The 249942-nt window shown below is 52.0% G+C and overlaps 11 protein-coding genes and 4 pseudogenes across 15 annotated transcripts; all 15 read right to left on the bottom strand.

Annotated features, from left to right (window-relative positions):
- Nucleotides 1–29633: 29633 nt before the first annotated feature.
- Nucleotides 29634–107710, bottom strand: LOC308225799 (protocadherin gamma-A5-like; the record flags this gene model as incomplete). The annotated part of the gene is made up of 7 exons (XM_080626940.1): nucleotides 29634–29860; nucleotides 35032–35120; nucleotides 46963–47021; nucleotides 97189–99017; nucleotides 99203–99267; nucleotides 103347–103417; nucleotides 105269–107710. The coding sequence occupies 7 exons, from the start codon at nucleotides 107708–107710 to the stop codon at nucleotides 29634–29636; spliced, it is 4782 nt and encodes a 1593-aa protein (XP_080483066.1).
- Nucleotides 66250–69355, bottom strand: LOC308226001 (protocadherin gamma-B5-like; the record flags this gene model as incomplete). The annotated part of the gene is made up of 3 exons (XM_080627287.1): nucleotides 66250–66384; nucleotides 66687–66860; nucleotides 66947–69355. The coding sequence occupies 3 exons, from the start codon at nucleotides 69353–69355 to the stop codon at nucleotides 66250–66252; spliced, it is 2718 nt and encodes a 905-aa protein (XP_080483413.1).
- LOC308226000 (uncharacterized protein) lies at nucleotides 69358–85223 on the bottom strand (the record flags this gene model as incomplete). The annotated part of the gene is given in 8 exon segments (XM_080627286.1): nucleotides 69358–69690; nucleotides 72817–75291; nucleotides 75294–75542; nucleotides 79364–81843; nucleotides 81875–81954; nucleotides 81956–81984; nucleotides 81986–82221; nucleotides 85211–85223. Coding segments are annotated over 8 exon segments (5895 nt in total).
- Nucleotides 85971–92469, bottom strand: LOC308225999 (uncharacterized protein; the record flags this gene model as incomplete). Its single annotated transcript, XM_080627285.1, is given in 8 exon segments — nucleotides 85971–88445; nucleotides 88448–88492; nucleotides 88494–88604; nucleotides 88606–88662; nucleotides 88666–88760; nucleotides 89717–89738; nucleotides 89984–90016; nucleotides 90019–92469. Coding segments are annotated over 8 exon segments (5289 nt in total).
- Nucleotides 107711–107780: 70 nt separating the features above from the next.
- On the bottom strand, nucleotides 107781–112734 carry LOC308225798 (protocadherin gamma-B5 pseudogene; annotated as a pseudogene). The gene is made up of 3 exons: nucleotides 110061–112734; nucleotides 108945–109042; nucleotides 107781–107996 (listed from the first exon to the last, which is right to left on the bottom strand). The product of its transcript is annotated as a protocadherin gamma-B5 pseudogene (transcript).
- A 61-nt stretch (nucleotides 112735–112795) lies between these two features.
- On the bottom strand, nucleotides 112796–130345 carry LOC308225797 (uncharacterized protein; the record flags this gene model as incomplete). The annotated part of the gene is given in 13 exon segments (XM_080626939.1): nucleotides 112796–112855; nucleotides 116749–119275; nucleotides 119277–119386; nucleotides 119388–119497; nucleotides 119500–119661; nucleotides 120302–120353; nucleotides 120660–120713; nucleotides 122885–122945; nucleotides 123496–123627; nucleotides 124310–124338; nucleotides 126146–128789; nucleotides 128791–128903; nucleotides 130253–130345. Coding segments are annotated over 13 exon segments (6147 nt in total).
- Nucleotides 130346–130709: 364 nt separating this feature from the next.
- On the bottom strand, nucleotides 130710–139598 carry LOC308225796 (uncharacterized protein; the record flags this gene model as incomplete). Its single annotated transcript, XM_080626938.1, has 6 exons — nucleotides 130710–130724; nucleotides 130852–133597; nucleotides 134492–134501; nucleotides 136679–136785; nucleotides 136868–137058; nucleotides 137157–139598. The coding sequence occupies 6 exons, from the start codon at nucleotides 139596–139598 to the stop codon at nucleotides 130710–130712; spliced, it is 5511 nt and encodes a 1836-aa protein (XP_080483064.1).
- Nucleotides 139599–139611: 13 nt separating this feature from the next.
- LOC308225794 (protocadherin gamma-A10-like) lies at nucleotides 139612–151920 on the bottom strand (the record flags this gene model as incomplete). Its single annotated transcript, XM_080626936.1, is given in 9 exon segments — nucleotides 139612–139894; nucleotides 141249–141313; nucleotides 147854–147961; nucleotides 148060–150495; nucleotides 150498–150725; nucleotides 150727–150757; nucleotides 150759–150946; nucleotides 151714–151735; nucleotides 151847–151920. Coding segments are annotated over 9 exon segments (3435 nt in total).
- Nucleotides 151921–151956: 36 nt separating this feature from the next.
- Nucleotides 151957–157019, bottom strand: LOC308225793 (protocadherin gamma-B5 pseudogene; annotated as a pseudogene). Its single transcript has 2 exons — nucleotides 156986–157019; nucleotides 151957–155690 (listed from the first exon to the last, which is right to left on the bottom strand). The product of its transcript is annotated as a protocadherin gamma-B5 pseudogene (transcript).
- Nucleotides 157020–158700: 1681 nt separating this feature from the next.
- LOC308225792 (uncharacterized protein) lies at nucleotides 158701–177609 on the bottom strand (the record flags this gene model as incomplete). Its single annotated transcript, XM_080626935.1, has 7 exons — nucleotides 158701–158757; nucleotides 162299–164742; nucleotides 167009–167175; nucleotides 168271–168350; nucleotides 170072–172732; nucleotides 172907–173020; nucleotides 175168–177609. The coding sequence occupies 7 exons, from the start codon at nucleotides 177607–177609 to the stop codon at nucleotides 158701–158703; spliced, it is 7965 nt and encodes a 2654-aa protein (XP_080483061.1).
- Nucleotides 177610–184428: 6819 nt separating this feature from the next.
- On the bottom strand, nucleotides 184429–186864 carry LOC308225791 (protocadherin beta-15 pseudogene; annotated as a pseudogene). The gene has a single exon. The product of its transcript is annotated as a protocadherin beta-15 pseudogene (transcript).
- A 5826-nt stretch (nucleotides 186865–192690) lies between these two features.
- Nucleotides 192691–195132, bottom strand: LOC308225790 (protocadherin beta-15-like; the record flags this gene model as incomplete). The annotated part of the gene is made up of 1 exon (XM_080626934.1): nucleotides 192691–195132. The coding sequence occupies one exon, from the start codon at nucleotides 195130–195132 to the stop codon at nucleotides 192691–192693; it is 2442 nt and encodes an 813-aa protein (XP_080483060.1).
- A 6271-nt stretch (nucleotides 195133–201403) lies between these two features.
- LOC308225921 (protocadherin beta-15 pseudogene) lies at nucleotides 201404–203845 on the bottom strand (annotated as a pseudogene). Its single transcript has one exon. The product of its transcript is annotated as a protocadherin beta-15 pseudogene (transcript).
- Nucleotides 203846–209617: 5772 nt separating this feature from the next.
- On the bottom strand, nucleotides 209618–212059 carry LOC308225789 (protocadherin beta-4-like; the record flags this gene model as incomplete). Its single annotated transcript, XM_080626933.1, has 1 exon — nucleotides 209618–212059. The coding sequence occupies one exon, from the start codon at nucleotides 212057–212059 to the stop codon at nucleotides 209618–209620; it is 2442 nt and encodes an 813-aa protein (XP_080483059.1).
- Nucleotides 212060–218377: 6318 nt separating this feature from the next.
- On the bottom strand, nucleotides 218378–233812 carry LOC308225788 (uncharacterized protein; the record flags this gene model as incomplete). The annotated part of the gene is made up of 9 exons (XM_080626932.1): nucleotides 218378–220868; nucleotides 221102–221480; nucleotides 224601–224650; nucleotides 225104–227586; nucleotides 227978–228245; nucleotides 228327–228377; nucleotides 228453–228791; nucleotides 229920–230035; nucleotides 231374–233812. 9 exons carry the CDS (start codon nucleotides 233810–233812, stop codon nucleotides 218378–218380), a joined length of 8616 nt encoding a protein of 2871 aa, XP_080483058.1.
- Between the last annotated feature and the right edge of the window lie 16130 nt (nucleotides 233813–249942).

Here is a 249942-nt window from a genome sequence, read left to right as displayed (position 1 = left end):
TGCTGCTTTTAATACAAAATACTCATTTTTTTTCCTAAGGATTGTGAACGTAACACAGCAGCAAAAAGCAGAATAAAAAGGGATGGTGGGGAGAGACAACAGGATTGCTCTGGGGGCGACAAGGCTGCTGAAGGCCTTTAAGCCAATAAGGGCTATAAGGGGCAACTTGAATGCCCCAGTAAGGGCTGGTTGGGGTCTCTCTTTCTGCTTTGAGCCTGTGGGGCTGGGGAGCTGCTTTCCCCCCCCACAGCCCTGGAGCGGCTCATCCAGCAGCAGAGGGTGCTCATGCTCCGCCGTGCAAATCCTGCTTCTCCCTCAGCCATCTTAGGGAAAAGCGGATTCCTTCCCTGCGGTCTCCATTTTATGTTTCTGACGCAGAAAATATCAAGGTTGGCAAAGGGAGAGGATGGGGGGGGGGACCGGGATGTGCGGAGGAGAAGCTTGGCAGCGGTTTCCCGGCGCCAGGGTGGGATGCGGAGCTTGGAGCAGGGGAGGCAGCGAGCTCCGACCTGTGCCGGCGGGATGCAGAATGAGGGGATCTCGGAGGGAGATGCCAGAATTGGGGCCGGGGGGGTCTGCGGAGTGAGCTGGTGGTTGGGGTGGAATGCTGCTTGGGGTCCCCGGGGCTGGATGGTGCCCTCCATCCCTCCATCCATCCCTCCCCAGGATGCTCCATATTCCTATTTTTGAACCCACATCTCCATAGGAGGCTGAGCAGACCCCACAAACCGCCTGGAAGCGGGATGGAGCTACGGTTTTACTGCAGAGTTTCTGTTGTCCGGGCTCCCCACATGAGAGGGACTTTCCTGTTTCCATTGTTCCGGACGCTGGGATCTATTCTTGCTCTATTTTTCCTTCCTGCCTGTGCACATTGGGAGGAGTGGGATGTTGCCCCAGGTTCGTGACCAACAACTCTTGGCAGAAGCACCTTTCCCAGCTGTATGGAGAGCCCCAGGAGAGCTGCCAGCATGTGATATTGAGTAACTATTGTCAACATCTCTATTTGTAGTAACCGTTTTTATGTTGTTTGTCACTGCTTCCTTCGTGTTATGCGGTGGAGCACTTGGGGGCTAGCAGGCATTTCCCAATACAGGATATGAAGCAAGCTGGCAACTCACTGGAGGCTTCTCCATCAGTGAATTTCACTGAACAAACCAAGCAAGGATGCTGCTGGCTCGAACATGGGCTGTGGTCCCCTCCCAGCCACTGGTTCTTTACAGGCTCTTGCTCTGTACTGAGCACAACACATCCCTCCCTTCTATGAGAGGTGGGTGGCAGGAGACAGTTCTGTGAGCCTCTGTACTGGGTTTGTTTGCAGTTTTATTCAGGCTAAAGAATGCAATTTAAGGGTTTTCATTCGTGGCATCTATTGTTTCCAGTATCTGAGGACCAAATTGCTAAGTCCTCACCCTCACAGGTATGTGCACAGACATAGCAGCTGCCATAAAGCATCCAACTAACTTCAAACCAGCTGGAGCTGCCAGCTCCAAAACCTGCCTCAGGTGTGGATTAAATACTTCACAGTTTGGTCCAAGTCCAGCAGCAAACTTAGACCAAAATCCCTGGGAAAGCTGACTTGTTTCGAGTCTGTTTCGATGAGTCTGCACAAGCAGTGACAGGGAGGTGGGGGATATCCCTGCTTAGTCACTCCTTGTTAGAGAAATCTGTTCCTTTCATTCTTGTGCTTATAAAGTCTCAGTTTATTCTCAATTTCTTACACCCCCTTTTGTTGTTTTTCCTAGAAATGTGATTTTTTTGCAGCTTTTTGCTTTGCTTTTACCCAACTGCTCCATGCTTTTGGGTATTTTTTTCCTTCCCACAGTCATGCTCAAAGACGGTTCTCGGAGATAACAAATGTCGTGAGACTGCTGCGGTTTCTCGGGAGCCTTAAATGAGTATCTTTTCCTTTAAATACCCTGAGTTAAAGCTCCCTTTGTTTGTGATCTTGTGTCTATACAAAAATAGGTCAGCGATTCTGTGCCGGCAGCGGCTCCGGGCGCCGGCGCGGCTGCAGGAGGAGGCACGGAGCCGCGGCACAGCCATAGGTCAGCTCAAGAAAGGGATGCTCGTCCTCTCCTGCCTTGTTACTGGGCAGTGTTCCGCTTCAGAGACTGCTGAGAGGAGGGGGGGTGATGTTGGGGGTGCTACAGGCTCCTGCAGCCCCTATGCCCTCGGTACTGAAGGGTGAGCAGAGCTCACCAAACAGAGCTGCTCAGGGTTGGGTTTCTGTGCTGCTTCTCCCCCTCCCTATGGTTGGGATACTGCAGGAAGGGGAGTCTTGGTTTTACTACCCCTCTGGGATGGGTGAAGATCCCCCTGCTTGCTCCAGTCCATAGTGAAGCAACGAGTTTTCAGGCACTCGAGCAGTGGGATGCCTGTCATGATCAGTGGTGTGGAGCTGGCAGAGTCGCAGGACAGGGTGCAAACCCTTTTCATATCCCTCTGTGCAAGTCCCAGGAGTGTTGGTGGGGATCGTCCGTGCTCCCAGAGAACGGGGTGTCTGTGACAGCCTGACTCCTGTGCAACGCAGAGGAAATGGCTGTTAACAAGGGGCAGGAAAGTCTTGGCACTGTGCTGATGCTGGGCATCTTTCAGTCACTTTTTCAGCACCAAACCTGCAAACGCATCTCCTGAAACCCTTCCCTTGTGCCTCTCCACAAATCTTTTGGTGTTCAGTGCCTTGCACTGAGCTTTGGTGTGCAAGTGGATATTGTGGACATTGTCAGGCCTGAAGTCTCTGCACTGATTTAAGGCAATAGATGTCTTCAGTGAGGTTATCTTGCTCTTTGTGGCAGAGTAACCTGTGCCCATATCTGTGGACGCAGGGAAAGCAACACTGATCGTTCCCTACCCCTTTGTAAAGGCATTTGTTGCATGTAGCAGCCAGAGCTTTGGTACTTACTAGGAGGGCAGTTCTGGTCAGCCTCTGCATGAAGAAAAGCTGTTTGCTTCCCCAGAGCATGACTCCTTCAACAGCTCACAGATTACCTGGGTTTGCTGTACTCAGAAAAGACAGACCAGGAAGGCAAGAGAAGGAAGACCCTCCAAAGAGGAAAGGGGGAAGGAGCTGCACTTGTTGGGTTTGGACAATCCTCTGCCAGTGGGACCAAGTCAGAAATCACTTCTCTCTGGTGCTCATAAGGGGATTGTTCTGAAGCTTGACCCATGCTTTTTCTATGCCCTGGCAGATGTTTCCTGGAGTTTCTCCACTTGCCTTATGAAGAGATCAAGGCTGGTCCTGGAGCTGGAGGAGGCTGGGCTGAGCACTGACCTGTGCAGGTGAGTTTCAGCATCTGCCCTTTGTGTAAGGAGAGGAGAGGTGTACGGTCAGGGACCTGTTTGCACTCGGCACCTCTTGAACTTCGCCTTGGTGCAGGTCCAGGCAGCTCTGTGCTCTGTGCTTTTCTCTTGTAAAACTTGCTCAAGCTTCCACAGCTGATGAAGCTCGGAAGAGTGCAGCTCTGGCTGAGTGTGAGCAATCTGGGCTTCTGATGAGTGAGTTTTCTGCCAGTGTGATCCAACAGGGATCACATCAGCATGTTCCCCTGACAGAAAAACTGCATTTTTCACTGTTTCATTCCTTGTGTGTTGCCCAACTCCACCTCTCGCCTTGTGCTCCCTGCAGTGTTTCCCTGTCTAGTATTGCACAAAAGATGATGAATCAGGCAAGCCTAACACTGAGATGTACCCTCAGAATCTGGTGCTAAACGTCAGCTACAGTAGCAAAAGTTCAATTTTGGGGGTGGGGAAAGGGAAAAGTGGGAGAAAAGAGAGAAAAGTAAAAGCTCTCCCAGTGGCCACATGGGGAGAGAAGCAACAGGAGTCTCCCTGCATAAGCGCTTTCTCCAGTGCAGCAAGGAAACAGCCCCTCAAATACTTTTCCTACCGCAGCTCTTTGGACGTTTCAAGCCTTGCTCAGTGTCCCCGTTGTTAACCCTTAGGCTGAAAGTGTTGATTGGAGCCGGGTTTGATTAGGTGTAGATAGAATCATAGAATAGTTAGGGTTGGAAAGGACCTTAAGATCATTTAGTTCCAACCCCCCTGCCATGGGCAGGGATGTTGCAATGCTAATTGCCCATTAAGCTTAGTGCTGCCCATCCTTGGGTGATGTTTAGTGGTGCTTTAATATCCCTTGTCTCCTGCTGAGAGCCCAGGTTCGAGGTTAGCGCTCCCAGCACAAAGGGCTGGAAAAGGCAGATCGGCTTTCCCCCATCAGTGGTAATTAACTATTCCTATCTAATTGCTTCCTACTGCCACACACAGCACAACAAAGGACGGTGGGGCTGATTTAGGGGGATAAGGTTAACACACTGTGTAGGTCCAGTGTTAGTCTTAGGTCTGGTTCTCTAAGCCCTTATTTGCTCTCAAGGAAAGCAACACTGGAAAGGCTCCTGTGTAACATACACACCCTGCTTACGGTAGGGACTTTATTTCTCAGTCCTCTTCCTCATCCTGCTGCCTGATAAAGTTTCTTAGCATCCTTATGACCAACCATAGATGAACCTAAATTCTGTGCTTAATATGGCCAAAAAAGGGCTACCAATGTCTTTAACCTGCTTGAACAGCAGTAATTGTCCTTGGGCTGCTGGATCAGTTCAGCTTTCTTACCCAAGTTTCCAAATAGGCTCACTCTTCCTCTAGAGGAGGCAGCTTTATCAACTCACTTTGTGGGGAGAGTCTCGATGAGTAAATTTTGGACTAGATCTATATTTCCTTGTACGTGTTCCAGAAAATCTGGGCTCCCTGTCATTGTTCCCTATGTACAAGCTTCCATAACGCATGTGGTTGCTGGGCTTCACACCCCCACCCTGCTTTTTATAAAGGCAGGGATAAAAACGGAAGAGTTAAGAGCTCCCTTTTTATCTTCCCAAAGCATCTAGAGATGGTCTCGGCTGTCCTGTTTTTAAGACACAGAGCTCTGGGTTGTGCGCACAGGAGGAATGTGATGTTTGACAGGCAAAAGCATCTGGTAGAATTCCAAAAGAACAGGTCATTTTCTCCTGCCACATTTAATTCCAAACCCATACAAACTTGGCCGTCTGATGCCGATAGGAAACGCCCATCACAAACTGATTTTGTTCCTTTTCTTCAGTGTTAGAAGCCTTCCAATTGTTGGAGGTACAAAGCCTCCTGTAGCAGAAGTGTTAAGTTTTCACAGTCCATTAGGCCTTGCTGTGGGATAATGGACAAAAAGAGCTTGAGGTGGGGAATGGGAAGAGCAGGACCCCATGTCTGATGGCTCCTGCACTGAGGAGGATGGGTTCTTTAGATGTTAAGACCATGACCATAAATGAGAGCACTGACACTTGTCAGAAACAGGGGAGTGGAAAATAAATGTGATCTTGTTCCTAATGCTGGAGCCTTTATAATGTTTGTGATGTACAGGAAGGATAAAACACCTCAAAAATGCCTTTTCCTGTAATTTTTTCACTTGTATTGATCAGAGTACCAGTTTTATGGTTAAAATGTATTCAGGGCTTAGAAGGAGCCTCCCTGGGAAGGATGGTGATTCTGCCATCACTCAGCCCTTGCCAATGGTCTTTCTGGAAGCATCTCCTCCTGTGCACAACTGTGTGTAACCTGCCTAGAGTCTGCAGCCTGACTTCCATCTCCTTCCTTCTCCTCAAGTAACTTTATAAGCCCATTCCTGGCTACGATAACGTGCACCAGGCTGAGATTTTCTAAAGAGGGGAGACTGAGATGAGCTCTTAGGCAGAAGCTCTTCCTTGTGAGGGTGCTGAGGCGCTGGCCCATGGTGCCCAGAGAAGCTGTGGCTGCCCCATCCCTGGCAGTGTTCAAGGCCAGGTTGGACACAGGGGCTTGGAGCAAGCTGCTCTAGTGGAAGGTGTCCCTGCCCGTGGCAGGGTTTGGAACTGGATGAGCTTTAAGGTCCCTTCCAACCCAAACCAGTCTGATTTTCCTTCCCAACAGTTTGCCTGAGAATGGGATCTGAACGCAAAACTGCTCTGGTGACAGATCCCACCTGTTCAGAAAATAGCTCTGATTGCCATAACAAGTTGGGAAGCAGCACAAGTAAGGAGCAATCGTTTTTCAGTAACTGCCTGTATTCTGTCATGTCCCAAAAGCAGAAGGTCCTGCCTAGTGAGCTGCTTCAGAGACGTGCCTGTGCTGCTGCAGATGCTGTGCCATGGACATGCTCGGTGACAGCCCCTTGAGACTCAGTCACTGCTCATCTTGAGAAGCATCTTTTTATCTCTGTTCAAACACATCTTTCTGCTTTACCTTCCTGCTGATCTCTGTGCTTGTCGCTGTGTTGGACTCCGGCTGAGGTCAGCAGGAAACAAGTGCTTAATGGGTCTGAAGCCTGTGGGACTGCAGGCATCATTTCAGTGCTTTCTGCAGTTCATCTTACAAGTGGGAGCTGGCAATGGCAAAGACAACTGTTGCTGCCTGCACACATCCTGCACCTACTCACCTACCTGCTGCCTCTGGCAATGGGACTTGATTTGTCATGGTTTTGTTTGGTAGAATGAGCTGAGCATCATACAGTGTGAGCTCCACCTCTGCAGCTCAAAGCCTGACTTAATGTGTGGGTCTCTGGGGGGTGTTAGCTCTGGGACAGCCTGGGGACTCTGGAGCAGAACCGGAGCCATCAGGTCCCTGCAGGGTGAGTGCTTTAATGTGGCTGGCTCAAGGAATTGGTTGGGATCCTCTGGGTTTATTTCCCAATCACCTTCATGTGGGTGGCTAAAAAGTACACCCAGAGGATTTCCAGCACCTGGGAATGCCTGTTGGTGAGGCTTTCAATGCCTCCCATATGGTCCTGTCTTTCTGACCATTTCTTCTCATGACCAGCTCCATCATGCAAAATACTGGGAACAGAGGTGATCCCAGTGAGGGTGAGATGCTTCCTGCGGCTCAGAAACAGGGATTTGGATCTTGTCTGCTCTGAGCAAGGACAGTTTTGGCTCATTGCTGTGTCTGTGGCTGCAAAGCCTAAGGCTGCATCCCAAAGATGCCTCATTTGTGGTGTTACAGGGAAAGCCTTTTTTCCTATCCGAGCTGTGGCTGTGCTGTCCTGTGCGGGGTGCCGAAGGAAAGAAACATTGATGAAACAGGCGGATGTGATGCCTGGAAGGAAGGATACTCATTGTTTTGTCCTGTGATAAAAGGCTGGTGGTGCTGAGTCAGTGTCCAGGGAGGAAGGAAAGTAGGAGGCAGGAGCAGGATGCAGACTGCAGATGTATCCGTCCTTTGAACAGAGGATGACAGCTCCGTGCTGCCCCCCTGGTGCTCTGCTCTTCTCTTACCTGGTCTAGTATTTACATTCAGCTAATCAGCCTCCTTCTAACTTAGTTATATGTCACTGTATAACTGTCCCATCCCTTCTCACAGGCTGCTGAGCCAATGCCGCTGCTCTGCACTAGAGCTGGGCAGGGCGCTTCACTGTGTCTCTGCACCTCAGTCTGGGGCTGTCAGTCTTTAAGCAGCTTTTAACAACAGGTCCAAAGAAATCACCTTTTAATCTCATTTTAGTGACTGGAGATGGCTGAAGTGTGTAGACCTTTCCTATTGTGTATGTGTCCCATACCAAAATACCGCAAAAACAAAGAGCAGGCAGAGCACTGGTGCTGGTTCAGTCTGTATTTTTGCTGCAGAGTTCTCTCATCTGATCTCAGCCTGGAGAAGAGAAGGCTGCTTAAGGGGAGACCTTACAGCAGCTCCCAGTGCCTAAAGGGGCTATAGGACACCTGGAGAGGGGCTTTGGACAAGGGCCTGTAGGGACAGGCCAAGGGGAATGGCTTTAACCTGCCAGAGGGGAGACTGAGATGAGCTCTTAGGCAGAAGCTCTTCCCTGTGAGGGTGCTGAGGCGCTGGCACAGGGTGCCCAGAGAAGCTGTGGCTGCCCCATCCCTGGCAGTGCTCAAGGCCAGGTTGGACACAGGGGCTTGGAGCAAGCTGCTCCAGTGGAAGGTGTCCCTGCCCGTGGCAAGGGGTTGGGACTGGATGAGCTTTAAGGTCCCTTCCAAACCAAACCAGGCTGGGATTCTGCCACCTGCCTGTGAAACGCACTTGAGGGTTTTTGTGAGCGAGCTTTGCCCTTGCTCTGAGCACACACACACCACCCAGGAGCAGGAAAGGCCGTGCTTCCTGGGTGATCTGCTGCTGGGGAGCACTGCGCTGTTGCCTGAACAGTTTATTTTCAGTGTGTGGGGGTGATTTAATGGATCTAAATGGGGGATGAGCCACGCTTCTGGCAGTGAGGACAAAGGGATTTTCAGAGGGGACGTCTGGAGCCCTGAGGACAGTTGCAGGATAGAAACTGTGCTCCTGCTTAAAGCAAGTATTTTAGGAATGTCCTTCTCTATTTTTCTTTCTTCTTTTTCTGTGTGTCTGCTGAGAATATGTAGAAAAGCTTCAACACAACAAAAGGACAGATTGTGGATGTGTGGTGTGGTCTGAACTGCCCAGCTGACACAGACGAGAGCGATGAATCGGTGGGGAAAAAATTACTGCATCCTTTTGGTTTTAGAAAGAAAAATTTTTCCAAGTGGATCTGAGCAGTGGCAGGAGGGATTCACAGCCCTTAGCAAAGCTTGGAGACTGAATAGAGAGGCTCCTCATGTTCTGTCATGGTGTGGACCATGGAGGGTTCCTCAACAGCTGGGGGGATCTTGCAGTGCTGCAGGGATGCTGTTTGCCATCAGCAAGGGATCTCTGTCATTCTGAGCCTCATTGACAGCTCTGAACAAAGGGATTGCTGCTCTGTTCAGTTGTCTACAAGTGAGTTACCTGACTGCATCCTGGGGAGACCTAAGGGCAGCCTTTAATACCTGAAGGGGCTACAACAAATCTGAAGAGGGACTTTTTACAAGGGCCTGTAGGCACAGGCCAAGGGGAATGGCTTTAACCTGCCAGAGGGGAGATTGAGATGAGCTCTTAGGCAGAAGCTCTTCCCTTTAATGGTGGTGTCCTGTCCCTGCCTGCCCTTGCCAAAAGCCCCTCTCCACCTTTCTTGCCAGCCCTACATATTCTGCCTATATAAAATGCAGCAGTTTACATGGCACACCAAAACCGTGTACAGCCTTTCAGTACTTAGTCCTGTGCCCTGTCTCCTCCATTGTTTTCTCAGGAAGCAGCATGAGTATTAGCATCAGAGCTCTTCTCCCTGCTCCCAGCCCATTCTGCAGCAGTCTGGCATCAGCTCCTCTGTTCAACCACAAACGTTTCAGATTTCTTTGCAAATGTGTTTTAAAAGGGGGATGGGGAAGCCATAAACAACTCAGGAGCTTTCCCAGCGCTGTAGCCTGAACCTGGGAGTACCTAAAGCAGCAGGGCAGCCTCCGTGGGAGAGTCCTGCAGTGATTGTGCAGCCTCAGGTTCCTTATTCCTCACCTTGCCTGTGCCCTCACCTCTAGGTGAGGAAATCCTACAGCAGGTTCTGTACTGCTTCCTAGGAGCAGGGTGGACCTCATCCCTCCTGGCACTGCCCGATGAACAGCAAAACCATGTTCTGATGTTACTGTGTTTTGCTTTCCTTCCTAGCTCCATACGTGCTTACGGATGTAGACCTAACCCTGTTACTTCATAATAACAGCCTTTTCTTTCCCCTTTTTGCAGCATTATCCTGTTACATCAGGATGTTAATGTGTACCTACTACAGGCACAGACCTGAGAGGCCACATAAGTGACAAGTGACCCATCTCAGCAGTCGTGGCTAGTCTGAATTCAACCTTCTGCTTGGCTCAGGAGGTTAACGTGACTCTGTGACTGTCCCCACAGCGTGAGCTTTCTCCCTTAGTCTGCTCCGTGCTACCAGATGCATTCTTTGCTTCCACCATATGGACTCAATTACTGTCCCTCTCTCTTGATTTCCTGCCTCTTCGGGTTTCCTGAAATGCATCCCCTCCTCCTGGCAGCTTGAACTCCCGCAGTGAGAAGCTTTGCAAGCTCTCGCATTCCTCCCTCTCTCCCTCCTGCCGCTTTGCTGCCTCTGACAAGGTGGTCCTGACCCAGAGCACGCACAGATAAGGCTGCAGACCCACACTGTCCCTAGAGCTCAGCCCGGGAAGCCCGAGGGCTTGCCTTGCCACGGCAGAACTAGCCAGCCCACTAAATGCATGTTCCGTGTCTAGCGTCTGTGTCCCTGCTCCTCTAGAGAGATCCCCACCCTGCCTCAGCATTGTTCCTAGATCACCCTGGCGTTTTCAGCTTTGCAATACTTGGGCTTATTCCCTCCCTCCTTCCCTTCTGAGCCCGTGGGCTTTCTAAGCCTCTGTGCTTTCTGAACCCCTGTGCTTTGAAAGGAGCATCAAACTGCTCTGGGCTCCTCCTGGGTGCTGTTCGGCTTCTTTCCTGTTCATTTACTCCTGCAGAAAACCCATGCCTCCTGCTTTTAAAATCATTTGAGGAGGAAGGAAGAGGGAGCTCCAGCTTCTTCGTTACTGGTTCTGTCAACCCTTTTCTGCTCCTCTGGGTGAGCCCCAGGCGCTGCTGTGTTGTGGTGCTGGAAATCTAAAGAAATCTGAGCTTATTCAAGGGACAGGAGGGTGGAAACGGTTAAATCACACAAACGAACAAGTTAATGCTTTCCATCCCCTTGCTGGCATGTTTCAGTTTGTGGAAGGGGGTCTGGCCAGCAGCTGTGCCAGCAATTGTAGCTCTGAAAGAGTATTTTCTTTGTGTCAGCTTTCATCCATGGCCCCTTTGCATTCCCCTGGCTCCTGCAGATGCCAGAGTTTCCAGGGCTGCTGCTGCGAGTCCCTGTGACTGTTTTCCCCCCCAAACCCGGCGATGGAGTTAGATGACGGGGGGGGGGGGGGGGGGATGAAGAAAGCACTGATTGCTTCCTGCCTCATCCTTACCCAAGCAGAGGAAAGGTACTTTTCCCAGGATACAAGTGACTTGGCAGCACTTGCAAACAGAATGAAAAGCTCCATCTCTGAACCCAGGAACACAGGGGAGCAACTTGGGTACGGCTCAGGGGAATCCCATAGACAAATATCTGTGGCTGAGCAGTCCTGCAGCCAGCTTCAGATGCAGGAGCCTTCTTGTATAAGAAGGCTTATTTACTGCTATGTGTGCATATATATATATATGGCTTATATATTATGAGATATTGTATAATAGCTGTATTACAATAAGCCTGGACACTGTGTGTCCATGTTCTCTCTCCTGGGTCACTGAGCCCCAGCAGCAGGCATAGGGAATGGGTTGTGCATGTGCTGTTGTTTGAGCTTCCCCTCAAGGGATGGTGCCTGTTGCCCTCCTACAAAGAGTAGTAACTCCTTAGGATCTCCTGAGTGCCAGAGCCCTGCTTGCACAGTACCCAGAGACCCCTTTGTGTGATACCAGACTAAACTTATCACTGCTTTTCTTACCCACAGCAGAAACGAGTCGGCTGAGCTCTACCATTGGCAGCATCACCTTATATCACCTCCCTGACTTCCTACTCATCTTCTCCTGATGCATTTTCCTATTGCAGGCAGTGGTGGAAGCATGGAGAAGGAGAAGCCAAAACTTCTTCAATCAGGTAAAGTAAAAAGGGTGTTTAAAAGTCCTTGAGTGCACTAAAGCTGAGGGGAGGTGGAGGGGGGGTAAATGGAGCCCAGAGGTCAGGTTCTGTCACTGTCACTGCATCCTTCCTCAGCTTTCCAGTCCCATTGTCTGGCTTGGTCTGAGCTCAGCCTGAAGGCCCCATTGGGTCACTGCCCTGTCTCAACCTCGGGGACCCTTTGCAGCCCCCCAGACCCTCTACTTGGCCTTGGTACAAGTGGGTAGGTAACTGTAAGAAACTAGAAAGCCCTAATTAGATGCTAGTGGTTACTGATGCCACTCAAGCCTGCTCTAAAGACTTTGAGAGCCCCACAGGTGAATTTGGACTAGTTTGCTGTGAGAGGAGCATCTCTGCCAGCCAAAGTCACAGTGAAGGCTCCTGTATCGCTCCTGGGAGCCCCCAAGTTTCCAGTGACTTGCAGGGTGTATTCTCCCTCGATCCGTACAGCCTCCCTTCACTAGCCCAAAAGCCAGGTCTGATAGCCCGTTTCGTGCCCCAGCCCTCCCCCCCGCAGGCTGATGCTGCCACTGCTCCCCTCTGCCGTGTTTCTGGGGTGCTGGGTGCTGCTGGTGTGGGCAATGGGGGGGTGGCAGGCAGCACAGGCAGCCTCTCACAGATGTTTAATGGGATTTTACAGCTCTGGGTCTCATCGGGAGCTGTTGTCACGGAAACAGAGATCTGCAGAGCCCCGTGCGCTCAGGGTTAACCGCCTCAGTGCCGTGCTGATGGCCAGGGCAGGATGTGCTTCAAGGCTGGTGGTGAGTGATTTGGATCTGGAGCTCACAGCCGCTGCCTGGCTTTGCAGAATTAGCTGGTTTATCTCGGTCTGGTGGTTTAATGGCTTCTTAAACCTGCTCCTGGGATGCTGGAGCACAAGGCTGGGAGCATGTTCTGCCCCTCTGTCCTGGCCCTCTTGTTCTCAAGCTTGGGAGACTCCCACACTGACAAGAGGGAACAACAGGCAAGGATGGGTGCAGGGAAATGTCCTACCAGTGCCTGCTCCCAGCACATCTCATAGCCTGCAGCGTGGGGACCTCCTCTGGGTGTGTGGCTGGACAGGAGAGGGCACCAGAGCTGCGCTGCCACCGGGGTGGTGGCAGAGCATGGGCCACCCCTGCACATGGCTCCCCGAGGGGTGACATCCCTGTTACTAGGGCAGGCTGGCAGCTGAGGCCAGGCTAATCGCCTTAGTGGCCTGAGCACCATCATGAGAGTGAAGGGAGATTAGAGGGCACGGTGGCATTAGCAACCCTGGATGCTCATTGGAGACACACAAGGAGACAACTGAGGCAAGCAAATTGAGAGAAGAACCCAGGAAGACATCAGCGGAGCAGCTGGAGAGGCCTCCTCCATCAGCAGCAAATAACCCAACAGCTGGGATCTCTGAGGAAGGGAAAGGCTTTAGACACCATACCCAAGAACTCCAGCAGAGTCATTCCTGCTCCCTCCTCCCCAGCAGGAAGGTGTTGCCAGGCGGTCTGGGTCCTAATCCATTCCCTCCCATCCCGGGGGGGCAAATGTGTGTGGATGCTTTCCCAGCCCCCACATGGCCATGGGGCATGAAAACATTCCCTCAAAGCATATGCCCCATCCCTGGCAGTGTTCAAGGCCAGGTTGGACAGAGGGGCTTGGAGCAAGCTGCTCTAGTGGAAGGTGTCCCTGTCTGTGGCAGGGGTTGGAGCCGGATGAGCTTTAAGGTCCCTTCCAACACAAGCCAGTTTGGGATTCTATGGTTCTATATACAGAGAGTGAAGAGCCACTGGAGTTTACCCCATATCTGAGAGACATGGAAGACAGGATATTGAACATATCCTGTCCATTTCCCTGATACAAGAGACAAACGATGCTATTTTCCATGACAGAGTAGGGGGTGAGTGAGTGAACTGCACAGTGGACTCCACTGTGAAGGATCCCAGACGCAGGGCTCTGTTCCTTCTTCCTGACACATCAGTGTCACCGAATTCTGTGTTTCCTTTGCCAGTGGCTAACAGGGCTGGAGTGATGGATGCTTTACAGGAAGCTTTGTGGTCCAGCAGCCTGTCTCACCAGAGCAAGGCAGCGTGGCAGGGTAGGTGCTGCTCCCTGGCTGTGTCACCTCTGTGCTGCTCCCCACAAGGAGTTCCAGGGCTGTTAAGAGAAGAAAAAAACATGGTGCCTACTTTTACTACTTGCTGTTTGTTCCTTCCTTGCAGCTGTCAAGGAAACCATGGCATGGTTCACATACCCAGCTGGTATTGCTGTAGTTGCTGACGTTACATCCTTTTAATCCACATCCAAAATAGCTTCTCCACCCCTCCATTCCTGCTGGCTTACACAGCATCTTTCACTGCGCACTCCTGCCTGCCGTTGTCTGTTCTCCTGCCCAGTGATGCAGACCAGGACACCAGTCTTAAAATCATACATGGTTCGGGTTAGAGGGGACCTTTAGAGGTCATCTGGTCCAACTCCTCTGCAATGAGCAGGGATATCTTCAACTTCAAGCTCAGGGTGCTCAGAGCTCTGTCCAACCTGACCTTGAATATTTCCAGGGTGGGGTATCTATCACCCCTTTGGGCAACCTGTGCCAGTGTCTCGCCATCCTCATGGTAAAAGATCTCTCCTTATACCTTGCTGAACTTACCCTTTCCATTTAAAACCATGACCCCTTGTCCTATTGCAACAGGCCCTACTAAAAGTTTTATGTATTTGTTTCTGCTAAGGAGCAGAATTGTACCTTTTAGGTGCATGAGTGTGATAAAGACAGGAACAGAGAGACATGGAAAGAGTCGAGGTGGTAGTGAGAGATATGGAGATACCCCACCCATTGCCAGCAGCTGCAGGAAAAGACAGAGAAAGGCCTTGTTCTGTATTAGGGGCTGAAAGAAGAGAGATCAAGAGCATTTGGAAAAGGAGGCAGCTTTTCCAAGGAAGCAGGTTCACAGATGACACAGTGAAGAGATGTTAAAGCAGCTTCTGTGCTGCAGAAAGTGGCTGCTGTATAGGAGATTCTGGGTAGAGGGGATGTGATGTGCTCAGAGTGGAAAAGCAAGCAGGGAAAAATGGGTCCCAAAGTGGGAGTGAGGACACAGAAGTGGCCACAAGCTGGTGGCCAGACCAAAAGAGTGGGGTAGGAAGATCTCTCAGCCAAGCATTTGGAAAAACAAAATCAGGGTATCAATGTAGCAAAGACAAAGCCATAACTTTTCTGGCACAAATACAGGAGGATGAGGGTCAGGAGAAGCACAGAGCGAAATCTCCAACTCAGCTTTGGCAGCCTACAGTAGCAGTGGGATGTTTGCTCATCTTTTACATGCAGAAAAGGGCAGGGATTTAAAGCACCAGGGCTGATCTGCCTCTTGGCCTCAGCAGGGTTCAAGTCTAATAGGTGGTTAGTGTAGCCTTGCTGCCCTCCCAGACCCCAATCACTTTGGTGTCTGTATGGCAGATGTGCCCTGGTGCTGTGCAGGGTACCTGTGGTCCTCCACCAGTGATGGGACTCTGACTGTGAGTTGCAGCAGCACAAAACCTGTACTTACCTGTGACGCAGCACCATGGGTACTCCCACACACGGCCTCGGCTGTCAGTGACAGCGTGCCCTGTGTCCCACTGACATCTGACTTGGTTTCACTCCTCTGGCCCTTTCCCAGAGGAACACTGTGTGCTCTGAGGGCAGGAAGCTCTTGCTGCAATCAAAACCCTGCTGGGAGGGAGCACTCGCTGCCTTTGCAGCTGGTTCAGACCCAGCTTCCCTTGGAGGGGGAGGATTTCCCTTTCCACACCTGCAAAACAGGGGTCCCAGACTCACTGCCTATAGGAGGAAATGGCCAAGAGGGTTCCGGAGGTAGGAGCTGGTGGGGGGGTACCAGACACTTGAGCCTGAACTCTGCCTGGCACCATGGGATCCCCTTCTATTGCCCTGGATCTTCCCCTTTTTTGCTCTTCTCAGGAAGTGATTTCAGTTCAGTGCAGTACTCGTGGCTGTCCCGTGGTTTAACCCCATGGGCAGCTAAAAGCCACTGAACAGCTGAATGTCTTCCTGCTGATGAGAAGTAGTGAATGAATTCCTCATTGCTTTGCTGTTGCTTTACCTATTAAACCACCTTTATCTCACCCCTTACCCTTCTGATTCTGACCCCATCCTGTTGCGGGGTAGGGAGCAAGTAGCTGTGTGGTGCTGAGGTGCTCACAGCAGCTCAGGGTTAACCCACACCAGGTCTGGGAGCATGTGTTTGCAGAGGATGCTGCTGGAACTGGTACTTCTCTGGGTCCCCCTTGCCATGACTCTCCTGTCTGGTGCTTTGCACTCCCCAGGAGCTCTCCCAGTGGGATGTATTGTTCTCCATCACCAGTTGTCAGGACATTTCTCCATCCCCCGTCACGGCTGCCAAGGAAGACAGGAGCTCAGCGTGTGAGCCTTGTCAGCTCTGATCTGACTCCCATCCTGCCCAGCAGCTGGCTCTGTTCTGCCTTGAGCAGCTCCATCCTTAGACTGGAAAGGAATGGGGAAAGCCTCTGGGCTTCTGCTTAATAGCTTAAAGGACCCGTTGTGGGGGAGCGAGGTCAGCGAAACGGGATGCCGCAGCCAGCTCGTCGAGGAAGGCGTGCAGGGCACGGACACAATAGCTCCGTGTCCTCCTCTAGTCTGGCTCAGCACTTGTCCTACCCTTGAGCTTCAGCCAGATGATTCAGAATTGGTTTGTGGTTGAAGTGATTCAAGCCGTGTCCTTTGCTGATGCCCCAACGTCACACATGTGCCATCTGCTTCCCACCACGCAGCAAAGTGAAGGCAGAAAATCAATCACAAATCCATCGCTGCTGGCCCGAGCATCCAAAGGGAAGAGAGGGAGGGTTTAGCTAAGCTGTATTCAAGGGGACTCTTCCTCCTCAGAGAGGATGCTGCTGTGATGCACAGAGCAGACACAGTACGAGGTGGTTGCCTGGTCTGTGGGAGAGATGATGATGGTCGTCATCCCAAACCAAGCCAGGGGAACAGGGCAGGTTGCAGCCTTTGCTGGTGGATGTGATCATACCAGGGCAAAAATCTGCGTATTGTGTGTAGGAGGCAGCAATTTCCAAGTATTCCTGAAATGTTTTGCTTGTCTTCTGTAAAGCCACTGCAATCTCAAACCGGATCTGCTGAGGATAACTGAAAATAGCATCTTTGGGCATGGGTTTCCAGCCCAGCGATCCCTTGGCCAAGCCATAAATACTCTTTGCCCAAAGCACTGTCTATGTTCAGTAGCTCCAGTGTTTTCCTGTTGTCCTGCTGCTGCGGGCATGAGAAGCCACTTGATAAAGCCCACCTGGATTTCCAAAGGGGTCTCTTGCAGTCTCCTAAACCAGCTAAGCTCCCACAGGATGAGAGGGGAGGTTCCTATCTGACTGCTAACCTGTTATTTAACTGGGAAAAGGCAGGAAACAAAACTCACCAGGAAGACTGCGAATAGTGGGAATATTTCTGGCACTATTTCAGTAGGAAAGAAAAAAAGCCTGGCTGTGAAGGACTGCAAAGGGGCCTCACCTGGATGGTTGGAGGGTTGGAGCATCTAAGAGGGGTTGTCTTGCCCTGTGTGCCTTTCCTTTATAACTCTATGGAGATGCTTTGAGCCGACTGTTGCCGGTGGGGGCTGTGGGGTGTCTATGGCAGTGCCAGCCAAGTGTTCTGAGACAGTTAAAACCCAAAAGCACCCTCTGAAACCTCGAAATCTCTGGGGAAAAGGAAGGAAAAGCAACCGCAGCAGCAGCCTTTTCAGTTTTATACGCTTTGTGCTGCCTGCAGTTCTGGCTCCCCTGCCTGAAGGGGGACTCCATAAGCTAGATAAGGAGTAGAGGGAGGCAGCAAGGGTAACTGGGGCTGCTTAATTCAGGAAAAGAACACGAAGGAGGCATATGAAATCATAACCTGGAGATGTCGGGGTCTCTCCCACAGGAGTGAAGCTGGCAGGGGTAGGTTTAAATGCCAAGCTGCGGTTTCACAGCCCTCCTCTTCACAGGATGTTGCAGACGTTTTCAGCCTGCCTGGGTTAAATAAAGCAACCAAATAAAGCATTTATGGAAAAAAACGGTGGGAGGATGTGAGAAAATTCACCGGTTGGGAAAGAGGAGAGAGTGTCAGTGCGGGCGTGAGGGAGAATTGGGACCTGCGAGTTGTGGAGGTGGAGGGCGGGAGCCGTCTGCTGGGTTCCTGCCAGGTGTTGGGAAGGGGTTATCCTGGGGACTGAGGAAGGATGAGGAGCAAGGAGCTGCTGCTGCAGGCTGGGGTTTGGGAGCCATGGGAGAGCCTGGGAGCAGGGGCTGCTGGATCAGAGGAGGGTGTGCAGAGGGAGGACAAGCGGTGCATTGAGTAGAGGCTCCTGCTTTCTTTCAGCTCTCTTTAGCTGTGCTGCAGTCCAGCTGGCAGCTGGGGGGACATATCTCACCCTCCTTCTTTCTGCTGTAGCCCTGAGGGAATCAGTGCACAAAGCCTGGCAGCTCTGAATGCTCCCTGTGTTGTCTGCCCAAACCAAATGCCTCATCCCCGAGGGGCTGACCCAGCAGCAGCATCCACACAGGGTCCACACAGCAGGGTCCAGAGTCTAAAAACACCCATCCTCCATAGGGGACACCCTGGCAGCAGACCTGGAAAGGAGATGGTTGATATCTGTGTTTGGAGGCAGTCAGTCCCTCCCTAGCCAGGCTGTGCGCGTGATTTGTGTGCATCAGCCCTGCTGTGCACAGGGCTCTCCACCTATCTCTCCTGCTCCCTCCACGTTCCTCTTGCTTTTCTAGCTTGGCGGACCCATAGGTGATGTCTCCTGCCCCATGTGGGACTGCAGGGGGGAGCAGGGCAGGGAGACGTGAAGAATAGTTTCAGGTGTGCTCCAGAGATGGGTGCTGGGTTTGTGATGGGTATCTAGCTGACCCTCCAAAAGGCTTTTAAATCCTGTATAGGAGCCTTATAGCTTGTCTCCTCTGCACATTTTAATATGCCTTCCTTTGGTATTTCAGAAGCTATGGTTAACAGCAAGAAAGGCTTTCAGTCCTGAAAGAGTTAACTTCTCATTGCCTGCAGCATCTGGGCACTAATTCAGCTGCTGCTTTATATTCCTGAGCAGGTCTCCTCCCTTCTGCCATCCCATCCCCATCATAAAAACTACATCTTTCCATGCACTGAAGGCAGGAGGCTGTGCTGTGGTGGTGCTCAGCACCATGTCTCCTATCACTGGGTGCCCTGGTGCCAGTCAGTGCTTGGTGGCTGCTTTAATTCGAGGCTGTTTGCTTGAGCATGGCATCATGAGCTGGGTGAGCTCAGCTTTAAGCTGTAAAGGCTTCTTACGTATAGGTGCTATCTGAGCCTCGTTACTGGGACACCAACACTTGGCTGTGTTTGGAAGGCAATGCCAGGCGTAAATGGATAAGGCCAAATAGTGGGGGATGGAAGGATTCAGGGGGCTGTAATCTTGGCAGGCAGCATCCTCTGTTACACCATCACTGTTCTCTCCCATGGGGTGCACAGGGACCTTCTAAGGAGGTGGTGTCTGAGGTGTGGAGTCCCATTAGGGTCATGGTGTTACCCATCAGGGAGCTATGGCTGCTCTCTGAGGTCTGGGATGAAGACAGGCAGGGGTCTGAACCCCCTAATGTGATGCATTGGGCAGACCTGGACCATGTTCCCCTGGTGGGAACTTCTTGATTCCCCAGTGTCTTGAGGTCCTCCAGCCCAGCCTGACGAAGACGAACCAGAGCTGGCCTGGAGGTTCTACTGGAGCTTCTCCTCCCTGAAAACACCTTGTTTTCAGAACAAGTGGGACCAGCAAAGCCATTGAGGTGACAGGAGATAGTGGCCTCCTGAAGGACACAGTGGAGACCATCAGCTGCTTGTGCTACACGTCACTGGGCAAAGGCAGAAAACTGCTGGGCCATCAAAAGCTTTCAGTAAGTAAAATAAGCTTTCACACAGTGCATGGCTGTGAAGGGTGATGCATTTTCTTTCTTGCTTTTAGAGCTGCTTGACCCAGTTTTTGTGTCATTGTAGATCTCCTGTCCAATCTTTGGTCTGCCTCTATAGACAAGTGAAGGGTCAAAGGCTTCAAGCCAAGGGGAGGAACCTCATCTGCAGCTCCCATGCTGGAGCAAACTGAGCACAAAGGCAGAGACAGAGGGGCAAGCCACAGCCCTCCCTACACACAGCTTGGTGCTGGGGTGCCAGAGCAGGGACCCCAGTTCTTGTCTTGCAGGGTGCTGGCTGTTGGTGCAGTAATTTACAGTGGGAACAGCTCTGCTCCAGCTTGCAGCTTCCAGGCATTGAGTTTTCTGTCCTAATTTAACATATTTGTAACACTGAAGTAATGGAAAGATCCACAACAGCCCAGCATCACCTGGAACCAGTACACAGCTTGGCTGCTGTCACATCCCTGCAGGAGGAGGCAGGCTGATCCCAGCCCAGGGAGCTGGGGTATCAGGAGGGTGGAGAAGGAAATAGGGTGGCTGGGAATACTCTCAGGGAGAATGGCCACACGTGGAGGGGTGAGCCAGCACAAGCAGTGCAGCAGGATATGGGGCCTTTAACATGGCTGCAACCACAGGACAGGCTCTCTGCTGCAGGAGCCTGTGCCTGTCCAAGCACTACTGGGAGCACTGGTCCCTCCTGGGGTCACCCTGAGCCTCTGCAGCTTTTAGTTTGAATGCTCTTTTGTGTTCACTAGTAATACAGTTTGATTCTTTGGTATCATTTGGGTGTTCCTGGCACTCATCACAGGCTGGAAGCTCAGCAGCCCCATGCGGCACGTGCCACAGTCTCTGGTACCCTCACGGCGGTGACTGCATTCAGTGGAGCTCTTTGTGCTTCCAATACACTTCATGTCTATTATCTCGCTCCAGTCCCAGGTGCTCAGCTCATGCAAACGCAGTGGTGCATGAACCAAAGAGAATAACAGCGAACGAGCGGATGCAGAGCGGCCCTTGGGAAGGGGTAGGAGTGAGCCTTTTGTGCAAGAGGTTTGTGCTTGAAAGAGAAAAATGCTGATTGTAGAGGGAAGAAGAGTTGCTTGGGTTCAGCCTCGAGCAGCTGGTTGGGCAAGATGGTGCTGGACATGGTCAAGGGACTCCCCACACGCAAGCCAGGAAGAACCAGGAGCCCACTAGAAGCAAAGTTTGACCCCTTCTCCTGCCTGGGATTAGATGAGAGAGTCAAAAAGGACAGGTAGGAAAATCAAATCATAGAGTGACAGACTGGGTTGGAAGGGACCTTAAAGCTCATCCAGTTCCAACCCCAGCAGCTTGCTCCAAGCCCCTGTGTCCAACCTGGCCTTGAACACTGCCAGGGATGGGGCAGCCACAGCTTCTCTGGGCACCCTGTGCCAGTGTCTCAGCACCCTCACAGGGAAGAGCTTCTGCCTAAGAGCTCATCTCAGTCTCCCCTCTGGCAGGTTAAAGCCATTCCCCTTGTCCTGTCCCTACAGACCTTTGTCCAAAGCCCCTCTCCATGTTCTTCACCAGTCCCTCTGCCTTCTTGGTGCCTGGGACATCAGAGGGTCCTTGGAGGGACAAGAGCTCTGCCACCCTCGTGTCAGGGAGGTGCTGGGCTCTGCCAGGCTGGTGAGTCCAGGCAGGGATTGCCTTCATGTAACCGAATGCCCGTGGCCGCATTTAGCAGTCCCAGAACGCTGCAAAATGAAGGAGAAATTGGGATTCATGAGCTGCACCCGGGCCAGCCTGGAGCCCTGCCTGAAAGCTTTTATTCGCTTGTAGCGGTTCCCTTCATATAAAGCCTTTTTTATGGCTTTGCAGCTGTGGGCAAGTGATGGCCTGCATTATCATGACAGTTTATATGGAGAAAATAAAGGAGAAATAAACATTATTTTTGGTACAAGAAAATGTGATCTTGCCTCTGTCTCATACCTTTGTTGGTGCAGAGATGAACCTGGAGCTTTGGGGCACTCATCAGGGGCCTCATCCAGGCTGGGGTGGGCAGCAGGGGAGCTGGAGTTCCTGCTCCCTGCACAGAAATCTACCTGGGCAAAGCTGGTTCCTGAGATCCCAGACATGGAGTGGGCTCTGGGGAATGGAGGTGTCCCCCCTGCCCAAATGGCACCCGGGCTGAAAGCCACATGGGTGGGAAGCTGGTGAGGGCAGGAGCCACCCTCACTGTTCAAATCCTTGCCATGGTGGCTATTCCCCAGGGATAAAGGAGTGAGCAGAGCCCTGCTCACAGCGCTCGAGCCCTTCTTGTCTCCAGAGGTGCACATACCCCTGTGGCAGCCGTGTGACAGCACTGGTGACCCCTCAGAGGTGTCCTCCTGCCCTGGCTCTCCTGTCAGCAGCACCAGCCCTGCCACCAGCTGAGTTTTGAGGCCAACCCTGTCAGCAATGGGCCAGGCTGCAGCTCCTGCTGCTTTGCTGGGAGGAAGGATGCCTTCTTCCAGATGGCCCCTTTGGAGGCACAAATGCTTTGCCATGTGCTGGTGGCCCTGGCTTGGTGGCCCAGGAGGACTTTGTCCTTGTGACTGGTTCTGTGAGTGGGGCTGGAGCCAAAGGCTAAAGGCTGTGTCTGACAACACAGCCTGGGCTGCATTTCTCATCCTAGGGCCAAGACCACATTGCAGGAGCTGTTTTGCTGCTAAGTCCTGCTGATGCCTCATGGTAGGTACCCCAAGGGGTGCCTGAATCCGTGCTGCAGCCACCTCCATCCCCTCCTGTCCTGGGCAGCACTGCCTTTACCCCCCTGCCTGCACAGGGGAGCAGCCCCTGCCAGCATGGGTTTAGAAAGGTGGTGGCGGGACATCCCCAATGGGGTCATCAATATCCCCCTGGGGCTGCTTCAGCCCCTCCTGCTGCAGCAAGCTGCCACCAGCATCTCCTCCTCATCCTCTGTCCTTCTCCACTCCTCCCCATCACTCCACAAGCACAGTCTTGGGGGGACAGGGCCATCAGCCAGGGCTGTCTTTTAAAGTGTCTCTGCCTCTTCTCCAGCCCCCTTTCCTCTCCGAGGTGTTGCTATTGCTGCGACGGGTGTGGGATGGCACCAGCCAGCCAGCTCTGGCTCCGCAGGGCTTTTGGGACAGGCATGGACACACAGGGGACTGCAGGGATGATTTCAAAATGAGGGCAGGGACCTGATTATTGCCCTACTTTGTTTCAAACCTCAGTTCGGGTTTTTATAGCAGCCTTTTGATGACCTCCTCAATGACAAGTTGCTAACTGGGACGGCCTCAGAGATGCCAGGATGGGCTGATGCTGGGTTACGGGGTGAGGACACCCCAAAGCTCTGCAGGAGCCAGCAGAGACCTTGTGAGCTTCAGCAGGGAGAAGTGCTGCATTTGCCCTTGGGTGCTGCAGCAGTGGGGGAGGATTTCTGGTTCCTAACAGCATGCGGCACCCACCAGCATCCTGTAGAGCAGTGGGCTCCAAATTGGTTTTATTACAATCCCCCAATATATTTATGGATGTATAAATTACCTACACGTACTAATGGGTGTGTTGTAAACCACAAACTAAACCAGAAATTAAAACAGGATGGGGTAGAGAGGAAAAAAGCACCAGTTTAAAATGGGGTTTTTATGTTTATGAATGATACTAAAAAGTATTTTCTTCCCGCACCTCAATGGACTATCTCCTGCACCCCACTTTGGGGACCACTGGGGAGAAGGGAGCCAGACCATCCCTCTCTATCTGGCACCCACAGGCCCCTTCCCCATGTTCCCCCTTCCCTCCCCTCCGGATGCTGCCCCACACAAAGCAACTTTGTCTGCCTCTTCCTCTCCTCTTGTCTGGCTGCTCTCCCTTCCTGGCGCCTGTCCTGTCTCCCTGTGCAGCACAAGGACCCTCTTCCTCTCTTTATCTCAGGGCAGGGGGTCCAAGCCCCCTGCTGCCCCATCGAGGCTCATGGGGACTCCCTTGGCTGTGCCCTGGTCCAGAGGTGATGGGCAGGGTCCCCACCCCTCTTGTCCTGGCATCCATCCATGTCCTGGGGACCCGCTGTCCTGTTGCCAATCATGGCACGGCTTCACCAGCTGCTTTTCTTTCCCCATGCCAGCAGACCTGTGTCGCTTGGGCTTCATCCGGAGGGCTCCCCCCAAATCCCATGTGGCATGAGCGCTGTGGGAGAGAGGGGATGTCCCTGGCATGTGTCTGCTCCCCAGCCCAAAACTGGCAGCAGCTTCCAAACTTTGGCCACTGAGATGTGTCCAGCACTGTACCACCCGTGTCCCTGTCCCCTGCAAAGGCAGCATCACACACAGGGACCAAGTGCATAGGTTGGCTTCTCCATCAGCAATGTCATGACAGTGACCCTGGCAGGTCCTACCCACAGCAGTGCAGAGGCCCCAAAAAGTTCCAAGAGACTGGATGGGCGCCAGGGGGGACAGCAGTGTCCCCTTGGAGCAGAGCCCATCCACCCACACCATGGCCCAACAGCAGTGCCCAAGGCAGTCTCCTTTCTTCCTGATTTGCCTTCATCCCGCTGGCATCCCATCCCTTGTTCTGCCTTCTCTCCCTTCATCCCTCCTCTCCCTTCTCACTGGCTCCATGACTTCATGTCTTGGCCACAGATGCCATCAGCTCCTCCAGCATTCAGCTGGACAAGGGCTCTGCCCTGCGGGGAGGACAGACAGACCGAGCAGCATGACAGACCCCAAGCAGCAACCACCACAGCGTATCAGAGGCCACCACAAGGTCAGACAGGCTGTAAAGGGCAAAATCCCACCACAGCCTATTTTGCCTGGTCTCCTTCATGTGATGGAAGAGGTCCTGGAAGGCATCGAGCCCCAGCAGGGCCGGCAAAGGGCAGGCAGTGCCCTCCGTCCATCCTCTCCCCCACTGCAGTCACAAGGTCCCAGCCAGCAAAGGCAAGTTTTGTTCCATCTGCACACGCTGGGGTTAAGCTGTTTAAAGAAATCATAAATCAAAGCATGGGGAAGTGGATTTATGGAGCAGGAAGGGACACAGGGGATGCTGAAACACTTCTCATTCCCAGCTGGGAATGTGAGGCTGTGAGAAGAGCTGGCTGTCAGGGGGAGACACAATCCCAGGGGATGCTATGGTGAGGGGCTGGCAGAGAGCTGGGAATTGTGGTCTGCGGGAAGGGCTTTCCCACCACACCACCCTTCTATGAACACCCACTCCCCTTGCCTGGCCCACTCTGCCCCAGAAAGCCCCTTTTAGACCTTTTCTATCCCAAGCATCAGGGTTTCTAAGTGCTTTTTGACAGCACCAGCCCTCCCCACTGATTTGTTCATGGGAAAAGGAGCCCCCCCTGCCACCACCTCCCCAGAGGCTCTTCTGCTCAGAGCAGGCTCAAAATCCAGCTGCAGGCTCTTGGCACAGGGATGCACGGAGCCTCATTTAACCCTGCATCTCCCAGGCTCTGGGTCAGACCCAGGGTGATCTCCTGCCTGCCTTTGGGCCCCCAAAGGAGCAGGCAAGAGAGAGGCAAGTGGAAATTCAGCTTTTTTTGTGATTATTCCCCCCTCCGCCTCTTTGCTGGGTGAGATCATGGCTGGAGGAGCTGCCCGATGGGACTTGGCCCATGACCGCAGCCTGATGCCAAGGAGCATGTCAGCAGGCGGGATGCCAGCTCCCCACCCAGCCCTCCCCGGGGCCAAGCGGCCACAGGTCACCTCAGCTCACAAACTCAGTGGAAAACTGGGTTTGCTCAGTTCCTTTTTGGTTTGTTTTTGGGTTTTTTGCTGTTGTTTCAGTTTGATTTTCAAGGTCAACTGCCAAAAAAAAGTGACTGCTGCGAACAAGAGCCCCATGAGCTGGTGACGTGGGACCATCTCTGCCCGCGGCATCTGCAGGCTCCAGCCCTGCCAGGAGCAGGTGGCAAGTTGGGGACAGTCCCCAGGGGAAGGACAACGGGGTCTCCAGCACCATGTAACCTGTTTCTGTATCACGAAGGGCTTCAAGCTCAGCTGCCTGCAGAACAGCTTAGGGCTCCCCTGGTCCCATGCCATGGTTGTATCTGGGAGGGTGACAGGGGACAGCGGGGCCGGGGGGGAAGAGGCAATGAGCTGCTCCTAATGTGAGGGGAAAAAAGGAGATGGAGGAGAGGCAGAGCAAGGCAGCAGCAGGAGGGCACCAGAGCGAAGGAGGATACGAGGCCCTTACGGCTGTTGTTGATGTTCAGAGCATCCCACCACAGACCCCCACTGGCTCACTGCTCACTGGCTGAGCCACCTCACAGTGCTGGTGAATACACATGCACTCCCCACACACACCTAGTTGGGGTACAGCTACTCAGCCTCCCAGCATCCAGCACTGAGCTGTAACCCATGGTCCCACTCCAGCCACAGAGTCCCTCAGTCCCCCCATGACTGGAGGTGAAAGACACCCCCCACCAGCTCGCTCGCTCCTATTGCACATCCAGGATCATCCCCTCCTTTCCAAGGCCATGCTGCCCTTCCTAGGAGTGATGCCTCCAATCCCCCACTCGTCACTCAACCCAAGTGGCTGCCAGGGACTCAGTCTTGTCACCCTCTTCATATCCCTTTTGTCAGGACTGTGATTCAGGCTCTGTTTCTGTTGGCCTCCTTTTTCCCATCACCTCAGCTCAGGAAGCTCTCCATCAACTAACCATGCTGGGATGAACATGTTCCCACTCCCATGTGTCCCTGCTAATTAGCACAGCTGACCGGGTTCCCTTCATCAGTGCTAATTGGCCAGGCTTGTCTTTGTGCCTTTCCCTTCCCTGTTTTCTCAATGCCCTGGGGTGATTTTAGTGCAACAGAGAGGAGAAATGAAATGAAACTGAACGCGTATCCTCACGCTGCTCACATCCTCACACTGACACCAGCAGCTGGGGACACGGGGACACCACGGGGCTCAGGGCACTGGGGAGGCTGAAGCCACACCAATGGCCACAGCTCTGCAAAGCCTCTTTGCTCCCCACCAACAGTGGCTGTCACCCAGCCAGGGACCCGCTGGATTGACCATCCCTCTTCCTCCACCCACAGCCCCCATCACCCAGCTCCCAGTCCCTGGGACAATGTCACCCCAGCTAGGTGACAGCCCTGCGGGTGGCACCTGGAAGCACTCAGCCCTGCTCCCCATTGATGCGATTGATCTCTCCGGAGCTGCCCTAATGCGCTCCAGGTGCTCCAGCATGGGAGGGGTGGTGGCCCCAGGGCTGGGGGCAGAGGGCACAGTGTGACAGGGGCCCCACAGCACCAGGTCACTGCTCTGTTCCCACCCTGATTCTCCCCATGCTCTACCCTGTAGTCCGTGACCGCCTGCTCCAGAGGAGGATGCTCTGGGGGTTGGAACATGCTCCCATGTGTGTGCATGTGGGTGCACACATGCGTGCATGTGATATGTGGGACCGGGGCTGTCCTCATGTACACAGGGAGGAGGGTTGGCTCTGTGTGGTGCAGGGGTTGTGCCCTATACGTTGCAAAGCGGAGGGGGGGCAGCCCAGCCTCCTGCCAGCCTGGCTCTGCATGTGTTTGTCTGTCAGGCCCACTCTGTGCTCGCCTCCTCCGCCTCCTCCTCCCATCTGGGCAGCAGCCGCCTGTGTTTTCCTCTGGTTTCGACACCATGAAACGTGGGATGTTTCTTCCTGGCCTGTGTCAGATATTACACGGGGGGGGGGGCTTATATTGGCCAGGGGACCCCGCACACAGCACCTGACCTCCCCACCGTGAAAACCCCAGGGTTGGAGAAGGGAGAGTGGATCCCTGGTGGTGATAGGGAAGGGTCACCATATCCCCCCAGGGCTGGGGAAGGGTGACCGAACCCCTGCCAGTGATGGGGAAGGGCAACTGGATCCCCTTGGGGCTGGGAAAGAGCCTGTAGCTGTGGACACCATGGTGTCCTCGGTCATGACCCACAACCATGTCACCCTCCCCCCTTGGGGACCCGGGGATGAGGGTGCCCCAAGAGCATCCCCACTGCCAGAGCCAGGCTGAGGCTGAACCACTGCCCTGAGGAGCCTTGGCACAGCAACAGCACTGAGATGGACAGGGCCCATCTGTGCCCCCCTCTTCCCATCAGAATAAAGAGAACACATTCAGAAGAAACCATTTTATTATTTTTTTTTTTCCAAAGAAAAAAAGCCATATAAATATTAGAGTATAAAACTTGCGTGTAACACATCGACGTTGGTCTATACGGGTATAAGAAGGATATAAGCATATATATAATATATAAGTATAATTCAATATTAGACACATTGAAAGGGCAAACGTGTTCATTTCACGTACACTCGGAGCACAGAGCACATGGAAAGAAGATACAGAGAGAATTGAAAATACTGGTGGCCACGAGTTAGTTACCAAGATTAAAAAGAACACAGCACTAAATACACAACACTCACTACGCTACCTCGGGTTGCAGGGTAAAAAGAAATATAAAGACTACGATTCAGCTACAGCATTTCTAGAGGGGGGGCAGGTGGCAGCTGCAGGGGACAGGGTGGGAACTGCTCCCAGTGCAGCCAGTGCTGGAGGTGGCTGGATTTGGGGGGACAGCAGTGGATGCTCCTGCTGCCCTGGGTTTGGGGAGGGGGCAGTGGTGGGGTGGCCGCAGCCTGGCTGAGAGGGCTGGATCTGCTTGGGTGAGTTATGTGTTAGTGGTTAAAAATGAAAAAACAACACCCCCCCCAGGAACCCCCTTCCTGGCCACCCCGCAGCCCCTCTCCTCGCTCTGGCTACACAAAGCCCCCTTTTGCCAACCTGGGGGGGGCTCAGAGCTGCTTTGATACAGGAAGCTGGCCTGGTGCAAGGGTGATGGGCATGTGGAGAAACTATTCCTCATCCTTTGAGTCCCTACACAGGGTGGAAAGCCCAAAGCCAGTGGGAACATCTCATCTGGGCTGGCTTGGCGTGATCCCTTGTGACATCCCCACCTTGTTGCCCCAGCTTGTCAGCTTTGCAGCATCACACCATGCTCACCCCCAGCTCCTGGCTCCCTTCCCCAGGTCTGGTCCCCAGACGCCACCGAACCAACCATCACTTACTCAGTCACCAACTCTCAAAGCCATGTGCCGGCAGCTCCGCAGATCTCCCCCCTTTGGCCGAGACCCCGAATAACCCCCAAATAAGAAGTGATGAATTTCCCTATCCCATTTCACCCATCCCACCCACCCCACCCCTCCCAAAGCAGCCCCACCACAGAGGGGCTGTTCACACCACGCTGCATGGGCATGCGAGGACTTCTCTGGGTCCATGGAGCTAACTGCGCTAGTGCAGGTGTGAGGTGAAGGATGTGCATGCAGAAAAGGTGTGCAGAAGCGTGAAGCATCGTCCCCTGGTCCCCTTGATGGGGACTTTGCCAGATGGCCACCTGGCCACAGGGGAGTGAGACTCTCTTAGCTTTAATTCCAGAAGAACATTGACTGTACATATAAATATTTACTGCAAAGAAGGGATGAGATGCGTCTGCTCTTCGGAGACCCCTAGAACCTCTGGGGCAGCTGCTGCACACCTCGGCATGTTCCTCATTGAATTCCCTACCTCTGGCATCAGGAGGGGGTTTTTAATCTCATATTTCAGGCCATCAGTGGTTGCACTTTAAAACAAGAAATAAATGTTTAGGATGCAGCTTTGCCATATTCCTTTTGACTCATGCAATATAAACACTTACGGTTTTTCCAGGTAACAGGGAAGAAGGAACTGAAGCACTCCCTACCAACTTCTCAGCCACAAATCCATCTCTATCATTAACCAGGGGTGAATTTTACTAATGGAAAGTTTAAGAGCAAAGACCTCGAGCATGGGCTCTAAGCTAGGAACTTCCTTTCCAAAGGAAAAAATGATTGAAGGTCTATAAATTAAAAGATCCCTGCTAAAATTATTTACACTGGGCAAAGCCAAGCATAAGCCTTGTGCCTTTCTAGGACTACCTGGGAGCAAATCAGATCTAAGATGTGGCAGAAGACCTTCTGCCCTTGCATATGCTAACACCCAAGGGATCGTATAAAACATTAGCAAGTATTCACAGGGCACTTGTTTGTGTTCGGTTTAGCTTCCAGATTGGTTTTCATCATGAGATCTAACAGCAGTGAGACCCTGCTCCTAGCTCTGATGATGATGACGAGATACATTCGCAGCGTTTCCTACTTTTAGCATCACAACAAATTCACATTCGTCCTCCGGCCTGAGCTGTGGGTTGAGGGAGTGCTGGAGCCGGCTGCCCTGTGGCTCTAAGGTCTCCTTCTTCTTCTCTACTTCTTCTCCTTCTTCCCGGACTTCTTCTTGTTGCCTCCCGAGGCGCCAGCGTTCTTGGCATCACGCTTGCCAGCAGCGTTGGTGAGGGTGGCGGTGCTGCCCGGGATGTAGACGTTCTGCCGGTAATCGGGGACGTGCTGCAGGGTGAACTGGGGGCCATAGCGGGCGCTCAGCCCCATGGTGCCCGTCCCACCGCCCAGCGTTGAGTTGCCATCAGCAGCTTCTGTGGGGGACACCAGAGGGTGGGGGGAAAGAGAAGGGCAGGTTGTTACTGTCGGACAAGCGTCAGCAGCCCCGAAAGGCTCTCACTGGGTGTCAAACCCAGACCTCGGTGCCACCAAACCTCACCCCAACCCTTCATTACCCTTCAGTGCTATTGCCCCATGGGATGGCTGCAATCTGCATGATGGACAGCACAGCACAGCCGGCACCAAAATTCCTTGTTTTCATCTCACATTGTTGCTAAAGTCCTGGGATTTGGGGCCTCCAGCCAACCCCTCCTCTGCCCTTGACAGTGGGGGGCTGCCTGTCCCTCACTGCCTGCCTGCTGCTGCCTGCTTTGCCCCCCTCCACAGAAAAACAACCTCCCCATCGAAAGCATCCTCATTACAAACATACTGTACAGCCACAACCATTAGTAACACATTAAGGGAAATCCAATACTATTTTGTTTTTCCATTGCATTTAAAACCCTGCCCCCAGTATTTCTCCAGCCAGGTTTATTCAGGGAGCAGAGCACAGGAGATGAGAAAGAAAACCCCTCCCCTGCAGTACTGCAAAATGGCTCTAGGAAGCCGAGCACAAAGGAAATCAATGCTGAAGCGTGTCTGATGGTCCAAATCTGGGAGCAGGGGGAGGGGAAGACAAATTCATTCCTGTTGCTCTGCAAGCCCCAGCATGGAGAGAGCAAGCGTGGGGATGGGGAAGGGCTCAGATTCCCCCTGGGTTGCTGGGGCATGGCTGTAAGGTAGCAACCAGATGGAGACGGGGGGGATGCATGGAAGCAGGGGGAGAAATGAACATGGGAGGATGGCAAGGCACAAGAGATGCTTGTTGCCATGGGCTGCTGCATGATGTGCTTCAGTGCAACTGCCTATGCATGGCTCAGGGTGGGATCCTTGCCCAGCCCTGCTCAGAAATGATTTGCTAAACCCAATTCTCTGCCCTGGAAACTGTGGATCCTATCTCAGCCTTTTAACTGCTTCATGACTGTGGACACACTCTCCTGGGAGGCTGGAGAGACCCAGCAAGAGCACACGAAGGACCCCAGGCAGAGTCCAGGGCTGCTGCTCCCTCCTTTCGAAGGTGGAGAGATCACAGGAATAAAGAACAAGAACAAGCAGAGATCATGGGACAGTCCTTGCATGTTTCTCCTCTCTCCAGATGAGATGCACGCATGCCTCTTTGTTGCCTTTGCTTTCCCCTAAGCAGATGGAGTTGGCTAAACCAGCCAGAAAGCTAAACAAAAAGCTGGGCCACATTCCCCCATCCCCTGCAACACTGCCATGTACACATCCCCTCACTGGGGTCAGAAGTATGAAGCAACTGCAGCTTGAAAAGTTACAGCTGCTCTGCTGGAGCCAGAGCAGGAGGAAAACACACAGCAAGTCCAAAACCAGGCAGGACATTGTGCCCCAAGGCCAGGGGATGCAGAGGGCAGTGTACAAACACAGTGAAGCAGAGTGGGGAAATGCCTTCTGCTTCCCACTGTGGAAGCAGCCACCAGAAGGAGAATTTTTCTACTGTCCCCATTAAGTGGGTCCCAGACCTGGCAGGGCTTTGAGGACCTTGGGTTGCAGAAGTGCATATACAGTTGGCGATATTTATTGTTCATCCACATTCATCTCATCAGCAGCTTATTTCGTTAATACCCACACAACTCATCAGGGTGTTAAACCAGGAATGGGATGGCTGGAGATGTGGGGTCAGACCAGACTGCAGCCAGACTGACTTGCAGGTGGACTATGGCCTCTGGCAGCAGGGGAGATAATGTTTTCAAGACTCTTGTAGCTGTAGGCAGCCCAGTCGGGGGCTTGGTGGGCTTGGAAACCTTCTCTGCTGCCCTGGGCCATCCCAGATACACCAGGGCTCTGAGCAGTGATGGGGCTGCGGGGCTGCAAGCACCATCCAGGACAAGTGGTCCCCATGAACTAGTTTGCAGTCACAGCAGTTTTTCACAGGGGAGAAAAAGCCACCCGTGAAGTTCCCAGCCTGCCAGTTGGTCCCGGGGAAGAGCAAAGGGCTGTTTCTAGGTAACATTGACATTAAGGCTGAAAAGAAGAGAGAACAGCGACAATAGAGGTTTATAAATGGGCACTGAGCTGCTCTTGCCAAGCAGGGCCCTTCAGCTCTTGTTACGGGAAAGGTTACACTCAGCCTTTACCAGCAGCCAGCCATTATCCCAAATGGTCCTGAGAAGGAAAACAAGGATTTGGTCTTCACAAAAATAACCAGCTAGAGGTACCATCGGCCTCATGGGCAGAGGGGAGGAGAGGCTGGAGGCAGCCCCAGAGCATGTGTTGCTGCAGCTGCTGGGAGGCTTTCAGAAGAACCCAATATAGAGTGTGTGCCCCTGCCTGCAGGCAGCGGAGCTGGGGAGAAGGACCCCCTCCAGCTGCCTTTCTGTCTGCTCTCCCATCATCTCATGGCACCCCTATAAATTCTCCCTGGAAGCTGGGGTATTTTAAGGACAGGACATCTGTCCTTTCGTGTCTGGTGTCCTGGAGCATCTGTGCTCCTTGGTCTGTTTTTGTTGCTGCCTCTGCCCCTTCAGATGGCTCAAAACACAAATTTTTATGTTGTTCCCAGCTGCAAGGGAAGGAGATCACAGAATCATAGAATCCCAGCCTGGTTTGGTTTGGAAGGGACCTTAAAGCTCATCCAGTTCCAACCCCTGCCATGGGCAGGGACACCTTCCACTGGAGCAGCTTGCTCCAAGCCCCTGTGTCCAACCTGGCCTTGAATACTGCCAGGGATGGGGCAGCCACAGCTTCTCTGGGCACCCTGGGCCAGCGCCTCAGCACCCTCACAGGGAAGAGCTTCTGCCTAAGAGCTCATCTCAGTCTCCTCTCTGGCAGGTTAAAGCCATTTCCCTTGTCCTGTCCCTACAGGCCCTTGTCCAAAGCCCCTCTCCAGGTTTCCTGTAGCCTCTTTAGGCACTGGAGCTGCTCTAAGGTCTCCCTTTCAGGAGCCTTCTCTTCCCCAGGCTGACCCAGCCCAGCTCTCTCAGCCTGGCTCCAGAGCAGAGCTGCTCCAGCCCTCAGAGCATCAAAAATCTCTGAAGATCCAGAGGAAGGAAGCCCAGGAAGGGAGACAGAAGCCCTACAGCAGAGTCACAGCCATGGGGGAAAACCAGCTCCCCAGGCTTTCCAGCCTGGGAGTGTGTTTTAACCATTGGACAAATAATTTAATCCCCAGAGCCACTGGATCACACAGTCTTGGCATGGCAGGGCCAGCCTGGCCTCTTGCTGAGGCAAAGGATAACTCCTGGCACAGGGTAAGGATGCACTCAGGGCATCCACAGCCACTTCTAGGGAACATCCTTAGCTCATTGAGCAGAGCAGCATCAGAGGAATTTCTGCCTCCCAGATGGTCCCTGGTAAGTGCAACTTGAGTGTGGGCTTGACAGGGTGTGGATGGAAATTCACACTCAGCACACAGTACCATCACCTCTGTCACTGTGTCCCACCTGCCATCCCAGAGCTCAGAGCTCAGCAGGTGAAAGTAAGAGATAAGGATCATTTAAAAAAGCCAGGAAACATCACCCAAGGATGGGCAGCACAAAGCTTAATGGGAATAAACACTGCCTCTAATCGAAGATTGCTCCAATCAACACTATGAGCTCTCACTATGAGTGAGAGCAGAAAAGAGGGGAACAGAGATCAGGGGAGACATCACAGCACAGTGCTGGTGGAAAAAGCTTGTGCTGTGTCTGTAGGTGGATCCATCCATCCATCCATCCATCCATCCATCCATCCATCCATCCCTCCCTCCTTCTCTCCCTCCAGCACAGCAAGGGACCGGCATGGGCAAGGAAAGGATGGAGTGCACAGAGCCATCCTCTCATGGGGCTGCAGCAGGGGAAGCCCTGATCTGGATCTGCTTTAAATTAACCCCCAGGGTGAACTGAAGCCATGGGAGAGGTTAGGACTGTGGAGACTTGTGGACTAGGCTGCAATGGGGCTCAGGGCTACATGAAAGTTAGGGCTTAACCTTGAAGGGACCCGCTCAGCTCTCTGGTGCTCTGGCTGGAGCAGCAGTCAGAAAAACAGCTTTATTTGTGAGCAAGGAAACCGGATCTGGCAGCACTGGGTGATGATAACCACATGCAACCCCAGAGGATATTTTTCCATGGTCGTTTTTCAGAGCAGAGACACGTTTTCACATTGTTCCTTTCCCTTGAGTGTAAACAAGTCCCTTGCCCAAGACCTTCATCCCCTCCCCTGGCCACAGCAGCTGTGTCTCCAGGCTGCCTGGTGTCTGCACAACAGCAAAGTTCATCTGCAGCAGCTTTCCAAGAAAGCAACGCCAAAGCCATCCCCCTCCCCCAGATTCTTTCTCTCCCAGCAGCTCAAAGGAAGCATCCCAAGCACTCTGCACAAGGTTTTATGGCTGTGCTGTTGGTTCTATTTTTAAATCAAGGGGGAAAGGACTGAGGTATTTATAAATAAAGGCTGCATGAAAAACAGCCTCTTCATCCGTAGTGCTGTGCAGAGTGATAATTGCGCTTCGTGACAGTGCATGCATGGGAATACCCCTCCCTGCCCACTGCTTCCACGTGGCACAGCTGTAAAGCAGAACAAAACAAACCAAAATGACCCCAAACCAAATCCCTGTGACTACAATTGCAGTGAACCACCAGCAGCCCTGGTGTAAACCAGTGTCTCTGGACACAAGGTTTGTTGGGGATACTGAGTCAGGCATTTACTGTATTCCTGGCCTAGTCTCTAGCCACAAGCAAATCTTCCAGGCTTCCTACCTCCTCGCCTTATAGCAAGTTGCAACACAGCAAAGGTTTCATTTACTGTGACCTTTTGGAACCAAGTAGTTTATAAAACACCATCTCAATACTGTCTCTTTCATGTAACAGAACTGCATCACAAGCCAGATAACATTCTGTCCAGTACACAGAGAATATATTTTGCATAGGTGAGGTAGCCTTTTCTACAGCATGCCTGATGCTGATGGTATCTCCTCTGTTTGAATCCTTCCTGACCCCTCTCCTCTGCAGGGTAACACAGACACTGCTTTTCCACTGTTTTCTGTTGAAGGACTTCTGAAGCCACCCCAGTTAACAGATACATCAATCCCATCAGCATCTTATCTAACAGCATGTACTGAGACATCCACACGAGAGCATGTGCCATGGTTTTCCCATACGCAATGGAGACCAACCATTTGCTGAAGCCAGGATCATGGCTTGGAGCATCTCCGTGTCAAACTGGTTGTTCGGCCAGGCTCCACCTTCCTCTCCATTCTGGGAGCTATGGGAAGAGAAAAGAAACAGCAAGTTACTGCAGCTCAGTCAGGAGGAGTGAGCTTGTCAGAGCACATCAGAAACGAAGGCTGTAGGCTTTGCTGGTGGAGAGGAGTTGCAGGCTTTAAATCCTTCTAGTAAATAACACAGTCCTATTAAATAACTCTTCCAGAGGTCTCTATCCCACACCAGGCTTTTGAAGAAGAACCAGCAATACCAAAAGCACTTTGGGGCTCGGTGGTGCTTCCAGCAACACCTACCTAACTTCTGGTGACTTCAGAGACAGCCAACACTTTATCACCTCAAAATCCCATCAACACCTTCCCACTGATACAATGCAATACTGCTAAAAAAATGCTGGTCCTAAAACCCCAGAGATGCATTCACCCTTGTGTGATCAGGTCCTCTGGTCCTTTTCCAGGCCATGTGAGTGGATAAACCCCTCAAGCTATTTCAGGCTACAACTCCATTCACAGGCTGGAAGGTGAGAAAACCCTGTGGCCTGGTGGGCTTTGGGATCAGCATGGAGCCACCTGCCTGGCACTGCAAAACTTGCTCTGAAGGGAGTCCAAGAGTAGGCATCAGCTCTGCAGAAATGGCAGCAAACGGCTCTGGGGAGGCTGGAGCAACAGAAAGAGGAGAGAGGGAGGTTTGGTTCCCTGGGACTGGCTGATGGGAGGACTGAGCATCACAGATGTGCCTGGGAAACCTCTGGGGATGCTGTCAGACTTTGGCCAAGGAGGTTTTGTGGCTGAGGCTACAATCAGCAGCCTGTGCACAGTTGAACAAGCCCCGCTTTCATGTTTGCCAGGTGCCAGCTGTGCTCAGCCACCACTCACTGATGCTGGCACTTCCCCTCCAGAGGGGTCAGGGCTGCTCTCTCAGACCCCCTCCGGAACCTCCCTGCTTCCAGCAGAGACCTGAACATCTCATCAGCTTCCTGTGCCCTACTCTGCTCCCACCCTAAGTGACCACATCACTCAGACCACCGCTCCCCACTGACTGCTCTGACACCCACAGCTCTTGCCACCCGCTGGGATACCAGGATCTGCCCCTTGGCTGTGTGCTGCTTTCCTTCCTTGGCATGAGGGCTGCCCTGCTCTTGCAGCTGGGAGCTCTCTAGAAGTGAGATGGGGGAGTCTGAAAGCCCTTTCTCTTGGAGAGAGCTGAGCCTGTTTCCCAAGGCAAGTGTTCGGACCACCAGGCTGCAATGCACAGACGTGGCCTCCTCCTCCACTGCTGTGGTCCTGGCCCTTACACCCAGGAGCTGCCAGACCCCAAAGCCCTGTTTGGATCCTGAAGCCCTGCTCAGACCTCAAAGCCCTGCTCAGACATGCTCAAGCAGCCAAGATCTCCCCTAGCTCTGGGGTCTCCCGTGGGCAGCTTCATGCTTGAGCTGCCAGCACAGACGCTGCTGATGCCAACTCAACACCGTCTGCTGGGCAGCAGATGGGCTCTTCACCCCCATGCCAAGCATCTCACTACCCAAGTGCCCTCACTGGCTGTGCCTGAGGCAGCCCTCACACAGGAGAGGCTCAACACGGCCCTTTTGGAAGTGGGATGGACCCACAGGCACATCCTTGAAGGATGTATCTGCCACAGTGACCTTGTAGTCAGACTCCCTTTGAAACACATGATCTGAGTGTAGATACATGTATGGATGCTCCCGTGTACTCAGTGCAAAATCTTGTCTTAAGCAACTTGTCCAGAGACACAAAGGACCCGTGCCAGGATCACCTGACCATCCATCCCTTCCCCTTCTGTACTGCCTGCCTGATCCATCCCCAGCCAGGCAGGGCACTGCTCTCACACTGGTTTATCCATGGAGGACGAATCCAATCACTAATGTAGCAGGGGCTGTCCTGGCATGACCCTACCATCAGCATCGCTTCTGAAATACCTGCTGTCTGCTGCAACCCAGGGCATCCCAGAAACTATTTATATCCCTCCTCCACAACGCGTGTGGTGGCACGGTTTCAGGAAGGCCAGAAGCAACGTTTGCCTGCCTCACAAATGGATTTTGGTGCTTGCATGATGGCTGTGCTCAGACTACTCAGACATGGGTACCGCTGCCCTGACTGCCTGTTGGGCCAGCCAGCAGCATGCAGGCAACCCAGGCAGTGAGGACAAGGTGGGGACAGCCCTGGGGCTGCAGTGACCTGTTATTGTCAGAAGCAGGGCTGGGAATAGAGCCCCAGGCTAGATCCAATAAAGGACTTAGGAACCTTTTTGCACTAAACCCCATTGCAAACCACAACCCATTCAGCCACCAGTTAACCCCAGCAGCTCCTGCCCCACTGGGGCAGTTGAGGCTTCCAGGTTTTTCAGGGCTGCAGGAAAGCTGTCCAGAAACACCCCAGTGCCTCCAAGCTGCTGCTCCTGGCTCAGGGAACTGCCCCAGCATGGTGATAGCATCCAGGGATGGGGAAAGGGAAGTCAAAAGGAAGTGCCAAATCTCTCCTTTTTAATGGAAATATTCCAGCGGTTTGAACTCCAGTTTGAAAGCAGAGACCCAGGTTCAAATCCCTCCATGACGCAGCAGTGCCAACATCACATTTTCCATCTCCTGAAAGACTCTTTCCTTCCACCTCTCCTTCAGGCAATGGGCTGCACAAGACAGAAGCTCCTCCTGCCTCCTGTCAAACCTGTGTGCCCTAGGACAGCAGGAATGCACAGAAAGAAATGCTCACCCTGTGGTCAGGGCATTGACCTTGGAGGTAGCACCAGGACCACCAAGCTCACTGAGCTGCCTAACCAGACAGCAATCATCTCTACTCTTGACCTGCTGGCTACGATCTTACCAGTTACACCCAGTCAGTCTCCATGCCAGGAAGGGTGCAAGGGTGACTCATGCTCACCCTGATGCAGCCCTTCTTTGCAAGCATACTGCACTCAGTGCTCCCAAATTCTGCACAAACAGCCCCAAAGCTGTGTGCCTGCTCCCTGTGATGCAGAAAAGCTATTTTAGAAATGCCTTAGAGTTGCAAAAACTGGTTGAGCTCAGTTGTCTAAGCAGGAAATTCAAGTGCCTCAATTACTTGCAGTGCAATAATCCAGAATTCAGAGGCATATGAAAAAAATAAGTGCTGTAATCTAAAAACACCCAAAAATAACTTCTCGCTTTGGCAGAAGGCATACAGCTGATGACCAGGTCTGGCTGCCTTCCATGGCGATAGGATGAAGTTGTGAATCAGAACTGTGAATCACTGATTGAATAGCAATCAGCCTGCCCTGCCCTGCTCCCCTGCCTGGAATGGGCAGACCTCTTGCAGCACTGCTGGGGCACTGCTTTGGGGAGGCTGCCTGGAAGGGGAGGGCTGGTTCTTATGGAAATGATTCCAAGGACTCCCTGTTTATAATACAAATGCCATTGACTCAATAGTGGGGTTTTTTTTCCTAAAAACCCATCCCCCATAGGAGAAATTTTTTTTCCCTCTCTGTTCAATCCTACTCCACACTTCAAAGCTCAGAAAAGAGCTGGCTTTCATTTCTGGGAACGTTTCCAGCCCTGCTAGGACTGGAGGAACGGAAGCAAACCCAGGTTTGAGACAAACCAAGGGATGCAGCATCTTTAGGGGGGGTTCCAGGCATGGTGGACACAGAGCACAGGACAGTGGCTGTGCCAGCACAGCAGGTACAGCCAGTGCACAACCTGCAAACACTTTCACTAAACCTCTCTATGTGGAAATTAGGAAAAGCTGAAATGAAAGGCTTGCCCTGCAGCCCCACAACACACTGCATCATGAGGTTGCCCCATTACCAAGGGCATCTGCCCCAGCAGCGCACGGTGGACCTGGGTGCTTTGCTGACCAGCTATTTCACAGCACCCCAACCACCACATCCCTTTTTAAGTTCCATTTCAAGCAGAGCCCAGAATTATTCATTTCCTGCCCGGGTTGCTATGGAGCTCATCACTATGGCAGCCAAAGGCCTTGCAAACAGTGATTTGCACAACTGCCTGGTGGAGTCATGACAAAACTGTTTTCTTCGCTCTGCAGCTGGAATCAGGAGCTATAGCAGTGCCACAACAAACTGGACAAGTTGATTTGTGCCTGAGCAGTGCTTTCAGAGCCCCAGGAGCTGGAAAGGACAGCCCAACACCCCATGAACCAGACCCCAGCACCCCGGGCTGCGGGCAGCACTTGGCCTCAGGAATTTCCCAGGACACCCTCAGCATCCTCCCTCCTCCTCTCTCATTTGAGGCTTTCTGGCTCATGCAGCAGTGCCCCCCCTCCCCCCCCCCATTCAGCACCTCTCTAACCTCATAGCCCAGGTGCTCCCAGGCTTCACCACTCCAGGGAGGAGATGTGACTGGGGTTTGTATCTCCTCCCAGACTCTTCCTTTTTCACTACCCTTTGCTCCCCCTGAGCAGCACTCTGACCAGGGGTATCGTCAAACCCATTCCTCCAGCCCAGTTCTGGGGCAGCCCCCGGTCCCCTCAGGCTTCCCCCTCTGCACTTCTGTTTCCTCTCCCCAGCTTCCTCCAAGCCCTCCCCATCCCCCTTCCATCTCCCACACACAGCTCCAGCCAGAGGCAGCAGCAATAAAATCTCAGCCTGTGTGTTTCCAGGCTGGCAAAGTGACAAGAAAGAGGGAATGGATCTGTCCTCGCCGGTGCTGTGCCTCCTCCGCGCTTAAGGTGTGCTGGGGACACAGTCCCGCAGCTGGGGATGCAGCCCCAGGATGAGCATCCTTCTGTACTACTGCCCACACCAGCCTCCCCCAGCCACAACCCACAGCCCACCACCCTCCCACCTTCCCCAGCCTCTGAAAACAATGGAATCAGCTCCAAAATTGCCACAATTTCCTGCTCTTCTCCTTTCCTTAACAGAGGATGCTGCTGGCCCTTCCCCCATCACATTCCCTGCCGCTTCTGTAATGCCATTACAAGGGCCTGGATGAGGCCCAGCTTTAAGATCATGACTTTGCAAAGATGAGATTGAAAATGCTATAGCAGGCAAGCGAGGGAAAGGTTTGCAGCCTCCCAAAGCACCGGTGAGCCCTTACTTCCAGCCAGCTGAGCTGCTGGGATGCTGCACTGCCAGGCAGAGGCAGAACAAAGGGCCACAATGGCTCTAAAAGGGGGACCAGGGGCAGTGTCCCCCCTCCCACAGACTCTTCTAGCCCTCCTGAATGAGATGGAGCTGAAGGCAGGAATTATTTCACCCAGCTCATCCTGCTGCCATCCTTAACCCACCGTGAAGGATATTTTGAGAAATGCTTTGGAAAGGCTATTGTGCCTATTTGTCGGATGCCTGCGCCCCTGCAGCCGGCCATGGCATGTGCTCAGCTGTGCAGGAAGCAGATGGAGGGAGAAAAGTTAAACCAATACACGCAGCACCTGCTAAATTACCTAAAATGATGTTTCTATACATAAAGTGATGATGAGGAAACTGCTGATATTCTGGGGGCTTTCCAGAATGAGAAACATGTTCCATCACTAGGATATTTCCCTTTCTCCATAAAAGACTCTCCAGCTTTTGTCCAATCTGACAGGATCCGAATAGCTCAGACTTCAAGGGCCTTGACAATTGCAGGTAAAGGGATTATTGGCCCAGGATGGTCAATAAGTGAAGGAAACATTCAGCTGAAGAGGGGTACGTGAACTGGAAAGCCCAAATACTGAATCTGCTGAGATTTGAGCTGTAATAAATAAAAAGGTGAAACCTGTAAGCAGAAACACTCACAGGCATCATGAACAGCACAACCAGCTCCATGGTATCCTGGCTGTGGAAGTGGGGTGGCACCAGGACACATCACTACAAAACCTTCAGCTTCCAGTCCCAAGAAGTTGAAGGGTTTTTAACCTGGCTCAGCTCTGCAGGACGAGGGGAAAGGAGAGCAGTTATCCATGGGGAATTCCTCCTCCCAGTATCAAAGCAGCTCCTGCCTGTCCCAGCACCTGAAATCCACTCCAAAACTTCACCCTGGGGCTGCAGCCCACACTAAGAGCAAAGCCAGGCTCTGAGCAGCCTCATAATGCTTTAAAGCAGCATTTGCTCTGCAGCATTTGATAGGAAACCACAGTCATAGAATCACAGAATCATTTAGGTTGGAAAATATCTTTATAATCCTCGAGTCCAACTGTAAACCTAACACTGCCAGGTCCACCACTGAACCCTGTCCTTAAGTGCCACATCTTTCAAATGCCCTCAGGGATGGTGACTCCAGCACTGCCCTGGGCAGCCTGTTCCCATGCCTGAGCACCCTTTCGGGAAGGAATTGTTCCTAATATCCAGTCTAAACTTCCCCTGGTGTGGCTTGAGGCCATTTCCTCTTATCCTGTCACTTGCTACTCAGGAGGAGACCAACACCCACCACAGTACAACCTCTTTTCAGGTAGTTATAGAGATCAGTGAGGTGTCCCCTAAGCCTCCTTTTCTCCACACTAAACACCCCCAGTTCTCTCAGCTGCTCTTCGTAAGACTTGTGCTCTGGGACCTTCACCAGAGTTCTTGCCCTTCATCAGCCACACTCCAGCACCTCAAAGCCAGAAGCCTCTGAATGTTCTTCATCCTTTCCTATTTCAAGACCCACCAAGGCAAAACCAAACCTGGCAGACGCAACCATCTGGCCCTTGCTGGGCTTCTGTGGTTCCAAACCATTCTGTGATTCTATGAATGCAAACCAGGCAGAAGCAGCAGTAATTTTAGCCCAAAGACTGTGGCGCCTTTTTTGGTTCACCTGCAAACACATGGAACCTCACCTGGCAAAGTGAACACCACTGCTGGCTTCAACCCGTGGGTGCATTTGGGATGGAAACCTGAGGATTACAGTTATTTCCCAAACTTCCCAGTGTGGCAGTTACTCCTGTTGCTTCTCTTGACACTGTCAATGGGAATCCTGCACAGCCCAGAAGTGCCAGCTGTCACTCCTAGGGCTCCTGGCCTTCCCTGACCCACGATGACCCTACTGCAGTGCGCATCCCACAGGCTGCATGTTCTCCAGGTGACCCTGTCCTGAGGACTGTCTCCTGACTTCTGCAGGCTGCCCAGCATGTGCCCATTTTCACTCATTTCCAGTGAAAGTGTGAACAGAAGGCAAATCCATCAGCATTCCCTATACATCCCTACTGGTGCATCTGTGCATGTGCTTCATAGCACTTGCTGTGTCCACTATAACATTACACAAACTTGCAATATAAACTCCCAAGGGGTTACAACACCCACAAACTTCCCTATGGTTGCTGGGTTAGCACATATTTGTTTTCAGGAAGGATGTGGTAAACCTTCATCTGTGGCCAGTTGTCTTTCTGCTGTGTATCCTCCCTGTGCTGTGTAAGCCCATAAACGTCCATGTCTCCTTCTCTCTGTCCTCTGGCCCCAGCTGCTGCATGCTCTGGGATGTCCCACAAGATGCACATATACAGGGTCCCATTGGCAGAGCATGTCCTGGTACAGTGGGGTGCCATGCAGGACCTCCTAATGACCCCAAACATGCACCAGAAGCCCCCCAAGCTGCAGCCACTCTTTGGTGGTACCTGCATGCTCTGAGGCCCAAGAATACTTCTGAGAGCTTTAAGGACCATATTGGGGCACCTTTTTCCCCTCCCTGTCCCCCACCACACACAGGCAGGCTGCTGCTAGCCCTACAAGCCCAACTTTTGGAGCTCTTGCAGGTAACCCAAACAAAAAACCCTCCTTTCCCTCATAGCTCTCTGGTGTGCACTGCTGCAGCATCCCCGCTGTCAGCCCCAAACCCCTTCTGTTGCACTTTCCTTCCTCCCACTACACAGGCAGGGGATGATGAACCTCACTATTGGCTGTGTTGGGGCTTGGAAGGGGAGTCTGCCTCGCAACAGCACTGGAAAGCATTAACACAGGGAGATTCAGGATTGGAGGGGATAAATGGAGGGGAGACGATGTGTGTGAAATGGCACTTTATATCTTCTTTGTATGCTTTGCTCCTCTCCCTCCTGGAGTGACCAGGGATTCTCACACTGCTCCTCACCTCCTTTCAAGTCCCCCACCATGGTCTCTGATGTGCCTTCTGCTGCTGATCTCCTTCTACCTTGCCCACATGGCCCTAGACTGTTCCCACTCTTCCCATGAGCAGCCGAGAACATATCAGTTCTTCCCAGCCCCGGATGTCTCATCCTTCCATGCCCACCTGTGAGCAACACAGAGCCCTCCCCACTCCTCCAGGCAGGAAATCCTGACTTGGTCCTTGTGTTTTCCTGAATAAACCATCACACAGAGATCAAAACAAAGAGCTACCAGGGTCAGGCAAGTACCAGGAACATGCAGGGCACAAGCCTGGTCTCTCTTTCTTTGACAACTAGTGACAAAGCAGCAAGACAGGTCCCTTGTACCAATCCCAGTCCCTGCATTCTCTCCCCACATGCCACCCCCACTCCCCCCTGGGAAACCTCAGTGATCCCAAGGGATGTCCTGCAACACTGCCAGGCTGTACGTCTACTTCACTTAGGACAATTCATCGCTGTAATCTCCACTACAGCCACTGATCTGATTTGTCTGGGAATAGCATCTGCTGCTTGGTATCATTCTGTATTCATCCACATTTGCCCAGAGACAGCATGGGTGTTTTTTTGTTTTTAGAAAACAAAATAAGACCATCATTAAATTCATTCATTTATATCTATCCTCCTGTTTCTCCTCAACAAGATTAATTGAGAATTGCTCTACTCAGGTCTGACTCCCTGCCATATTTTCAGAGGATATTGTCTGAGCTCTTATTTCCTAAGCACATGCACCAGAGCTCCCCTGTGCTTCAGGACAAAGAACAAATTCTCTTTGTTGTCCCATAACAGTGATATATGGGATCGAGGGACGGTCCCTTACTGAGCTTATCCGGAGTTTTGCCTGGCTCCAGGTGCTCAGAGACAATGTGGGATTTGTTTCAGTGGGCAGAATTATCCTGAGAAAAGACAGAATTGTTCCTTCTCCAATTCCCATGAAGACAGCAAAGGAGAAATCACAACATGCTTTTAAACCTGCTTTCTGGTTTAGGGTCAGTGCCGCACTCCTGCTGGGATCCATTGAAACCACAAGCCTAAGCTGTCTTGTCTTTATTGCTATTTAATTTGGGTCAGACAAATACAGTTAAAAGCATGTCCCGTTTTTACCTTTTCATCTAATAGGTGACCTGCATTCCCCAAGCACCAAGCAGAGCCCTGCAGTTCAGAGGGCTCATGGTGTGAGCTAACACTGGAGAGAGTAACAGCGGGCAGGACTTAGGCCCGCAACCTCTTTATTACCTACACTACCAGCCAGTGCCTGGGGAATTCACACATTAGACATCAAAACGCTGGGAAGAGCACAACGGGGAGCAGAACGCTCTCCAGGATTTGCCTGTTTGATGTCTAGGAAGATGTCAGGGCTGGGCACTGAACATATGATACCACTTTCTATTCCCTTCCTTTACTATTGTGACACAGGTTTAGAATAAGAACATCTCCCTCGATTTAACTTAAAAACAGGATAAAAGAAACAGGAAAAATAAAAATATTTTTCAAAAAAGAGAGCTGTTTCATTGCAAGTGTGGCATCTGCACACAGGCAGGTGGGGAAAACAGCAGGAATTAAAATCCACTGAGTTATTTCAGTACCAGTCTATGCTTAGGCAAAGCCCTTCTCCAAACCCAGGAGCCAGCCTGGGCAGCCCATGTTACAGGAACCCCTAACACAACTAGCATGAGCTGCTAGTGGCTGTTTCAGGAACTACTGTGGGCACCCAGGTCAGAGATCATCAGCGCATGGCTCATGCAGCAGAACCAACACATTGGGCTAGTTTAGCTCTCTGAGGCTGTCTTTCCTCCTGCCCTCTCCCCACCCCACGTGCTGCTGCTCCCTCTTAGGCACTGCGAAGGGGCTGGAGATGTAAAGAGCTTTAGGCAGAGGCTGGGGTGAGGGTCACTGCCCCATGACCTGAGAAAAGGTTCCTGTCACTGAGTTAAGTAGGTCTGGAGTGCATCAGATCTGTGCCTTGATGAGCACCAGCATGATGCTAGAAGAGGGGGCAATAGAGCTTGCTTTGATGGAGCTCATTTACTTGCTTCTGTAACAAAGCTATTACAGCAGCTCTGGTGCACTTTTGTATTAACAGAGCTTTGTTAATTGTCATTGGAACTAGAGCGTAAATGGATAGAAAGACTTTTCCTGATTAAAACGTTGTCAGTGATGGGGAACTCAACAGACCTCTGAGAAAACTATTCCAGCAATGGCCTTGTTTTAAAGTCCATGGCTGGTTTCTAGTAGGAATGCTTTATCTACTTTACTTCAAAGGCTCACTCCATTTTAGCCTTGTCAGCTAGAAGAGCCTAGTAACAAAGCTTAATCACTGCAACAAGTTGGCTATAGCAGGCTCTTCATTTTCTGTTAAGCTAAATTACCAAGCCAGACCCAGGCAAAGACTCAGACACAAGCAGCTGCCACATATGTTTAACTGCAAACTCCAGCACTAAAATCCAAGACCCAACACTTCCTGTGACACCATGTAAACCTCCACAGGAGCTGCCCAAGTGGCCACCAGGAATGACAAAGCACAGAGGTACGAGCTTCTCTCTTTTCCACAGCCAGCCAAGGAAGCACATTATCTGAATTTACTCCTGACTGCTCCAAGGGTACAATCCTTCAGTTTGCCCCCTAAAATACAATGTTTTCACATATAAGTTATCCTGGAGGTAGTTTCATCATACACAATAACTTCTGGTCTGGTTGGAGTATACACAGAGGAAGGTGGACTCCAAGTTTAAGTCCTTTCTTACCCTGACAGTACTCAAGTAAGTTCACCCTTTGAAGATGATTCCTGTCTCTTGCTTACAGACCAGGAGGGAAGACAGGAGAGTTGAAGGGCACCTGCTCAACATTTTCTTGTCAATGCTTTCTCACCATAGGCCAAGAAAAGCAAACTGCTGGGCCAGAGGCAAAAGGACACAGTCACAAGAGGGGTACTTTTGGGAGGCAGGTCTCTGCTCTGCAGCCCCAGCTTCTTATCTTTTTGACATCACATGCAAAAACTCAGTCATGGCTTTGACAGCAAGACCAGACCTTAGGAGATACCCTTCCTGTGAGTCTCCTGAACCAGTAACTTCTTCCTTAGCCTCCCCTTGCTCAGTCGCCCAGCTCCAGTGGGAAGCATGGAGAGTGTTCCTCACCTGAATGAACCATTCCATGTTGGTGATCGCACTTCCCAAGGAATTCAAGAAAGGTTTCAAACTTCCCAACAGAGTTGGATCCAGGGGTCCCAGCCCTGATTCAGCCAGACTAGCTCACAGGAGGAAAGCACATATAGCGGCATTTCATGAGGGACCTGAACTTGCTGAGTTAGATGTGGCTGGGACCCGTTTCTCTAGAGGGGCCTTTGGGAACCTGGGGTTCAGTCACTCAAACTCTGGCTGCCACAGGGGCTTACACAGTCAGAGCAGGCAATACCCTTCAGCAGCACAGAGCATGAGGCTCCATGACTGGTAAAGCAACTCATGGTGATTTCTAGTGGCATCTGCTCATGGGGAGCAATCAAGATTTTGGACTCGGAATCTAATCTAAATGCTCAAAATCTGTTTCAGAGAAGAAACCTTTCTTTGTGAAGCATGCTTTCCAATCTCCTAATCATCTCACAACTTCACCTGAAGGTCTCTCTGGTTCCTGACTATCCTTGAGCTGTAAACACCAAAACCAGACACACCATTGCAAACAACAGCTCACACCACCACAAAACAGAGCTGGCACAGAAGCAGCACTCTTTCTGACTCTTTGGCTGGACAATTCTACCAGTGACAGAGAGCACCCATTCTTAGAGCTACCAGTCAAGGACTTTCCAGCACTGAAAGTGGCATGCAAAGGAAAGAAACATTGCCCACACATATACATGAAGATAGAGGCACTTACCCACTTGTTCCAGGTCTCTGGGTCTGAGAGAAGCGCCAGTCTGTGTTAGGCTGAGCTTGCTGCAAAGAGAATAGAAGAGTTTTAGTACCTCCATTCTTGATTTGAAAATGAAAGCGAACTGATCCTGGATTATTTCAGTGTGGAATATCAGTGTGTTCCTTCCAAGTAAAGCAAATCAATTAGAACAAAAGGAAAGCTCCCCCTCCTCCTTTCTTGAGGATTTCTGAACCAGCATGAATACTGAAAAGCATGAAAAAAAACTATTCAGCAAATAATCTTCCACAGCAGCTCAGGAAACCAGGCTGTGAAAGAAATGAAGCATGAAATAAACTGATAAGAGCATCAATTCAGCAGGAGCGATGGTACCAAAGTAATGAGCTTGGAGGAGCAAGGGAGTGGGGGTGGCAGAGATAGTTGATGCTGAGAAAGATGCTTTTAATGCCAGAAGGTAAAATGGAAACAGACCTTCCTAATCTGTCCTTCTTCTGTTCTTAAAAAGGCCTGCCTGAGATCCTGATCTCACACATTGTATTTGAATGACTTTTCCTAGATGCTGTGCCCTCGGAGCATTACAATATTTTTCTGTCCACAGAGAAGAAGAATGAACTTCCGACAGCAAAAGAAAAAAGCATTATTTGTTTAGGAGACACAATCAACTTTGGACACAGCAGCACACTTCATTAGTAAGCCCCCGTATCACTTTCTGCCTGTGTTATTTCACCATCAGACAATGGACATTTTGTAAATAAGGAAGGACATGAAGCAAGCTTGTATATTCCTGTTTGAATCATGCCTTTGTGAAGAGCACTAAATAGCAGAACTGTTTGCTGTCTGGAAGACACATACTTCCGAGAATCATAATCTCGTTAATTAACTCCAGAATGATAACATGCGACCTGGAAAGAACAGCATTTCTCTCAGTTACCTTCGGAATGAGCAGTTCATCATCCATACAGCGGAACATCTATTTTATAGGATTATTCTGCTTGTACATGCAATTACTAAGGAAAAGTGAAGACTGGTAAAGCTGACCTAAATTTTGATTTAGTAAATGTGATTTCATTAATTTCTCCACAGCTTTGATGATTCTGATGAAAGAATATATTAGAATAAATTACTCCCCTAAAACAGAGGCCCTACTGGTACCCAAGCTGCATACAAATGAAGCTGTTTAAACACTTGCCCTTCAGATTTGAGATACACATTTCTGCACACACAGTCCTGCACTAGATAAGCCCTTCCCAATCTATATTTTGAATTCCTGTCGTAATTACCACTTTCAAATTTAGGGCAGGCATTTATGACACAAAACTACTTTACTTTTTATATCCCAATGTCATAAAAGCTACAGCTAAACACAGTCACCTACATCCATATTTAGACATCTGAATATAAATGGCTATAGCCTCTGCAAGCCCAAGGGCACGTAAGGTCACCAAGATGCTTGCAAAACATGTCACTACGTTCAGTGCTGAATAGTGAATTCAGCCCCTTGCTCGGAATAACCAAGCTGGAAAATGACCCCTTGCCAGGGAACAATCAGTATTTAATAACACTTGAGGGTTGAGAAAGGAGAAATTTCTACAATACACCTCTAAAACACAGCAAAAGAAACACCAACAAACTTTGCTTTCAGATAACCTTGTACGCCATGCAGAATCATAGAACCATAGAATAGTCTGGGTTGGAAGGGACCTTCAAAGGTCATCCAAGTCCATCCCCCCTGTAATGAGCAGGGGTTAAAAGAATCAAGAAGTTAAACACCCCCAAAAAATATGTTCCTGACCACGCTAAGAATCACTTTAAAAAGAAAAGAGTACGAACGGGGCCAAGGAAAACCTCCAGCTATACGAACACACAGTCTGATTTTATAGTGCTGCCCACTCCCTTCCCCACTTCCATCAAACTGAGCCAAAGCTTTCACCTGCCACTTTCCAGGAGGTGACAGTGACACATGTTCCCTGAAGCCACCTTCTCAGGTAGAAGGACAGAGAACAGCCAACTGGCCTGGATATTACCAACCATTGCACTTAGCAGACAGGACAGCAAGAACCCCCCCCTTTCTTACCCCATCGCAGGGACTTGCTAAGGTGCTGGTCACCTGCTCATAGGCAGCCACAGTCTCCGCAGTGCTAGAATGGCTGAAAGGTTTTACAAAGAGGAAATCACTCTGGTCAGACATTGGCGAAAAACAAGAGGTGTAATTCTGTGCCTGGGAGGTCAAGCCCGCTCCTCCCACGTCCAGGTACTTGATGAAGCCATCTGGCTTCATTTGCCCACGGAAATGGGAGGCGGGCTTGCGGCCAGTCCCTCGGCAGCAACCCGCAAAGGTCCAGCTGGCAGTGCCAGCTTTGAGACATCGGGCAGCTGCCACAGCAAACATCACACAGGACACAAGGGAAATGGACACCAAGGAGATGATGAGGTAAAGAGTTAGGTTGGTATCCTTGGGCGAAGATTTGGGGAGGTCCAAGGACTTGGAAAAGTCCTGCACACTGTTTTCCTCTGGAGAAATTACTATTACCACAGAGGCTGAGAGGGATGGTGTCCCATTGTCCCTCACTTCAACCACCAGCCTGTGGGGATCTTCTGACTCTCTGAGAGCCTGTGCAACCCTTATCTCTCCAGAGCGGCGTTCCACTTGGAAAGGCAAAGCCTCAGCAGTCTCCTGCAGCTGGTAAGACAGCCAGGCATTATGGCCACTATCAGCATCAACAGCTACAATTTTGGTGACCAGATAGCCAGGTTCTGCCAAGACCGGGATGGCTTGGTGGAAAGCAGAGCCCTTAGGGACGGACGGGTAGACAATGGTGGGGGCATTGTCATTCTCATCCAGGACAAACACATGGACCACAGCAGTGCTACTCAGTGCAGGAGACCCACCATCCTTCACCTCCACAGGCACCTGGAACACCTTGTCCTGCTCGTAGTCCAGAGCTCGCACGGTGTAGATGGTGCCGTTGTCCTGGTCTATTCGGAAGTAGGTCGAGATGGGTATATCCTGCACCCCGTTGTCCAAGATGGAGTAAGACAGCTTGGAGTTGCTACCCTCATCAGGATCAGATGCTGATACTGAAAAGACAGAAGTTCCAGGAAGGGAGTTTTCCTGAACGTGAGCTGTATCAAAAGGGCTGCTGAAGTTTGGTGCATTATCATTCACGTCAGAGATTTGGAGGTAAAAGGTTTTTTGGGTAGCCCTCTGTGGGAACCCTGAATCCACAGCCCTCACTGTGATGTTGTATCCATTTGCCTTCTCCCGATCAAGGGGACCATTTGTAACCAGCGAGAAATGCTCTTTAAAAGATGACACCAGTTTAAATGGGAGTTCTTTTGCTATCTGCAGACGGACCTGCCCATTGTCACCAGAATCGCTGTCCTTCACACCAATGAGGGCAATCACAGTGCCAGGGGTTGCATCCTCCTGCACTGGGCTGGAGAGAGAGGTCAGCACAATCTCTGGGCTGTTATCGTTGATATCAATTAATTCCACTCGCAGGTGACAGTGTCCTTCCATGGCTGGGGATCCCTTGTCCCTGGCTCGAACTGCAATCTCATAAGCACTGGATTCCTCATAATCCAGGGGGGCTTTGGTTCTGATCTCCCCTGTCCGGGGATCTAAGGAAAACAGCTTGGTGAATTTGCCAGGTGAATTATTGCTTGTTTTGAAAGAATATTCCACGTCCCCGTTGGGACCTTCATCCAGGTCAGTGACATTCAACTTGGTGACTAGAGTGCCCACCGGTACATTCTCCGCCAGGTGTACCTTGGATATGGGTGGATCACAGACAGGAGGGTTGTCATTTGCATCCAGGACATGGATGGTAACCTTGGCAGTGCCAGATTTCACCGGATTCCCTCCATCCAGGGCTGTCAGTGTTAAATGATGAACAGGCACTTTCTCTCTATCCAGTGCTTTTTCAAGTATGATTTCGGGCATTTTAACCCCATCTCCCCTCATGTTGATACTCAGGGCAAAATGCTCGCTGGGGCTGAGCTCATAGGTGGAGATGGAGTTGGAGCCCATATCCGGGTCTTCTGCTACCTCCAAGGGTAGCCGAGTCCCGGGGTTGGCTACCTCAGTGATCTCCAAGACCACCTCTGGTCTAGGGAACTGGGGCGCGTTGTCGTTCACGTCGAGGACGTCCACCTCAATACGGTGGAGCTGGAGGGGATTCTCCATAACGAGCTGGAGGTGCAGGGAGCACGTGGGGCTCTGCCCACACAGTGCCTCCCGGTCCAACCTCCTATCAAGGAGCAACACGCCCGCCGCTAAGTCCACCTGGAAGTGCCGCTGCCCACCCTCGCTCACCAGGCGCAGGTTGCGAGTGGCCAGGCTCCGCACCTCCACCCCTAGGTCCTTGGCCAGGTCGCCCACCGAGGAGCCCGGCTCTCGGTCCTCGGGCACGGAGTAGCGGAGCTGGGCGCTGCTGGGAGCCGGCAGGCAGGAAACAGCTGCGAGCAGCGGCAGGAGCTGCCATGGCCAGCCCCGTCCCCCAAGCATCCCGTGTCGGGTGTGCGAGCGGAGCAGCGCGGAGCGGAGTGGCGGCGGCTCCGAGCAGCCTCCCCCGCCTCCCCGCTGCCGGCCCCAGCAGCCGCCGCCGCGCCAGAACCCCGGTGCCCCGGGAGGGGGTCCGAGCGGGTGTTGCAGAGAGGAAGCCGCCGCCGGAACCGCCGGAGCCGGGCAGAGAGGGATGGAGGGGGTCTGGGGGGAGTGATCGCAGCCCGGCCGGCTGAGCCGCTTCTCGGCGCGCAAAGACACACAAAGTCGGCGAGCGGAGGGGATGGAACGAGTGACAGTTTTACGTCTCTCCACAGCCCCCTCCTCCTCCTCCTCCTCCTCCTTTTTCTCTCCCTCCTCCTCCTCCACCGCCTTCCCCAAAATACGCACGGCGCAGCCCCCCCAGCCCCGCCGCCGCCAATCCGACCTCGCAGCGCCGAGAGGGCGCCGGGGACTCCCGGCAGCGGTAACCCCCGCTCAGCTCCGCCCCGCCCGGCTGCTGGGAGCAGGCTCCGGCGGGCACCCACACCCCCCACCCAAAGCGGCTGGGGTGCCGCATCCCAAGCCGGTTCGGTGCCGAGCCCCGCAGATGCCGGGGCTGCGGTCGGGACAGACTCTCACGCTCCCGAGCTCACCTCTTTGCACAGGGTGGCATCCGGCAGGTTGGCACCGGCTGGACCCGCAGAGGGTTTCACAAACATGAACTCGCTGATGTCCGATACCGGCGAAAAACAGGAGCGATAAAGCGGAGCGGGGGGGGCCGTGGCTGTCACCTGGACGCCCATCACCGTGTCCCCTTGCTTAGGCTCATAATGCAAGCGCCCAAAAATGTGGCTGGGTGGGGGCTGAAGCGTATTCACGCTCTCCACGCAGCAGTCCTGGTTGGAAGACGCTGAGCCCCGCCGGAGGCACCGCACACCCAGTGTGACCAGGCCCACGAGTGAGATGGTGGAGATGAGCACTAGGGACACAATCAGGTAAAGGGTAATCGTGGGTAAGCCCCCACCATCAGTAGCACGAGCCTCAGAGCCCTGCAAGGCCTCTGGGCCCTTCTCCTCCACCAGCACCAACAATGTAACTGCTGTGGAGAGTGGGGGCTCCCCGGCATCCTGGACCACCACTAGCAGTTCGTGCTCAGAGGCATCCGTCTCCTGTAGGGCCCGTGTGATCCAGATCTCCCCGGAACGCAGGGTCACACTGAAAAGCCCTGGGTCTGTGGCTTCCACAAGGTGGTAGGAGAGCCAGGCATTGAGGCCAGAGTCCGCATCTATTGCCACCACCTTGGTAATGAGAGCAGGAGGGGTGGTGAAGGGAGAGATTCGGAACTGGGTAGCAGAGTCCTCCCCAGCCCTGGGGAAATGCACCTGTGGGGCATTGTCGTTCTGGTCCACTATAAAAATGTGAACCAGGGTCCTGTTCCTCAGGGCTGGGGAGCCACCATCGGAGACCTCCACATGGAACTGGAGATAGGTGGTTTGCTCATAGTCAAAAGGGAATTTGGCAGAGACCTGCCCACTTGTGGGATGTATGGAGAGGTAGCGAGTTGGATCCAGGCCTGGATCTGTCCCACCAGCTCGCAGGATGGTGTAGGAAAGGCGGGAATTCTGCTCCGAGTCAGGGTCAGCAGCAGAGACTGTGACCAGCACGCTGCCCACCGCATTGTTTTCTGCTACAAGCACTTCATAGGATGCTTGCTCAAACTGGGGTGCGTTGTCATTGACATCTGCCAGGGCAATGGGCAAGATGGTGTGGTGGGAGAGCGGGGGCCTGCCCAGGTCCGAGGCAGAGATGGTGACATTGTAGTAGGCAATATACTCCCGGTCCAAACGGGTACTGGTTAGCAGTGAGTACTGGTGCTCATAGTCCTTACGCAGCTGGAAAGGAAGATCTGGAGATACATGACATTGGACCTTGCCCTGGTCACCAGAGTCCTTGTCTCTGACATGGATCACAGCCACCACAGTGCCTGGAGGTGCATCCTCGCTCAGGGAGCTTGAGAATGAGGTAAGAATGACCTCTGGGGCATTGTCATTCACATCAGTGATTTCCACCACCACACTGCAGTGCTCCTCCATTGTGGGTGACCCCATGTCCTTAGCCTCCACTTCAATCTCATACACCGTTGCCTCTTCAAAGTCCAGGTTGCCCTGGACACGAATCTCCCCAGTTTGCTCATCAATGGCAAAGATCTGGCGTAAGGCAGCTGAGTTGTGGCTGCTGAGGGAGTAGCGGATGTCTCCATTGGGCCCTTCATCCACATCAGTGGCATTTAATTTCACCACAAGGGTGCCCAATGGCGAGTTCTCCACCAAGCGGGCTCCATACGATGGTTTGTCAAAGACTGGGTGGTTGTCATTGGCATCCAGGACCTGAATGGTGATGCGTGTCTTGCTGGACTTGGGTGGAGAGCCCCCATCCTCGGCTGTCAGGACCAGTTGGTGGAAAGCTCTGAGTTCCCTGTCCAGGGCCCTCTCCAGCACCAGCTCAGGGAACTTCCCACCATCTGTGCGTGCCTTCACGTTGAGGTTGAAGTTCTCATTGGCACTCAGGTGATAGGTCTGCAAGGTGTTGGTGCCCACATCAGGGTCCTGGGCAGGCTGGATGGGGAAGCGGGCACCCAGGGAGGCCAGCTCATAGATCCGCAAGGAAACCTCATCACTGGGGAACACCGGGGGGTTGTCATTGATATCCAGGATCTCCACCTCAATGCGGTAAAACTCCACTGGGTTCTCGATGGCAAGTTTCAGGTGGAGGAAGCAGCGTGGGTTCTGCCCGCAGAGCTGCTCCCGGTCTATCCTCTCACTGACCATTATAACACCGGTGTTCACATTGACTGAGAAGTACTGCGAATCCGAATCAGACAGTACCTGCAGATTAGCTGCCGCCAGTTTTGCCACATCGGTGCCCAGGTCCTTCGCGATATTGCCCACGAAGGCGCCCCGGGTGAGCTCCTCGGGGATGCTGTACCGGATCTGAGCAGAGGAGCTGTGCAGGAACAAACAGAAAGAGAAGACACGCGGCAGCCCCAGGGACCGGCCCGCCTTTCCCGCCCTCGGCATCCTTGCCGGGTGGGCGGCCGGGCCGCGCTCCCTTCCGCGCTCCGGGGCCGCGCTCAGCGCTCGCCGCTCCCATTCATTGTGCGGAGCGGACGCGGTCCACCGGGGGCGGGGGGCGCCGGGGCTCCGCGCAGCCGCCCCGCCATTGGCTCCGTAAGCCGCACCGCTCCTCCAATCGCCGCGCTTCGTGCCCAGGACAGCAACAACGGCGCCAATCGCAACCCGCGGGCGGTTGCCGCGCGGCGCGAACCTGCGCGGCGCTTCCCCGAGCGGCGGCGGCGGCGGCGGCTCCGCGGTCCCCGCGCCCGGGCGGGAGCGAGGAAGGGCGGCCAAGGGGGAAGGCGCGGCACTGCCCGATCCGGTTCGGTCCGGCCCGGCAAGCCCAGCGCCGGCACCGCCTTCCCCCGCCCCTAGACTCTCACCTGGCCGCGGTCCCGCAGCGTACCGGTAGCGGAGAGGAAAGCCCCGGGTTCCCTCGGTAGGGTGGCGGGGCGGGGGCAAGGCCGCAGAAAGGTGAAGTCGCTCCCCTCGGAGCCGGGGGAGAAGCAGGTGCTGTAGCACTGGGATGGGGAGTCGGTGGGTCGCAGGGTGACCTCCATGTACTTAAGGGTGCCGTCAGAGTTGAGCTGGAGCTTGGGGCTGGAGTGCTTGAAGAAGTCCCGGGACGGTGATTCATGGTGCCAGCAGCAGGGCGAGGCAGCAGCATGGCCTCTACGCCGGAGGCACCGGGTGGCCAGGAGCGTGACCGTGGCAAGCGCCACAGTGCTAACGGCTGCCAAAGCAATGATCAGGTAGAGGGTTAGGTCCGGCTTCTCCTTGGCACCAGCCAGGAAATCCCGAGGGCTGTAGCTCTCCTCCAGGGCTGCCTCCTCCAGGATCACAGTGATGGGGACGGTGGTGGAGAGTGGTGGGTCACCGTTGTCCTTCACCTGGACAATAAGCTGCTGCGCTGCCATGTCAGTGTCTTTGAAGGCACGCGCTGTCCGCACCTCCCCTGTGTACAATGACACGTGGAACAAAGAGGGGTCAGTGGACTGTGGCAGCAGATGGTATGAGAGCCAGGCATTGTGCCCAGCATCTGCATCCACTGCCGTCACCTTGGTGACCAGGTAGCCTGGTGGGGCAGACAGTGGGACCCTCTGTGGTGCCGGGACATCGTTGTCACTGGCAGGGTGCAGGATGGTAGGGGCGTGGTCATTCTGGTCCAGCACAAAGATGTAGACAGTAACATTGGCACGAAGTGGGGGGGACCCCGAGTCCCGCACAGCCACAGAGACCGGCAGAACCTGCATCAGCTCAAAGTCAAAGGTGCGCTGAGCATAGAGGTTTCCATTGTCAGGGTTGATGTGGACAAAGGAAGAGGTGGGGGCACCCTGCACTTGCCCACTCTGTATGGAGTAAACAAGCCGGGAATTATCCCCGTCGTCAGGGTCTGAGGCAGAGACAGTGCACAGCAGGGAGCCAGGCGGGTTGTTCTCCAGGAGGAAGGCATCGTAGGAGGGCTGCAAGAAGCGGGGTGGGTTGTCATTCACATCAGATATGTTGAGGAGCAGTGTGAGCGTTGTGGTGAGAGCAGGAGACCCACCATCCTGGGCAATCAGCTCCACTACATACCGTGAGGTGGACTCTCGGTCCAGAGTCTCTCGGGTGACGAGGGAGAAGTGGTTCTGCAGGGACCTGATGGCAAAAGGCACATCAGAGGAGATCCCCAAACTCACATGCCCACTGGCCCCCGAGTCTCTGTCCCGTACATTGAAGAGCCCCACGACTGTCTCTGGTGGGGTATCTTCTGGCACTGGGTTCAGCAGGGAAGTGACCAGCACCTCGGGGGGGTTGTCATTGGCATCCTCCACTTCCACTCGCAGTACACAGTGGCCCTCCATCTCTGGGACCCCTCCGTCATGGGCTCGCACATAAATCTCATAGAAAGGTGATTCCTCAAAGTCCAGGGCCCCACTTATCCGGACCTCCCCGCTGCGGGGATCCAGGGCAAAAAGCCTCCGGACTGAGTCAGAAGTGTGAACCCCAAAGGAATACTGTATCTCCCCATTGGGACCCTCATCAGGGTCAGATGCATTGAGACGGAGGAGCAGGGCCCCCACAGGTGTGTTTTCTGGGACTTGCACCTTATATGTGGCACGGTCAAAGGTGGGTGCATTGTCATTGACATCCAGGACCAGAACTGTTATCTGTGCCATGCCCGAGCGGGCTGGGCTTCCCCCGTCCATGGCTGTCAGCACCAGCTGCAGTTCTGGCTCCTCTTCCCGGTCCAGGGCACGCTCCAGCACCAGCTCCGGGAAGAGTTTGCCATCCTGCTGCTGCTTGACATCCAGGGAGAAGTGGGAGTTGGGACTCAGCCGGTAGGAACCCACAGCATTGATGCCCACATCGGGGTCCTGCGCGCTCTCCAGGGGGAAGCGGGTAGCCACTGTGGCAGACTCAGCGACGCGCAGGGTGCGGTGAGAGGTGGGGAAGCTCGGGGAGTTGTCATTCAGGTCCAGGATCTCCACTTCCAGGCGGAAGAGCTGCAGGGGGTTCTCTGTCACCACCTGCACCGACAGCACGCAGCTGACAGCCGCTCCGCACAGACGCTCCCGGTCCAGCTGCTGGCTCACCACCAGCGCGCCACTGTCCAGGCGCACGGCGAAGTAGCGCTGGCTCTCCTCTGAGCCCAGGCGCAGCCTGTGACCTGGCAGCTCCTCCACCTTCAAGCCCAGGTCCCGGGCCACGTTCCCCACCATGGTTCCCACCTCCGACTCCTCAACCACCGAGTAGTGGATCTGCCCGGAGACCCAGCCCCAGCCGCAGAGCAAAAACAAACTCAGTACTTGCCATTTCCAGGCGGGTCGCTGGCGGCTGACACTTTCCATGTCCGTGCGTGTCCGGCCTGGGACTCAGCAGGCTCTGGGGAGTTGAGAAAAAATCCCTGGGTCTCTCTCTTCCACGGCTTGGAAAACAGCTCCGGGGCTCCGGCAGGCTGCGGCTCCGGCTGTCAGCCTCTGAGCAGAGGGGGTGGGCTGGGGGAGGGGAACTGAATCACAGCCCCAGCGCGGAGGTGGGGGGGGGGGGGGGAAGAGAGAAGCAGATTTCCCCCCCCCCGCTTCAGATCAGCGCCCAATTGGCCGGGAGCTCAGTCCCCTCTCAGCCAGGAGTCGCCCTCAGGAGGTGCGGGAAGCAGGGGCCCGAGTCGGCGGCAACAGCAGGGCTGCCACCCCCGGCCTCCCCTCCACCAGCCTGAGTCACTTGCTCCCACAGCTCACTTCTCGTTCGCAGGGAAACTGCACGTCCTGGCAGCCTGGAAGTTAGGTACAAGCCCTCCCTGTGTGCTCCCCCTTCCACAATGGTGGCTTCACATCGCACCCACAGACAAAGGGCAGCTGTCATGAACACGGGCCAAAGGACTTTTCATGCCTCATGAAAAGGTACTTGTTAGAGCCCTGAAGTTCCAGGGGCTCTTCTCCCACTGCTTTTCTCTCCCTCAGCTAATGCTTTGGCCACTGCCTTCACCCTGTTATTGCCTCTGTAAGTGTGCCACCAGTACCACCATCAGCTAGGAGACCTCTCACCAAGACAGGAACACCCAGCCCTGCCAGGCCTCCATGGGTGTTGGAGGAAAAAGGTGGGAAGGCAGAGCTGGATGAGCCATTTAAAGCCAGAATGCAATTGCTCCTCATGCACACCTGGCTGGATGTCAATTCTTCACCCTGGGACAATGAAGGGGTCAACCTTCACAGTACCTCTCACTGCAAACACACAGAGTCAGGCAACAAGCCCACCAGACCACCACCAGATTACAACGTCAGGTCAGGATGTCAGACTGGAAAAGAGGTCCAAGCATCCCACCTGGCAAACACACTTACTGAAATTCTGCTCTGCAACCAAGCAATCTCCTGGAGGGCAAAAGCAGGGTTCTCAGCCTCCCCTGTGGGAGGCATCACAGTAATTTCCCCGTCTCCCTGTCTCAGAGGATGATGGCAAGCTACAGTGTGTTAGCTCAGTTCACATCCCTGCAGAAGCCTTGTGCAGATATTCCCTGGAGTCCTGTCCTCGGTGCACTCAAGTCCACCCTGACCCCTTTCAGTGCACATAGATCCTGGGGGGCTGGGGTCCACAGCAGTGCGACAGGCAGGGGACTCAGCTCCTGCCTGGGACCCTGCCTATCCCCAGTGCCTGGGCACCAAGGGGACCTGGGGGAACAGGCAAGAGAGGCTGGGAACACTCATGCACGGTGCACCGTAACAGGGACATCATCCTTCTGCGACAGGGCAGAGGCGGCGGAGATGCTCTGCAGCCCCCCCCCCCCCCCAGTCCAAGAGCCACGGGGCGGCACAACGCTGCTGCCAGTCAGGGAAAGACAGAGAAAGGAACCTCCCAATTAGTACAGAACAAGGCCCGAGTCCCACCTACCGCCTGCTTCGGAAAGGAAGGGGGGGAGGGGGGAGGGAAGAGAGAAGGCATTCTTAAAGGGCCAGCGCAGCAAAACGCTAGACAGGTGGATTCCCTACGTCCAGAAACCAATACCTGCTTAGATGTATTCGTTCCCGGAGGGCTTCTGATGGTGCCACCAGCAGGTTTCAGTAACCTTGACCCCGGGATGTGCCCTGTCCCCATCCCAGGCAGAGTCCAGGCCAGCACACGTAGGTGACAGACATTGCCACTGGCAACACAGGGTGCTGCGCCCCTGGAAATGGGTTTGGTGCTGCTGCGGTGCCTCAGCAGAAGCCTTCTACGAAGGGCTACGAAGCAGGTTCTGAGAGAATCCACTCAGTGTCCCAAGGTGGCTCAGTCACCAAGGGGCTGGAGCAAGGGACAGGCTTCACAAGGGGGATCCTGCTGTTGCGTGTGTCTGCCAAAGCCTGGGATGGAGATGGTGGCGAGGCAGGAAGGGAATGGGATGTCTCGGATAGAGGAAATACCCTCTTCCAGAAGGCTCAGCTGTAGAAAGGTTCTGACCAAAACAACCCAGGGAGCTGAGAGATCACTGGAGATGCTGCAGGGCAGGATCCCTCAGGGCAGGACATGCCACCTGCCACAGATGGGGCCAGCACCATCCCCACTGCATTGGTTTTGGGATCTGGCTGTTGCCCTGCAGAGCAAAGAGGCATAAAGCCTTTGCAGGCTTGACATGGTCCGTGGCACTGGGCTGGACCTTCTGTCACCACAGAGACTGCAAATCCAGGGCCCAGTGCCAGCTGGGGCTCGAGTTACCACCTGTCCATTATCACCTCCTTCCTAATCATTTACTGTCCCCAGCCGCAGAGGCATCTTGCCAGGACCCTCTGGTGCAGGGGACATCCTTGTCCCCAGCTGCAGCACAGCCCACACAGTGCAGAGGAACACTTGCTCCTGCAGCTGCTGCAGCCATTCTCATCTGTCAGAAATCAGAAGTGCTGAGTCTGAACAGCAACACAAGGTGGGGGGGCAGAGAAAAAAGAAAGCCATAAAAATAATTCTGAGAGGTTTCTGCCTCCGTCTGTGATTTGGCCGCAGTGAGCAGGCGGCACACGCAGCCCCACACCCATGCACAGCTTCCTCTGCACCTCACTTCCTTCTGCTTTAAGGAACCGGTCACTCCTACTCACAGCCTCCCGAGAAGGGACACATTACTGGCACCAGCCACCTCGGAAACCCATGAGATGCCTCCCCGATTCCACTGGATCCACCACCCAGCCTCATCATAGAGGATCAAAGCATTGCTATAATTGAAAGCTCTCAAATTAAGATGCACAATTGCCAGCAGGGAAGAAGCACAGAAGCTGCCTGCCATGCGCAAATGCCTTCCTGGCTGCTGTTTGCTCAGTCAGGATATTAGACATCACCCAGAGCCAGCATATTACAAACCAGACAGGGCTTGTAATAGGGTTGTTAAAACAACACCTGCGTGGAAGGCTCACCATCCTGCTCAGAGCTACAATCCAGGATGATGGAGCCCTGCAAGCTACTGGGGCAGTCTGCAATGCCACCCCCCAACACTGAAGTCAATATCATCACGAAACTTCTACAGAAACAAAATCGAAACCATCAGGAGTCAAACATAAAGCCAGACATGGATGGGAACGACTGCTCTGTGGCCACAGTCCATCAAACGGAGGAACCAGCATTGTCCTGTGGCTTTGCATGCTACACCGTGGGAAGCAACACCTGGTTTTCCAGTAGGATGGTGGCTCCCAGCCCCATTTGCACCACCATCTCCTCATCCCACACCAGAGCGTGACGCAGAGTGGCTGTGTTCCCCTCCCAGCCCCTGACCCCACCAAGTACTCCCCTCGGCTCTCATTTTGCAGAGGGAAGAATATGCCATTAGCAGCAAACTTTCTGCCAAGGATTTGCAAGTTGTTGCAAGCTGACCTCAGCTTCCATCGGTTACTCATGCAAGGCGTACCCAAAACTGCATCTGAAAGACCTATGTTTGCTCACCTGAGCAAACTGACTCACTTGATCCTGCTCACCACAGTGCAAATGTAATCAACACTCAAGATGGCTCATTTGACTCCAGAGAAGACCTGTTTAGCTACTGATAAATGCTCTTCAGAGGCACGACGCAACTGGATATTCTCCCCAACCCTAATCCACTATCATATGCATATGGCACAAGTGAACTACGGCTCTGCCCAGCACTCAGACACTCCAAGGAAGGAGCTACATTACCTCGGCAGGTGTGGGGAGACGGCTTGCAGTGCCCACGATCTGATGGTACAGCCCTGGCTCACCATTCCTTATGGTGCTCTGGCGGCTCCCCAGGGGGCTGGAAGAGAAGGGCTTTTTACACAGGACATCACTCTGGCGAGAGTCTGTGGTGAGATAGACCTGGTGGTACAAGTTGGGTGGCATGAAGCCACCCCGCACAGCATCAATGTGGTGGAAGGGCCCAGGTGTCCTGTACAGGGTGCTCCTGGAACTGTTGTACAGCTCCTTGGACTGCCTCCACTTGTAGCACTTGAAGATGCCTACTGACAACATGGTGATGAAGAAAGCTGCTGACACTAAAATCACAGCCAGGATGAGATAGAAGGTCACATGCCTCTTGGGATCGTTGGCAGGTGACACTTCAGTGAGGTCAGTGAGCACCTCCTTGACCATCTCAGCCACAGAGATGGAGACAGTGGCAGTGGCAGACAGCACAGGCTCCCCATGGTCTTTGAGCAGGATGACTAGTGTGTGCTGGGGAGCATCATCATCCCGGAGCTGACGGGCTGTGAAGATCTCCCCGTTGTGCAGCCCAACTGAGAAAAGGCTAGGGTCAGTGGCCTGCAACAGGGTATAGGAGATCCATGCATTGTATCCTGCATCTGCATCCACTGCCACCACCTTGGTGACCATGTGACCAGCAGGAGTGCCTGGTGCCACCACATCAGTATAGGTGGCATTGGTGTTGGGATGAGGGTACAGCACAGTTGGGGCATTGTCATTGAGGTCAGTGACAAACACACTGACTGAGACATTAGTGGCCAGAGGTGGAGAGCCACCATCCTGGACCTGCACAGTCATGCTGAACTCCACCTGGTCCTCATGGTCTAGGGACGTGAGCAGGTAGAGGGTGCCATTCTCCCGGTTGACAGAGAAGAGGTGGCCTACATTGGAGTCACCCTGCAAGAGGGTATACAAGAGATGGGCATTGCGCCCAAGATCTGGGTCTGCGGCAGTGACATTAAGAATGGGAATGCCAGGCATGTTGTTCTCCAGCACATACACGTCGTAGGAGTCCTGTGAAGACTTGGGCGCATTGTCATTGACATCTGATACCTGCACCAGGATCTGTTTTACCACAGACAAGGGTGGTGAGCCCGAGTCCTTTGCTGTGACAGTGATGTTATACTCTGATGTCTTTTCCCGGTCCAGAGCTGCTTTTGTTTTCAATGTGTAGTAATTTTTGAGGGAGGAGCTGAGCATGAATGGGATCCCAGGGGAAATGAAGCAGTTCACCAGACCGTTGTCATGTGAGTCCAAGTCAGTTACACTCAGCAGAGCTACGACCGTCCCCGGGGTTGCATCTTCAGGCACAGGGCTGTACACAGAAGTCACTGTCACCTCTGGAGCATTGTCATTCACATCTAAAACTTCCACCAGCACTTTGCAATGAGCCACACCAGGAACAGCACCCTTGTCTTTAGCCTGTAAGTAAATCTCGTACAGCTTTGTTTCCTCATAGTCCAGCTGTCCCTTGACCCTCAACTCCCCTGTGGCCGAGTCCAGAGCAAAGAGTTCTCGTACCTTGGCGGGTGTGTGGCTGCTGAAGGAATAGATGATGTCTCCATTGGGCCCATCATCGAGATCGTATGCACTGATCCTGGCAACCAGGGTACTACTGGGTGTGTTCTCCCTCACGCTTGCCTTGTAGGTGGATTGGTTGAAGACCGGGGCATTATCATTGGCATCCACGACATCAATGTGGATCTGCACGTGGGCCGACCGTGGTGGGCTGCCTCCATCCAGGGCGGTCAAGACCAAGTGCAACTCCCGTTGCTCCTCCCTGTCTAGCTCCTTCTCCAGCACCAGCTCCGCGTACTTGCTGCCATCCACCCTCGTCTGCACGTCGAGCACAAAGTGGGGGTTGGCGCTGAGCTGGTAGGTCTGCAAAGAGTTAATTCCCACATCGGGGTCTTGCGCGCTCTCTAGCGGGAAGCGAGCTCCTGCAGCCACCGACTCGCTGATTTCCAGCCTCGCCTGGCTGCTGGGAAAAACCGGGTCGTTGTCATTGATGTCCTGGATCTCCACGGTGCCGCTGTACAGCTCCAGCGGGTTTTCTACCACGATCTCAAAGCTGAGGGAGCAGGGAGAGAGCGCTCCGCACAGCTCCTCCCGGTCGATCCGCTCGCTCACCAGCAGCGCGCCACTCGCCAGATCCACCCCGAAGTACTTCTTGCTGCCGCCGGACACCACCCGCAGCCGGCGTCCCGGCAGCCGCCCCAGGTCCAACTCCAAGTCGGCTACCACGTTTCCCACCGCGGAGCCTCTCCGCGCCTCCTCGGGAATCGCATAGCGAATAGCGGCGGAAACCCAATCGGAAACGCCGAACAAAAGCAAGAGGCTCAATACCTGCCTCGTCGTCACCCCGCGGCTCCTTACAGCAACGCCGTTCATCGCACAGGACGGCCGCGCTCACCTCTTCGTCCCCCCGCCCCGGCTAAAAATCCTCAGCTCGCCCCGTCATGCCGCTGCCCAGCGCGCCCCGGGAAGCGGCGGCGGCAGGAGGACGGGCATTGCTTTCCGGGCTGCGCCGCGACTCCCTCCCGGGCTCCCTCTGAGATCGTCTGCGCCTCATCCCGGCTCCGAGCGGGGCCGGGCCGGCAGATCCCCCCCGCTCCACCATTGGCCGACAGCGGCACACACAGTCCCGGCCAATAACTGCACGGAGTGCAGGGCTACCGGAACCCTGCCGAGGGGCAGCGCCCGCCGAGAGGGAGCGCGGCGGCCCCGGCCCGAAGGCAGCAGGGCTCCAGCCCGTTGACCCCGAAGGGAAAGAGCATCCCTGCAAGAAACCCGGTTGATAAAGACAGCCAGGCTGGGAGAGGCAGTGTAGAAGGGGCACGGGGACTGCTACGTGCGGGAAGGAAGGTGTAAGAGATAGTGGAGAGGATGACGCCAGAAAGAGAGGGTTGGAAATGGGGGAGGGTGGGGTATGTCCCGGGAAAACCTCGCTGGAAAGAAGCAGCAGGAGCAGGAAGGGGAGGTGAAGAGGATCGGCCGGGGCACACAGGGCGCCGGGGAAACCCAGCTCCATGTCCTTCGGGACCTTCAGAATGCCGGTCCTGCCACCCAAGGGTCAGACCCTTCCTGATACCCCACGGCGTCGCGCCTTTGTGCCACCAAAGCAGCGCCGCCGGCAAAACGACACAGATTTAGTGCTGCCGAGTGATGAGCAACTGCTCCGTCTGCAGCACAGTCACCCCGCAGGGCAGCTCCTGCTGCGAGGTTCGCAGGAGCACCTGGGACCGGCACCTCCTGTACCCCCCACAGGCACTCCCTCCATGCCCCGTCACTGTCCCCGCATGCATCTTCCCCGACAAATCGTAAAGTTCTCTGTTTATTACGCCCTCCTGCTTTCGCCACCTCTCAGCTTGCTCCTTGGTACCTGTTTCCACCAGCCAGACGCAGGGAAATCACGGTCTGGTTCGCCGGGATCGGAAGCGGTTCCCGTTCCCGTAGAACAGCAGCCCAGCAGGTTCACGGCACCGCGTGAACCACGGCACCAGCAGCACCTGGGCAAGAAACAGCCAATTCCCGGGATGCCATCCTGCGGTTGGGGTTGTTGCTGTCACCAGTAACTCGTGATACGACGGGTTTTCCGACGTTTTGAGTGCTCACACGAATAAAACTACCGTAATTTCGGGTTTTGTTTTTTCATCACCTGAGTAACTGCTCAGCTATCACAGTGGGAAAGGGACAAGGAAGCTTGATAAGGGAGCGCCAGAACAATGTCAATGGCGTCTGTGGCCAAGAAACAGCGTCCAAGAGTCTTCCCACAGCCGAGACAGATAAAGAAAGGATAGCGATGTCTGGGAAATAATTCGGGCTGCAAAGGAGCTCCCAGGAGTTCATTTGCAGACCGAGAGAAAGGACAAGGCTCTCCTGCAAACCTGGTTCGGAAACGCGGTGGCTGGATTTCTGTTACCCCACTACTTGTCATGGCTGCATCGTGGAAGGGCTGTAATTAACCCAAACCAACGTGGGAGACACGACACAGAGACCTTGATTCTATTCTCGCTCCGTACAGCCCTGTCACCTGCCGTGAGAGGGCAGGATCCGCCCACAGACGCAGTATCAAACGAGTTGGCACAAAGTTTCCTCTCTACATGCTATTTCCTTTCCTACCGAATAAACCCTGCGAGTGATAAATCCTATCAGGGCTACTTAGCATTCTTATCACCAGTCCACAGAATGTGATAAAAGTATAGGCATCACGCCGGTAATATCGAACGTTAGTCATCTAACGCTGTATTTTAATAGAATTTAATTTCGGAGCAATTTAAAGACTGAGAAAGAAAATTATATGCTTTAACCACAGCAGCTGCATCGTGCACGTAAGTACATGTTATTTCCCTCTATCCTTTTTGGAGCGCTTCTGTAACACACCATCTCTGGAGGCTCACAATGCTTTGAGCGGATTTCTCATAGGTCCTTATGCAACGAAATCCCTATTACTTTTCTTACATATAATCTAAAAGTAGAAAATCCGCAGCTTGCTTAGAGGCAAGTTTTGAAATAGCATTCAGCCACCAGTTTTCTCTGAAATAAGCCCTGAATCTTTTTTCCCAAGCACTGCCCATTTCTTGTTTTCCCTAAATACAGTTTATTTTGTCTACCACGAGTACCATAACTCTTAAGGAGTTCTCTTCATGTGAGTGCACACACAACCCCTATTCAGAGTACCTCCTCCACTTAACCCCAGCAATAGCAGAACGGCCAAGCAGCGGGGAGCTGAGTACAGCAAAAATCTCAGGAAAGGCATGGAAGACCAAACATTTCCATGTATTTCAGCTGATCTGCAGACATTAAGTCTCCTTTACTTTGACAGGAAGCCCGAATATTGAAAGCGATGCTTCACTGCTCCAGAAATGAAATTGCTCCAGATATTGTTCCATTGCTCTCACCATTTGGAGAGAGAAATGGAAACGTGGCACAGTTTAAGGGGGAAAACGCCGTTTCCCTGCATCAGGAATTCCTTCGGGGAGGGGTTCAGGCCAAATCCCAGCCAAAGCAGCTCAGTGGTGTTATTCCCGGCTCTGCCGGGGCTCAGGAGAAGCCGGTGGCAGCAGCAAACCCAAAGGATTTTCTGCTCTGCTCCGGGTTCAGAGCTACAGTGAGGCACCAGCCCCGGATCTCCAGACGGCGGGGATATGGTAAGTCACGGGTGTACACAACATCTTCCTTTTGAGGGGTTCAGAGTATGAAAGAAACACCAACAAACAACTAAAGAACGAGTTGGAAAAAACCGGGATCAGAGTTGCTGCCTCACTGAACGAACACGCCAGGATAGGTCACACATCGTTATCACAGGAAAATACTCAGATCTGGCCGCGATAACAAAGGAAGCACTCACTACACGAAGACGAAAGGGCTGCCTCAGCCTAAGACCTCAAGACATTTTTGACCCCGCTCCGCCCCGCATCCCCTCAGCACCCAGGCTCGTTGAAACTTGCGCTAAGAGTAAGACAGACAAACAGCAGTACTGACAACATTGCGTTGCGCCTCGGGGCACAAACGACAAATCGTGGACGAGACTGGGCAGGTAAAATGGAGAAGTCAGGGGCCCATGTGCCCCCCAAACCTTGCACAGACGCTCCTGAGCTATTGAGCAGTGCTCCCGAAGGCGACGCTGAGCTCTGCCGGTTGCCCACCCATCTCTGAGGGGAGAGCAGGGGAAGATAATTCACACAAGCCCGAAGATTCACACAAGCCGGCAGAGAGGGATCCCAGGACAGAAACTCACCTGTGCCGAGCTCCCAGGGCTAGGAGGGTCTTTGCCAGAGTCAGCTCCTGAGCCAGGTTCCCCAGCTAGGAGACGGTCAGACAGCGCTGCTGCCGCTGGTCTCAGAAATGTAAAATCCTTCTGTCCCGACTCGGAAGCTAAACACACCTCATAGGAGTAGGGCAAGGGCAGAGTGCTGTTGCAGTAGTTGTACGGTGCTTTTGAGCCCAGGGTGGAATACATTTCTTTATCAGAAGTAATAAAAACGGGAGGGCTCTTCGACCTTCGGCATTTAAAGAACAACATCAAAATGACTGTGAAAACGAATAACAAGCACACGGCAGCGAGTGCCACTACAAGAATGAGATTTAGATCAGATGTCAGCTCGGACACAGCATCTCTGTCGCTCAACTCCGGCAGCGCCTCCTGCAAGCTCTCGGCCAGCACCACGTGCAGCGTGGCTGTGGCCGACAGCTCCGGCCGCCCGTGATCCTTCACCACGGCCACGAGCCTCTGCTTCGCCGCGTCCCTCTCCGACACGGCCCGCGCCGTGCGCACCTCGCCGCTGTGCAGCCCCACGCGGAACAACGCCGGCTCCGGTGCCTGCACCAGCTCGTACGACAGCCAGGCGTTGCGCCCCGCATCTGCGTCCACCGCCACCACCTTGGCCACCAGGTACCCGGCCTCAGCCGACCGCGGAACCACCTCAAACGGGGCCGCGGCCGCTCCTGCGGCCGGCACGGGCCACAGCACCCGCGGCGCGTTGTCGTTGCGGTCTAACACGAAGACGCGCACCGTCGCCGTCGAGCTCCGCGTCGGTTCCCCGCCGTCCTGCGCCCGCACCACCACCGCGAACTCGCGGCATTCCTCGTAGTCGAAGGAGCGCTGCGCGTACACAGCGCCGCTCTGCGCCTCCACCGACACGTACGGCGCCGCGCCCACGCTGCCGCCCTCCAACGAGTAGCTCACGCGCCCGTTGCTGCCTGCGTCCGCGTCCCGTGCCCTCACTCGCAGAACTAGCGCCCCCGCCGCGTTGTTCTCTTCCACGTAGGCGCTGTAGGCGGCCTCCTCGAACACCGGCGCGTTGTCGTTCACGTCCGACACCTCCAGCACCAGCGCCGTGCTGCTCGAGAGCGCTGGGCTGCCCCGGTCCCTCGCCACCACCGTCACCCGGTGCTCGGACGCCTGCTCCCGGTCCAGCGCGCTCGCCGTCACCACCTTGTACGAGCCGCCCGACGACGCCACAAGCGACAGAGGAGCCTCGCCAGACAGTTCGCACCACACCTGACCGTTCTCCCCGGAGTCCGGATCCTTCACGTTCAGCAGTGCCACAACCGTTCCGGCCGGAGCGTCCTCGGGCACAGGACTCGACACCGACAGCACCGTGATTTCGGGCGCGTTGTCGTTCACGTCAGCCACCTCCACCTCCACCTTGCAGTGTGCTACCAGACCGCCCCCGTCCCTTGCCTCCACGGCCAGGCTGTAAGAGCGCGTGTCCTCAAAGTCCAGTGTCTCCTGCAGCGTGATCCTCCCGCTCTTCGCGTCTACCGCGAACTTCTGAAGCACCTTTGCCGGTGTTTCCCCGAAGCCGTACGTGATGCGGGCGTTGCTGCCTGAGTCGGCATCGGAGGCGGAGACGTTCAGCACAGTCGAGCCCGGCAGCGCATCCTCCCGCAAGCTCACTCGATACCGCTCCTGCGCGAACACGGGGGCGTTGTCGTTGGCATCGGTGACGTTGATGCAGAGCTGGGCGGTGCCGCTCCGGGGCGGGTCTCCGCCGTCCACCGCCGTCAGCACCAGCCGCAGGCTCTGCTCTCTCTCCCTGTCCAGGGCCCGGCGCAGCACTAGCTCCGCGAACTTGCTGCCGTCCGGGCTCTCCTTCACCTCCACTGCGAAGTACCCGTTGTCCTCCAGCTCGTAGCCCTGCAGCGAGTTGCTACCCACGTCTGCGTCTTCCGCCGTGCCCAAATAAAACCGGGCACCAGGAGAAGTGAGCTCGTTGATCTCCAGATGCAAACTGTCTCGCAAAAACCGTGGAGCGTTGTCGTTCACGTCCTGGATGACTACGTCAACGTGGAAAACATTCAGCGGGTTCTGCACCACCGCCTCGAAGCTGACGGAGCAGGACACCGACTCGCTGCACATCTCCTCCCTGTCCAGCCTCTCGCTCACGTACAGGTTCCCGTTCTCCCTGCTCACGGTAAAGTATTGCTTCGCGGCGCTCAGTCGCAGCTTGCGTGCCGGCAGCTCTGCCGGGCTCAGCCCCAGGTCCCGCGCCAGCGGCCCCACCAGTGAGCCTCTGCCCAGCTCCTCGGGGATGGCGTAGCGGAGCCGCTCTGGTGCCGCCCGGCAGCACCAGCACAGCAGCAAAGCTGGCAGCAACACCCGGCCAGCTGCTGGCCGCTGGCTCTGCCTCTGCCTGCCCGCCATTCTCAGCAGCGCTCGCTTCGTCTCTCCTTCCCTTCCAGCCTCTCTCCGCAGCGAGAGTAGGGGCTGCCGGAGGGCAGCGAGCTCGAAGCAAGCTCAGACGCCGCTGCTCCCAGAGCTGCCTCACGCCTCTGCTGCCCGTGCCGCTGCCGCTCTGGCCGGCTCCGGGCGAGCGAGAGCCTGCGGGGGCAGGACACTGCGGCGGCTCCGGCTGCGTCTACGGCTCTAGCATCGCTCTGCTGTTGGCCAACAGCGGCACCCGGAGGCACCGCGATGCCACCGCAGCCGTGCGGTGCTCCGGTCTGTACGCTCTGAATCACGCTGCCAGCGGCTACCGGCTGTCGGCGCCATCGGCAACCGAGAAACGCGCTCACCCTTCATTTCGGGGTTTCTCACACCCGGGAGAAAGCAGACCAAGCAGCTCTATTCAGCTGGGGAAATCACGAGTCTGGTTGGTGAACGCGTTACTGAGCAGAGCGCGCACCTCGTACAGCTAGCACATGTACGTACAGGTGAGTACATCAGGTACACTGCACAGCAAACATCAGACATATTCCAACAGCTTCTCCTACTGCTGCGGGTTGTCTTTCTTCAACACTTTAATTTCTACGAGCTTTTTGAAGCAAAGCTACAACATACTTCAGAGCAGGAGCCGTTGTGGAAAGGAAGCATCAGAGCAGCCAATTTCCCTTTTATCTTATATACCTCTCAAAGTGACTGAGACGGGGGAAAACTGGCAAGATTTAAGAACATGGACTAGCAGCTGAAAGGTCCCCATGACCGAGGCAACTTCAATTAAGTGTGCTATTCCGAGAATTGTAAAGAGGAGCAGTGTACTTCTCGGTGGTGATGCCCGAGGTGTCTGCGACATGTGATACCCGAGCTACCTTTCCCATGATAGGCATAGACTTGCAGAAAAGAATACAACAACAAAAGTCGCAAGAAAAGGCAGGAGGGCAGCAATGGAGCATACAGTTCACCCATGACACAAACACATGTTCTTTGCGCTGACAATACACAAAACACTAAAGGCGTGGGGTGCTCTGAAAATGGAAAGGATAAAAGCCTCTTGAGTGTATCGGCTATGAAAGTTCTGATCCTCTTCAGTGCCTGTTTGTACAGGTGACGCCACTTCTTAGCAACAGCTGAAGGAAATCATGGAATGCAGGACTCTGTAAACCACTGTATCTTCGCTCATGACGATGGAGAGAGAGGGCACATTATCACCACCTGAACCATATGAAGTGCTACCAAGACCATAGGTTTGGAAACTACAGGTACAACAGATTTTCCTAACGCTTCTATTGCTCTGGACAAGAGATGACAGCATGGATGGCTACTGTGCTCATTCATGCGGACCTGGTGATAACTCAGATCCCGGTTATGCCACTCTTGAAACTCTCTTAGATGGTACAAAGAAACGGACTACAGGACTCAGTTTCTCCTTCACAAGCTTATTCCACTGTAGCAGTTCTTAGCAAACAATCACTCAGCCACAACAGTGCTCTGAGAATAGGCCCTTCCTCACCAAGACCATTCTCACAAAGAAGCAGCCACACTCTACTTCAAGGTGGAGAGACACATACAAGAGGGCTACCTACCTATACTGAGCAGGTGTTTACATCAGAATGTTGCACTTCCTCGACGTTTCTTGCATTGCATTACTAAAGTGCTGCTTACGTGTTTTACAAATAAATAAATGATAAATGAAAACAGTGTTGTACGGCAATAGTGATAAAGAAACAAGTAAGAAATTAACATTATATCAGCATTAGAAACATTAGGACATGCTGTCACCAGTACCTGTACCTGTACAGCTACACCAGTACCTGTAACTATACCCTGCTGTAAAAGACATGAGAACGAGCAGTCAAGCAAATATAAAATAACCACTGGATAGTACTGATCATTTGGAGATCAACCCTCATTTGGCAAAAAAGGCCACAAGGCAGCTGTGCAAACAGGCTTCTCATGGACAAGCCCACTATCACAAAATCATTCCATGTGCAGCAAGATTCTGGATATGCTCAGTAGCTGGTAAGAAACACAGAAGGAGAAAGCAAACATTAACACTATTAAGAATGCATACCACTCTGTTTCTCAGACTCTGCACCGATTTTAAACATAGCATCGACAGACCCAGTGCTGCTACATCAGGGATAATGATACGAAACAAGCGGTAATGCAACAAAAAAGTCACAAATAAATTACCCTTCACAGGAAGATGATCTTGACATGTCTTGAAGTGCCACACTCTCTGTAGTGCAGACCAAAAGAAATTGCGACAATACTCTCCACTTTCTAGCACTTCACCCATAGTTTGGAGGTCTAAGAAGTAGTTTACGGAGTCTACAGGCACAAGGCTCAGTCTAGGAACATCCAGTTCTTCAACTCCACTCCATGTTTGGAAGAGCACAGTGATGGGTCACTACCAAGGTGCTTACATACACACATTATTTTGGAATGTAACAATTACTAACAAGTAATTTCGCTCCCCTTCAATCCTCTTCCTCAATCTGGAGCATGGGGCTTACTTTTGAACTCAACCAAGGAAATTCCCAAAAGCAACAAGGAATTTGCATGGATGTCTGTGAATAGGCTTCTGGTTGAGAAAGCAGCACATCAGGCATCTGAATTTTGGTATACAAAATTGACATTGCTGTCACTACTGGCTGAAGAACCTGCTGTGTGTGTGAGGAACTTTCAGATATGAGACAAAACCAAGACCAACCCCAAAGAATGGTTTCACTTCCAAAACCGGCTTAAATTCCTCTCAAGGTAGTTATATGAAAAAGATGCGCAAAAAGGGAAGACTAAGAATTATGTGAAAACGAAGATAGACATATGAAAAAAACATGTAAATTAACACACCGTTAAATTAAAAACCATTCTGTGTTTGCAATAGTCCCATCCCATACGTAAAACTGCTCGCTGGTTGTTAAGAAGCACAGAAACAGAGAATCTTTCTAATGAGTACCACTATTAAAAAAATTCAATAAGCTCCGTTCCTCACGCTCTACTCTCAAAAATTATAAGTCACAAACAAAACAAAATGAAGTAGTACAACATGTACAAACACGTAAAGATACAAAACAAGCAATAAGGCTGCCTAAAATACACAAAATATTAACCTATCACGGAAATATGTACCTGCGGACGATAACATTCTGTTTCTCACTCTAGTAAGACAAAGTTTCTGTTGAGAATAAACCTGATAATGTTAATAACGCAAATTTAAATTTGCTAATAAACCGACTTGTTGAGATGAGTCACGACTATCCCATAAAAAACACGGCAAGAGAGAAAAAGGAAAACGAACAGGCGTCTTATAAAAACACGAAAACCAGCCACAAGGGAAGTCCCGCCGACACATGAAACACGGAAAAATGAACCATGGGGAAAAGGGCAGAGAAACAGCACAGGAAAGGAAGCGGCGTGGAGAAAGGCTTCTGGGAGGAACTCACCGGGGGAGCAGCAGGGTCATCCCCGAGCAGTGGCGAGGGCTCGTCGGGCCCCGGCCGGGCAGACAGGGTGTCGCAGCAGCTACCGGACGACAAGCGGAGATGGCTCTTGCGCGAGTCGGCGGTGAGAGACACCTCGTGCGAGTAGGAGTGCAGGAAGGCGCGCACGCCGTCGATGCCCACGAACTGAGAGGCCGGGACGCCGCGCAAGGCACAGCTGCCCGAGACCGCCGACAGCTGCGAGCGGCGCCAGCGACGCAGGCGAAGCGCCAGAAGCAGCAGCAGGAAAGCGAGGAAGAGGCAGGACACGGCCGCCACGGCCAGCACCAGCCAGCGCGTGAGGCTGGCGGCCGGCTCGCCCGGCACCGCCGCCGCGCTGCCCAGCTCCGAGAGCAGCTCGGCCACGCTCTCGGCCAGCACCACCGTCAGCGTGGCCGTGGCCGACAGCGCCGGCCGCCCGTGGTCCTTCACCACCACCACCAGGCTCTGCCGCGCCGCGTCGCGGGCCAGCGGGAAGCGCGCCGTGCGCACCTCGCCGCTGTGCAGCCCCACGCGGAACAGCCCCGGCTCCGTCGCCTTGGCCAGCTCGTACGACAGCCACGCGTTCTGCCCCGCGTCCGCGTCCACCGCCACCACCTTGGCCACCAGCGCCCCGGGCTCCGCCGACCGCGACGCCAGCTCCACGCCTGCCCAGCCCGACACCGACGCCGAAGGCGCCGCCGCCGGCGGGTACAGCACCTGCGGCGCGTTGTCGTTCTCGTCCACGATCTCCAGCAGCACCGACACGTTGCTGCTCAGCGCCGGCGCGCCGCCGTCCTCTGCCCACACCCACAGCCGCACCTCGCGCACCTCCTCGTAGTCGAACGAGCGCAGCGCGTACAGCGCGCCCGTCTCCGCCTGCACCGACACGTAGGACGAGAGCGGTGCGCCCCGCACCCGCCCCTCCGATAGCCGGTACCGCACGCGCGCGTTCTGGCCCCAGTCTGTGTCCGACGCCCGCACCGTCAGCACCAGCGCGCCTGCCGCGTTGTTCTCGGCCAGCCGGGCGCTGTAGCGCGCCTCCGCGAATACCGGCGCGTTGTCGTTCACGTCCAGCACTCGCAGTGCCAGCACAGCGCTGCTCTGCAGCGCCGGCGACCCACCGTCCACCGCCCGCACGGTCAGGTTGTACTCCGACACCTTCTCGCGGTCCAGCTCCCCCGCCGTCACCACACTGTAGTAGCTGCCCTGCGAGCTCTGCAGCCGGAATGGGACACCCTCGTTTAGCATGCACCGCACCTGACCGTTCGCTATCGAGTCCCTGTCCTGCACGTGCAACAGGGCAACCGCAGTCCCCGGCGGTGCCTCCTCTGAGATCTCCCTCAGTGCCGATCGCACCGAAATTTCGGGGGCATTGTCGTTGACGTCTGTCACTGTAATCACGACTTTCGCTGTGTCAAATAGCTCTACTCCATCGAGTGCCTGCACCTTCAGTTCGTGTGTGGAGATTTTTTCGAAGTCCAAATTGTCCTTCAGGGATATTTCTCCCGTCTCAGAGTCCAAATGAAAAAGTTCCGACGCCCGGTCTGAAATTTTATGGAAAATGTATTTCACGTGTCCGTTTAACCCCTCATCGGCGTCGGTGGCCTTGAGGGTGACAAGGAGAGAGCCCACGGGCACGTCTTCGGGCACGCGCACCGTGTACTCTGCCTGGCTGAACACGGGCGCGTTGTCGTTGGCGTCCAGCACAGCCACGCGGATCCGCGCCGTGCCCGTCCTCGCAGGCTCTCCGCCGTCGCTCGCCCTCAGCACCAGCTCGTGAAACGCCGCCTCCTCCCGGTCCAGAGCCTTCGCCAACACCAGCTCGGGACGCTGATCCCCTTCAGGACCCGCCTGCACGGCCAGCGAGAAGTGCTCGTCGCCGCTCAGCTCGTAGCGCTGCAGGGAATTCGGGCCCGAGTCCGGGTCGTGAGCCTCGGGGAGGAGATACCGCGACCCCAGGGATGTCATCTCGCTCATTCTCAGTTCCTTTTCTGCTTGTCGGAAGCTGGGCGCGTTGTCGTTAACGTCCGTGATTTCCACTTCGATTTCATAAAACTTCATTTCCCCTTCCAAGATCACCTCACACCGCAGCATGCATGGCTGCACGCTCTCGCACAGTTGCTCCCTGTCTATCCTCTCTGCCGTCACCAAATGACCCGTCTTCCCGTGCAGAGAGAAATACTGCGTCCTACCTTCGGAGGCTACTCGGACGCCGTGGTCGCGGAGTGCCGGCAGCTCCAGCCCCAGGTCCTTGGCCACGTCGCCCACGAACGAGCCCTTGGGCAGCTCCTCGGGAATCGAATAGCGCAGCTGCCCCCACGCCGCGTCCCACGCCGACACCAGGACGGTCCACAGCAGCGCTCGCTCCCGCCTGCTCCAGTGCCTTGCCGCTGCGCGCATCTCCGCCGAGACCCCGCACCGCGGCAAGCAGCTCCCCACTACCGACCGCTGCTCGGTCTCCTTTTCCTCCTCCTGCTGCTGCACTGTCTCCCGGTCCGTATCGCCTCTGCCAGCTGCTGCCAGCGGCCCCTCTGCCTTGCTGTAGCACGGCTCTGCACCACGGTGACGCTCGCAGACCGCCCGGCCGCCAAAACAGTCAGCGAGCAAGCGAGCGAAACGGGCCGCAGAGGGCGGGGCTGCCGGCATCGCTCCGACCTTCCTCTCTCTCCTCCTCGGTCAACAGCGGCGCCCGCAGCCTCCTCCCGGCACTACAGGCAGCGAGCGATGCCGAGCTATGCCTGCCCGGCTTTGCCCATGGCCACCTCGCGGACACGGCACGGACGCCACTGAGCTGCCATCAGGTCCCGGCCAGCGGTGATTTCCAGCCTCGGCTGCTCTCGACGTGAGCTCTTCCTTCATCTTCGCGGCGTTCCTTCCGGGCAGAATTAACACTCCTTCTGTGGCTCTTCTACCGCTAGGATTATTTATGTGTCCATCAGCCCTCAGGCGCAATCTCCCCCATCATTTGCACAACTTTTTGAAGTCGTTGTTCCTGAATTACATTTCCCTCATCCTTTCAGCAGATCTAAACTATCAGACTGGATTGACATCAGCCACATAAATTTCCCAAATCCTGATTAATACCACAAAGCACAGATGAAGATGCCTATTCAAAGACAGTTGTATTCCAGGCTGGCCCTTCCTCTGGATTTTTTACTTTTCCCCTGCACTGCAGAGGCAGCTCTGGATCATCCTGATTGTTCTCGTTCTCCCATTCGGGAATGTTTCAATAAAGCCTGACACTGGAGGTTGCACTTCCATTTAGGACTTGGGGCTCCTCTAGGAGTCAGACAACAAAACTCCATTTTCCCAACCCCATTATGCAGAGTTGGTGCGTCTCATTCTACACACTAAGGAACCACCTTCACGTTTACTAACTCATAACATTGCACACAACACAACCAAGAAATGACATCACTAACTAACCCAATTTTTTCTGTATGAAGCTGTAAGTTTAAAGGCCTTATCATGGGGCACTTTCTTCAGCTTATTCTTCTGAGAAAACATAACAGATTCTCTTTTAGCTTCTCACTCTTCCTGCTCACACCTAAAATTCTGTCTTAGGAGGCTGAAGTATGTATCTGAAGTTTGTATTTCAAATTATACCGCAGTAAATTTTACATTATGTGCAGACAGACAGAATTTCTCACACTGCCCAAATGTCACACAAAAGGAATGCTACATTTGCAAACAGGTACCAATGAAAGAGAAGTTCCAACACATAACTGAAAAAAAGGATCCCAACATGGATGCATGGAGAGAAGTTTTTCTCCTCGTCACACTACTTGGAAGCAATGTAAAATATTTGCATGTGCATAAGCGATATGCAGCTCCAATAAAGACCCAGACATCAAAGTATTAACTCAAAGACACCATCATCCTACTGCAGCACGTGGGCAATTTGGAAGATATACAAGTCTTAAAGCTTAATATAAACTGTACGTCTATGCTAAAAAATGATCATGCAATAGGAAAGCAAACTGATGAACCCATAGCTCGGACACAAATTTTGAGAAGTGTGATATCAAAAAATAAGACACTTGCAAACACATTTTCTGTAGGTCTGCAATAAACCCTAGGAATCAACACAGCACAGGCCATGTTTCCACCAGTACCTTCTCACACACAGCACCCCAAGACTTTTCAAACCCTTCACAACTTGCACCACTGTCCTTGATTGTCCTCATTTGCAGACAGATTCCATCGAAAGAAATGTTGCACAGACAACTTTTCCTCGCTATAGATAATATCTGACTTCTCATTATCTCTATATAACAAGCAAGAACATTTTTTCCAGTGATACTTAAAGGACATACATCTATTAAAGTCTTTCTTTTACATCTGTAAACATCAAAGGCATGCGTGGGACAGGCAGGAAAATATAGTAGATCTGATCTCCCACACACCATCAGAGACAACTGCTCACCTTCAGATCATCACAAGGAGCAAGGAAGAAGTGAACACATGCAAAATCAAAACGCTCATAGCATGCATTTCTTGATCGATGTCTCTTATTGTAGGTACATAATTCAAGTTTTGAATCGGGAATGAATGATCACTTGGCTCCTCTCAAAGCTCCCATCATGGCATTTGCTGTCAGTTAAAAACATCACAACAACCTGCAAACAAGCAAAAACTAACTTCCAGGGCTCCCCATCCACATTGAGTAACATGTCTTCAGCTAAGCTTCTTTGAGAAGATGAAACTTGCATTGCCCGATAATACAGCTGGGCAAAGAACAGAGAAAGGAACAGCACATGTCTCTTGTGCCCTTCAACAGCCCCTCAGCCGTTCTACCCACATACCATCATTTCACATGCAGACTTGTTATGCAAATGCTGTCTTATCAGAGGACTTCCACTGCCTTTCAGGACAAGGAACCATTATCACATCATGAGTGGCACAGGCCACGGCACCAGGCAAAAAAAGCTTGTTGACACACCCATGCTCCTGGTACCAAGCCAGCCTCTCACCCTCCTTGTTCTGCATTAATAACCTTGAGTAGCACCAAACACTATATCCTGTTCTTGACCATATGCAGGCTAAAAGCTGACAATGAAGTTTCATTCCTTGACGTTTTAGTGAAACAATTACATCAAAATCTTTGTCTTGGAATCAGAACACCTTCATGGAATGGATGGAAACTGCTCCCCCAGACTGACAACTAGAAGAGCTCTCTACTAACAGCCAAACTGAGGCGGAGGTTTAGAGAAGGAGACAAAACAAGGCAAGAATAAGAAAACTGGAATATGATGGTACCATAGCTTTGCAGCTCCGAGTATGACATCAGTTGTAGGTTTATAAGACTAGTATCTAGTTGGTTGGTTCAAGACTCAGTCATGAGTACGAGCCAAACGACTCCATCATGCACATGGGCAATTTTGCAGGTATGTAACTGCAACTCTTTATGCAACCTTTGTATCTACACCCAAAAAGTACCATTCACAGGAAAAGCTGTATCAGACATAGTGCATACAATGAGTAACTTCCTGGCACATACTTCAAAGAACAAGCCCCAAGACCAGAAATTTATTTGTAATAAACATACCCTCCCATCCCCTACATTCCCACCAATTTTAAAACTGCCAAAACATCAGCAGATACTTCATATGAGCAGAAGCCACTGAAAACATCTGAAGGTTGCTCAAGGCTGGGGAAAGCTTCATACAACCAACAAATAGATGGCAAAATGACGTTTCACACAACAGTTCATAGACACAGAACCCCAGAGTCATGCTGGCACTTCCATGGCTACTTCTTACAGGGAAAATTATCAGAGAATTGTCATCCCCTCTCAGGCGGAAGGAAGAGAGAGCTTTGTGGTAGTGTCAGAAAACTGGTAACTTCCAAATCTACTTGTTAGAAGTACAGCTGTTAATTAAGAACACCACAACAACCTACAACACATGGGAGGAAATTCCCCACACCCCTATAGAACTGCAATAACACGTCTAGCAAACGTTCTTTAGGAAGAAAAAAGTCGGATCCCGCAGATAGGCACTGGACAGAAAAAGGAACAACCATGTCTCTGGCATCCTTCAGAAGCCACTCAGGCACAGCTGCCCTGAGTATCCTTCCAATACTTCAACACTCACAAAGTGTTCATTGCATATGTTTACATCAATACACTAAGATGAAGACAAATTTTCTGCTCATGCCTCTTCAGACAAGAAAGATCAATGTGTAAAAGAAAACCAGGCACAGACCACCAGAAGAGACTGGGTCACTGAACAGCGTGAAACACAGCGAGGACGTGAAACACAAAACACATCTACAAGGAAAGTTCTGCCAGCCGAACTCTCGCTCCTCCCTTCTCCCCAACCGTTGGGAACCTGAGCAATCATCCCACGCTCATCTCCCAGGAACAAGAAGCACCAGCACCCAGCGCTGGCTGAGACAGGCTTTGTCATCCCTGTCCCACAGCTCCCCGCTCAGAACACGGAAGAGAAAAACAAAACATCGGAGAAATATCAGAGAAACAGCAGACGAAAGGAAGAGGCACGGAGAAAGGCTTCTGGGAGGAACTCACCGGGGGAACGGCAGGGTCATCCCCGAGCAGTGGCGAGGGCTCGTCGGGCCCCGGCCGAGCAGACAGGGTGTCGCAGCAGCTACCGGACGACAAGCGGAGATGGCTCTTGCGCGAGTCGGCGGTGAGAGACACCTCGTGCGAGTAGGAGTGCAGGAAGGCGCGCACGCCGTCGATGCCCACGAACTGAGAGGCCGGGACGCCGCGCAAGGCACAGCTGCCCGAGACCGCCGACAGCTGCAAGCGGCGCCAGCGACGCAGGCGAAGCACCAGAAGCAGCAGCAGGAAAGCGAGGAAGAGGCAGGACACGGCCGCCACGGCCAGCACCAGCCAGCGCGTGAGGCTGGCGGCCGGCTCGCCCGGCGCCGCCGCCGCGCTGCCCAGCTCCGAGAGCAGCTCGGCCACGCTCTCGGCCAGCACCACCGTCAGCGTGGCCGTGGCCGACAGCGCCGGCCGCCCGTGGTCCTTCACCACCACCACCAGGCTCTGCCGCGCCGCGTCGCGGGCCAGCGGGAAGCGCGCCGTGCGCACCTCGCCGCTGTGCAGCCCCACGCGGAACAGCCCCGGCTCCGTCGCCTTGGCCAGCTCGTACGACAGCCACGCGTTCTGCCCCGCGTCCGCGTCCACCGCCACCACCTTGGCCACCAGCGCCCCGGGCTCCGCCGACCGCGGCGCCAGCTCCACGCCTGCCCAGCCCGACACCGACGCAGAAGGCGCCGCCGCCGGCGGGTACAGCACCTGCGGCGCGTTGTCGTTCTCGTCCACGATCTCCAGCAGCACCGACACGTTGCTGCTCAGCGCCGGCGCGCCGCCGTCCTCCGCCCACACCCACAGCCGCACCTCGCGCACCTCCTCGTAGTCGAACGAGCGCAGCGCGTACAGCGCGCCCGTCTCCGCCTGCACCGACACGTAGGACGAGAGCGGTGCGCCCTGCACCCGCCCCTCCGACAGCCGGTACCGCACGCGCGCGTTCTGGCCCCAGTCTGTGTCCGACGCTCGCACCGTCAGCACCAGCGCGCCCGCCGCGTTGTTCTCGGCCAGCCGGGCGCTGTAGTGCGCCTCCGCGAACACCGGCGCGTTGTCGTTCACGTCCAGCACTCGCAGCGCCAGCACCGCGCTGCTCTCCTTCGCCGGAGACCCGCCGTCCACTGCCCGCACTGTCACATTGTACTCCGACAACTTCTCGCGGTCCAGCTCTCCCGACGTCACGACGCTGTAGTAGCTACCCTGCGAGCTCTGCAGCCGGAATGGTACTCCTCCGTCCAGCGAGCACCGCACTCCGCTCTTAGTCTCCGAGTCCCGGTCGTGCACATGTAGGAGGGCCACTACAGTTCCTGGCGGCGCGTCCTCTGAGATCTCGCTCAGTGCCGATCGCACCGAAATCACGGGGACGTTATCGTTGACGTCTGTCACTGTAATCACGACTTTCGCGGTGTCGAAAAGGTCCCCGCCATCATGTGCCTGCACCTCCAGTTCGTGTGATGATACTTCCTCGAAGTCCAGGCACCCTACCATTGTTAGTGCTCCTGTCTCAGAGTCCAGCTCGAAAATCTTGGAGGCTTTCTCTGTGATTTTTGTCAACGAGTATTTCACGCGTCCGTTCAGACCCTCGTCGGCGTCGGTGGCCTTGAGGGTGACGAGGACGGAACCCACGGGCACGTCCTCGGCCACACGCACCATGTACTCTGCCTGGCTGAACACGGGCGCGTTGTCGTTGGCGTCCAGCACCACCACGCGGATCCGTGCCGTGCCCGTCCGCGCAGGCTCTCCGCCGTCGCTCGCCCTCAGCACCAGCTCGTAAAACGCCGCCTTCTCCCGGTCCAGAGCCTTTGCCAGCACCAGCTCGGGACGCTGATCCCCGCCGGGACCCGCCCGCACGGCCAGCGAGAAGTGCTCGTCGCCGCTCAGCTCGTAGCGCTGCAGGGAATTCGGGCCCGAGTCCGGGTCGTGAGCCCTGATTAGAGGAAACCTTGTCCCCGGAGCTGTCGTCTCGCTGATTCTCAGTTCTTTTTCTTCTTGTCGGAAGCTGGGGGTGTTGTCGTTAACGTCCGTGATTTCCACTTCGATTTCATAAAACTTCATTTCCCCTTCCAAGATCACCTCACACCGCAGCATGCATGGCTGCACGCTTTCACACAGCTGCTCCCTGTCTATCTGCTCCGCTGTCACCAAATGGCCCGTCTTCCCGTGCAGAGCGAAATACTGCGTCCTACCTTCGGAGGCGACTCGGATGCCGCGGTCGCGGAGTGCCGGCAGCTCCAGCCCCAGGTCCTTGGCCACGTCGCCCACGAATGAGCCCTTGGGCAGCTCCTCCTGAATCGAGTAGCGGAGCTGCCCCCACGCCGCGTCCCACGCTGTCACAAGGAGGGTCCATAGCAGCGCTCGCTTCCGCCTGCCCCAGCGCCCCCCCGGCGGCCCCATCTCTGCCGTGGCCCCGCTGTCTCCGCACCGCCGCAGACAGCTCCCTGACGACGACCGCTGTTCTGTCTCCTTATTTTCCTCCGGCTGCTACACTGCCTCCCGGTCCTGATCTCCTCCGCCTCGCTGCAGCACGGCTCTGCACTGCGGGGACGCTCGCAGAACCCCCAGCCACCTATACACCCGCTAGCGAGTAAACGATCTGGCCCGCAGCGGGCGGGGCTGCCGGCATCGCTCCGGCCTTCCTCTCTCTCCTCCTCGGTCAACAGCGGCGCCAGCAGCCTCCTCCCGGCACTGCAGGCACCGAGCTGTGCCCGCCCAGCTTTGCCCACAGCCAGCTCGCAGGGACGTCACAGGCGACACGGAGCTGCCATCTGATTCAGTCCAACGGTAATCTCCTGCCCCGATTGTTTTTGTGACGAGCTCTTCCGTGATCCTAGCAGCTATTACGGCCAGGCAGAAATATCATTCCTTCTATGGCTCTGCTACTTCTACCGCATGGGAAACTCACTTGTTCATCAGCTCTCAGGCACAGTCTCCCCCCTCCCCGCCTCCATTTGCATAACTTTTTGTAGTCGTTGTGCTTCAATTACTTTTCTCTCAGCCTTTCAGCACACCTAAACTCTATCAGACTGGAATGACATCAACCACATTAATCTCCCAAATCCTGAGTAGTAGCACAAGGTAGAGGTGAAGATCCCCTTCATACGTAGTTATCTTTCAGGCTGGCCCTTCCTCTGGACTTTGTTACTTTTCCCCTGCACTCCAGAGACTGCTCTCGATCACCGTGCATTTCTTCCCTTTTTCAACTTCCTCTTGGGAATGTTTCATTACAGCCTGACACTACAGGCTACGTTCCCATTTGGGACTTCGGGCTACTCTGGGAGTCGGACAATAAAATAGCATTTTCCCAACCCCATCATGTAGAGCTGGTGCATCTCATTTTACACATTAAGGAACCACCTTCACGTTTACTATCTCTTAACATTGCACACAACACAACCTTTGTAGAGAAAAAAATTCAGCTGAACCTGAACATGTGATGAACCAAGAAATGACATCACTGAGTAACCCAGATTTTTATCCCAGGAATATGAAGCTGTAAGTTTCGAGGCCTTATCATGGGGCACTTTTTCCAGCTTATTTTCTGAGAACACACAACAGATTTTCTTCTAGCTTCTCGCATTTTTGCTCACACCTACGATTCTGTCTTAGGAGGCTGCAGTACATATTTGATGTTCGAATTTCAGATTATACCACAGTAAACTGCTACATCTGACCTGTCTCTAGACAGACAGAATTTCTCACATTGCCCAGACATCACACAAAAGGAAAGCTATGTTTGCAGACAGATACCAGTCAAAGAGAAGTTCAACACATAACTGTGAGAAAGGATCCCAACAAGGATGCATGGAGAGAGATTTCTCTTCTTGTCATACTACTTGGAAGCAACCTAAAATGTTCTCAAATGCATAAGCGATATGCAGCTCCCAGTCATCGAAGTATTAACTCAAAGACACTATCATCCTACTTCAGCTCATGACAACTTGGAAGATACACAACTCACAGCTTATTATAAATTGTACAGCTATGCCAAAAAATGATGATGCAAAGGAAATCAAACTGATGAACCCACAGCTTGGACAGTTGGATTCTGAGATGTGTGACATCCAAAGATAAGACACCTTCAGACTCATTTTTTGTAGGCCAGCAAGCAACCCTGGGAAATGACAAATCAACACAACACATGCCATGACTCCATCAGTACCTCCTCACACACAGCACCTCCGAGACTCCTCAAACCCTTCATAACTTGCATCATTGTCCTTGATCTTGCTCATTTGCAGACAGACCCCATCGAAAGAAAAGTTGCACAGAGAACATCTCTTTACCATGGATCTGACTTCTCACTATCTCTACATAACAAGCAATAGCATATTTTCCAGTGACATTTTAAGGAAATACATCTATGAAAGTCCCTTTCAGCTGTAAACATGAAAGGCATGTATGAGACATGCAGGCAAATAAAACAGATCTAATATTCCACACACTATCAGAGACAACTGCCCACCTTCAGATTATCACAAGGAGTACTGCGAAAACTGAGCACATGCAGAAACAAAAGGATCATTAGACACTGTTCTTGATCATGGCCTTTACAGTGGATATCTAATTCTGGTATTCAGTTGGGAATGAACAATCACTTGGCTCCTCCCAAAGCTCCCTTTATAGGATTTGTCATATGTGCATAATAAAGCTGTCAGTTAAAAACATCACAACAACCTGCAAACAGGCAATAGCGACTTTCCAGGGCTCCCTGTACAGCTGGAATCACATTGCTTTGGCCAAGATTCTTTGGGAAGATGAAATTTGTATTGACAGGTATTATACCTGGGAACTGAACAGGGAAAGAAGCAGCCCATGTCTCCTGTGCCCTTCAACAGACCCTCAGCCTTTCTAGCCATCCACCATCATTCCACATGCAGAGTTATTATACAAATGCTCTCTCATCAGAAGACTTCCACTGCCTTTCAGGACAAGGAACCAGCATCACATCAAGAGTGGCACGGCTCTGGCATCAGGCAAAAAGCACGTTGACACCTATTTTCATGGTTTCAAGCCAGCTTCTTGCCCTCCTTGTTTTGCATTCATGCTCTTTAGTTGCACCACAGATTATATCCTGGTTTTGACCAATGACCTATATGTAGGCTAGAAGCTGATAATGAAGAGTTTCGTTCCTTTATGTTTCAGAGAAACAGAATTACATCAAAATCATTGTCTTGGCAGATGAATACCTTCATAGGATGGATGGAAAGTGTTCCCACAGCCTGATAATTGGAAGAGCTCTCTGCTATCAACCAAACCGACACCCCAGGTTTAGAACAGGAGAAAAAACAAGGCAAGAATAAGTAATGGAAAAGTGAAGGCACCATAGCTCAGCATCTCTGAGCTCAGCATCTCTGATTATGTTATCTGTACAAGGTACATAAGAAGAGTTTGCAGCTGGCTAGTTGAAAACTCAGTCATGAGTATCAGCTCAACAACACTACCATGCACATGGGCAATTTTGATGTATGTGACTCTGCAACTCTTCATGCAAAATTTACATCCATGTCAAATAACTACCATCCACAGAAAAAGCTGTATCGGACATGACAGTGCATAAAATGACTAACCTCCAAGCGTACACTTCAAAAAATATGCTCAAATCCCAGAAATATCCTCCATTCCCACATTCTCACCATTATTAATACTAACAAAACATCAGCATTTATTTCACTTGAGCAGGTGCCATTAAAAACATCTGAAAGTTGATAAAGTCTGGGGAAAGCTACATACAACCAACAAGGACATATAGATGGCAAAATGATGTTTCAAACAGCAGTTCTTAAACAATGTAGCTGTGAGTCATGTTGGCACTTCCGTTCCTACCGCTTGCAGACATGTTCTTATGAGGACTGTCATCCCCTCTTCAAAAAATACAGGAAAATTGGGCTTGGTGGAAGTGACTGAACACTGTAGGCTCCTCCAAGGGTACTTGCCATAATTACATAATGTAACTGTCAATTAGGAACACCACAAAAACATACAACACATGGGAGGAAACTTCCAAAGCCCCCTATAGAGCTGGAATAGCATGTCTTCTAGTAAATATTCTTTGGGAAGACGAAAAGGTCACATCATAGTATACTGAAGATGGGCACTGGACATGGAAAGGAGCAAACCATGTCTCCTGTGTACTTCAAACAGACACTCATGCACAACTGCCACGACCCTGATGTTCGCAACTCCCATAGTGCTCCTTGCATTATATTTACATCTTTACATTAAGAGGAAGACAGGCCACTTCAGAGTACAAATGTCAAGGCTTCATAGAAAACTAGGCACGGACCGCCAGGAGAGACTGGGACACTTAACAGCGCGGAACACAGCAAAGACGTGGCAAAAAAACCGAAGCCTTGTTCCAACAAAAGTCCTGCCGGCAGCCGCCTCTCTCCTCCCGCCTCAGCACCCGCTGGCAATCTGAGCAACAAACCCATGTTCTGACGAGCACAACAGACACCTGCATCCACCACGGGGCTCAGACCAGCTTTGCCGTCCTTGCCCACACAGATCCCGCGCAGAACGTGAAACCCGTGACAGAAAGGACAAATAATCAGCAAAGTGAAGGAAGGGGCGCAGAGAAAGGCTCCTAAGAGGAACTCACCGCGGCAGCGGAGGGGTCCGCGGGGCGGGCAGCGGTAGTGTCCTCCCCGAGAAGGGACGAGGGCTCCAGGGGCGGCGGCCGAGCAGGCAGGGTGTCGCAGCAGCTGCCGGACGACAAGCGGAGATGGCTCTTGCGCGAGTCGGCGGTGAGAGACACCTCGTGCGAGTAGGAGTGCAGGAAGGCGCGCACGCCGTCGATGCCCACGAACTGAGAGGCCGGGACGCCGCGCAAGGCACAGCTGCCCGAGACCGCCGACAGCTGCGAGCGGCGCCAGCGACGCAGGCGAAGCACCAGAAGCAGCAGCAGGAAAGCGAGGAAGAGGCAGGACACGGCCGCCACGGCCAGCACCAGCCAGCGCGTGAGGCTGGCGGCCGGCTCGCCCGGCGCCGCCGCCGCGCTGCCCAGCTCCGAGAGCAGCTCGGCCACGCTCTCGGCCAGCACCACCGTCAGCGTGGCCGTGGCCGACAGCGCCGGCCGCCCGTGGTCCTTCACCACCACCACCAGGCTCTGCCGCGCCGCGTCGCGGGCCAGCGGGAAGCGCGCCGTGCGCACCTCGCCGCTGTGCAGCCCCACGCGGAACAGCCCCGGCTCCGTCGCCTTGGCCAGCTCGTACGACAGCCACGCGTTCTGCCCCGCGTCCGCGTCCACCGCCACCACCTTGGCCACCAGCGCCCCGGGCTCCGCCGACCGCGGCGCCAGCTCCACGCCTGCCCAGCCCGACACCGCCGCAGAAGGCGCCGCCGCCGGCGGGTACAGCACCTGCGGCGCGTTGTCGTTCTCGTCCACGATCTCCAGCAGCACCGACACGTTGCTGCTCAGCGCCGGCGCGCCGCCGTCCTCCGCCCACACCCACAGCCGCACCTCGCGCACCTCCTCGTAGTCGAACGAGCGCAGCGCGTACAGCGCGCCCGTCTCCGCCTGCACCGACACGTAGGACGAGAGCGGTGCGCCCTGCACCCGCCCCTCCGACAGCCGGTACCGCACGCGCGCGTTCTGGCCCCAGTCTGTGTCCGACGCTCGCACCGTCAGCACCAACGCGCCCGCCGCGTTGTTCTCGGCCAGACGGGCGCTGTAGTGCGCCTCCGCGAACACCGGCGCGTTGTCGTTCACGTCCAGCACTCGCAGCACCAGCACTGTGCTACTCTGCAGGGACGGAGACCCACCGTCCACCGCCCGCACGGTCAGGTTGTACTCCGACACCTTCTCGCGGTCCAGCTCCCCCGCCGTTTCCACACTGTAGTAGCTTCCCTTTGAGCTCCGCAGCCGAAACGGGACACCCTCGTCCAGCGAGCACCGCACCTGGCCGTTCGCCCCCGAGTCCCGATCCTGCACATACAGCAGGGCTACGACCGTCCCTGGCTGCACATCCTCTGAGATCTCTGTCAAAGCCGACCGTACTGAAATCTCGGGGGAGTTGTCGTTGACGTCTGTCACCGTGATCACGATTTTCGCTGTGTCGAAAAGCTCTCCTCCGTCCCTTGCCTGCACCTGCAATTCATAGGAATCCCCTTCCTCGAAGTCCAGGTGTCGCACCACTGTGAGTGCACCTGACTCAGAGTCCAGCTGTAAAATCCTCGAAGCTTTCTCAGTGATTTTCTTCAATGAATATTTCACGTGACCGTTCAGACCCTCATCGGCGTCAGAGGCAGTGAGGGTGATGAGGACGGAACCCACGGGCACGTCCTCTGACACACGCACCGTGTACTCCTCCTGGCTGAACATGGGCGCATTGTCGTTGGCGTCCAGCACCACCACGCGGATCCGTGCCGTGCCCGTCCGCGCAGGCTCTCCGCCGTCGCTCGCCCTCAGCACCAGCTCGTGAAAAGCCGCTTCCTCTCGGTCCAGCGCCTTCGCCAGTACCAGCTCAGGACGCTGATCCCCGCCGGGGTCCGCCCGCACGGCCAGCGAGAAGTGCTCGTCGCCGCTCAGCTCGTAGCGCTGCAGGGAATTCGGCCCTAAGTCCGGGTCGTGAGCCTCGGCCAGGAGAAACCTCGTCCCCGGAGCTGTTGACTCGCTCATTCTCTCCTCCAGCTCCATTTCATTGAACCTGGGCGTGTTGTCATTAATGTCCGTGATTTCCACTTCGATGCCGTAAACCTGCATTTCCCCGTCTAATATCAGCTCACAGCGCAGGACGCATTGCCGCACACTCTCGCACAGCTGCTCTCTGTCTATCCTCTCTGCCGTCACCAAATGGCCCATTTTCCCGTGCAAGGCGAAATACTGCGTCCTACCTTCGGAGACGACTCGGATGCCCCGGTCGCGGAGTGCCGGCAGCTCCAGCTTCAGGTCCTTGGCAACGTCGCCCACGAACGAGCCCTTAGGCAGCTCCTCGGGAACCGAGTAGCGCAGTTGTCCCCACGCCGCGTGCAACGCTGCCACCAGGACGCTCCACAGCAGGGCTCTCTCCCGCCTGCTCCAGGTCCTCTCCGCCGCGCCCATCTCCGCTGCAGGCAGCTCCCGCCGCCGACACCTGCTCCAGCTCCTTCTTCTCTTCTGCCTGCTTCACTGGCTCCCGGTCCGGGTCTCCGCTGCCGTTTGGTGCCGCCGGCCCCCCACCCTCCACGCAGCACGGCTCTGCACTGCGGGGATGCTCGCAAACCGCCGGACCTCCGAGACCAGCGAGAGAGCGAGCGGGCCGCAGCGGGCGGGGGTGCTGGCAGCTCTCCGTCTTTCCTCACGCTCTTCTTCGGTCAACAGCGGCGCCCGCAGCCTCCTCCCGGCACTGCAGGCACCGAGCGCTGCTGGGCAGTGCCTGCCCGGTCTTGTCCACGGCTAGCAGAGACAGCACAGGTGATACGGGGACCAGCCATCGGGTCCCAGCTCTTCCATGATTCTCACTGCGATCTCTGTCAGTAGGAAGGCAAATTCTTCCCTTGCGTCTGGAGTTTCCACCGCCTAGGACAACTGAATGGCGGTGTTGGCGGTATATTGAAAGTAAAATACTTGTTCTTATTTGAACTTGTAGCATATTCTTTCCCTTAACCTGTAAATCCTAATGCTTCATCTCCAATACGAAATTTTTAGTAGCCGTTTTCGAGTGACTAATACAGGGACAGTAACAGGCTCTGAGGTCCAAAACGCAATAACACCTCACCATCTCGAGAACCATCATTTCCAATTCATTAACACATGTGCCTGGTGTTTTGGTTTAAATACTTCAGTCCCTATGGAAAAGATTCAGGTCTTGAACGGCAATTTCACCTTTTAATAACCCACATAAAATTATCGGACTTATAGTTTTACATATTCATGTTTATCAAGTAATTCGATATCTTGAAAGATAAGAAAGTGTAGTTTTCTCAGAAATCACGGTGCAAATTATTTCGATGTTTTAATCAACTATATAGCTGATCCTTTACTGTTCATGTCCGTAGGACACCTCTTCAACAAGACACCACAGGAAGCAGAAGACAATTACAGCTGCACACCCTAAACTACACGGACCATTTGTAAACCTACAAATCGGCTTTATTCGAGTGCTTAATTGCTATCGTTTGCATTCTCGGGATGGGTATACACCTCTCCAGGTACAATATGCAAACGAAACAAATAATGTCAGAAGTGACTGAGAGACCAAAGTCCTCGTTTTAGTCAAAATAAAGGATCCCAAGGATCTTCTGCAGCACCTAAAGGGTTCCTGATAACCAGAACTAATGTGTACTACATCTTACAGAATATATATTGTAGAAAAAGCTTCCCAGCTGAAGCGCAGCATGTGATGAACCAACAAGGGTCATCACTAACTTCCTGCTATAAACGGAAAATTAAGAAAGTCTTGTTTTCTAAACGTCCAGCATAATAAGCAGAGCGCATTACACCTAACAGATACACCACACAAATTGGCGGCTGGTAATGAGCCGAAGAGCGCCCTTTCAAAGTGCCTACTGTTAAAAAAGACCATGGGACAAGATTAGTCCCTCCATTCTTGGAAACGGAGACCAGCACGAACTCCACACCCAGCAGAGCCACAAAGAGCAACAGCAAAAGCAAAACACCTTTTCGGAGAGGCTTAGAAATAAGGACGAAGCGAAGGCTTACAGACCTGCTGGCCATTGGGCTCCGCGGGCGGTTCTCCAGCGATAGCACTGCTGCCCGGCCTTCGCTCTGCACAGGGATCGCAGCCGAAAAGCTCCTCCGCGGGCAGGCTAGGCGGAGGTGGCAGCGACCAAGCAGCCTCGGCAACAGCTCGGCCGGGTGCCACGCACAGGTTGTAGGAGTAGGGCAAGGTGCCCTCACAGAAGTCGGCCGGGAAGGGGGCGCCGGAACCAGAGAAGCGCTGCGCACCCAGGCAGCGCAGCACGGCGGGCGGCGCGGCACGGCGGCCCCTTGCCAGCACGGCCAGCGCCACGCTCAGCAGGAAGAGCGCGGACAGGAGAGCCAGCGCCAGCACGAGGGAGAACTGCAGATCCGCCGACGAATCGGCGCCCGCCGCACCCTCGCTCAGCTCCGGCAGCGCCTCCTGCAAGCTCTCGGCCAGCACCACGTGCAGCGTGGCTGTGGCCGACAGCGCCGGCTGCCCGTGATCCTTCACCACGGCCACGAGCCTCTGCTTCGCTGCGTCCCTCTCCGACACGGCCCGCGCCGTGCGCACCTCGCCGCTGTGCAGCCCCACGCGGAACAGCGCCGGCTCTGGAACCTGCACCAGTTCATAGGACAGCCAGGCGTTGCGCCTCGCATCTGCGTCCACCGCCACCACCTTGGCCACCAGGTACCCGGCCTCGGCCGACCGCGGAACCACCTCAAACGGGGCCGCGGCCAAGGACAAGCCCGTATTTGTCCCTGCGGCCGGCGCCGGCCACAGCACCCGGGGCGCGTTATCGTTGCGGTCCAACACGAACACCCGCACCGTCGCTGTCGAGCTCCGCGCCGGTTCCCCGCCGTCCTGCGCCCGCACCACCACCGCGAACTCGCGGCACTGCTCGTAGTCGAAGGAGCGCTGCGCGTACACAGCGCCGCTCTGCGCCTCCACCGACACGTACGGCGCCGCGCCCGCGCTGCCGCCCTCCAACGAGTAGCTCACGTGCCCGTTGCTGCCTGCGTCCGCGTCCCGTGCCCTCACTCGCAGAACTAGCGCCCCCGCCGCGTTGTTCTCCTCTACGTAGGCACTGTAGGCGGCCTCCTCGAACACCGGCGCGTTGTCGTTCACGTCCGACACCTCCAGCACCAGCGCCGTGCTGCTCGAGAGCGCTGGGCTGCCCCGGTCCCTCGCCACCACTGTCACCCAGTGCTCGGACGCCTGCTCCCGGTCCAGCGCGCTCGCCGTCACCACCTTGTACGAGCCGCCCGACGACGCCACCAGTGACAGCGGCGCCTCGCCCGACAGCTCGCACCATACCTGACCGTTTTCCCCGGAGTCCGGGTCCTTCACGTTCAGCAGGGCCACTACCGTGCCAGCCGGCGCATCCTCGGGCACAGGGCTCGACACCGACAGCACCGTGATTTCGGGCGTGTTGTCGTTCACATCCAGCACCTCCACCTCCACCTTGCAGTGTGCTACCAGACCGCCCCCATCCCTCGCCTCCATCAGCAGCGTGTAGCCACGCGTGTCCTCGAAGTCCAGTGCCTCCTGCAGCGTGATCCTCCCGCTCTCCGCATCCACCATGAACTTCTGAAGCACCTTGAGCGGCATTTTGTAGAATCCGTAGGTGATGCGGGCGTTGCTGCCTGAGTCGGCATCGGAGGCGGAGACGTTCAGCACAGTCGAGCCCGGCAGCGCATCCTCCCGCAGGCTCACTCGATACCGCTCCGGCGCGAACACGGGGGCGTTGTCGTTGGCATCGGTGACGTTGATGCAGAGCTGGGCGGTGCCGCTCCGGGGCGGGTCCCCGCCGTCCACCGCCGTCAGCACCAGCCGCAGGCTCTGTTCTCGCTCCCTGTCCAGCGCCCGGCGCAGCACCAGCTCCGCGAACTTGCTGCCGTCCGGGCTCTCCTTCACCTCCACCGTGAAGTATCCGTTGGTCTCCAGCTCATAGCCCTGTAGCGAGTTGCTGCCCACGTCCGCGTCTTCCGCCATGATCAAGGGAAACCGGGCGCCGGTAGAAGTGAACTCGTTGATCTCCAGCTGGAAACTGTCTTGTGGAAACCGCGGCGCGTTGTCGTTTACATCCTGGATGGCCACATCGACGTGGAAAACGTTGAGCGGGTTCTGCACCACCGCCTCGAAGCTGACGGAGCAGGACGCCGACTTGCCGCACATCTCCTCCCTGTCCAGCCTCTCGCTCACGTACAGGTTCCCGTTCTCCCTGCTCACGGTAAAGTACTGCTTCGCGGCGCTCAGCTGCAGCTTGCGTGCCGGCAGCTCTGCCGGGTTCAGCCCCAGGTCTCGTGCCAGCGGTCCCACAAGCGAGCCTCTGCCCAGCTCCTCGGGAATGGCGTAGCGGAGTCGCTCTGGCGCCGCCCGGCAGCACCAGCACAGCAGCAAAGCGGGCAGCAGCATTCGGCCGGCTGCTGGCCGCCGGCTCTGCCTCTGCCTGCCCGCCATTCTCGGCAGCGCTCGCCGCGCTCCTCCCTCCTGCCGCTGCCTTCCCTCGCTTCCAGCCCCTCTGCGAAGTGAGCGCAGGGGCTGCCGGAGGGCAGGGAGCTGGGCTCTGGCTCGTACGCCGCTGCTCCCAGCGCCGCCTCTCCCGTCTCCTGCCCGTGCTGCTGCCACTCTTGCCATCTCCCGGCGAACGAGCAGTCTGTGTAGGCAGGACGCTGCAGCAGTTGCGACTTAGGCTCTAGCGCCGCTCCGCGTCGGCCAACAGCGGCACCCGGAGGCCCCGCGACGCCACCGCATTCTATGTATGTCCGCGCTCCCGGGGACCAGAGGATCAGGGGCTGCGCCCGTGATTATGGCTGCAACGGCAGCCACTCACCGAATAAAGTATTTCTGGTTCTGCAGGAGGCTTTTAAATTAGTATTACACTATGTCAGGGTGAATTTCTTTTTAGACTGAATTGTTCAGATTTGATTCTGATATAGAATAAGAATTTACAGTGATGGATAAATAATGCCTAAAGATAGTGGACCTGAATTCAGACCATCACAGTCCATTTGTCACACCCATATGTCTCCAATTAAGCAGCCAGCATGTTATGGGGAACATCCTGTACGCTTTTTCTTACTGAAAACCTGAGCTGCTTTGGAATGTCCCTCTGAACTAACATGAGAAACATCGCTAAACGAAGCTATGCTAACAATTACAACTAAAAATGTACACCGAGGAAATCAAGACAAGAAAACCAAAACCATAAATCACATAAAGCAAGAAAGCACTAGCAAAGAAAGTCACCAGCCCTTGGCAATAGTTTCAGCTGTGTGGCATGCTATTCTAAAAATCTGTTTAGATCCCATTCTACACAGCTGTAGAAAAAACAGATGAGGAACGGTAAGGAAGAGGGAACTGCCACCCAGCATGGAAGACAAACTGAGTAATGACTGCACAAAGAGAATAAGAAATTAAGCTCAGAGAAAATTGAGCCATCCCACTATTGCTGCCATTTCTGCAGTTGCCCTTCACCTAAAGGCATGATGGCACAAGGCTGATGGGATGAACATTCATTAGGGTGGAACAACCTGTCACTTCTTCATTCATCGACCACATGCACATTTCCTTATCGAGTGTGACACCAAAACAGCATTAACCAACCAACTTCTGTTCATCAGCCACCAAGGTGAGAGTCCATCGTTTCAGGAAAAAAAAATTATCATGAAGGAAAAATCTCAAGTATCCAGCATCCATCACATTTTCCTGACCCCATCATGTATAGTTGCGAAACCGTAAATCAGACAAGCAAGGCAAGGAAGCATTAGAAGAGAAAATGTTGTCAGAGAAACTTACCTGGAAGTCTTCTTGCTCCTCACAGCAGGCATTGAAATTCATCTCTGGGAGCAACTGGAAGTCATTTCTATCTCAAGCTGCTTTGTGAGCCTAAAGTATTCTTCCGCACCACACAGTAGTGTGTTCAGTTTAATAGTCACCAGCTCTCAGGCAATTGTTTTCTACTCTGTGGCCTGATCATCCCTCAAAAATATGAAGCATTAAAAGTAAATGCCTTAGCATGGTCCTCTTTTTCCAGCTCAGTATTCAACAGTACAACAGATTCTCTTCTAGTTCTGCTTAATTCTCCTCACATCTACAACTCTCTTAAATGGTTGTATCAAGTATTTGCTGCAAAGCAACATCCACAGCTTCAAATGCAAAAGCACTATCCAAAATGGGGAAGAAGAACCACGACCTTTGAAGAAACAATGGCCTGAAAAATAGTGTAACTACAGCTGTGGAGGAACTCTACACTGTAATGTTACAAGGAGACACAACTTGGATAAAGAAGGTTTCCCACAAGATTTTTAAGGTGTTATACCCTTGCATCAGCTTTCTACATGCTGATTTATGGTGCAAATGCTTTCTTACCGTTCCCTTTTAGAAAAGGGAAACCAGAATCACACAAAAAAATGGCACAGGCCTTGGCACCAGGCAGGAAATCAAACCTTTGCCCAAGGACATCTATGTTGACACATCTATTTTCTTGATTCCAAGCCAGGCTCTCACTCTTCCTGCTCTGCATTTATAGCCATTAGTTGCACCAAAGCAGATGCCCAGCATTTTGGCCATATGTCAGCCACAGGTGAAGGAGCTTGTCATTCTGTGACATCTCGGGGAAACAGATACACCAAAGTCTTTTTCTTGGCAGCTGAACACATTCAGATTATGGATGGAAACTACTGCCCCAGTCCAACAAGTGTAAGAGATCTTTTAATGTTTTAATGGTTAGCAGGGATAATGAGATCCAGCTTTAAACCTGGACAACAAGCAAGGCAAAAATGAGGAACCTGCAGAATTGAAGGCTTCACAGCTTAACATTTCAGAATATGTCACTGGTAGTAGGTACGCAAAATGGAGACCTAATTGGTAAAAAAAACCCCAAGAGCTCACAGCACATTCCCTCCAGTCGATTTCTTTTGACAGTAAAAATAAAAAAGTACAGCCATGAATCACAAATGTGGGCCTCATCAAACAACCAGGACAAACCGAAACTTTACACCATCTTTACATCTTACAAACATTCCAGATTATACCACAACAAACCTTTACACCTGCCTTGTCTGTGCACAGACAGAATTTCTCATCGTGCCTAAAGTTACACAACAGGAAAGCTACATTTGCAGACAGACACCACAGAAAAAAGAGCTGCACATGCAGCTTCTCCTTAGTGAGATTGCAACACAGACACATGCAAAGAGATTTTTCTGCCCATCACACTACTTGGAAGCAATATAAAATATTCTCAATTGTATAAGAGATATGCAGCTGTGATAAAGAACTAGTCATGGTAGTATCAGCTCAAAGATACCATCATCCTTCCTTTGTACATGGATAACCTGGAAGATACCCGACTCTCAAAGCTTAACATAAAGTGTACGTTTATGATCACTGACTGATCAAGGAACAGAGAAGCAAACTGATGAACCCACAGCATGGACAGTTGAAGCCGAAGCAAGGTGATATCCAAAAATATGATACCTTTAGAATCATTTTCTGTAAGCCAGTGATGAACCCTGGGAATCAACACAAAACATGTCATGTCTTCACAACTATGACCACGCACACAGTGACATTGAGACTCTCCTCAAACCCTTCTCAGCTTACCTTGTTGTGATTGATTTTCATCAATTGCAGACTCCACCGTTTTGCACTAATTGCAGCTGCACAGTGAGTGTCTCCTTACCATGGATAATATCTGACTTCTCACTATCTCCATGTGACAAGCAAGAGCATTTCTTCAAATAACATAAAAACCCCAGGTGTATGAAAGACTCATTACAGGGGTAAACAGGAAAAGCATGTACTGAACAGGACTGCAGCAGTAAGAGATCTCATCTCCCATATGTATCTTTACAGCTCTAAACATGAAAGGCATATACGGGGCATGCAGAAAGACAGAACTAATTTCTACATACTGTGAGAGGAATAGCCCAGATTTATATGAGCATAATGAGCAAGGAAAAGTAACATATTAGAAAACAATATGATCATAACACTGTAAAATACATAATGGTTTCTAGAGCAATTCAGGGAATGAATAACCAGTTGGCTTCTCCCAAAGCTCCTGCTAAGGCAATTAAACTGTAAGAACAACTTGCAAACACACTTGAAGAACCTCCTATGATTTCCCCATACAAGTGGAATAACCTGTCTTTTAGCAAAAGTTCAATGAGAAGACGAAACTTACAATGGAGGATATTATGGTTGGGCACAGTTCCCACATCTTTACATCTCTAACAAGACGAAGACACTGTATGCTCATGCCACTTCAGAAAAGAAACGTCAGGATTTAAAAGAAAAACAGGTGCGGACCTACAGAGGAGACTGGGTCACTTAACAGCGTGGAACACAATGAAGACGTGGCAAAACAAGAAAGTCCCAGCCCCAACATAAGTCCTGCTCGCAGCAACCTCGCTTTTCCCGCCTCCCGCGGGAAACCTGAGCAAACACCCCAAGTTCCCCTCCCGGGAGAAAGACGCAGCAGCACCCACCGCGGGGCAGAGAAAAACTTGGCCTTTTTCCTCCATACAGCTTCACGCCAGGAACAGGGAACCCGTCGGAGATAGGGCAGAAGCAACACCGGGAAGGAAGAGGCGGGGAGAAAGGCTCATGTGAGAAACTCACCGCAGCAGCGGAGGGGTCGGAGCGGCGGGAGGCCGCAATGTCCTCCCCGAGCAGCGGCGCGGGTTCGTCGGGGCCCGGCCGGGCCGGCAGGGTGTCGCAGTAGCTGCCGGACGACAAGCGGAGATGGCTCTTGCGCGAGTCGGCGGTGAGAGACACCTCGTGCGAGTAGGAGTGCAGGAAGGCGCGCACGCCGTCGATGCCCACGAACTGAGAGACCGGGACGCCGCGCAAGGCACAGCTGCGCGAGACCGCCAGCAGCTGCGAGCGGCGCCAGCGACGCAGGCGAAGCACCAGAAGCAGCAGCAGGAAAGCGAGGAAGAGGCAGGACACGGCCGCCACGGCCAGCACCAGCCAGCGCGTGAGGCTGGCGGCCGGCTCGCCCGGCGCCGCCGCCGCGCTGCCCAGCTCCGAGAGCAGCTCGGCCACGCTCTCGGCCAGCACCACCGTCAGCGTGGCCGTGGCCGACAGCGCCGGCCGCCCGTGGTCCTTCACCACCACCACCAGGCTCTGCCGCGCCGCGTCGCGGGCCAGCGGGAAGCGCGCCGTGCGCACCTCGCCGCTGTGCAGCCCCACGCGGAAAAGCCCCGGCTCCGTCGCCTTGGCCAGCTCGTACGACAGCCACGCGTTCTGCCCCGCGTCCGCGTCCACCGCCACCACCTTGGCCACCAGCGCCCCGGGCTCCGCCGACCGCGGCGCCAGCTCCACGCCCGCCCAGCCCGACACCGACGCCGAAGGCGCAGCTACCGGCGGGTAAAGCACCTGCGGCGCGTTGTCGTTCTCGTCCACGATCTCCAGCAGCACCGACACGTTGCTGCTCAGCGCCGGCGCGCCGCCGTCCTCCGCCCACACCCACAGCCGCACCTCGCGCACCTCCTCGTAGTCAAACGAGCGCAGCGCGTACAGCGCGCCCGTCTCCGCCTGCACCGACACGTAGGACGAGAGCGGCGCGCCCCGCACCCGCCCCTCCGATAGCCGGTACCGCACGCGCGCGTTCTGCCCCCAGTCCGCGTCCGACGCCCGCACCGTCAGCACCAGCGCGCCCGCCGCGTTGTTCTCGGCCAGCCGGGCGTTGTAGCGCGCCTCCGCGAACACCGGCGCGTTGTCGTTCACATCTAGCACCCGCAATGCCAGCACCGCTCTGTTCTCCAGAGCCGGCGACCCGCCGTCCACCGCCCGCACGGTCAGGTTGTACTCCGACACCTTCTCGCGGTCCAGTTCCCCCGCTGCCACCACGCGGTAGTAGTCCTTAAAGGTCTTCTCCAGCCGAAACGGGAGATTTTCGCCGATGCTGCACTGCACCTGGCCGTTTGCCCCCGAATCCCTGTCCTGCACGTGCAGCAGGGCCACTACCGTCCCCAGTGGCGCATCCTCAGATATCTCGCTCAGGGACGACGACATCGTCAATTCTGGTGCGTTGTCATTGATGTCTGTCACCCTTATCCCGACATTAGCCGTGTCGAAAAGTCCCCCTCCATCGTGCGCCTGTATTTCCAGTTCGTGTGAGGAGATTTCTTCGAAGTCCAAACTTTCGTTCAGAGAAATTGTTCCCGTCTCCGAGTCCAGCTGGAAAAGTTCCGATGCCCGGTCAGAAATTTTATGGAAAATGTATTTCACGTGTCCGTTCAGACCCTCGTCAGCGTCGGTGGCCGTGAGAGTGATGAGGACGGAGCCCACGGGCACGTTCTCGGCCACCTGCACCGTGTACTCTGCCTGGCTGAACACGGGCGCGTTGTCGTTGGCGTCCAGCACCACCACGCGGATCCGCGCCGTGCCCGTCCGCGCAGGCTCTCCGCCGTCGCTCGCCCTCAGCATCAGCTCGTGAAACGCCGCCTCCTCCCTGTCCAGCGCCTTCGCCAACACCAGCTCGGGACGCTGATCCCCGCCGGGGCTCGCCTGCACGGCCAGCGAGAAGTGCTCGTCGCCGCTCAGTTCGTAGCTCTGCAAGGAATTAGTCCCCGAGTCCGGGTCGTAAGCCCCGGCTAGGGGAAACCGCGCCCCCGGGACTGTCGATTCACTCATTCTCAGCTCCATCTCTATATCTCGGAAGCTGGGTGCATTGTCGTTAACGTCCGTGATTTCTACTTCGATGCCGTAAACCTGCATTTCTCCCTCCACTATCACCTCACACCGCAGCACACATTTCTCCACCAGTCGGCACAGCTGCTCCCTGTCTATCCTCTCCATTGTCACCAAATGGCCCGTTTTCCCGTGCAGAGCGAAATACTGCATCCTACCTTTGCCCAAGAGGCGGACACCGCGGTCGCGGAGCGCCGGCACCTCCAGCCGCAGGTCCTTGGCCACGTCGCCCACGAACGAGCCCTTGGGCAGCTCCTCGGGAACCGAGTAGCGCAGCTGCCCCCACGCCACGTCCCACGCTGCCACTAGAACACCCCACAGCAGGGTTCGCTCCCGCCGTCCCCAGCGCCTTCCCGCCGCTCTCATCTCACCCGCAGCACTGCCGGCCCTGCTGAGCCTTAGAGAGCTCCCCGCCGCTGGTATAGCTGTTGCGGCTCCTTGGCTCCCCGGCTGCTGCACTGTCTCCCAATCCGCCTCTGCCGGCCTTTACCACCTATCCCTCCGCCTCGCTGCAGCACGACTCCGCACAGCGGAGACGCTTCGCAGTCCGCCCAGCTGCGGAGACAGCCAGCTAGCAAGAGAGTGATTTAGCCGGTCGCAGCGGGCGGGGCTGCCGGCAGCGCTCCGGCCTTCCTCTCGCTCCTCCTCGGTCAACAGCGGCGCCCGCAGCCTCCTCCCGGCACTGCAGGCACCGATGCCGAGCGCTGCCCATTCGGCTTTGCCCAAAGCCAGCTCTCAGGGAGGTCATAGGCGATACGGAGTCCCAGCCAGCAGTGATCTCCTGCTTTCTCTGCTCTCTATACAAGCTCTTCCGTGATCCGTATGTCAGGGATTTCCACCTCCCAGGAATAATGAAGTGGTGATGGATGTAATGTGAAATCCTTCTCCCACAAGGAACAATTGTTTTGTAAAAGCGATATAATGGAGATATAAAGTTCTTTTCATATGATGTGCAGAGTATTACAAGCCTTAGCCATTTAGTCCACAGGCACTCTCTCTCACACCATTTGCACAGCTTTTTTTAGTCTTTGGGCTCCAGTAACTCTTCCCTCAGCCTTTCAGCAGATCAAAGCTGTATCAGACCAGAACGCCATTGACCACATTAATTTCCTAAATCCCGAACAATAGCACAAGTCAGCTATGAAGATAGTCATCCTTCAAAGGCAGTGGTCCCCCAGGCTGGCCATTCTCTCTGGACTTTGTTACTTTTCTTCTGCACATCGGGGCTGCTCTGGATCATCCTGCATTGCTCCCAGCACAACTTTGGAATTTTTCATTACAGCCCGAATAATACAGGTTGCACTTCCACTTAGGATTTGAGTTTCCTTCGGGAGTCCAACACTGAAACATCTTTAACCAAAATGTTCATGTTCAGCTGTCATCCAGGGGACAGTCCGTTGCTTTGGCTAAGATAGATCATGAAGCAAAGTCTCAAACATCGAGTGTCAATTCTTTCTTCTCTACCCTGTTGTGTAGAGCTGGCGGATCTCATTCTACACACTAAGGAACCACCTTCACCTTTACCAACTCATGACATTCCAGGCAACACAACCTTTATAGAGAAAACTCAGCTGAACCTGATTGTGTGATGAACCAAGAAATACCATCACTAACTGCTCTGAGTGGAAAATGCAAAATTCAATATTTTTACATTGAGAACATCCTGCATAAGCAAAGCTCCTTACGTCCAAGAGATTCACCATACTTGTGTCACTTTATGCAGCACGTGTTGAATGTGGAGAACATCCCCAAGGAGCTTACATGTGTGATGGCTAATGATGCGGGATGTATTCCCTCTCACAAATCAGCAGCACTGCTTATCTGCAAATTGGCTGATGGTGCACTCAATCCCACTGTCTATGAAGATACTAAGTAGTCCAAGTATCCCTGCAGAGACTCTTGAAAGACACCATACGTCACTCAGGTCATGTTTACATCTGTTCCCCCAACAATAACAGAACACGAAGACTCCCTCACATCTGCCTTTGACACCTTCTGAAGCATGAAAAAGAGGCATTAACACACAACTTATTGCTAAACAAAGCTATGCTGATAATTATAAGTAAACATACACAGACAACAAATAAATTGAAAAACAAAAAAACAAAACAAAAAAAAAAAACAACAACAAAACCCAAACCCAACATCAATCAGACAAGCAATGCAAGGAAGCATTAGAAGAGAAAGTGTTGTCAGAGAAACTCACTGGGAAGTCTTCTTGGTCTATACTGCAGTCACTGAAATTCTTCCCTAGTGATTCGGAGAAAACTCCAGGAACAAACTTGCCAACAAAGTTTTCAAGTTGACAAGCAGGTATTCTTTATTGTGGCACCGGGAGACACGGGGGACAGCTCCTCCTAACGCGTATTTCTGTATTGCTACACAAGCCATCCTTATATAGCCACTGGGCATACATACATATTCATGAAGTTACGTATGGATTACATAATTTTCCAGAAAGTTCCCTGCATGCGTACAAAATTGTGGTGGTGGTCTCTGAGGGTCGTTTACTTCTTCCAACAATCTTCATCACTTCTGGCTGCCTTTGAAGCACGTGCAGTACATGCTCATACCAGCTTAATTGGTTCGTTGCACCAAAGACATAATAATCCTCCTATCCTTCTACTTATCAGTTAGTTTAACTGTCGCCCATCCTGGACACCTGCCATTCCCGGATACTCCTTATCTCTATGTCCTGTTATTCTAGAGTACTTTTCTTAAAACTATGTCAACTATAACGATTTATCTTGTACAAGAATTCTCAGTATGTTCTCTAGCTGTACTCTTTTTTCTCTATGTATCATGCCTCCCAGTAATTTTCCACTGCTACTGTTACAAAGCCATCAAATTTAACATTACTTAAAACTAATTCTAAAGGTTTATATATTCCATTTTGTGATTTTATGCCCCCCCCTTTTTCTCACTAGAGCACCTGGAAGTCATTCCTATCTCAAGCTGCACCTTATGGCCCCAAAGTCTTTCTCTGGACCACATAGTAGCAGGGGTTATTTTAATGAATAGTCATCAGATCTCAGCTACTGTTTTCTACACTATGGCTTGCTCATCCCAAAAAATATGACGCCATACATTTAAAAGACTTATCATGGGCTTATCCTTTAGAGAAAATATAACAGATTGTCTTTAGCTTCTCATTCACTCTCCTCACACCTACAATTCTTCCTTAGGTGGCTGAAGTACATATTTACTGCAAAACAACACACAGCGTTTCAAATGCAAAAGCACTGTCCAGAAATGGGGAAGAGGAACCGTGATCTTCCAGAAAACAAAAGCCTGAAAAAAAGTGTAACTACAGCTGTGAAGAAGCTCGACATCACACAGTCCAGGGACATACAGAAGGATAACAAAGAGGAATTATAAGCCATTCTCCCCATATATCATTCATCTACATGCTGAGTTACTGAACAAACGCTCTACCACCAGGACAGGAAACCAGGGTCACACAAAAAAAATGGCACAGGCCTGTTAAGGCTGGAAATCAAACCATTGCTCAGCCAAAACCACGCTGACCCACCTATTTTCCAGGTTCAAAGCCAATCTCTCACCGTCCTTGCTCTGCATTCATAGTCCTTGTTTGCACCACAGACAACATCCTGTATTTAGACAATAAGTCATCCACAGGTGAAAAAGCGTTTCATTCTGTGACATCTCAGGGAAACAAACATATATCAAAGCCTTTGTTTTTGTAGATGAAATCCTCGAAAGGGTGGTTGGAAACTATTATCCCAGGCCAACAAGTGTAAGAGATCTTTTAATGTTTTAAGAGTTAGCAGAGACAATGAGGCCCAGCTTTAAACCTGGACAACAAACAAGGCAAGAACGGGGAACCTGCAGAAGTGAAGGCATTATAGCTTAATATCTCAGAGTATGTCAGCTGCAGTAGGTACACAAGAGGGGGATGTAATTAGTACAAAAATAGATCGGAGTTCATAGCACATACAGTAGCCACATTCATTCAAGGCAATTTCTCTGGATAATAAAAAAAGAGGTAAATGGATGGAACCATGACTGTGGGCCTCACCAGACAACCAGGACAAACTGAATCTTTATGCCATCCTTCCATGGTTTAGATATTTCAAATTACATCACAGCAAACTTTTACACCAGCTCAGTCTCTGGACGGACAGAATTTTTCACTCTGGTCAAATTTCATGCAACAGAAAAGGTGCATTTGCATTCAGACACCAGAAAGAAAAGTTGTGCACACAACTACTTCTTACTGAGAACAAGGATCACAACACGAACGAGTGCAAAGAGATCTCTCTGCTCATTACGCTACTTGGAAACAATATAAAATGTTCTCAAGGGCGTGAATGATATGCAATTCTAAAGACCCAGTCGTGGAAGTACCAGATCAAAGACACCATCATCCTACCTACAGCATATGGACAATTTGAAGGATAGATGACTCTCACAACTTAGTATAAATTGTATGTTTATGCTAAAAAAAAAATGATCATGCAACAGAAAAGCAAATGGATGAACCTGCCAGAGCTTGGACAGTCAGATTCCGAGATGTGCAATATCTAAAAATAAGACAGCTTCAAACTAATTTTTTGTATGCCAGCAGTAAACCCTCAGAATTGACAATATATATGGTATGTCTCCACCAGTACCTCCTCACACACAGCACCCGAAGACCCTTCTCAAGCCACTCGCACACTGCATCTTTGTCCTTGATCTCAGACTACATGAAGGAAAAGTTGCACAGCCAACTTCTCCTTACCATAGATACTATGTGACTTCAAATCATGTCTATGTGACAAGCAGAAGCATTACTTCCAGAGACATTTTAAAGAAATATGTCTGTGAAAGTCTTTCACTTACAGCTGTAAACATGCAAGGGACATACAGGACAGACAAACAACTAGATCTGATGTTCCACACACTAAGACAGAAAACTGCCCACATTCAGATTATCCCAATGAGCACGCGAAGAAGTTAAAATGTGAAAAAAACAGAATACTTTTCTTGATAATGGCACTTAGAGTAGGTACATAAATCAGGTCGTTCACAGGGAAAGAATAATCAGATGGCTCCTTCCAAATAGTTTGTCTTATGTACATAATTAAGCTGTCAGTTAAAAACATAACAACCTGCAAGCACACAACAAGAACCTTCTAGGGCTCCCCATACATCCTGAATAACATGACTTCGGCCAAGCTTCTTTGGGAAGATGAAACATTGCCCAATAATAAGACTGGGCACTGAACAGGGAGAAGAGCAACCCATGTCTCTTGTGCCATTCACCAGCCCCTCAGCCATTCTACCCATGAATCATTGTTCCATAATATGCAACAATGCCGAGTTACTATGCAAGTGCTCTCTTATCAGAGGACTGCCAATGTCTTCCAGGACAGAGAACCAGCATCACAGCATGAGTGGCACAGGCCTTGGCACCAGGTAAAAAGCATGCTGACCCACCTGTGTTCCTGGTTCCAAGCCAGCCTCTCAACCTCCTTGTTCGGCATTAACAGCCTTTAGTAGTACCACCAACTGTATCCTATTTTTGATCAGATGTAGGCTAGAAGCTGACAATGCAGAGTTTCATTCCTTGACATTTTAGGAAAGCAGAATTACATCAAAATCTTTGCCTTGGAAGCTGAACACCTTCACAGAATGGATGGAAACTGCTCCTCCAGACTGACAACTAGAAGAGCTCTCTACTAACAGCGAAACTGAAACCCAGGTGCAGAACAGGAGACAAAATAAGGCAAGAAAAAGAAAACGAGAATGTGAGGGCACCTTAGCTTTGCAGTATGTCATCTGTTGTAGGTTCATAAGACGATTATCTAGCTGGGTGGTTCAAGACTCAGCCATGAGTATCAACGATCATGCTCAACGACACCATCATGCACATGGGCAATTTGGCAGTTACGTGACTGCACCTCTTCATGCAACTTTTACATCTACACCAAATAATTACCATTCACAGGACAAGCTGCATCGGACATGACAGTCCATAAAATTAGTATCTTCCTGGCACATACTTCAAAGAATGAGCCCTAAATCAGGAAATTAATGACAAAATACTCTCCCATCCCCTGTATTCCTGCCAATTTTGAGACCCTTTAAACATCATTAGTCACTTCATGTGAGCAAGAGCCACTGAAAACATCTGAAAGGTTGCTCAAGGCCGGGGAAAGTTTCAACCAAACAACAAGCACAAATAGATGGCAAAATGACTTTTCACATGGCAGTTTTTAGACACAGCACCCCAGAGAAATGTTGTGACTTCCATGGCTAATGCTTGCAGGCAAATGCATCGCAGAATTATCATCCTCTCTCAGGATGCAGAAAAAGGGAGCTTAATGGAAGTGGCAGAACTCAGAGCTGCCATGAGAAATCTCTTCAGCCCTTCACCATTTACAGTTTTCTTTCATACGTTTACGTCGCTATACATGTAAGACACACTGTCTTACATACATGAAAACACACTGTCAGCAAAAAACACAGAAGGGGTCGCCTCCTCTCCTGCTGTAAACATGAGCAACCACTATAAAAGGGGCGCAAAATAAGGCTCTTGAAAGGAACTCACCCTGGGATTGGCGGGGTCCACGCGGTGGGAGGCCTCAGGGTCTTCCCCGAGCAGCTGCGCGGGTTCGTCGGGGCCCGGCCGGGCCGGCAGGGTGTCGCAGCAGCTGCCGGACGACAAGCGGAGATGGCTCTTGCGCGAGTCGGCGGTGAGAGACACCTCGTGCGAGTAGGAGTGCAGGAAGGCGCGCACGCCGTCGATGCCCACGAACTGAGAGGCCGGGACGCCGCGCAAGGCACAGCTGCCCGACGCCGCCAGCAGCTGCGAGCGGCGCCAGCGCCGCAGGCGAAGCGCCAGCAATAGCAGCAGGAAAGCGAGGAAGAGGCAGGACACGGCCGCCACGGCCAGCACCAGCCAGCGCGTGAGGCTGGCGGCCGGCTCGCCGGGCGCCGCCGCCGCGCTGCCCAGCTCCGAGAGCAGCTCGGCCACGCTCTCGGCCAGCACCACCGTCAGCGTGGCCGTGGCCGACAGCGCCGGCCGCCCGTGGTCCTTCACCACCACCACCAGGCTCTGCCGCGCCGCGTCGCGGGCCAGCGGGAAGCGCGCCGTGCGCACCTCGCCGCTGTGCAGCCCCACGCGGAACAGCCCCGGCTCCGTCGCCTTGGCCAGCTCGTACGACAGCCACGCGTTCTGCCCCGCGTCCGCGTCCACCGCCACCACCTTGGCCACCAGCGCCCCGGGCTCCGCCGACCGCGGCGCCAGCTCCACGCCTGCCCAGCCCGACACCGCCGCCGAAGGCGCAGCTACCGGCGGGTAAAGCACCTGCGGCGCGTTGTCATTCTCGTCCACGATCTCCAGCAGCACCGACACGTTGCTGCTCAGCGCCGGCGCGCCGCCGTCCTCCGCCCACACCCACAGCCGCACCTCGCGCACCTCCTCGTAGTCGAACGAGCGCAGCGCGTACAGCGCGCCCGTCTCCGCCTGCACCGACACGTAGGACGAGAGCGGCGCGCCCCGCACCCGCCCCTTCGACAGCCGATACCGCACGCGCGCGTTCTGCCCCCAGTCCGCGTCCGACGCCTGCACCGTCAGCACCAGCGCGCCCGCCGCGTTGTTCTCGGCCAGCCGGGCGTTGTAGCGCGCCTCCGCGAACACCGGCGCGTTGTCGTTCACATCTAGCACCCGCAATGCCAGCACCGCTCTGTTCTCCAGCGCCGGCGACCCGCCGTCCACCGCCCGCACGGTCAGGTTGTACTCTGACACCTTCTCGCGGTCCAGCTTTCCCGCCGTCACCACGCGGTAGTAGTCTTTAAAGGTCTTCTCCAGTCGAAACGGGAGATTTTCGCCGATGCTGCACTGCACCTGGCCGTTCGCCCCCGAGTCCCGGTCGTGCACGTGCAGCAGGGCTATGACCGTTCCCGGCTGCGCATCCTCTGAGATCTGGCTCAGGGACGACCGCACCGAAATTTCGGGGACATTGTCGTTGATGTCTTTCACGATAATAATGACAAGTGCCGTGTCGAAAAGTTCCCCACCATCGTGTGCTTGAGCTTGCAGTTCGTACGAGTATCCTTCCTCGAAGTCCAGGCTCCGCACTAACGTGAGCGCTCCCGTTTCAGAATCCAGCTGGAAAATTTGGGATGCCGTGTCCTTCGTTTTCTTCAATGAATATTTCACGTGCCCGTTCACCCCCTCGTCAGCGTCGACGGCCGTAAGGTTGACGAGAACAGAGCCCACGGGTACGTCCTCGGCCACACGCACCGTGTACTCTGCCTGGCTGAACACGGGCGCGTTGTCGTTGGCGTCCAGCACCACCACGCGGATCCGCGCCGTGCCCGTTTGCGCAGGCTCTCCGCCGTCGCTCGCCCTCAGCATCAGCTCGTGAAACGCCGCCTCCTCCCTGTCCAGCGCCTTCGTCAGCACCAGCTCGGGACGCTGATCCCCGCCAGGGCCTGCCTCCACGGCCAGCGAGAAGTGCTCGTCGCCGCTCAGTTCGTAGCGCTGCAGGGAATTCGGGCTTGAGTCCGGGTCGTGAGCCTCGGCTAGGGGAAACCGGGACCCCGGGGCTGTAGTCTCTCCCATCCTAATTTCCGTTTCTTTCTCCTGGAAACTGGGTGCATTGTCGTTGATGTCCGTGATCTCCACTTCGATGTCGTAAACCTGCATTTCCCCATCTACAACTACCTCACAGCGCAGCACACATTTCTCCATCAGTCGGCACACCAGCTCCCTATCTATCCTCTCCGTTGTCACCAAATGACCCGTTTTCCCGTGCAGGGCGAAATATTGCCTCCTACCTTCGGAGATGACTCGGACCCCGCGGACGCGGAGCGCTGGCAGGTCCAGCCCCAGGTCCTTGGCAACGTCACCCACGAACGAGCCTTTGGGTAGCTCTTCGGGAACCGAGTAGCGCAGCTGCCCCCACGCCTCGTTCCACGCCGTCACCAGAATGACCCACAGCAAGGCTCGTTCCTGCCGTCCCCAGCGTCTCCCCGCTGCTCTCATCACTGCCGCACAGCTCCCTGTCGCGGCACCGCTGTTCTGTCTCGTTTTCTTTCTTCGGCTGCTGCACTGTCTACTTGTCCGGATCGCGTCTGCCGCCAGCTACCACCGGCCCCTCCGCCTCGCGGCAGCACGGCTTCTCACCGCGGGGACGCTCGCATACAGTCCAGCCGCCGAGATAGATAGCCAGCGAGCTAGCGAGCGAGTCGGGCAGCAGCGGGCGGGGCTGTCGGGAGCGCTGCGGCCTTCCTCTCGCTCCTCCTCGGTCAACAGCGGCGCCCGCAGCCTTCTACCGGCACTGCAGTCACTGAACGCTGCCGAGCGCTGCCAGCCCGCCTCCTGTAGAGCTTTCCCGTGATTGGCCTTTTATTTCCATCGCCCGTCATTCCAAAAACATAGTCTCCAACACTACTTTTTTTATCCTTCGTACTTGAATGACTGGGCAAAAGGAAACTGGTTCTAAGATCCCAAATGCAGTAATCAGACACACCCTTGTCAACCAGCCCGAATACCAGGTTTCAGCTTATTAATCCACGTGGCGGGAACTTGCCTTCAAATACTTCAGTTCACAAGCAACAAGCTTCAACTTCACTACACTATGTGTTCGAGAAAGAGTCAGAGCTGATACATTTGCCCTTGCTATTGTGATAGGTTTTATAGGTCTACTCCACATTTTTTCCCCCCAGTATTCGAGTGGAAAGACGAAGTTGAAGGACTTCAAGGAATAATTTCCCTTTTTAATATCCCATATAAAATGAAGAGGGTTTATTGTTTATTCTAGTAATTTGATAGCTTTGAAATACTGGTGTAAAGGATTGTAACTTGTTAATAAACTTTTCGGCTAATCCTTGCTTCTTCGTGTTGGTAGGACACCTCTTCAACAAAACAAAATACCGTAGGACAGGAGACAATTACAGCTGCAAACCCTGAACTAGGCGGACCAGCTTGAAATGTGTAAATGGGATTTATCCCCGTGCCTAACTGCTGCATTTTTGCATACCTTGTTCTTGGATTAAGTGTGTTCTCACAACGGGTAGAAGACTATCCTGCTAACGAGACAAACACAACAACTATGACTAGAAGTGACTGACAGACCGAACTCCTTAGTCCAAGCACCTCTGTTAGGGAAATGGGGAGAGAAAAAGAGGACAGTCTCCGAAAGATAAAAGAGTTTGTTGGGGGTTGAGTGGTTTTTTGTTGTTGTTGTTATTTTTGAGATCCCATATTACACCTTCACCCAGGGCAAAGGGATGAGCAGCAACTGCACTAAGAACTCAGAAAAGAACAGACAGAACTTATCCTTGCTATCAATGCTTCCATTTCTGCAGCAGCCTTCTACAAAAGAAAGGAGGGGACAAGGCGGAAGACGGGAACATTCACTGGGAAAAGACAACCTGCAACTGCTCCATTCATAGAACCACATGCGCGTTTCCTTTGGGACACAGCATCAACCACGACCAAGTCTATAGTTTCGGTAAAAAGTGATTAAAAAGGAAACATCTCAAATAACGAGCTCCACCGCTTTTTATAGATCCCATTGTGCAGAACTGAAAGATCATCTTCTGCATAGTGTGGATCCACCTGCACCGTTACTGACCCGCAAGATTGCAGACATCACCAGCTCCTTAGCTTTTAGAGTAAGTTCTCGTCTTTTTAGCTTTTTCATGCAAAACAAACCTTAACCATCAGTCCGCAGGCACAGTCTATCCCCGCCGTTGCGAACTTTTTTGTAGTCGTTGGGCTAGAATGACTTTTTCCTCAGCCTTTCAGCAGATCAAAACTGTATCAGACCAGAACGCTATCAGCCAAATTAATTTCGCAGATTCCAAGCAGTTATAGCACAGGACAGCGATAAAATTCCCCCGACAGACAGAGTCCTCCTCAAGACTTAGTTACTTTCCCCCTGCACTCCAGAAGCTGCCGTGCATCACCCTGCATTGCTCCCACTTCTCCCACGAGCACTTGAGAATTTTCCATTACAGCCTGACACTTCTGCCTAGGACTTGCAGCCTTGCTCTAGAGTAACTCAGAAGCAGGCAGTGTTACACACACACACTCCGCGATCAGAAATAGTAGGAAAAAGGGGAAAGAAAAAATAATATATAGCTGCACAAAAAACTTCGACAAATAACGCCAGGACAACATTAACCCATTAAGATCCAATTAAAACCAAGAGCCCACCCAGGAGGATTACATGTGTGATAGCTGGTCACACGACAAAAAGTGACTGTTCACAGTGAATGCTTCCAAAAAAGGCCACGGGACAAGATTATTTCTTTTATTCCTAGAAACAGAGACCAGCATGACCTCCCCCAGCAGAGCAACGAAGAACAGAACAGCATAAAGCCGGTACGGAAAGACCCGAGGTAAGGACGAAGCGCGGGCTTACAAACCTGAGGTTCGGCTGCCGGTTTTCCCGCGATAGCGCTGCTGGCCAGGCTCCGCTCACTGCAAGGCTCCACACAGAGAAGCTCCTCCGCTGGCAAGTTGGAAAGCGGCGGCGGAGGCCAAGAGGCCTCGGCCACGGCTCGTCCCGGCGCCACGCACAGGTTGTAGGAGTAGGGCAAGGTGCCCTCGCAGAAGTCGGCCGGGAAGGCGGCGCCGGCCCCGGAGAAACGCTGGGAGCCCAGGCAACGCAGCACGGCGGGCGGCGCGGCACGGCGGCCCCTTGCCAGCACGGCCAGCGCCACGCTCAGCAGGAAGAGCGCGGACAGGAGAGCCAGCGCCAGCACGAGGGAGAACTGCAGCTCCGCCGCCGAGTCGGCGCCCGCCGCACCCTCGCTCAACTCCGGCAGCGCCTCCTGCAAGCTCTCGGCCAGCACCACGTGCAGCGTGGCCGTGGCCGACAGCGCCGGCCGCCCGTGGTCCTTCACCACAGCCACGAGCCTCTGCTTCGCCGCGTCCCTCTCCGACACGGCCCGTGCCGTGCGCACCTCGCCGCTGTGCAGCCCCACGCGGAACAGCGCCGGCTCCGGTGCCTGCACCAGCTCGTACGACAGCCAGGCGTTGCGCCCCGCATCTGCGTCCACCGCTACTACCTTGGCCACCAGGTACCCGGCCTCGGCCGACCGCGGAACCATCTCAAACGGGACTGCGGCAGGGGCCAATCCCAGGTCTGCCCCTGCGCCCGCAGCCGCTGGCCACAGCACCCGCGGCGCGTTGTCATTGCGGTCCAACACGAAGACGCGCACCGTCGCCGTCGAGCTCCGAGCAGGTTCCCCGCCGTCCTGCGCCCGCACCACCACCGCGAACTCACGGCATTCCTCGTAGTTGAAGGAGCGCTGAGCGTACACAGCGCCGCTCTGCGCCTCCACCGACACGTACGGCGCCGCGCCCACGCTGCCGCCCTCCAACGAGTAGCTCACGCGCCCGTTGCTGCCCGCATCTGCATCCCGCGCCCTCACGCGCAGAACCAGCGCCCCCGCCGCGTTGTTCTCTTCCACGTAGGCGCTGTAGGCGGCCTCCTCGAACACCGGCGCGTTGTCGTTCACGTCCGACACCTCCAGCACCAGCGCCGTGCTGCTCGAGAGCGCCGGGCTGCCCCGATCTCTCGCCACCACCGTCACCCGGTGCTCGGACACCTGCTCCCGGTCCAGCGCGTTCGCCGTCACCACCTTGTACGAGCTGCCTGACGACGCCACGAGCGACAGCGGCGCCTCATCCAACAGTTCGCACCACACCTGACCGTTCTCTCCGGTGTCTAGGTCCTTCACATTCAGCAGGGCCACCACCGTGCCGGCCGGCGCATCCTCGGGTACAGGGCTCGACACCGACAGCACCGTGATTTCGGGCGCGTTGTCGTTCACGTCCAGCACCTCCGCCTCCACCTCGCAGTGCGTTAAAAGTCCGCCCCCGTCTTTCGCTTCCACTAGCAGAGTGTAGCCATGCGTGTCCTCAAAGTCCAGCGTCTCCCGCAGCGTGATCCTCCCGCTCTCCGCGTCTATAGCGAACTTTTGAAGCACCTTTGCCGACATTTTCCCGAAGCCGTACGTGATGCGGGCGTTGTAGCCGGCGTCGACATCAGAGGCGGAGACGTTCAGCACAGTCGAGCCCGGCAGCGCATCCTCCCGCAGGCTCACTCGATACCGCTCCTGCGCGAACACGGGGGCGTTGTCGTTGGCATCGGTGACGTTGATGCAGAGCTGGGCGGTGCCGCTCCGGGGCGGGTCTCCGCCGTCCACCGCCGTCAGCACCAGCCGCAGGCTCTGCTCTCTCTCCCTGTCCAGCGCCCGGCGCAGCACCAGCTCCGCGAACTTGCTGCCGTCCGGGCTCTCCTTCACCTCCACCGCGAAGTATCCGTTGTCCTCCAGCTTGTAGCCCTGCAGAGAGTTACTGCCCACGTCTGCGTCTTCTGCCGTGCCCAAGGCAAAGCGGGTGCCGGAAGAAGTAAATTCGTTGATCTCCAGCTGGAAACTCTCTTGCGGAAACCTCGGGGAGTTATCGTTTACATCCTGGATGGCTACGTCGACATGGAAAACGTTGAGCGGGTTATTCACTAGCGCCTCGAAGCTGACGGAGCAGGACGCCGACTTGCCGCACATTTCCTCCCGGTCCAGTCTCTCATTCACGTACAGGTTCCCGTTCTCCTCTCTCACGGTAAAGTACTGCTTCGCGGCGCTCAGTCGCAGCTTGCGTGCCGGCAGCTCCGCCGGGCTCAGCCCCAGATCCCGTGCCAGCAGCCCTACCAGAGAGCCTCTGTCCAGCTCCTCAGGGATGACATAGCGGAGCCGCTCTGGTGCCGCCCGGCAGCACCAGCACAGCAGCAAAGCGGGCAGCAGCATTCGGCCGGCTGCTGGCCGCCGGCTCTGCCCCTGCCTCTGCCTGCCCGCCATTGCCAGCAGCCCTCGCCGCGCTCCTCCCTCCTGCGGCTCCTTTCCCTCTCTTCCAGCCCCTCTCCACAGACAGCGGAGAGTCTGCCGGAAGGCAGTGAGCTCGATGCTGGCTATGACGCCGCTGCTTACCCCTCCGCCTCTCGCCTCTACTGCCCGTGTCGCTGCCGCTGTGGCCGGCGCCGGGCGAGAGAACATCCTGCTGGGGAAGGACGCTGCGGCGGCTCCGGCTGCGGCGGCTCCGGCTGCGGCGTCAGCTTCAGGGCCGCTCCGCGTCGGCCAACAGCGGCACCAGGAGGCGCCTCGATGCCACCGCAGTCTGGTGATGGCCGCGAGTTGGGATCATAAAAGCAGCGGCAGCCACCCACAGAAATAAGATTTCTCTATCTTTTGAAAGCTTTTAAAGTAGTATTGCACTTTGTTAGGAGGAATTTCATTTTACTCTGAATTGCTCAGTTTCGATTCTGATTTAGAATAAGGATTAACACTGATGGAGAATTGTGAGGCCTAAAGGTAATGGACCTGAACTCAGACCATGTTATAGTCCACTTTTCTAACCCATATATCTATCCAACATATCCACTTGCCTATCCATATCTATCCAGAGTAGCCAACATGTTATGGGGGAATGTGGTGGTGACACCCTGCATGCATTGTCCCTCTGGCCTATGCTGTGTTCCTGGAAACCTTGGTTGGGTTGGGTTGCTACTTTGTACACTTTTGATGCAGCCAACTATGCCTAGATGAGCACCCGTATGCCTATGAAAGCCTTCCTCTTCCCAGCTGTAAACATCAAAGGAGCGTATGAGAAATGCACCCGTGCAAATGGAATAGATGTGACCTTTCAGCTAAACCTATACACCTAGGAAATCAAGAAGAACACAGCAAAACCATAAATCACACAAGCAAGGAAAAGAAGAATTAGAAAAGAAAGTTACCAGCCCTTGGCAATTGTTTCTGTTACAGAAGGCTGGCTTAGATCCCATTCTACACAGCTGTAGAAAAGAGATGAGGAATGGTAAGGAAGAGGGAACTGCCACCCAGCATGGAAGACAAACTGAGTAATGACTGCACAAAGAGAACAAGAAAATCAAGCTCGGAGAAAATGAATTAATCTCTCTAATGCTGCCATTTCTGCAGCTGCCCTTCACTTAAAGGCATAACGGCACGAGGCTGAGAAGAGGAGCACTCATTAGGGTGAACAATATGTCACTTCTCTGTTCATGGACAACATACACATTTCCTTATTGATTCCAACACCAAAACAGCATTAACCAACCAACTTCTGTTCATCAGTCACTATGGTGAGAGTCCGTTGTTTCAGGAAAAAATTACCAGGAAGAAAAAATCTCAAGTATAGAGCATCAATCACATTTTCCTGACCCCATCATGTAGAGTTGCAAACCCATAAATCAGATAAGCAAGGCAAGGAAGTGTTAGAAAAGAAAGTGCTGTCAGAGAAACTTGCCTGGAAGTCTTCTTGCTTCTCACTGCAGGCACTGAAATTCATCCCTGAGAGCAGCTGGAAGTCATTCCTATCTCAGTCTGCTTTGTGGGCCTAAAGTCTTCCTCTGCACTACATAGTAGCAGGTTCAGTTTAATAGTCACCAGCTCTCAGGCAATTGCTTTCTACTCTGTGGCCTGTTCATCTCTCAAAAATATGAAGAAGAGGAAACACCTCTTACACGGTCAGCTCAGTATTCAACAATAGAACAGATTCTCTTTTAGCTTCTGCTTTGTTCTTCTCACATTTACAATCCTATCTTAATGTGGCTAAAGGAATTGCTGCAAAACATGCACAGTTTCAAATGCAAAAGTGCTACTGAAAATAGGGAAAGAACCACAAGTGTTGGGGAAACAATATCCTGAAAGGAAGTGTAAGTACAGCTGTGGAGGAACTCTACACTGTAATGTTGTTACAGGGAGATACAACTTGATTAAAGAAGGTTTCCCACAAGATTTATAAGGCGTTATACCCTTGCATCAGCTTTCTACACACTGATTTATGGTGCAAATGCTTTCTTACCATTCCGTTTCAGAAAACGGAAACCAGGATCACACAAAAAATAGCACAGGCCTTGGCACCAGGCAGAAAATCAAACCATTGCCCAAGGAAAATATTTACCTATTTGCTCTACATTTACAACCATTAGTTGCACCAAAGCAAATGCCCAGCATTTTGGCCATATGTCAGCCACAGGTGAAGCAGAGTGTCATTCCATGACATCTCAGGGAAACAGATATGTCAAGGTCTTTTTTTTGGCAGCTGATCACCTTCAGGTTATGGATGGAAAATACTGCCCCAGTCCAAAAAGTGTAAGAGACCTTTTAATGTTTTAATGGTTAGCAGGGACAATGAGATCCAGCTTTAAACCTGGACAACAAACAAGGCAAGAATGGGGAATATACAGAAATGGTGGCATCATAGCTTAACATTTCAGAGTCTGTCATCAGTAACAGGTATACAAAAGAGGGATCTAGTTGGTAAAAACTCCACAAGAGCTCACAGCCCATTCCCTTGCTGCATTCCCTCCACTCAATTTCTTTGGACAATGAAAAGAGCCAAATTCATGAACCACAAATGTGGGCCTCATCAAACAACCAGGACAAACTGAACCTTTACACCATCTTTACATCTTACAGACATTCCAGATTATACCACAATAAACCTTTACACCTGCCCTGTCTGTACACAGACAGAATTTCTCATCGTGCCTAAAGTCACACAACAGGAAAGCTACATTTGCAGACAGACACCACAGAAAGAAAAGCTGCACATGCAGCTTCTCCTTAGTGAGACTGCAACACGGACACATGCAAAGAGGTTTTTCTGCCCATCACACTACTTGGAAGCAATATGAAAAGTTCCAATTACATAAGTAATATGCAACTCCGATAAAGACCCAGTCATGGAAATATCAGCTCAAAGACACGATCATCCTTCCTTAGCATATGGGCGACTTGGAAGATATACGACTCTCAAAGCTTAATATAAAGTGTACATCTATGCTCAGTCACTGATTATGGAACATGAAAGCAAAACGATGAACTCACAGTCTGGACAGTTAGAGTTTAACCAAGGTGATATCCAAGCATATGACACCTTCAGAGTAATTTTCTGTAAGCTAGCAATAAACTCTGAGAATCAATACAGCATATGCCATGTCTCCTCAAACACTTCACAGCTTTCATTCTTGTTAATAATCATCACCGTTTGCAGACAGACTCCATTAAAAGAGTTGCACAGAAACCTTCTCCCTACTATGGATAATATTTAACTTCTCATCATGTCTATGTGCCAAGGAAGAGCATTTCTTCAAGTGAATATTTAAGGAAACATGTCTATGAAAATCTTTCTCTTCACAGCTCTAAACATGAAAGGAACATATGGGCTAGGCAGGAATATCTAACAACAGATTTCCACATCCCATGAGAGCAATAGCCCATGTTCAGACCTTCAAAATTAGCAAGGAACAAGTTAACACATGCTAAAACAAAGGGATCATAACATGATATTCTTGATAATGGCTCATAGAGTAATTAATTTCTTTAGAAGGGAATGAATAATCAGTTGGCTCCCCCAAAGATCCCCCTAAGGCATTTCTCATAATTAAACTGTAAGAACAACCTGCAAACACACATGAAGAGCCTCCCAGGAGTCCCCATAGAGACAGAATAAAATCTCTTCTCGCAGAAATTCCTTGAGAAGACAAAACTCACACTGCAGGACGCTGGTGTTGGGCACATCTCTCACAGCTCACTTGAATAACCCTTTACAACTCGCATAATACAGCATGCATATCTGTACATCCCGACACTAAGACGAAGATACATTGTTAGTTCATGCCACTTGGGAGAAAAAACTTCAAGGTTTCAAAACACAAAAAATTAGACATGGACATCCAAGAAAGACTGCGTCCACAACGTGGAACACAGTGAAGACATGGTAAACCACAAGAGTTCCAGCCACTATAAAAGCCCGTCTCAAAGCAGCCCCATTGCTCCCACTTCCCCATCCGCTGGAAAGCTGAAACACCCGAAGTTCCCCTCCGGGCATTAAGAAGCACCAACGAACACCCCGGAGAACAGACAAGCTGTGCCTTTCCCGTCCCCACACCTCCCCGCAGGGGACACAGAACCCATCCGGAAAAGAGCAGAAAATCAGAAAGAGGAAGGAAGCAGAGCAAAGAAAGGCTCCTGGAAAGGACTCACTGAGGGAACAGAGGGGTCCGCGCTGCGAGAGGCCGCAGGGTCTTCCCCGAGCAGCGGCGAGGGCTCGTCGGGGCCCGGCCGGGCCGGCAGGGTGTCGCAGCAGCTGCCAGCGGACAAGCGGAGATGGCTCTTGCGCGAGTCGGCGGTGAGAGACACCTCGTGCGAGTAGGAGTGCAGGAAGGCGCGCACGCCGTCGATACCCACGAACTGAGAGACCGGGACGCCGCGCAAGGCACAGCTGCCCGACGTCGTCGGCAGCTGCGAGAGGCGCCAGCGCCGCAGGCGAAGCGCCAGCAATAGCAGCAGGAAAGCGAGGAAGAGGCAGGACACGGCCGCCACGGCCAGCACCAGCCAGCGCGTGAGGCTGGCGGCCGGCTCGCCCGACGCCGCCGCCGCGCTGCCCAGCTCCGAGAGCAGCTCGGCCACGCTCTCGGCCAGCACCACCGTCAGCGTGGCCGTGGTCGACAGCGCCGGCCGCCCGTGGTCCTTCACCACCACCACCAGGCTCTGCCGCGCCGCGTCGCGGGCCAGCGGGAAGCGCGCCGTGCGCACCTCGCCGCTGTGCAGCCCCACGCGGAACAGCCCCGGCTCCGTCGCCTTGGCCAGCTCGTACGACAGCCACGCGTTCTGCCCCGCGTCCGCGTCCACCGCCACCACCTTGGCCACCAGCGCCCCGGGCTCCGCCGACCGCGGCGCCAGCTCCACGCCCGCCCAGCCCGACATCGCCGCAGAAGGCGCCGCCGCCGGCGGGTACAGCACCTGCGGCGCGTTGTCGTTCTCGTCCACGATCTCCAGCAGCACCGATACGTTGCTGCTCAGCGTCGGCGTCCCGCCGTCCTCCGCCCGCACCCACAGCCGCACCTCGCGCACCTCCTCGTAGTCGAACGAGCGCAGCGCGTACAGCGCGCCCGTCTCCGCCTGCACCGACACGTAGGACGAGAGCGGTGCGCCCCGCACCCGCCCCTCCGACAGCCGGTACCGCACGCGCGCGTTCTGCCCCCAGTCCGCGTCCGACGCCCGCACCGTCAGCACCAGCGCGCCCGCCGCGTTGTTCTCGGCCAGCCGGGCGCTGTAGCGCGCCTCCGCGAACACCGGCGCGTTGTCGTTCACGTCCAGCACCCGCAGTGCCAGCACGGCACAGCTCTGCAGCGCCGGAGACCCGCCGTCCACTGCCCGCACGGTCAGGTTGTACTCTGACACCTTCTCGCGGTCCAGCTCTCCCGACGTCACCACGCGGTAGTAGCTGCCCTGGGAGCTCCGCAGCCGGAACGGGACACCCACATCCAGCAAGCACCGCACTTGGCCATTCGTCCCCAAGTCCCTGTCCTGCACGTGCAGCAGAGCCACCACCGTTCCCGGCGGCGCGTTCTCCGAAATCTCGCTCAGCGAGGATCTCACTGAAATCTCGGGTGCATTGTCGTTGATGTCTGTTACCGTGATCACGACTATTGCCGTGTCGGAAAGACTTCCGCTGTCCCGTGCCTGCACCTCCAGTTCGTGTAAGGAGATTTCTTCAAAGTCTAAATTGTCCTTCAGGGATATTTCTCCAGTCTCAGAGCTTAAGTGGAAAAGTTCCGACGCCCGGTCTGAAATTTTATGAAAAATGTATTTCACGTGTCCGTTCAGACCCTCGTCGGCGTCAGAGGCCGTCAGGGTGACGAGGACGGAGCCCATGGGCACGTTCTCGGCCACCTGCACCGTGTACTCCTCCTGGCTGAAAACGGGTGCGTTGTCGTTGGCGTCCAGCACAAGCACGCGGATCCGCGCCGTGCCCGTCCGCGCAGGCTCTCCGCCATCGCTCGCCCTCAGCACCAGCTCGTGAAACGCCGCCTCCTCCCTGTCCAGCGCTTTCGCCAGCACCAGCTCGGGACGCTGATCCCCTCCAGGACCCGCCTGCACGGCCAGGGAGAAGTGTTCGTCGCCGCTCAGCTCGTAGCGCTGCAAGGAATTAGTCCCCGAGTCCGGGTCGTGAGCCCTAGCCAAGGGAAACCGTGACCCGGGGGCTGTCATCTCACTCATTGTCTCCTCTAGCTCGGTTTCCTTGAAACTGGGAGCGTTGTCGTTAATGTCTGTGATCTGTACTTCGATGCCGTAAACTTGCATATCTCCCTCCACAATCACTTCACAGCGCAGCACACATTTCTCCACCAGTCGGCACAGCAGCTCCCTGTCTATCCTCTCCGCTGTTACCAAATGGCCTGTCTTCCCTTGCAGGGCGAAATACTGTGTCCTTCCTTCGGAGATGACTCGGACTCCGCGATCGCGGAGCGCCAGCAGGTCCAGCCCCAGGTCCTTGGCCACGTCGCCCACGAAGGAGCCCTTGGGCAGCTCCTCGGGAACCGAGTAGCGCAGCTGCCCCCATGCCGCGTTCCACGCCGCCACCAGAACACCCCACAGCAAGGCTCGCTCCCGCCTTCCCCAGCACCTCCCGGCTGCGCCCATCTCCGCCGCAGCACCTCCGACCCCGCACCTCCGTAGCCAGTTGCCGACCGCTGCTCTGGCTTCTCCTCTCTGGTTACTGCACTGTCTCCTGTTCCTGGTCGCCCCTACGTCTCGCTGCAGCACGGCTCCGCACCGCGGGGACGCTCGCAGACCGTCCGGCAGCCGGGACAGCCCGCCCGCGACCTTGCGAGTCTGGCCCGCAGCGGGCGGGGCTGCCGGCATCGCTCCGGCCCTCCTCTCTCTCCTCCTCGGTCAACAGCGGCGCCCGCAGCCTCCTCTCGGCACTGCAAGCACCGGGAGCTGCCAGCGCTGCTCTCGCGGCTTTGATCACTGCAATGTCGCGGGAACGGCACAGGTGCCATCGGGTCCTGGCCAGCGCTGACTTCTTGTAGCGGCTGCCCTCGAAACGAATTCTTAAGTGATCTACGCTGCGATCCCGGCACAATCTTCGTGTGGTTTTCCTACTTCTACCTTATGCGAAGTGGGTTTTCTGATGGTGGTCTGAAATATATAGAATATTCTCTATGATGGCTAGAACATTACAGGCTTTAACCCATCAGTCCTTAGGCACTGCCTCCCCCACCAATTGCATCGAGTTTTGTAGTCGTTGGGCTTGAAGTTTTCCTCAGCTTTCAGCAAATGAAAGCAATATCATGCAGTCAGAATGCTCTCTCCCTTCATCCCACAGTATAGCTCTGGTCATTCACTCTGGAGTTTGTTACTTTTCCCGTGCACACAAAATGCCTCTCTGGCCACACTTCCACTTAGCACTCGGGTCTCCATTCAGGAGTAACTCAGCACAAGCAGAGTTGTGCAAGCAGTCTCTGTCAGGATCTGTTACAAAAACAAAACCACCAGCACGTAGCACACCCTTGGCTTAAATGCTATCACCCTGGACGAAGTACCTCGTGATTTTAGGGGAAAAGAGATAGAAAAAGAAACCGTGTTCAGAAAATCAGCCACCGATCTTCTGTCCCATTCTATGCCACTGTACAAAAGACAGAAGAGGAACGGTAAAGAGGGAACTGCCAGCCAGGATGAAAGACAAAGTGCAAATAACCACACAAAGAGAATAAGGAAACCAAGCTCAGAGAAAATGAACCCATCTCACTACTGCTGCCATTTTGCAGCAGCCCTTCACCAAAAGGTGTGATGGCACATGGCTGGGGGAGGAACATTCATTAGAGAGGAACAATCTGCCACTTGCACAATCTGCTCCATTCATGGAGCCACTCTCACATTTCCTCAATGAGTACAACACCAAAACAGTATTAACAAACAGATTCTTGTTCAACTGTCACCAAAGTGAAAGTCCATCACTTCAGGAAAAAGCACTCATAAATGAAAAATCTCAAGTATTGAGCAATTATCACACTTTCCTGACAGCAGCATGTAGAGTTACAAACCCATAAATTAGACAAGCAAGGCAAGGAAGCATTAGAAGAGGAAGTGCTGTCAGAGAAACTCACCAGGAAGTCTTCTTGGTCTTCAGTGAGGTCATTGAAGTTCATCCCTATCTCAAGCTGCAAGTACAGCCCTTAAGTCTTCCTCTGAACTATATAGTAGGGGGAGGTCCGTTTAAAAATAATCATCAGCTCTAAGCAATTTTTTTCTATTCCGTGGCCTGTTCATCTCCCAAAACCATGAAGCACTAGGAGTAAAGACTTTATTATGGGCCTCTTTCTCCAACTCATCGTTTTTAGAAAATACAACCGATTCTCTTTTATATTCTGCCTTAATTTACATCAGGGATAATATTCTGTCTTAGGTGAATTAAGTCAGTAACTGTGGCAAAACAACACTCAGTTTCAAATGCAAAATCACTTTCCAGATATAGGAAAAAGGAACCACAAACTCCAGGGAAACCAAGGTCTGAAAGACAGAATAGCTACAGCTGTGAAGAAACTCTGTATCACAACATTCCAGGGAGATACAAATGGATAACAGAGATTTCACGGAGAAATTATAAGATGCTCTACCCATGCATCAGTCTTCTAAATACATATTTACTGTGCAAATGCTCTGTTCTCAGAGGACTCCTATTGCATTTCAGGACAGAGAAACCAGGATCACACAAAACATAGCACAAGCCGTGGCACCAGGCAGGAAATCAAAACTTTGCTCAGCCCAAAGCACATGGACCCACCTATTCTCCTGATTTCAAGCCAGCCTCTCACCTTCCTTGCTCTGCAGTCACAGCCCTTAGTCACACCACAGACAATAGCCAGAATTCTGGCCAGATGTTTGCCACAGGTCAAAGAATATGTAATTCTGTGACATCTTAGGGAAACAGAGGTATATCAAAGATTTGTTTTGGTAGCTGAACACCTTCAGGGTATGGATGGAAACTGTTGCCCCAGACCAACAATTATAAGAGATATTTTAATGTTTCAAGGGTTACCAGGATCACTGACCCAGCTTTAGACCTGGACAACAAACAAGTTACGTATAGGAAACATGCACAAGTGAAAGCATCATAGCTTAACATTTCATATTATTTCATTGCTAGCAGGTACACAAGAGGGGGATCTAGCTGGTAAAAGTCCACAGGATATTCACACAGGAGCTTACACCACAGACCCTGGCCATACTTTCTCAAGGTAATTTCTTTGTATAATGACAAAGGGGAAATATATCAAACCATGAGTGTGGACCTCAAATAACAACTAGGACAAACTGAACTTCTGCACCTTTCATTTAACCATTTCGACAGCAAACTCTTCCACCTGCTCTGTCTCTGCACAGGCAGAACTCTTCACCCTGCCCAAGTCTCACAGAACATGAAAGCTACATATAACAGATAGACACCATTGAATGAAATGCTGTGGACACAAATTCTCAGAGCCCAGAGGTCACAACACAGCTGCATGTGAAGTGATTTTTCTGCTCATCCCATATAGTTTGATTAAACATCAAGGGTTCTAATGGCCATAAGCAATATGGGGATCAATTCAAGTCCTGGTCATGTTCAAACACATTCATACTCACTTTCTGAAGGCCAGCAATAAACCCTGGGAATTGAGAAAATACGTACCTTGTCTCCACCAGTACCTCCACGTACACAACAGCCCTGAAACTCTCCTCAGATGTGTCACAGCTCACATTGTTCTCAATGATCATAGAATCACAGAATCATAGAATGGTTTGGGTTGGGAGCGATCTTTAAAGCTCATCCAGCTCCAACCCCCTGCGCAGGCAGTGACACCTTCCACTAAACCATACTCCTCAAAGGTTTGTCCAAGCTGGACTGCTCAGGATATGTAGATGATATCTTCCCTTATCCACCAATGCTGTAACCTCATTGTAGAAGATCACCGTATTTGTCAGTCACAGTTTGCCATAAGAGAGACCATGTTGGCTGTCACAAATCACCTCCTAATTTTCCATGTGCCTCAGCATAGTTTCAGGGAGGATCTGCTTCATGATCTTACAAGGTTAAGACTGACAAGGTGAGACCGACTGGCCTGCACTTCCCCAGGACTTCCTTTTTTCTCTTTTTAAAAATGAGGGTTGTTTCCCATTTCCCCTCACTGGGAACTTTACTGGACTGCCACGACTTCTCAAATATGATGCATAGTGTCCTGGCTACTTTATCTGCCAGTTTCCTCAGGACTTAAGGATGCATTTCCTCAGGTCCCATGTTCTCATGCACCTTCAGGTTCCTTAGATGGTCTCAAACTTGATCTTTACGTACAGCAGATGGTTCTTCATTCTCCCAGGCCCCAACTTTGCCTTCTGCAAGATAGGTGATGCACCTGGAGCAGTTGCCAATGAAGACAAGGCAAAAAAATGATAGAGTATCTTGGCCCTTTCCATGTCCTGGGTACTAGGTCTCCCTTTTCCTTCTGGAGACAGCTCACATATTTCCTAGTCTTCCTTTTATCACTGATGTACCTAGAGAAGCTTTTGTTGTTGCCTTTGACATCCCTATCTACATTTAATTCTATCAGGGCTTTCCTAACCTGATTCCCAGCTGTCCAGGTAATTTCTCTGTCTTTCTCCCAGGCTACCTGCGCTTGTTTCCACCCTCTGCAGGCTTCCTTTTTGTGCTGGAGTTTTTCCAGGAGCTCCTTGTTAATCCATGCAGTCCACCTGTTGGTTTTGCCTGACTTCTTCTTTGTTGGGATGCATCTCATCTGAGCTTGGAGGAGGCAGTTCTTGAATATTAACCAGCTTTCTTGGGCCCCTCTTCTGTCCAGAACTTTATCCTGTGGTACTCTACCACATCCCTGAAGAGGCCAGTGTCTGCTCTCTCATCTGCTCTCCTGAAGCCCAGGGTAGTCAGCTTGCTGTACACACTCCTACCACATAAGTATCTCAAACTGCACCATTTCATGGTCACTGCAGCCATGGCTGTCCTCATGCTTCACATTTTCCACCAGCCCCTCTTTGTTGGTGAGGACAACATAACCCCTCTCCTCGATGGCTCCTCTGTCACTTGGAGGAGGAAATTATCATCAATGTATTCCAGGAACCTCCTGGATTGCTTAGGCCCTGCTGTGTTGTCCCTACACCAGACATTAGATTGGTTGCAGTCCCCAGTGAGGAACAGGGCTTGTGAACATGAAGCTGTTCCTGTCTACAGAGGGCCTCATCTGCTTGGTCCTCCTGATATCGCAGCCTGTAGCAGACACACATTACAATATCACCTGTCCATGCCCTCCCTTTAATCCTGACCCATAAGCTCTCAGTCAGCTTCTTATCAAACCACAGGCAGAGCTTCATGTGTTCCAAATGGTTATTGGCCTAGAGGGCAATAACCCCTCCTCATCTGCCCAGCCTGTCTTCATAAATTAATCTTCACCATTTGCAGACAGACTTCATCAAAAGAAAAGATGCAAAGAGAACTGCTCACCAAGCATCAACCCCCTTTTCTTGACACCATTGTGTAGAGTTGGGGAATATCGTACCCTATCGTAAGGATCCACCTGCACCGATACTGACTCATAACATTTGAGGACACATGAGTTTCATAGACAAATTCTTCAGCTGAAGCTGAATGCATGATTGACAAAGAGATACCATCACTAACTGCCTACTCTGAGTAGAAAAAGAACAAATGCAAACATTAATGCTGCCATTTCTGCAGCTCCCTTCTCCAAAAGTTAGAAAGATTCACTTTGGAGGAACAATCTGTAACTTCTCCACCTATGGAGCCACACATAAGTTTCACAAAACAGCATGAAGGAACAGCTTTGCATTCAGGTCTCAAACAAGACCAAGTACATTGGTTTGGGAAAAAGGCGATTGGAAAAGAAAAATGTCCATCACACAAAATGACCATGTCATTCATTTACTGTGTTCAACATTACTAACTCACATGTGAGATGTAGGCCAAACCTTTCAGATGAACTTGAACCTGCAACTACCATGCAGCACTACAGCCAAATGCCTGCTCATAAAAGAAGGGAGTGACCCCATTCTTTCATCCTTCTACAAGCACAGCGACCGGCACTCCAAATCTATACCATCCTGGAACACCCAGGGGAAGAAGACAACAGTTCAGCAAGGTTCCAGGAGAACACAGCAAAAACATGCAGACTTATAGAGCTGTGGCGAGTCAGGCTCCACAGGTGGCTCTCCTGCAGTGGTGAAGCTACTCAGGCATTGCTTCCCAATGGGATCCCCATCAAGAAGCTCCTTCAAAGCTGAACACTTTCATGGGTTGAAACTGTTCCCCCAGCCCAGCAAATAGAAGTTCATGACTCAAAGATCAATGGAATCTGTATGTCTATGCTCAGTCACTAATCATGCAATAGGAAAGAAAAATGCAAGCAAAGTGATATAAAAAAAATAAGACATCAACAGAATCATTATTCCATAGGCCAACAATAAATTCTGGAAATCAACACAACACAGGCGGTATCTCCACAAGTACCTCTGCAAACACAGCAACAATGAGACTCTCCTCAAGCCATTCACAGCTGCATTGTTGTCATTGATCTTAATCAATTGCAGACAGTTGAAAGAAGTTGCACAAAGAACTTCTTACTATGGATAATATTTGACTTTCTACAACAGGCATGTAACAAGCAAAAGCATTTCTTCAAGTATCATTTTAAGGAAACAAATATATGAAGTCTTTTTCTTTATTGCTTTAAACATAAAAGGCACCTATGGAACAGGGAAGTAGAAGTAACAGGCTTGTTCTTCCACACATTATCAGAGAGAATGGCCTACCTTCAGTACATCATAAGCAGCAAGACAAATCAGCAAAGCAAAAAGTTAACACATGAAGGAAGGATGGGATCACAGCATAGTCTTCTTGATAATGGCTTTTAGGCTAGAAATATAATTCAGATAGTAGGCAATGATCCCACTGTTGACTCCTACAACAGCTCCTATTACCACATCTGTTATAAGTACCTAATGCGGCTGTCAAATAAAAACCACCACAACCTGAAAACACACAGGAGAAACCTTCCACGGATGCCCATACAGATAGACTAAAATGTCTTCTAGCAGGCATTCTTTGGGAAGATGAAACTCACACTGCATGATATTTAGAGTTGGGCACTGGACACAAAAATTAAGAAACCATGTCTCTTGTGTCTTCAAGAGCCCCTCCTGCACAAGCACCATGACCCTCCTCTCCAATCCTACACCACTCAGTGGTGCTCTTTGCGTATCTTTACATCTCTACACTAAGAAAAAAACGTATTTTCTGCTCACGTGACTTCAGAGAAGAAACGTCAAAGTTTAAAAGAAAAAGCAGACCCGTTCTGCTGGAAGAGACTATATCACTTAACATAGTTAAGACGTCCTAAAACAAGAAGCCCCCCTACAAGGAAATTCCCACTGGCAGCAGCCTCGCTCCTTCTGTCTCCCCACTCGTTAAGAACCTGAGCAAACATCCCACATTCCCCTCCTGGGAGCAAGAGGCCCCAGCACCAAGACAGAGAAAAGCAGCAGAAAGAAGAAAGTGGCGTAGAAAAGTCTCCTGGAAAGAACTCACCGTGGGAGCAGAGGGGTCAACGAGGCGGGCTGCTGCAGGCTCATCCCCGAGCAGCGGCGCGGGTTCGGCCGGTGGCGGCCGGGCCGGCAGGGTGTCGCAGCAGCTGCCGGACGACAAGCGGAGATGGCTCTTGCGCGAGTCGGCGGTGAGAGACACCTCGTGCGAGTAGGAGTGCAGGAAGGCGCGCACGCCGTCGATGCCCACGAACTGAGAGGCCGGGACGCCGCGCAAGGCACAGCTGCCCGAGACCGCCGACAGCTGCGAGCGGCGCCAGCGACGCAGGCGAAGCACCAGAAGCAGCAGCAGGAAAGCGAGGAAGAGGCAGGACACGGCCGCCACGGCCAGCACCAGCCAGCGCGTGAGGCTGGCGGCCGGCTCGCCCGGCGCCGCCGCCGCGCTGCCCAGCTCCGAGAGCAGCTCGGCCACGCTCTCGGCCAGCACCACCGTCAGCGTGGCCGTGGCCGACAGCGCCGGCCGCCCGTGGTCCTTCACCACCACCACCAGGCTCTGCCGCGCCGCGTCGCGGGCCAGCGGGAAGCGCGCCGTGCGCACCTCGCCGCTGTGCAGCCCCACGCGGAACAGCCCCGGCTCCGTCGCCTTGGCCAGCTCGTACGACAGCCACGCGTTCTGCCCCGCGTCCGCGTCCACCGCCACCACCTTGGCCACCAGCGCCCCGGGCTCCGCCGACCGCGGCGCCAGCTCCACGCCCGCCCAGCCCGACACCGACGCAGAAGGCGCCGCCGCCGGCGGGTACAGCACCTGCGGCGCGTTGTCGTTCTCGTCCACGATCTCCAGCAGCACCGACACGTTGCTGCTCAGCGCCGGCGCGCCGCCGTCCTCCGCCCACACCCACAGCCGCACCTCGCGCACCTCCTCGTAGTCGAACGAGCGCAGCGCGTACAGCGCGCCCGTCTCCGCCTGCACCGACACGTAGGACGAGAGCGGTGCGCCCCGCACCCGCCCCTCCGATAGCCGGTACCGCACGCGCGCGTTCTGGCCCCAGTCTGTGTCCGACGCCCGCACCGTCAGCACCAGCGCGCCCGCCGCGTTGTTCTCGGCCAGCCGGGCGCTGTAGTGCGCCTCCGCGAACACCGGCGCGTTGTCGTTCACGTCCAGCACTCGCAGTGCCAGCACCGCGTTGCTCTCCTTCGCCGGCGACCCACCGTCCACCGCCCGCACGGTCAGGTTGTACTCTGACACCTTCTCGCGGTCCAGCTCTCCCACCGTCACCACGCGGTAGTAGTCCTCAAAAGTCTTCTCCAAACGGAACGGCAGGCTCTCGGCAATGCTGCACTGCACCTCGCCGTTCGCTAGCGAGTCCTGGTCCTGTACATGCAGCAGGGCCACCACTGTTCCAGGCGGCGCGTCCTCAGAGATCTCACTGAGCGACGACGACATCGTCAATTCGGGTGCATTGTCATTGACATCTGTCACCGTTATCCCAACATTAGCCGTGTCGAACAGTTCCCCACCATCGTGTGCCTGCACTTGCAATTCGTAGGAGTCGTCTTCCTCGAAGTCCAGGTTCCTCACCAGCGTGATCTCTCCCGTCTCTGCGTCTAGCGAGAACGTCTGTGATGTCCTGTCCTTTGTTTTCTTCAACGAGTATTTCACGTGTCCGTTCAGACCCTCATCGGCGTCAGAGGCAGTGAGGGTAACGAGGACGGAGCCCACGGGCACGTTCTCGGCCACCTGCACCGTGTACTCCTCCTGGCTGAACACGGGTGCGTTGTCGTTGGCGTCCAGAACGGACACGTGGATCCGCGCCGTGCCCGTGCGAGCTGGCTCTCCGCCGTCGCTCGCCCTCAGCACCAGCTCGTGAAACGCCGCCTCCTCCCGGTCTAGCGCCTTCGCCAGCACCAGCTCGGGACGCTGATCGCCGCCGGGGCCCGCTTGCACGGCCAGCGAGAAGTGCTCGTCGCCGCTCAGCTCGTAGCGCTGCAGGGAATTCGACCCCGAGTCCCGATCGTGAGCTTCGGCCAGCGGAAACCGCGAACCCGGGGCTGTTGACTCGCTCATTCTCAGCTCCGTTTCTGCTTCTTCAAAGCTGGGTGCGTTGTCGTTAATGTCTGTGATCTCTACTTCTATTTTGTAAAACTTCATTTCTCCCTCCAGGATCACCTCACACCGCAGCACGCATTGCCGCTCACTCTCACAGAGCTGCTCCCTGTCTATCCGCTCCGCCGTTACCAAACGGCCCGTCTTCCCGTGCAGGGCGAAATACTGTGTCCTACCTCTCTCCAACACGCGAAGACCACGGTCGCGGAGCACCAGCAGCTCCAGCCCCAGATCCTTGGCCACGTCGCCCACGAACGAGCCCTTGGGCAACTCCTCTGGAACCGAGTAGCGCAGCTGCCCCCATGCCGCATTCCATGCCGCCACCGTGATGGCCCATAGCAGCGCTCGCTCCTGCCGGTCCCAGCGCATTCCCGCCGAGCCGCTCTCTGCCACAGCCCCTCCGACCCCGCGCCGCCGCAGCCAGCTCCTCGCCGCCGACCCCTGCTCCGTGTCCTTCTCCTGTCCCGGCAGCTGCACTGGCTTACGGTCCGTGTCTCCGCTCCGGCTGCTGTACCGCCCCCTCCCCCTCGCTACAGCACGGCTCCGCACTGCGGGGACGCTCGCAGACCTTTCGGCCGCCGAGACAACCTGCGAGCGAGCCCAGTCGCAGCGGGCGGGGCTGCCGGCGGCGCTCCGGCTTTCCTCTCTTTCCTCCTCGGTCAACAGCGGCGCCCGCAGCCTCCTCCTGGCACTGCAGGCACTAATTTTTCTGTCCTGCATAGTTGAATGGTTGGTTCAAGGAAATCAAAAGAAAACAGGTTCCGAGATCCTAAACGCAGTAATCGCACACACCCTTTACCACAAACCAGGTTGCAGGTCATTAAGCCAGGTGGCGGGAACTTTGCTTTAAATACTTTACTTTGTACAGAACAAGCTTCAAATTCAGCACACTACCAATCCCGCCGAATCTGAGACCTTAATTCTTGTGAGTAGAGCATGACACAGAGAAGTATGTCCGGCTTGTCTTGCGACAGCTTTTATGGGACTGCTCAACGATTTTCTTATAAACCCATTTTCCCCAATATGCGACTGAAGAAGCGAAGCTGAAGGACTTCAACGAGTAATTTCCCCTTTAAAACCACATAAAATTAGATGGTTTATTGTTTATCCAAGTAATTAGATAGCTCTGGAATACTGATGTAAAGGATTGCAACTTGTTAATAAACTTTCCAGCTAATCCTCTACTCTTCGTGTTGGTAGGACACCTCATCAACAGAATAGCATAGGACAGGAGACTATTACAGCTGCAGACCCTCAGCTACCGCGAAACACTTGTAAATGTGCAAATGGGCTTTATTGGAGTGATCAATTGCTGTTACTTTGCGTACCTCGTTCTCGGGTTGGATGAGCACTCAGATGGGTAGGGGACTATCCTGGTAAAATAGGCAAAAGCAGCAACTATAACAATAAGTGACAAACTCATGAGCAGTAAATGCACTAAGAACTCAGAAAAAACCACGCCCAGACAGAACTTATCCTTGCCATTAATGCGGCCATTTCTGCAGCAACCTTCTCCAAAAGACAGGAGAGGGCAATGTGGAAGACGGGAACATTCACTAGGGAGCGACAATCTATAAACCACATGGGCGTTTCCTTTAGTACAAGTCTACCGTTTCGGTAAAAAGTAATTAGAAAGGAAAAATCTCTAAACCCCATTTTCTCTACCCCGCTATGCAGAGTTAGAGGATCTCCTTCTGCACAGTGTGGATCCACCTGCACTGTTACTGACCCACAGCACTTCAGATAACACTAGCTTCGTAGTCTTTAGAGTAAGTTCTTGTCTTTTTAGCTTTTTCGTTTAAAACAAACCTTAATCATAACTCTGCGGGCACAATATCTTCTACAAACTGCACAGATTTTTTGTAGTCGTTGTGCTAGAATGACTTTTCCCTCAGCCTTTCGGCAGATGAGAACTGTGTGAGACCGGCACGCCATCAGTCACATTAATCTCCCAAATCCCGAGCAGTAGCACAAGACATCGATGAAGATCCCCCCACAAAGACACACACCCTCCCCCCGTCAAAGAGAGCCCCCTCAGAGAAGTCAGACCTTCCTGTGAACTTTTTCCCTGCACTCCGGAGGCTGATCTGGATCACCCTGCATTGCTCCTGCTTCTGCCACCGACACTGGGGAATTTTTCATTGCAGGCTGACACTACTGCCTAGAACTTGGGGCTCTGCTCTAGGCTAACTCAACAACAGGTACTACTGCACACACACACTGTCGTGGAGTCTTTACAACAACAAAAAAAATAAAAATCGGACAGAATGCAATCTCTTCACGTTGAAAAAAGTACAGCTCTTTGGGAAAAGAGGATATAAAGAAAATGGGTTCTGAAACACAAAAAAATGTTGGATTTGTTTGGGGTTTCTTGGAAAAAATTAACCCTTGAAGAGCCAATTAACAGCAAGAACCTTCCCACGAGAACTACACGTGATGGGGGGTCACGCGCGAAAAAGTCACTGTTCACAGTGAATGGCCTCAAAAAAAAGGCCACGGCACAGGATTATTTCTTTCGTTCCTGGAAACAGAGATCGGCACGACCAAGCAAGCCCCAGCCCTCCGCCCCCAGCAGAGCAACCACGAATAACCGCACAGAGCCTGTTACAAAAGACCCTAGATAAAGATGTAAGCGCGGGCTTACATACCTGCTGTACGTCGGGATCCGCTGGCGGTTTTTCCACGACAGAGCTGCTGGTCAGGCTTCGCTCTCCGAAGGACTCCCCACAGAGAAGCTCCTCCGCTGGCAAGTTGGAAAGCGGCGGCGGTGGCCAAGAGGCCTCGGCCACGGCTCGTCCAGACGCCACGCACAGGTTGTAGGAGTAGGGCAAGGTGCCCTCGCAGAAGTCGGCCGGGAAGGCGGCGCCGGCCCCGGAGAAACGCTGGGAGCCCAGGCAACGCAGCACGGCGGGCGGCGCGGCACGGCGGCCCCTTGCCAGCACGGCCAGCGCCACGCTCAGCAGGAAGAGCGCGGACAGGAGAGCCAGCGCCAGCACGAGGGAGAACTGCAGCTCCGCCGCCGAGTCGGCGCCCGCCGCACCCTCGCTCAACTCCGGCAGCGCCTCCTGCAAGCTCTCGGCCAGCACCACGTGCAGCGTGGCCGTGGCCGACAGCGCCGGCTGCCCGTGGTCCTTCACCACAGCCACGAGCCTCTGCTTCGCCGCGTCCCTCTCCGACACGGCCCGCGCCGTGCGCACCTCGCCGCTGTGCAGCCCCACGCGGAACAGCGCCGGCTCCGGTGCCTGCACCAGCTCGTACGACAGCCAGGCGTTGCGCCCCGCATCCGCGTCCACCGCTACTACCTTGGCCACCAGGTACCCGGCCTCGGCCGACCGCGGAACCATCTCGAATGGGGCTGCGACCGGGACTGCTCCCTGGCTTGTCCCCGAGCCCGCCACCGCCGGCCACAGCACCCGCGGCGCGTTGTCATTGCGGTCTAACACGAAGACGCGCACCGTCGCCGTCGAGCTCCATGCCGGTTCCCCGCCGTCCTGCGCCCGCACCACCACCGCGAACTCACGGCATTCCTCGTAGTCGAAGGAGCGCTGAGCGTACACAGCGCCGCTCTGCGCCTCCACCGACACGTACGGCGCCGCGCCCACGCTGCCGCCCTCCAACGAGTAGCTCACGCGCCCGTTACTGCCCGCGTCCGCGTCCCGCGCCCTCACGTGCAACACCAGCGCCCCCGCCGCGTTGTTCTCCTCCACGTAGGCACTGTAGGCGGCCTCCTCGAACACCGGCGTGTTGTCGTTCACGTCTGACACCTCCAGCACCAGCGCCGTGCTGCTCGAGAGCGCCGGGCTGCCCCGGTCCCTCGCCACCACCGTCACCCGGTGTTCGGACGCCTGCTCCCGGTCCAGCGCGCTCGCCGTCACCACCTTGTACGAGCCGCCCGACGACGCCACCAGTGACAGCGGCGCCTCGCCCGACAGCTCGCACCATACCTGACCGTTTTCCCCGGAGTCCGGGTCCTTCACGTTCAGCAGGGCCACCACTGTGCCGACTGGCGCATCCTCGGGCACAGGGCTCGACACCGACAGCACCGTGATTTCGGGCGCGTTGTCGTTCACGTCCAGCACCTCCACCTCCACCTCGCAGTGAGCCAAGAGACCTCCCCCGTCCTTTGCTTCAACGGCTAGGCTGTAAGAGCGCGTGTCCTCGAAGTCCAGCGCTTCCTGAAGCGTGATGCTCCCGCTCTCCGCATTCACCATGAACTTCTGAAGCACCTTGTCCGGTGTTTCCCCGAAGCCGTACGTGATGCGGGCGTTGCTGCCTGAGTCGGCATCGGAGGCGGAGACGTTCAGCACAGTCGAGCCCGGCAGCGCATCCTCCCGCAGGCTCACTCGATACCGCTCCTGCACGAAAACGGGGGCGTTGTCGTTGGCATCGGTGACGTTGATGCAGAGCTGGGCGGTGCCGCTCCGGGGCGGTTCTCCGCCGTCCACCGCCGTCAGCACCAGCCGCAGGCTCTGTTCTCGCTCCCTGTCCAGCGCCCGGCGTAGCACCAGCTCCGCGAACTTGCGTCTGTCCTTGCTCTCCTTCACCTCCACCGCGAAGTATCCGTTGTCCTCCAGCTTGTAGCCCTGCAGCGAGTTACTACCCACGTCCTCGTCCTCAGCAACTCCCAAGTAAAACCGAGCGCCAAGAGGTGTGGATTCAATTATTTCTAAGTGAATGTTCTCCTTAAGAAACCGTGGAGCGTTGTCGTTCACGTCCTGGATGGCCACATCGACGTGGAAAACGTTAAGCGGGTTATGCACTAGCGCCTCGAAGCTGACGGAGCAGGACGCCGACTTGCCGCACATCTCCTCCCTGTCCAGCCTCTCGCTCACGTACAGGTTCCCGTTCTCCCTGCTCACGGTAAAGTATTGCTTCTCGGCGCTCAGCCGCAGCTTGCGTGCCGGCAGCTCTGCCGGGTTCAGCCCCAGGTCCCGCGCCAGCGGCCCCACCAGCGAGCCTCTGCCCAGCTCCTCGGGGATGGCGTAGCGGAGCCGCTCTGGTGCCGCCCGGCAGCACCAGCACAGCAGCAAAGCGGGCAGCAGCATTCGGCCGGCTGCTGGCCGCCGGCTCTGCCTCTGCCTGCCCGCCATTCTCGGCAGCGCTCGCCGCGCTCCTCCCTCCTGCTGCTGCCTTCTTTCTCTTCCAGACCCTCTGGAAGTGAGCTCAGGGGCTGCCGGAGGGCACAGAGCTCGATGCCGGCTCAGACGCCGCCTCTCGCCTCTGCTGCCCCTGCCGCTGCCGCTGTTGCCGGGGCCGGACGAGCGGGCAGCCTGCGGGGGCAGGGCGTTGCGGTGGCTTTGGCAGTAGCTTTGGCTCCAGCGCCGCTTCGCGTTGGCCAACAGCGGCACCCGGAGGCGCCTCGATGCCACCGCAGTCGGGTTGGACGCTGCGCCCCTGATAGCAGCAGCGGCAGCCGCCCACCTAAACAATTATTTCTGTAGCTACAGAGACTTTCAAATTATATTACACTGCTTCAGGGTGAATTTAATTTTAGTCTGAATTGCTCACTTTTGATTCTGATTTAAAATAACGTTTATCATTGATGGAGAAATATAAGGCTTAATGGTAGTGGACCTGAACTCAGGCCATCTAACAGTCCACTTGTCAAACGTGTATCTCTCCAACAGAGAAGCCAACATGTTATTGAAGACCGTTTAGGGGACACCCTGCACCCCTCGTCCCTCTGGGCTCTACTCTGTTCCTGGAACTGCACCCTTGCTCTGGCAATTAGAACAGATATTTGAACAGAAATCATGAGGTCTAGACGTAGCACATGACAAGATGCAAAATAAGTCTTAGAAACATTCAGAAATGAACAGAACAGGACGACCACCATTTCTGAGGCCAAATCATCTGTTTACAGGGAGTCTCCTGTCCTTTTTTTTCCACACACACTGCTCCACATGGATTCTACATAGATTATGTTTACATCGGGTACCCCTGACACTAACAGAACACGCTGAACAGCTGCTGCAGCATAAGCAAGAGGCACTAACCTACAACACATTGCTACACAAAGCTATGCTGGTAATTACAACTAAACCTGTACGCTGAAGAAATCAAGAAGAGGAAACCAAAACCATAACTCACACAAGCAGGCAAGGAAGCATTAGAAAAGAAAGCCACCAGCTCTTGGGAATTGCTTCTACTGTGTGGCAGCATTCTCAAAAACAAAAAAAAAAAACAAACAAAACAAACCATGTTTTAAAATGTTGTTTTATACCCCACACAGCTGTAGATGAGAAATGGTAAGGAAGAGGGAACTGCCACCCAGGATGAAAGACAAACTGAGTAATAACTGCACAAAGAAAAAAGAAAATCAAGCTCAGAGAAAATGAACCCATACCACTTCTGCTGCCATTTCTGTAGCCACCCTTCACCTAAAGGCATGATGGCACAAGGCTGAGGGGAAGAACATTTATTAGGGCAGAGCAACCTGCCACTTCACCATTCATGGACCACATGCACGTTTTCTTATTGAGTCCAACATCAAAACAGCATTAATGCAATCAATTCTTGTCCATCTGTCACCAAAGTGAGTGTTCATTATCGAGCAAACAGTTTCATGACACCATTGCATAACATTACAAACCCATATATCACACAAACAAGGCAAGGGAGTATTAGAAAAGAAAGTGCTGTCAGAGAAACTTACCTGGAAGTCTTCTTGCTACTCACTGCAGGCACTGAAATTCATCCCTGGGAGCACCTGGAAGTCATTCCTATCTCAAGCTGCAACTGTGGGCCTAAAGTCTTCCTCTGCACTACACAGTAGCATGTTCAGTTTAATAGTCACCAGCTCTCAGCAATTGTTTTCTATTCTGTGGCCTGCTCATCTCCTGGGAATATGAAGCAGTAAGAGTAAAGGCCTTCTCATGGACCTCTTTTTCCACCTCAGTATTCAGCAATACAACAAATTCTCTTCTACCTTCTGTTTCATTCTCCTCATGGTTACAATATTGTCTTAGATGGCTGTAGTAAATATGTGCTGTAAATCAACATTCACATTATCAAACGTAAAAGCACTGTCCAAAATGGTGAAAAAGAACCACGACCTCTGAGGAAAAATGTCCTCAAAGGAAGTGTAACCACAGTTCTGAAGGAACTCTATACTGTGATGTTACAGGGAGATACAAGTTGGATAAAGGTTTCTCACAAATTTTATAAGCCATTTTACATTTGCTTCATCCTTCTATGTACTGATCAATGGTGCAAATGCTCTACTACTATTGCATTTCAGAATGGGGAAACCAGGATCACACAAAATATGGCACAGGCCTTCGCACCAGCCTGAAAAATCAAAGCACAGCCAAAGCAAAGCCATGCTGACCCACCTATTTTCCTGGTTCAAAGCCAGTCTTTCACCCTCCTTGCTTTGTATTCCAAGCCCTTAGTTGCACTACAGACCATGTCCAATATTTTGCCCATATGTCAGCCATAGGTGGAGAAGCGTGTCATTCTGTGACATTTCAGGGAAACAGGTATATCAAAGTGTTCATCGTGGCAGCTGAACACCTTCAGGCTATGGATGGCAACTGTTCCTGCAGCCCAACAAGTATAAAAGAAATTTAAATATTTTAAGGATTAACAGGGACAATCAGGCCCAGCTTTAGACCTGGATAACAAACAAGGCAAGGATGGGGAACCTACAGAAGTGAAGGCATCATAGCTAACATTTCAGCTGCAGCAGGTACACTAAAGAAGGACCTAGTTGGTAAAAAGACCAAAGGAGCTCATACCACAGACAGTAGCCACATTCACTCAAGGCAATTCTGTGGACAATAAAAAGACCTAAATACATGAACCACAACTGTGGCCTCAAATAAGAACCAGGACAAACTGACCTTTTACGCCATCTTTACATGCTACAGATATTTCAAATTATACCACAGCAAAACTTTGCACCTGACCAGGGTTTTTCACCCTGCCCAAACTTACACAACAGAAAAGCTACATTTGCATTCAGACACCATTGAAAGAAAAGTTGCATATGCAGCTTCTCCTTCGAGAGGAGATTCTCAGCATGCAGAGATATTTCTCTTTTCACCACACTACTGTAAAGTGTACATCTCTGCTCTGTCACTGATCATGGAGCAGGAAAGCAAACTGTTGAACCCACAGCTTGGACAGTTGGAGCCAAACCAAGGCAATATCCAAAACATGACATCTTCAGAATTATTTTCAATACACCAGCAATAAACCCTAGGAATCGACACAACACATAACATGTCTCCACCAATACCTCCACACAGACAACACCACCTAGATCTCAAATCCATCGCAACTTGCATTATTGTCATTGATTTTCATCAACTGCAGACGAACTCCACCAAAAGAGTTGCAAAGAAATGCCGCTAAGGCATAATTAAACTGATACAACAAGCTGCAAACGCACATAGAGAACCTATCAGGGCAACTCACACAGATGCAATGACACCCCTTCTAGCAAAAATTCCTTTCGAATGCAAAACTCACAGTGCAGGAGATTACTCTTGGGCGCAGGTCCTTCACAACTCGAATGGTATTGCTCGAACATCTTTACATCTCTATAGTAAGATGAAGACACATTTCTACTCATGCCCCTACAGAGAAGAAAAGTCAAGGTGTAAAAGAAAACGAGGCACGAGGCTACTGTAGGGACTGGGTCACTGAAAAGCATGAAACAAAGCGAAGACGTGGTAAAACATGACACCTTCCTCCAAGGAAACTCCCGCCGGTCTCGCCACCCGCTCCTCCTGCCTCGCCATCTGCTGGAAACCTAAGCCTACACTGTCCCCTCCTCGGAGCAAGAGGCACCAGAACCCAGAGCGGGGCTCAGGTAATCTTTGCATTCCTCGTCGCCACAGCTCCCCGCGCTGCAGAAGGAACACGAAAAAAGAATCCACTGGGAAAAGGGCAGACAAGTATCGGGGGAAGGAAGCAGCGCAGAGAAAGGTTCCTGGAGAGAACTCACCGAGGGAGCTGCGGGGTCCACCCGGTGGGTGGCGGTAGGGTCCTCCCCGAGCAGCGGCGAGGGCTCGTCAGGAGGAGGCCGGGCCGGCAGGGTGTCGCAGCAGCTACCGGACGACAAGCGGAGATGGCTCTTGCGCGAGTCGGCGGTGAGAGACACCTCGTGCGAGTAGGAGTGCAGGAAGGCGCGCACGCCGTCAATGCCCACGAACTGAGAGACCGGGACGCCGCGCAAGGCACAGCTGCCCGACGCCGCCAGCAGCTGCGAGCGGCGCCAGCGCCGCAGGCGAAGCGCCAGCAATAGCAGCAGGAAAGCGAGGAAGAGGCAGGACACGGCCGCCACGGCCAGCACCAGCCAGCGCGTGAGGCTGGCGGCCGGCTCGCCGGGCGCCGCCGCCGCGCTGCCCAGCTCCGAGAGCAGCTCGGCCACGCTCTCGGCCAGCACCACCGTCAGCGTGGCCGTGGCCGACAGCGCCGGCCGCCCGTGGTCCTTCACCACCACCACCAGGCTCTGCCGCGCCGCGTCGCGGGCCAGCGGGAAGCGCGCCGTGCGCACCTCGCCGCTGTGCAGCCCCACGCGGAACAGCCCCGGCTCCGTCGCCTTGGCCAGCTCGTACGACAGCCACGCGTTCTGCCCTGCGTCCGCGTCCACCGCCACCACCTTGGCCACCAGCGCCCCGGGCTCCGCCGACCGCGGCGCCAGCTCCACGCCTGCCCAGCCCGACACCGCCGCAGAAGGCGCCGCCGCCGGCGGGTAAAGCACCTGCGGCGCGTTGTCGTTCTCGTCCACGATCTCCAGCAGCACCGACACGTTGCTGCTCAGCGCCGGCGCGCCGCCGTCCTCCGCCCACACCCACAGCCGCACCTCGCGCACCTCCTCGTAGTCGAACGAGCGCAGCGCGTACAGTGCGCCCGTCTCCGCCTGCACCGACACGTAGGACGAGAGAGGCGAGCCCCGCACCCGCCCCTCCGACAGCCGGTACCGCACGCGCGCGTTCTGGCCCCAGTCTGTGTCCGACGCTCGCACCGTCAGCACCAGCGCGCCTGCCGCGTTGTTCTCGGCCAGCCGGGCGCTGTAGCGCGCCTCCGCGAACACCGGCGCGTTGTCGTTCACGTCCAGCACCCGTAGAGCCAGCACAGCGCTGCTCTCCTTCACCAGCGACCCACCGTCCACCGCCCGCATGGTCAGGTTGTACTCTGACACCTTCTCGCGGTCCAGCTCCCCCACAGTCACCACGCGGTAGTAATCCTCAAAGGTCTTCTCCAGCTGGAACGGCAGACTCTCACCGATGCTGCACCGTACCTGGCCGTTCGCCCCTGAGTCCCTGTCCTGTACGTGCAGGAGTGCCACCACTGTCCCCGGCTGCGCGTCCTCAGAGATCTCACTCAGAGCCGACCGCACCGAAATCTCGGGGGCGTTGTCGTTGACGTCTGTCACCGTGATCACGACTTTCGCGGTGTCGAAAAGGCTGCCGCCATCATGAGCCTGCACCTCCAGTTCATATGAGGACATTTCCTCAAAGTCCAAATCGTCCTTTAGAGATATTTCTCCCGTCTCAGAGTCCAGCTGGAAAAGTTCCGATGCCCGGTCTGAAATTTTATGGATACTGTATTTCACGTGTCCATTCAGACCCTCGTCAGCGTCAGAGGCCGTGAGGGTAACGAGGGCTGAGCCCACAGGTACATCCTCGGGCACGCGCACCGTGTACTCTGACTGGCTGAACACCGGCGCGTTGTCGTTGGCGTCCAGCACAACCACGCGGATCCGCGCCGTGCCCGTCCGCGCAGGCTCTCCGCCGTCGCTCGCCCTCAGCACCAGCTCGTGAAACGCCGCCTCCTCCCGGTCTAGCGCCTTCGCCAGCACCAGCTCGGGACGGTGATCGCCGCCGGGGCTCGCCTGCACGGCCAGGGAGAAGTGTTCGTCGCCGCTCAGCTCGTAGCGCTGCAAGGAATTCCACCCCAAATCCGGGTCGTGAGCCTCTGCCAGGAGAAACCGGGACCCCGTGGCTGTTGTCTCGCTCATTCTCAGTTCTTTTTCTGCTTGTCGGAAGCTGGGCGCATTGTCGTTAATGTCCGTGATCTCTACTTCTATTTTGTAAATCTTCATTTCCTCCTCCACTATCACCTCACAGCGCAGCACGCATTTCTCCACCAGTCGGCACAGCTGCTCTCTGTCTATCCTCTCCGTTGTCACCAAATGTCCCGTTTTCCCATGCAAGGCGAAATACTGTGTCCTACCTTCGGAGACGACTCGGATCCCCCGGCCGCGGAGAACCTGCAACTCCAGCCCCAGGTCCTTAGCCAAGTCGCCCACGAACGAGCCCTTGGGCAGCTCCTCGGGAACCGAGTAGCGCAGCTGCCCCCATGCCGCGTCCCACGCCGCCACCAGGACGCCCCACAGCAGCGCTCTCTCACATCGGCCCCAGCGTCTCCCCGCCGTGCCCATCGCCGCGGCCCCGTTAACCCCGCACCGTCGCAAACTCTTCCCTCCTTCTCTGACCGCTGTGCCGGTTTGTGCTCCGTCTCCCGCTCCGTGTCGCTGCTTCCGGCCGCTGCTGCCGCCGACCCCTCTGCCTCGATGCAGCAGGGTTCCGGATCGCAGGGAAGGCTCGAAAACCGCCTGGCCGCCGAGACAACCAGCGATCGAGCCGGGCCGCAGCGGGCGGGGCTGCCGGCAAGCGCTTCGAGCTTTCCTCTCGCTCCTCTTCGGTCAACAGCGGCGCCTGCAGCCTCCTCTCGGCACTGCAGCCATGGGACGCTGCTGAACGCTGCCCGTCCACCCCTACCTAGGTCCAGCTCTCGGGGCGGCACAGGCGACACGGAGTTTTCATCGGGTCCCGGCCAGCGATGATTTCCTTACTCTTTTGCTGTCGAGATGAGGTCTGCCGTGAAGCTCGCGGCGATCCAGACCAGGCAGAAATAATACTCTTCCTGTGGCTCTACTACTCCCACACGGAATATTTATGTGCCCATCACTCTGCAGGCACAATCTCCCCCACCAATTGCATAGCTTTTTGTAGTGGTTGTGGTTGAATGCCTCTTCCCTCAGCCTTTCGGGAGATCAAAACTGTATCAGACTGGAATGACATCAGCCACATTAATTTTCCAAATCCCGAGTAATAGCATAAGGCAGCAAACAAGATCCCTCCTCAGCCTGGAGGACAGCAGCTGTCATCCAGGCTGCCCCTTTGGACTTTGTTACTTTTCCCCCGCACTCCAGAGGCTGCTCTGGATCACCCTACATTTGTCCAATTTCTCCCATTACCACTTGGGAGTAATTCATTACAGCCTGACTCTAGAGGCTGTGCTTCCACTTAGGACTTCAGTCTCCTCTGGGAGTTAGACAATGAAATATCATTTTCCCAGCTCTGTTATGTAGAGTTGGCAGATGTCATTCTACACACTGAGGAACCGCCTTCACCTTTATTAACTCATAGCATTTCACACAACACGACCTTTGTAGAGAAAACTTTTCCATCACTAACTGCGCTGAGTAGAAAACAACAACAACAAACTAGCTGATGGTGTACTCAATCCCACTAAGAAGATACTAAATAGTCCAAGGGTCTCAATATGGACCCTTGTGGGAGAGTACATGCCACTGGTTTCCTTTTGAATATTGAGCCATTGACTATAACTCTTAGAACTTTGTCATCCAGCCAGTTCCCCAACCATTTAATTGTCCACCTGTCATATCTAGCCTTTTAAGTGGCCACCACGTTGAAAGGAAATGTGTGGAATACACCCTGAAGGCCTTCTCCCACTGGCCTCTAGTCTATTCATGGCAAACTTTGCTGGGCAGGGTTGCCATTTTACACTCTGACGGCTGCAGCAGAGATGGCTTTGTTTTCTTTTGCTACAGACAAATGTGTATTTCTTAGGCCAAACTTATTGAGAAACAAGAACTCAAACTGTGTGGTACTCCATCAGGCACACACTTGTGTTATGTATAGCAAGCAATGAAATGCTCATCAGGTTTTCTACAGGCTAACAGACAGAGCCCCCTGGTCTTTCTTCCAACCCTATACAACTTGCAAGATTGCTTCTGATCTTCCAATAATTGGCAGAAACCTATCATAAGAGGATGATGTCCTACCATTGCAGCAAGAAGGGAGGTACATTTGGCTTCTCACCAACATTCTCAGAAGAAACACAAGGACTCTGAAGCACACAAATGAGAAAAGACCAGAATAAGAGTGGTTATTCAACAGAGTTCAGGTCATCAAACTATTTTCACTTAGGAAGAATCTCTTCCCCTCATTAATCACACACCATTCCAGAGAGATGCAACTTCTACTCAGTTCATGTTTACATTTGTTCCCCTCAACAACAGCAGAACATAAAGACACCCTCATGTCTCCTGCCTTTCGCACCCACTGGAGCATAAGCAGGAAGCACTAATACACGACACATTGCTAAATGAATCTATGCTGATAATTACAGTAAACATACACACATAGGAAACCAAGAAGACAAAAGCAAAACCATAAATCAGACAAGCAAGATAAGGAAGCTTTAGGAAAAAAAAATTGTTGTCATTGAAACTCACCAGGAAATCTTACTGGTCTTCACTGTGGGCACTGAAATTCAATCCAGGGAGCACCTGAATGTCATTCCTATCTAAAGTAGCAAGTGCGGCCCTGAAGTCTTCGTCTGTACCACATAGTATCAGAGTTCAGTTTAAGAAACACTCACCAGCCCTCATCTGTTGTTTTCTACTGTGTCACATACTATTCTCCCAAAAATAGGAAGCTGCAAGTTTAAATTTAAAGGTCTTATCATAGAATCCATAGAATAGTTCAGGTTGAAAACAACTTTAAGATCATCTAGTTCCAACACCCCTGCCATGTGCAGGGACGCCTCACCCTAGACCATGTTGCCCAAGGTTCTGTCCAACCTGGCCTTGAACACTGCCAGGGATGAAGCATTCACCACCTCTTTGGGCAACCTGTGCCAGTGCCTAAACATCCTCATAGTAAAGAACTTCTTCCTTGTATCTTCTAACCTGAACTTCCCCTGTTTAAGTTTGAACCCATTACCTCTTGTAGGCCCTCTTCAAATATTGGAAGGCTGCTAAGAGTTCTCCACATAGCCTTCTCTTCTCCAGCCTGAATAGCCCCAACTTCCTTAGCCTGTCTTTGTACAGGAAGTGCTCCAGTCCCCTTATCATCCTTGTAGCCCTCCTCTGGACTTGCTCCAACAGTTCCATGTTCTTTTTATGCTGAGGACTCAAGAACTGCACACAGTGCTCCAAGTGGGGTCTTCCAAGAGCAGAGTAGAGCAGCAGGATCACCTCCTTTGACCTGCTGGTCATGCTTCTTTTGATGCAGCCCAGGATACAGTTGGCTTTCTGGGCTGCAAGCACACACTGCTGGCTCATGTTCAGTTTCTCATTGACCAATACCCCCAAGTCCTTCTCTGCAGGGCTACTCTGAATCTCTTCTCTGCCCAACCTGTAGCTGTGATTGCCCCGACCCAGGTGTAGGACCTCTCACTTTGTTGAACTTCATGAAGTTGGCACCACACTACTTAGTGTTGTCAGCAAACTTGCTGAGGGCGCCTCAAACCCACTGTCCATGTTGCTGACAAAGATGTTGAATAAGATCAGTTCCAACACTGACCCCTGGGGGACACCACTCGTTACCCATCTCCATCTGGACATTGAGCTGCTGACCACAACTCTTTGCATGCGGCCATCCAGACAATTCTTTATTCACCAAGTGGTCTGTCAATCCAATTTATGTTTCTCCAGTTTAGAGACAAGGGTGTCATGAGGGACAGTGTCGAGCGCTTTGCACAAGTCCAGGTAGATGCCATCAACTACTTTGCCCCTATCCATCAATTCTGTAACCCCATCATAGAAGGACACTAAATTGGTCACGCACGATTTGCCCTTAGGGAAGCCATGCTGGCTGTCACCAACCACCTCATTGCTTTTCATATGCCTTAGCATGCTTTCCAGGAGAATCTGCTCCAAGATTTTGCCAGGCAGAGGTGAGACTGACTGGTCAGTAGTTTCCTGGCTCTTCCATTTTCCCCTTCTTGAAAATAGGGATTATATTTCCCTTTTTGTAGTCATTTGGAACTTCACCTGACTGCCATGATTTTTAAAAAATGATGGACAGTAGCCCCATCATAGAAGGCCACCAAACTGGTCAGGCAGGATTTCCTCTTAGTGAAGCCATCCTGACTGTCACTAGTGGCTTAGCAACTTCATTCGCCAGCTCCTTCAGGACCTGTGGATGGATTTCATCAGGTCCCATAAGAACTTGTGCACTTTCAGATTCTTAAGATGATCTCGAACCTGATCCTCTCCTACAGTAGGCCTAAGGTCTTAATTCTCACAGTCCCTGCATCTGCCTTCCAAGACTTGGGCAGCATGGTCAGAGCACTTGCCGGTGAAGACTGTGGCAAAGAAGTCATCGAGAACCTCAGTCTTCTCCAAATTTAGGGTAGCTAGTTCTCTCATTTCCTTCCGGAGAGGGTCCATATTATCCCTAGACTTTCTTCCATTTGCAACTTACCCACAGAAGCCCTTCCTGTTATTCTTGACATCCCTGGCCAGACTCAATTCTATCTGAGCCTTAGCTTTTGTGACCTGATCCCTAGCTTCCCAATGTTCTTGTATTCTTCCCAGGCTGCCTGTCCTTCCTTCCATCTTCTATAAGCTTCTCCTTTCCTTCTAAGTTTTCTCAGCAGTTTCTTATCCACCTATGGAGGCCTCCTTAGCCCCATTTGCTTCTTGCAGGGAAGCAACGCTCCTGAGCTTGGAGCAGGTGATACTTGAATATCAACCAGCAGTCTTGGGCCCCCTGCCCTCTAGGGCTTTATCCCATGGAACTGTACTGAGTAGGTTCCTGAAGAGGCTGAAGTCTTCTCTCTTGAAGCCCAGGGCCATTCTCACTGCCCTGAGGATCACAAACTTCACCATCTCATGATCACTGCAGTGAAGGCTGCCCTGGAGCATCACATTCCCATCCAGCCCCTCCCTGTTGGTGAGCACAAGGTCAAGCATGGCACCTCTCCTTGCTGGCTCCTCTGTTACTTGCAGGAAGAAGTTGTCTTCCACACAACTGAGGAACCTCCTGGATTGCTTGTGCTGGGCCGTACCATCCTTCCAACAGATACTGGGGTGGTTGAAGTCCCCCATGAGGACAAAGACCTGCAAGTGTGGGCTGCTCCTACCTGTCTACAGAGAGCTTCATTCACAGAGTCTTCCTGATCAGGCAGCCTGTAGCAGGTCCCCAGGGTAATGTCCCCCATCACAGTTCTTCCTTTGAACCTAACCCCCAGACTCATCACCCATCCCTGGCCATAGTTCTATACTCTCCAGACTATCATTGACATAAATAGCTACATCCCCCGCCCCTGTCTGCCTGGCCTGTCTTTCCTAGAGAGCCTATAACTTTCCATTCCAACACCCCAGTCACAGAAGCCATCCCACCATACTTCTGTGATTCCAACAATGTCATATTCCTTTATATGTGTACACGTCTCTAATTCCTCTTGTTTCTTCCCCATCATGGAACACTTTCTCCAGTGCATTCTTCTAAGAAAACACAATAGATTCCCTTTTAGATTCTCATTCTTTTTGCTCACACTTACAACTCTGTCTTAGGAGGATGAAGTAAAAAACCATGCAGTTTCAAATGCAAAAGCACTGTCCAGAAATGGGAAAAGGGAACCATGATCTTCCAGGAAAGAAAAGCCTGAAAGAAAGTGGAACAACAGCTGTGAAGAAACACTGTATCACAACATTCAGGGAGATACCGATGGATAATGGAGATTTCAGAAGGATTACCAGCCATTCTAGCCATACATCATCTCTCTGCGTGCTCAGTTTTTGTACAAATGTTTTACTACTATTGAATTTCAGGACAGGGAAAACAGGATTACAATAAAAAAATGGCACAGGCCTTGGCACCAGGCAGGAATTCCAGCCGTTGCTCAGTCAAAACCACACTGACTCACCTATTTTCCAGGTTCAAAATGAGCATCTTGCCCTCCTTGCTCTGCATTCACAGCCCATAGTCACACCATGGACAATATTCAGTGTTTTGACCATATACTGGCCACAAGTGAGAGGTCATGTCATTGTGTGACATCATAGAGAAAAAAGGTATATCAAAGCCTTGGTCTTGTAGATGAAATCACTGAAGGTATCAATGGAAACCATTACCCAGTCCAACATCTTTTAATATTGTAAGGGTTAGCAGCCACGAGATCCAGCTTTAGACCTGGTCAACGAACAAGGGAACAACAGGAAACGTGCAGAGGTGAGGGCATTATAGCTTAACATTTCAGAGTATCTAAACTGTACCAGGTACACAAAAGGAGAATCTAGTTGATAAAATGTCCACAGGAGCTCACACCACAGAACATATGCACATTTCCTCATTTTGGACAATAAAAAAGAGGTAAATGCATGGACAGCTGTGAACCTTATACGAAAAAAGGGACAAACTGAACTTTTACACAATCTGCTCATCTTTTAGACATTTCAAATTATACCACAGCAAACTTCTAAAACTTCTAAGTCTCTAGATAGACAGAATTTCTCACCATGCCCAAATGTCACATGATAGGAAAGCTACATTTGCAGAAGGCACCACTGAAAGAGAACTTCAACACGTAACTGAGAAAAAAGATCACAATATTGATGTACGGAGAGGGATTTCTCTCCTCATCACACTAGTTGGAAGCAATGTAAAATTTTCTCAAGTGCATAAGTGATACAGCTCCAGTAAAGACCCAGTCAAAGTATTAGTTCAAAGACACGATCCTACTTCAGCACATGGACAACTTAGAAGATACATGACTCTCAAAGCTTAATGTAAAGCATATACCTATGTCCAGTAAGTGATCATGCAACAGGAAAGCAAACTGATGAACCCACAGCTTGGTCAGTCAGATTCTGAGATGTGTGATATCCAAAGATAAGACACCTTCAGACTCACTTTCTGTAGACCAGCAATAAACCCTGGAAATTGACACAACACATGCCATGTCTCCACCAGTACCTTCACACACAGAGCACCCCTAAGACGCCTCAGACTCTTCACAGCTTGCATCATTGTCACTGATCTTCATCACTTACAGACTCCATCGAAAAAGAAGTTACACAGAGAATGTCTTCTTACAACGGATATTTGACTCCAACCTGTGCATCAGCATTCCACATGCAGAGCTATTATACAAATGCTCTCTTATCAGGATTCCCACTGCCTTTCAGGACAGGGAACCAGTATCACAGCTTGAGTGGCACAGGCCTTGGCACCAGGCAAAAGGCATGTTGACCCACCTGTAGTTCTGGTACCAGGCCATTCTCTCATCTTCCTTGTTCTGCCTTAAGAGCCTTTAGTAGCACCACAGACTATATCCTATTTTTGACCATATGTAGGCTAGAAGCTGACAACGAAGAGTTTCATTCCTTGACATTTTAGGGAAACAGAATGACATCAAAATCTTTGTCTTGGCAGCTGAACACTTTCATAGAATAGACTGACACTGCTCCCCTAGACTGACATCTTGAAGAGATCTCTACTAACAGCCAAACTGAAACCCAGGTGTAGAACAGGAGACAAAACAAGGTAAGAATAAGAAAATGGGGACATGAAGGCACCACAGCTCAGTAGCTCCAATTATGTCATCTGTAGTAGGTACATAAGAAGAGTATCTAGCTGTTTGGTTCAAGACTATCTAGCTGGTTGGTTTAAGACTTAGTCATGAGTATCAGCTCAATGACACCATCACACTTGGACAACTGTGCAGATACATGACTCTACAACACTTTATGTGACGTTTACATCTACACCCAATAACTACCATTCACAGGAAAAGCTGTATCGGACATAGTGCATACAATGAGCAACTTCCTGGCACATGTTTCAAAGAACAAACCCCGGACCCAAAAATTAATGTCATAAATACCACACCCCATCCTCTACATTCCCACTTATTTTAATACCCACAAAACATCAGCAGTTTCTTCATGTGAGCAGGAGCCATCTGAAATTTGGTCAAGGCTGGTGAAAGCTTCATACAACCAACAACGAGATATAGATGGTAAAATGATGCTTCACACAGCAGTTCTGAAACACGATAGCCCAGAGTGATGTTCACACATCCATGCCTAATGCTTGCAGACAAGTCTGCAAAACGATTGTCATCCCCTCTCAGTATGCAGGAAAAGGGGAGTTGTTGGAAGTGGTAGAACTGTTGCATCCTCTAAGTGTACTTGTCATAAGCACATAATGTAACTGTTAATTAAGAATACCACAACAACATACAGCACATGGTAGGAAACTCCAAACACCCCCTATAGAGCAAGAATAACATGTCTTTTAGCAAACATTCTTTAGGAAGAAAAAAAGTCACGCATAACGATCCTGCAGATGGGCATTGAATAGGGAAAGGAGCAAATCATGTCTCTTGCGTCCTTCAACAACCCCTCGTGCGCAGATGCTCTGAATATCATCTCCAACACCCACATGGTGTTCTTTACATAACTATCCTAAGATGAAGACAAATTTTCTGCTTATGACACTTCAGAGAAAAATGTCAAGGTGTAGAAGAAAACCAGGCACAGACCACCAGGAGAGACTAAATCGCTGAAAAGCGTGAAACACAGCTAGGACGTGATGAAACACAAAACCCCTCTCCAAGGAAAGCCATGACGGCAGAAGCCTCGCTTCTCCCCACCCACTGGGAACCTGAGCATCCACCCCGGATTCGCCTTCCGGGAGCAAAAGCACCAGCACCCAAAGCGGGGCTCAGACAAGCTTTGTCTTCCTCGTCCACACAAATTACCTGCATGGCAAACGGAATATAAAACCAGTCGCGAAAATGACAAAGCAGCAGCAGAGGGAAGGAAGAGGCGCAGAAAAAAGCTCCTGGAAGGAACTCACCGTGGGAGCTGTGGTGTCCCCGCGGTGAGAGGCGGCAGGGTCCTCCCCGAGCAGCGGCGAGGGCTCGTCAGGAGGAGGCCGGGCCGGCAGGGTGTCGCAGCAGCTGCCGGACGACAAGCGGAGATGGCTCTTGCGCGAGTCGGCGGTGAGAGACACCTCGTGCGAGTAGGAGTGCAGGAAGGCGCGCACGCCGTCAATGCCCACGAACTGAGAGGCCGGGACGCCGCGCAAGGCGGCGCTGCCCGACCCCGCTAGCAGCTGCGAACGGCGCCAGCGCCGCAGGCGAAGCGCCAGCAATAGCAGCAGGAAGGCGAGGAAGAGGCAGGACACGGCCGCCACGGCCAGCACCAGCCAGCGCGTGAGGCTGGCGGCCGGCTCGCCCGGCGCCGCCGCCGCGCTGCCCAGCTCCGAGAGCAGCTCGGCCACGCTCTCGGCCAGCACCACCGTCAGCGTGGCCGTGGCCGACAGCGCCGGCCGCCCGTGGTCCTTCACCACCACCACCAGGCTCTGCCGCGCCGCGTCGCGGGCCAGCGGGAAGCGCGCCGTGCGCACCTCGCCGCTGTGCAGCCCCACGCGGAACAGCCCCGGCTCCGTCGCCTTGGCCAGCTCGTACGACAGCCACGCGTTCTGCCCTGCGTCCGCGTCCACCGCCACCACCTTGGCCACCAGCGCCCCGGGATCCGCCGACCGCGGCGCCAGCTCCACGCCTGCCCAGCCCGACACCGCCGCAGAAGGCGCCGCCGCCGGCGGGTAAAGCACCTGCGGCGCGTTGTCGTTCTCGTCCACGATCTCCAGCAGCACCGACACGTTGCTGCTCAGCGCCGGCGCGCCGCCGTCCTCCGCCCACACCCACAGCCGCACCTCGCGCACCTTCTCGTAGTCGAACGAGCGCAGCGCGTACAGCGCGCCCGTCTCCGCCTGCACCGACACGTAGGACGAGAGAGGCGAGCCCCGCACCCGCCCCTCCGACAGCCGGTACCGCACGCGCGCGTTCTGGCCCCAGTCTGTGTCCGACGCTCGCACCGTCAGCACCAGCGCGCCTGCCGCGTTGTTCTCGACCAGCCGGGCGCTGTAGTGCGCCTCCGCGAACACCGGCGCGTTGTCGTTCACGTCCAGCACTCGCAGTGCCAGCACAGCGCTGCTCTCCTTCGGCGGGGTCCCACCGTCCACCGCCCGCACGGTCAGGTTGTACTCTGACACCTTCTCGCGGTCCAGCTCCCCCGCAGCCACCACGCGATAGTATTCCTCAAAGGTCTTCTCTAGGCGGAACGGCAGACTCTCACCGATGCTGCACCGCACCTGGCCGTTCGCCCCTGAGTCCCTGTCCTGCACGTGCAGCAGGGCCACCACTGTCCCTGCCTGCGCGTCCTCAGAGATTTCACTCAGAGCCGACCGCACCGAAATCTCGGGGGCGTTGTCGTTGACGTCTGTCACCGTGATCACGACTTTCGTGGTGTCGAAAAGGCCCCCGCCATCATGAGCCTGCACTTCCAGTCCGTATGAGGACGTTTCCTCAAAGTCCAGGGTTCGCATCAGCGTGAGCGTTCCCGTCACAGCGTCCAGCTGCAAAATCTTCGAGGCTTTGTCTTTGATTTTCTTCAGCGAGTATTTCACGTGTCCGTTCAGACCCTCGTCAGCATCGGAGGCCGTGACAGCGACAAGAACGGAACCCGCGGGCACGTCCTCAGGCACGCGCACCGTGTACTCTGACTGGCTGAACACGGGCGCGTTGTCGTTGGCGTCCAGCACCACCACGCGGATCCGCGCCGTGCCCGTTCGCGCAGGCTCTCCGCCATCACTCGCCCTCAGCACCAGCTCGTGAAAAGCCGCCTCCTCCCGGTCTAGCGCCTTCGCCAGCACCAGCTCGGGACGCTGATCGCCGCCGGGACCCGCCTGCACGACCAGCGAGAAGTGTTCGTCGCCGCTCAGCTCGTAGCGCTGCAGGGAATTAGTCCCCGAGTCAGGGTCGTGAGCCTCCGTCAGGGGAAACCGGGACCCCGTGGCTGTTGTCTCGCTCATTCTCAGCTCATTTTCTTCTTGTCGGAAGCTGGGCGCATTGTCGTTAATGTCCGTGATCTCTATTTCGATTTTGTAAACCTTCATTTCTCCCTCCACGATCACCTCACACCGCAGCACACACTGCTGCACGCTTTCACACAGCTGCTCCCTGTCTATCATCTCTGCCGTCACCAAATGTCCCGTTTTCCCGTGCAAGGCGAAATACTGTGTCCTACCTTCAGAAACGACTTGGACACCGCTATCGCGGAGAATCGGTAGCTCCAGCCTCAGGTCCTTTTCTACGTCGCCTACGAAGGAGCCCTTGGGCAGCTCCTCCTGAACCGAGTAGCGCAGCTGCCCCCATGCCGCGTCCCACGCCGCCACCAGGATGGTCCACAGCAGCACTCCCTCCCGCCGGCTCCAGCGCCTTCCTGCAGCTTCCATCTCCCCGCCGCTGCCCCGTGGGCGTCCTCACCGCCGCAAACACTTCCGCTCTGCCGACCGCTGCTTCGCCTCCTTCTACTTTTTCGGCTTCTGGTCCGTCTCTCTGTCCTGGTCGCCGTTTGCGGCCGCTGCCTCAGGACCGTCCGCCTTGCTGAAGCACGGCTCCGCACTGCCGCGAGCCTCGCAGACCGCCCAGCCGCTGAGAAAACCTGCGAGCTAGCCGGACCGCAGCGGGCGGGGCTGCCGGCAGCGCTCCCTTTCCTTTCGCTCTTCTTCGGTCAACAGCGGCGCCCGCAGCCTTGTCCCGGCACTGCAGGCACCGAGCGCTGCCAGCTCTGCCTTGCCCAGGTCCAGCTCGCGGGCACGGGTCGGACGACACGGAGCTGCCACCGGGTCCCAGTTGATCTCCTGGGTCCTCTGCCCTCGAAACGAGCTGTTCCGTGACCTGTTATTTCATCGCCTTGAAAAATGAAGTGGTGATGGCGGTATATATAAAGTAAAATACTTTTTAAGGTGTAGAATATTCTTAGTATGGTCCTATTGATCCAAAAACATAGTCTCCAACACATAGGGGTTTTTTTTCGCCTTCGTGCTTGAATGACTTGTACAAGGAGAGCAAAAGAAAACTGGCTCGGAGTTCCCAGATGCAAATACTTCAGCTCATACGGAACAAGTTTTAGATTCTCTACACCACCGCCTTGCCGGAGAAGATACATTTACTCGTTCGACTAGAGTAAGAACAAGAACAGGTACATCCGCCTTTACTCTTGCGACAGGTTTTATACGACTACTGCACATTTTCCTTATAAGTCTATTTTTCCTAATATTCAACTGGAAAGCGAACTAGGAGGATTTTAACTGGTAACTTCCCCCTTTAATAGCGCACATAAACACCTATTAAAAAAAACCAATACAGGACAGCAATCTCTGGATTAGCGCAAACTGTATCCTGTAAATTTGTAAATGGCTTTTATTCGAGTGCCTAATTTCTGCCATTTTGCGTACCTCCTCGGTTGCGTAGGGGCTTTACTGGTAACCAGGAAAACGCAACAAATACTGCAAAAAGTGACTGACAGACCGAACTCAGTTTAGTGCAAGCGCCTCTCTTCGTGAAATGAGGAGAGGAAAAAAGAATAGGCTCCGATATACAAAAGGAGTTTTGGTTTGGGGTTTTGTTGTTTTTTTCTTCTTAAGATCCCATTGTACATCTACCGGGGAAAGCGATAAGAGATTTCTACACAAAGAAATCAGAAAAATCAAGCCCAGATAGAAGCTATCCTTGTAATCAATGCTGCCATTTCTCCAAAAGGTGGCAGGACAAGCAGCAGAAGACGGGAACATTCACTGGGAAGGAACATTGAGAGAATCGTAAGTGCGCTTCCTTTGGGAAACAGCATTAACCACGTCCAAGTCCATCATTTCTGTAAAAAGTGAATAGGAAGGAATAATCTCCAATACCAAGCATCAACCACATTTTCTCGACCCCGTTGCGTAGTTAGCAGATCTCATTCTGCACCGTAAGGATCCGTCTGCACCATTACTGACTCATAACATTTCAGACAACACCAGCTTCTTACTTTTCAGAGTAAGTTCTTGTGTTTTCACCTTTTTAGAGTATAAGAATCCTTAACCCAGCACTCCGCAGGCACCATTTCCCTCATCAATTGCACAGATTTTTGTAATCCTTTTGCTTGAATTACTTTCTCCCCATCTTTTCAGCATATCAGAACCTTACTAGACCGGAACGCCACCAGCCATATTAATTTCCAAATCCCGAGCAATACCACAAGACACCTATGAAGATGACTACTCAAAAAGAGATCTCCTCTGTCCGGCCCTTCCTCTCGACATTCATGCTTTCCCCCTGCACTTTGAAGGCTGCTCTGATCACTCTGCATAGCTCCAGCTTCTCTCACCACCACTTGGGATTTTTCGAATACAGCCTTCAGGTTAAAAAAGAGTAGAGCTTATTGGGGAAAAAAAAAGTTAAAAAAAAAAAAAAAAGAAAAGAAAGAAAGAAATAGGCTACCAGAGACAGAATATGATTTAACCCCCATAAAAAAAAATGACAGATCAGGAACGGTAGAAAAAGCTGGGGGTGGAGGGGATGGGAGGATGAGGAGATTTGGGGAGACACAGTTTCACAAAAAACTCCAACAAATAACGCCTGGACAAAATTAACCCTTCAATACCCTATTAACAGCAAGAAACTCTCCACGGAGTTTACAGCTGTGGCGGCCTGTGACGCGCTGAAAATGCCTGCTACCAAAACAGGCTAGAGACAGGATTATTTCATTCGTCCCTGGAAAAAAAGAGCAGCAGCCTCCCCCGGCAGAGCAACGAAAAGCAACAGCCCACCTCCTAGCAACGGTTCGGGAATGTTCCGAGATAAGAATCATAAAAAACGCGCCTACAAACCTGCGGTGCGCCGGGCTTCGCGGGCGGCTCTCCAGCTCCAGCGCTAGTGGTCAGGCTCTGCTCCCCGCAGGTCTTACTGCGGAGAAGCTCCTCCGCTGGCACGCTGGGCGGCGGCAGCGGTGGCCAAGCGGTCTCGACGATTGCTCGCCCGGGCGCCACGCACAGGTTGTAGGAGTAGGGCAAGGTGCCCTCGCAGAAGTCGGCCGGGAAGGCGGCGCCGGTCCCTGCCCCAGGGAAGCTCTGCGCACTCAGGCAGCGCAGCACGGCGGGCGGCGCGGCACGGCGGCCCCTTGCCAGCACGGCCAGCGCCACGCTCAGCAGGAAGAGCGCGGACAGGAGAGCCAGCGCCAGCACGAGGGAGAACTGCAGATCCGCCGCCGAGTCGGCGCCCGCCGCACCCTCGCTCAACTCCGGCAGCGCCTCCTGCAAGCTCTCGGCCAGCACCACGTGCAGCGTGGCCGTGGCCGACAGCGCCGGCCGCCCGTGGTCCTTCACCACGGCCACAAGCCTCTGCTTCGCTGCGTCTCTTTCCGTCACGGCCCGCGCCGTGCGCACCTCGCCGCTGTGCAGCCCCACGCGGAACAGCGCCGGCTCCGGTGCCTGCACCAGCTCGTACGACAGCCAGGCGTTGCGCCCCGCATCCGCGTCCACCGCTACCACCTTAGCCACCAGGTACCCGGCCTCGGCCGACCGCGGAACCATCTCGAATGGGGCTGCGACCGGGACTGCTCCCTGGCTTGTCCCCGAGCCCGCCACCGCCGGCCACAGCACCCGCGGCGCGTTGTCATTGCTGTCTAACACGAAGACGCGCACCGTCGCCGTCGAGCTCCATGCTGGTTCCCCGCCGTCCTGCGCCCGCACCACCACCGCGAACTCACGGCATTCCTCGTAGTCGAAGGAGCGCTGCGCGTACACAGCGCCGCTCTGCGCCTCCACCGACACGTACGGCGCCGCGCCCGCGCTGCCTCCCTCCAACGAGTACTTCACGCGCCCGTTACTGCCCGCGTCCGCGTCCCGTGCCCTCACTCGCAGAACTAGCGCCCCCGCCGCGTTGTTCTCCTCCACGTAGGCGCTGTAGGCGGCCTCCTCGAACACCGGCGCGTTGTCGTTCACGTCCGACACCTCCAGGACCAGCGCCGTGCTGCTCGAGAGCGCCGGGCTGCCCCGGTCCCTCACCACCACCGTCACCCGGTGTTCGGACGCCTGCTCCCGGTCCAGCGCGCTCGCCGTCACCACCTTGTACGAGCCGCCCGACGACGCCACAAGCGACAGCGGCGCCTCGTCCGACAGCTCGCACCATACCTGACCGTTCTCCCCGGAGTCCGGGTCCTTCACGTTTAGCAGTGTCACAACCGTTCCGGCCGGAGCGTCCTCGGGTACCGGGCTCGACATGGACAGCACCGTGATTTCAGGCGCGTTGTCGTTCACGTCCAGCACCTGCACCTCCACTTTGCAGTGCGCCAACAAACCTCCCCCGTCCCTCGCTTCCACCAGAAGCGTGTAGCCACTCATGTCCTCGAAGTCCAGCGCTTCTTGAAGCGTGATTTTCCCACTCTCCGCATCCACCATAAACTTCCGAAGTACTTTAGCCGGTGTTTCCCCGAAGCCATAGGCGATGCGGGCGTTGCTGCCGGCGTCAGCGTCGGAGGCGGATACGTTCAGCACAGTCGAACCCGGCAGCACATTCTCCCGCAAGCTCACTCTATAATGGTCCTGCAGGAACACGGGGGCGTTGTCGTTGGCGTCTGTGACGTTGATGCAGAGCTGGGCGGTGCCGCTCCGGGGCGGGTCTCCGCCGTCCACCGCCGTCAGCACCAGTTGCAGGCTCTGCTCTGTTTCCCGGTCCAGAGCCCGGCGCAACACCAGCTCTGCGAACTTGCTGCCGTCCGGGCTCTCCTTCACCTCCACTGCGAAGTACCCGTTGTCCTGCAGCTCGTAGCTCTGCAGCGAGTTTCTGCCTACGTCTGCGTCATCTGCCATGCCCAAGGGAAAACGGGCGCCAGTAGAAGTAAGCTCATTAATCTCCATCTGGAAACTATCTCTGAGGAAGCGGGGCGCGTTGTCGTTCACGTCCTGGATGGCCACGTCAACATGGAAAACATTCAGCGGGTTCTGCACCACCGCCTCGAAGCTGACGGAGCAGGACGCCGACTTGCCGCACATCTCCTCCCGGTCCAGCCTCTCGCTCACGTACAGGTTCCCGTTCTCCCTGCTCACGGTAAAGTATTGCTTCTCGGCGCTCAGCCGCAGCTTGCGTGCCGGCAGCTCTGCCGGGCTCAGCCCTAGGTCCCGCGCCAGCGGCCCCACCAGCGAGCCTCTGCCCAGCTCCTCGGGGATGGCGTAGCGGAGCCGCTCTGGTGCCGCCCGGCAGCACCAGCACAGCAGCAAAGCGGGCAGCAACACTCGGCCGGCTGCTGGCCGCCGGCTCTGCCTCTGCCTGCCCGCCATTCTCGGCAGCTCTCGCCGCGCTCCTCCCTCCTGCCGCTGCCTTCTTTCTCTTCCAGACCCTCTCTGCAGCGAGCGCAGGTTCTGCCGGAGGGCACCGAGGTCGATGCCGGCTCGGACGCCGCTGCTCCCAGCGCCACCCCTCTCCCTTGTTGCCCTTGAGGCTGCCGCTCTGGCCGGCTCCGGGAGAGCAGTGTGCAGGGGCAGCACACTGCGGCGGCTGCTGCTCCGGTTGCGGCTCCAGCGCCGCTCTGCGTCGGCCAACAGCGGCACCCGGAGGTGCCGCGACGCCACCGCAGCCAGGTGATAGCCGCGTTTTAGAGGGCCTGAAAGTCGGAGGCTGCGCTCGTCTCCATGGTTTCGCTTGTATCAGCGTGGGATGCCCCGCGGCACGCGATTCATGCTTAGCAGGAGCCTCTATAGCCCCCCATATAGCAGCAAGAGCAGGCTTCTATCGAAGAGGGTTTCTGTATCTACAGAAGAGTTTTAAAGTAGTATTACACTTGGTCAGGGTCTTATACGTCTTGTGGCCTGCTTTGGCATGAAAACTACGAAGGAAACCTGTGTGCCAAAGCAATAAAGAAGTTCCCTCATGTACAGTCAGAGAATGAAAGACCAAATGTGAAAAGAAAATTGCTCAGACACTTTAGAGGTTATGTTTATCATTTTAACCTGAGATATAGTTTGTCCAGCACCCATGAGAAAGGGAATCAGGTGGCTAAACATTGTGTAGAGTCAGAAGCAGAATGAAGGTTTTCATGTTCGTCATCTGTAAGGTATGCCAGCAGTTTTGGTAAAGCCCTGTGCAGAGTTGCAATGACAAGGGAGAGGCAGAAGGAAATACTTAAAGCTCAAACTGCTGTTCTTTCCGATCTTCTAAACTCGCCTTATCATTTCATGCCAAAGGTGCAATTGTTGAGGGTCTGCACCTGGTTTCAAGTCTCACTTGTATCAGAGTCGGGAAGTACAGAGGCACTTCCTTTATGCAATTCCCAAAGCTTTTAACACTGAGAGACACCACTGGGGGCTTTTAGGTCGTCTCCTTGGGGCACAGTGAAAAGTCAGAAGGAATATTTGTGGCAGAGCAATAAAGTTGGCCGCCCTTAATAGAGTGTAAAGGGAACTATGAAAGCAAGAAATTATATTTATGGAAGACTGACAGAGCTTTTTATCACTCTGTCAGGTATTTTGAATTCTGCTTTCCTTACCATGGCAAAGAAAGAAATACTGATGTTGGAGTAATCAAAGAGTAATCAGAAACAGAATGAAGCAAAAGTCTTTGGAATCCATTCATGCCAGGCTGCAGAAGATTTCCTTCTTCTCTGGTGTCAGATGTAACAGTTATTTTTATCCTTCTTAGTAGCTGGTGTAGCACTGTGTTTCAGCTTTAGTCTTGAGAACATTTCTTTGTCTTTCTTTTTCTTGCAGCATTTCTTGCTTTTCCTCATGCAAGACAGTGATGTTTATCTCATTATTAATGTTTCTTGTAGGCAGAACAGCAATCACCTTGAGAAATGTATCACTCTAAAGGCAATGTGTGTAGCTTTGTCCTAAGAGAGAAGAAGAACATTTACTATTTTCTTTCTGATTCACAGAAGTTCCTTTTTTTGCATTTCCATACTTGAGGAGCTGTCAATGGGAAAGTGCAAAGCCATGTCGAGCCTTTCACAGAACCCAAGAAGGGTTTGGGTTGAAAGCACTATAAAGCTCATTGACTGCCACCCTCTGCCATGGGCAGGGACATCCTTAGCTTGATTACAGTGCTCAAAGCCCTGTCCAACCTGTCCTTGAGCACTTCCAGTGATGGGACATCAACAAGTTCCCTGGGCAACCCATTCCAGTGTCACGTTACCCTCATTGTAAAAAATTCTTCCTTATGTCCAATCCAAATCTACCCTTTTCAGGTTGAAACTCTTACGTCTTGTCCTGTCACAACAGGCCCTTGGTAAAGTCTCTCTCTGTCTCTCTTTTAAGCCTGTTTATATATAAAAAATCCACAATAACATGTTCCCAGAGTCTTCTTTTCTCCAGGCTGAAGAACCTCACCTCCTCGAGCCCTTCTTAGTAGAGTTGTTCTGGCCCTTTGACCATTTTCATGGTGCTTCTCAGTCCTAATTAAGAGGTCCATGTCTTTCCTGTAGTGTGGACCAGAGAGCTGGAGGCAGTGTCCAGAAGGTGTCTCATGAAACAGAGTAGAGGGGGAGAATCCTCTCCATCCAGCTGCTGGCCACACTGCTGGTGAAGCAGCCCAGGATAAAATTGCCTTTTTAGGTAGTTAGCAAGTGCACATTGGCAGCTCATGTCCCATTTGTCACCCACCACTACCTCCTAGTTCATCTCCACAAGGCTGCTTTCAGTCTCTGAGTCTGTACTGAAGCCTGGGATTGCCCTGATGCATGTGCAGATCCTTGCACTTGGCCTGTGGAACTTCATGACTTTCCCACAGGCACACTTCCCAAGTGTCTCATGACCCCTCTGGATGGCTGGATCCCTTCCCTTTCATGAATCAATGGCATCACTCAGCTTAGTGTCATCGGTAAACCTGCTGATGGTGAACTCAGTCCACTGTTTGTGAAAATACTAAACAATACTGGTCATAGTACAGACGCCCTTGAGGAACACCACACATCACTGGTTTCCACTTGGACATTGAGCCATTGACCAATCCAGCCAGTTCCTTATCTATCCATCTAACAGTTCCATCTGTCAAACCATTATCTCTCCAACTCAGTGGCCACCATATTACGCAGGACCATGTTGGGGACACCCTGCATGCCAAATTTATTCAGAAACAGAAACATTACTTGTGTGCTACTGAATCAGGCACACGCTTGTGTTAACTGTGGCAAGCAAGGAAACGACTATCTACAGCCTCACAGAGGTCTCCTGTCTTTTTTGCAACACTGTAAAACTGGCAGGTCTCCTTCTGACCTTCTTATAATTGGCAGAATTATGAAAATATGATGGCCTATAATTCTGACTTTCTCATAATCCTAGAATCATGAAATCACAGAATGGTTTGAGTTGGAAGGAAATTTAAAACTCATCCAGTTCCAAACCCCTGCCATGGACAGGGTCATCTACCACTAGACCAGGTTGCTCCAAGCCCTGTCCAACCTGACCTTGAATACTTCCAGTGATGGGACGTCCACAGCTTCCCTGGCCAACTTATGGCCAGCATTTCACCACTCATAGTAAAGAATTTCTTCTTGATATCTAACCTAAATTCACTCTCTTTCAGTTTAAAGCCATTCTCCCTTGTCCTATCATTACATACCCTTGTAAAAAGTCCCTCTTTGGATTCCCTGTAGCCACCTTTAGGCACTGGGACCTGCTCTATGGTCTCCCAGGAGCCTCCTCTTCCCCAGGCTGAACAGCCCCATCTCTCTCAGCCTGTGAGAGAATAACAAGCAGAAACCAATCATGAGAGGATGATGTTCTACCCTCACTCCAAAAATGGAAGTACATTCAGCTTCTTAACACCATTCTCAGAAGAAACAGAAGGACTCAAAAGCACATAAATGATAAATGGCCAAAATAAAAGAGGAGCAGTAATGCAACAGAGGTTGGATCATTCAACTCTCCACTTAGAGGGAAACTCCTTCTCTCTGTTACACACATTGTTGTGCAGAAATGAGACAGCTACCCAGTTCATGTTGACATCTATTTCCCCTGACAATAACAGAACACAAAGGCACCCTCGCATCTCCTGCCTGTCACGCCAGCTAGAGCATGTGAAAGAGGCAATAACACAGGGTGCACTGCTAAACAAATCTATGCTTTTGTGTACAAGTGAACTAACACATGTAGGAAACCAAGAAAAGAAAACCAAAACCATAAATCAGACAAGCAAGGCAAGGAAGCTTTAGAAGGGAAAGTGCTGTCAAAGAATCTCACCAGGAATTCTTGGTCTTTGCTGTGAAATTCATCCCTGGGAGCACCTGGATGTTATTGCTATCTCAGGCTCCACATGTGGGCTTAAAGCCTTCCTCTGGATTACAAAGTGTGTGGGGGTCATTTTAAGAAATAGTCAACTCTCAGAAGTTGTTTTCTACTCTGCAGCCTTCTCAGCTCTCACAGATATGAAGCCATAAGAATAAGCGCCATATCATGGATCCTCTCTCCAGCTCAGTTCTCAGAGAAAATACAACAGATTCTCTTTTAGCTTCTGCTTCATTTTCCTCTTGTCTTTGGTGGATGAAATAAGTATTTGCAGTAAAACAACATGCACAAAAAAACCAGTGCCTGAAAAAAAGTGTTACAGCTGTGAAGAAAATCTACATTGTAATGTTACAGGGAGATACAGATAGAAAATGGAGATTTCACAGAGGAATTATAAGCTACTCTGTTCATGCATCATCCTTCTATGTGCTGAGTTACCGCACGAATGCTCTACTACCATTGCCTTTCAGGAAAGGGAAACCAGGATCTCACAAAAAAATGGCACAGGCCTTAGCACCAGGCTGGAAATCAAAGTGTTGCCATGACAATATCACACTGACCCACCTATTTTCCAGGTTCAAAGCCAACCTCTCAACCTCCTTGCTCTGCAGAATTTTAAGCATGTCATCCACAGGTGAATAAGCCTGTAATTCTGTGACATCTCGGGAAAACAGAGGTATATCAAAGCCTTTGTTTTTGCAGATTAAATTCTCCTAGGTATGGATGGGATCTGCTCCCCAGAGCAACAACTATAAGAGAACCTTTAATGTTTTAAGGGTTATCAGCCACAATGAGGCACAGTTTTAAATCTGGATGACAAACAAGGCAAGAATGGGAAGCCTGCAGATGTGCAGGCATCAAAGCTTAGTATTTCAGAGTAGGTACAGAAGAGAGGGATCCAGTTGGGAAAAAGCCCACAGGAGCTCACACTGCTGACAGCAGCCACATTCCCTCCAGTCTATTTCTTTCGACAATAAAAAAGAAGTAAATGCATGGAACCATGACTGTGGGCCTCGTATAACAATGAGGACAAACTGAACTTTTACACTCATCTCTACATGTTTTAGACATTTCAAGTGATATCATAGCAAACCTTTTCACCTGCCCCAGCTCTAGACAAACAGAATTTATTAACCTGACCAAACATTAGGCAACAGAAAAGAAAAATAGAAGAACAGAAAACAAACAGAAAAATACCTTTGCATGCATTCAATGAAAGCAAAGTTGCACATGCAACTTTTCCCTACTGAGAACATCAATTACAACACAGATGCATGCAGAGAGATTTCTCTGCCCATCACACAACTCGGAAGCAATGTGAAATGTTCTTCAGTATATAAGCCACATGTGACTCTGATAAAGACACAGTTGTCAAAGTATCAGCTCAAAGACACCATCATACTTCTTTATCAAATGGGAAACATGGAAGACGCACAACTCTCAAAGCTTAAAGTAAAAGTGTATATCTATGGCCAAAACTGATAATGCAATAGGAAAGAAACTGATGAACCCACAACTTCTCTGGCTGCAGTACATGCAAGGTGATATATAAAAGTAAGACACCTTTAGAATAATTTTCTGTAGACCAGTAATACACCCTGGGAATCAAGACAACAGATGACATGTCTCCACCAATACCTCCACACACATAGCACTTCTTAGTCTCTCCTGAAACCCTGTTACAGTTAATATTGTTGTCATTGATCTTCACCATTTGCAGACAGACTTCATTGAAAGGAAACCTGCACAGACAACTTCTCCTTACCATGGATAATATTTGACTTCTCACCAGGTACATTTGGCAAGCAAGAGCATTTCTTTCACAAATAATTTAAGGAAACATGTCTATAAAGTGTTACCTAAACAAACAAGCAAGGCAAGAAAGTAAAATATGTAAATCTGAAAGTACCACAGTATACTTTTCTAGATTATGACACTTGATTGGACTAGATGATCTTTTGAGGTCCCTTCCAATCTCTAGCATACTGTGATACTGTGATACTTAGATTAAGTTTATAATGAAGTTATTTAGTGAGTAATGAAAACACTTGCCAGAAATACATAATTCAGCTTTTAACAAAGAATAACACAATATCCTACCAACATGTATTAAGAACTTCCCAGGGCTCCCCACAGAGCTGGAATAGCAGGTTTTGTAGCAGACATTCTTTGGGGAGAAAAGAAGTCACATTAAAACTAGGAAAAAACAGGTCACACTGTAATACTGCAGATGGGCACTGGTTATAGAAACGAGCAACCCATGCCTCTTCTGCATTCAAAAGCCCCTTACACATAGCTTCCAGGATTCTTTAACCCTTCACAAGAAGCATATGATATCCAAGGGCCATAACTTGTCTTCCAGTAAATATTTTATGAGAAGACAAAACTCACATTGCAGTTGGTCACTGAATAAGGAAAGGATCAAATCTGATCTCTTTAGTCCTTCACAGCCCCACACAGACACCTCCCACGACACTCCTCTCGAATCCTTCACAACTATCATGCTGTACTTTGACATTAATATTTACTAGCATATGACACATAAAGGGCAGTTAACGGCACCATTTCTCTATAAACATGCAACACCATCACGCAGGGACACATAGACCAGCACTATATTTTCATCTCTGGACACACTATCTACTCATGAAACTTCAAAGTTTAAAAGAAACTGAGACATGGTCCTACAGGAGAGGCCGGATCACTGAACAACACGAAACGCACTGAAGATGTGGTGAAAGAAAATCTCATCCAAGGAAAGTCAAGCTGGCAGCAGGATCACTCCTGCTTTTCTCACCTGCTGAGAACTTAAGCAATGACCCCACGTTCACTTCCCGGGAGCAAAACCACCAACACCTAGCACGGGACTGAGCCTTCCTCGACCTAACAAATCCCAGCACAGCACACAAAACAAGAAAACCGACGGGAAAAGACCAGAGAAGCGTCAGGGGAAAAGAAGAGGCCTGAATAATGGCTTCTGAGAGGAACTCACCGTAGGAGCGACGGGGTCCAAGCTACGAACAGCAGCAGGGTCCTCCCCGAGCAGCGGCGAGGGCTCGTCGGGCCCCGGCCGGGCCGGCAGGGTGTCGCAGCAGCTGCCGGACGACAAGCGGAGATGGCTCTTGCGCGAGTCGGCGGTGAGAGACACCTCGTGCGAGTAGGAGTGCAGGAAGGCGCGCACGCCGTCGATGCCCACGAACTGAGAGGCCGGGACGCCGCGCAAGGCACAGCTGCCCGACGCCGCCAGCAGCTGCGAGCGGCGCCAGCGACGCAGGCGAAGCACCAGAAGCAGCAGCAGGAAAGCGAGGAAGAGGCAGGACACGGCCGCCACGGCCAGCACCAGCCAGCGCGTGAGGCTGGCGGCCGGCTCGCCCGGCGCCGCCGCCGCGCTGCCCAGCTCCGAGAGCAGCTCGGCCACGCTCTCGGCCAGCACCACCGTCAGCGTGGCCGTGGCCGACAGCGCCGGCCGCCCGTGGTCCTTCACCACCACCACCAGGCTCTGCCGCGCCGCGTCGCGGGCCAGCGGGAAGCGCGCCGTGCGCACCTCGCCGCTGTGCAGCCCCACGCGGAACAGCCCCGGCTCCGTCGCCTTGGCCAGCTCGTACGACAGCCACGCGTTCTGCCCCGCGTCCGCGTCCACCGCCACCACCTTGGCCACCAGCGCCCCGGGCTCCGCCGACCGCGGCGCCAGCTCCACGCCTGCCCAGCCCGACACCGCCGCAGAAGGCGCCGCCGCCGGCGGGTAAAGCACCTGCGGCGCGTTGTCGTTCTCGTCCACGATCTCCAGCAGCACCGACACGTTGCTGCTCAGCGCCGGCACGCCGCCGTCCTCCGCCCACACCCACAGCCGCACCTCGCGCACCTCCTCGTAGTCGAACGAGCGCAGCGCGTACAGCGCGCCCGTCTCCGCCTGCACCGACACGTAGGACGAGAGAGGCGAGCCCCGCACCCGCCCCTCCGACAGCCGGTACCGCACGCGCGCGTTCTGGCCCCAGTCTGTGTCCGACGCTCGCACCGTCAGCACCAGCGCGCCCGCCGCATTGTTCTCGGCCAGCCGGGCGCTGTAGTGCGCCTCCGCGAACACCGGCGCGTTGTCGTTCACGTCCAGCACTCGCAGTGCCAGCACAGCGCTGCTCTCCTTCGGCGGGGTCCCACCGTCCACCGCCCGCACGGTCAGGTTGTACTCCGACACCTTCTCGCGGTCCAGATCTCCCGCCGTTACCAAGCGGTAGTAGTCTTCAAATGACTTCTCCAGGCGGAACGGCAGACTCTCACCGATGCTGCACCGCACCTGGCCGTTCGCCCCCGAGTCCCTGTCCTGCATGTGCAGCAGAGCCACCACTGTCCCCGGCTGCGCGTCCTCAGAGATCTCGCTCAATGCTGACGACACTGTCAGTTCGGGCGGGTTGTCATTAACGTCTGTCACAGTGATCGCGACATTGCTCGTGTCGAAAAGGCCCCCGCCATCATGTCCCTGCACCTGCACTTTGTAGGAGTCGCCTTCCTCAAAGTCCAAGCTCTGCACCAACGTGAGCGTTCCCGTTTCTGAGTCCAGATGGAAAATCTTCGAGGCTTTCTCAGTGATTTTCGTCAACGAGTATTTCACGTGTCCGTTCAGACCCTCGTCGGCGTCAGAGGCAGTGAGGGTAACGAGGACTGAGCCCATAGGCACGTCCTCTGCCACACGCACCGTGTACTCCGCCTGGCTGAACACGGGCGCGTTGTCGTTGGCGTCCAGCACCACCACGCGGATCCGCGCCGTGCCCGTTCGCGCAGGCTCTCCGCCATCGCTCGCCCTCAGCATCAGCTCGTGAAAAGCCGCCTCCTCCCTGTCCAGCGCTTTCGCCAGCACCAGCTCGGGACGCTGATCGCCGCCGGGGCTCGCCTGCACGGCCAGGGAGAAGTGTTCGTCGCCGCTCAGCTCGTAGCGCTGCAAGGAATTCCACCCCAAATCCGGGTCGTGAGCCTCTGCCAGGAGAAACCGGGACCCCGTGGCTGTTGTCTCGCTCATTCTCAGTTCTTTTTCTGCTTCTCGGAAGCTGGGCGCATTGTCGTTAATGTCCGTGATCTCTACTTCGATTTTATAAACCTGCATTTCCCCCTCCACTATCACCTCACAGCGCAGCATGCATTGCTGCACGCTTTCACACAGCTGCTCCCTGTCTATCCTCTCCGCCGTCACCAAATGTCCCGTCTTCCCGTGCAGGGCGAAATACTGCGTCCTACCTCTGTCCAAGACGCGGACGCCGCTATCGCGGAGCGCCGGCAGCTCCAGCCCCAGGTCCTTAGCCAAGTCGCCCACAAACGAGCCCTTGGGCAGCTCCTCCGGAACCGAGTAGCGCAGCTGTCCCCGCGCCGCGTCCCACGCCGCCACCAGGACGGTCCACAGCAGGGCTCGCTTCCACCGGCCCCATTGCCTCCCCGCCCTGCTCATCTCTGCCGCGGACCTACCGGCCTCTCATCCCTACAGACAGCTCCCCGCCGCCGACAGCTGTTCCGGCTCCTTCTCTGGCTGTTGCACTGGTTCCCAGCTCGGGTTGTCTCTGCCGACCGCTGCCGCAGGCCCCTCCACCTTGCTGCAACACAGCTCCCACCGCGGGGACGTTCGCAGACCGCCCAGCCTCGGAGACAGCCAGCGAGGGAGCTGATCCGCAGCGGGCGGGGCTGCTGGCAGCTCTCTGGGCCTTCCTCTCGCTCCTCCTCGCTTCTCGGTCAACAGCGGCACCCGCAGCCTCCTCCCGGCACTACAGGCATCCAGCACTGCCCACCCGGCTTTATTCACGGCCGGCTCGCGGGGACGGCGCAGGCGACACGGAACTATCCGCGGGTCCTGGCCAACGGTGATGTCCTGCCTCATCTGCTCTCTTCCATGATCCTCGCGGTGACACCGGCCATGCACAAATAACACTTCTCCCGTTGCTCGGCTACTTCTACTGCACGGAAACTTTTTTTTTTCCTCAGGATGATATTTTACAGTCATAAATTTCTCTTCACATGATATGCAGCTTATTACCAGCCAATCTGTCCACAGGTACAACCTCTCTCACCAGTTGGAGTCTGACATTACGGGTCACACTTAGGACTTGGGGATCCATTCTAGAGTAACTCAGCAGCAGCCAGCAGTGTGCACACATTCTCTGTTGGGATCCATTAAGAAAAGTAACATCTCTATCGCACATAGCACACCCTTAGCATTAAACCCAGAGAAATCACCTGGAATTTTCTGGGGGGAAAGGGATAGAAAAGAAGCCAGGTTCAGAAAAACAGCCACCGATTTTCTGTTTTAGATTCCATTCCTCGGTAGAAAAAACAGATGAGGAACGGTAAAGAAGACGGAACTGACACTCAGAATGGAAGACAAACCATGAATAACCTCACAAAGAAAATAAAGAAATTAAGCTCAGGAAAATTAGCCCATCCCACTACTGCTGCCATTTCTGCAGCAGCCCTGCACCAAAATACAGGAGGGCACATCACTGAAGGGAGAAACATTCATTAGTGACTTTCATGAAGCCACACACGTTTCCTTTGGGAGTCTAGCACTGAAACTGCATTAACCAAGGCTTTTTTGTTAAGTTGCCAACCAAGTCTAAGTCCGTAGCTCTGGAAATAAACAATCTGGAAGGAAAATTCCCAAACATTAAGCATCGACCCCAGTTTCCTGTCCCATTCTGTAGAGTTAGGGGATCTCATCCTGCACAATGATGATCTGCCTTCACTGTTACTCAATCATTACACCTCAGAAAACATAATCTTCGTGGTCAGAAGTTCTCAGCTGAACTTGCAACCGATGCCTAGCCAGGAAGTGCCACCACTGTCTGCCTGCTCTGAATGGAAGGGGCTTACCCCATTCCTTAATTCCTTCATGTACACATGGACCAGCACTTCTCATTCCCACAACTAGGGCATCCACGTCAAAAAACACTGAGTTCAGAAAGGCCCTTCAGCATATAATGCATCCCTTCTTACCCATTACTAAAACACACCACTTTAAAGAGATCAAGTTTTGTAGAGGAAACTTCTTAGCTGACCCTGATTGTATGACAAAGTGCCGTCACTAATGTCCTGCTCTGAGTGGAAAATAAAAAAAAAGACAATTTTTCTGGTTTATGAACATCCAGCATCAGCGGAGCTCATTACATCTAGGAGGTTCACCTCATATGTACCATTATGTGCAGCGCATAGTTGAAGAGCAAGAGCCTCCCCACTGAGTCGTAAGGATCCCCCTTCACCATTACTTATAACATTCCAGACAACATAAGCTTTGCAGAGAAAACTGAGCACAGCTGGGTCATGCTGAGCATCTCATCAACCAACACCCAATAAGTTTTTCTACTCAGGGCTTCTCTCATCCATTCTCCAACCTCCCTACAATTAGGGAGGCCATGTTGTCTCTCACCAATCACCTCCTGATTTTCCATGTGCTTTAGTGAGATTTCCTGGATTATCTGCTCCATTGATCTTAATGGGCATAGCAATGCCTGCTCTCATGTCTGCTCTCCTGAAGTCCAGGGTAGCCAACTTGCTGTGGGCCCTCCTCACCATGTAAGGATCTCAGACTCCAGCATTTCATGGTCACTGCAGCCATGGCTGCCCTCGGGCTTCACATTCCCCACCAGCCCCTCTTTGTTGGTGAGGACAAGGTCCAGCATAGGCCTTCTTATCAATGGCTACTCTGTCACTTGGAGGAGAAAGTTATCACCGATGCCTTCCAGGAACCTCCTGCGTTGCTTATGCCCTTGCTGTGTTGTCCCCACAATGATATCAGGGTGGTTGAAATCCCCCATGAGGACCAGTGCTTGTGAACATGAAGCTGCTTCTATCTTTCTGTAGAAGTCCTCATCATCTTGGTCTTCATCTTTGGGCAGCCTGCAACAGACCCCCACTTCAGCAAGAGAAAAGATGAACAGAAATCTCCTTACCATGGATGATATTTGACTTCTCACCATGTTTATGCAACAAACAAGAGCATTTCTTCCAGTGAAAATTTAAAGAAACATGTCTATGAAAGTCTTCCTCTTTACAGCTTTAAACACAAAAGGCATGTAGGGGAAAAGCAATAACATTTCTCATTTTCCACACACATTATCAGAGATAGCATCCCCCGTTCAGCTAATCCAAAGAAGGCAAGAAATTAACACATGCAGAAAGGAAGGGATCACAGCATGCTCTTCTACATTATGGCACTTAAAGAAGGTATATAATCCAGGTATTCAGTAGGCAATAGAAAGACTGTTGCCTCCTCTCAAAGCTCCTGTTACGACACATTTCATAAGTACATAATTCAGCTGTTAATAAGAATGCCACAACAACCCACCAGCACAAAAGAGGCTCCCCATACAGCTGGAATAACATGTCTTCTAGCAAACATTCTTTTGGAAGACGAAACTCTCAATGCATGATATTACAGCTGGGCACTGAATAGAGAATGAATCAAACCGTGTCTCTAATGCCCTTCAACAACCCCTCAAGCACAGCTCCACAAACTCTCCCCTCCAACCCTTCACAACTTGAGTTCTTTGACCCTCATCATTTGCAAGCACATGACATCCAGGGGACAGTTGCCCAGACCACTTCTCTTCCCTGTGCAATATCATCATGGCACAGCCTTCATATCAATATCTAATCACAATATTTAGGATTCTCTTTCATCTTCATAATAGGCAGACATTGTTAGGGAAACAGTTGTTACCCAGACCCATTCCTCCCCAGCTACACACAAAGTTCACAACGTAGACAAATGCAAAGACATTTCATTACTCACCACATGATCATGGAGAAACACAAAGGTTGAGAAGATTAGAAAAAATGAGCACCAAAGTTATACCCGAGGTTGTTACTAATCCATATATCAAGAGAACCTCACACAAGTCAAGCACAGTTGTGGTTGAGAAGACACAGAGAAACAGTGCCTGTACAAATTAACCCATCCTACCTGGACTACCGTTTCTGTAGAAGCCTTACCCCAAAACATGGCTGACACTCTTATCCTTCATCAGGGAGGAACACCCATAACTGCCCCTTTCGTTGAGAAACCATGTATACTTCAGAAAAGAAAAATCTCCAACATGAAGCATCAAGCCCATTTGCCCAACCGCATCATGTAGAGTTCGAGGATTTCATTCTAAATATTAAGGATCCGTTAATGACTCATAACATTTCAGACAATAGAAGCCTCATAGAAAATACTCCTCAGGTGAGCCTGAATGTGTGATGAACTAAAACAAAAGGCTCACCACACCTCTACCATTTTGAAGAGCCATCACTGACCACCTGCCCTGACTGTAAATGAAAATATGTTTGTTGGGTTGTTTTTTTTTTTTTTTTTTTTTTTGCCTTGTGAGCATCCAGCATCAGCAGAGCTCATTTCATCTAAGACCTCATCACAGGACTAATGTTTTATTTAGCACAAGCTGAATGGCAGGAACCTCCAGCAGAGCCTATGTATGTGATGGCTATTGACACTGGACCTGTTTACAGGGTCTCAGCTTTTCTCAAGCCACTCCCTTTGTAAACCCTGAGGTGATCCTGTCCAGACAGAAATAAGAGACCTTCCATGGTTCTGCTACATTTACCACAATGGAACAATAGGTTGCGCTTAAACTTAGGACTTGGGGTTCTGTTCTAGAGTAACTCAGCAGCAGGCAGGGATGTACACACAATCTTTGTCGGGGGTCATTAGAAGAAAAAAACCCAAAACCCAGCAGAAAGCGTTAAAGACACGTTAAACATAACGTTAAACAGAGTACAGCTCTTTAGAGTGTTACAAAAAGAAAACAGGCTATGACATACAAAACACAACTTTTTTTTTTTTTTTTTTTTTTGAGATCAGATTAAGCAACATAACTCCCGTTTAAAAAAGACAGATGAAGAAAGGCAGAAAAGGAGGGTACCAAAAAAATTAGAAATAACTGCACATATAACTCAGAGAAATAATGCATGGACAAAATTAAGCTGCCATTTCTGCATCAATCTTCCCTCGAAATATGAAAGGGCACATGGCAGAGATGGAGGATCCATATGTTGCTTTTCGACTCATGGAGCCACATGCACTTTCCCTATGGGAGTCCAACACCGCAACAGCATTAACAAAGGGGGTTATGTTCAGCTGTCACGCAGGCACAAGCCAATCGCTTTGGGAAAAAGCAATCAGGGAGGAAAAATTTTCTACACCAAATGTCAACCTTATTTTCCCGACCCTGCCATGCTGATTTCGCGGATCTTATTCTGCACAGCGAGAATCCACCTTTACCATTACATTTCCTGAACACAAGGTTCATAGAAAACACTTCTTAGCTGAAGCTAAGCCTACAACCACCACGAAGTGAAACCACAAGCTGCCTGACTCCAAATGAGAGTCTTCTTGTTCCTTCTTTCCTTCATGGACTCATGGAGCAGCACTTCCCATTCCTCCACCCAGCGAAAACCGGCAGAAAAACCACAGAGGTTCAGAAAGAAAGAAAGATCATCAGAACACAAAGGGTTTCTCTGAACCATGATTAAAGCATACTGTTTTCTAAAGTGCAAGTTTTGTAGAGAAAATTTCTCCGCTGAAACTCAACTCGTGATGAACATAGACGTACCATCATCAACTTATTACTAACAGTGGAAAACTAAACAAACGAAAGAGAAAAAGCCACGAGGCAGCGCTCGTGGAAACGGAGATCAGCACGAGGACTCTTCACGCAGGCAGGGCAATGACGAATAACAGCACAGAGTTGACTCGGCAAAGAGTCCGAGACAAGGACATCACGGGCTTACATACCTGCTGTGCGTCGGGCTTCGCGGGCGGCTCTCCAGCTCCAGCGCTAGTGGTCAGGCTCCGCTCTCCACAGGACTCCCCACCTAGAAGCTCCTCCACGGGCAGCGGCGGCGGTGGCCATGCGGTCTCGACGATTGCGCGCCCGGGCGCCACGCGCAGGTTGTAGGAGTAGGGCAAGGTGCCCTCGCAGAAGTCGGCCGGGAAGGCGGCGCCGGTCCCTGCCCCAGGGAAGCTCTGCGCACCCAGGCAGCGCAGCACGGCGGGCGGCGCGGCGCGGCGGCCCCTTGCCAGCACGGCCAGCGCCACGCTCAGCAGGAAGAGCGCGGACAGGAGAGCCAGCGCCAGCACGAGGGAGAACTGCAGATCCGCCGCCGAGTCGGCGCCCGCCGCACCCTCGCTCAACTCCGGCAGCGCCTCCTGCAAGCTCTCGGCCAGCACCACGTGCAGCGTGGCTGTGGCCGACAGCGCCGGCTGCCCGTGGTCCTTCACCACAGCCACGAGCCTCTGCTTCGCCGCGTCCCTCTCCGACACGGCCCGCGCCGTGCGCACCTCGCCGCTGTGCAGCCCCACGCGGAACAACGCCGGCTCCGGTGCCTGCACCAGCTCGTACGACAGCCAGGCGTTGCGCCCCGCATCCGCGTCCACCGCCACCACCTTGGCCACCAGGTACCCGGCCTTGGCGGACCGCGGAACCACCTCGAACGGGGCCGCGGCCGCTGCTGCGGCCGGCACGGGCCACAGCACCCGCGGCGCGTTGTCATTGCGGTCTAACACGAAGACGCGCACCGTCGCCGTCGAGCTCCGTGCAGGTTCCCCGCCGTCCTGCGCCCGCACCACCACCGCGAACTCGCGGCACTGCTCGTAGTCGAAGGAGCGCTGCGCGTACACAGCGCCGCTCTGCGCCTCCACCGACACGTACGGCGCCGCGCCCGCGCTGCCTCTCTCCAACGAGTAGCTCACGCGCCCGTTGCTGCCTGCGTCCACGTCTCGCGCGCTCACGTGCAGCACTAGCGCCCCCGCCGCGTTGTTCTCCTCCACGTAGGCGCTGTAGGCGGCCTCCTCGAACACCGGCGCGTTGTCGTTCACGTCCGACACCTCCAGCACCAGCGCCGTGCTGCTCGATAGCGCTGGGCTGCCTCCGTCCCTGGCCGTAATGGTGATATTGTAAACAGAGACCTTTTCTCTGTCCAAGGCGCTGGCTATTATGAGTTTATAGGTGTTCCCTGATGACGATTCTAGTCTGAAAGGCATACCGCCGTCAATGTGGCAGTTCACTTTTCCGTTATCTCCCGAGTCTCTGTCGCGGACATTGATCACAGCTACAACTGTGCCGGGGACCGAGTCTTCGGGTATAGGGTTCAAGATAGGCAGGAGGGAAAGTGTTGGTGCGTTGTCGTTCGCATCTAGAATGTTTATGTGGACTTTGGCGTGAGCGCTCAGTCCGCCCCCGTCCTTGCCTTCAACACTCACTTCATAGTATTTTCCTTCTTCATAATCTAAGGGGCCTGTTACCTTCACGTCTCCTGTCCTCGAGTCTAGAGTGAAGAGCTGGCGAGCACCGTTTGCAATGTCACTGAAAGTGTACATAATTTCTGCATTTGTACCTTCGTCTCTATCGGTAGCTTTCACCTGAAAAGCTAAAGAGCCCTCTGGCAGGTTTTCCAGAAGTTGAACCTTGTAGACCTCTTTGGTGAATACCGGCGGGTTGTCATTTGCATCGGTCACAGAAATATTAATCTGGGCGGTCCCGGATCGGACTGGATTCCCACTATCCACCGCCGTCAATATCAAATGGTGATTTCTCTGTTTTTCTCTATCTAAGCTTTTCTCCAATACCAGTTCCGCATATTTTGTCCCGTCAGGACTCTCTCTTACTACAAGGGAAAAGAGCGGGTTGGGGGTAATTTGATAGTTTTGTAATGAGTTAGTTCCGATGTCGGGATCTCTGCCACTGCCCAGGGGGAACCTGGCCCCAGGAGCGGTGGACTCGATCATTTCTATGTCAACAAATTCTCTGTCAAACTGCGGAGCATTGTCATTGATATCCTGGATAGTAATGCCCACATGAAAGATATTGAAAGGGTTTTCCACGACAGCCTCCAAATTGAGGACACAGGGTGACACGGCCCCGCAGATGTTCTCTCGATCTATCCTCTCCTTTACCCGCAGATTTCCACTCTCTTCCCCGAGATTGAAGTATTGCTTTTCGTCACCAGAGACTATCCGCAGCTTGCGTGCCGGCAGCTCCACAGGGCTCAGGCCCAGGTCCCGTGCCAGCGGCCCCACCAGTGAGCCTCTGCCCAGTTCCTCGGGGATGGCGTAGCGGAGTCGCTCCTGCGCCGCCCGGCAGCACAGCGGCAGCAGCGTGACCAGTAGCACGATCCATCCGGTGGCTGCCCGGCCCTGCGCTGTTGGTCTCACCTCCATCCTCCGCTTCGCTGAAAAGGATTCTGCAGACGACTTTAAATTAGGCTTTCCGAGCAGCTGAATCAGTACCCGAAAAAATAAATATAGGAAATCCCTGTTGCCGGGCGCAGGACGGGTTGAGTCGGGCTGTTCCTGTTCTCCGCCCCCGGCAGAGCGGCACTGCAGATCGGAGCCGGGGAGGGGCCAACTGCTGAGCGGCTTCTCCGACTTGGCCAACAGTGACACCGTGAGTCCGTACTGGAGAACCGCAAGGACCGAAAGGGAGAGAACACTCCAAGGTGCTGCCACGCACATCCTATTATCGGACTCACACCCGGGTGGGAAAACATAAATGTCAGCAACGCGAAATACAAAACTTGTACTTGTGCTGAAAGGGTGCATCTAGGAATTCCCGTTGCCTGAATTCCTTACACTTGCAAGTCTTTCGCAGCCCAAATCCTCCACCATTGCTGGATGTGAGGCAAGGTCTCTAGCTCTGATCTCCAAGGTGCTGCACAGGGTATCCCTGCTGCCACCTCCTGCCCACTGTGAAAGAAGTGGCAGGATGGGATGAACGCTGAAGCCCGGGAATCCCAGACCCTGATTACACCACAGGACTCACACCAGAACCACCAGAGCAGTCTCTTTTGACATTCCATGCCCCGCATCACCATTTCAGTACAATTCAATCCAATCCCGAATTTATTATATCTCTCTGACAAACCACATCCTTACCTCCTAAGCCGGCCATTACTGCAGTGGGTCTCAAACCTTAAGAATATTTCCTGGCAAATGTCGACGGCGGTTACCATTGCTTGAACAAATTCTTGGCAATGAAGCCAAGAGAAAATAGATCCCTCACAAATAGGCATTGTATCTCATCTGTACATTAAAACCTCGTCTCACTTACCGTGAAGAAAAACAAACAAAAGGAAAATGAACAAACAACCCACGTAACCGAAGGAAGGTTGTATCACCATAGCTCCTTATACATAAGACAAGGAAAAGCTAGAAAAGTCTCCACATTACCTACACCAGTCAGCGTGAAGACCTCCTCCCCTTCTCAGTAAAGTGTTAGAAAATGTGTTTTACTGCTGACTCTGGCCACTTAGCCAAAAGAGAACTCCTTCTCTTCCAGCTACACTTATACATAACTCACGGTGACAAATTAATAACCTATCTGAACGAGAAGGTGGTTTTAATGTGTCAGGAGTCAAGTGGTAGCAAACAGGTGAGCATCTTTACACGAGGTCAAGGGAAGGATATAGATATTTGTATAGGGACCTCGGGACTCCGCACACACCGAGGCACACAGCCTTCCACCCTCCCCCTCCCCCCCCCAACCCCACAGCTGTTTCAAGCGGAGATTGATGTCTCCTAGTTCCAGGATTTTCTCTTCCCCCTTGTGCCTGGGTCTGCGGGACACAACACAGTTAAGCCCCAGAAGGTCGACAGCTAAGAACCAGCCTGCATCAGCGAGGGAAACACTTTCTTCTCGCATGCATATTCCATGTAAGTTTGTGTCTGACGGATGTCAGCAAAAGGGGTAATTTCCACAAGGTTAGTTTATGTGTGGCATATTTTGTGTCTCAGTTTACATTCTCACCACACACAAAAGCACCAGTCACAATGTTTTAGCAAGATCTAGAATCACCACAAAAAAACGCTGTGCAGATTTGCACCATGAGCCTTACAGTACGATTTTCTCTCGACTTGAAAACAGTAATTTTTGTGACACGAGTTCATTTTGTTTCCCATGCAACGATACAATGTATCACGAACTTAAATAAGAGCGACATTGATTCTATGCCTGAAGTCCAAAAATCCTATCCAGGCCATGCTGAAAGATCAGTAAAGAAAGAAATAAGGCAAGCCGCTTCCAAGACAGCCTCTTTGGTAGACTTGCTTTCAGAACAGAATGGTGTGCTTGGCAGGAAAAACAAGTTTTAATAATATAAGAAAACCAAGAAATAAAATGATTTTTATTCTCAAAAAAACCCCTCGCATTCTGAAAATAGACACAAGACAGTCTGTGATAAATCATAATTTGTTTTAAAATATTTTAAATCCGTGTTCTAGTAAATATACTCTATTTTAATTGCACACTAATTGATAACATCATTTATATCGAATCCAAAGGTTAAGTCACAAAACCTAGCATTGGGAAAAAATCAGAGGGATTTTTCTCCATGTAATACGAATCAACTCATAGAACTTTGTGTGTCCTTAAATGAGATTAACTAATCTGTTAGACGTAGATTTCCAAGTAACCTGGGATTTCAAAGTTGATGGCTTTGGGAATGCAAGGTGGACCAATTCTACTAACATATGAGAGCTGATAGAGCACAGCAATGAAATTCTGGGAACTGCGTACTTAAAAGTGTGTAAACAATTTCAAGGAAGTGCCAGAGGAAGCCCTAGACTGAAATCTCCTTGTGCATCTGCACATGCAATGGAACCTTCCAGCCTTAGAGAAAGCTAGATGTGATGAGATCCGACTAGCCGGTAGAGAACATGGCACATAAAATACACAGAGCAGACTCAGCGCACTTGAGATGACGACATTAAAAAGCCACCTACTACCGTAAAACATGATTTTCAAAACTGGGAACAGTGCAGTTTGAAATGTCAGTGGACACCCTAAGAATTCTAAAGCACCTGCACACAGAAGAAGGTTAAAAGAATTAACTCACCTGAAAGCAAACTTGGCCATCATTCCCGTCAACGTGATCTCCGGGAGGGACGAGATCACCCGAAGCCTCAGAAGGCGGCCGGACCGGGAGGGTGTCGCAGCAGCTGCCGGACGACAAGCGGAGATGGCTCTTGCGCGAGTCGGCGGTGAGAGACACCTCGTGCGAGTAGGAGTGCAGGAAGGCGCGCACGCCGTCGATGCCCACGAACTGAGAGGCCGGGACGCCGCGCAAGGCACAGCTGCCCGACGTCGTCGGCAGCTGCGAGCGGCGCCAGCGCCGCAGGCGAAGCGCCAGCAATAGCAGCAGGAAAGCGAGGAAGAGGCAGGACACGGCCGCCACGGCCAGCACCAGCCAGCGCGTGAGGCTGGCGGCCGGCTCGCCCGGCGCCGCCGCCGCGCTGCCCAGCTCCGAGAGCAGCTCGGCCACGCTCTCGGCCAGCACCACCGTCAGCGTGGCCGTGGCCGACAGCGCCGGCCGCCCGTGGTCCTTCACCACCACCACCAGGCTCTGCCGCGCCGCGTCGCGGGCCAGCGGGAAGCGCGCCGTGCGCACCTCGCCGCTGTGCAGCCCCACGCGGAACAGCCCCGGCTCCGTCGCCTTGGCCAGCTCGTACGACAGCCACGCGTTCTGCCCCGCGTCCGCGTCCACCGCCACCACCTTGGCCACCAGCGCCCCGGGCTCCGCCGACCACGGCGCCAGCTCCACGCCTGCCCAGCCCGACACCGCCGCAGAAGGCGCCGCCGCCGGCGGGTACAGCACCTGCGGCGCGTTGTCGTTCTCGTCCACGATCTCCAGCAGCACCGACACGTTGCTGCTCAGCGCCGGCACGCCGCCGTCCTCCGCCCACACCCACAGCCGCACCTCGCGCACCTCCTCGTAGTCGAACGAGCGCAGCGCGTACAGCGCGCCCGTCTCCGCCTGCACCGACACGTAGGACGAGAGCGGCGCCCCCCGCACCCGCCCCTCCGATAGCCGATACCGCACGCGCGCGTTCTGGCCCCAGTCTGTGTCCGACGCCCGCACCGTCAGCACCAGCGCGCCCGCCGCGTTGTTCTCGGCCAGCCGGGCGTTGTAGCGCGCCTCCGCGAACACCGGCGCGTTGTCGTTCACGTCCAGCACCCGCAGTGCCAGCACAGCGCTGCTCTGCATCGCCGGCGACCCACCGTCCACCGCCCACACGGTTAGGTTGTATTCCGACACCTTCTCGCGGTCCAGCTCCCCCACCGTCAGCACACTGTAGTAGCTGCCCTGCGAGCTCTGCAGCCGGAACGGGAGGCCTCCGTCCAACGAGAACCGCACCTCGCCGTTCGTCCCCGAGTCCCTGTCCTGCACGTGTAGCAGGGCCACCACCGTTCCCGAAGGCGCGTCCTCAGAGATCTCGCTCAGCGACGATCGCACCGAAATCTCCGGGGCGTTGTCGTTGACGTCTGTCACCGTGATCACGACTTTTGCGGTATCGAAAAGGCCCCCGCTGTCCCGTGTCTGCACGTCTAGTTCGTAGGAGTCATCTTCCTCGAAGTCCAGGCTGCGCACCAAGGTGAGCTCTCCCGTGTCAGAGTCCAGCTGAAACATATCCGATGTCAGCTGCATTTCTTTCTTCAACGAATATTTCACCTGACCGTTCAGCCCCTCGTCTGTGTCGGTGGCCTTCAGGGTGACGAGGACGGAGCCCACGGGCACGTCTTCGGGCACGCGCAACGTGTACTCCTCCTGGCTGAAAACGGGTGCATTGTCGTTGGCGTCCAGCACAGCCACGCGGATCCGCGCCGTGCCCGTCCGCGCAGGCTCTCCGCCGTCGCTCGCCCTCAGCACCAGCTCGTGAAACGCCGCCTCCTCCCGGTCTAGCGCCTTCGCCAGCACCAGCTCGGGACGCCGATCCCCTCCAGGACCCGCCTGCACGACCAGCGAGAAGTGCTCGTCGCCGCTCAGCTCGTAGCGCTGCAGGGAATTCGGACCCGAGTCCGGGTCGTGAGCCCTAGCCAAGGGAAACCGCGACCCGGGGGCTGTCATCTCACTCATTGTCTCCTCCAGCTCCATTTCCTTGAAGCTGGGCGTGTTGTCGTTAACGTCTGTGATCTCCACTTCGATTTCGTAAAACTTCATTTCCTCCTCCACTATCACCTCACAGCGCAGCACGCATTTCTCCACTAGCCGGCACAGCTGCTCCCTGTCTATCCTCTCCGCCGTCACCAAATGGCCTGTTTTCCTCTGTAGGTCGAAATACTGCGTCCTACCTTTGGAGACGACTCGGACGCCGCCGTCGCGGAGCGCCGGCAGCTCCAGCCCCAGGTCCTTGGCCACGTCGCCCACGAACGAGCCCTTGGGCAGCTCCTCGGGAACCGAGTAGTGCAGCTGCCCCCACGCTGCCTTCCACGCCGCTACCAGAACAGTGCACAGCAGGGCTTGATCCCTCCGGCTCCAGCGCCTTCCTCTCTCCGCCATTGCAAAGCTCGGCAGCACTCACCGAAGCCGCTCTCTGGGCACCGCTGCCGCTGCGCTCCTCCCACTGAGCCTTCTTCCGAACAGCTCGGTTCGTGCTTCTTTCGGGCTCAGATCTTGCAGCACCCCCGCGGCTCGCTTGCCGCTGCTCCGGCGGCCGCCGCCCTCCGTTCGGCCCATCGCGAGCCAACAGCGACACTTGGAGCCGCAAACAGCAACTGCAGCGCAGCGGCACAGGTAAGCGGCTCTCCTCGCTGGCTCTCCACTTCTGCTACCCCTAATAACAGTGCTTACAGACTTACGGACATGCGTGCATTCAGGATAGTCTCTCCAACAAGTCCGACCCACTGCATTGCTTCATAGAATTATTGACTGGTAGAATAGAATCATAGAATCATAGAATGGTCTGGGTTGGAAAGGATATTTAAAGGTCAAATAGTTCCACCCCACTGTCATGGGCAGGAACACCTTTCACTAGACCAGGTTGCTCAAAGCCCCATCCAACCTGGCCTTGAATATCTTCAGGCATGGGGCATTTACCACCTTGCTGGGCAACTTGTTCTAGTGTTTCACTATCCGCATTGTAAACTTTTTCTTCCTTATGTCTAGTCTGAATCTACTCTCTTTTAGTTTAAATCTATTCATCCTTGTCCTATCACAACAGGCCCTATCAAAAAGTCTGTCCCCATCCTTCTTACAAGCTGTCCTGAATTATTGAAAGTCCACAATAAGGTACCCCCAGAGCTGGATGCGATGCTCCACATGGGGTCTCACTATGGCGGAGGACACAGGCAAAGTCATCTCCCTCGACCTGCTGGCCATGCTGCTGCTAATTCAGCCAAGGGTATGGTTGGCTTTCTTGGCTGTGAGAGTGCATCACTGGCTCATGTCCACCTTTTTAACAACCAGTACCCCCACATCCTTCTCTGCAGGGCTGCTCTCAACTCCATCATTACAGAACCTGTATTGATACTGGGAGTTGCCCCGTGTCACAGAATCAATAAACTGAGGCTAAACAAAATGTATCATTCAAATTCAATTAAAACTTCACCCGCATTAACTACAGATTCAAGATGTCACATGGATTCATCGCTAAACTGCCGATTCTTAAACTTTAGGGCCAAATGATCCAAAATGCACTATCACTCACCTAAAAATGGAGGACTCTCAACCACAAGGAGTTACCTTGGATGGTGTTGCCTCATTGGCTCAGGCAACTTCCTTGCCCCTGTGCTTGCCACCATGTGAGTTGAACAAGAGCTGAGCATGCAGGAAGTTCTCCCAGGATTTCATCAGTGGCGGGAAGCTTCTTTGGGCTTTTTCCAGGTCTTTGTCAGGGCTTTCATCAGGGCAGGTGTACCTGCCACACTCTGATCCAGGTGCAGGATTTTATACTTGACCTTTTTAAGCATCATGACATTCAAGCTTATCCAGCTCCCTCTGAATGTCATCCTGTCCCTCAGGTGTATGAACTACACCATCAGTTCTGGTCTCATCTGCAAATATGCTGAGGGTGCACTTGATCACACTGCCTGTGTTGCTAATAAAGATATTAAACAGTACTGGTCCCCATATGGACCCCGAAGGCACACTGCTCATCACTGATTTCCATCTGGACATTATGCTGTATAATATCCAGCCAATTCCTATTCCACTAAACAGTCCATACATCAAATCCGCCTGACAGTGTCAAAGACCTCACAGGAGTCCAGGTAAATATATTCCCTTTGCTCACTGATGTAGTCTGTGTCATAGAAGGCTGTAAGGCTGGCCAGGCAAGGCTTGCTCTTGGTGAAACCACGCTCGCTGTCTCAAATCACTTCCCTGTCCTCCATGTGCCTTAACACATCTTCTAGGAGCATCTGTTCCATAATCTTCCAAGGTACAGAGGTGAGGTTGAGGGTACTAGTTCCCAGGGTCCTCCTTTCAAACCTTTTTAAAAATGAGTGTAATATTTCCCTTTTTCTGGTCACTGGGGACTTCACCTGCCTGCCATGACTTCTGAAATATCATGGAGTGGCTTGTCAACTATATCAGCCAATTCCCTCAGAACCTTGAGATTCATCTCATTAAGTCCCATAAACTTACGTATGCTCCAGTTCCTCTGGTGGTCTCAAACCTGATCTTCTCTTACGGTGGCAGGGGAAGGACTTCGCTTCCGCTGTAGAAGCCCTTCACACTATTCTTTGCATCCCTTGAAAAGTTCACCTTCAGCCATGCCTTGGCCTTCCTGACTCCACCTCTATACAACCGGGCAGTGTTCCTAGACTCTTCTCAGGATACCTATCCCAGCTTCTGCTGCCTGTGCATTTCTTCTTGCCCCTTAGTTTCACTGGCAAGTCTTTACTCAGCCATGTCAGTCTCTTGCCTTCCATTTCATGCCTTCCATCTTGGTTTGGAAGATCACTCCCCCAACCTCCCTGCTTTGTAGAGGCCTTTGCACATCCAGGTTCCCTGGGAAGGTAGGGGCCAGGTTGCCCCAGTCTGGATGTAACTGGGCCCCACCACAGCCAGATTTCTTATGTGTGGGGATTGAAAGGTCTTGCAGTCTGTGGAAAGTGTCCTTAAAGATCTCTCAGCTGTATTATGCTCCTTTATCCCTGAGAGTAGTTTTCAGGGAGGTCTAACCCCTTGAAGTGTGTGTGTCCTAAAATATAGGGACATGACTTTACTCTTTACCTGACCTATACCCCTCAAGACTGCAAAAGCAACCAGTGTGTGACCACTGCAACCCAGACTGTCTCCAATCTTGATGTCTCAGATTAGCTTGCTTGTGCTGGTGACCAACAGGTCCAGAAATGCATCTCCTCTGGTAGGACTGTCTCTTACCTGAACTAAGACGTTATCCATCCTAAGGGGCACTTCTGATGAGCCCTTCAGGAAAGCACAGCACTTTGTGCAGGTTCTCCAGTGCAGAAAAGAGCATTTCCTTGTCTCATTATGAGGTAATAAATCCTCAAGTTACGCAGTGCATCAGACAACCAGACCCTCCAGCTGGAACAACCTGAGAAGTTGCAGTTTTACACAAGGAGGTGCTGGTTCCTTGTATCTCTGGAAAAGATACACGCCAACTCTCTCAAATGTCTTTTACAACTCCCTTTGTTATAGTTGTCACTGTTGGAGGAGATGAGCAACCATAATCCCATGTCCCTTTAGATGTGGAGAACCCTGAGCAGAGTAGCTAGACAGAGGACTCCAACCACACACTGCCAAGCAGACCCCACTCAGCGAAAAGAAAGAGTGACCTTGTTTCAGTTCTTCTAGACTTTTTAAGGCTTTCCTGCAAGAGAGCAATTTCTATTAATTGTTTGTGTCTCAGGAAAAGAAATTCCCATGCAGCCTCCTTATTTGCAGGTGGCTTTCTCACCAGTAGCAAGTGAGAGCTGCCTGTGGGTTCCTCGGTTAACATGAACTGTCTGTGGAACAGGTATTTATGCCATAGAACACAACACAGGATGGCCTAAGCCTGTGCCTTCCAAGGTCCACTGGACAGTGGATCACTCAGTCCTTGATGTACAATGGTCTTCCAGTCAGAATCACTACACTAGCCTGTCATCAGGACTTACCTTTTTATCAGGGCCTTGTGGAAGGGAGACTGCAATTCTGTGCATTTCTCAAGAGTAAAGCCTCTTCCTGGTCGCTGGTTTTGCTCACCAAATGCCCACCTCCTGGAGCTCCTCCAAACTCTTACCAAAGGAACAGGGGTGTCATCCTTGTGACATCCATCCTCTGAAACTCCTACAACTTTAGTCCCACAAACACTTCGTGCTGGAAAGCTTCACAGTTGCCATCTGCAGCTGGAGCTGTCAGAAGAGTTGGGAAGGTCACTCTCTCCATATCCCTCTTTTGTAGAGGCCTTTGCACACACAGGTCCCCCAGGAGGCTAAGGGAGAGGTTGCCCCAGTCTGGATACAACTGTGCCCCATCACACAGGTCATCAGTACGGAGGAGACCTGTAGAGGCCTGACAGCAATTCCCTGCTCCCCACAACTTTCCTGAAGGCTCTGCTGGCAACTTCTCCCAATTCAAGAATTGTACCCACTCAAACTTAGCCAAGGGACAACATGTGAAAAACACTCCTTGCCCTTTAGAATCTGTGAGAGAGCTTTCCCAGAAAGAACAGCTCTACAAAGATGACTGGCTCCACACAAAGCATTTGGGTGTTCTCTTTATTTTGCTTTTACACACAAGGGTATCCTGTGTTACAACAGCACAGTTTCTAACTGCAGCACAACACATGAGCGTTTCCAAATATCCTATCATGCTGCCTTCATTCAAACAATCTTTTATTATACATGGGGGTGACAGTCCTTCTTAAGAGGAAGAGGCAAGAAAATATTCAAATAAAGTTCACAGAGTAGAAAAAAAAAAATAAAAAGGAAAATGCAAACCCTCTGAGAAAAAAACCAGAAAATCATAGCAAGACATCTTTTCACTCCCATCATGAAGCTTCTAAATTCAGGAACAATACTGACAAGACCAAATCCAATGTCTCTCTTCTGAGTTTGTCTCAATTCTACCTTCAGAATTGGCAGCTAGCCAAAGTACTTACAGTCTGCAATCCACTCAAGGTCAAGGAACATGTTCTCACAGCTCTGTATGGTTACAGTCTATTAGAAGGCAATTCCACTGTGCCAAAAGTCGAGCATGCGGGGCAGAAAATCAGCTTGGCCAAACAGGGAAATCCTTGTGGAGCTCCAGTGGAGAAAGAAATTATATGATCTCTGGAAGCAAGGTCAGGATATGCAGGAAGCTTGCAGAGCTGTGGTTCATATATGCAGGGAGAAAGCATGAAAGGCCAAAACATAATCAGAGTTGAAACTGGCCACTGTTGTGTCAGACAACAAGAATGGCTTTTAAAGTGTGTTCATAGCATGAGGAGTTTGAAAGAAAACAGACTGGTACTTGAAGATGACACCCTGACTAACAGGGACAAAAAAGAGTTGGAGGTGTTCAATGCTTTTTAATTAAATTGTTAGACTCTAGGGCTGCCTGGTCACCTGAGACAGAGGACCACAAGTGTGAGAACACTGAATGACTCCATTTGTGGACCAGCTGTATGAACAAAATTCCATGGGACATGATGGGATTCTGCCCAAACCACCGAAGGAGATGGCACAAGTTACAGCAGGACCCCTCTCAATCACCTACCCAAGGTTTCAGGAGTCTGGGGAGGTCCCTGGTGACTGGAAACTAGCCAATGTTCTTCCAGTCTGCAAGAAAGGCATGAGGAAAGACACAGGCAACTACAGACCTGTTGGTCTCACCTCAGCTCCTGTAAAAATCATTAATAAGGTCATACTGGGTACTACTGAAACACATTTAAAGAACAATGGAGTCATCAGACATAGTCAACATGGGTTGCTTATGATAAGGTCACCTGTGAGATGACTGGGTTTGTGATGAACTGGGTAAAGAACTGGCTGAAGGCCAGGGCTTGAAAGGCTGCAGTAAATGGGGCTAAATCTGTCTGGTCACAGGCACCAGTAGTGTTCCTCATGGTTCAATTCTAGGGCTTTTCAATGTACTTGTCAGTGATCTAGATGCAGGAGTTGAATGGATCATTAGCAACTCTTCTAATGATACTAAATTGAGAGGTGCAGTTGACTCTCTTGAGGGTCAAGATGCCATGCAGAGGTATCTGGATAGATTGAGATATTGGGGGAATCGTTAACGGCAGAAAATCTAACAAGTTCATATAAAAAACCCTCTGCCCCAGGTATAAATACAAATCGGGCAAGGAGAGGCCCAAAAGAGGTGGTTATCTCAGCCATGATAGGGAACAGTTCGAAGCCATGCCAGTCAAGGTTTAGACTCCACATTTAGGAAGCATTTATTTCCTGACAGGGTTGTCAAACACTGCAACAGGCTTCCTAGAGAGGTGGTTGATGCCCCAAGCCTGTCAGTGTTCACCAGACATTTATACAATGCCCATAGAAACATATGTCAACCTTTGGTCAAACCTGAACTGGTCAGTCAGTTGGACTAGATGACCAGTTTAGGTCCCTTACAACTCAAATACTACTACTCTGTTCTGTTTTGTTACATTATATTCTAACCAAACACTTTTTTGTGGTGCTGTATTTCAGAGACAATCCCAAGGAGAGTAACTTCCCCTTACAGGCCAAAGGAAGATCTCATGCATTTTGGTGATCTCCCCTACAGATCAGCTACACTTAAAGGATCAAAATATCCTTCTTGCTTGCTGAAATGGAATTGTGCACATCACCATATTTAGATATGAGCAGCTCTACTTCACTGGGCAGCACTGATGCAGCATACAGAGGCACAAAAAAGCTGTATGGACAGAAACAGTAAAAGACCCCACCCATCTCAGGGATGCACAAAAAGGACCCAAAAAAGAAAAAGGCCTTTGCTCATAATACATTGTCACATGGTACTCACAATTTCCTTGCTTTCCTGATGCAGTACAAGGGCTACATGCATTTCAGTAAGGATGTGATTTGTCTGTTCATCCATGCCATTGTGTTACAGTACTCCCTCTTGTCTCTGTTGTTGTTGTCAGCAATAGAGACAAGAACTTTTTTTGGGTTTCTGTAACTAACCCCACTCTTAAAGCATTTTAGAAATGGTTCTAACACAGCTGAAACATGCCATTTCCTCAGTAAAGAATCTTTAGTTTCTTTTGTTTGGTTGTTTTTTTGTAGGAGGAATCAGCCTTTCTTCAGACTTTGACCTGGTGAGAAAACACTGATGCCAATTGGAAATGCAGATTTCATCAGGGGGTACCATTACCATATGTTGTAGTCTGGATTGCTTCTTATCAAAAGGCATAAAGCCTCTGGCTGTGCCAACACTGTGCTACTTAAAGGAAAGACTATTGAACTGCTCTGCAGAGAGAACCCCATGGTTGTCTGGTGCCATGTTCTCCATGGTGAGAGGACCACATGAGAAATCATGCTCATTGTTGGTACCTGTGGCATGAAGCTGTGGTGGCAGGCTGGGGAGGATGGGCTTCAGGAACTTGAACTCACTGTTGCCCGAGCCTGTTGTTAGGCTGATCTCATAGCAATAGGTGTGGGGCAGGGTCCCTACAGCAGCCGCATCAACCAGGCTGCTCTGTAAGTTGCTGGCACCATAAAGCACATGCCCATCCTTCAGCTCCTTTCTCTTGCACACCTTGCGAACAACAAAGGCTGCTGTGGACACAAGGAAAAGGAGTGAGACAAAGACCAAGGAAATTATTAAATACATTGTCAGGGAGCTGCCCATATCCTCTGTGGCCAGGCTGCTGTGCGGCAGGCGCACATCCGAGAAGTCACTGAGCAGGAGTGCACTCATTGCCGCAGTGGCTGACAGTGGTGGCTGCCCATTGTCTCGCACTATCACAACGAGTTTCTGTGTCACAGTGTCTCTTTCTGTCACCGATCTCCTCAGTCGCACCTCCCCACTCTGGGCACCCACCACAAACAGCCCAGGATCAGTGGCCCTTAGGAGGTGGTACGAGAGCCATGAGTTCTGCCCTGAGTCAGCATCGACAGCCACAACTTTAGTGATGAGGTAGCCTGCCTCAGCCGAAACAGGCACCAGCTCACTGGATGGAGAGCTTGTGTCCTGTGAGGGGTACAGCACCAGTGGAGCATTGTCATTCTCATCCACCACAACAAGACGGACGGTGACATTGGCACTGAGAGGAGGTGATCCTGCATCAGAGGCACCCACCAAGACCTCGATCTGCCTCACCTCCTCATAGTCCAGCGGCTTCAGCACAAACACATCCCCATTCTCAGAGTTCACAGAGATGCAGGAGCAGGGAGGCTGCTCTGTAGGGTGGGCTGGGACCAGAGAATAGGTCACCTTGCCATTGGGCCCCACATCAGCATCTGTGGCACTGATGGTTCCAGCGAGCACTGTGGGGACGTTGTTCTCACGTACGTACATGGTGTATGATGTCTGGTTGAACACAGGTGCATTGTCATTCACATCAGAGATGTCCACTGTGAAGGTCTGGGTGGTTGTGAGAGGAGGTGAACCCGCGTCTGCTGCTGTGACTGTGAGGATGTACCGTGCCATCTCCTCCCGATCCAGTACACTGACGGTCACCAGCTCAAAGTAATTCTTATAGGCTGGCCGCAGGGAGAATGACAGCTGGTCCTCAAGGGCACAGGAGATCTTCCCATTGGCACCAGCATCTCGGTCCCTGACAGTAAAGAGGGCAACCACTGTCCCAGGCAGTGCATTCTCAGGGAGGGGGCTGCTGAAGGAATTAACCATCACCTCTGGTGCATTGTCATTCACATCCACTACCTCCACCAACACTTTGCAGATTGCAGAGAGGCCTCCACCATCCCTAGCTCGAACTTTGAGTTCATGTTTCTCTGCTGCCTCAAAGTCCAGAGACTTTGTGAGTTTAATTTCACCATTTATGGGGTCAATCTCAAATGCTGAGTAGCTGTGGCCTCCTGCTTGGCTGAACTGATAGGAGATGTCCCCATTAACTCCTGAATCCCGATCAGTTGCCACTACTCTGAGAACCACAGAGCCCTCTGGGGCATTTTCCAAAATCTGAGCAATATATCGGTCTTGCATAAAGACGGGAGCATTGTCATTTACATCTAGAATAACAATGTGGACTTGGGTGGTCCCACTCCTAGGTGGAGAGCCCCCATCCATGGCAATGAGACTGAAATCCACCTCTTCCTGTTCCTCTCTGTCAAGTGGCTTTTCCAAAACAAGTTCAATGTATTGGTCACTGTCACTTCGACTCCCAAAATCAACACCAAAGTACTTGTTCTCTGGAGGAATGCTGTAAGTCTGGATGCTGTTGCTGCCAACATCGGGATCCTGAGCCCCCTCCAAAGGGAAACGAGAACCGAGGTTGCTCGTTTCTGGGATTTTAATGGTGACCCGTTCCTCCGGGAAAACGGGCGCGTGGTCATTGATGTCCTCCACGGCCACCTCCACCCGAAAGAACTGCACGGGGTTTGCCAGCAGGAGCTCGAAGGCCAGCGTGCAGCTAGCGGACTGCCCGCACAGCTCCTCGCGGTCCAGCCTCTCGGCCACCACGAGGCGGCCGGTGCCCGGGTCTAAGCGAAAGTGCTGCCGGCCGTCCTCCGAGAGCAGGCGGGCGCGGCGAGCCGAGAGCTGCGCCGGGGCCAGCCCCGCGTCCCCCGCCACGTTGGCTACCACGGAGCCGCTCTCTCTCTCCTCGGCTACGGAGTAGCGGATGGGCTCGGCGCGAGCGTGCGGTAGGGAGAGGAAAGCATAGAGACAGAGCACTTGCCTTGCGGTCGCCATGGCGGGGCGGTGGACAGCCCCCGTGTCGGGGATCACCCGCGCAGTCGTCTGCGGCAAGCGGCGCCCGGTAGCAGCCCGGCGAGCGGGCACCGTCTTTCTCTCTGAGTCTGTTAGCTCTTGGAGCGCTGCCGCCGTGTCCTGGCAGCGGATGATGGGGGGCACCGTTCTCCACCTCTTGCTGCCGCTCGCCGCTGCTGCTCGGCTGGGTTTGGCCCCCCTGTGCTCGACCCGGGGTGGTTTCGGCAGACCTAAACTGGGCTCAGCCTTCTCCGGTCCCTCAGCTGCTATGCATCGCCTTGGCCGGCAGCACCACCCTGCGGCACGAGGCAGGACTGCGCGCTCCGCCTCCGCCCGCTTCCCGCTGTGTCGGCTCGCCCCGACACTAGGACCTGTGCGCACACGCACGGCTGCCAGGCGAGACCTCGGCAGGGCACGATCACACCGCGCCGGGGACAGTAGAGCGAGGCAGGAAGGACGAGAGCCCCGCGGGGCCGCCGCTATATACCTAGGGCTCAGGCATGGCCTGCAGCTGCCCCGCGGCTTCCTCCACTGTCAAAGAGTCTGCTCCAGCGAGGTCCCGTTGGAAGCCAGTGCACAGCCATCCAGCCCGAAAGGTGAGGCCGGACACGCAGGAGATAACAACGCTGGCGAGAGGCGGCGGAGAAGCTGTCCAACTGGGCGATGCCGAGGGTGACGGTGCTTGCAGAAACACCCGACGTGTCGTGTCCCAGGATAGTCTCTCTGACCACTCCTGCCCATCCCACTGCTTCCTAAAGGGCACCTCCGAGGAGCTCTAGGGAAAGTTCAGCAGTGTCTGCAGTCCTTCCAGTGCAGAAAGTTGCCTTTCCCCATCTCATTGAGTAAAACTTTGATAAACTCTTTAGTTATGCACTGCTTCAGACACTAGACCCTTCAGCTGGAATGACCCCAGAAACAGCAGTTTTACACCAGGAGATGCTGGTTTCTTGTGATCTCAGGAGGAGAGACACACAGGCTCCCTCAGATGTCTTTCACAGCTCCATTTCTTACAGCTGTCTTTACTGGAGGAGATTAGCATCCTTAACCCTATATCCGTTTCAATGTGGACAACCCTGAGCAGAGTAGGTTCGCACAGGACTCGAGCCACACACTTCATGCCAGGCAGACCCTACTCAGGGAAAAGAGAGAGTAATCTTGTGACAGCCCTTCAGCCAGTTTAGAGCTTTCCTGACAGAGAGCAGTTTCCATTAATTTCCACTGCCCTAGGAGAAGTTGTTCCTATGTGGATTCATTGGTTACAGGTGGCTTTCTCATCAGTAGCAGGTGGGAGTTGCCTGCAGGTTCCTTGCTTACAAAGAGCTGAATTTCTCCTTTTGGCAAAGGATTTGTGCCACACAACTGAGCCAAGGCCTGTGCCTGAAAGGAGCTTGTAGTGAAGTGGTTGGATCTGTCCTCTTGCAAGTAGGAAGAGAATGAGGAAATGGCCTCAGTTTGTGCCAGAAAGGTCATGTTAGTTTGGACATGTTAGGAGACATTTCTTCACCAAAAGGGTTTTCAAGCATTGGCACAGGCAGCCCAGACAAGTGGTTGAGTCACCATCCCTAGATATTTCGGAACATGGCTTTGTGGTGCCCCTAGCACTGTAAAGATAACTGTTGGACTCAATGGCCTCTAAGTTCTTTTCCAATGTAAATGATTCTGTGATTCTGCTCAGGTTCACTGGACAGCAGAGCCTTTACTCAGCACTTACCTTTTTATCAGGGCCTTGCGGAAGGGATGGCTGTATCCTCTGCATTTCATAGAATCCTAGAATAGTTTGGCTTGGAAGGGACCTTCAAAGGTCCTTCAAAAGTTCCAATCCCCTGTCATGGTGAGGGATACATTCCACCAGACTGGCTTTCTCAAATCCCCATCTAACCTGGCAAAAGGTGGTACATCAAACCACTTCTCTGGGCAACATGTTCCAGTACCTCACCAGCCTCATAGGGAAGAACTTCTTCCTAAGATCTCACCTATATCTATCCTCTTTAATTTTAAAGCCATTTTCACTTGTCCTATCACTACACAAGCTTGCTGATTTAAAGCCTCCTTCTCTTTTCCAGGCTGAACAACCCCAGCTCTCTCAGAGTTTCCTCATAGGAGCACTGCTTCAGCCACCTGATCATCTTCATGGCCCTCGTATGGACTCAATCCAACAGGTGCACATCCTTCATATGCTGGTAGCCTAAGAGCTGGAAGACACATTGTCAGGTCACATTTAACTTTGCATCAACCAACACAGCTTGTCTCTTGGATATTGAGCCATTAACCACAAATCTTTGAGTGCAATCGTCCTTCCAATTCCATATCCACCAAGTGGCCCATCCACCATATAAATACTTCTTCAGTTTAGGAAGAAGGATGTAATTTGGGACAGTGCCAAGTCTTTGTGCAAGTCCAGAAAGATGACATCATTTGCTCTTCCATTATCCATCAGTGCCATAACTCCGTTGTAGAAAGCCACCAAATTGTTCAGGTGCATTAGTTAGGCCATGTTTGCAGTTGCAATCACATCCTAATATTCCATGACCCTTTGCGTACTTTCTGGGGGCATCTGCTCAATGATCTTTCTTGGCATGGAGGTGAGACTGACCGGCCTGTAGTTCCCTGGCTCTTCTTTTATCCCTTTGTAAAAATTTGGGTTATGTTTCCTGTTTTCCAGCCACTGGAAACTTCACCCAACTGCCAAGAATTTTGAAACATGATGGATAGTGGCTTGGCCACTTACATCTCTTCAGTCCCAGCAATTTCTGGATCTTTGTGTTCCTTTAGGTGATCTCAAACCTGATCTTCTTCTCTGGCAGGTGGTTCATTATTATCCCAGTCCATGATATGGCCTTTGTGACTTCAGCATTGATGCTAGAGCACTTGCCAGTGAAGACTGAGACAGTTCTGGAGAGAAGCCTCTCCCTAGTCGCTGGTTTTGCTCACCAAATGCCCACCTTAGGGAGCACCCCCAAACACTTTCAAAGGAACATGGATACCATCTTTGTAACATCCATCTTCTGAAACTCTTACACTGTTAGTGTCACAAACACTTTGTTCTGGAAAGCCTCACAGTTGCCATCTGCAGCTGGAGCTGTCATGAGAGTTGGGAAAGCCACTTTTCCAATAATCATGTTTTGGAGAGGTCTCTTCATATCCAGAGCCTCTGGGACTGTAGGAGTGAGCTTGCCCCAACCTGGATATAACTGTGCTCCATCACAGCCAGGTGCTCGCTACTGAGGAGACCTATAGAGGCTGGCCAGCAACTCCCACTACTTTTCTGAAGGCTCTGATGGCAACATCTCCCAGCTCAAGAAATGTACCTACTCAACCTTACCTTAGCCAAGGGACAACATGGAAAAAACATTCCTGGCCCTTTGGAAACTGTGACTGACCTTTCGCAGAAAGGACAGCCCTACAAAGAAGACTGACTCCACACAAAGCATTTAGGTGTTGTCTTTATTTGCTTTCACACACAAGGGTATCCCAAGTTAAAATAGCACAGTTTATAACTGCAGCACAACACAGCGTGAGGGTTTCCAAATATGCCATGCCACACTGCATGCATTCAAACAGTCTGCTCAAATACAGTTCGCAGAGTAGAAGGAGAAAAGACAAAAAGAAGAACGCAAATGCTCTAAGAGAAAAACCAAAAATCATAGCAGGACATCTTTCCACTCCCATCAGTAAACCACCAAATCCAGAAACAATTCTGAATTTGAATGACAAGGCCAAACACAATGTCCCTTTTCTGGTTTCATCTCAATTCTACCTTCATAAAAAGTCCCTTGAAGCAACTTGTGGAGCTTCCCTACAAACCACTCTAGGACAAAGAACATCTCACAAGTCCGTATACTTATCATGAGACAACTCCACTGTGCCAAAAGTCGAGTGTGTCAGGCAGAAAACCAGCTTGGCTAAACAGGGAACCCTTGAGGAACTCCAGGGGAAAAAGAAATTAAATGATCTCTGGAAGCAAGGTCAGTCTTTGCAAGAAGCTTGCAGAACTTGAATAGCTGTGGCTCATATATACAGGGAGAAGGCATGCAGGCCAAAACATGATCAGAGTTGATATTGGCCACTGTGTGGTGAACAACAGGAATGGCTTTTAAGAAAGTTCATAGCAAGAGAAGTTTGAAAGAAAACATTAGACTGGTACTTGTGGAAGATGGTCACTCCCTGAGTAACAGGGATGAAGAAAAGAAGCCATTCAGTGCTTTTCTTGCCTCATTTCTTAATTAAATCGTTAGCCCCCAGGGCTGCCCAATCCCCTGAGATAGAGGACAGTCCCCTAAGCTTCCTGGCTTGAAGGTAGTTAATGTTCTTCCAGTCTGCAAGAAGGGTATGAGGAAAGACATAGGCAAATACAGACCTGCTGGTCTCACCTTAGCTGCTGGACAAAATATGGAGATCATTCTGAGTACTAAGGTCACCTGCCTCCTTGATGAAGGGAAGGTGGTGGATGTAGCTCTGCTGGATTTTAGTCTAAATTGGGTAAGGAGAGGCTGGAGAGCAGCCCTGCAGAAAGGCAGCTGCTGGGGGTGCTGGTGTGCACCAGGATCAGCAGGAGCCAGCAGTGTGCCCTGGCAGCCAAGAGGGCAAACTGCATCCTGTTGGCATCAAACACTGCACAAAACTGAAGCAGCATGTAACGGCCAGCTTCCTAAGGAGGGGAAGTAGAGAGGGAGACTCTGAGCTTTTCTCCCTCATATCCAGTGATATCTCATGTGGGAATGTTTTAAAGCTGTGCCAGGGGATGTTTAGACATCATATCAGGAAGCATTTCTTTCCTGAAAGGGTGGTCAAACACTGGAACAGGCTTCCTAGAGAGGTGGTCAATGTGCCAAGCCTGTGTTTAACAGGCATTTGTAAAATGCCATTAAAAACATAGCTTAACTTTTGGTCAACCCTGAAAGCATTAAGCAGTCGGACCAAACAATCATTGTAGGTCCCTTCAAATTAAATACTTCTATCCTAGTCTAGCCTGGTCCATAAGATTTTATTCCAACACCATTTGTGCTACTGTATTTTCTAAGGAATCCCAATAGACAGACCACCCAAACACCCACCATGGGCCTAGGCAAGACCTTGTGTATTTTTCTGCTCTTCCCTAGAAACAATGAGACTGTTGTACTTGAAAGATCAAAATACATTTCTTCCTGCTTCACTGGAATCTCAACAGCAGGATTGGAGCAACCGCCTGGTTCAATGGGAAGTCCTTGTGCAGCACAGGGAGACGCACAACTGTATGGACAGACACTGTCCAGAAGGAAAAACACACACAGCCCCCCATCTCAGATAGAGACATCCAGAACCCAGAGGAGAAAGAGCCCCATGCTCATATCACATTGACACACAGTACCCACAACGTCCTTCGTTTCCTGATCCACAAGGAAGGCTACAAGCGCTTCAGGAAGGTTGCAGTTTGTCTGTCAGACTGCGCCATTGTGTTACAACACGGAGGAATTGGTCCATGGTCTTGCTTGCCAGTAAGGGAGCTCAGAACTTAGCTGGGTCCTGGAAATAAAACCATTCTCAAAGCATTTCAGAAATGGCTGTAACAGAGCTGAAAAATGCCATTTCCTGAATAAGGGAGCACTAGTCTCTTTTGTCGATTTTTGTTAGGGTTTTTTGGTTGGTTGGTTGGTTGGTTTGTTCTCTTTCAGTTTTTCTGTGGGAGAAGCCAATATTTTTTCTCACTTTGTGGCAAATTACTGATGGATGCCAACTGCAGATTAAGTCTGGAGGCACCACTGCCACATGTTCTGATAGGGAAGCCTTTGGGTCATGAGATGTGAAGACTCTGGCTGTACCAACACCATGTTACTTAAATGAAAGACTATTGAACTGCTCTGCAGAGAGAACCCCATGGTTGTCTGGGGCCACATCCTCCATAGTGAGAAGACCACAAGGGAAATCTTGCTCATTGTTGGTAACCCCACCCGTGGCATGGAGCTGTGGCGGCAGGCTGGGGAGGATGGGCTTCAGGAACTTGAACTCGCTGTTACCTGAGCCCGTTGTTAGGCTGATCTCATAGCAATAGGTGTGGGGCAGGGTCCCTGCAGCAGCCGCATCAACCAGGCTGCTCTGTAAGTTGCTGGCACCATAAAGCACATGCCCATCCTTCAGCTCCTTTCTCTTGCACACCTTGCAAATGACAAAGGCTGCTGTGGACACGAGGAAGAGGAGTGAGACAAAGACCAAGGAAATTATTAAATATATTGTCAGGGAGCCGCCTTCATCCTCTGTGGCCAGGCTGCTGTGTGGTAGGCGCACATCCGAGAAGTCACTGAGCAGGAGTGCACTCATTGCCGCAGTGGCTGACAGTGGTGGCTGCCCATTGTCTCGCACTATCACAACGAGTTTCTGTGTCACAGTGTCTCTTTCTGTCACCGATCTCCTCAGTCGCACCTCCCCACTCTGGGCACCCACCACAAACAGCCCAGGATCAGTGGCCCTTAGGAGGTGGTACGAGAGCCATGAGTTCTGCCCTGAGTCAGCATCGACAGCCACAACTTTAGTGATGAGGTAGCCTGCCTCAGCCGAAACAGGCACCAGCTCACTGGATGGAGAGCTGGTGTCCTGTGAGGGGTACAGCACCAGTGGAGCATTGTCATTTTCATCCACCACAACAAGACGGACGGTGACATTGGCACTGAGAGGAGGTGATCCTGCATCAGAGGCACTCACCAAAACCTCAATCTGCCTCACCTGCTCATAGTCCAAGGGCCGCAGCACAAACACATCCCCATTCTCAGAGTTCACAGAGATGCAGGAGCAGGGAGGCTGCTCTGTAGGGTGAGCTGGGACCAGAGAATAGGTCACCTTGGCATTAGGCCCCATGTCGGCATCTACAGCACTGATGGTTCCAGCGAGCACTGTGGGAACATTGTTCTCACGCACATACATGGTGTATGAGGTCTGGCTGAACACAGGTGCATTGTCATTCACATCAGAGATGTCCACTGTGAAGGTCTGGGTGGTTGTGAGAGGAGGTGATCCCGCATCTGATGCTGTGACTGTGAGGATGTACCGTGCCGTCTCCTCTCGGTCCAGTGCACTCACAGTCACCAACTCAAAGTAATTCTTATAGGCTGGCCGCAGGGAGAATGACAGCTGGTCCTCAAGGGCACAGGAGATCTTCCCATTGGCACCAGCATCTCGGTCCCTGACAGTAAACAGGGCAACCACTGTCCCAGGCAATGTGTCCTCAGGGAGGGGGCTGCTGAAGGAATTGACCATCACCTCTGGTGCATTGTCATTCACATCCACCACCTCCACCAACACTCTGCAGATTGTGGAGAGGCCTCCACCATCTGTGGCCCGCACACTGAGCTCATGATTCTCTGCTGCCTCAAAGTCCAGAGACTTTGTGAGTTTAATTTCACCATTTATGGGGTCAATCTCGAATGCTGAGTAGCTGTGGCCTCCTGCTTGGCTGAACTGATAGGAGATGTCCCCATTAACTCCTGCATCCTGATCGGTTGCCACTACTCTGAGAACCACAGAGCCCTCTGGGGTGTTTTCCAAAACCTGCCCAACATAAATCTCCTGTGAGAAGGTTGGAGCATTGTCATTTGCATCTAGAATGACAATGTGGATTTGGGTGGTCCCACTCCTAGGTGGAGAGCCCCCATCCATGGCAATGAGACTGAAATCCACCTCTGCCTGCTTCTCTCTGTCGAGTGGCTTTTCCAGGACCAATTCCACATACTTCTTGCCCCGAATCTGACTCTCAAAAGAGACACTAAAGTACTTGATCTCGGGAGAGATGCTATAAGCCTGGATGCTGTTGCTGCCAACATCCAGGTCCCGAGCCCCCTGCAGAGGGAAACGAGAACCGAGGTTGCTCGTTTCTGGGATTTTAATGGTGACCCGTTCCTCCGGGAAAACGGGCGCGTGGTCATTAATGTCCTCCACGGCCACCTCCACCCGAAAGAACTGCACGGGGTTTGCCAGCAGGAGCTCGAAGGCCAGCGTGCAGCTAGCGGACTGCCCGCACAGCTCCTCGCGGTCCAGCCTCTCGGCCACCACGAGGCGGCCGGTGCCCGGGTCTAAGCGAAAATGCTGCCGGCCGTCCTCCGAGAGCAGGCGGGCGCGGCGAGCCGAGAGCTGCGCCGGGGTCAGCCCCGCGTCCTCCGCCACGTTGGCTACCACGGAGCCGCTCTCTCTCTCCTCGGCTACGGAGTAGCGGATGGGCTCGGCGCGAGCGAGCGGCAGGGAGAGGAAAGCACAGAGACAGAGCACTTGCCTTGCGGTCGCCATGGCGGGGCGGCGGACAGCCTCCGTGTCGGGGATCACCCGCGCAGTCCTCCACGGTAAGCTGCGCCCAGCAGCAGCGCAGGGGGCGTGCGCCCTTCCTCTGTTCGAGTCCGGCTTTCTGCCTGGAGCGCGGCCGCCGTGTCCTGGCAGCGGATGGCGCGGTTAACTCCGTTGCTGCCCACCTCTTCCCAGGTCTGCTGCGTTCGTCTCGTCTGCGTTGGGCTGGGCAGAGCTAGTGTGGACTCAGCCATCTCCCCTCCCAAAGCCTCTGCGCATCGCCTTGGCCGGCAGCACCACCCTGCGGCCCGAGGCGGGACTGCGTCCGTCGTCGCCCGCTGCCCGCGCTGTCGGCTCGCCCCTAACACGGACCCTTGCGCACACAGCGGCTGACGGGCGCTCACCCGCGTTGGGGCCCCGCGGCAGGATGCTCGCACACCGCGCAGGGGACAGCAGAGCAGGTCAGGAGAGCCGAGAGCCCTGCGGGGCCGCCGCTACATTCTTAGCGCTCTGGCCATCGCCGGCAGCTGCCCCGAGCCTTCCTCCACTATCCAGAGTCTGCTCCGACAAGGTCCCAGTGGAGACCAGTGCACAGCCGGGCCGCCCCAAGGCCGAGGCCGGACACGCAGGAGCAGGGCAGAGTTGGCGGAAAGCGGGGGAGAAGCCGTCCAGTGGGATGATGCCGAGGGTGGCGGTGCTTGCAAAGCCACGGGAAGTGCCTGCGCCCAGGATAGCCTGCCCACCGCAATGCTTCCTGAAGGGAGTCTTCGACGAGTCCGCGGGAATGCTGAGCAGTACTTGCAGGTTCTCAAGTGCTGGAAAGTCCTCCCCTCATTAGGTAGAAACTATGATACATCCTGTAGCTGTGCACTGCATCAGACACCTGGCCCATCCAGCTGGAATCACCTGAGAAGCAGTCGTTTTACATCAGGAGGTGCTGGTTCCTTGTGATCTCCGGAGGAGAGACACTCCTACCTTCTCAAATGTCTTTCACAACTCCCTTTCTTACAGGTGTCCTATCGGAGGAGATTAGTATCCATAATCCTATGTCTGTTTGGATGTGGAGAATCCTGAGCAGAGGTTCATGCTTCATGCAGGACTCCAGTCAGGCACTGCACGACTGGCAGACCCCACTTAGGGAAAAGGGAGAGTACTCCCCTGCCAGTCCTTCAAGCCAGTTTAGAGCTTCCCTGCCAGAGAGCAGCTTTAATTCTTTTCCACTGTCCCAAGTAAAGAAGTTCTATGCAGACTTACTGCTCACAGGTGGCTTTCTCACCTGTAACAAGTGAGTGCTCACTATAGCTTCCTTACTTTAAATGAGCTGAATTTCTCCTTCTGCCAAAGGATTTGTGCAATGCAACACAGCACAGGATAGCTAAGGCTCATGCCTGAAAGGAAATTGTAGCTAGGTTGGGATTGGTCTCTTCTTGTAAGAAGTACAGAACATGAGAGAATGGTCTCAATTTGTCCCAGGAAGGTCTAGATTGGATGTTAGAAGATATTGCTTCACCAAATGGGTTGTCAAGCATTTGCAAATGCTTCCCAGGGAAGTGGTTGAGTCATCACCCCTGGACATGGCACTCTGGGGCATGGTTTTGTGGTGTCTTTAGCAGTGCTAAATAATCATTGGACTTGATTGTTTCAGGGATCTTTACTAACTCAAATTATTCTGTTTTGCTCAGGATGATAGGATAGTGGGGCCATGCAGAAGGGATGGCTGTAGTCCTCTGCATGTCACAGAATCACAGAATCCTTGAATGGTTTGGTTTGGAAGGGTCTTTAAAGATCATCTAGTTCCCAACTGCCCTGCAATGGGCAGGGACACATTCCACTAGAAAAGTTCCACAAAGCTCCATCCAACCTGACCATACATGAGACATCCATCACTTCTCTGGGTAACCTGTTCCAATGCCTCACCACTCCTACAAGGAAGAACTTCTTTGTAATATCTAATGTATATCTACCCACTTTCATTTTAAAGCCATATCCACTTGTCCTATCACTACATGAGCTTGTACGTGCCCTTTAGGAAGGCTGCTCTAAAGCCTCCTTGAGCCTTCTGTTGTCCAGGCTGAACAACCCCAGCTCTCTCAGGGTTTCCTCATAAGAGCATTGCTCCAGCCATCTAACCATCTCTGTGGCCCTCTTCTGGACTCAATCCAACAGATCCACATCCTTCTTATCTTGGAAGCACACACTGCTGTGTCACATTTAGCTTTGCATCAACCAACACAACTTGTCTCTTGGACATCGAGCCATTAACCACAAATCTTTGAGCACAATCATCCTTCCAATTCCACACCCATATCCATTCCAAGTAAATCCATCATATAAATACTTCTCCAGTTTAAGGAGAAGGGTGTAACGTGGGACAGAGTCAAGTCTTTGCCCAAGTCCAAGTAGATGACAGCATCCGTCTTCCCTTATGGCCCCATGCCATAACCCCATTGTGGAAGGCCATCAAATTGTTCAGGGATGTTAGTGAGGCCATGTCGGCAGGCACCAATCACATCCTTATGTTCCATGAGCCTTCGCATGCATTCCAGGGAGATCTGGTCCATGATCTTGCTGGGCAATAAGGTGAGACTGACTGGCTTGTAGTTCCCTGGCTCTTTTTCCCTTTGTAAATATCGGGGCTATGTTTCCCATTTTTCTGTCACTGGGATCCTCTCTTGACTGCCATGACTTCTGAAACATGATGGATAATACATTGACTATCGCATCTCTTCAAGTCCCATGTATTTCTTCCCCCTTATGTTCCTTTAGTTGGTCTCAAACCTGATCTTCTCTACAGTGTGTGGTCATCATTCTTCCGGTCCATTACTTGCCCTTCGTGGCTTGGTCATTGATGCTAGAGCACTTGCCAGTGAAGGCTGAGACATTTCCGAAGAGAAGCCTCTCCCTGATCACTGTTTTTGCTCACCAAATGCCCACCTCATGGAGTTCCCACAAACACCATAAACACTTCTATAAGAACAGGGATGCCATCTTTGTGACATCCATCTTCTGAAACTCCTACACTTTCAGTGTCACACTTTGTTCTGGAAAGCCTCACAGTTGCCATTTGCAGAAGTCAGGAGAGTAGGGCAGGTCACTCTCCCCACCTTCCTGCTTTGCAGACATCAAAGCAGACTCAGGGTCTCTGGGAAGGAGGAGGCCTGGTATTCTTAATCTGCATATAACCTGCCTCGTCACAGCAAGACAGTCTGTACCGAGGAGACCTGTAGAGGCCTGCCAGCAATTTCCTGCTCCTTACAACTTTCTGGAAGGCTCTGCTGGCAACCTCCCAACTCAAGAATTGTACCCACTCAACCTTAACTCGGCCAAGAGACAACATGGGAAAAACACTCCCGGCCCTTTGGAAACTGTGACAGAGCTTTCACAGGAAGGACAGTTCTATGAATGTGACTGGCTCCACACAAAGCATTTGAGTATTCTCTTTATTTTGCTTTTACACACGAGGGTCTCCCATGTTACAACAGCTCAGCTTATAACTGCAGCACAACACAGCATGAGAGATTCCCAACATCCCGTGTCATGCTGCCTTCTTTTAAACAATCTTTTCTTAATCACATGTGGGAGTGACATTCCTTCTTAAAAGGAAGAGCCAAGATAATCTTCAAATGTAGTCACAGAGCAGAGGGAGAAAAGACATAAAGGACAATGCAAATGCTCTAAGAGAAAAACACAGAAAATCACAGCATAACAGCTTTCCACTCCCATCAAGAAACCTCTGAATTCAGGAACAACAATGACAATACCAAACTCAAAGTCCATTTTCAGATTTGATCTTGATGCTACCTTCAGAAGAAGTTCCTTAACGTAACTTGTGGAGTTTCCTTACAATCTTCCTTAAGGAACATGTTCTTATAACTCTGTATGGTTACAGTCTACTAGAAGGCAATTCCACTGTGCCAAAAGTCAAGCATGCAGGGCAGAATATCAGCTTGGCCAAACAGGGAAATCCTTGTGGAGTTCCAAAGGAAAAAGAAATTCTAAGGTCTCTGGAAGCAAGGTCAAGCTTTGCAGGAAGCTTGCAGAGCTGTGGTTCATATATGCAGGTAGAAGACACGAAAGGCCAAAACTCGAATAGAGTTAAAAATGCTCAGTGTTGCTTCAGACAACAAGAATGTTTTTTTTAAGTATGTTCATAGCAAGAGGAGTTTGAAAGGAAACATTAGACTGGTACTTGAAGAAGATCACAGGGACAAGAAAGAAGTAGAGTTGTTCAATGCTTTTCTTACCTCAGTCTTTAATTATACCAATAACCCTAGGGCTGCACAGTCCCCTGAGGCAGAGGAGTACAAATGCACGGACAGTGACTTTCCATTTGTGGACACAGAAATGATCAGGACCCAGATGTATCAGCTGTATGAATAAAAGCAGATGGGACCTGATAGGATTCATCACAGAGCACTGAACGAGCTGGCAGATGTTACAGCAGGACCCTTCTTGGTCACCTACCCAAGCTCTTGGGTGTCAGGAGAAGCCCTTGGTGATTGGAACCTAGCCAGTGTTCTTCCAGTCTGCAGGAAGGGCATGACGAAAAACAGAGGCAACTACAGACCAGTTGGTCCCACCTCAGCCCCGGGAAAACGTACGGAAAAGATGATACTGGGAACTAAGTTCAACTGCCTCCTTGACAAAGGGAAGGGGGTGGATGTAGCTTTTCTGGATTTTAGTCTAAATTGGGCTAGGAGAGGCTGGAGGGCAGCCCTACAGAAAGGCAGCTGCTGGGGGTACTGCTGGGCAGCAGGCTCAGTAGGAGCCAGCAGTGTACCCTGGCAGACAAGAGAACAAACCACATCCTGTGGGAATTAATCACAGCACAACCTGCCGCTCAGAGAAGTGAGTATCCCCCTGCATTCAGCATTGGTGAGGCCTCATCTTGAGCACTGTGTGCTGTGCTGGGTGGCACAACTGAATAAGCATGTGAGGGCCAGCTTCCTAAGGAGGGAACGTGGAGAGGGAGAGGCTGAGCTTTTCTCCCTCATATCCAGTTATAGGATGTGTGGGAACAGTTCAAAGCCACAGCAGTGGAGAGGGCTAGACTGAACATTACGAAGCATTTCTTTCCTGAAAAGGTGGTCAAACACTGGAACAGGCTGCCTAGAGCTGGGGTCGATGCCCCAAGCCTGTTTTTAACAGGCATTTTTAAAATGTCATTTAAAACATACTTTAAATTGGGTTAGCCTGGAAATAGTCAGGCAGTTGGACGACAAGATCATTATAGGTCCCTTCAAAATAAAATATTTCTAGTCTAGTCTAGTCTAGTCTGGTCTGGTCCATTACATTTTACCCTAACACCATTTGTGTTGCTGTATTCCCCAGGCAATTCCAAGGAGACCACACACCCAACTACCCCTTATGGGCCAAGGAAAGACTCCGCTCACCCCTAGAGACTATGAGATTTTTCTACTAAAAAAGCTAAAATATGTTTCTTCATGCTGGGCTGGAATTGCAATGGCTGGATGGGAGCATCTGCCTACTTTGATGTGTAGCCCTTGTGCAGCATAGGCAGACACACAACAACTGTACGGACAGACACAGTGACCAGAAGGACAAAAATACAAAGCTCACCCATCTCAGACAAAGACATGCAGAGAAGAAAGAGCCTTATGATCATACTACGTTGTCACACAGTACTCACAATGTCCTTGCTTTCCTGACATTTTTCTGCCCAACCATGCCATTGCATTACAGCACAAAGGAATTGGTCCAAAGTGTTGCCTGCCAGGAACTGAGACAAGAATTTACCTGGGGTCCGGGTACTAATCCTAAACTTAAAGCAACTCAGACATGGCTGCAACAGAGCAGAAACATGCCATTTCCTGAATGAGACAGCTTTAGTTTCTTTCGTTGGATTTGTCTTTATTTTGTTTAGTTGGTTGGGTTTTTTTTGTAGGCGAAGTCAGTATTTTCTCTCACTTTACCTTCATGGGAAGTCACTGATGCCAACTGTAAATGCAGATTTACTCTGGAGGTCCCATTGCCACATATCTTAGCATGGATCCCTTCCTGTCATGAGACGCTAAGGCTCTGTCTGTGCCAATGCCATGCTAGTTAAAGGGAAGACTATTGAATTGTCCTGCAGAGAGCATCCCATGGTTGTCTGGTGCCACATCTTCCATAGTGAGAGGACTACAAGGGAAATCTTGCTCAATCAATAATGACAATTGCAAATGCAGACTAACTCTGGAGGCACCATTGCCACATGTCTGAGCTGGAATCCCTTCCTGTCATGAGACGCTAAACCCCTGTCTCTGCCAACACCATGCTAGTTAAAAGAAAGACTACTGAATTGTTCCGCAGAGAGCATTCGAGGGTTGTCTGGTGCCATGTCCTCTGCAGTGACAGTGCCACATGGCACATCTTGCTCATTGTTGTTACCCCCACCTGTGGCATGAAGCTGTGGTGGCAGGCTGGGGAGGATGGGCTTCAAGAACTTGAACTCGCTGTTACCTGAGCCTGTTGTTAGGCTGATCTCATAGCAATAGGTGTGGGGCAGGGTCCCTGCAGCAGCCACATCAGCCAGGCCGCTCTGTAAGTTGCTAGCACCATATAGCACATGCCCATCCTTCAGCTCCTTTCTCTTGCACACCTTGTGAGTGATGAAGGCTGCTGTAGATACAAGGACGAGGAGTGAGACAAAAACCAAAGAAATGATTAAATATATTGTCAGGGAGCCGCCTTCATCTTCTGTGGCCAAGTTCCGGTGTGGTAGGCGCATGTCCGAAAAGTCACTGAGCAGGAGTGCACTCATCGCCGCTGTGGCTGATAATGGTGGTTGCCCATTGTCTCGCACGAGCACAATGAGCTTCTGCTTCACAGCATCTCTCTCTGTCACCGATCTCCTCAGTCGCACCTCCCCACTTTGGGCACCCACTGCAAACAGTCCAGGATCAGAGGCCTTCAGCAAGTGGTACGAGAGCCACGAGTTCTGCCCTGAGTCAGCATCAATAGCCACAACTTTGGCGATAAGGTAGCCTGCCTCAGCCGAAACAGGCACCAGCTCACTGGATGGAGAGCTGCTGTCCTGCGAGGGGTAAAGCACCAGTGGAGCATTGTCATTCTCATCCACCACAACAAGACGGACGGTGACATTGGCACTGAGAGGAGGTGATCCTGCATCAGAGGCACTCACCAAGACCTCGATCTGCCTCACCTGCTCATAGTCCAAGGGCCGCAGCACAAACACATCCCCATTCTCAGAGTTCACAGAGATGCAGGAGCAGGGAGGCTGCTCTGTAGGGTGGGCTGGGACCAGGGAATAGGTCACCTTGCCATTGGGCCCCACATCAGCATCTGCAGCAATGACGGCTCCAACGAGCACTGTGGGAACATTGTTCTCACGCACATACATGGTGTATGAGGTCTGGTTGAACACAGGTGCACTGTCATTCACATCAGAGATGTCCACTGTGAAGGTCTGGGTGGTTGTGAGAGGAGGTGATCCTGCATCTGCTGCTGTGACTGTGAGGATGTACCGTGCCGTCCCCTCTCGGTCCAGTGCACTCACAGTCACCAACTCAAAGTAATTCTTATAGGCTGGCTGCAAGGAGAATGACAGCTGGTCCTCAAGGGCACAGGAGATCTTCCCATTTGCACCAGAATCCTTGTCTCTGACAGTAAACAGGGCAACCACTGTCCCAGGCAATGTGTCCTCAGGGATAGGGCTGCTGAAGGAACTGACCACCAGCTCTGGTGCATTGTCATTCACATCCAGCACTTCCACCAACACTCTGCAAATTGATGAAAGACCCCCACCATCTGTGGCCCTCACTCTAAGCTCATGATTCTCTGCTGTCTCAAAGTCCAGAGGCTTTATGAGTTTAATTTCACCACTCATGGGGTCTATCTCGAATGCTGAGTGGCTCTGGTCTCCTGCTTGGCTGAACTGATAGGAGATGTCCCCATTAACTCCTGAATCCCGATCGGTTGCCACTACTCTGAGAATCACAGAGCCCTCTGGGGCATTTTCCAAAACCTGTGCAATGAAAACCTTCTGTGTGAACACGGGAGCATTGTCATTTACATCTAGAATGACAATGTGGACTTGGGTGGTCCCACTCCTAGGTGGAGAGCCCCCATCCACGGCAATAAGACTGAAATCAGTCTCTGCCTGCTTCTCTCTGTCAAGTGGCTTTTCCAAAACAAGTTCAATGTATTTGGCATCCTCAATTTGACTCCCAAAGTCAACACTAAAGTAGTCATTGTCAGGAGAGATGCTATAAGCCTGGATGCTGTTGCTGCCAACATCCAGGTCCCGAGCCCCCTCCAAAGGGAAACGAGAGGCCAGGTTGCTCGTTTCTGGGATTTTAATGGTGACCTGTTCCTCCGGGAAAACGGGCGCGTGGTCATTGATGTCCTCCACGGCCACCTCCACCCGAAAGAACTGCACGGGGTTTGCCAGCAGGAGCTCGAAGGCCAGCGTGCAGCTAGCGGACTGTCCGCACAGCTCCTCGCGATCCAGCCTCTCGGCCACCACGAGGCGGCCGGTGCCCGGGTCTAAGCGAAAGTGCTGCCGGCCGTCCTCCGAGAGCAGGCGGGCGCGGCGAGCCGAGAGCTGCGCCGGGGCCAGCCCCGCGTCCTCCGCCACGTTGGCTACCACGGAGCCGCTCTCTCTCTCCTCGGCTACGGAGTAGCGGATGGGCTCGGCGCGAGCGTGCGGCAGGGAGAAGAAAGCACAGAGACAGAGCACTTGCCTTACGGTCGCCATGGCGGGGCGGTGGACAGCCTCCGTGTCGGGGAATCGCCCACGCAATCCTCCACGGTAAGCTGCGCCCAGCAGCCGCGCGTCGGAACGGCGGGCGTGCGCCCTTCCTCTGTTCGAGTCCGGCTTTCTGCCCGGAGCGCGGCCGCCGTGTCCCGGCAGTAGGGGGTACTGGGCTCTGTTCGCCTTCGCTGCGGGCTGGGTTCTGCTCTGCTTGGCTGGGTTGGGCAGAGCCAGTGTGGGTTCAGGCTACTCCCCTCTCAGCTGCTCTCCGTCGCCTTGGCCGGCAGCACCACCCTGCGGCCCGAGGCGGGACTGCGCCCGTCGCCGCCCGCTTCCCGCGGCACACGGACCCGTGCGCACACAGGCGGCTGCCGGGTCCACACCCGCATTGGGGCCCCGCGGCAGGATGCGCGCACACCGCGTCGTGGACGGCAGAGCGGGTCAGGAGGGCCGAGAAGCCCGCGGGGCCGCCGCTGCATCCCTAGAGCCCGGGCAGCGCGGCAGCTGCTCCGCGGCTTCTCTCACTGCCCAGAGCCTGCCGCTGGCGATGTCCCGGAGGCGAGCCGTGCACAGCATGGCCTCTCCAAAGGCGAGGTCGGACACACAGGAGCAGGGTAGAGGCTGCGGGAGGCGGGGGAGAATCCGTCCAAATGGGCGATGCCGAGGGTGGTTTTGCGTGCAGAGGCAAGAGAAGTGCCTGCTCCCAAGATAGTCTCTCTGACCATTCCTGCCCACCGCAATGCTTCTTAAAGGGCGTCGTTGCTTTTTAATGGGCGCCTCCGAGAAGCCCTCGGGAATGCTCAGCAGTGCGTGTAGGTTCTCCGGTGCAGAAGTGTCTTTCTCCATCTCATTGCGTAAAAACTGTGCTAAATCCTCTAGTTATGCACTGCATTAAGTAAGTGGACCTTGCAGCTGGAATGACGTGAGAAGCAGCGGTTTTACACCAGGAGGAGCTGCTTCCTTGCGATCTCCGGAGGAGAGACACACCGACTTTCCCAAATGTCTTTCACAACTCCGTTTGTTACAGCTGTCACTACTGGAGGAGATTAGCATAGCTCATCCTACATCCCTTTTCATGCGGAGAACCCTGAGCAGAGTAGTTTCACACAGGACTCCATGCACTCTTAGCATGCCAGGCTGACCTCACTCAGAGAAAAGAGAGTACCATCATGTCAGCCCTTCAAGCCAGGTTTTTTTAGCCTTTCAAGCCCTTCAAGAGTTTTCCTGACAGAGAGCAGTTCATACTCATTTCCACTGTCCAGGAAAAAAGTTCCCATGAGGACTCCTTGCTCATGGTTGGTTTTCTCACCAGTAGGAAGTGGGTGCTGCCTGCAGGTTCCTCACTTACAATGAGTAGAATTTCTTCCACCAAAGTAATTGGTCAACAGAACACAGCAGATGGCAGCCAAGGCCTGTGCCTGAAAGGGGCTTGTAGCAAAGTTTCAGGAGATATTGTCTCCCAAGTCAGAAGTAACAGAACATGAGGAAATGGCCTCATTTTGCGTCAGGGAAGTTTAGCTTTGCATCAACCAACACCACTTGTCACTTAGACATTGAGCCGTTAACCACATATCTTTGAGTGCAATCAACCTTGCAATTCCTTATGCACCAAGTTGTCCATCCATAATATAAATATCTCTCCAGTTTAGGGAGAAGGATGTCATTTGGACAGTATCAAATCTTCGCACAAGTCCAGGTAGGTGACATCATTACTCTTCCCTTATCCAGCAATGCCATAACCCCCTTGTAGAAGGCCACCAAATTATTCAGGGATGTGAGGCCATGCTGCTGGTGACAAATCACCTCCCTATTTTACATGAGCTTTTCCATGCTTTCCAGGGAATATGTTCCATGATCTTTCTTTGCATTGAGGTGAGACTGATGGGCCTATAGTTCTCTGACTCTTTCTTTTTCCATTTGTAAAAACAGGGGTTATGTTTCTGATTTTCCAGTCACTATGAACTTCATCCAACTGCAAGGAATTCTGAAACATGATGGTTGGCACCTTGGCCACGTGCATCTCTTCAGGTCCCATGAATTTCTGCATCTTCACGTTCCTTTAGATGGTCTCAAATCTGATCTTCTATAGCAGGTCATTCATCATTATCAGAGTCTATGACTTGCCCTTAGTGACTTGGGCATTGATTCTGGAACACTTGCCAGTGAAGACCGAGACATTTCTGGAGAGAAGCCTCTCCCTGGTTGCTGATTTTGCTCACCAAAAGCCTACCTCCTGGAGCTCCACCAAACACTTTCAAAGGAGCAGGGATGGCGTCTTTGTGATATTCACCTTCTGAAACTTCTACACATTTAGTGTCATGAACACTTTATGCTGGAAACCTCACAGTTGCCATCTGCAGCTGGAGCTGTCAGAAAAGTTGGGAAGGCCACTCTCCTAATATCCATGTTCTGGAAAGGGTCTTGCACAACCACAGCCTCTGGGAGTCTAGGGGTCATGTTGCCCCAATCTGGATATAACTGGGCCCTGTCACAGCCAGGTGGTCAGTACTGAGGAGAAATATAGAGACCTGCCAGCAATTTTATGCTCCCACAGCTTGCCCAAAGTTGCTCTGCTGGCAACATCCCCCACCTCAAGAAATGCACCCAATCACCCTTACCTCAAGCCAAGGGACAACATGGGGAAAACACTCCTGGCCCTTTAGAATCTGCGACAGAACTTTCCCAGAGAGAACAGCTCTACAAAGACAACTGGCTCCACAAAAAACATTTGGATGTTCTCTTTATTTTGCTTTTATACACAAGGATATCCTGCATTACAACAGCACAGTTTATAACTGCAGCACAACACAGTGTGAGGGTTTCCAAATATTCCCATGCCATGCTGCCTTCGTTCAGTCTATTATACAGCGGTAAGAGAATCCTTCTTAAAAGGAAGATACAATACAATACAATACTCAGAGTTCAAAGAGAAGAAGAAAAGTCAAAAAGGAGAATGCAATTGTCTAAAAAAAACCCAGAAAATCCTAACAATACATCTTTCCACTCCCATCAAGAAACGTCTGAATTCAGAAACAGCAATAACAAGGCTCTTTCCTGATTTCATCTCAATTCTACCTTCCGAAAAAGTCACTTGAAGCAACTTATGGAGTTTCTCTACAATCCAACCAAGGACAAGGAACATGTTCGCACTACTCTGTACAGTTACAGTCTGTTAGAAGGCAATTACACTGTGCCAAGAGTCAAGCTTTCGGGTCAGGTGGCCAGCCTGGCCAAACAGGGATATTCCTGTGTTGATCCAGAGGAAAAAGAAATGGTATGGCATCTGGGAGCAAGGTCTGGCACTGCAGGTAGCTTACAGAGCTGTGGTTCATATATGCACGGAGAAGACACGAGAGGCCAAAACTCGATCACAGTTGAAACTGGCCAGTGTTGTGTTAGGTGACAAGAATGGCTTTTTAAGTATGTTCATAGCAAGAGGAGTTTGAAAGAAAACATTAGACTGGTACTTGTGGAAGATGGTCCCTCCCTGAGTAACAGGGACTAAGGAGTTGAGAAGACAGTTGGTGCTTTTCTTGCCTCAAGCTTTAAATTAATTTTTAGCCCCCCAGGGCTGCCCAGTCCCCTGACACAGAGGACAGTCCCCTGATTTTCCTGGCTGGAAGCTAGCCAATGTTCTTCCAGTCTGCAAGAAGGTCACGAGGGAAGATCTTTCCTCATGAAAGCAACTACAGACCAGTTGGTCTCACCTCAGCTCCTGGAAAACATATGGAGAAGATCATACTGGGTACTAAGGCCACCTGCCTTATTGATGAAGGGAAAGTGGTAGATGTAGTTTTTCTGGATTTTAGTCTAAATTGGGCAAGCAGAGGCTGGAGGGCAGCCCCACAGAAAGGGAGCTGCTCGGGGTGCTGGTGTGCAGCAGGCTCAGTAGGAGCCAGCAGTGCACCCTTCCAGTCAAGATGACAAACGACATCCTGTGGACATCAAACACAAGACATAATTATCAGCATTGGTGTGGCCTCACTTTGAATACTGTTTGCTGTGCTGAGTGCCCCAATTGAAGAAGCATGTGAGGGTCAGCTTCCTAAGGAGGCGAAGTGGAGAGGGAGGCACTGAGCTCTTTTGCCTCATATCCAGTTATACGATGCGTGGGAACAGTTCAAAGCCACACCAGTGGAGGATTGGACTTGATATTATGAAGCATTTCTTTCTTGAAAGAGTGGTCAAACACTGGAAGAGGCTTCCTAGAGAGGGGGTCAATGGCCCAAGCCTGTCAGTGTTTAACAGGCATTTGTACAATGCCCTTAAAACATTCTTTAACTTTTGGTCAGCCCTGAAGTGGTCAGATAGTTGGAGCAGATAATTCAATATAAAGTACTTTGTCCTGGATTCAGCAGTAGCAGTCATTTTTCTCCTTCTTAACAGCTGGTGCAGTGCTGTGTTCTTGACTTTCAGCCTGAGAAGAATGCTGATAACACCAATGTTTTTAACTGTTGCTAAGTAATGTTTACTCCGACCAAGGACTTTCTCAGTCCCATGCTCTGCTAGGGAGGAGGGGAAGCCAGGAGGAAACAGATACAAGACACCTGACCCAAACTGAGCCTCTAGTCAAAGGGGTATTCCATACCACAGCACGTCATGCCCAGTAAATAAACTGGGGGGAGTTAACCAAAAGGCCCAGATCGCTGCTCAGGTCGGGCAGGTGTGCTCAGTTGGCAGGTGGTGAGCAATTCTATTCTCTCCCCTTGTTACTTCCCTTATCATTATTATTATTGGTGGTAGCAGTAGTATTTTTGTATTATACCTTAGTTACTGGACTGTTCTTATCTCAACCTGTGGGAGTTGCATTCTTTCAATTCTCACCCCCATTCCTCCAGGAGTGGAGGGAGAAAGAAAGTTGGGAAGAGAGCAAGCGAGCGGCTGCACAGTTCTGAGTTGCCAGCTAGGCTTAAACCATGACATGCTTCTAGTGTATCCCAGTCTAGTCTTGCCTGGTGTGGTCTAGTCCATTACATTTTATCCCAACACCATTTGTGCTGCTGCATTCTGTGGGCAATCTCAAGGAGACAGCCCACCCAACCACCCCTTATGGGCCAATGAAAGGCCTTAAGTGTTTTGCTGCTCTCCCTCAAGGACAAGACGACTGCTGCACTCAAAAGGTCAAAGCAACTTTCTTTCTTTCTGCTTCACTGGAATGATGTGCAATGGCTGGATGTGCGCAAATACCTGCTGTGATGTGTAGCCCTTGTGCAGCCTAAGCAGACACACAACCGATGTATGGACAGACTCAGTGACCAGAAGCAAAACCACATAGAACCCTCCCATCTGAGACAAATTCAGAACCCAGAGGAGAAAGAGCCCTGTACTCACACCACATTGTCACACAGTGCTCAAAACATCCTTGCTTTCCTGACCCACAAGGAGGGCTATGTGCACTTTAGTGAGATTGTAGTTGGCGTGACCATACCATTGTGTTACAGCACAAAGGTATTTGTCCATAGTCTTGCCTGCCAGCAACTGAAATGAGATCATAGCTGGGGTCATGGAAGTAAAACCACTCACAAAGCATTTCAGAACTGTATTTTCACCTCTATAACAGAGGTGAAACATGCTGTTTCCTAGATGAGGCAGCCTTAGTTTCTTTTGTTGGGTTTTATTCTATAGGGGAAGTCAATATTTTTCCTCACTTTGTCTTTGCAGGAAGTCACTGATGCCAACTGTAAATACAGATTTACTCTGGAGGACGCATTGCCACATCTCCTAGCAGGGATCCCTTCCTGTCATTAGATGTGAAGAATCTATGCAAACACCATGCTAGTTAAAAGAAAGACTATTGAACTGTTCTGCAGGACGCATGCCAGGATTGTCTGGTTCCATGTTCCCTGCAGTACCAGAGCCACATGGGAAATCTTCCTCATTGTTGGTACCCCCACCTGTGGCATGGAGCTGTGGTGGCAGGCTGGGGAGGATGGGCTTCAAGAACTTGAACTCACTGTTGCCTGAGCCCGTTGTTAGGCTGATCTCATAGCAATAGGCATGGGGCAGGGTCCCTGCAGCAGCCACATCAGCTAGGCCACTCTGTAAGTTGCTGGCACCATAAAGCACATGCCCATCCTTCAGCTCCTTTCTCTTGCACACCTTGCAAATGACAAAGGCTGCTGTGGACACGAGGAAGAGGAGTGAGATGAAGACCAAGGAAATTATTAAATATATTGTCAGAGAGCTGCCCTCATCCTCTGTGGCCAGGCTGCTGTGCGGCAGGCGCAAGTCTGAGAAGTCACTGAGCAGGAGTGCACTCATTGCCGCAGTGGCTGACAGTGGTGGCTGCCCATTGTCTCGCACCAGTATGACAAGCTTCTGCTTCACAGCATCTCTCTCTGTCACTGATCTCCTCAGTCGCACCTCCCCACTCTGGGCACCCACTGCAAACAGTCCAGGATCGGAGGCCTTCAGCAAGTGGTACGAGAGCCACGAGTTCTGCCCTGAGTCAGCATCAACAGCCACCACTTTAGTGATGAGGTAGCCTGTCTCAGCTGTAACAGGAACCAGCTCACTGGATGGAGAGCTGCTGTCCTGTGAGGGGTACAGCACCAGTGGAGCATTGTCATTCTCATCCACCACAGAAATGTAGACAGTGACACTGGCACTGAGGGGAGGTGAACCCGAATCAGAGGCGCTCACCAAAACCTTGATCTGCTTCACTTTCTCGTAGTCCAAGGGCCGCAGCACAAACACATCCCCATTCTCAGAGTTCACAGAGATGCAGGAGCAGGGAGGCTGCTCTGTAGGGTGGGCTGGGACCAGGGAATAGGTCACCTTGGCATTAGGCCCCACATCAGCATCTGCAGCAATGATGGCTCCAATGAGCACAGTGGGAACATTGTTCTCACGTACATACATGGTGTACGATGTCTGGTTGAACACAGGTGCATTGTCATTCACATCAGAGATGTCCACTGTGAAGGTCTGGGTGGTTGTGAGAGGAGGTGATCCCGCATCTGATGCTGTGACTGTGAGGATGTACCGTGCCATCTCCTCCCGATCCAGTGCACTCACAGTCACCAACTCAAAGTAATTCTTATAGGCTGGCCGCAGGGAGAATGACAGCTGGTCCTCAAGGGCACAGGAGATCTTCCCATTGGCACCAGCATCTCGGTCCCTGACAGTAAACAGGGCAACCACTGTCCCAGGCAAGGCGTCCTCAGGGATAGGGCTGCTGAAGGAATTGACCATCACCTCTGGTGCATTGTCATTCACATCCAGCACTTCCACCAACACTCTGCAAATTGCTGAGAGACCCCCACCATCTGTGGCCTGAACACTGAGCTCATGATTCTCTGCTGCCTCAAAGTCCAGAGACTTTGTGAGTTTAATTTCACCACTCATGGGGTCAATCACAAAAGCTGAGTGGCTCTGGCCTCCTGCTTGGCTGAACTGATAGGATATGTCCCCATTAACTCCCGTATCATGATCTGTTGCCACTACTCTGAGAACTACAGAGCCCTCTGGGGCATTTTCCAAAACCTGCCCAACATAATTCTCCTGTGAGAAGATGGGAGCGTTGTCATTTACATCTAGAATGACAATGTGTATTTGGGTGGTCCCACTCCTGGGTGGAGAGCCCCCATCTACAGCAATGAGATTGAAATCCATCTCTGCCTGCTTCTCTCTGTCGAGTGGCTTTTCCAAGACCAATTCCACATAGTTCTTGCCCTTAATCTGACTCCCAAAAGCTACACGAAAGTACTCATTGTTAGGAGAGATGCTATAAGCCTGGATACTGTTGCTGCCAACATCCAGGTCCCGAGCCCCCTGCAGAGGGAAACGCGAACCAGGGTCGCTCCTTTCCAGTATCTTAAGAATGACCCGATCCTCCGGGAAAACTGGCGCGTGGTCATTGATGTCCTCCACGGCCACCTCCACCCGAAAGAACTGCACGGGGTTTGCCAGCAGGAGCTCGAAGGCCAGCGTGCAGCTAGCGGACTGCCCGCACAGCTCCTCGCGGTCCAGCCTCTCGGCCACCACGAGGCGGCCGGTGCCCGGGTCTAAGCGAAAGTGCTGCCGGCCGTCCTCCGAGAGCAGGCGGGCGCGGCGAGCCGAGAGCTGCGCCGGGGCCAGCCCCGCGTCCTCCGCCACGTTGGCTACCACGGAGCCGCTCTCTCTCTCCTCGGCTACGGAGTAGCGGATGGGCTCGGCGCGAGCGTGCGGCAGGGAGAGGAAAGCACAGAGACAGAGCACTTGCCTTGCGGTCGCCATGGCGGGGCGGCGGACAGCCTCCGTGTCGGGGTGACCCGCGCAGTCCTTCACGGTAAGCTGCGCCCGGCAGCCGTACGCTCTTCCTCTGTCCGAGTCCGGCTGTCGGTGCGGAACGCGGCCGCCGTGTCCCGGCAGTAGGTGGTACGGAACTCCGGTCACCTCCGCTGCAAAGCTCAACTCTACTGAGCTGACTTCTGCTCTGCTTGGCTGGGTTGGGCAGACCTAAATTGGGCTCAGCCACCTCCCCTCTCTCAGCTGCTCTCCGTCGCCTTGGCCGGCAGCACCACCCTGCGGCCCGAGGTGGGACTGCGCCCGTAGCTGCCCGCTGCCCGCGCTGTCGAGTCGATCCGGCACACGGACCCGTGCGCACACAGGCGACTGCCGGGTCCACACCCGCATTGGGGCCCCGCGGCAGGATGCGCGCACACCGCGTCGGGGACGGCAGAGGTCAGGAGGGCCGAGAGGCCGCGGGACCGCCGCAGCATCCCGAGCGCCCGGCCATCGCCGGCACCTGCCCCGCGGCTTCTCTCGCTGCCCAGAGCCCGCCGCTGGCGATGTCCCGGAGACGAGCCGTGCACAGCGTGGCCGCCCCAACTGCGAGGTCGGACGCGCAGGAGCGAGGCAGAATCCGTCCAACGGGCCGGTGCAGAGGGTGGTTGTGCTTACAGAAGCACAGGAAATGCTTGCCCCCGGGATAGTCTCTCTGACCGGTCTTGCACACCCCAATGGTTCTTTAAGAATGCGCCCTTAAAGGGCGCATCCGAAGAACCCAGTGGATGCAGGTTCTCAACGGCTGGAAAGAACTTTCTTCCTCTCACTGTAAAAGCCGTGACAGAACCTCTACTTAAGCACAGCATCAGACACCTGGCCCATTCAGCTGGAACGATCCGAGAAGCAGCAGTTTTACATCAGGAGGTGCTGGTTCCTTGTGATGTCCGGAGGACAGACACACCGACTTTCCCAAATGTCATTCATAACTCCGTTTGTAACAGCTGTCACTATTAGAGGAGATTAGCATACATAATCCTACATCCCCTTATATGTGGAGAACCTTGAGCAGAGTAGCTTCAAGCAGGACTGCAGACATGCACTGCTTGTCAGATAGACCCCACTCAGGGAAAAGAGGGAGTACCCCTGTGTCAGCTTTTCAAGCCTGTTTAGAGTTTTCCTGCCAGAAGGCAGTTTGTATTCATTTCCACTGTCCCAGGTAAAGAAGTTCCTATGGAGACTGATTGCTCACTGGTGGCTTTCTCGCCAGTAGCAAGTGGGTGCTGCCTGCAGGTTCCTTACTTACTATGAGTTGAATTTCTTCTTCCACCAAAGGATTTGTGCAACAGAACACAGCAGATAACAGCCAAGGCCTGTGCCTAACAGGAGATTGTAATAAGGATGCGAACAGTCCTTGCAAGTAAGAAATGACAGAATGTGAGACAACAGCCTCAATTTGTGTCAGGAAGGTCTAGATTGGATGTTGGGAGACACTTCTTCACTAAAAGGGCTGTCAAGTGTTGGCACAGGCTTCCTAGGAAAGTGGTGGTGTCACCATCCCTGGACATGTCACTTTTGGACATGGTTTTGTGGTCCCTTTGGCAGTGTTAAGTAACAGTTGGACTCGATGGTATCAAGGACTTATTCCGTCTCAGATGATTCTAGGTTTCTGCTCAAGTTGACTGGATAGCAGAGCCTTTGCTCAGCACTTATCTTTACATCAGGGCCTTCTAGAAGGTACATATGTAGTCTTCTGCATTTCATAGAATGAAGAAATCTGTGAATGGTTTGGCTTGGTAGGGACATTAAAGCTCATCTAGTTCCAACCCTCTGCCATGGCCAGTGACATATTCTGCTTATTGAGGTTGCTCAAAGCCCCATCCAAACAGGCAATGGATGTGACATCAAACCACTTGCTCCAGTCCATCACCAGCCTCACAGGGAAGAACTTCTTCCTAAAATCTAATCTTTACCTACCCTCTTTCAATTTAAAGCCATTACTAGTTGTCCTATCACTAGATGCCGTTGTACTCCTCCTTTTGGAAACCAGCTCTAAAGCCATCTTGAACACTCCTAGAGGGATGGGGAGGAGAATCAAAAGAATGTAACTCCCACAGGTTGAGATAAGAACAGTCCAGTAACTAAGGTATAACACAAATCACTACTGCTACCACCAATAATAATAATGATAAAAGAAATAACAAGGGAAGAGAATACTATACCACCCGCTGGAACAAGCCCGATCGAGCAGAGCGTGCCCTTCCGGGTAACTCCAGTTACATCCTGGGCATGACGTGCTGTGGTATGGAATACCTCCTTAGCTAGTTTGGGTCAGGTGTCCTGTTCCTGCCTCCTCCCAGCTTCCCCTCCTCCCTGGCAGAGCAAGAGACTCACAAAGTCCTTGGTCAGACCAAACATCAGTGTTACCAGCTCTGTTCCCAGGCCGAAAGTCAAAAACAAAGAACTGCAACAGCTACCAAGAAGGAGAAAAAAAATGACTGCTACTGCTAAACCCAAGACACTGAACCATAACTTTGTCATGGTTTTCTCATAGGACCAGTGCTCCACTCATCTGATCATGTTCGTGACGCTCCTGTGGACTCACTCCAGCAGAACTATGTCATTCATATGTAGTCAGCCTAAGATCTGGATGCATGCCTTGCCAGGTCACATTTAGCTTTGCATCAACCAACACCACATGCCGCTTGGACATAGAGCCATTAACCACAAATCTTTGAGTGCCATCCTCCTTCCAATTCCACACCCATATCCATTCCAAGTAAATCCATCATATAAATACTTCTCCAGTTTAAGGAGAAGGGTGTAATTCGGGACAGAGTCAAGTCTTTGCCCAAGTCCAAGTAGATGGCAGCATTCCGTCTTCCCTTATGGAACAATGCCATAACCCCATTGTGGAAGGCCATCAAATTGCTCAGGGATGTTAGTGAGGCCACGTCGGCAGGCACCAATCACATCCTTACGTTCCATGAGCCTTCACATGCATTCCAGGGAGATCTGGTCCATGATCTTGCTGAGCTGTAAGGTGAGACTGATCAGCCTGTAGTTCCCTGGTTCTTTCTCTCTTTGTAGATACGGGGGTTATGTTTCCCATTTTTCTGTCACTGGGAACTTATTCTGGCTGACATGACTTCTGGAACATGATGGATAATATCTTGGCCACTTACATCTCTTCAGGTCCCGTGCATTCCTGCATCTTCATGTTCTTTATATTGTCTCAAACCTGATCTTCTCTACAGTGAGCTGTCATCACTCTCCCAGTCCACGATTCGCCATCTGTGGCTTGGGTGATGAGGCTGGAGCACTTGCCAGTGAAGAATGAGACATTTGCGGAGAGAAGCCTCTGCCTGGTTGCTGGTTTTTCTCACCAAATGCTCACCTCTTGGTGCTGCCCAGAACACTTCCAAAAGAACAGGGATGACATCTTTGTGCCATCCATCTTCGAAACTCCTACAACTTTAGTGTCACAAACACTTTGTTCTGAAAAGCCTTACAGTTGCCATCTGCAGCTGGAGCGGTCAGGACAGGTCACTCTCCCCACCTCCCTGCTTTGCAGACACCAAGGCAGACCCAGGGTCTCTAGGAAGGTAGAGGACAGGTCACCCTAATCTGCATATAACTGTGCCCCATCATAGCAAGACAGTCAGTACCAAGGAGAACCGTAGAGGCTTGAGAGCAATTCCCTGCTCCTTACAACTTTCCTAAAGGTTCTGCCAGCAACAGCTCCCAGCTCAAGTATTGTACCCACTCAACCTTACCTCAGACAAGGGACATGTGAAAAATATCCCTGGCTCTTTGGAATCTAGGAGAAAGCTTTTCCAGAAAGAACACCTCTACAATGACAAATCACTCCACACAAAGCATTTGGATGTTCCCTTTATTTTGCTTTCACACATAAGAGTCTGTCACATTACAACAGCACAGTTTATAACTGCAACACAACACACCATGAGGGCTTCCAAATATCTTATGCCACGCTGCCTTCATTCAAACAGTCCACTATTATACAGGGGTGAGAGAATCCTTCTTAAAAGGAAGATACAATACAATACTCAGAGTTCAAAGAGAAGAAGAAGAAAAGGCAAAAAGGAGAATGCAATTGTCTAATAAAAAACCACAGAAAATCATAATAGTACATCTTTCCACTCCCATCAAGAAACCTTTGTATTCAGAAACAACAATAACAAGGCCAAACCCAAAGTCTCTTTTCTGATTTCATCTCAATTCCACCTTCAGAAAAAGTCCCTTGAATCAACTTGTGCAGTTTCCTTACAACCTAACCCAGGCAAGGAACATGTTCTCACAACTCTGTTTGATTATAGTCTATAAGAAGGTAATTCCATGTGTCGAAAGTCAAGCTTTTGCGGCAGAAGACCAGCCTGGCTGAATAAGAAACTCTTTGTGAAGCTCCAGAGGAAAAAGAAATAGTATGGAATCTGGAAGCAAGGTCTGGCATTGCAGGTAGCTTAAAGAGCTGTAGTTCATATATGCAAGGAGAAGACATGAGAGGCCAAAACTGCATCACAGTTGAAACTGGCCTCTGTTGGTTTAAGTGAGAAGAATGGCATTTTTAAGTACATTTACAGCAAGTGAAGGTCAAAAGAAAATATTAGACTGGTACTTGTGGGAGGTGATCCCTCCTGAGAGGAAGAGGGACCAAGAAGAAGCCATTCAGTGCTTTTCTTGCCTCAAGTTTTAATTTAATTGTTAGCCCCCAGGGCTGCCCAGACCCCTGAGCTTTCTGACTAGCAGCCAGCCAATGTCCCTCCAGTCTGCAAGAGGGGCATGAGGAAAGACAGGCAACTACAGATCTGTTGGTGAAACCAACAGGTGAGAAAACAGCTCCTGGAAAACATATGGAGAAGATGATACTGGGTACTAAGTTCATCTGCCTCATCGATGAAGAGAAAGGGACGGATGTAGTGTTTCTGGATTTTAGTCTAAATTGGGCAAGCAGAGGCTGGAGGGCAGCCCTGCAGAAAGGCAGCTGCTGGAGGTCCTGGTGGGCTGTGGACTCAGTAGGAGCCAGCAGTGTGCTCTGGCAGTCAAGATGACAAACTTCATCCTGTTGGCATCAAAAACAGCACAACCAGTCGCTCACAAGACTTGACTATCCCCCTGCATTCAGCATTGGTGTGGCCTCACCTTGGGTACTGTGTGCTCTGCTGGGTGCCACAATTTAAACAGCATGTGAGGATCAGTTTCCTAAAGAGGGAAAGTGGAGAGGGAGGCGATAAGCTCTTCTCCCTTATGTCCAGTAATAGCAGGTAAGGTTCAAAGCCACACCATTGGAGGAATAGACTTGATATTAGGAAGCATTTCTTTCCTGAAAGGGGGGCCAAACACTGGAACAGGTTTCCTAGAGAAGTGGTTGATGACCCAAGCCTGGCAGTGTTTAACAGGCATTGTACAATGTCCTTAGAAACATGCTTTAGCTTCCGGTAAGCTCTGAAGCAGTCAGGCAGTTGGACCAGATTATCACTGTAGGTGCCTTCAAAATGAAGTATTTCTAGTCTAGTCTGGTCCATTGCAATTTATCCAAATACCATTTGTGCTGCTGTATTCACTAAGCAATCACAAGGAGATAGCCCATCCCATCAGTCCTTATGGACAAAGGGAAGACCTCATTATACCTTAAAGACAATGAGACTACTGTACTCAAAAGGTCAAAACAACTTTCTTTCTCCTTCACTAGAATGGTGTGCAACGGCTGGATATGCACAACTGCCTGATTTGATGTCAAGCCCATGAGCAGCGTAGGCAGGCACTCAACCGAGATACTGACAGACAAAGTGACCAGCAGAAAAAACACACAAAGGCCACTCAACTCAGATAGAGACAACCAGAACCCAGAGGAGAAGGAGCCCCATACTCACACCACATTGTTACACAGTACCCGCAACATCCTTGCTTTCCATAACTCCTGCATTTCAGTGAGGTTGTAGTTTGTCTGCCCGACTGTGTCATTGCATTACAGCACAAAGGACTTAGTCCATAGTCCTGCCTGTCAGCAACTGAGACAAAAAATTAACTAAGCTCCTGGAACAAATCTCAACCTCAAAATATTTAAGAAATGGCTGTAACAGAGCTAGAACAATCTATTTCCTGAGTGAGGGAGCTTTAGTTTGTTTTGTTAGGTTTTGTTAGTTTTGTTGTAGAAGAAGTGAATATTTTTTCTCACATTTTCTTTGAGAGAAATTAATTATGACAATTGCAAATGCAGATTAACTCTGGAGGTAACATTGCCACATGTCTGAGCTGGAATTCTTTCCTGTCATGAGACGTGAAACCTCTGTCTCTGCCAACACCATGCTAGTTAAAGGAAAGACTATTGAACTGTTCCACAGAGAGCATCCCAGGGTTGTCTGGTGCCATGTCCTCTGCACTGACAGTGCCACAGGGGAAATCTTCCTCATTGTTGGTACCCCCACCTGTGGCATGAAGCTGTGGTGGCAGGCTGGGGAGGATGGGCTTCAAGAACTTGAACTCGCTGTTGCCCGAGCCCGTTGTGAGGCTGATCTCATAGCAATAAGCGTGGGGCAGGGTCCCTGCAGCAGCTGCATCAACCAGGCCGCTCTGCAAGTTGCTGGCACCATAAAGCACATGCTCATCCTTCAGCTCCTTTCTCTTGCACACCTTGTGAATGACGAAGGCTGCTGTGGACACGAGGAAGAGGAGTGAGACAAAGACCAAGGAAATTATTAAATAGATTGTCAACGAGGCACTTTCATCCTGCTCAGTGGTCAGGCTGCTGTGTGGTAGCCTGACATCAGAGAAGTCACTGAGCAGGAGTGCGCTCAGTGCTGCAGTGGCTGACAGAGGAGGTTGACCATTGTCTCGCACCAGTATGACAAGCTTCTGCTTCACAGCATCTCTCTCTGTCACTGATCTCCTCAGTCGCACCTCCCCACTCTGGGCACCCACTGCAAACAGTCCAGGATCAGTAGCCCTCAGCAGGTGGTACGAAAGCCATGAGTTCTGCCCTGAGTCAGCATCAACAGCCACCACTTTAGTGATGAGGTAGCCTGCCTCAGCTGAAATGGGAACCAGCTCACTGGATGGAGAGCTGCTGTCCTGCGAGGGGTACAGCACCAGTGGAGCATTGTCATTCTCATCCACCACAGAAATGTAGACAGTGACACTGGCACTGAGGGGAGGTGACCCCGCATCAGAGGCACTCACCAAAACCTCGATCTGTTTCACTTGCTCGTAGTCCAATGGCCGCAGCACAAACACATCCCCATTCTCAGAGTTCACAGAGATGCAGGAGCAGGGAGGCTGCTCTGTAGGGTGGGCTGGGACCAGGGAATAGGTCACCTTGCCATTGGGCCCCACATCAGCATCTGCAGCAATGATGGCTCCAACGAGCACAGTGGGAACATTGTTCTCATGCACATACATGGTGTACGATGTCTGGTTGAACACAGGTGCATTGTCATTCACATCAGAGATGTCCACTGTGAAGGTCTGGGTGGTTGTGAGAGGAGGTGATCCTGCATCTGCTGCTGTGACTGTGAGGATGTACCGTGCCGTCTCCTCTCGGTCCAGTGCACTGATGGTCACAAGCTCATAGTAATTCTTGTAGGCGGGCCGCAGGGAGAATGACAGCTGGTCCTCAAGGGCACAAGAGATCTTCCCATTGGCACCAGCATCTCGGTCCCTGACAGTAAACAGGGCAACCACTGTCCCAGGCAATGCATTCTCAGGGATGGGGCTGCTGAAGGAACTGATCACCAGCTCTGGTGCATTGTCATTCACATCCACCACCTCTACCAACACTCTGCAAATTGCTGTGAGGCCCCCACCATCTGTGGCCTGAACACTGAGCTCATGATTCTCTGCTGCCTCAAAGTCCAGAGACTTTGTGAGTTTAATTTCACCACTCACAGGGTCAATCACAAAAGCTGAGTGGCTCTGGTCTCCTGCTTGGCTGAATTGATAGGAAAGGTGCCCATTAACTCCTGCATCCTGATCGGCTGCCACTACTCTGAGAATCACAGAGCCCTCTGGGGCATTTTCCAAAACCTGCCCAACATAATTCTCCTGTGAGAAGATGGGAGCGTTGTCATTTACATCTAGAATGACAACGTGGATTTGGGTGGTCCCACTCCTGGGTGGAGAGCCTCCATCTATGGCAATGAGATTGAAATCCATCTCTGATTGTTCCTCTCTGTCGAGGGTTTTTTCCAGGACCAGTTCAATATACTTCTTGCCCTGAATCTGACTCCCAAAGTCAACACTAAAGTACTCATTTTCGGGAGCAATGCTATAAGCCTGGATGCTGTTGCTGCCAACATCCAGGTCCCGAGCCCCCTGCAGAGGGAAACGAGAGGCCAGGTTGCTCGTTTCTGGGATTTTAATGGTGACCCGTTCCTCCGGGAAAACGGGCGCGTGGTCATTGATGTCCTCCACGGCCACCTCCACCCGAAAGAACTGCACGGGGTTTGCCAGCAGGAGCTCGAAGGCCAGCGTGCAGCTAGCGGACTGTCCGCACAGCTCCTCGCGATTCAGCCTCTCGGCCACCACGAGGCGGCCGGTGCCCGGGTCTAAGCGAAAGTGCTGCCGGCCGTCCTCCGAGAGCAGGCGGGCGCGGCGAGCCGAGAGCTGCGCCGGGGCCAGCCCCGCGTCCTCCGCCACGTTGGCTACCACGGAGCCGCTCTCTCTCTCCTCGGCTACGGAGTAGCGGATGGGCTCGGCGCGAGCGTGCGGCAGGGAGAGGAAAGCACAGAGACAGAGCACTTGCCTTGCGGTCGCCATGGCGCGGCGGCGGACAGCCTCCGTGTCGGGGATCACCCGCGCAGTCCTTCACGGTAAGAGGCGACCGGCAGCAGAGCGACGGGTCGGTGAGCGAACTCCTCTCCTCTCCCCGAGTCCGGCTGGCGGTCCGGAGAGCGGCCGCCGTGTCCCGGCAGCGGGTGGAACGGGACACCGCTTGCCACCGCTTCGTGACTCTGCTCCACTGGGTTGGGTTCTACTCGGCTTTGCAGGGCAGAGTCAGTGTGGGCTCAGCCGCCTCCCCTCCCAAAGCCGCTATGCGTCGCCTTGGCCAGCAGCACCACTTTGCGGCCAGAGGCGGATCTGCGCCAGCCCGTGCCCGCTAACCGCGCAGTCGGCTTTTTCCCACGATCCCGTGCTACCATAGGCGGCTGTCGGACTCTTGCGGGTCGCCGGCAGATGCCTCCTCGGTGCCTCTGCTGCCCAAAGCCCGCCGCCGGTGAGGTCCCGGAAACGAGCCGTGCAAGACTAGCCGCCGCAAAGCCGAGGTCGGAGACCTCCTCTGGCGGCGAATCCATCCAAAGGGGCGATGCCGAGAGTGGTGGTGCTTGCAGCGGCATGGGATCTGCCTGCGACCGTGATTTTCTCTCTGACCGCTTCTGCCCATTGCAATGATTGTTAAAGGGCGCCTCCGAAGAGCCTGCGGGGAAAGCAATACATGCAGGTTCTCAGTGCTAGAAAGAGGCTTTCATCCTCTCTGTAAAAGCCATGATAATAACCTCTACTTAAGCACTGCATCAGACACCTGGCCCATTCAGCTGGAACGATCCGCGAAGCAGCAGTTTTACACCTGGAGGTGCTGATTCCTTGTGATTCCCGGAGGACAGTCACATCGACTTTCCCAAATGTCTTTCACAACTCCGTTTGTAACAGCTGTCACTATTAGAGGAGATTAGCATACATAATCCTACATCCCCTTTATGTGGAGAACCTTGAGCAGAGTAGCTTCAAGCAGGACTGCAGACATGCACTGCTTGCCAGATAGACCCCACTCAGGGAAAAGAGGGAGTACCCCTGTGTCAGCTTTTCAAGCCTATTTAGAGTTTTCCTGCCAGAAGGCAGTTTGTATTCATTTCCACTGTCCCAGGTAAAAAAAGTTCCTATGGAGACTGATTGCTTGCTGGTGGCTTTCTCGCCAGTAGCAAGTGGGTGCTGCCTGCAGGTTCCTTACTTACTATGAGTTGAATTTCTTCTTCCACCAAAGGATTTGTGCAACAGAACACAGCAGATAACAGCCAAGGCCTGTGCCTAACAGGAGATTGTAATAAGGATGCGAACAGTCCTTGCAAGTAAGAAATGACAGAATGTGAGACAACAGCCTCAATTTGTGTCAGGAAGGTCTAGATTGGATGTTGGGAGACACTTCTTCACTAAAAGGGCTGTCAAGTGTTGGCACAGGCTTCCTAGGAAAGTGGTGGTGTCACCATCCCTGGACATGTCACTTTTGGACATGGTTTTGTGGTGCCTTTGGCAGTGTTAAGTAACAGTTGGACTCGATGGTATCAAGGACTTATTCCATCTCAGATGATTCTAGGTTTCTGCTCAAGTTGACTGGATAGCAGAGCCTTTGCTCAGTGCTTATCTTTACATCAGGGCCTTCTAGAAGGTACATATGTAGTCTTCTGCATTTCATAGAATGAAGAAATCTGTGAATGGTTTGGCTTGGTAGGGACATTAAAGCTCATCTAGTTCCAACCCTCTGCCATGGCCAGTGACACATTCTGCTTATTGAGGTTGCTCAAAGCCCCATCCAAACACCAATGGATGTGACATCAAACCACTTGCTCCAGTCCATCACCAGCCTCACAGGGAAGAACATCTTCCTAAAATCTAATCTTTACCTACCCTCTTTCAATTTAAAGCCATTACCAGTTGTCCAATCACTAGATGCCGTTGTACTCCTCCTTTTGGAAATCAGCTCTAAAGCCACCTTGAACCCTCACTTCTCCAGGCTGAACAACCTCAACTCTCTCACACTTTTCTCATAGGACCAGTGCTCCACTCATCTGATCATCTTCATGATGCTCCTGTGGATTCACTCCAGCAGAACTATGTCATTCTAATGTCTGTAGTCAGCCTAAGATCTGGACGCATGCCTTGCCAGGTCACATTTAGCTTTGCATCAACCAACACCACATGCCGCTTGGACATAGAGCCATTAACCACAAATCTTTGAGTGCCATCCTCCTTCCAATTCCACACCCATATCCATTCCAAGTAAATCCATCATATAAATACTTCTCCAGTTTAAGGAGAAGGGTGTAATTCGGGACAGAGTCAAGTCTTTGCCCAAGTCCAAGTAGATGGCAGCATTCCGTCTTCCCTTATGGAACAATGCCATAACCCCATTGTGGAAGGCCATCAAATTGCTCAAGGATGTTAGTGAGGCCACGTCGGCAGGCACCAATCACATCCTTACGTTCCATGAGCCTTCACATGCATTCCAGGGAGATCTGGTCCATGATCTTGCTGAGCTGTAAGGTGAGACTGATCAGCCTGTAGTTCCCTGGTTCTTTCTCTCTTTGTAGATACGGGGGTTATGTTTCCCATTTTTCTGTCACTGGGAACTTATTCTGGCTGACATGACTTCTGGAACATGATGGATAATATCTTGGCCACTTACATCTCTTCAGGTCCCGTGCATTCCTGCATCTTCATGTTCTTTATATTGTCTCAAACCTGATCTTCTCTACAGTGAGCTGTCATCACTCTCCCAGTCCACGATTCGCCATCTGTGGCTTGGGTGATGAGGCTGGAGCACTTGCCAGTGAAGAATGAGACATTTGCGGAGAGAAGCCTCTGCCTGGTTGCTGGTTTTTCTCACCAAATGCTCACCTCTTGGTGCTGCCCAGAACACTTCCAAAAGAACAGGGATGACATCTTTGTGCCATCCATCTTCGAAACTCCTACAACTTTAGTGTCACAAACACTTTGTTCTGAAAAGCCTTACAGTTGCCATCTGCAGCTGGAGCGGTCAGGACAGGTCACTCTCCCCACCTCCCTGCTTTGCAGACACCAAGGCAGACCCAGGGTCTCTAGGAAGGTAGAGGACAGGTCACCCTAATCTGCATATAACTGTGCCCCATCATAGCAAGACAGTCAGTACCAAGGAGAACCGTAGAGGCTTGAGAGCAATTCCCTGCTCCTTACAACTTTCCTAAAGGTTCTGCCAGCAACAGCTCCCAGCTCAAGTATTGTACCCACTCAACCTTACCTCAGACAAGGGACATGTGAAAAATATCCCTGGCTCTTTGGAATCTAGGAGAAAGCTTTTCCAGAAAGAACACCTCTACAATGACAAATCACTCCACACAAAGCATTTGGATGTTCCCTTTATTTTGCTTTCACACATAAGAGTCTGTCACATTACAACAGCACAGTTTATAACTGCAACACAACACACCATGAGGGCTTCCAAATATCCTATGCCACGCTGCCTTCATTCAAACAGTCCACTATTATACAGGGGTGAGAGAATCCTTCTTAAAAGGAAGATACAATACAATACTCAGAGTTCAAAGAGAAGAAGAAGAAAAGGCAAAAAGGAGAATGCAATTGTCTAATAAAAAACCACAGAAAATCATAATAGTACATCTTTCCACTCCCATCAAGAAACCTTTGTATTCAGAAACAACAATAACAAGGCCAAACCCAAAGTCTCTTTTCTGATTTCATCTCAATTCCACCTTCAGAAAAAGTCCCTTGAATCAACTTGTGCAGTTTCCTTACAACCTAACCCAGGCAAGGAGCATGTTCTCACAACTCTGATTATAGTCTATAAGAAGGTAATTCCATGTGTCGAAAGTCAAGCTTTTGCGGCAGAAGACCAGCCTGGCTGAATAAGAAACTCTGTGAAGCTCCAGAGGAAAAAGAAATGCGTTTCAGTGAGGTTGTAGTTTGTCTGCCCGACTGTGTCATTGCATTACAGCACGAAGGACTTAGTCCATAGTCCTGCCTGTCAGCAACTGAGACAAAAATTAACTCAGCTCCTGGAACAAATCTCAACCTCAAAATATTTAAGAAATGGCTGTAACAGAGCTAGAGCAATCTATTTCCTGAGTGAGGGAGCTTTAGTTTGTTTTGTTAGGTTTTGTTAGTTTTGTTGTAGAAGAAGTGAATATTTTTTCTCACATTTTCTTTGAGAGAAATTAATTATGACAATTGCAAATGCAGATTAACTCTGGAGGCAACATTGCCACATGTCTGAGCTGGAATTCTTTCCTGTCATGAGACGTGAAACCTCTGTCTCTGCCAACACCATGCTAGTTAAAGGAAAGACTATTGAACTGTTCCACAGAGAGCATCCCAGGGTTGTCTGGTGCCATGTCCTCTGCACTGACAGTGCCACAGGGGAAATCTTCCTCATTGTTGGTACCCCCACCTGTGGCATGAAGCTGTGGTGGCAGGCTGGGGAGGATGGGCTTCAAGAACTTGAACTCGCTGTTGCCCGAGCCCGTTGTGAGGCTGATCTCATAGCAATAAGCGTGGGGCAGGGTCCCTGCATCAGCCAGGCTGCTCTGCAAGTTGTTGCCACCATAAAGCACATGCCCATCCTTCAGCTCCTTTCTCTTGCACACCTTGTGAATGACGAAGGCTGCTGTGGACACGAGGAAGAGGAGTGAGACAAAGACCAAGGAAATTATTAAATAGATTGTCAACGAGGCACTTTCATCCTGCTCAGTGATCAGGCTGCTGTGTGGTAGCCTGACATCAGAGAAGTCACTGAGCAGGAGTGCGCTCAGTGCTGCAGTGGCTGACAGAGGAGGTTGACCATTGTCTCGCACCAGTATGACAAGCTTCTGCTTCACAGCATCTCTCTCTGTCACTGATCTCCTCAGTCGCACCTCCCCACTCTGGGCACCCACTGCAAACAGTCCAGGATCAGTAGCCCTCAGCAGGTGGTACGAAAGCCATGAGTTCTGCCCTGAGTCAGCATCAACAGCCACCACTTTAGTGATGAGGTAGCCTGCCTCAGCTGAAATGGGAACCAGCTCACTGGATGGAGAGCTGCTGTCCTGCGAGGGGTACAACACCAGTGGAGCATTGTCATTCTCATCCACCACAGAAATGTAGACAGTGACACTGGCACTGAGGGGAGGTGACCCCGCATCAGAGGCACTCACCAAAACCTCGATCTGCTTCACTTGCTCGTAGTCTAATGGCCGCAGCACAAACACATCCCCATTCTCAGAGTTCACAGAGATGCAGGAGCAGGGAGGCTGCTCTGTAGGGTGAGCTGGGACCAGAGAATAGGTCACCTTGCCATTGGGCCCAACGTCAGAATCTGTAGCACTGACAGCCCCAACAAGCACAGTGGGAACATTGTTCTCATGCACATACATGGTGTACGATGTCTGGTTGAACACAGGTGCATTGTCATTCACATCAGAGATGTCCACTGTGAAGGTCTGGGTGGTTGTGAGAGGAGGTGATCCTGCATCTGCTGCTGTGACTGTGAGGATGTACCGTGCCGTCTCCTCTCGGTCCAGTGCACTGATGGTCACAAGCTCATAGTAATTCTTGTAGGCGGGCCGCAGGGAGAATGACAGCTGGTCCTCAAGGGCACAAGAGATCTTCCCATTGGCACCAGCATCTCGGTCCCTGACAGTAAACAGGGCAACCACTGTCCCAGGCAATGCATTCTCAGGGATGGGGCTGCTGAAGGAACTGATCACCAGCTCTGGTGCATTGTCATTCACATCCACCACCTCTACCAACACTCTGCAAATTGCTGTGAGGCCCCCACCATCTGTGGCCTGAACACTGAGCTCATGATTCTCTGCTGCCTCAAAGTCCAGAGACTTTGTGAGTTTAATTTCACCACTCATGGGGTCTATCTCAAATGCTGAGTGGCTCTGGCCTCCTGCTTGGCTGAACTGATAGGATATGTCCCCATTAACTCCTGTATCACGATCAGTTGCCACTACTCTGAGAACAACAGAACCCTCTGGGGCATTTTCCAAAACCTGTGCGATGAAAACCTTCTGTGTGAATACAGGAGCGTTGTCATTTACATCTAGAACGACAACATGGATTTGTGTGGTCCCACTCCTAGGTGGAGAGCCCCCATCCACGGCAATGAGACTGAAACCCAAATCTGCCTGCTCCTCCCTGTCGAGTGGCTTTTCCAGGACCAGTTCAATATATTTAGCATCCTGAGACTGACTCCCAAATTCAACACTAAAGTACTCATTTTCGGGAGCGATGCTATAAGCCTGGATGCTGTTGCTGCCAACATCCAGGTCCCAAGCCCCCTGCAGAGGGAAACGAGAGGCCAGGTTGCTCGTTTCTGGGATTTTAATGGTGACCTGTTCCTCCGGGAAAACGGGCGCGTGGTCATTGATGTCCTCCACGGCCACCTCCACCCGAAAGAACTGCACGGGGTTTGCCAGCAGGAGCTCGAAGGCCAGCGTGCAGCTAGCGGACTGTCCGCACAGCTCCTCGCGGTCCAGCCTCTCGGCCACCACGAGGCGGCCGGTGCCCGGGTCTAAGCGAAAGTGCTGCCGGCCGTCCTCCGAGAGCAGGCGGGCGCGGCGAGCCGAGAGCTGCGCCGGGGCCAGCCCCGCGTCCTCCGCCACGTTGGCTACCACGGAGCCGCTCTCTCTCTCCTCGGCTACGGAGTAGCGGATGGGCTCGGCGCGAGCGTGCGGCAGGGAGAAGAAAGCACAGAGACAGAGCACTTGCCTTACGGTCGCCATGGTGGGGCGGCGGACAGCCTCCGTGTCGGGGATCGCCCACGCAGTCGTCTGCGGTTAAGTGGCGCCCGGTAGCAACGCGTCGGAACGGCGGGCATGCGCCCTTCCTCTCCCCGAGTCCGGCTTGCTGCCCGTAGCGCGGCCGCCGTGTCCCGGCAGCGGGTGGCACAGGGTTCTGGTTACCTCCGCTGCCCAGCTCGTTTCTGCTGCGATGAATTCGGCTCGATTGCGTTTGGCTGGGTAAAGCTAGGTTGGGCTCAGCCACCTCCCCTTTCGCAGCCGCTCTGCATCGCCTTGGCCGGCAGCTCCACCCTGCGGCCCGATGTGGGACTGCGCCCGCTACCGCCCGCTTCCTTCTCTATCTGTTAGCCCCGGCACACGGATCCGTGCCCGGCTGCCGGGCGCTCGTCCACTTTGGGGCCCCGCGGCAGGACGCGCGTACGCATTGCAGAGAGTCCCGCGTGGCCGCCGCTGCATCCAGAGCGCCTGGGCATTGCCGGCAGCTGCCTCGCGGCTTTCCCCGCTGCCCAAAGCCCGCGGCTGTCAAGGTCTCGGAAGCGAGGCGTGCATAGCCTGGCCGCCTTAAAGCCGAGGTCGCGCAGGAGGAAGAGCGATGGCACCGGTTCTGATTGGGTCCTCCTCGGCCACCTGGGCATCTGCTCTTCTGACTCGCAGAAACAGGAGACAGCTTGAAGGACGTGTCGGAAAAGCTGTCAACAAACGTTATACCGAATACAGTGGTGGTGGAGCGCTGCGTTTGCCCCTATTCTCGCACCAGCACTGCCAGTCACTGCCGGTTCGCGTCCCTCTCCGACACGGCCCGTGCCGTGCGCACCTCGCTGCTGTGCAAGCCCATCGCGGAACAGCTCGTACGTCAACCACGCATTCTACCCCGCTTCCGCGTCCACCGCCATCACGTTGGCAACCAGGTAGCCCGCCTCCTGTCAAGGTTGAAGTGCAGCGCGACTGGAACATTGGTGTTCTCATCTCGCACTTGAATGAGCAATCCAAATGCGTGGCATCGCCCGATATCACCTTGTAGGCGTGCACTTTCTCTTAGTCCAGCGCACGCCTGCACGTTTCCCCTCTCCGTGTCCACAACAGGAATGATACCGCTGCGAGGGCTCCACGCGGCGCCGGCTCCATCGCGTAACTCATACAGGCATTGTTTCTCGCCTCGGCGTCCGTGGCGCTCAGGCGGCCCAAGGTAGTCCGAGCCCGCTCGTTTTTGCTCAGTGCTGGTCCCGCCCCTCACACTGACGAAGGCCACGGTGTTCGGTGAGACGGCTTTTTCCCGTTCATTTCTGTGTCTAAATCGTTAGCAGGCACCACCATCACTAAGATATCCTGGGACCTATTTTCTAATACCGAGATTTTACACAGCTTCTTGGAACCTTGCTCCAGCTTCTGAGAACGGCCTGCTGATTTCCCCTTCACAATGTCCACGGATTTATTCCCGAAATCCTGCTCTTTGGGGCAGCTGTTTTCTCGGCGATGATTGTGACAAATGCTCTTCGAGAAAGCACACTCACCCGAGGGAGGTGGGAGTAGGTTTTGTTTTCTGTTATCAGGCATTTGATTTTTAAAAATAAGTTACAGGAGATATCACATTACCTTATAGATCAATACCGATTAATGAAAAGAAATGAAAACAGAAAGCTTCTTGACGCCCTATATTCTACTGCGGCTTAAGTTAATTGTAAACTGTTTAGTTTATTTTACTGTAAACCCACAAGTGGTACGTTTAATTCTCTACTACTTTCTACTCGATGAAATGTTAATTTCAACCTTACTTTATGGAAAATAAAACTGAATATATTGCTTAAATCCTACTCTTTACAATACGGAGAACCTGTAAGTTTCTGGTCACATATGCAAAGTGTGTCAGTATCAGCTGTTTCTAATGTAACCGGCTTCGGCTTGCTACTAAGGAATTTCTTTGCAAGCACCACTCCATTTTGCTTAGTATCTGCTTGGCCTGGTATTGAACAGGCTGAAGAAATTTAAGACATGGTTAAAGAGTTCTCTCCATAAGAAAGAAACAAACAAACAACAAAAAAGAAAAGATGATGTGGGAAAAAGTTATCTTGAAGACCTGCCTCCAGTGTTCAATATTTCCCTTACCGTTTAGAAGCAGTAGCACTCTCACAATCATACATCGTTTCGGTGTAATCAACATATGTTACAGTTCTCCTCCTTCATCCATATCACAATTACAAAATACCTACATGAATAAAAAACTGCTCAAGAGAAAAGTGGTTTTGCTCACACAGGGAAGCTTTGTACCTCCCTGGTACTTTTTGGTGTGTTTAGTCTCTGTTCCCTTTTCCTTCTGAGGACGTTCATCAGTGAGGACAGGCATGCTTGTCTTTCTCTTCACTTACTACTGGGTGAGCCAAGCGTTTTGATCAGAACTGACATTTAGCTCCATCCCCCTGTTCGCAGTGTAGGCTGCTTCTGCAGGGCTGGGACCCATACCTTCGGGGAGGGGAGCAATGCCCTGCAGAGAACAGAGGGGAGGTTATCATTTGGGCTTTGAAGGTAAGCAGACAGCAGAGAGAAACTCAAGGGCATGTCTTACACCACTGCATGTATGACACCACACTTCTCTACCCAGAGCCAAAGAGGAATTTGGACTTGGTGGTGGGTCTCTGACCTGAACAGGGAAAATCTAACGCAAGAAAGCATCCTCCACTGTGGATATGACAAATGCAAACCTTTATGAGTCTGAGGAAGTAATTTAAGATGGTAAGAGCCCAGAATAAAAAACATTTTCTCACTAACAGTAAATGTGGTTTAATGTTGCTGTATCAAGGTGAGTCCTGGTCTCCCCTGAGGCTACTGCAACAGGTCCTGAGAACCAGCAGTAAGTCATCTGTGGTTATGATATATGAAAATGTGACTGTAAACAAAATTTAAGGGGTTTGTGGGTCTTTAAACATATATGAGGTCCTCAGCCTCGTATATGTTCATGCTCTGGACCATTGTGAAGTGCTACATGGATCCCCAGAAACTAGTAACCCTATATTTAGAGGGGACTTGGGCTTCATGGGAGAGTGAGAAGGAACTGCTTTAATGATCATCTCTTATCTCCCCTAAGCTCTTTGAACAGCCGAAGGTTAATGGATGCCTCAGACATGACTCACTCTGAGTTCCCAGCAACATTGACAGCTGGTAATGTCTGACAGCATCCGCGAGGTCAGGATAAGACTGTGAGGTTGCGTTGTAAAGTCCAGATAACCATACTTTTCTGGACAATACTATTGGTGCAAGCCACAAGAGGTCCCCACCTCCGTGGCCTCCAGCAGCTTATCAGACAGCCCAAGTTCGGCATTGCCACCACCCTGGTGAACAGCGCTTGGCAACGCGGAGCACCAGCTCCTAACAGCAGTGCAGGGGACATAATTAGCTGCGTGATACCCCTTCGCACCGTTGTCCCCGCAGTCCTGGTTGACTCCGGACAGGATCACTGCATTCCCTGTGCTACCGGACGTGTTTCTAGGAGGTGTGTCCTTCTTGCTCTGGGTCCGTACCGGCTCTACACAGTGCGTGGACAGGACCCACTGTGAGGGTCACGATTCTATACCTCTACGTCTCATATTCTCATGGCCCAGCTGTCCCCTCTGTAAGCCCACAGATCAAGCCCACCAGACTTGATCTAACACTAATGCTCAGAGCACAGAGCTAGGGGCGGAGAGGAGTGGTTGTTCAACACCTGGGGAGCATTAGCTCCTTAACATCGATAGTCCTTACTGCCAGGGGTGATACCCTCACACTCTGCCGCCGCGCTGCTTCCTCCCCGCTCCCCCCGCCGTCTCGGCGTCACCAGGTCCCTCACCTGTGCAGACCAGTCGCCGCCCTCTTCGGGGACAGCCGGGTCTTGCGAGCACACCGAGCTCCGCTGTTCTCCCTGGCCGGCGGGGAGCCCAGCAGGGAAGCAGGGAAAGAGGGGCCTTAAGAACCGAAACTCGCTGTTGACGGTCCCGGTGGCGAAGCAGACGTCGTACAGGTAGCTGCGGGGCAGGGAGCCCGCGTTGCTATCTGTGGCAGCCTTCGGAAACGTGGGCAAGGACTCCGCCTCACTCTGCCTGGCCCGCCGCACCTTCACGGCCACGGCGGCCACCGCGGTGACCAGGAACAGCGCCGACACGCAGGCCAGGGAGGCAATGAGGTACAGGGTCAGCGTCTCGTCGGGCTCAGAGGCTAGTACCTCCTCGCTCACTCGCAGATGGGCTTCGGAGAAGCCGTCCACGAGGGTGATGCCGAGGGTGGCGGTGGCGGAGCGAGGCGGCTGTCCCTGGTCCCGCACCAGCACGACCAGCCTCTGCCGGGACGCATCCCTCTCCAACACGTCCCGCACCGTGCTCACCTCGCCGCTATGCAGCCCCACGCGGAACAGCCCCGGCTCCGTTGCCTTTGCCAGCTCGTATGATAGCCACGCGTTCTGCCCCACGTCCGCATCCACCGCCACCACCTTGGCCACCAGGTAGCCCGCCTGAGCCCAGCGCGGCACCAGCTCACCCGTCGCTGCACTGCTCTCGCGAGGTGGGTGCAGCACGACGGGTGCGTTGTCGTTCTCATCCCGCACTACCACCCGCAGCACCGTCTGGGCGCTGAGCGGCGGCGAGCCGCCGTCGGTAGCTCGTACTGCCACCTCGAAGGCGCGCACCACCTCGTAGTCCATCGGGCGGAGGATGTAAACATCCCCATTTTCAGAGTTGACCGACACGACGGGCTTCTCCTTGCCTTCCTGCTGCACCAGCGCGTAGTTTATGCGGGCATTGCTTCCCGCGTCGGCGTCCGTGGCATTCACGCTGCCTATCCGGAGCATGGGGCTGTTGTTCTCCGTGACCCACATGGTGTAAACCTCCTGGGTGAACTCTGGGGAATTGTCGTTCACGTCCGATATCTGCACAAAGAGGTTTTTCTGGGAGCTGAGCCGCGTCGTGCCCCAGTCCGTGGCTGTGATGGTGATGTTGTATTCCGCTGTCCTCTCCCTGTCCAGGACCGCGTTTGTTCTCAGTTCGTAGTAATCATCAAAAGTCGGGGTGAGACTGAAGGGCAAGTCCCCGTCGATGGAGCACTCTGTCCTGCCGTTGTCCCCGGAGTCGCGGTCCTGCACACTGAACAGAGCCACCACGGTGAGGGGCAGAGCGGCCTCAGGGATGGAGGCTGTGAGGGAGGTGAGCGAGATCTCCGGAGCATTGTCATTCATGTCCAGGATCTCCACCTTCACTTTGCAATGTGCAGACAGCCCCCCGCCGTCAGTGGCTTTTACCACCATCTCGTGGGTTTTCGCTTCCTCGAAATCCAGGTTGCCCGCCACCCGTATCTCCCCGGTGGCGGGGTTCAACCCAAAGAGCTGCCGGGACCGCTCTGGTGTCTGGGTGAAGGCATACCGCACTTTCCCGTAGGACCCTTCGTCGGGATCAGCGGCCGTTACTCTGACCACCAGCTGCTCCGGAGGGCTGTTCTCGGCCACGCGCACCTCGTAGACCTCCCGAGCGAAGACCGGCGTGTTGTCATTGGCATCCACCACCACGATCCGGACCTGAGCCGTCCCTGACCTGGGTGGCGAACCCCCGTCGGTGGCCGTGATAAGTAAATTCATCTCTCGCTGCTCTTCGCGGTCCAGCTGCTGCTGTAGGACAAGCTCAGCATATTTCATTCCATTTTCCCCTGTTTCCAGAGCGAGGGAGAAATGTGAATTTGATCCAAGGCTGTAGTTCTGCAAGCCGTTACTGCCCACGTCCTGGTCTTGGGCGCTTTCCAGAGGGAAACGGGACCCAGGGGATGTCGTTTCCAGAATCTCTAAAACCATCTCCTTCTCCGGGAACACGGGGGAATTGTCGTTCACGTCACGAATCTCCACCTCCCCTCGGATCAGCTGCAGCGGATTTTCAAGGAATATCTTAAAGACGAGCGTGCAGATGTCCCTCTGCGGACAGATCTCCTCTCGGTCTAGAGACTCCTTTGCCGTCAGGACTCCGGTGTTTTGATTAAGGCGGAAAAGCTGCTCGTTCCCCTCGGATACAACACGGGCATTGCGAGCCACAAGCTGGCTCGGAGAAACCCCCAGGTCCTTTGCAATATTGGCGACAAAGGAGTCTTTCTCCATTTCCTCCGGCAGAGAATAGCGGAGGGTTTCGGCCCCGCTCTGACACACGCAAACGCACAGAAAAAACAAGATCACCTGCCTTTTGCTGTCTCTGTTCCGTATCCCGCGCGCCATTGCTCTCCAGAAAAGCCATCCACCGTTCTCCGTGATTCCCAGCATTTCTAAGCAGCGTCCGAGGCAGAGCGGTGTTTGTCAGGAATCCCGGGATTGTGGGATTTGAAAGCCTCCGAGCACCCTAGCTCCGAGCCGCGCAGCTCTTTCCGAGTAGCTCCTACGGCTTTTGTTTCCCTGTGCCTGCAAATCCGGGGTGGGTAGCTGAACCTGCAGGTCCGTGGACAACATCCCCACCCAGCGTCGTAAGGGGGAATAGTCCTTCCTCTGCCTTATTCGGGGCAGAGCTTGCTGGTTGATTGTGTAGGCTCCCTGCCATAACGAAGCTAACGGGCGTAGTGTAAATGCTCTTCTCTCTTGGAAGCCGGCTTCCTCCCTGCATTCTCTGGGTATCACTTTCTCAGCTCACACCCACGAACTCTTAGTACGCAGCTTTTGGATTGCCTGAAAACTGCCAGGAACAGGGCAGCCACAGCTTCTCTGGGCAACCTCCATCAACACTGCCAGGGATAGGGCAGCCACAGCTTCTCGGGGCAACCTCCGTCAGTGTCTTATCACCTTCACAGGGAAGATTTGTTTCCTAATATCTAATCTAAATTTCCCCTCTTTAAAGCCATTACACCTTGTCCTATCCTTACATGCCCTTATAGAAGGCTACTCTCCAGATTTCTTGTAGGACCCTCTAGGCTCTGGAAGCTGCTCTAAGGTCTCCCCGACGGTGACTTCTCCAGGCTGAACAACCCCAACTTTCTCCGCCTGTCTTCATAAGACGGTGCACAGCCCTTTCTCTTCTACGACTTTAAGGTTCCTCTACTCAGACGTCAAACCTGAACTTCTCTCCCTGTGTAAGGATACACGGCCTACAGATATTTAATACAAAAGGAAAGGAAACAGAAGAGCTCATAAGTTAAACTCCCAGGCACCCTAAAGGTAATGAGCAGGAGCTAAAGGTGATAATAGCAACGACCCGGGATCTAATGACGCAATTAAAAGAACCATTCAAGTGTAAATCGAAAGAGGTTCAACCAGAAACTTAAGAGACTCAACGACGTGCTCCGGGAAAGGCCCACTCTATCTACCGCTGGTGCACTTTATTTTTTGTATATAAGGAAAGTATCCTCATATCCTTGTTCTTCACACCTTTCCTTTAATTTCCTAGGTGTTCCCGCTTTATTTTTTGTTTGTTAAAAGGGCTGCCACTCTCCAGCAATACTCACCAGGTGAAGTTCTAGAAATTCGCTGATGCCTTCATTTGTTTTAAAATAAAAATATCGTGACTGTATCAGTAGGCGAATGTAGTAGCCAAGGTTGACTCTTACAGAATTTTAACTATATTTTTAGCTATTAGGATTTTGCACTGGTGTAGCCATTTTTTGTGATTTCTTCTTATCCCCATTTGAATTGTAGGGGTAATAGAAATGAAAAGGTTAACTTTTACATCAAAGATCAGGTCAGCTCTATCTTCCTTTCTTCCCTTCCAGGGACATGTCCATGTCCATATCTATCTCTTGTGTGGCTATTATTCTCACCAGCAAAGAAGCTTGATGTAAAACTAAACATAGATCAAGTACAGCAGTAGATGTGCTGGAATGTGGCTTGTCTCCTCATTCGTGCCATGCAAAAGTAACTGTGATACTTGGAATCCATTTGCTTTTTGCCCTTGCCAGTGCTCCTTCTCAGCTCTTGGTACCTCAGAGACAGAAAGGTAGTTTTGCTTCTGCATAACCTAATCTTTGGAACAGACTCAAGCTGGGAAGAGCTTCCACAGGCACTTCCCACCCTCTCAGCCATAACCCAGCATTGTAACTCACTTAATTTCAGAAAGGGAATGGTGTCTTTCCACTTCAGATGTAGAAGGGTGTAAGAGGACATCAGAACATCAGAAGATGCTGTTCTTAGACTGTGTCCTGGGTTCAGCAGTAGCAGCCATTTTTCTCCTTCTTAGTAGCCGGTGCAGTGCTGTGCTCTTGACTTTCAGCCTGGGAACAACACTGATAATACTGATGATGTTTTTAGTTGTTGCTCAGTAATGTTTACTCCAACCAAACACTTTCTCAGTCTCATGCTCTGCCAGGGGAAAGGGAAGCCCGGAGGAAGCAGAGATAGGACACCTGACCCAGACTAGCCAAAAGGGTATTCCATACCACAGCACATCATGCCCAGTATATAAACTAAGGGGAGTTATCCAGAAGGGCTAGATCGCTGCTCAGGTAGGGCTGGATATTGGTCAGCAGGTGGTGAGTGATTGTATCCTCTTCCCTTGTTACTTCCCTTATCATTATTATTATTGGTGGTGGAGTAGTGGTTTAGAGTTATATCTTAGTTACTGGACTGTTCTTATCTCAGCCCGTGGCAGTTACATTCTTTCGATTCTCCTTCACATCCCTCCGGGAGAGGGGGGAGGAAGACGAGGAGTGAGTGAGGGGCTGCGTGGTTCTGAGTTACCAGCTGGGCTTAAACCATGACAGAATGAAGCTCATGTTTTAGAGAAATACCAAATAAAGAGGGTCATTTACCATGCCCCACTGGATTTTGAATGGATGCTGGTATTTTCCTTTGGGTCACAACAATAAAATGGATGTGTTTAACTGGAAAAAAGAAGTACCTATACTGCCAGACAACAGCACACTGTGTTTAAGGATACACTATAAGGAGGAACTATAGCCACAATAAAATTCTGATTTGCATAAAGGTGTCAGGGAATTTACTTATCTCCTGGAGCAGTAGTAATGTTGTAGGCTTCCTCTTTTCTTGCTTTAGTGATAACATCTTTATCCTAAGAAGGTAGTTTAAAATGGTGGAAAACTGGTTCTTTTCTTTACCCTGAGATTTACATCTTAACACTAGCAAAGAGCTACTGCAACATACTCTGCTCAATTCCCGGTATGTCTCTGTATTTCAGAGCACAGTGTTTCTAAATGAAGATTCCGCTGCACTTCTGCAGCCTGAGCAATTTCAGTTTCTTCGTCTTGGTCTTCTAGCTAGGAATTCAGATCCGACAAGCGAAATCTCAGAGACCCCATGGCAAATTTGGTTGCCCTCCTGGGTAAAGGCTTTTCCCCCATCCCTGGAATCCTCCAGCACACTCTGAGGACAGCCCGGCTTGAGAGGAGTCCTTGCCTGCAGATCGAAAGCACAAATGCTTCCCCGAGTCCCTGTGTTTTCCAAGACGCGTGCAAACACGGACCAACATTCCCATCCTCTCGTTCCCAGACAGCTCCAAGACTGGTTTCCGTTCTCTCCCCCAGCACTCGGCGCTTGAATTCCCAGCTCTCCTATGAAAATGGCTGCCCTGAGCTCTCAGCTAGATGCAAACGTTAGGAAAGCCGGGAACAATAGTTCCCAACCTGCTGGCTCTCCATTATACTGTAAATCCCGCTGGTACAGCTCCTGTTTATGGTTCATTTTCCGAGAGCTAAGCCGGCCTCCTCTCTCTGCATTTATTTCAGTTAGTGTTTTCCTCATCATTCCGTTAAATATAAACAATACTTTCTCTGGGTGTTAAGTCGGTGCTTACCAACCAACGAGCCAGACCTGCGGCGAAATGCATCCGAATTCCCCAGAGCTGGACCAGGGAGACTGTCTCCCTCCTTCTGCTTCCCGCTTCTGCCTTGTGCTCTTGATGTTTCCAGCTGGTTCTCGATGCAGCAATTCCCAGCACATCCCTTGAAAAGGCTTTGAACTAAGGCGTACGCCAGTACAGCCGGGGCGTTTCGGTTGGGCTCTCAGCTGATGTCATCCAGGCAGCATCTCGCTGGTCCCTCCCTCCGTGGGAGCCCCCGCCCAGCGCTGGCCAGCAGCGGCACTTGGCGTCCAGCGCAGGAACTGCACCAGCCCCAGCACAGGGTCTCCTCTGTTGGGTTCTTGGCTGTCCCTAGGGCAAATTATGAACCACGTCTCCCACCTGAAGTCTTTGGCAAATAAAAGTACTTTCTTAGTAGCTATCAAGGCATTTGGTTTGGCTCTAATAATTCAGATAAGTATGAAAAGTCTAGAAGGCATCCTATACAAACCTGCCAGCAAATGTGCTTAACAAAAATGCAAGCTATGGGCAACTGTAGCAGGCACTGCTCATATGTTGTGCACTACTGTCCTGGTTTAGCAGTAGCAGTCATTTTTTCTACTGGTGCAGTGCTGTGTTTTGACTTTTGGCCTGGGAATAATACTGATAAAGCTGATGTTTTCAGTTGCTGGTCAGAATGTTTACCCTGAGCAAGGACTTTGTGAGTCTCATGCTCTGCCAGGGAGGAGGAGAAGCCGGGAGGAAGCAGGGACAGGACACCTGACCCAAACTAGCCAAAGAGGTATTCCATACCATAGCACGTCATGCCCAGGATGTAGAACTGGGAGTTCCCGGAAGGGCTGGATCATGGCAGGGTGGGGGTGAGGTACTGGCTGGTGAGCGGTTGTATTCTCTTCCTTGTTATTTCCTTTATCATTATTACTATTGATGGTAGCAGTAGTGATTTGTGTTATACCTTAGTTATTAAACTGTTCTTATCTCAACCCGTGGGAGCTGCATTCTTTTGATTCTCCTCCCCGTCCCTCCAGGAGCGGAGGGAAGAAAGGTGGGGGGGGGGAGTGGACTTCGTGGTTCTGATTTACAGCCTGGGCTTAAACCATGACAGTTCTTTTTGGCGCCCAACGTGGGGCAGGAAAGGTTGAGATAACAACAGATCTGACCGAAGCACAATGCTGATTTATTGGCTCTCAAAGTTGTTTCTCTTGATGTCACAGTTTCAGTATGCTGTAGCTTACTTAGAGCAGGTATTTGCTGTGTTAGTGTTTATCAAGTGTGGGCCTTGAGCTAAGGTTCTTGTTTCATTGTACTTTACGGTAATGGCTTGTAATACGGGCGGGCTCCGGCAGCAGGGCGGGATGGACGTGGCCGTGGACTTGTACCTGGCCGTCCCACTGCTCTTCACCGTCCTGGCCCTCGTCCTCGCGTCCGTCTTTGTGAGGTTGCGGGGAGCTGAGGGGGAGCGGCTCCGGGAGCCGGCGGCGGCCGAGGCGGCCCGGAGGAGCGGCCCCGGGGACCAAGGGGCGGCGGGAGCGGGGCCGGAGGCCGGGAAGGAGGCGGCTGCCGAGCAGCGGGAGGAGGCGGCAGAGGAGCCGAGCCCCACAGCCGAGCCCAGTCCCGCGGCGGCCGAGAGCATTCCCCAGCAGCCGTCCGCCGAGCCCCGTGAGCCTGAGCCGCAGGAGCATGCAGGAGACCACGCAGCATTTCCCAGCAAGGCAGAGGAGGAAGATCTGGACTCAGAAAAAGAGAAGCTGGTGGTGAGAGAGCCTTCAAGCACAGCAGCTGCACCAGCCTCAGTGACAAGTACAGAAGCATCATTTGAGAGTTCTGACGGTTTTGAATGGCTTTTGGGTACCCTTGGGACCTGCCTGCTGATTGTGATGGGGATCACCATGTTGGCACACACACAGAGTGTGTTTTACCCACGGCCATTTTGTCTGATCCCTAGAGTTAAGCAGAGTCAGGTTTGGGTCTTGTCTGGGTTTAGACAATACAGGGGGACCGAGAGGTTTTCCCCAAGGCTGGACAGTCATGAGTTTCACAGTGTGTGGGACAGTATGGGCGAGTATCTAATCCACTGGGCCCCTCCAGTGCTTTGGAAACATCGGAGATGGAAGGCAGCTGTGTGGAGTCCCCGACGACAAGTTACAGAAACTGCTGCAGGGGAGGGTGAATTATTTTGAGCCTGATGGGCCCATGACACTTCAGGCCATCAGGGCAGAGATGCAACATAGAGATGGACTCATGATCGAGGGGTGGACTTAGCAATGGGCCTCTCCTGCTCTGAAAGACTGTTACAAGAGATGGAGCCCACCATCATGGACCGAATGGACTCAGCAGCTTTATAGGGATTGGTCTGTGCACTAAGGTAACAGTGCACTGAGATGAGAGTGAGGGTATATTGAAAATGTGGGATCTGAGCATGACGTGAATGGTATGGAATAAGGGGTGGATACTGTCCTGGTTTAGCAGTAGCAGTCATTTTTCTACTGGTGCAGTGCTGTGTTTTGACTTTTGGCCTGGGAATAATACTGATAAAGCTGATGTTTTCAGTTGCTGGTCAGAATGTTTACCCTGAGCAAGGACTTTGTGAGTCTCATGCTCTGCCAGGGAGGAGGAGAAGCCGGGAGGAAGCAGGGACAGGACACCTGACCCAAACTAGCCAAAGAGGTATTCCATACCATAGCACGTCATGCCCAGGATGTAGAACTGGGAGTTCCCGGAAGGGCTGGATCATGGGGGTGAGGTACCGGTTGGTGAGCGGTTGTATTCACTTCCTTGTTATTTCCTTTATCATTATTACTATTGATGGTAGCAGTAGTGATTTGTGTTATACCTTAGTTATTAAACTGTTCTTATCTCAACCTGTGGGAGCTGCATTCTTTTGATTCTCCTCCCCGTCCCTCCAGGAGCGGAGGGAAGAAAGGTGGGGGGTGGGGGAGTGGGCTTCGTGGTTCTGATTTACAGCCTGGGCTTAAACCACGACACTGACTTCCCAGAAGCCAGAGACATGATTGAGGCTTTTTCAGGCACAGGCTGGTTGCAGGAGGCTCAGAGTTTTGAATATTTTCTGTTTCACAAGGAGATCTCCAGGTGTTGTACATCCTCTCCTAAAGTAACCTGAAGTTAATGACCAATTTAGCATCAATAATGCACAAACATCCAGTATCCCTTGAATCAGCTGCAGTGGATTTTCAAAGAATATCTTAAAGAAGAGTGTGCAAGTATCACTACCCAGGACAATCCAGATGTCCTTTTCGTCCAACAGCCCCTTCACTACCAGGGCTCTGGTGTTTTGACTGAGGCAGAAATGCTGCTGCCTCTCCTTGGAAAAAATGGGGCCCACGTTTCCTCCTCAGTAGTAGTACTTCCTTTCTATTAGCATCACTTTGTAAGGCTATCCGCTCTAAAATCTCTCCTGCATACCAGAACAGAAGATACCTGCCAGATGTCTACCCAAACACTTTCCATCCTACATCTTTTGAAGGCAATGAATTCTTGCTCTCTTCTGTCTAGACATGATATTCTCAGTACTTCTTGTTTAAAAATAAATCCTCTCAGCTTCAACACTTTGCTGTTACAAATGCCTTTTGAAACAAAGTAATTATTCTCATCTTCATAAACTTTGTGTTTAGTGGGATTTAATTTTTCCATCCTCAACCTCACTCCTAGACCAAATATGCAGGAATTTTCTGCCTAAGTCCCTAAAACTGTGTGTTTTCTTGTGTTTGAGCTCTCAAATGGCCCACAAATAAAATTTCAATTTCTAGCTCTAAGGTGATGTATTTTGTGGGGGAAAACGTCATCTACTGACCTTTTTGTTTTCATGGTCTTGTGTCCAATTTCTCTGAGATTCCTTTCCCAGTTCCCTGCAGTGGCTGTTTCAGTTGAGTAGGAAGAGATAAACTCCGTCGGAAAGTCACACCATGAACAGTCACGCAGCACAAGGTTGTTGGGCTATTCAAGTTCACTGTGTGGATAATCTTGGCTTTCTGTGCACTTTCCATGAAGCAGCAGAGAATAAGATGATTTTCTCAGTGACATTTGGATAGCCTTAAAAAAGAGACTTCAGAGACAGAAGTGCCACACAGGCATTTCACGCATGAGGGCAAGAAATTTTCAGCTTGTGATGAAATGTTTCTATGATTGGCTACCTGAACATAATGATTAGAAGTGATTGAAAGAAAATGGTTGGGTGATATAATAAGGAAGTGAGAAAGAGCCAGACTGTATACTGTTCTTAACAAAGAAATGACATATTTGGTCTTCAATGGACAGGCCAGGAAGGAAAGGATACAGGGAGAGCTTGGCCTTAGGCTAATTTTGGACGTCTAACTGCTCATCTAATGACAGAAATGGGGATCAAGTTGGGAAGCAGAATTGGAAGGGAAGGAGAGAAACGGGGATCAAGCTGGGAAGCAGAATTGGAAAGGAAGGAGAGAAAGGGTGAGCAGAAGGAGGGATAGCAATGTTTAGGGGAGGGAAAAGTGCTATGCAAGAGGGGCCAAAAGTGAATAAGCATTCTATTTGGTTGACAAGGCTGATCAGGAAGGGTAAGGACAGAGAAATACACGTAGTATCCATCCTCAAAGCATCTTACGATGAACTGGTTTGGTGTAACACCTGTAAGAAAAGAATCAAAATGGGCCTTAGTAAAGTGCAAGTAGGGTCCAATCGGTCAGAGTGAAAAGGGCAGTAGATGCTGTTTGAAGTCAAAGCATGGATCAAAAAGGAGCCAAAATAGACACAAAGAAGGAATAAATTAACCACTTAGGCAGGAGAGGAAGGTAAGAGAAAGAAAGGTGGAGATACAGTTCTTTGAGCACCTGCCTGTCCCTCCCCCATTCTCAGTGTCTGGCTTATGACCTACATTTCCTGTTTTCCATATTTCTCCCTCAAAATGCCTCTCTTTCAACTTGGGAGCAAGAAAATTATCAGAAGGTAGCAGCAAACCAAGAGAGAATCCTACTATCTCAGTTTAACAGGATGAAGTGACCAGAGAAAGCAAGCATCAGTGCCCTATGTCCTGTTTCCTGATGTCAGGTTTGGCCCATCTTCAAACCAAATTTCCAATCCTGTAACCCTTGGATGGCATGAACATACCAAGAAGGTGGAAACACCTGGCTCAGTGCTACCTAAAGGGAGATCAATGGAGTACTGGTTCAAGCACAACTTCACAGCCAGCAAGATCATTGCCTGGAAGGAAAACAGAGCTTCCAAACAGAGATTTTTACAGGAATAAAAGCGATCAAGTGTGTTATCACGTTTACTCATGTCATAGGTGACCAGAATAGGTCAAGATGAGCAGATCACCCCCCACTTCATGCTTAGTGCTTCTGAAGGCCCAGTGACCAGTCCAGCAGTTAACTAAGTGAACAGTACTATTCATAAACCAAATGCAGCTAAATGGTAAGGACTATATAACCCCAGTATGAGAAATCTGGTCTATGCTTCACAGAAATTGCAGAGACGTCCTGCTATGGGAACATACTGGAAAGCAAAGGCTTTTATGCCCTCTGTTTAACACCCTCTGCCCTCAGCTGCAGATCCCTTTCTCTCACATTATAGGAGCGACTTCAGACCAGGAACCCTGTGGGGTCACAGAATGACTCTTGTGTCTCTGACACAGCTAAACCATTTCCAGAAATATAGGGTGACAGTTGAAATTCCTGGGAGATCTTTTACACAATGTGGTGAAGTCCAGGCTCTCAGTATCCTAACATACCATTGTATCTTGACTATTTTAATTTTTTTTACTTAATTTACCTTGGCAAAGCTGAGCTGTGGGAAGGCATCTTTCCGTCAGATGATGCTTTAACAAGCTTGGTACTACTGACAAGAGACATGTAGATACTCTGAAAGAAAGGAGACTTAAAAGGACAGAAACCATCCATCCCGTGAGGAGAAATCCAGAAAGGGTTTAATCAATGTTTAGCCAACAGGCGCATACTTATATCAGGATCACATTTACTAACAGTGGACACACTTGCAACGACAAACTGAACAGCAGCTTAAAGATAGATGCACACACGCAGTTCCTAGTGAATAACCATAAAGTAAATAGATATGAAAGCAATGTATTTATCAGGTACTGCTGAAGGTGCATGACAGATAATTTACTTTCCAAAGAGTTTATGTCTGGACAGGTACAGCACACCTCTGATGCTGAGATTCTTCTACTTCTGGATTCACAAATGGGGGTGGTGAGGAAGCAAACCAAACAGGAAAAAAAAACCAACCCAAACAAAAACCAAACACAGAAAAAACCCCACCAAAACCAAACAGGGAAAAACTATGAAGGAAAAGGGGAAATAAGAGGAAGGAAAGGAGAAGGAAAGAGGGGAAGGAAAGAAGGGAAAGGAAAGAGGGGAAAGAAAGGAGGATCAGTGATGGGGAGGGCTATTAGAAAACTGCCTGCAGTCAATGAGCACCGTCACATATAAAAATAGAATCTGCTCAAGCCCATCCAACAAGGTTATGAGGCTTGCGCCCCACTTGGGATCACTTCAACGCAGTCGTTTTGTCCTGCAGTAAGTTGGCCCCTGCCCGAAGCTTTGCCCGGGGCGGAAGGCGGGGCAGTGCGCCCGGAACCTCTATGGCAATCCCTACTCTGCGCCAGCGGAGGGCAGCCGCCGCCGAGGAAACAGACCAACGGTGGCTCAGCCAGCCACGGGAGGGAGCGGCAGAAACCGGCTTGGAAAACAGCCAGGCAGCTCCCCGGGCTCGGCTGAGCAAGGACCAGAGACAGGCAGGTCTCTATTATCATCTATCTATCTATCTATCTATCTATCTATCTATCCATCCATTTATTTACCTACCCACCCATCCATCGGTTATTTGTCTATGTATCTATCTATCCATCCATCCATTCGCATCAGCATCCTGGGGAGCTGGCTCTCGTTGCGCTTCTCAGTGCACTGGGGAAAGGAGCACACACTCAGACCCAGGGAAACAAGCTCAGATCGAGAGAATTTTAAACTCAAAGCAGACGGCTGCAGAGAAGGGGGAGTTACGAGGTCGTTGGTGAGATGGTGAGATTGTGAGGGGAAATGCAGCACTCTGAACTGAGCTAGGTTTGGGAGGGGATATAGGTCATGGAGCAGCCATGGAGATTGGTTTATCCCTTGGGGTTCCTAGCACTGGCTTTCTATCGTTGCCACAGATCAAAAATTAAGTTGCAGTAATATTGAGCAGTACACTGGTTCCCCCCAGCAACGGGAGTACAGGGCAAGTGAGGACAGCAGCCAGCTTAAAACTCGGGAATCAGGGATTGCTGGAGGAGATACCAGGGCTGAAGGATTTAATTTCCCTGTCAGGCCAGTGTATCTCTAATGCAGAATATATTCATATAGTTTTAAATATTCTTAAAGAATGTATCCGGATTCATTACTACATGCTTATCTTCCATTTTAGTCTTTACAGAATATAAAGAAAGTGGGATACAGACACCTATTTAGAGAGACAGTTGTCAGGAATTCATATATATGTGTATATATATATATATATATATATATATGATATTCCTAATCACACACTTCAATTTGAGGCTAAATTCACAGTTTTGTCCATGACTGATTTATTAATTTCAAATACCTTAAAGAAAATATAACTTTTAAAGTTTAAGCCAAGATTTTAAAACAAGAGTAGTGATGTGGAGGTGTTCGATAAAGAAGGTCCAGCCAAGGCACAGTAAGCAAATCTGATTTTCAACAAGAAAGCATGTAATGCACTGCTGTAAGCAAAACAGGTTTTGTCTCATTTTTCTCAATGTGCAAAACATTTTTGTGCCTGCACTTCACAGTATTTAATTTCTGCTGAAGATGAATTTATTATTTTATTTGGCCTGTACAGTTTAGTCCTCAAGTCCTCTAAGATATTTGAAATATAACTGAGCCATGTGTTCTGTATTGTGTTAGAGGAAAATTAATTTGTATACGTCTAATTAAGCGGGCACATAACATTTCCACTGTTGAAAAAAAATTACATATATAGAAAACGTGTGTCTTAACTTCACCAATTGTTAAGTGTGTAGTTAGGATTAGTCTTGAAGGCCCAAATGATTAGAGACTACTTAACTGGAAATTAAAGACAGTTTTGGAAGTGTAATCTGAAAGCCCTGCTCTGTCTCCTCAGAGAACTCAGAGATACACTGCTGAGGAGCATTACCTTTCTACCTCTAGAGTTCTGTCAGGCCACAAAGTTCTGCCTCTGCATGTGCAGATGTGTCCTGACATTAGCAAGCACCTTGGTTTTTCCTTTGAGTGCCCAAATGGGATTCAGAAGTTTGTGATCCCATGCCTGTCTTCCCAAAGAGATCTGGTTCACTTGGCATTTAAAGGACAGACTTTGTGCAGAACCTATGCAAACTGTTGTGCTGCTGGGCAGAGAACAGTGTCTTCTTTTGAAACTCTAAAACGGAGAAGAAGATTGTATGATCTCCTTTTTCTTAAATACCAGTTTATGATTGAGGCTTCAAAGTTAAACTCTGCCTAAAAGGGTTCAAACTCACTTCTGCGTATTGGATAATAGGAACTTGGCGTGGGACTGGAGTGATTCTTAGCCTTCCTTTCAAAAGATACATTATATTCATTTGCAGGCAGTAGCTAACAGCTACATCAGTATCTCTTTGCTTCATTATTTTTTCTTTCATGTATCTCGTTCTGCTTCTTGATACATCAATCAAGGCAGCAAAAGAAAGAAATGCCCAAAAATAATTTCCCCACACCTGGTACAAAGTCATGGGTGACTCTCAGAGAGATTAAGAATTAATGCAGGCTGCTTGTGTGAATAAAATGCATGTAAGTTGAGCTTTCTAATTCCAAACTCGAGTTTAAATGTATATCCTTTTGAACATATGGAAAAACCCACTCTGTGCCCAATACACAATCATCTGTTGTTCGGAGGGTAAAACCAGGATATTTGATACAGCAACAGGAAGATACAAGTTTTCATTACGTTGTTGTTCAGTAGGTGGAGTATAAGTTACTTTTAGATAAAAAGCTAAACCAAGACACTCCTGTCTATCCAGTCTCTTTGTTTATTAACACTTTCTAATAAATGCATGTAACAGAAAGACTCAGATAAAGTATCTGGCAAACCCTTTAAGCTGAGCAGAATAAACTTCTGTAGTGATTCTTGCTTTGTACATAACCTTCACTTATACCTCATGAGCAAAAAAAAAACAGAAAAATCAAGATGAATTGCACTGTTGAACTGCACAAATAATCGAGTTCCAGCATCATGAGGATGCGGCAAAAGTTTTCTTCAAGGAAGCCTTGCTTGAAGGTGAACTACAGGACAAGAATAATTAAAGAAAAGCAAATATGATAATAGCCTATCAATTCTTTTCATTTACATAGCGTTCAGACAAACCAGTTGATATTGCCTCTGAATCTGAGATTTTTAACTTGTTTGCTTTCCTCCTTACCTCACTGATGGCTCAAATGCTCTCCAGCTTCAGAACAGTGAGTCACAGCTGGCTGAAAATATAGCTTCCACAAGTCCCAGAATGTTGAAAGGGAGAAAACCAGCAACGCCTAGTACAAACGATAAAAAGTAGATTAGAGCAGCAGCTATGTGGTAAGACTGGGAAACTAATTTACTATCTTTCAAAACAACAACAATGACAAAATAGGCAAAAAACCAACAAAGAAATTCCAGTTGAGGGGAAAAGTTACAAATTCTAAGTAACACAAAATAATCATAAAGATCTATAAATCCTGGCAGCCTCTTCTAGACAACTTCTGCTTTACACTGTCTTTAAGAACAGATAATTATTTTAGGAGACAGATAACAGATTCTCAAACATACTACTACTTTCTGCTGTTACACAGAGGCCATCCAATTGTTGTCAAGTTTGTCAACAGTCTGAAAACTAGCCGTAACATTACCACAACATACATACTGCTCATAGCATATGGGAGTGGTTAGCATAATACTGGACATAAATTTTAGCCAGAGATACATGAGCTATCACAACCCCATAACAAGGTCAATACCAGTAAGTACAGTCTGCTCAAAGAATCCCCTGAAAGGAAGATGCATCACGTAATGCATCCTTCATTTGTTGTAGGAAATTTCTAGAGCTTTAAGAAGAACTTTGCTTTGTACTGAGATGGTGATTGAGAGGTATAGTGAAACATTGTCCAGCAAAGAGAAAACACTCAGAAATGCCGGGCAGGTAACAAGCAATAGGTCCTTAAGAGAAATAAGAAGGAAATGTAAGAGATTGTCAGAACTGTGTTATCATAGATGAATTAATGGAAACCCTAAAGCTTCCCCTAAGAATAAAATGCAGGAGCTGAAAGCAAATGGTGAAATCAGAAAACTTTTTCCCCAAAAAAAGCGCCAAGCAAACAAACAAACAAACAAACAGAAACCCCAGCTGGTATACCTAACAGTTCACTTGAATATTCCAAAAGACTTGATATGGATGGTCAAATGAATTTCTTTAAGATGCCAAAGTACCGTTCTTACAAAAGCTCTTCATGCATCATTTGAAGTTTCACACCAAATTGGGGTCGAAGGGGAGGAAGAAGAGACCCTTCCTACCAGACAGACATTTACACTTGCCTCTGAAATTAGATGTGTGAATTATACATAGTTAAGAATAAGATCAAGCTTGGAAAGTGATTCTTTTGTCACTAAGTGAAACAGTGACACTGTGACAGACACTGAGGACACTTCAGAGAACTGCAGGTACAGGTTTCCTAGCCCATAGGAACAAAATCCTGAGACTATTCTGAAGATTTCTGAATTGACGTTGTAAACATCTCTAAATGTATGTATATCTATAACCAGAGCAGAAAATATATTAAGACTTTTCTTAAGTACTTTTACAGGGAAACTAGAAATACAATTTTTATTGAGGTAGTAATTTCCTAAATTCTTAAGACCCTTTAGCTTCTTAGGACTTCATTTATCTAATTTTTGTCTGTTTCTTTCTTGTTGCTTTTATTATCAGAATGAACACGCTGTGTGACATTCAATGCTTCAGTAGAGATCCCTGGTGCTACTCAAGTTGAAACACAGCACAACGTAGCGTGTGTATGTGTATGCAGCATATAGGATGCCTGGCCTTGTCTTCAGTGCCAGAAAGACATGGGTCTTGAACAGAGCTCTGTAACATCTTCCAGTCCTCTGTGTATGCTCCAGTTATTGTTGCATACAGTACTGGCTGCCAACCAGCAGGTAGAGGAATCAACTTGGTATTTCTAAAACACCATTATTGGACTTGGACAGAAGGGTAAACATGTAGCAAAAGTCACAAGCAAGGGGAAAGCAGTGCTTTCAGCCATCGGGAAGAAGTGAACAAGTTAAATCCCCAATTCCTACTCACCTTATTTCCTACTAGAAAGTAGCAAAACATAGAAGAACCTAGATAGCCCTGTCACTGTGTGCAACAGTTTAAACTCTCATCACAAGTCTAACAAGGAGAGCACAGCTTAATGGAAAGCAGATTACGTCAAAGAGATTTGATATCTTTCTCTGACAAGATTACAAATATGAATGATAATTGAGACTGCAGCACTGATATATAATCAGACTTTTGTAAGACTTCTGGCTTTATGCTTCTGAAGTTCAGATAAAAAAAGTAAAAACAAGAGCACCATGGAAAATTGGAATGGCACATATTGAATTGAATTTGTCAAGTTGATAGTCTCACTGCAATTAATCTGGCTGCATCAAATTGCAATTAGACTAGTAATGTCCTATAAAGACTTTCTTTCATGCTTTTATATAGAGTCATCTTTTGTAATTATATAGAGATATAATAATAGGGTAAATATATTTTTGTTCCTGCAAAGTTTTCAGATTATATAAATATTGATAAACAAGAAAGCCAATGATTAGTTCACAGAGCTGTGGAATGCTTGCTATGGCACACCAAGGCACTTTTTAATATAATAAAACACAATGTTATTCCTGCAGGACCAAAGAACCATACACAGAGACCTGTCTGTAGGCAGTGCTTCAGAAGATGCTGGCTCTGGACAGATTGAAAATTTTTGTAGGCAATGTCTTGAACACAACTGGGAAAGCTAACACAACACATAGATTATTACAGAAGAACGCTAAGTAGAAATATGGCATTTCTTTGATAGAAACATATTGTTGTCTCCATGTGTGCACTTCAGAAATGTTGGTAGTTCACAGAGGAGCAGTGAGAGTGATAAATGGGCTAGAAGAACAAGATGCAGAGACTGAAAAGCTCCAGTCTCCACCTTACCGTTGTGAAATTATAGATGGCTTGATCAGACTCTGATGAACAGATATCTATTAGATGGCTCTTTAACATGTCCCTGTTATGATTCAGAAGTTTAAAGAAGTGAAAATAGGGAATCAAGTACAATTTAGAATAGCAAAAGAACATGTTCAAGGCATACCTCTCATTTGATAACTTCCAGTCAATAGGCAGGGTCTTTCTAAAGAGAGTTTGTAATTCTGTAACAACTCAGCAGTTCTGTTGCAGGAAGCAGTGGATACAAATAAGCAGTGCACGCCCTACACAAAGCACATTAGATGATAACAAAATTCATCTTGCATCTGCAAAATATATCCATCAGTATCTAACATGCTCTAGGTCAAAAATCATGTCTTCTGTGTTTAGTTTCTCCACATTTGATTCCTAATCTATTAGCTTTCATAACTATTAACT

This window comes from Psittacula echo (genome assembly GCF_963264785.1).
Source record: "Psittacula echo genome assembly, chromosome: 11".
In the NCBI taxonomy this organism is placed as follows: Eukaryota; Metazoa; Chordata; class Aves; order Psittaciformes; family Psittacidae; genus Psittacula; species Psittacula echo.
The sequence above is the reverse complement of the archived record's forward strand: the minus strand, read 5'-3'. Positions and strand labels throughout refer to the sequence as shown.